Source organism: Stegostoma tigrinum, chromosome 11, assembly GCF_030684315.1.
Source record: "Stegostoma tigrinum isolate sSteTig4 chromosome 11, sSteTig4.hap1, whole genome shotgun sequence".
In the NCBI taxonomy this organism is placed as follows: Eukaryota; Metazoa; Chordata; class Chondrichthyes; order Orectolobiformes; family Stegostomatidae; genus Stegostoma; species Stegostoma tigrinum.
Window position 1 is genome coordinate 52,627,476 of NC_081364.1, and position 227,431 is coordinate 52,854,906.

General features: G+C 41.3%; 2 protein-coding genes across 6 annotated transcripts; one reads left to right on the forward strand and one right to left on the reverse strand.

Annotated features, from left to right (window-relative positions):
• Positions 1-17,991: 17,991 nt before the first annotated feature.
• flnbl (filamin B, like) lies at positions 17,992-153,870 on the reverse strand. 3 transcript variants are annotated; one of them, XM_048547920.2, is made up of 48 exons: positions 153,712-153,870; positions 116,181-116,306; positions 115,447-115,874; positions 84,945-85,193; positions 83,399-83,496; positions 82,084-82,231; positions 81,556-81,674; positions 80,343-80,420; positions 79,700-79,862; positions 78,974-79,171; positions 76,527-76,664; positions 75,629-75,761; positions 74,479-74,615; positions 73,874-74,067; positions 70,945-71,058; positions 70,485-70,628; positions 69,926-70,049; positions 69,037-69,197; positions 68,858-68,948; positions 66,609-66,778; positions 66,361-66,478; positions 65,598-65,860; positions 62,719-63,316; positions 60,111-60,284; positions 58,659-58,821; positions 57,888-58,048; positions 57,236-57,403; positions 55,583-55,706; positions 54,385-54,538; positions 52,760-52,949; positions 51,916-52,163; positions 49,450-49,533; positions 47,100-47,202; positions 45,979-46,119; positions 44,960-45,088; positions 44,365-44,538; positions 42,053-42,211; positions 41,385-41,588; positions 40,612-40,764; positions 39,786-39,908; positions 36,935-37,201; positions 33,967-34,104; positions 32,627-32,742; positions 28,231-28,363; positions 27,642-27,818; positions 24,414-24,632; positions 22,872-23,075; positions 17,992-19,425 (listed from the first exon to the last, which is right to left on the reverse strand). In XM_048547920.2, the coding sequence occupies exons 3-48, from the start codon at positions 115,793-115,795 to the stop codon at positions 19,238-19,240; spliced, it is 7,881 nt and encodes a 2,626-aa protein (XP_048403877.2). In that variant the 5' UTR covers positions 115,796-115,874; positions 116,181-116,306; positions 153,712-153,870; the 3' UTR covers positions 17,992-19,237. The 3 variants fall into 3 exon arrangements, with proteins under 3 accessions (XP_048403877.2, XP_048403876.2, XP_048403878.2); XM_048547919.2 differs by having other exon boundaries at positions 115,447-115,877; XM_048547921.2 differs by lacking the exon at positions 49,450-49,533 and having other exon boundaries at positions 115,447-115,877.
• Positions 153,871-172,809: 18,939 nt separating this feature from the next.
• On the forward strand, positions 172,810-213,480 carry LOC125460381 (uncharacterized). 3 transcript variants are annotated; one of them, XM_048547819.2, is made up of 10 exons: positions 172,810-173,012; positions 176,497-176,643; positions 177,703-178,175; positions 183,219-183,325; positions 189,605-189,685; positions 192,761-192,880; positions 193,879-193,944; positions 194,642-194,745; positions 198,460-198,606; positions 211,168-213,480. In XM_048547819.2, exons 3-10 carry the CDS (start codon positions 177,890-177,892, stop codon positions 211,541-211,543), a joined length of 1,287 nt encoding a protein of 428 aa, XP_048403776.1. In that variant the 5' UTR covers positions 172,810-173,012; positions 176,497-176,643; positions 177,703-177,889; the 3' UTR covers positions 211,544-213,480. The 3 variants fall into 3 exon arrangements, with proteins under 3 accessions (XP_048403776.1, XP_048403775.1, XP_048403777.1); XM_048547818.2 differs by lacking the exon at positions 176,497-176,643; XM_048547820.1 differs by lacking the exons at positions 172,810-173,012; positions 176,497-176,643 and adding an exon at positions 174,166-174,256.
• Positions 213,481-227,431: the final 13,951 nt, after the last annotated feature.

The window sequence follows — 227,431 nt, forward strand, 5'->3', positions numbered from 1 at the left end:
GCCAGGAAAGTGGGAATTGTGGAACAAACATAAAGTGTTAGAATTAAAAAAGAAGAAAGTAAGGAGAAATATTTTAAATGGTGCAAGAACAGTCTGAAATGACGGATCTTGCTTGTTATTTTTGAAAGTGTGGAAGCATGATATGGAGAGCTGGGGTCTTTGAGATGCTAAAACTGGGGGTGAAGATCTCTAAAGAAGGTGAGGTCAGTGACAGCCCTGGAAACGACAGCTTGATGTTTGGTGGAGCGTTCACAGTCCAAGGGAGCTAAAAAGAAAAACTGAATGAAGGGTCACACAATGTTTTCACAGGTGCTGCCAGCCCTGCTGGGCTTCTCCAGCAATTTCTACCTTTGTTGGAGATAAAAAAAATTGCTCTGTGACATGGGTGGCACGGTTGCTCAGTGGTTAGCACTGCTGCTTCATGACACCAGGGACCCGGGTTTGATTCCACCCTCAGGTGACTGTGTAGAGTTTGCACATTCTCCCTGTGTCTGTGTGCGTTTTCTCTGGGCGCTCTGCTTTCCTCCCATAGTCCAAAGATGTGCAGGCCAAGTGGATTGGCCATGCTAAATTACCCAAAGTGTTCAGGAATGTGTAGGTTATAGGAGGATGGGATGCTCCAAGGGTTGGTGTGGACTTGTTGGGCCAAAGGGTGTGTTTCCACACTGTAGGGATTCTATAAGAAAAACTGTTTGTGAGTTGGCGTTTAGCCTCTGCCAGGCACACGAGAAGTGGTGCGTTGTTTTCTATTTTAACTTGGTTGGCCTTCAGGAGAGGAATATTGAAAAGTTACTCGAGACCGGACAGAGACTAAATGGATGTTCAGATTTGAGAAGGCCCCTCATCCCTAAATCGTATTCAGATCCAATTAAAAGGATGGCATCACAGGCAAAGAGATACATGATTTATTGCCCTAATCTTTAAAACCCCAGGAAATTTAATGGTAAAGTTTTTGCATGGTAAGAAATCTAATGGTGAGTAGTAGGGTTTATTAATTATAAATTAATAATGACCCAATGACATTGCCAGGACAAGTGGTATGTTGTAACTATAAGTCATAGATGCTGGATACTAGCATGATCCAGGTCAATCATGCCTTTGGCTCAAAGTTTATGAGTTGGAGGCCATATTGCAGACATTCCAATGTGTCATGGAGTGGGTAATTTAGATTAGATTCCCTACAGTGTGGAACAGGCCCTTCAGCCCAACAAGTCCACACCGCCCCTTGGAGCATCCCACCCAGACCCCCTATAACCCACACACCCCTGAACACTAAGGGAAATTTAGCATGGCCGATCCACCTAGGCTGCACATCTTTGGACTGTGGGAGGAAACCGGAGCACCCGGAGGAAACCCACGCAGACACAGGGAGAATGTGCAAACTCCACACAGGCAGTTACCCGAGGCTGGAATCGAACCTGGGTCCCTGGCGCTGTGAGGCTGCAGTGCTAACCACTGAGCCACCGTGCCGGTAATGTTACTTTATTCCAGAAAGTGGTCACACCCCTTAGGATGGGGCCCTGTGATCAGGTTAGTGGTCAGGGACAGATGGTTTGACTGAGGGTAAGCCAAGTATGAGCCCCAAGACATGATGGATGCATGTCAGCTTTTGCAATTGTCTAAGAGGTTTGATGCTCTTTCAGTTTGTCTGGACGAGAGTGTGGGCTGAAATGTGGGTGACCTAACTAACCATGGCAGTGGGCTGCAGAGAGCCATCAAAGTTGGGGAGCTGGTGAGTGGAACCAAGAAGCAATATAATGGTAACAGGAGACTGTACAGTGACTCAGATTGACATTGCCCCTGCAGCAAAGAGCAAGAGTTCAGAAGGCTGTGCTAAGATTCCAGATATTTGATGAGGCCAGAGAGGAATTTGAAGTGGGAGGAAAAGGCCGTAGTCACTATGGTCTATATAGGTACCAACGAGATAGGGTACAAGAAGATATTCTATACGATTAGTATAAGGAGCTAGCCACCAAATTAAAAAGCAGCAAAGGTAATAATCTCTAAATTATTACATATTATCAGTGAGCAGATCAGATTAGAGAAATTAATGCATGACTCAAAGGCTGGTGAGGGAGAAGTGGGATCCAGTTTGTGGGGAATTGACATTAGCACTGGGGAAAGTGGGATCTGTACCATTGGAGTGGTCTATGCCTTACTGTGCTAGCACTAAGGTTCTGAAGAAGTGCATAATTAGGGAAGTGGAGAAGCCTTTTAAATTAAACATTGGAGGTAAAGGATCAAATCTGGGAAGATGTGGTAAATCGAAGAGTAGAGACAAATCAAGAAAGAAAAGCATTGGCCCAGATATTCCAATTCCCAGATAGTAGTTGGAACAGCACAGAATGGAAATGTCTGTCAGGACCCTACAGACTCCCCAGTGCAGCAGACTCTTTGGGAATTCCCCAGGAAATTGAAGATTCTGGTGGGTAGTTCATCTGATTCTGGAGTCCTCTGAAGAAATCTTGCCTCAGAGAATTCTGTTTCCTTTAATAGTTAGCATGTCCTGAGTAACTGTTAAGCATACGACACACATAAAAACCACAAACCCCCAACACAACTCAACACAATCGCTTCCCCGACACCAGCATCCCTGCTACAAGCCTTGAGAATCGGGGGGAAACTTGTAAGTGATGGTGTTTCCTTGCATCTGCAACATTTGACTTTCTGCAGTGAAGAAGTTGCAGGTTTGGAAGGTATTTTCGCATGGGACTTGCTGAGTTGCTGCATTGCATCTTTTAAATGGTACACACTACTGCTGTGCAATTGACAGACTGCAAATCAAGTGACCTACTTTGTTCCAGATAGTGTTGATATTGAGTGTTGTTCGAACTGCATCCATCCATGAAATTGGGCAGGTATGAGATGTAGGAGGTGGAGAAGTCTCAGCCAATGCTACAGAATTTCCAGTCTCTTACCTCCTCCTGCATGCACAGAATACATGACTAATTTAATACAGTTTCTGTTCATGGTAACGCCCCCTTCACCCCTTCAGCTATTGATAATGGGGATACGGCAAATGGTAATGTCATTGGATGTCAAGGGAACACCGCTTGAATTATAGGTGGCACTGAATATTGTATAATTATTAGCAAACATTCCCAATTGTGATGTTATACTGGAGGGTAGAACATTGTTGAAGCAACTTAAAACAGTTCAGTCAAAGACATTACCTTGAGGAACTCCTGCAGAGAAGTCCTGGGACTGAGATGTTTGACTTCCAACTAAAACCATCTTTCTTTTTGCCAGGCATAACTCCAACTGATTCCCATTGTTTTTCATGGGCACCATGATGCCATATTGCCAGCTGCTGCCTTGATGGCAAGGGGAGTTACTCTGACCTTATGAGTTCAGTTCTGTTGTTCTTTCTGCACCAGGGCTGTGATGAGATCACGAGCTGATTGGCCTAAGTGGACCCGAAGCTAAGGATCACTGGGCAGGTTACTGCTGAGTGCTATTTGGGCACTAATCGACTGAGTTGGATTTGTCCTGCTTTACGTGTACAGGACATTCCTAGGCAATTTTCAAAAATGTTCAGTAGACGCTGCAATTGAACACGAACAGCTTAACTAGGGGTGCGGCTAGTTCTAATGCACAAGTCTTCAGTCCCTTTGTTACACACAAAGACAGACAGTTGAACCAAATCAGTCTTTCTACTAGTGTATTTGCGTACAGTAAAGTGAAAAGAATTTCAAAATTGACGCCAATGGTTCCTAACCAAATTATTGATCAACCAATCCCAGACTTTGCAAATAATTCATTCTAGACATCAGTTTGTATCTTAAACAAAAGACTTATCAATTTATTAACAATATAGTAACTTCAGCAGAGTAAAATTATACAGCAAAGTAATCTAATTGTTTTATACTATAAACTCCAAAAACCTTTGTTTTCAAGCCCACTCGCATAAATGACACAGGTAAACCAGCACAGTTAAGGATTAAATATTCTGGCCAGTTCGTTATTTTCTCTTATTTAAGTGGTTTTCAAAATATTTTCATTGATTAATTTATTTATTGTCACATATACCGAAATACAGTAAAAAGTTTTGTTATGAGCAGTACAGGCAGATCATAGTAAGCAAAGGGTGAACAGATTAAAAAGACTTAGCCAGAGGCATGCAGGTTACATTGCAAGGGCGTGTGCTAGGCAAGATCACTGTTAGCAAGATCAGCTTTATTCGAGGCTAAAGAGTCCATTGATCAGTCTGATAACACTCTAATCAAGTTGCTCGAAGTGACAATAATTAACAACCTGTCCTGGACTTTCTGCATAGATGCAATAGTCAAGAAGGCACAATAAGGCCTCTTCTTCCTCAGGCAGCTTAGGAAATTTGGCATGTCCATTACATCCCTCACCAACTACTACAGATGCACCTTTGAAAGCATATTGTCCGCGTGCATCACAGCCTGGTATGGTAACTGTTCTGCCCAGGACCGTAATAAACTACAGAAGGTGGTGTGCATAGCCCAGATGAGATGTGGTACGCGACAGGAAATGATGATAGTTTCTTGGTTGATTTTCTGAATGTTTCAATCAGGGTCACCTTTATAGTGCATTCAGATAAAGGCAGTAATACCCATAACTTATACCATACCCATGAACACAAACAGCTTAACTAGGGGTGTTATGAGAGGTAAAGACAGAATAGATCGTGAGAATCTGCTCCCCATGCCAGGCGTGAATACAACCAGGTGGAGTTATTTCAAGGTTAAGGGGTTAAGGGAAGATCTGAGTAAAGCATTTTTCACTCAGCGGGTGGTAGAAATGTGGAATGTTCTGTCTGAGAGGGTCATTGAGGCAGGTGCTCTTACAACATTTGTGAAGCTTATGGATGAGCACTTAATATGCAAGGGTACAGTAGGCTATGGACTAAGTGCGGGTAAATGGGATTGGTGTAGCTTGGTGTTTGTTAGTCAGCATAGACATGGTGGGTGGAGGGCCTGTTTTTGTGCTGTGTGACTCTGTGACTCTATGGTCTTTTCCAGATTTGTTGGAACCAATTCTCAGGTACTGATCTTGTTAATAGCCAGTCTTTACTATCTGTTTAAACATGATGCTCATCCCCAGCGACAAAGTATCTGCAGAACCTTTTGAACAGGAACAAACTTGCAATTATCTTCCAGGCCTAGTTCTCACAAATGAACAAAAGATTGTTTGGTCTGTTTTCCTTTTAACACAAGCGGTTACCCGCAGTCCAAAAGTCATCTTACTCTCACAATTCCCAATTCACAGCCCCATCCAAAGTTGATAAAAGAATAAAATAACAATCGTGAGAATTCAGTGAGGACGCGAACACTATTGCCAAAATGTTGTCAGGGCCCATAGCTTTTGGGGTATCCAGTGCCTTCAGCCATTTCTTGGTATAACTACTGTACTTGATTAAAAAGGATTTCAGTTGAGCACTCTTACAACACCATACACATCCACAGTTATCTGTGATTACGGAAACTGGGGATCTGAGAGGAGGCAAAGATGGATCATCTACTTGGTAGTCCTGGGTGAAGATAATTGCAAATGTCTAAGCCTTGCATCATGCAACACCACGCGGCACTCCACTGCCTCTGAAGAGGGGATATTTGCGGAGACTTCTCCTCCAGTCAGCTGTTCAGTTGTCGACCATGGTACATGACTGGATGTATCATAGAGTCATATAGCATAGAACAACCATTCATGTCAATGCCAACGCACAGACACCAAATTACACTATCCCATTTACCCACACTTGGCCCACAGCCTACCGTGACTTGCCATTTTAAGTGCTCATCCAGAAAGTTCATAAATATTGCAAGAGCACCTGATCCTACCGCCCTCTCAGGCAGCACATTCCATATTTCTACCCTCTGAGTGAAAACAATTTTTCTCAGATCGCCTCTAACCCACTTACTCCTCACCTTAAACTTATGCCCTCTGGTCTTAGACACACCTGCCATGGGGAAACTGTCCTTGCATCATGTAATTTGGCATATCTCAATTAGACCCACTCACAGCATCCTCTGCTCCAAAGAAAACAAACCCAACCTGTACAGGATTTCCTCATAACTGAAACTTTTCATCCCTGGCAACATCGTGGGGAATGTCCTCTGCACGCTGCCCAGTGCAATCATGTCTTTCCGATAGTGTGGTGAATAGGACTGCACACAGTATTCCATCTGTGGCCTAACCAATATACTGTAAAGTTGTAACAAGATTTCCTTGCTCCTATATTCAATGTCTCAGCCAATGAAGGCAAACATTCATATGATTTCTTCACTGCCCTGTCTACATATGCTGATACCTTTTCAGGGATCTACAGACTTGTACACCAAGGTCCCTTTGTTCCTTGGTACTTCCTTGGGACATAGAATGAATTGTGTACATCTTTACCTTATTAGACCTCCCAAAGTACATCACCTTACATTTATTGGGATTAAATACCATCTATAATTGCTCGGCCCAATTTACCAGTAGATTAATCGCAGACTGTAGTCTGAGATCAGCCTCCTCACTGTCAACTTCAATATCAATTTTTGTGTCATTACTGGAGGTGGTGGCACTGCCCAGTCCCTGTTGGCTGTGGGATTGCTTAGCTCCATGTATCACATGTTGTTCTCGCTATTTCTGTCATCTTTGTGTGAGCCTGGTGTTGCTGCTGCACCCCTTCCTGCACTCTTTGTTGACCCTTCATGTTGCACTAAATAGTTTTTAAACAATGCAATAGCTGATTTAGGATAATAAATAGCTGTTGCTCCTAAATAATTTAATGATTAAAGTAAATTAAGCAAGTGCAATCAATTTAGAATAGGAATAGGAATTTCTGATGTGAAATACCAGCAATGTTGATATATTTAGTAGTACACCTAAAGATTTTAGTTGGCCAGCAGATGGAACTCTCGGTACATGACACACATCCATCATAACAGCAGCTCTTACACTCAATTGTTAACTCCAGTTTGTTCAACAACAAGACCATATTTTCTCTTTATTTCTCTCTTTATTAAGCGTTGCTTTCGGTGGTGATGTTGATTGTGTCACAGAACAAATATAACACGTGGGAAATAATAATAATAATGTGGCAGTTTTAACAGTGGATCAGTATCACCCTATTGTAGATAATAACGTGTGAAGCTGGATGAACACAGCAGGCCAAGCAGCATCTCAGGAGCACAAAAGCTGACGTTTAGGCCTTTCTGATGAAGGGTCTAAGCCCGAAACGTCAGCTTTTGTGCTCCTGAGATGCTGCTTGGCCTGCTGTGTTCATCCAGCTTCACACGTTATTATCGTGGATTCTCCAGCATCTGCAGTCCCCATTATCACCCTATTGTAGGGGGTGTTTGATATTCAATGCATCTTTCTTGCTCATATAAGCAAAAGCTGATAGTTGACAATCAGACCAAAGTAAAGTGCAGATACAAATTTCCCCCCATTGTGAGCTTGTTTCAAAGCACATCTGCCCTGTGACATTTGAAAGGCATATCAAATAACAAACTGGGCGGGGGGAAGGCATAAAAAAGGTTGTTAGTACAAATATTGTCACTTGAACCAACCATGATGTTTCACGCAGCATTTTTTTCCCTCACCTGAACCAGTCTGATCTGGTACTAACTCTAATAATTTAATGAGCTTTATGCAATTGCCACTTGTGCTATTTCATTTACCTTTAGGTGTACCACAAAGGTAAAATAATTATGAGCAAACTTAGCAGAAGCATCTCATTGATCGAGTCAAGAATTTGAGGTGCATGTTAAGCGCTGTTGCTGTCACACAGCTTACTTCAAACCTTGAGGGATGTGGGCAGTGCTGGCTGGGTCAGCATTCATTACCCTTACCCAATTGTCCTGCAGAACAGGGTGTTGAGTTGATTTTGTTTTGAAATACTACAGATTTTGAAAGGAGTAGAATCACTCTGTGCTTTCAGACAGGAGTTCCAGGACTTTAACCCAGTAACTATTTAGAGGACACTGTTGAGAGACCCTTGCCAAGTTACTGCAATACACCTTGCAGTTGTAGCACATTGCCGCCACTGTGCAGCACTAGCGAAGGGAGTGAATGTTCAAGGCAGATGTAATGCTAATCTAATGCGCTGCTTTGTTATGGATGGTGTTCAAGCTTGTTGTTGGAGCTACACCCAACTAGGCAAGTGGGGAGTATTCCATCAAATTCCTGACGTGCATCATGGGTGGCGGAGGCACTTTGGGAATAACAAAGAGAATTACTCATTACAAAATTCATAGCCTCTGACCTGGTGTTGTATCCACAGTATTTGTATGTTTGGACCAGTTAAATTGCCTACCAGTGCTAACTCCCAGGATAGCGGTAGTGGGGAATTCAGTGATGATAAGTCACTGACTGTCAAAGGGAGGGGGTTAGATACTGCCTTGTCGGAGGTAGTCATCATCTGTTGCTTGTATGGCACAAATATTACTTATCCTTTATCATCCCCAGTTTGGATATTGCCCACACCTTAATGACATGGACTGCTTCTGCGTTGGAAGAATCGTAAGTGGTGCTGAACGTTGTCTAAGTATCAAGTGCCCCTGCTTCTGACTTTATGATGGCAGACTTATTACTGAACAAAGTGTTAGTTTCCTTTTATTTACTAATGACATACCTATACAGGAATTTCCTGTAAGCACCTCCTTGACTCTCGATATCAAAAGGGGGACCACAGCTCCATTTTTCTTTCTGGAGTTGATTGTACAGAGGCTGGGGAAATCAAGGCTTCAGGATGCAACAAGTTTTTGGGGCTAAATCGAGAATTATGACTCATCCAAGGTCACCAACATGCTGATGGCGCATGAGCCTGGATGCAGACTTTTCACCAAACTGCCTTGGGGACTACGGCCAAAAAGTTAGAAGAAATTAAGTTGGCAAACACTCCTCGTATTCTCAACCCCCTCAGTCAGTCTCTGTATGCACTTTTCATACCCTTTGTACCAAGCTACATATCCTGTCCAACCCGATATGTCCCCAAAATAACCATAGCCTTTTTATAGCATTGAGGTAGCAGAGGGGCCAAAATCATTGCATTGTCCCCAGCAACTTTCTTTCTGCAAGTTAACTCATTATCTCAAAGTGTATGCTAACATTTGTAATGGAAACAATGTAAATATTACAGTTGTTGCTATCACACTTAGGTTGTGTTTACCAGCTTGACAGCCAGGATTGCTGTCCTTTGGGAGGCAGAGGTGATGGCTGCAAACAACTATAGGTTGTGCTGCTCTATAATGATAAAATCCATTAAGTGATAGAACAAGTGAAATGTCAGCTGCAAGCCTTCGCTGAATCTAGCTTAAAGCATTCTTAATATTTATCATTCATGACTACAGCCATCTGTTTTGTTCAGAATATACAATTTAGGTTTTCCTTTTGTCCCTATTTGAGAAATAGCCTATCATATTACAATAAATAAAAACAGAAGTGAAACAGCTGTTGATGAGAAGCAACTGGTGTGTTTGATCTCCCAGGTGCTGTAACACAATGGAGAACTGACATCAGAGGTGCCTAGTTACAGAAAATGCTGATGAGCCTGAAGGAATGTAGCTATCATGTGCATTTAGGAAAGCAAAAAGGACTTTAAATTTTAGTGCAATAGACAGTTTAATTGTACCATCCAATCTCTAAAGCATCCAAAATATTTGAAACACAATGCAATTGGTTTTTGAGTATTTAAATAACTTAAGGCAAGACAGTGACAAATTGATGCATATGAAGAATGAAACAAAAGCCAAGTGAAAGCTCCAGGCACTAACGTTGAACCTGATGGAATTTTGACCGATCTATTCTGCACCACTGGTGTGGTAATTTATTAAATCTTTCAGACATCCTATGGGTTTAGGTGGAGACAAATTGCATCACTGCAGTTCTGAGCCATGGGAAGATGCAAAGATAGCCAATGAGCTAGCAGATGATTGTGCAAAACAGCACATTGTCTCATTTAGAGAAATTGCTGATGTCAAGCAACTGGAATGCTGTTGATGAAAGGTGGTTCACTGATTAAATCTGTCTTTCCTACTGAGACACATGCGGGACATTACTACGCATTGAACCAGAAATGCACTGTGCCATTGATAGGAAAACTTGATGTCAATAGGGCAAAATAAACTAGCAGAAAGGAAGTAGCTGTTGAATATTTCTACCAAGATAAGAGAAGGTTGAGCAAGAATAAAGTTCTACATTAAAACATTAAGAAAATGAGCATGAGAAACATTACATTCTCCATTGGAAACAGAGCTGCCACCAGATTGCAGCATTGTTCTGCTCGGGTCAACTTAGTAGAGTTCACTCAGGCAGTCTGTTGAAGAATATTCATACAACATTGAAGAGCTTCTGCACACCAGCTCAGTATGAATAGTATACAGCCCTTTGGAAATGTAGAGTCAAGGATTCTCATCCCCACTGTGGAAAGCTACTTGAATGTGTCTTATCGGCTCAGCTTTTAATTAAAAAAAAACAAATTTTCTGAAGTAGGGTCTAGGCCAGAAACATCAGCCTTCCTGCTCCTCTGATGCTGTTGGGCCTGCTGTGTTCATCCAGCTGTACACCTTGTTATCTCAGATTCTCCAGCATCTGCAGTTCCAACTATCTCATTAATAAGGTGCTTTTGTTTTTAAATTGACCAAATAGCCAATTCTCTCAATTTTGAAATAATCACAGAATAAAAGAAAGGTTACATTGCCTAAGTTTTGCACCAATTTATTCATTCCAATTAGCAACTGGACAAAAAATATACTATTGTTAAAAATAGTGTGGGTTTGCAATTGGTTTTTTTTTGTTCAAGTACTACAATTTCCCCCAACCCTATTGTTTACTGAAACAGATGCAATTTCAAAAACCCTTCCACTCTTACTGTTGCAAGTGAGTAATTGACATTGCACAGCTCCATTGATTTTGTTTTTCAACTTCAGATTGTAGCAGTGTACTTTTCAGCATCTTGTGAAAGCTCAGTTACTCAGATTAGAGTGGGTCACGGAACCTAGACAGAATCTAGTTGAGGGAAACCTATATCCCTCCATTGTTTTGAAAAGTTCTTGTATGGAGGAGTTTCCCTTCAACATTTTTATTCTAAAAGCACAAAGTCTTACTAAAACATGTTAGAACAGGACCTCCAGTTGAGTTTAAATTAGTTTTCAACAAAAGGACATCTTTTCTACAACCTTCAGTTTAAGAGCTTGATAGCTGCTAATATTTAATCAGTTACCTAGTCTTTTAAATCTTGGAGCAAAAAGCTTGGGCATTAAAAACTTTAAAACATTAAAAAAGGGAAAAGCATTGAACACAAACACAAATGTTTTTAAATTGGAAATGTTTTTATTCCCAAATGTTTGACTAGCCACAGGAATGCCCGTTAATGGGTTAGAAACAAAATTCCTTTTATGTACTTTGACCATGAAAATTTTCTCCATGCCCCAATAATAAGGTAATGTTCAGCACAACCCTCACTCCAAATACAAAGCCAGAGTTATAATTGGAATCATTGTAATAGCACAACATGCTGTAGATTGTAGCCACATATTCCAATCACAAACCTATTGCCTTTGAGGCAAAGAGAGCTAGTCCTGGTCGTATTTTTTCCAAAATTGTCGATTTTGGCATCAGATCAAAACAAAATTTTAAACAGAACATACAAGCTATGCATCCAATTTAAGGACCTTTTAAAATATTGGGTGGCGTTAAAAAAGAGGTAAATTGCTTGATTTGGCATTTAAATTTGAGACTGGATTAAAGCTGGGAGAGTTGCTACGGCTGTGTCAAGTACAGCTTTCCCAGATCCTCAGTTCTGACCAGACATCTAACGTTGATTCAAAGATACGTAAAGGTCAAGAAGACCCTCAGATACACGACACATCCAGTTGTAACAGCAGGGAATAAGTTAGTTTTCTATCCAAAGGTTTGTCAGTTCATATTACAAATATGCATAAATATTTAACTTTCACAATAACAGCTGTATTAAAGTCACATTCATTCTCACCTTTACTTAAAAAAGTCACTTTAGGCTATCCAGGACCTCCTACAGCTCATCTCACTCACCAGTCCACTGTTCATCCTCTCCAATTCATTGGTTACCAATACAGTACCTGCTGCCAAACATTGGGACCAAAGTCTACAATCACTCCTACTTTCCAGGTATTTTCCCCCACTATCACTAAACCAGGGTCGCCCATACTTTCTTCCTCCCCTTTCCAACAGGGGCTCATTTTAAGATAAAGTGTGGGGCTGGATGAACACAGCAGGCCAATCAGCATCTTGGGAGCATAAAAGCTGACGTAGGCCTGAAATGTCAGCTTTTGTGCTCCTAAGACGTTGCTTGGCCTGCTGTGTTCATCCAACCTCACACTTGGTTATCTTGGATTCTCCAGCATCTGCAGTTCATATCATCTGAGGGGCTCATTTTGTCATGTTTCAAGAACTGTTACAAGCTAAGCTGGTAGGTGGTGCAATTAAAGTGTTTTAATTCACACTCAGTCCTACTATAATAGTTCTCCTATCATTCATTTCCCATCCTAAAAGGTCTTTCTTATAAACTCTTCCAGATTTGATTGATCACTATCACTACTACTGTGTTGGCTGACTACCTTCACTCCAAGCTCAAAGCACATGTAAACAAGTAACTTGCATAATTTGAATGGCTCATGATAAAATTCAGGTGATATTATACCTCAGCTACATAGTGCTGCATTATGTCCTTTGAGTTCAGCCAGACTAAATTTTAGTGAGTCCATTCTCAAATGGGATGGGGAGGGGAAAACTTTCCAAAGCCAGGAACTTTAACTTCCTAAGTGGTGTCTTTATATAAAGATATGCCTGATGGCAACCCAGCTTAAGCAATTTAGGCAGATTACTGCCCAAAATGCTTTCCCTGAATCTTTGGGCAGAGGGCTCAAAGCATGATTAAAGCATAAAAAGGAAGACGAGTGATGTTTCTGCCCATAGACTTCCAACAAAAGTTGCAAACAAAAAAAAAGTCTTGGAGGGCAACACCAAGAATGCACTGCCAAATCTCCAGCATTTTTAAAGTGTCAGATTTTCAGTTCATTAATTTTTAAAAATAAATGACATGCGGCTTTTGAATAATTGCACATAGGCAAGATTTTGCTTGTAGTAGTATTTTGAGGTCAGTTTGAAAACACAGACTAGCATGTGACAGAACTGTGCTTTTTCTTCAAAAATAAAAGCTGAATAGTTGTGGTTCTCTACATGTTAGTCCATGCAACAGTACCAGGAGTTGCAATCTTGTTCAGACAGAGGTCTTGAATTGGTTACAACACTAATATTTACGTAGCTCTAATGCAAGACTGTCTGGTTTCTGTGCTTGCTGTACATCACAGCTGACTGACTCCATTACGTGAGCCAAAGGTCATGCAACTGTCTTAGAAGGGCCTCTTCAAGAAAAAGCAGCATGAATTTGGTAGACAGTACAATGCATTTCACATTATGAAATTTCAAATTGGGCAGATAGTGAAACAAAAAATGTCCACGTGACAGTTTGAAGACAGGAAGAGGCTATAAGGGCCTTCAAACAGTCTGCTGTACCGTACAAGAACCTGACTGATGTCTGCCATGGTTTCCTCCCACAGTCCAGAGATTATATGGATCCTGTAAGTAAAGACAGTTTTAATGTGGAAGGTTAATGTGGAAGGACAGGATATGACAGTGCAGACTTGGAGGGCCAAAAGGCCTGTTCCTGTGCTGTGTTTTTCTTTATATACTGGTTAGGTCATTTGGCTATGCTGAATTGCCCATGTAGTGTCCAAGGATGTTAGCCCTGAATTTCCCAGGGCTATGTGGATAGGGGAGTGGGTGGGATGCTCTTCAGAGGGTTGGTGCAGACTTGATGGCCGAATTGCCTGCTTCTGTACTGAAGGGATTCTAACGATCAAACCCGTTCTCTTCATATACCCATCCAAATGCCTTTTAAATGCTATTACCATACAGACTCCACTCCTTTGGCAGCTCATTCCACATGCACACTATGGCCCCGGTTCTAAATTCTGCCAAAAAAAGTGGAAATAAATTTCTTTACCAACTGTTTAATGTCAAAGCATTTGCCAGTCTTTTCAGACATGACCAGATCCATGAACCTCAAAAACAAGTTTAGGCCAGAGTTTAAAGTCCCCTCTAATTCTAAGATCATTAAATTTCAAACAGCCTTTTCAAATCCACCATCATACTCAAGTCAGAAACAAGTCAGCTGGACAATTTAAATAAGTTCACCTACAAAAAGGTAAATTCAGTAAGTTTCATTTCTACCTGTAATGAAAATCACATTATCCTTAAAGGTTAAAATTTTGAAAAAAGTCAGCTGAAATGTTCATGTTAACACCACAATAGTTTTAATGAAAAGTTTGGATAATGTCCATGTTCTATACTGTCATGGTCATCCACCTGACCCAACTGGAAGGTCTGGGTAAATAAATTGCCAATTCTCTCCGGTAACAGTGTGTGAACATAAGAGGCATGGTTAAAGTGTGATAAAGGAGGTGGCATACAGGGCAGTGAGGATTCTTGGTAAGATAGGAGTGGCAGTTGGAGTTTAATTTAATGAGGTTGGTTTGTATTACCAAAATCAGGGCAAGACTTGCACACAGTTACTGGCAGGCCCAAATAAGGATAGTAGGGTGCCAATGATTGGTTTCTTGACAGGAGAGTCATGGGTAGACAGGGTGGTGAAGTTGGCCTTTGGCATGCTTACCTTCATTGGTAAGAACATTCCCCACAGGGATTGGGACATGTTGCAACCGTCCAGGACATTGAGATGCTGCTTTTGGAATACTTTATGCAATTCCAGTTACCCTTCTAGGAAGGATGTTGTGCAACCTTAAGGTGTAGAAAAGATTAAAGGATGTTGCTAGGACTAAATGGTTTGAACTAAGAGGACAAACCAGCTTGCTAATACAGAACAGCACTGCTCCATTATTGTTGGAAATGAGACATGGGAATTTTATTCTTAAAGTGGAATGTGACAGTTGATCACATTTTCCTGATCGAGGTACATATTACCACAGTAAACTGAACGAGCAAAGCTTTGACTTCAGCATCCCTTAAAAAACCAAAGACACAAATGTAATACATGGGCTGCACACTTTAGCATAAATACCCTGTTTAAGTTCAGGGTATATAATTTTGGCCAGTTTCTCAAGTGCCAACTTGTAAGGTGCTGCTTAAAAACAGGAGTTGCTGTACTTAAACTTACATGCATTTTGGACAGCTTGTTCCCATAACAATGAATGCATGAACAATGTATGGATGAGATCCAAATAAGTAGGTACATTCAAGGTGTATGCATGCAAGTAATCTTTACAAAAGATTCAACTGATCTTAATTTGATTAAAAGCTTAGTCAGGTGACTGAAGTAAAGAAAAACACACACTTTACAGCCACGGTCACCAAACTAAGGGAAGCGATAGGTGGATGGTCAAGAATTCTAATGAAGGAAATTCTCACTTTATTAGATTGCTGCACTTCAGTGGCAATTGGAAGCAGGAAACCTAGTTAAGTCTTCCCCATCCACAGAGCAGGCCAATGGATATTTCTAGCACTAGGTTCCTTGCCATATATTTGGCCTCATGTACAATTACAAAGTTTTATTTTCCTGTATTGTTCCCTTTTTGGTCTATAGCTTAAAAAGAATTGCACTTGTGCTTTTTAAACAGGGAGTAACTAGGCACTCATTACAAGTAATGTTACCTAGTTGCCTACTAACAGTAGTTTTAGTGTAGCTTAGACAAGCTGAAGCATGTACAGTTTCACCAGCAACTAGTAGCTGATTGGTCTGCTGGCTAGTAAGTTGGATATTGATGGCAAAGTACTTTTATCTGCCAACAGCTGACTGGCTCATTAGCTGAACAGGTTGGGGCTGTGAACAAGTTGGAGAAACTCAGATCTACCAACTAGAGCTCAGGGTTTTTTTCCTTAAAATAAAACTAAAAAAACACAAACACTTTGAAAACTCAAAGAAAACCCGGGTCATTTCTTACCCAACCCCACCTTCAGCAGTTGCTGAGAAGAGGTCAGCCTTAAAGAGGTCACTACCTCAAGTGAGAACCAGCCAGTGCCTCTTTTAAACCAATTGAAGCAACTGGCAGTAGGACCCTAAAAACCATCTGACATCTGTAACAGATAGTAGGAACTGCCGATGCTGGAGAATGAGAACACTGGAGCTGGATGAATGCAGCAGGCCAAGCCCAAGCAGCAGAGCAGGAAAGCTTCCTGCTCCTTCGCCTGCTGCATTCATCCAGCTCTACACGACGTTCTCAGATGTCCACAACACCCATCTTCCTACCTTCGGAAGAAGTGAGTTGAAGGGGATTAGAGTTTAAACTAGTTACGTACAAGAGAAGTACCACCACTTGGTTGTTTATTAGCCTGGTTATGAAAATTGGGTAAGTTGATGAAATCTGCATATTTTAACATCTTTCAGCTTTGATAGCAATACCAGGGCTTGATTTTCAGTACAAGTCAAGGTGAAGTGAGATGTTTATTGGGGCAGGATCGTGAAAACTCAGTGCCTCAAAGTGTACATACTTCTAAAGTATTGTTGAAACAGTATTGCTATACCATAACACTGTTCTCTCAACTAGTTATATTTGCTAAGAATTTTGTTGATGAAAGTGTAGCCAATAGTTAGTGGACTTTGTCCTGATGTACAAAACACTTGATTAATGAAGCATTCCAATGACTGTGGAATGAGAAATTTTTCGAAATGCAAAACTAAAACAATAGTTTGAGGTGGAATATTGTGATATGAATACAGTTTGTCCAGGAAATTACATGCTTGATATCTCTAGTTGTACCAGCCTGGAAATGAATGCCAACATGGCTTCGCAATTCAATATTCTAAAAATGGCCAGGTATGACAGTGCAGGATACCAGAATACTTTGCTGACTGCAAATGGCAGTTTATGCCCAAGCACATCAAACAGGGTCTAACCTTGTCCAATAAAGGTTGCCATGACAAAAACCTACTTTAATACTCAAGCATATGCTCCCAAAACAAGTGAATCTCCAAAACAGTAGACAAGTAGTTCAGGCTTGAAAACTAATAATTTGCAAAACAAATCCAGAATAAAAGTTAAAATTACAATTTAAATATTAGTTAAAAATAAAATTGCAACAGTAGGGCATGGGATGCCCTGCCTGCAACAGCAGTAGACTTGTCAACTTTAAGGGCATTTAGATGGTCATTTGATAAAACATGATAATGGAAGAGTGTAGGTTAGATTAGCTTCAGATCAGTTTCACAAGTCACAGGTCAACACAACAGCGAGGACTGAAAGGCCTGTACTGCGCTGTAATGTTCTATGTTCTAATTTTCACAGACCAACTGATTGTACTAGGAGGAAGCCCTAATGGACAAGTGCAGCTAGCTTGTCCATCATGCAAACAGGATATATACACTAGCTGAATGATGGGCATTGTTTTTTCCACGTTCAAGTTTCCTTCATGACTAGCTTGGTGACATGGTGGGAGGCTGGGGTGGGTGGCTGCAAAATAGGTTGTGTTTAAAAAAATTCTAATACAAATTTAGACTGCCACAACAATCCATATATGGCTTACCTGAGAAGCAAAGGACAAGTCAGACTTAGTGGTGCAAATAGCCAGCCAGGTTCACACATTTGGGAAGCCAAAAGGGCAAAAGTTTGACAAGTATGCTAGCAAAAATACAACATGCCAACACTATGCAATATAGTTGTATAAATAAGAGAGAGAGAAAGATCAGTTAAGATTTACTTTTTCATAACAAAAGTAATGTTTAAACTTAAGGGTTGAATCCTGTTTTGTTCAAATACTGAACCAAAAATACAGGACACCTTTTGGACTTAACCAAATAAAGTGTTTAAGATATTTACCACTTAGATCTACTTTCAGCACCTGTCTAGTAAACAGCAGCTTGGAAACCCATAAAAATAATGGCACACTTAATACAGGACATTCAAGAATACTTAGCAGTCCTTTATGAAACCTCTTGAGGAATGTTTCCTAGTAACAAATGCAATATTTCAAACAAGTGGACATTGTGCATTCATTGAAGTTTATTGAGTCAGTTGTTACATTAAGCTTTTCACAGTAAGGCACAAAGCATTATAAAAATGACAAACCATTCTTCCCCATGTTTTAAACTCCAATACAAAATCCAATTACAAAAATCAGCCCTGGAGGAAAGAGTTACTACGATTAATGTCAGAGTACAGACCTTAAAGTTCAGTTTAAAAGAGTTGTGCAATTTAGTAGTTTTTTTTAATTTAAGTCAAAAACAAATATCCAGTTATACAAACTGACCTATGTGTTTTACTCACATGCACTAGAATCAGGTGAGCAGCCCTTAAACTTTGCATGGGCAAGTTCATTTTGGGAGAGGTACCGAGATCAAATATCCAAGTACATCTAAAATGGCAGCACTACCCATCAGCAAGGAGGAGGAAAAATAGGAGGGGCCAAATATGTCCAAGGGAATTTTGCTTGGCTTGTCTGCTATTCCAGGTTTAGCCAGCTTGAGCACTTGATGCACCACTGGCTGCCAGGGAGGTAGGGCCACATGGCAGAAGTTGACTAAATCGGTGCTTGCAAAAAATGTTTCCTTGTCTGCCATCTTATTCAAACTCGACCTCTAATTAAGTGATACCAATATTAGAGCATTCAGTAGACAGTGAAATTGGTGATAAGGACAGCTACAGCAGCATGGTTTTCCCCCAGCCAAAAACAATTTAGATCAGTGTTTATGCAAAAGGACATCAGCAGAAGTTTGAAGCCAGAGTTCCTGAGTCTCCAATTAGGCAAGATCATAAAAATCTTTTGATCGGTTTGCACATTCCTTATGAAAAGCTTCAAAGGTTGTGCATGCATCCTAAATCAAAAAGTGGTACTGAGAGAAGCAATGCTGTCGGCCAGGTCATTTTTATAGTGAAGCATGGCAAACAAGAAATAACCATTTTAGAATGGGATATCCCTCACTACACTGCAGTAGAGTCCATCTGAAGCTCAAGCAGCTATTAATGGCTTTAGCCAAACAGGGCTAGCAAAAACCCAGAATAATCCAGTTTTACAATTGACCCAGTCTAGTTCATATTTTATATATAATCATAACAATCCACCCATAACCCAGTCCATTCTTTGGAGTGGCTGATTCAACAGCAAATATATTTGAAAAAGGTATCCATTTAGAAGCTCTGAAGCCATCATACAATTGCACTGTCCTTGGAAACTCAGATACCAACTTGGAATGCTGAATTCAAAAGTAGCCAGATTAGAGATGGCCTATTTAAGGAACTGTAATATAGAATGGACTACCAGGAATATGCTCATCACCCCATTTCACAACCAGTGTATAGTTTCCCCTCTCCTTCACAACATAGGCTACATTGTACTGCTCATTTCCAACGTGTTTCACAGAGACTTCTTCACATGGAATTGTGGGTCCATGAACACCAACCAGTAGTACGTTTGAACCTAGGAGAGAGAGGACAAAAAATGTTTAGAAATTAACCACTTGTATGAGAAATATGCTGCAACTAGGTTTAAATATAATCTCAACTTGTTAGTGTTATAAGTTGAGATCCAACTGCACAAGCAGTTCAAACATCAGATCCATCTTATAGCAGACAAAAATTTAAACCCATTACAAGTTTGAATACACCTCCCTCTTCATTGCCAGAGTTCTTGGGGGTTTATTCTGGAGAAAGTCTCTCCATTGGTGAACTAAATTTAGTGGATTTTCATGCACTTGTGGCTTAAAGAGGTGTCATTATGCATCAAGGCCCTTCTGCTAGTAGTGTTTTACAGGGGTCATCTCCATCACACAGAAGGGAGGTGAATGTCCATCTGGAAAACGAAGCATTAAATGCTTTATCCAAAGTCATTTTAACATCTAGGATGTCCTAACTTGAAATTCACAATATTTTATTTCATCCATCTTTTCAGGCAGTGCCCAAAATCTTGTTCAATTTCTAGTTTAAAAACCTCCAGGATGTTGGAACTGGGGGATTTCAGCAAAGTTTGCTGTTAAATGACAAAGGGGACTGTTTAGATTCTCATTTGAATTAATCACTGCTTGATATTTACAGGGAGCAAAGTTTCACTCCTATCACTTTTCAACCCAAGCCTGGAAGCTGTTCAGGTTTTGCTGCAAATAGATACTGACTGCTCCAGTAGCTAAAAAAAAAGGAGTTCAGAATTGGTTGGTTTGCTGAGCTGATTGGTTTTCATGCAAAAATGACTCATTTCCCCCTCTAGGGGACATCTTGCTTGCTGTCAGGCCTACACTGAAGTGCTGCTGTTCTATTAACCATCATGGTCAGTAGTTGTTCCTAGTTTTGCCCTGTAGTGCTATGTACATGGTCTATTTCAACATGTTTATGGCATGAATGGTTGAATAGTGTTAAACAGAACAGTGCTTCAGAGGCTAGACTGCACTGAAGGGGTTACCAAGAACAAGGAATGAAAGGTTTACACAAAAAACCCAGTTGCTTGGTTCGCTAGAGCTGCAGACCTGTGATAAGATTAAAGAGGAGCTCAGAAATTTTCCATGCATAGGTCCTTAAAGTGGTAGGAAGACTAATTTGAAGAAATCAGATAGTTGGGTCTAGCATACTACCAAAGGAACTCCTGTTGCAGATTCCTTCACCTCTGCCACATCTGCTCCCAGGAGGAGGCATTCCACTCCCACACATCCCAGATGTCCTTGTTCTTCAAAAAAAGGAAGAATGTTTCTCTCTCCTGCCTTGCCCCCACCAACCACCACCCCCGCAAGCAGTGGTTGAGAACACCCTCACCCCACCCCCACAATAACTACAAGAGAATCCCGTCCTCACACCACCCCAACCAACCTCTGGATACATTGCATCATCCTCTGACACTTCTGCCATCTACAATCCATCCCCACCTTTATCTGCCTTCTGGAGAGGCCACTCTCTGCGAGTCCCTTGTCCACTCCACTCCCCTCCAACCCCATCACACCTGGCACCTTTCCCTCCAACCACAGGAAGTGCAACACCTGCCCCCAGCCCCATCCCATGCCCCAAGATAACTTTCCACATCAAGATGTTCACCTGCATATCTGCCAAATGGGGTATACTGTATCTGCTGTACCTGGTGTGGCTTCCTCTACATTAGGGAAACCAAGCAAAAGCTTGGGGATCACTTTTGCAGAACACCTATGCTTGGTTCACAGTAAACAACTGCACCTCCCAGTCGTGAAACATTTTAACTCCCCCTCCCATTCCTTAGACATGTCGATCCGGGGCCTCCTGCAGTGCCACAATGATGCCACCCGAAGGTTGCAGGAACAGCAACTCATTCCACTTGGGAACCCTGCAGCCCAAATGGTATCAATGTGGATTTCAGCTTCAAAATCTTCCCTCCCCCACTGCATCCAAAACCAGCCCAGCTCATTCCCACCTCCCTAACCTGTTCTGCCTCTCACCTATCCCCTCCTCCCACCACACCTCTATTTCCTATCTACTCTCATCCCACCCCCTTGACTGGTCCATCCTCGGACAGACCTATCCCCTCCCTACCACCCTGCATGTGCCACCACCACCCCCACCCCCCAACTCTCATCTCTACCTATCTTCTCCTCTATCCATCTTCAGTCTGCTTCCCCCTCCCTATTTCAGAATCCTCTCCCCATCCCTCTGAAGGGTCTAGGCCCGAAACATCAGCTTGTGCGCTCCCGGAGATGCTGCTTGGCCTGCTGTGTTCATCCAGCCCCACACTGATTCTCCAGCACCTGCAGTTCCAATTATCTCCTGCTGCAGCAGTTTCCTGGGGCTCAGATGTTTGGCTTCAGGCAACCACAGCCATCTTTTGTCCCAAAATAAGAAATGGTGGAATGATTACTTTGAGGTGTGTATTTGAAAGTCAGATTCCAGGTTTGCTTGGGTCACTTGATGCAATCAGATGCTGCCTTATTGATAACAGCAACCACTCAGCTCATTTACATTGGATCAAAACTATGACATCTATAAGCAAATGCCAGACAGAACAACAGCATTGCTCAGTAGACTAGGAACTGCTTAATAGCACTAGCAATTATACCTTTCACTTCTGATAGCATTGTCAAACATATGCACAAAGTCAGCCAATTATTCCTAGAAGAATTAAAGAAACAAGGCAGTACTGCTCAAGACTTTAGTCTCAAAGTTGCCATTGCCTATCTAGTCATGTCCTGGAAATTTAGTCCCACAGAACAGTTGGGACTCTAACAATTGACAAAATATATAGATGGTCAGAGCCTGGGTAAGCCTATTGCAGAGCTGAAGGATTTGCAACATAGCAGCTCCCCTCTAATTACTGGCAAAATAGGGCCTTATTTCAAGCCATTACATTAAGCCCTGCACACATCATGAAGTTCTGCTGTAAAAAGTAAATAACAGCAAAACAGTAAGTCAAAGCTTATTTTTTGCATAAGTGGTGTTCAGGAGCCAACTGAAAGTTACCAAAGAGCTTACATACCCAAAATTACATTAATTTACACTGAACAGTTTAACTTCTAAAAACTCAAGAATAGGCAAAAAGAGATCACTAAGTGACTCCTGGCTTTTAACCACATTTGAAACTCAAATGGGTAACATTCAGCAGAGCTTTAGAATGCCTAAGCAGTCCCAAACAATGTCAATAGCAGCTCTAGGCCAATCACAAAAAGCCGAGATAACCACTGGTTATGTGCTTATTTAGTATCATTTGGTTGAAAGACCAAGCATAAAAATGCTGCAGGATGTTCAGACCATTTAGATCTGAAGCTAAGAACACTTTATATGCACAAGGTAATAGGATCAATTACCTAACTCAAACCCAATGTATAACAAGCTTTAGACCTTGAAACCAAGCTACATTACAGCTGGACATAAAAGCCAGAGCTACAATTGTACTAATGTATTCAATTTTGTTAGTTTTACCTGCTTTGCTACAATCCACTGAGAAGCAGTTCTTCTGACCTACATTTGCCATGGAGAGGCCTGCACCACTGGACACTACTTTACTGCTGTCAGATATAAATTTGGGGATGGCACTGTAGGAGTGAACAGTTGTGGATTTGGTCACAGATTCTACCACAATAGAGGAGCTTTCGTGGGTACTGCCACCACCAATCAACCGAGCACCTGGAAGGGGAAAGGGAAAGAGATAGCAAAGTTAATCTATTACCTCTGATTTCTAAAACAAAAGCACTGCAACCTTGATAAAAATGCATCATCTTTAAAGTGTTATAAAAGCCAAAAAAGTCATCCATTGACATGTAGACTTTACTGCTTTAGAGAGACTATTAAAACTGATTAGTGTATTTTAAGCTTTTTCCTAAAAGAGTAATGATTCTCTCCTTAGCCTGTTTAGAGTATCCCGAATGATAAGAATTAAACTCATTACTCTTCATGAAGCATAAACAACTTGAAGGGAGAAACTTCAAAAAAAAAACAACCAGACTGTATCAAACTATCAGCAGTTTGAATAGGCCCCAGAACACCACAGCCAAGCCAGGTTTACTGGGAAGATCACCAAGATCATTCTGGAGCAACCTGTCAGATTGACCACTGAAAAGTCATACCAAGTTTACTTGGAAGAATTCGTGTAGCTACAGACACTCAAGAGCTGTCTTACACTGGAGACATCTGTGAGAAAGAAACATCTGAAGTTCAAAAAGCAAATGACATTCCATTTGCCAGAGAAACTGACATGGGAAAACCAAGTCAACAATTTCTTGGTGGTCAAATACCATAGGGGTCTAGATTGAAAGTCATCCAGTGTGACAGATGGGCAGTAGCTTTCCAACAAAATTTTCCACTGAATCGGAGGTTTTATAGTTGAGGGACAGTGGATGTACATAATCAGTGCAACAGTGGCAGAGTATAAAGTATTTCCTTTTACAGCAACATTCTTGCAAGTGTTATGAATGCAAGATGAAAAGCTTCAAAAAAAATTGTGGCATTGAGTCGAGGGAATGTTCAAACTAAAACAAAGTAAACATTAGCAAATTCCAGCACTTTGTTTCCACGATATGTAGCACTCAAAAATGTGCTCCATTGATATTTCAATAATGCTTCTGGTTATGACTTCATCAGGAGGATCAATTAAAATTTGCAAGGAAAAGCTCCCATTAAATGACAGAAGACAAACTTCTTTTTGAAAGGAGATAGCCAGAACTCCGATGCTGGAGTCAGACAGTGTTGATCTGGAGGAACACAGCAGGCTAGGCAGAGGAGCAGGCAAGTTGTTTGTTGAGCCCAGAGAAACAAAAATCAACAAGACTTGGAATCCATGTTATATAGAGTATATTCAGAGCGAGCTTTGTCTCCTGAAGTGTCTTGAATGCTAAGCAATAGTGTTCATAAACTCAGCAGGGTATGATTGGTTTTAGATCAATATCAGGTGTTAGGATTTAATTGGTAGATGGAACATGCCAGACTAATAGGCCAACTATCTAGTTTAAATATCCAGGCCATTACCTGTTACTTTTGCCTTGAAAGGACTACCCTGAATATGATAAGGTCCTCCATATTTAATACCGATTTGGTAGTCTCCTGGTGCCATAGGAGTGTATGAAACCTTGTATCCTTCTGGGCAGTCGCGACAATCCATTTTCACCTTGGAAGGGCCATCAATAGCAACACTAAGTGAGCCTGGGCTAGCATTAGCTGTTTTAACAATAAATTCAGATTGGACACCTGCAACAAAAGCCAAAGATATTACATTTTCATACACAAGTATTTAGCATTCAGTTGTTGGCAATCTTGACCTCTGCCTCAATTCCAGCAAAGTCCCACTCTAGGGCTTGAGGTGCCGAAGTCAATAAGCAGCACTTATATTCTCCTTCCCACCCCTACCCCACTGAAGCCCCAACTACTTGACCTAGTGTATGGAAAGATGGTACTTTCAAAGAGATAGAATGATTCCAGTGACTGAGCCAATGTTGACTCCTGAAAACAAAACAACCCAGGGAAAAACAGATTCTTATTACTCAACATTAGGAGTAGAAGCTAGTCAGCTCTTAACACTCATTCTGTCAGTCAGTGAGATGGTTGATCTACCTCAAAATTTAAACTTTATCCACCACCCCTTCTGTTTCATTGAGTACATTCAAGGTAGATTTGACCTGACTCAGCTGCTTCAGCTCACTCAAATAGAAAACAGAGATTCACTACCTGCTGAACAAAGTCCACTTTTCACCTTTGGTCTTAAACAGCCTGCCATTCAGAGATTGTGCCCGAGATTGAGGTAGCCAGAGGGGCAGGGAACATCCTTTCAGTATCTACACTGTCAAGCCTAGCAGAGTTCTGCAGGTTAGAGTTTAACCATTGACAGTTGATTATTACTGCTTAGGTTAAGTTTGGGGTACAGTCAGCAGCCAGTTTTCTTGCATTAATAACCAGTGACTACACCTCAAAGTGTCTTATAGTCAGAGGGCTTTCAGATGTCCAGTGGCCTGAGATTAGTGTAAAATGATTAGTGCATATTTCAGAGATAGCTAGGATCATTTTTTAGCATTACAACAGAAAAATCATGGTCACCAAGTGAAGCATCCAAAATTACATTAGGTGCTTGCTGATTGGACCTATGATAGCTACATTTGAAGTGACTTAGTGAAATCACTGACAGGAATCCTTTACTTAGGACACTGCATCAAAAAAAGGGAATCATTTTAACCTTCAGTCTCCTGTAGGCCATAAGTGCCCATTTGGAAACTTAGTATGTAATATCAAGAGGCACTGACTGACAGAAATAAAGCCACCTGGAGGGGTTTCCCAGAGGGGAAACAATGCTGACTTCCTGCCCAAAAAAGGGAAGTCAAATCTTACCAGTAGGTAATTTTAAAAAAACAAACAAGTAATTCAGGTAGTTCCCAATACCAATTTAGAAAAGATAGTGGCCAAAAGAAACAAACCCAGAATTCTGGGCAGGAAAAGTCAAACTTCAATCTCAATCTACTTGTCCATTGATTATAAATTCCCAAGCAGGAAGCTACTTTGTATTGTTCTAAACAAGCATTCGGAATACAGATAACAGCACTGTTGTTTTCCCATGCTGATTTACATCATAAAATGTATATAGAGTGATTCAACAATTAAGACCAGATTCAAATAAGCAGCCATTCTAGCAGAGCTACGTCAGTGCTGTTGGAAAATTAGCCTTAAAAATTTAAGGAGTCAAAAGCTCTATTGTTCACTTTTATCCATATTTGATTTTTGTAAACAGCCCTACAATACCTGTTAATTGAGCTAAACCACCACAAGTCATTTGATAGGAAGCTTAACTCTCATAGGAAATGCTGTGTTTGAAAGAGTTAAGTCACAAAGGGAGACTAGAGACAAAGATGGGTAAAATGTGCAAAAAGTATTATTCACACCAGCTTTGGCATTTGAGAGAATCAAGTTCAACATACACATTAATCAGCTGATGGTAGCTAATAGATTTGTGCAGCCTTCAAAATCAACAGGCACTTCAAAGCTATGCTTGCAGTAGCTAGTAGTGTTTAAATCTGCACATGTTAAGCTGGGACAGCAGGTTGTTTACTGTATAACAGTGTGAAGCTGGATGAACACAGCAGGCCAAGTAGCATCTCAGGAGCACAAAAGCTGATGTTTTGGGCCTGGACCCTTCAGAGAGGGGGGTGGGGAGAGGGTTTACTGTATCCTGTAAACACTGAAGTGTTAATTCCTTAAGACTGAGAAGGTAGTGCTTTAAAATTGGAGACCAAAGGTTTAAGGTAGCACCAAATTTGCTGATTTTGAATTTGACTGGCATGTGTCAGCCACTTCACCCCTCAGAGCTACACCATTCAATATCATGCTTATCACTGACACTCAATATTCTAAATCCTGCTCTCCCACCCAAACCATGACACCCCCCCCCCCCCAGCCAAAACACATACCTTGATCTTTGTCACAAGATCTATATCTACTTCCCAGAAAACAATGACCAGTGGCTGTGAGCAAAACCAGAAAATCCAGACTCCCCACTAGGTGAAAAGAGTCTCATCTCACTCAAGGGGTTTATTTCTTACGTTTACAGGAAGGTATCCAATGGCAGCTGCCAATTTGACATAGATCCATGAGATAATGGGAACTGCAGATGCTGGAGATTCCAAGATAATAAAATGTGAGGCTGGATGAACACAGCAGGCCAAGCAGCATCTCAGGAGCACAAAAGCTGACGTTTCGGGCCTAGACCCTTCATCACACTGCTCTGATGAAGGGTCTAGGCCCGAAACGTCAGCTTTTGTGCTCCTGAGATGCTGCTTGGCCTGCTGTGTTCATCCAGCCTCACATTTTATTATCTTGACATAGATCCATAATGTGTTATGAGGGTTGAGGGTGGGGGAGGGAGCTCCTGGATTTTGAACCAGTGGCACTGGAGGGATGGTGTTGAAGGCTGAACAGGGGATTCAGTTTCCAGTTCAGATTAAAAGAAAAGTAGCAAGTACGGTATTAACTCCACCACCTTCTACTGAATAGTTGAGAAGTTTGAATAACTTAGAAATGGGGCTATGAACTGACAATACTTTCTTCCCCCCCCGCCACAATGTGCTACCATGCAACTTTATGCATTGAGGACACATTTCAGACAGTTGACACTGCACAAAAGAAATTAACTTCCTGCAGCACTTTCCCCTTGGTACAAAACCAACAGCAAAAACAACACTGTTTAGGCTCACGAGCAGCAAATCAGTAACTTACCGGTGGTTCCCTTCTCAAGGCCTAATCCATAAGCTGAAACAAGACTGGTGTCTCCTGTCTGCCAAGGCTCACCAACTCGAACTTTAAATGGACTGCCAGTGATGTGACTACCATTGAATTTGACATCAATAGAGTGAACACCATTCTCATGGGGAATGAAGCGAATTGCATACTTGTCTGTAATAAACATCACATCAAGTCAGTGTAGGTTAAGCAGTGAGCAATGTATCCACTCATTGGCAATGAGATGAGGCAAAACCTCACTCCAGGCTATATCTAATAACATATCCATTGCAACATTGAGTTCTGCTATTCCAAGCAGTCTAGATCAAAATCTAGTACTAGCCTTGGAATTAATGCAGACATTGTTCATACACCTAGTGTCAGATGAACTTAATCCAGTTTGAGTCTTCCTTCTCATTCTCCCACCCACAATTGATCAAGGAGTGTTCAAGGCAGGGACACCAAAAAAAAGGAGAAATGGAGTGTATAGAGGAGCTCAAAGAGGGGGGTAAAGCAGCTTTTAGCAGAAAAGTCAAAAAAGTTTAAAGGGGAAAAACCACCAAGGAACATGTTCTCAAATCCTTACCTGGTTCAATTTCAGATACATGGGTATCCTCCACTGCCCCTGATGGGCTATGAACTTTGGCATCAATCAAACCTTTAGCACCATTCAGTCTCACAGCAAAGGATACTGGTTGATTTGCCTTTAACCCTGACTCCTGGAGATTGAACAGCAAATACTTTATTGCACATTGAACAATCCTATTTCACTGAAGCATGAGAACAGAAAGACAAGTTAGCTCAAGAGACACTGGGGAATTGTGCATGTGAAACAGATACAAATTGACATTTTACTAGACTAGTCTTTCACTGCAAACCCCATTTCTAAATTTGATTGAGTGCCACACAGTTAAAATCAGCAACACCTGTATGAATTGGGCAGAAACTGCTCACTTAAGGAGTGAGTCAGTAGAATTGGGAATTAAAAAAGTTAATGTTTCATTAAAACTAGGCTGTCTGCAGACTTTAGAGCCCCAGGTTATGAATCTTAAGATGACAACTACCATTGTCTAGCTCTAATGGGCTCAATGCAGTTTTGGATTGTGTCAGAGTGCAAGTTCCATTGATGGAATACACAAGAATTATAACTACCTCATACATCTACACATTTATCTTTGATTGTAGGATTTGTTGCAAAACCATGTTGGAACACAGGGAAACAAGGCAGCTAACCTATTTTAAAAATCCTTAAACAAAACGTATCAATATTTAGACTTAAGAACATTTTGCAGCTACAGCAAAAAAGTTCTGTTCAAAGTTTGTCTATAAAAAGTGAAGTTTAGACCAAAAAATCTTACTTCAGACAGCTGAAGTAGACACATTAAAAGGAATCACTAGTAAGGAACACATGTTCCAACAAGTACACGACATGCTGTCAAGGTTTAAGGAACTTTAGCTCTTCAGTTAATATCCACTCTGCAGTCATCAGGTGACTTATGAAATTTGATTCTTAAACTACCATCACAAAAATGGTGCCAGTGTTAAATGTTGTTTCATACCCAACTGAAACCTTTTTTCCCTTGCAAAAGAAATCTTCAAGGTCTGAAAGAGCATCAGCTGAAAGTTTGGACAACCACCAACAATTCAATAATTTGGTCAACTTACTCCAGGCAAGTTTGTCACAGCATTCAGTTTTGTTATGCAATAACACTACATGGTTGCATGAACTAAATATGCGAGTTTCTATTATCAGAAAAAATAATGGCCTGAAATTTGCAACAGTAGTAATGGTCTTTAGGTGACCAGCAGGGCACTGCAAAGCTCAAAACAGATGGACATTGGTGTGCTTGTCAATAGATCCATGAAGGTGTCAGGATGGGTTAACAGTGGTTAAAGTAGCAGATGGAACATTTACCTTTAGTGGCATACAATTTGAGCAGGAAAGAAGTTGTGCTGAGCTCTACAAAAAAGTGCTTTGGTTAGGGACCAGCTGGAGTTCTGGTCACCACATTATATGATTTGAATCCCCTCTGGTGCAATCACAAGAGATTCACAGGATGTTGCCTGGATTAGAACATCTTAGTTATGAAGCGGCTTGGGTTGTTTCCTTTAGTGAAGGGATGGCTGATGTGGGAGGATGAGCAGAGTGTAGGAGATAGAGGGGCTTGACAGGGTGGATAGAAAACTGCTCCCTCAAAACTGAAAGGGTGGGTAGTTTAGATGGGATAAGAATAACCTTTCAGCCAGAAGTTAGAGAGAGTCTGAAATACACTGCCTGGGTTACTGAGGTTTCCTGCCTCTAACTTTGAGGAAATAAAACAGCATGATGAGTATCTTAAAATGCCACAACATTCAAAGCTGAGCCAAGTACTGGAAATAGCGTAGACTGGCCTGTCAAGTCTGTGCCAACTGAATTTCTGGCATCTACTAGTGCAGAGTTAAACTGAAATGAAGAAGTGATTTACCCACATTCCTTCACAAGCAAAGATTTTGCATTTAAGTGACCAGCATTACATTGCAGTAATGACCCAAAACAAGGGGCTGGTTTGTTACACAATTTTACAAACAGTCAAGCCTCAAATTACTGAGAGGAAACGTTCAAGTCAATTTGCAAGTGTTGCCTTATTGCCTCAAAAAGCAGTATTTTGAAGCGTTAAGTACATTTATGTACATCCCCATTTGTTGTCAGTTATATGGGAAAGGTCGAATGGCAGGAAGGGACAGAATACCCAAAGATAGTCAACACCAGAAGCCCCAGAGTCAAAAAGGTCCTATACCTTTAACATACACAAAATTCAAAAGAACTAACATTGCTTTGCCACCACACTTGCTAGCCAGTGATTACAGTTAAGTATTGGGTCCAAAGTTTCAGAGGCAATACAGTGGTAGAAATTAGTGTAGTGACAGAACAAATGTGCTGGCAAACAAGGGCCAGGAAAAATGCATAGGCTATAAAATTAGCCTTTTGTATATTAGTGAGGATATAAAAACCTAGGCCAGAGACAGTGTGAGCAAGATTTAATTGGCACCCATCAGAACCAGCAAGGGGATCACAAAGTGCATGAAGACATGCTAAAAAACTGGAGAAGTGTTGGAATTGGTGGCCAGAGACTGGGAGCTCTCCCTTGTGGATATAGTCTGTTGCTGCTAACACCCAAGAACTTGAGGCACCCCCGTCTCCGACACAATGGACAGGAATTAGTCAGTCATTCTCAAGTGGACCTGGCCATTGGCACCATGGGATGAATAGCCTTTACTCTGACAAGGGGGGTGGTCTGTGCTTAAATTCCACCCAAAGAGCCCATGAAAAGTCTGCACAGGCAGTTGTAAGCATTCGAACCAGCTGGTCACCATTCATAACAAAACTCTAAGCAGCTGTTAAAAATACCAGTGACCTGAAATTCACATTCTGCTTGAACACTTGAAAGCATAACATTTGTTTGCTGTTGGTAGTTTCACAACTTGTTACCATTAGTTATTACTGAAGACCCAAAAAAAGGAGTTCCACCTTGATTTCATGTGCCGCAACAAAAATCCAAGGACAATCAGTTTAAGCCATTTACCAAATACCATAAAGTGTTTGGTTTTTAAACCAAAGATTAAACATGTCAGGAAAGGTCAGACTCTTCAACTTCAACCTGTGAATAATGTGCATCCTGCAGGTATGCTGTCAAAAACCTTTAAATGAGACACAAGAAAAACATCCCAAAGTTTCAAAATGGCAGATGGTGAACCCCTTCATGCACTTCCAAAGGCCACACCTATATGTTCCATCCCTATTTTTGGTTGAGCACATAAGCTTCCGCAGTTTAGCAGACAGTTCATTCACATGCTGCTCCATTGACAGAAGACAAAGAATTCACTGATAAGTGTAAGTTGCAACTACGGGGTTGTCATAAACAATCTACTTCTTAATGTCCAAATATCCAGAGGATGGGGCATTTTCAAAATGCAAATTTTGAAAATGCAGTCAAGTTACTGATCTAAAATTAAATCTGATCAAATACAAAATTCCAAAATATGAAGGCACAGTAAAAGGTCAATATTTCCCTAAAGACCACCACACTAAATACTTTCAGCCTGTTTTAGATATGTTACAGTCTCGGACCTGGGACTTGCTGACCCAAAGGCGCAGGGACACTATACCACATGGCAATCTTGTTTTATTCAAATACCATGATTGGCTTAGAATCCATTTTCCTCCATTAACTTAATTTTAGAATGTTTCAGTTCAAGCTTTGGCAATGCAATATTTTTCCTTTAAAAATCAGTGTTTCAGGGTAGATTTACAAATTGAGAATTCTCTTGAAAGCTAGTTCTAAGACGAAACCAAGCCAGGCATGCAAAACTTCCCACCACATCCTAGAGATAAGTTCAGTTCAAATCTGACTACAAAACAAACAAGGCGCACACAGTTCCAGACAAATAGTTGTGTGGATCACCTTTTATCAACCCCCCCCCCCCCCCACCGCCGCCACTGCTGCAGAAACACCCATGAAAAATGTTTCTTGCAACATGCTGCAGTGGTGTTTTTAAAAAGCTCTTTATTCCCTTTAAAATCTATTCTACTAGAGAGCAAGGACGCTACTGAATTTGAAAAGAAATAAGCCTGGTCACCATCACCACTCAAGATCAGAGCAAATCTCAAACTTCACCTTGTACTATACACCTGCAATTATGTAGTTACCTGCAGATCAAGAACTGGGATTGAGTTTTCTGGAAGGAATGGTTTTAATCTGCTAGGGAATTAAGACTGTAGGATACATAACACACTGGAGCTGCTGTAATTAGTTTTAGATATAAAGTGAGCAGTTATCAACTCCTTTTGTTTGCCTCTACATTCTCCTTCTCACTTCGCAAACTTAATCCCAAAAACTCATGCCTACTTCTAGTCAAAACAACCATTTTAAAATGGAGACCATGTGTGACCTCTGAATGTGCAGGAGACCCAGCCAGTAAGCCGATATTTTCTTATGTCTCACCTGAAGACTAGTAACAGTAAGTCTGCTTGCATCCTCTGAAGAAGCCATGATGGGAACAATATAGGGACTGCCGGGGATGCACTCATCGTTAAACTTGATCGACACCTCGTATTCTCCTGCAATAAAACAAATGCATATCAGTGCTCTATTTAAAAACCTACATTTCAGATTTACTGCCCAAAAGCATTTCTAAAAAATTGGTGCTTACAGTACTATGCAGTGAAGGAATGCATCAAAAAAACTTCATGAATAGACTTTTCATATCAAATTACAAAAAACTGTATATCTAGCAAAGAAATAGGATAACATCTGCTTATTAGCCAAGTTGCTTTTAGCCAGGTTTGTTTCAAATCTAAACAGGTCACAAAAGAAAGCTGTTACTCACTGAAGCAACTCAAAAGTTTAAAACAAGGATTTATGCAAGTCAGTCTCAATTAAAGCACCCCCACCCTGAGAAAGCTTGCAGTTGGTCACATCCACAAACTACTTTTGCTGCTAACAGTAGCAACTTCAGTTCTAATAGGAGCCTAGATTTTCCAAAGAAGTTGCTAGTAGCTCTTACATGCTGTGACATGCCTTGAACAAAATCATACTGGATGAGAGGGTGCAAACATGTGTTTATTGGGAGGTTGTTTTCTAACCTTTATGGACAGACCAAGTTGATGTTTTTCACTGCCCATGAGTTTGAGTGGACTAACTTGTGCACACGTTGAGTTCAGACACTAGACCAGGTGGAGGTACACAGTGGAAAGGTGGGACTCACTGGCTAGTGTAATCCATTACCCTTGCGCTGGCATTTGTGCCAAACGTTTATAAATGTACGTACTTCTAGCTTAACGAAGTGGTAGAAAATTGAACTGGGTGGGTCAATATGGAATTTCAGTTTATATTGAAGTTTGGAATGAAATTGGGGATTTCTATTGAAAGACAACCCACTACCAAAAAAATTTGTTACAGTTGTTGATGGAAAGGGTCTGGTGATCAGTGAAATTTGGCTTTTGGAAAAGCAACTTTAGCAGTGTAGGGATTCTGCCAAATCCTGGCCAGACAGCAGATCAGAGCTCAAGACTAACTATTTAAAGAACTGGGGTTTCAGATTCAAGACCATTGAGGTCAAAATTAAGTTTTCAAATTTTCTCCAGAGGCAAGAGAAATTTGCAATTCAATGACAGTGGGGATAAAATTAGAGTATAGGACCTCCAGCCTGAAGTTGAATGTATGGAGTCAACTTGATGACAACACTGGGGTATGTATTCTGAATGATAGCAGTCAAGATCATGAAACTAAAAAAGAAACCATCTTCTATACTGCCATCATGGCCAAAGTTTTCACATACTCACCAGGCTCTTGTGCCACATAGGCTACACCACAGGATCCATCCTTTCGATCTTCAAATGCAATCTCTGCACGGCTAGGTCCTTCCACTGCAATGGAAAGGCCACCTGCACCAGCTTCCCGTGTCCAGATACTGAATTCAGCTATGAGCAAAACAAAAAAACTCATTCCAGTTCTTTGGCAAGTGATTAGTTTAACTTCAGGCTGTACACATGCTTGCCAAGTCAGCAGGTTTAGTTGCAAATTTTCTCATCACCCTGCTAGATAACATCAATGCATCTCTGGCAAAGCAGTGGTGTTCTGTCCCACTTATGTATATCGTTTGCTGGCACATTTGGCACTGATTCTGATTCTGTTTTGGAGTGGTTTGCACTCAGGGTCCAATTTAATGTGTTTGTTGATTGATTCCTGGTTAGAATACTAGGAACTCCCTAGCATGTCTGTTTGGCATGTGATTATGGGTATGTTGTCCCAGTTGACTTCATGCCCCTTGTCAGTGTGGAGCAAGACAAGAGAACTGTTAGTGTCTCGGTGGCGTTTGTGAATGTTATCAATTTACTTCCCAATTAGTGCTTCAGCCCTTGTGGTATTGTGTACATTACCTTCTTCAGCTATCATAGGGCGGCTCTTGGTTTGTGGGCTACTGATACCTATGGGGTAGGAATTGTCTGGCAGCCATCTGAAATATCCTTGATGTACAAATTGTGTGATGAGTTTGGTCATGTCTCGGCTTCCTGTTGTGGTCTGAGGTAACTTCAGATTGTGTTTCAGGTGTCAATTCCTTTTGAAGGCTCAGCATAGGTGCTCTGTTCAGCTTTGTGTAGTTGCAGCAGTGTTGTGGCTCATTTTAATCCTGATGCAGCACCATTTCTGGGGGCTGGGGTGGTTGCTGGTGTAATTGAGTATCTAGTATGTGTAGTCAGTTTTTGCATTCTAACATGTAGAGAAAGACTACATGTACAGACCAGATACCTTAAATTACACCAGCAACCAAGCAGCAGCTGCATCAGGGCACTAGTTAAGTGAGTCAAAACATTGCAGCAGCCTAGAACTGAAAGCAGAACAGGAGCACCTGTATGAAGTCTTCAGGGAAGAGAACCCACTTATACCTTCCAGCCAGACCACAACAGGAAAACATACAACCAGACTGTCACCTTAGCACACGTCAAGGGCATTTCAGGGGTGGTATCAGGGTAGCCCACACGATAAAAGGAAAAAGGCCACCTTACAACAACTGAGGAATGCAAGAGGATCCTAAACCCATCACCAGCAAAACTGATGTAATATACAAAATACCATGCAAGCACTTGGCAAAGAAAATTGACAATATAGACACAGGAACAACTAGCCAAGAGACAAGATCAGTTCTCACTTGTCTCACCACACACTGAAATGGAGGACAAATATGACTGGGACAACACATCCATAATCACCCGTGAAAGAGACATGAGGAAATTGCTGGAGGCCTGACCTTCTAAACAGATCTCTTAACGTTCAATTAAACTCAGTGTACAAGCCACCGAGAACCAGAACGAAACTGAAACACTGCAGAGGCAATTTAAAACAACAAGGACAGAACTCTGCTTTGGGGCACACTGATTAATGTTACCTAATGCAGTGACAAAAATGTTTGCAAATACTCTGGTTGTGAGCATGTCTACAAACTCATCCACAACCTGAGCTGCAAAGTGAAGATTTTTTTGGAAGATGTTGCATGAACTCCTGGTACTTCAATTTTGACTCCATTTTTTGCAAGTTAAGGCTGACTTCACCCAATAGTTATGCATTTCGCATAGTTTGTTAATTTCATTTCCAAAACACTTTAAAGAAAAACTTCAGGTTGCAAGTCATGTGTTTATGCCTCCTATGGGGGCTTGTGCTTGAAAACCCAGGACAGGGAGGAGAACATGCAACCTCCAAGGGTTAAAGGTTAGACTGAAACCTGGGTCCCCAGTGTTGCAAGACAGCAATGCCAACCAGAGCCACCATGCTGTCCCAAGTCAAATCCAAACAACTACACATTTACAATACAGTAAGACTAATGCCTGCCACTTGCCTGGAATTACAACATTACCAATTCACTCCAAAAATGGAACTGGACAGATTTCAAAAATCAGCTTTCTAGAGGGTTGGCATTTCTTGTGGAGCTTGGACTACTAGACTTTGTTAGCATGGCAGGGGGGGTGGTGGTGAGCGAGAGGAAGAGGTGAAGGAGCAAGAGAGAAAGAGGATATAGGGGCTCAGCTTTAGTTGCTTCATCTGGTAGCAGGAGATACTGCCTTCCCTGCTCCAAGCTAGTTTAGAAAGTGTAGTCAGGTCAACATAAAGTCAGGACTGTCTTTAGGCTTTTCCTTTTCATTAAAAAAGGATTTGTTTTGTTCTTAATGTACTATGTATACCTGTTGCATGGCAGCAAGTGTGGATGGTGAACAGTAGCTGTAACACGAGGCCAGTCCCATTGATTCTGCTTCTCCATTTTCAAAAGGGAATCCACAATTCCTTTTTGCTTTATTCTTTAGCCTGCAATTCCTTTAATTTTAAGAACCAACTCCTCCCATCTTGAATACATTTAAAAACCTAGTCATGACAGCTCTCCATGAGGAAGCAATAGAAGAAATTCCTCATTTGCTTTAGATCAGCCCTTATTCTGAGACGGGACAGTCTAGTCCAGGACATGAAGAAGCCACCTTCCTTCCCTTTGCACTGTCAAAAAGAATCTTCTGTTTCAATAAGATTATTCCACATTCTTTTAAACTTAGAGTACAGGCCCGACCTATTAGAAACTTCCCAGAAACTAGTCCTTCCGTATCCAGCATTACCCGAGGTGAACCTTTTTGCAACTGCCTCCAAGTCAGTATCTTTCAGATTAAAAAAGGAGACCAAGATTTGCATTAAAAGCTAAAATCAAAACTAGTGTCTTGCCCACAAAGAGGAAAACACACCAGTCTTAGAGATGCTAAGTTATTAGCTTACCTGGGACTCCAACTTCTCCTCGCTCAAGGCCAGGACCACCAGCTCGGACTTTAACAGCACCACCTTCACCAAGTGGTCCAACTGTGAATTGGAATGGACTGCCTGGTACATGTTTATTCTTATACTTTACACTGACTGTGTGCATACCCATTTCACAGGGCACAAATCTGACACAGTAGGTATGGTTGTCACTTTCAGTGATCTCAGCTTTATCCAACTGTCCAGAGGGGTTGGTCACTTCAGCAGACATGTCACTGATGGAGATTTCTATGGAGAAGAAACAGATCACACTAGGTTGACCCAACATATTCTGTACCAGATGAACCACAATAACTGAACCTAGATCAAAACTGCTGCTTAGGAGCCATGTGCTGGAGATCAAAAAACAAGTTGGCTCATGTACAGTTTCAGGTTTATTAATTCTTTGTTTTGATAACAGTAGAAACCTGAGAAGGTCAAGAGCTTCTCTACCATTCTTGATGGCAGTTCCAAAAGCAGAACTTGGGTTCCAAACTACAAGTGCTTTACCAAATTTCCAGATGACAAAATGGAGACCAGTTATTTTTGTAACTGAAGCTATTGGTCAGAGTGAAGAGAGCTTTGTGGCTGTTTGATATCACAATTTTGCATCAAGAACAGGTCATGGGGGAAAAATTAAGCCATCTATTTTTTTCTGCTTTAACAGCTTCAAATTTAAACTAGACACTGGCAATGCCAATCAACCACCAGAGGAAACAGAATTAGTAGACTCAGGTCTATCATCTGATTAGATAGAGACTCATTTATTGAAAGTTCGTGACTTGATGCCTTCTGGACTACAAATTGCCTTTCCATGGTGGAAAAGCAATATCATCCATGGAGGTGTAATAGTAGTTTCCTTCCAATTTAGACTTGTGCCACTGCTTCTGGCAGCCAATTAAGTTATTCCACATTTACTTTAAAATCTCACTCTTGCTACAGTGTACTGAACTTCTAAAGTGGTGCAATGGCTTTTAAATGAAAAGCTCTTCATCCCTTCTGCACTGAATCCATTCAAAAGAATTGTTCAGTGTCTGATTAAAAACAAACACACCAGTCAGTGATGCCCACAACTACCTCATGCGCTGGCTGGGACGAGAGGTAAACTTATCACAGGGCTTTTTGCAAATTTATCCAAAGGCCATCTCTAAAAAGCTAACTAGAAAATTTAACAGTAATAATGCAAACAGGAGGCCAAACTCAGCCATCTTAGTGTTGGGTAAAACAGACACCTCATTCAAAGTGTACAAACTGGACATTCATGCTGGAACTAGAATCAGCAAACGTGTAACAAGTGATCTAGTTGATAAATTTTGGTGCAAGCGTAGTCCTGAGCATTTTACAACATGTTAACTATGCAAGGGAAGGAAATTCTTACACATGCAATACCATTCACAAAAAAGCAGCAAGCTGGCTAATTTAGAAGAAGCACATTCTGCCGACCTCAGTCCACATGTCCAGTGCTGAAAACACACCATCTGGCCTTAATGGCCTTGCACTAAACAACTGGCATCCCTCCTAGCTGAATAGGCCAGTTAGGGATTGGGATTAGGTAGATTTTGAACAGTGATAAAGTCCTTGGACTTTTCAAACCGATTGATGAATTTCTATTCGTTCTGCCCAGAAGAAAAGAGCAACTTGTCTTAAAATCTTAAGACAGTTAAGAGGTGTTCCCGAGCCACCATTAGTTGGAACCGAGTCACTGAGTGAAATAGGAAAGAGAAAAGGAAAGACAGGAAAGTTGTATTTGAAAAGAAACATCTGCATTTCAGTTATACACATTACAATACATTTTGTTTTGTGTGTTCGCTAGAAAGCACCTCAAATCCTACACAAGAAACATTACACCCTCTAATCCACCATTTTAAATTTGATATTTAGTCTAGATGGTATAGTGCTGATGGAAGTTATTTACACTGCCTACATACAATGCTATGAATGAGGGGGTGAAGTGGTGCCTCCTACATGTCTCAAAACAAGGCAGTGCCACATGAGTGCCATTACTACATTGTCCCTGAGAAATGAAATTGCTAGCAGCTTACAAAAACAATGGCATCAGCAACTCTACTTGCAGATAATTGTTTTTGCTCCCACCAGCACTGCCATTCTGTTAAAAACAATGTTTTTTAAATGGCTACAGGCAAATTTATAAATAGTCTAAAACCATTAACTTGAAATTGACAGCACAGACAAGCTAATGATACTAAATTGTTACAGCAAACCATGCAGCCAACTTTTGATTTGACTAGTTTAGTGATAATTGACAGCTATTTATTGGAAGTAGAATGCAATTGCTGAAGTGGTTAAGTTACATAAACATTTGCAATAATGCCAAATGTTCAAAAAACTAAAGTGACAAATTGTTTTCCAAGCAAATGAGTGGAGAGGAAAATAGTCTGGACAGTATTCAGAAATCAGAAGAATGTTACCACTGCACATTCCTCAACTGTAAACATGAGCTAATTCTTCACATTATTTATGCCCTTTAGAGAGATTTCAATGAATTGCATTCAGAAATAAATGCAGTCTCTGTTTAACAGATTTACCCTATTAGCCACAGGCTGGACTGAGTTATTAGAACAGTGTAGGAGGATTAGAATACCACTGTGTTGTACTTTAAGTTTTCCTTTGTGAAAGGATTCAACTGCACAAGCAGGCATGATTTGCGATCTTGTAAATATTGACTGAATTAAAAGTGTAGTGAAACCATGACCAATTCCAAGATTCTTCACTTGACATTTTTCAAGTCCTGAGCTGACTGATGTAATTTCACTGTAGTCCAAATACTAGAACAGTTTCCACTAAACTGATTTTTTTTTATTTCCAACCTTACCAGGAATTTTCAGGTTCAGATCGCAGATGCTTCCTACTGTTGCCTCCGACGCAGCCTGCCTTCTGCGTGTGATGCTCTCTCTCATTCGGCCTTCGCCAGTTACCTTCACTGTAAATGGACTCCCTGCAAAGTTTAAAAGTTTGAGACAAAACCTCGTCACAATGTGAGTTTTGTAAATTGCAATGTGAAAAATTGCTTTCAGGTGGAGGAAAAAATCCATTAGTGCAAGTTAAGCAATAAATTTACCAGGGAGAAAAACCACAACAAATACAGGAATGTTTGTCTTCAGACAAGAGCATGCCAAGTACCATGGAGATTGTTGGTTGAACCAAAATACACAAGTAGTTTAATATGTTTATAGCATTTTTGATCTTCACCTTCGAAAGATCAGTGAAATCTGAAAGCAATTAGTCAATAATAAAAAGGAGAACACGTGATCCATTATGTAACAGCTACCTTTTGGTCAGGGAGTTCTGATTCAAATCCCACCTGCTCTAAAGTGTGTAGCCAAATGTCTGAGTTCCCCCACCACCTCAACCAGAAAGATCAAGGTACCTATGACTTCGTGTAAAGCAAAAATCAATTTGGCAGCCACTACTCATTGAGCACAGCTGATTGCAATTTGGAGTTACCAGAATTCACCAAGTGCCTAAGATTTCGAAACCTGAGATTGGGTCTACTGAAGTATATTCAACTATATACACATTGCATAAAGTCAACTGGCATGGATTATTTTTGTGAAAAAGTTAATGCATTATGTTATCAAAAGCAAAGCTATGCATCCATTGTGTGACTATGTGCAAGCTTCACTTTTCTCTTATCATACCTGGTACATGCTCATCTGCAAACTTGATGTAGACAAAGTAAGTGCCTGGTTCAGTTGGACAGTAGAAAACTTTGCAGGTGCCTTCCTCAGTTTCCTCTGTATTAATGTCTACTTTACTTGGGCCTTCAATAGATAGTGCAAGGCCACCATAACCTGAAAACAAGGGCAGCATTTAAAAAAGCAATAGTAATTTTAAAAAGTTATTTCAACATTCAAACCTATTTAACATGCTGCAGTCAATGGAACTATTTGTTATAATAAAATGTGAGGCTGGATGAACACAGCAGGCCCAGCAGCACAAAAGCTGACATTTCAGGCCTAGACCCATCAGAGCAAATCATTTGTTATACTGGTAGGGATAGTCCATCAACTGTATTACTTTCTGGATAGCATTTCATATAGAAACATTTGCTGTAAAGTATTACAGCATTTGATGCATCACTCCCTAGTTCAAGTGGCTGAGTTTTTCTACACAGCAGTAAAAGTTGAAGATTGCAACAAACATACAGACAGACCTGTCAATGCTGAAGAATCTGAGATAACGGTGTGAAGCTGGATAACAGCTGGCCAGGCAGCAGAGGAGCAGGAAAGCTGACATTTCAAGTGGAGACCCTTCTTGACCGAAGGGTCAGCTTTCCTGCTTGGCCTGCTGTGTTCATCCAGCTTCACACCGTGTCATCTCCTTTCAAATGGAATCTAGCGATAGAGAAACCCCATGTTTCTGCTGCACAACCCAAAAACCAATTTTTCAAAAGTATTGCCAGTTAGCTTACCTGCATCTCTTGTATCCACAATGAAGTCCGACATTTCAAATGTTTGTCCTGCCTTCAAACCTGGTCCAGAAACCTTAACTCTACTGGCATCACCAATTTCAGACTGACCAACCATAATGGTAATTGGACTATTTGCCACATGTCTACCATTTTTCTTTATGCTGACAAGATGTTCACCAACTTCCCGTGGGATGAAGGAGATACCTATTGGTCAAAAGGTCAATTCAATGTGAAACATCTTGTCCATCTTCCTTTAACCATGCCCCAAAATCTCAAACAAGTTATTACCAGACAGGCTGGTGGTACCAGCTACTCTGTAGTAGGAAATTTCATTTAAATGACAATGAAGATGTTGAGGCTTTTCAAAGTGCCTTCTGCTAACAGTTCCTCTTTGCCTCAGCATGTTTCTTCACTCGAGAGGGAAGGTTCCAATTACTAGAAGCTGCTTCACAATGGTGAATACATACAGCCATTTGACAGCACAGTTACAACTATGCCTAGTGGAGAATTGAGCAATTACTCAGCATGCTTTACAGGGCAAACTAAAGCTTGATAAGAATTGAAAGGTTTCAGTTGCCAAGATACACTACACAGTTATTTCAACTTACTGCTGAAGTTAAGTATTCTTAAAAATATATGTTTCATTGAGGGAGAACTTTAGCACTTACCAATGTGGTTGTTTGGTAGCCTCTTCAGCAGGCATGGCTCATCCTGGCCAGATGGAGATTTAATGCTAGCAGATAGCAAGCTAAGGTCACTTTCATTGATGTCTAGGGAGATGTCAGCAGCTGACCCAACCTTAACTTGTGACCTTCGCCGACTGTCATCTGAAAACAACCAGGTGGCTTGGGTCAGTTATTTCTTTGGGGCCATTTAACAGGCAAAAGCAAGCTCAAGTGTGTGTAAAGCTAAGAAAGCTCAAAAATGCAAGCTTTGATCCAAGTTAGAAAGTTGATGTTCACTAAAAAGCTTCCAGTCTAAAGGTTATGGAAATAAAACTGGTCCTAAAACCCAGTTATACCTCCAAGTGGAGGAAGCAAATCCTGATTATATATTAATTAGAACAAAAAGAAAATCACTAAATCCAGGTTTGACTCCAATGGCACTTGAATTTAACTGCCCCTAGTGTTCTTTAAGTTTAAGCTTCGTTCATTCCTACAATTTCATTGGAAAATAATAAAATCACAGCAATAATGCAACCATCACCATTACACTTAATTTGAAAATAAAGACAGACAGAGACAATCACCCCATTGTTGCAGAATCTTTGAGAAAAGCTGCTCTTTGCTCTTATTGAGTTTGGGCTTTAAAGAGCTGTGAGATCCTTTGTGATGCACAGGACATGTGGCAGAACAAAGGAGGGACTCCAAAACTTAAGGCACCAAGTCAATAAGATCATTCCTCAGATCAGTTTTGAAATTGGTAAATCTGGAAGTTAGACTGTGGATTTCTGACAGATTGAAAATCAGAACAATGCATCAGAAGATTAGAGACAGGATTAAGTAATAGGTGCTATCCACTCATCTCTCCAGCAGTGATTTTGTTTTGAATGACTGGATGAATGATTCCTTTCTTTCCCATCACCCCCAACATGGCCAAGCTACCAGTTGTGGCAGAAGCACCCAAAATTTCTGTAATGGAGTTTGCCATCCAGTGCTTTAACCAGCTGAAGGAGATCCAATGCACAGCAATTTCAGTGCAGAAAGAAAGGATGATTAAATCACATTCAGCTGAGACTGAGGTACAAAAAAAGCTGTCTGCAAGATAATGTGGAGCTAGAAGGGGTAAGACCCAATAGCATAGACTGGGTTTGGGAACTGGGGGTGGGTAGAAATAAGACAGAAATAACATGGCCAAAAAAATTACCATGTTACTGGAGCAACAAACCAGTGGAAGCAGCCATCTAGTCCTTTGACTGCTTCAGCATTCAATGACCTTGGCTCAAAAAGCTAACACAGGAATCCTGTTCCTACTTCCTCCATAAATCCACTTAGTCCCAAGAATGTTTCAGCCTCAATTCCAAAGGCTCACTCTGGGCAAAGAGATTTCTTGTCTGTCTTAAAATGCTCCTCCCCATCAGGAGGATCTTTAATTTATCCTGTCTAGTCCTGCTAGAGTTTTGGGTTACAGGAGCCCCCATTCTTCTAAACTTGTTTGAAGAGATCAAGCCTGCCATCCCTGGAATCAGACTGGTAAACTTACATGGCACTCCCATAGCTACAACATCCTTCCTCAGATGAAGTGAAAGTTGCACAGTACTTCAGATGTAGCCCCACCGATACCTTGGTGAAATTAAAGCAGTAGAAGTGTCCTGCTTCACTCAAATCCTCTTCCACAAAAGCCATTCACCATTTGCCTTCACCACCTGCTGCACTAGAAAGGCAGCAGGTGATGCATGATGAATGGACCAAGGATTTAAGAAATGTTAAAAGTCAAACAAAAGGGTGATTAAAAATTAGGAAGAGATGGTTGGGTGGGTAAAGGGGGAAAATGTAAAATTTAACTGTTGAAACTTGAAGGACATAAACAACTTCGTTTGGAGAAAAAACTGTGCATGATTAAGCTAGGTGGCTGCGTCAATGGGCTGAGTGGCCTCCGATTTTACATTAGCTTAGCACCTTCCTGCTGTCATGTGGAAGGATCATTTAGATTTGCAAAAAACTGCAATCTGATATTATCCCAACTAGTACATGAGTGCCATAACTACAATTTAAGAAGTTTGACTAAACCATAGAACAGTTAACTATAATCCATTCCAAAATGGATTCACCATGTTTTACAGTTCAGAATTCTCCCATAATCTAATGTATTCTAATTCTGCTGTACTGTGACTTTGTCCAAGCATTTAAGTTGCTAGGACACAAGTAGCTTTATTTAGGAATTACTAAACCACTTAAAAGTGGATAAACTCCATGCATTGTGAATTGTTTTTGGTTTCATTTGATAGTCACTACTTAATTCCATTGAATATTGACATTACCTGTAATTTTGGCAGTGAAAGGGCTCCCAGGAATGTGTTTCTCATTGTATTTGACAAGGATACTGTAATCACCAGGCAAAGTCGGGAGGTAAGAGACTGTACAGGTACCATCCTTATTATCTACACAACTGATTTCTGCTTTAGAAGGCCCCTCAATGGCCAAGTCCAGGCCTCCTGCATCAGAGAGAGAAAAAGGGAATACAACACTGAATGCACAGGCTGATCTTGCACCATTCAAGAAATCAAATCTACTTCAGCACCTAAAAATCCATAATGCTTGGGAAAATTGTGGTTATATGAACATCTACATCAATACATTTAAAGAGTACCAGGCAGACATGAAAATACATGAGCAAGTCTGGTGGTAGTTACTTAATGCCAACATCTGAAAGTGGTTCCAGTTTGCTGAGCAAGTTTACTTAAAATGTAAATATCTGAAGCACAAAATTGATGACCTTGCTGTTGTACTTTGTTCAAAAATTCTACATGCAATAAAAAAACCTTACACCACATTACTAAGACCAAAGACCCAGTGGTTTCTAGCCAACTTGATCAGTGCTCACATTCTGGTGTTGTTGCACATTTAAATATTTACCTTCTCCAGCATCTTCAGTTACAATTGTGAAAGTAGCTGGTTTGTTGACAACACCATAGACAAGGCCTGGGCCATAAGCAGACACATGCCCACTACCTCCATAATTCACAAAGAACTGTAGTGGACTCTCTGAAAGAGAAATCAAGTAGTGTCAATACATTGACTGAATCATGTTGTACTTTGCTTTTAACTGTTAAAAGCTGAAGCACTCCAGGGCCAGCTGAATGAAATGCCAATTACCTTATCCAGCTGGGAAAGTCATTTGTAAATTGACCATTCCTATATATATATCACTGATTTTTCAAAATGATTGTACCATTGTAGTTAGCTTGCTTGTTTTAAGACTACTTATCGAAGCATGGTAATGGAAGCAATAAAGTGAAGACCAAATCACATCATTTGAGAGTTATGTTGCTAAGTCCTCTATACATAACCTCAACCTTACTTTGGCAATGACTGGGCTATAGACCAAAACAAAAATCAAAAATTAGGTTAAGATTGCTGAGAGCACATCAAGGTGGAAAACACTATTTGGAAATATGGTGAAGGCCAATTCCAACTAAGGCATTCAAAATAGCATTTTAAAATCCTTTAGTGTGCAGGTCTACATGGAAGTGGATGTACTAATATTTATGTTTTATTTGGAGTGCCCAGTGCAGACAAGTGGCAGCTGTCTATATACTAGATAATGACATGAGGCTGGACCCATCAGAGGCCCGAAACGTCAGCTTTTGTGCTCCTGGGATGCTGCTGGGCCTGTTGTGTTCATCCAGCCTCATTTCATTATCTTGGATTCTCTAGCATCTGCAGTTCCCATTATTGCTGTCTATATACTGTTGTTTGCTCAGATTGAGAATAACCAAGTCAAAGTGGACATTACCTAAGTATTTAAAATGAGTTCAAAAAGTTATTACCCACTTGGATAGGTGAACATTAGCAACAGTATGTTGTATGCATTGAGAATTGAACTAAGTGCATGAAAGCAAATTTTCCAGCAAGTGTAGAAACAGTCATGATACCTGGAATATGACTGCCATTATATTTAATGTGCATCTCATGTAGTCCAGCTTCAGTTGGAGCATATTTTACAGTCACAGTACCATCCTTGTTATCAATTATATCTGGCTTAGCAGTTTTGTTTGAAGGCATGTGAACTTCACCTATAGAAGGCATACAAAACTAGTCAAATACAAAATAACTGCAAGATATAGGCTAACAATGACACATGGAAAGATGCCAAACAATACTTTCCACATGTAAGTTGTAAATAATTCAAAGTTCAGCACAGGCACTTCTGACAAATCTAAATAAAGGCGAAAACAATTTCCAGTTTTATCCTAATGCTGTGCAATGTGAAATTTTGCAATTATACCAACCAGAAGAACAATGTAATCTATAAAGCTGCCAAAATGCTGATTCCTCCATATTTCAATTTTTACTGACAGAAATGGAATTTAAAAATTTATCCTTCCAGTCTTGCCTTTTTAACATTACAGTAGGAAGTTGGGCTACATTTGTTTTTCATGCCAGCTGTGCAGTGGATCAGCTTTAAAAAAGTGTGAGGCCATTGGAAACAGAGGTGGGGGGCACCATTTACAATATTTCTCATTGGTTACCAGTTCTTGTATATTGGAGAAGTGGACTTGACTGTTTGGAGCAAGGATAGACAGGAGATGTGTGTGGTGTTAGATCTTGGAGTTCTGGCAAGGCCAGCATTTGCTACCCCATCCCTTGTAATTGTTGCATTGCCCACTAACTAGTTCATTCCTGCAAAAATAAGTGTCGATGGGGGGGGGGGGGGGGGGGGGGGGGGGGGGGGGAAAGAGAAGAAAAGAGAGAAAAAAGAGAGAGAAGAGGAAAGAGTTTATTTCCTGGAATTTAGATGCCACATACACTTTAATCTGACCACATTAGGGGAAATATGGGTAGGCAGAGCAACATTGTTAGCAAAAAGATTCATGAGGGGGTAGACTTAACATTACAGCTGTACCTTTCAGACATGAAACTAGGAAATATCTTTGGAGGTGTTACAAGTCAACTTTCTTACCAATAAATACCACATGCTTCTATAGTGTAGGGAAAGCTTCTAAATAATGCACATTTCTTCATAATTTCAAGACGAGACAGTGGCAAACTATACCTGTGATTTCCCCTGTCCTGAGTGCAAAAGGAATGACAATATCAAAAGGTTTCAAGCCAAGACCATCCATTCCATCAACTGGTGGGTATGCTCCATCAAGTACCTTAGGAACAGGGAGGAAAAACCCCTTCAAAAAGGTGTGCCATGACAATCAAAATAATGTTTGTGACCAAAAATGATTACTGCACTGGGAATATATAATTTCACTTTCAGAAACTAAGTTACATCTTGCAGGCTACTGAATTGATACAAGATTCCAGGCATCAGTGTCAGGGATTCACAGTGCCAGAACGATCAGCAGCTACTACAACTGCAAAAGCCAGAAAAGTGGCCTCCCAATGTTAATACACAAGCAGGGCTCCACTTACTGCTCTAAATCATTTCAGCTCCAACTGGAACTATGTTAGCTGTAACAAGAGGTTTGATTCAACTAAAAAAGTTAATTAAAATTGCAACTCTGGAGTGCAACACAAACAATAGAGGAAAACAGCATGAGCTGTAGACTTATTGGACTTGAGCCTGCAAAGAACAAGAGCACTAAAAGATTATAGAAAGCAAAAGATAGTGCAATTTCAACAACAAACTGGCATATTCTCATGAAACTACATTGTAATGCTTCAAACATTTGCAACTATTTTCTGTTTTAGATTCTCAGTATTGTAGCTAAAGCCTAAAATCAACTTCTTCCATCAAACCGCATTGATGACCTTAGCAAGTCTACACATGCACAAGAACTGGACTTAAATACATCAATTAGACAGTAGGGAAGAGAAGATTAACCAGAAAGCAGCAGTTAAAGAGAAACAGTTGAGAATTAAATTTGTGATGTCAGGCTCTGCATGCTCTGACTTGCAGAACGGTCAATTGAAGATCATTGTATTAAACAAAAAAGGTGGTTACTAAGTTTGTTCAAATACACCACACAGGATCAGTCCCTTCACCCACTAAGGCTACACTGATTCCTAATCTTAGGTCTATTTATTGCCCATATGCAGTTTCTATCCTGCAGTTTGTCTCCCTTTGTGGGAGACATCAAATCTATCAAGATTCGCCTTCATGTTTCTCATGTGCCTACTTTGTCCACCACTGGGAGGTGTTTCAGACAGATTTCCTAGGACTTCTCCCCTAAACTCTCTCACCTTGAACCTGCCTTTCAGTGGACCTTCCCAACCTGGGAAAGCCTGGCTACTCAATTTATCCATTTTAAAAACAAAGTTGCAGTAAAGACCTCCTAGGTCACCCCTCAGCCTTTCCAGTGAAGGAAAATGAACTAAGAATTCAGTGAAAGTTTGAGGCAGATTGGTTTAATTGGTTAATCCAAATTATCCTCTGATGCAAGATGTTCAATGAATTAACATTTTAAAATTGTTATCTAGGACTGCTTTCTTTAAAAAAACAGCAAAAAAGTTACTAACAAACCAACCACATGGTAAACACTAGTATATACACCAATTTAAGCTAATCCCTTTTGAATTAATGCCTACAAAAAAATCTCAAAATCAATGCTTCAAATGAAAATTAAAAAGTTTCCACCTAGTTTCAGTTTTAAGTGCCTGATCAGTTATTCATTCTACATTCTAGAGCACTGGAATGCCACTTCCTGCCCCAACTGTGGGCAAGTTCCCATAAGCAGATACTTGGATTTAAAAATCCTTTAGGCAGCCCAGTTGGCATCTACTTCTACTTCATCTGCAAAGTTATGAAGTAGTATAACATTATTTCACTTATTTCCCAACATCAGGTCATACTGTCTTTTTAGCACTAGGAGATAAACAGTGCTGTTGATTTATTCAATTCATGCAAGCAATAGGAATTTTCTGGCCCATTGCTTCTAGTTAAAAATCCATACTTCAGCTGACAAAATGCCTGACATGAACTGCAAGGGAGAAAAACTGAAATAGTCCGCACTAAAATACCCTTGCAATGCAGCCAAAGAACAATTTGTCATTTGAGAAATCTGCTTCTAGTTCTGTAAATTTTTGGCACAAATTGGAGTTTATTCAGGTTGCCTCAAATTTAAAATTTTTTTAAACTTGCAATCAGTGCACTGAGCTTTGAATCCCAATACACAAGACACTACATACACACCAGCCTACAAGCAGAAGGGGACTGCAATTTGAGATATTGCATCTTGTTAATGAGACTAAACCATAAACATGGCAGACAGATTCACCTGTTTGAAAAGAGTGATTTACACCAGCTAAAGTAAAATTTATAGACAGACACTGGACAGAAGTCATTTAAGAAAAGAAAAAACCAAACAGTCCAGATGGCAGGTCCCAGCAAGCTGTGAACTCTAGCTTTGGAAGAAAACAGAGGAAGAGAAAGTGCAATGTATTAAAATCTGTACCCAGGGTTGGAAGCCAGGGGGATATGCATTTAGAGACTGCTGTTGCACCAGCTGCTGTGGTACTACTGGAACTTCATCTGTGGCCTAGGTGAATGGTAAATAGCAAGTTAGTTTTTTCTAAAAACGTTTGAACAGTTTCACTGAATTTTCAGCTGTTTAGCCTGTCATTACATGGCTCCACATGGATGGATTTTACAGCACTTAATATGGTTACTGACCAGATTTAACCAAAGTTGATTAAAATACAATCAATACTCAGCATATGAAGAGGACCAGTTATCATTCATTAACCTATTGCACACTTTGTACATTCACCTCCATCTTTTAAAAACTTTTGTCAATCATCTTCCAACATTGCAACAAATTTATACATTGTGATGCAAGCACAAACTGGTACTTGAAAGCCTGTGGTAAAATGGACATCATAGTGACAACTGAGGTCAACCTGCATTGTGACATCCTTCTCTCCCCCCCCCCCCCCCCCCCCATAGAATGCAAGGTTTAACAACTCAAACTGAAGTACAGAGGCCATTTCACCCATTTGTACCCATGTTGGCCACAAACTAGGCTGCCTAACGCCACCTTTCCAGGTTGTGTTGTCATCTGTAGCACAAAACAGCATGTTAGGCCACTGCAAATGATTTCAGATTCAGACAGACAATCAACTAAAAACCACTATCACCCTGGAAGGAAGGGTCCTCAATTTCTTTTAATATTTCTCACAAGAACTGGCAGTGCAGGAATTCACCTGCAAGAGTGGTTTTAGGACACAGACAGCTCATTATTCAAAGTTTAATCAAAATACCACTATATGGACTAATCACTTCTCATTTGCGGAGGAACTTAACTCTGCTGGGTACTCTTAAATGACCACTGGAGGGGGTGGGGGATTAAGATCAATACAGTAACACATTAGATGACCTCTAGATTAAGGAAAGTGTAAACAAACTGAAGAGACAGAACTCCAAGCTGTTGTTAATAGGTTAACAAAATCCCCAAAAGCAAATTGAGATATGCCAAGCATTTAAAAAAAGTCAGAGATAAATATTCCAATATGCTGGGGGCTCAAATATTGTGTGGCTGGAACAAAGACAAAAATTGGTCATTTATTTTGGATTCTTTAAAGCATGCCACCAGTGATAACGATCAACTAGAAAGCTATTGGAAAAGCAACACTTGCTAAAAATTAGCATCAAAAGCACTACACAGAGGACCTTGGTGTATGTCAGTGGCAAGAACCTGGATTAATAGTTGAGGAATATTAAAAATAAAGGCTGAATTAGTCAAGTGGATTTGCAGGCAACATTACTGGAGACATTTTCCCATGGAAACTGTTTAATGGTTTAGGGAGCAAGATTTGGATTGCACTCCATGTCAAACAGACTGCAACAAAGAGTATGGAGACATTGACTAGAGTTCAAGTATTTGTAATTTGGTTTAAATCTGGTGCAGCCGACAGGAGTAGCAGAAAAATTGGAAGAGACAGCATTTGGCATGCATATCATTGTGGGTCAGTGCATTCAGTATAGGAACTGGGATATCAAACTGCAGCTAGCTATTGGGGACAGATCACTTAAGCTTATTCAATTCTGGTCTCCCTACCACACGGTATCAACTTGAAAAGGGTTCAAAGAGATTTTAAAAAGGATGCTGCTGGGAATTGAAGGGTTACAGCTACAGGGAGAGGTTGAATAATTTAAACTCAGAACAGAAAAATCCTTCAGTTAGAGTAGTTTTTGACTTAGATATTCATCAGGAGCAGGAATTGACCATTGATTAATATGGCCAAAACAACTGCAACAGACAAATCTACATTCCCACCTCTGCAACAACCTTTCACCCCAGCATAAAGTCTACTTCTACCTCAAGAAATATTGAAGGATTCTGAATTCACCACCCTCAGTCAGAACTTGGACCAGCAAGTCTATTTCATTTTAAATTAGTCAACTCCCAATTTAAAAACTGACTCTGGTATAAGATCTTCAGATAAGCCAGATATAAATTTGGGCTTAAATGTGGAACAAGTTCACTACACTTAAACTGGTATACATTTGACAATTTTTCTTCCTCTTGCAATCAAAGAACTGGTGCGGCACATTTTTGGGTCAAAAATGCCTAAATGTCCAGTCTTCATACTGAGGGGGATGCACTTTTTACAAGTGATTGTGCAATAGAGCTGCCCAGAACTATCCTGCTGCCTCAAATAGTACATGTGGTGAATCTGGTTTGACTTGTGCTACAGATTGTTTAGCTAGCAGGCCTGCCTGACCAGGAAACTGCAAGGTGGAGAATGAATAAATCTGCTAGAAGGTAAAGTAGGCATCCATCAGCAAGCGCTAATAATAACTAAGTTACTCCTTATCCCACCTACTTTGGACAAAAGTTGCCCATTGGATCAAATGCAGCACAAGACTTCTGTCCCCCATGAAAAATAAGGATGAGACACCAAATAAAAAGGCAGCTCACCACAACACTGAATGGACTGTTGGCAACATCCACTCCACCAAAGCGGACATAAACAATATATGTTCCTTTTTCAGGTGCTGTATAGAAGATGTTGTACGTTCCATCATCATTTGCGATGACATCGGCCTCCACTTCAGTGCCATCAGGGGTGCAGATTGTGCAGGTGACTTTACCCTTGCCGGCAGCTTTTGCATCCACCTTCATTCCAAGTTCATCACCCAACTGAACAGTGGGTCCAAGACCAGAACCTTGAGACAGTAGAAATTAAAGCACACCACAATCAACTTTGTATTTTAAATCCACTCAAGTTTAAGTTGACTCAATTGGACAACTCCTTTTCCAAGATTGTAGCCTGCAAACCATCAGTCTTAAGAGTTTGACTAGGAGCACCCCTAGAAAAGTCAGCATGTATTTATTTTCAATTCCTAAACTGCAGAGTTGTTGCCTAAAAAAGTTGTCCTGCTAGTGTAGGTACAGTGCTGTTGAGGAGTTCCAGGTTTGTGGATAAAACTGTCAAAAAGGAATTACAATCTAGTTCTGAGCCAGAATGGAGTGGTTTACAGGGAAATCTACAGGTAATGGTATTTAGTAGGTCTAATGACAGCCACTCAGACCTAAAAGACTCAGGTTTCTGATTCTACTGAAGATGTTGGGTTTTCACAGGTGGTGAATTGCCATGATTTACACAACCATATGGGATCAACCCAATTAACATTTAGTACACTTACTGCAAGAATCATTTTCTTGGGTAATAATTACACATTCCCTAAAAACAATAACTTAGGCCACTTCAAAAAATCATTGCAACAAATCTCACCACACTGAAGTAAAGCCTGCCACTTACCTGACATTGTGCACTTGCTGGCATCACCAGTCGGTGCTGCACGGATTCGGTAAGGAGATGCTGGGATCTCATCACCTCCATATTTGATTACAATGGTGTAACGTCCTGTCTTATCTGGGATGTAGGAAACTTTGTAGGTGCCATCATTATTATTGTGGATGTTGGCTTTCTTTGGCTTCCCTTCTTGGTCCTTTGGGCAAGACAAGATGTCTTTATCACAATACAGGATTAACCTTCACTGAAAATCAACATTAGCCATATCAGATTAGTTTGAATGTCAATTTTGCCTCTGGGTAAACTCCCAGGATTCCAAGATATCAGGTACTTTCACATTTACCATGTTGAATTTTGTGTAGGACAGTAAGTCTTTCATTCCAGAAAGACAAAGTGGCTTTTGTGTATCTGAGGATTTTCAATTCAGCACTCAATTCATGAAAATATTCTTCTGACCAACTCTCAGGGAGAACATTCTGGCAAGGTGGGTATTTGTGCACAAGTGGCCAAAAAAGATTCAGTAACTTGTACCATGATAATACCAAATGAAGCCTTCTGCTTGCCCTTGCAAATGAAGAGTTGATGTAACGCAAGCAACTATGAAGGAGGGCTAAATTAAAGACACATTGCAACCTTGCATTTTGTTCAGATCTGGCAAACTTTGCAAAAATCAGCAGCACTTAAAGCATGTACAGAAAAATGTTGAGAGCAGTTGTGCTTATGCAATTAAAAGGTAGTTATACACTGCTTCAGAAAGACCAGTAATTCAAAAGCATGTTGCCACACCAGCCACTCTCACTCAGGTCATTGCCAGGTGATCAGAAAGGCTGTTTTATGCAGAACTTGTCACTTACTGCAGAAAGCAACAGTAAAAGTTACCTTCAAAAGGCCTTAAAAAATGCTGGTCCAGCTATAGCTGCTAGCTTGAGTGAAGCAGTGCTGAAACAGGTTTTCAGCAATGTGGGAGAATGTCTTTGATCTTTGGAAGCTTAACTAGTTTAGTGTACCTTGATAAGGCACACTGTAGTGCATTACAGAAACACTGGCTCCTCCAATTCACAGCTTCATGCTTGTCTAAAACATTTCAGTGCAAAAAACTGGATCCCCATTTACAGATTATATTTCCTCAGCATCAGCAAAGATTATATAGAGGAGATGCTCCACTTTAGGAGAAGCCACAAGTATTATACAAATCTAGCAGCTCTTAAATAGTGGGGATTAGTTAAAGTAATAGTTACATTCTCCACTGCTTCCTCCCCCACTAAAGGGGCAGCTAGGAGAACACTTCATATGATAAATGGGGTTAAGAAAGTCTGTCCAAACAGCCTTTGGACCAAAATTTAAAGTGGTCTGATCGAAGTGGGCATGTGGTCAGTTGCTTTCAGCCTAAATTATATAGCTGATTTTGAAAATTTTACAGTCTTCAATTTTAGGCTGTACCTATTAAAATACAAGTTTTTTGTTACAGGGTCTTTAAATACCAGAATTGATACTAATTCATCAGCATTTGAAGTTAACCAGGATGGCCAGCTTACTCACCCCACCTCATTTACATGGTATAGGTTTGAAGTTGCCTGGGTTTTTCTATAGACCTACATCTGTTCAACAAGTGGAAAAGGAGTAAAACCTACAGTTACGTGTACTGAAAGGAGTCCTTCTCCAGCATCTTGGGCATCAATGGTAAATTCCACAGGTAAACTAGCTGGTACCCCAGAGGTGAGGCCTGGCCCACTGGCTTTCACTTTGCTGGCATCATGAGTTGGTAGAACCTTCACCCTGAAAGGACTAGACAACAAGTAGTGTTAATTGATCTGCCATATAGAAGAATAAAAACAAGAATCAACTTGCAGTTTATACTCCATAACAAAAATTGTTAATTTCATTAGGAATTACTAAAAAAATTTTCAAAGTCAGTCTTGAAGTGTATTTATTTTCAAAAGAAATTTCACTCCAGTCCACCCAGCAGTAGGATGCACATTTAATTAGTGCAACAGATCTGCAACTGAGCCAGGTTTGCTGTCATGGACAAGTATGACAGATTAGACCTCCTATTGCCATAGTAAAAAAGTTTGCTTATGCAAAACCACATTGTTTTTTGAATTAATTTAACATATTTGGGACAAAAAAGGCATTTGAATTGCTGAAAGTCAAATTTGCTGAATGCAGGGTCACCAGCTTCATGCAGCTTGTTCAAAGTTTGTGCAGTCAGCCTAGAGCTGACCTCCCTCAAAAGCGTGGGTGTTCAAAACCATAAGAAACTGGGCAAAATGTACTCCAGCTCACAGGTACAAGGCTGAATCAGTGTTCCTAGAGAACATTTATACATGCATCTGTGACAAATTGTTGAGCAATGTTTATGATCACAATAGAAATTCCATGCATTTACTTGATTTTAAAGGGGAGATGATGTGCCATCACTAGATTAATCTTGACACCCAGGTAATTGACAGTGTAATATTGTCTTCATTGACAAGTTAAATTAAGCAGACAAGTTAAAAGCTAACTTCAATTAGAATACCTCAGCAGACTATTCATTTTAAATCCTATTACTAGCATCAAAATATGGCCCAAGTTAGGCACAAGGGGTTTCACCTGGAGGGGTATTTGATAGCACGGCTTATCTTGACAGTAATCTGCCTTGCAAGTAGACAAAAACCATTTAGAATGAACCTAAACCAGGAAACCCTTGGCAATTAAATTGCTCAAGTCAGACAGTACATAAAAAGGGAATGTTTTATCTTTTTCCAAATCTTTTAGTTTGGCAACCAAGAGTTCTACAGAAGATGAACAGCAAAAACTCTGCTTCGTTCAGAGTTTGAGTTGCGTTACCTGCGAGGTATGTCTTCATCTCCATACTGCACAGAAACAGAATAGAGCCCTTCGAGTGAAGGGGTGTAGCTGACTGTGTGAGTGCCATCACCATTATCAATGGCTTCAGCAGGCACAATTAGGCCTGGAGGGGGGCAGAGAGACAGAAAAAGTCAAAGATAATCATGTGTTTTCATTAATTCAAATAGTCAGTGTGCAGACAAAACTAATTAGCTGTGATTTAAAGCAGCACACTGCCTTAAATTAGTACCTAGTGTTGCAGAATAGAGCAAAACCTGCAAAAGTCATTGCACATTTTACCAAGTTTTAGTGCATTTAACAATAAATCATTCAAAAGTCAGTGATAAGAACTTGCTGGAGCCTGGGTAGTCAGTTAATTGAAAAAATTGTTCACTAAATTAGTGATTAAAATTACAGGACTACTCATTGAAAGTTTTATGCATGTTTGAAGGCTTGCTTCAGACACAAGTAAACACTGAAAAGTTGTAGCTTTATTATATTGGTTGTGAAAAACCACTAGGAAATTTCAAGTGTTGGATCCTGAAAAGTGAATTTTTAAAATATTGATACATTGGGAATTGGAGTTAAAGATGGTACATGTATTACTCAGCAGTTAAATCCAAAAACCAAAGCAGATGGATCCCATTTAATTGGGATCTTTACTACATGCTTGAGGGTTAGCATGCCAAGATCATGGAAACGTAATTCTGAGAAAAGCAATTAAATATTGAAGATCTCCAACATTATGACTGGAAAATTTCAAATCAACCAGAAGCAAACCCAAACCAAAAAGGAGAAAGCTTTCAATGAGCAAAGAGGTTGGAGAATTTCCTACCATTGTCAGGAACGATGAGAATCATGACTAATGGAAGCTATGAATTAATGTCATTTGAGATTCTTTACAGAAGCATGTCCAAAATTTAATTTTAAGTTTTAAAAATTGCATCATATACAAAATGTCAAGACATGCACTGATTCAATGTTTTCATTTAGAAGAAAGGGAGTTTTAGAAAACTTGGGAGGGGGCTAAAATAGAAGGCAAGTTTTTTTTATAACCAGACAGACAAGAGATCACTAAACACAACAAAACTGCATTAGTGTAACAACATGGAGCCAAAATTCTACTTCAAGCATTAGGCCTAGCAAGTTTTACTTAGCACAACTGTTCCTGGCCACATGCCCACCACCTTTCTTGCCTTGCTGGGATTAAGCAGCTCAAATCCAAACCTGTCTCACTGTCATCGTTCTTGATCTCGCCTTTAAAGAAGTCTGTAATCGTTTTCAGAGGACTGCGCCATGATTGGGGCTGTGCCTCACCAACTAGAACAGAAAATTTTACTTGCAGCAAATTGGAATAGTCAGCCAGTCACTGATGTGTGACAACTGTTACCCTTACCCAAAAAAAGTACTGCATTACTGAGGCATCAAGTGGGTCAAACAAAAATTGGGACATACAATTAAGAAATCCCAACCCCAGTTTAAAAACAAAATCACAGGCATGTACTCAAATCCAAATCTTACCATGTGCTTTTTACATTCATGTGGCATCCTTAACTTCTGCTCTTCTTGAGGTTATATTTGTATACATCTGCAACTGTGACTTGGCTTTAAAAATCAACACATTAGGGAAAAAATTGCCTAATAAAACCTTACCTTTTGGTCCCAACACAGCTACTTGAAGAGGGGCTTTTCCAGCTTTGCTACAATCCACAGTGAAATGTTGTGGAACTTTAGCTCTGACTCCGGAACTCAACCCAGGTCCACTACATTTCACTTTGCTTGGATCCACAATATCTTTGACTGGTACCTTAAATGGGCTGCCTACAAAAAAGATACAATGCTTTCAACTTTGGGTCATCATACTCCAGGGTTTATCTCAAACAAGAGTTTAGTTTAACACTTTAGTTTAACATGTTTAGAATGTGGGCAATTTCAAGAAAGCACAAGATGCTGTTCCTATCAATCTGAATATTGCTGTAAAATGCTGGTCCAACCAGAACTCCCTAGCTAACAAGTTACATGACTAGGGTGGCAGTGAGCAAGTGTCAAGGTGACAAGTTCACCTAGGTAGTCAAGAAAACAAAATCTGTTTTCATTCTGAGGCACACAAATTAATGCAACCGTTTGAAAAACTAGAGTGACAAGATCCCAGAAATATTTATAAGATATATTTAACCAATTGTTCCAAAGATACAAGTCAGCCAAAAAAAAACCAAGTCCCCTCTATGATGGGATGTTGAAATAGGTAGTTTAAATAAGCATAAATTTGTTCTAGATTCAATAACCATATTATCCTTAGCTTTACCAGGTATGTGCTGTCCTCCATAGGTAATATTCAAATCATAGTTGCCAGGGACGTATGGAGTATATTCAACACTGCAGCTACCATCTTTGTTATCTTTGCAAGAGATCTTTGCTTCTGAAGGTCCTTCAACAGTAATCCCAAGGCCACCAGTACCTGCTCCCCTGTGTTAAAGAGGTCCATTACTAGCAATGTCTTGAGACTACTTGGATTAAACCAAACTACAATAAAAAAAATCAGAGCATAACTGGTATGCAGAATAAATTACAATTCGTGCAGACAGGCAAGTTGAAATGTCATTAAAACTGAAATTAACATCACTGCCGTAGAGCAGTTTAAGTAGTCTGCAAGTAAAATATTGATAAATTTACATGTAGACCCAAGCAGTGGGATTATACAATGAAGTGCCCACTGGAGGTGGTCAATAAAACAAATAGATTAAGCTATTTCATTGGATGGCAGCAGACTTGGATTGGGAATGTAGATTAGGGGAGGGGAGAGAAAGACGGCAAATGGTTAAAAGTGTTCAGTCTAGTACAAAAAGAGAAACTGGAGAATAGCCTCCCCTTCAGCTATGACAAGTTTCAGAAGTTGACCATCTCTCCACAGATGCTGCCAGACCTGTGGAGCGTATCTAGATTTGGATCTTACACATTGCTTTTATTCAATGTGTAGCCAACAAGATGTTCAGGAATGTGGGAAAATTCCTATTGTGATCTAGCAGTGTTCATGTACCAAAAGCATACCAATCTCCAAGACCTAATAAAAGATTACCTTGTTACTACTGAGAATTTATTCAGTTTATTGGTCAAGCCCTCCTGCAGTCCAGGTCCACTTGCTGAGACACGTGTAGGGTCACATCCTTCTGTGACCCCTACCTTGAAGGGGGCATTTAGAATTGGTGCATCATCATAGGTTACATCAACAGTATGTACACCTGCACAAAAATCAAAAGCTAATTTTCAGAATTTATGCGGTTAGAACCTTTTGTCTCAGTCCCGAAACTAAGATATCAATTTGCAGCTGCCAAAAGTATAAAACCTTTGAAATAAGGTATGGCTCACACCAAAATTTGAAACTAGGATCAAATTGTTTCCAGCAGTCAATTTCTGAAATCACAACTTAAACATCCCTGGTCAGTTCTCAGTAGCAGCTTTTACTACAATGATGGCATGCTATGTATCCTTTTGGTGTATCCTGGGTGGCAGGGTGAAATGTGGGGAGGTTATGAGAGTACAGGGTGACTGCGACAGGCTAGCGAGTGGACAGATGCAGTTTAAATGTGTAGTTATACAACTTGGTGGCAAGAACAGGAAGGCAGATGATTACTATCTAAATGGGGTCCAGTTAAGTAAGGGGAAGCACAAGGTCTGGGTGTTCTTGTACATCAAATGAAAGCAAGCATGCAGGCACAGCAGGCAGTGAAGAAAGCTAATAGCATGCTGGCCTTCATAAACAAGAGGAACTGAGTATAGGAGCAAAGAGGTCCTTCTGCAGCTGTATAGGGCCCTAGTGAGACTATACCTGGAGTATAGTGTGCAGTTTTGGTCTTCAAATTTGAGGAAGGACATTCTTGCTATTGAGGGAGTACAGCGTAGGTTCATGAGGTCAATTCCCAGAATGGCAGGACTATATGTTGAAAGATTTGAGTGACTGGGCTTGTATACATGAGTTGAGGATGAGGGGATCTGATAGTAGGCGTATAAGATGAGGGATTTGACACTAGAGGCAGGAAGCATGTTTCTGCTGATGGGTAAGTCCAGAACCAGAGGGGACACAGTTTAAAATAAGGGGTAGGCCATTTTAGGACAGAGTTGAGGAGAAACTTCTTCACCGAGTGGTGGATATATGGAATGCTCTAGCCCAGAAGGCAGTGGAGGCCAACTCTGGATACTTTCAAGAAAGAGATGGATAGAGCTCTTTAAAGTTAGTGGAATCAAGGGTTATGGGGATAAGGCAGGAACAGGATACTGATTGCAGATGATCAGCCAATATAACGAATGGTGGTGCTGGCTTGAAGGGCTGAGTGGACTACTCCTGCACCTAATGTCTATTGACCAACCTGTCCTAAGCACTGCACTTGTGTAATGAACTCAAATTTTGAGCCTAAATGCTTTAGACAAAAAAGCAGAAAAGTCAGATATTTATACATCTAGATGCTTTAAGAATAAAGTTTCCAATTTGGTCTTTTTTAATGATGCCTTCTCACGTGACCTTCCATCATACCCTTTTCATATGGTGTGTATTCCACTGCATATGTTCCATTCCCATTATCCTTGATCAGACAATCAGTGCTAGCTCCTGAAGGATTTGTGATGCTTGCTCTAATGTGGTTTCCTCCCACTTTGGTCAGTGAGCTTGCATCAACTGTAAAATCAGTTGTGGCATCACAGAAGACACCTAAAAAGAAAAGCATTATAAAAAGAAAAAAAAAAAACTTAAAGATAACAATTGAACATTACCATAATAGTGGGAACTGCTGATGAAGAATGAGGTAACAAGGTGTTGAGCTGGATGAACAGGAGCAGGAAGGCTGATGTTTTGGGCCTAGATCCTTCAGAAGTAGTCTAGGCCCACAGTCAGCCTTCCTGCTCCTGATGCTGCATGGCCTGTGTTCTTCCAGCTCCACACCTTGTTATTTCTGAACATTACAATGATTGATTATCAGCCATTGTTGGACAACATGGTATTATGGACTACAAGTTGCCATCTCACTGGAGATGGCAATCAGCTCATCTGTGTGCCTTTTTGCAATGAGCATTACGAGATAGTAAGAACTGCCAATGCTGCAGTCAGCAGTAGATGCCAGAGGAGCACAGCTGGCCAGGCAGTGTCAGGAGAAAGTTACATTTCCAGTCAAGACCCTTCAGAAATTTCTTTCTTGCTCCCGATTACTGCCTGGCAAGTGTTCCTCCAGCTCTACATTTATCAGTGAACATTAAGATTGCCTACAGTTTCTATGTCAAAGGTTGCAAGTATTCTCTTCCTCGAGTGCAGAAATTTTCCCCTCTAAAAAGCAAAGAATGAACACAGGATCCACAAGGGTCAGTTCTAAGTCATTAAATAAGCAATTATATTGGCAAAAGGTACAGGATGTCTGCCAGCCACAAGCCATGGTTTGCCTACCAAGGCTGGTAAGCTTAAAATAATGGTATTTAGAATCCTTGAATTCTAGTATTGAGATTTGTACAACACTCAAGCAAAAGAGCACAAAAAACACTTAAATTGGTTTCTAACTTAATCCCATTAGTGAAAGATTGGTCAAAAGCACAAGTTTAATTGCAAGAGCTGTTGAGTTTAAAAACCAGGTTTCTGAAAAACTGTATCCCAGCCCCCCTGTAAGAAGGGATTAAACTGAAACACTACCAGCAAGTTCTACTTATAAAATGTCCCTTTGTTATACCTCAAATTTTTTTGCAATCAAGTACTTTTGGATATGCTGAGATTTCACTGGGTAAACTGTTCATTCAACACCTATCCCACATTTAAACTATCTGCTTACTTGCTCTGGGCAAGAGTTTATGCCCCTTGGTCACAATTTGCAGCCAAATTAAAATCTGGTTTAGCTACACTCACACGTGCACCAGGTTTTGATCTGTCATTCAGATCCCTGAGCCCAGTTTTAATTAAGAGGGTCAGGTAATAAAGCTAGTATCATTCCTATTTTAGAACAAATCAGAATTAAAGCCGGTCTAACTGTAGGCCTTGGCAGGATGCCATCTGCCTGCTTTATGCCCAAACCTCTAACCACTAAAAACACTGCAGTCAGTCAATCAGGATTTTAAAACTGGTCTTTATTGTTCAAATGTTTCCAACATAGTGACAATTGTCAGTATGACTTAAGTCAATCCACTTCTACACCAAGTTTTGCAAAAAGTTAAGAAGCTTGACTTTTTTTAAAGACTTACTTAAAAGATAGAGGGGGGGAAGAAAGGAGTTAGACAGCATTCCTGTTATTTAAGGAGTGCTTTACCAATCTTGAGGAAACTATGGCAAAGTAGATTGGGCTGTTATCCTGATCACAGGGAATGTTGAAATTTGTAGTATATAAAAAATTAGTCGTCAAATGCAAGATGCATTCATGGAAGGAAACAGGAAATTCCTACCACACTAGTTACCATGGTTCAGAAGCATGTTTGCATGCTCAGTCCTCCAATGATTTTTCTTTCAAATAGCCAGCATTAAAAACAACCATTTTTACTGCAGTGCTTGCTAACTTGAACATCTTTGGGAGTATAGTTTACTTTCTAAAGAAATCTTAAAGCCAAACAGTAAATAAAGTGTGCAGCTAGGAAGTAAAGTCTATCGCCTTGACTAACCACTGAAGACAGATCAGATGGCTACGATATAGCTGCCTGTGGGACCTGCTGGCATAGCAAGTTGCTTTGTCAATATCCTAGTAATCTTATTGTTTCATAGAAAAGCAGGGACCCTACAGTGTAGAAACAGGCCTTTCAGCCCAACAAGTTATACACCCTCTGAACAGCATCCCACTCAGACCCATTTCCCTACCCCTGTATAACCAATCTAAACTAAACATCCACGAGCACAATGGGCAGTTTAGCACGGCCAATCCACCTAGTGCACATCTTTGGACAGTGGGAGGAAACCAATGCAGACATGGGAGGATGTGCAAACTCGAGTCAGAGGGTGGAATTGAAGCCAGGTCCCGAGCACTGGGAGGGAGTAGTGCTAACCACTGGAGCCACCACAGAGTCAGAAGCGCTGTCACCACATTAAGTTAGAGCAAGGCTTGCACTCCCTGACCAGGCAAACTCAGGCTGTGGTGCTCTCACCACCGAGTATGGGAGGTTAGAGAAAGTAAAGCACTTACCACGTCCTTCAATTCCAGGTCCATATACTTTAACATCACTGGTATCGATTGCTGGATCCACTTGTACTTGTGCTGGGAACTTGGGCACTATTTGCCCTCCATATTTCAGTGCAATTGTGTGGGGACCATGTTGAAGTGGAATGTAGCTGACGGTGTGAGTGCCATCACCATTATCCTGAATGTGGGCTTCAGCTTTAACACCTTTATCAGATACTGGTTCGATAGTCAGTTCACCAGGACCAGCTTTGGAACAGTCAACAGTAAAGAGTCCAGCCTCACCAACTTTGCCATGTTCCAAACCAGGGCCAGAGGCAACAACTTTAGAAGGATCAAATGGCAACTTTACATCTGCTCTGAATGGAGAGCCAGGAATATGAATGTCTTCAAACAAAATATTGATAAGATATTCACCAGCTTCATTTGGTAAATAAGAGACTGAACAGGTCCCGTCCCCATTATCGGAACACTCAATCTTAGCTTCACATGGACCCTCCACAGTAAGGCCAAGCCCACCAGTACCAGCTCCTTTAGTGTCAACAGTAAATTCAGCTGATTTGCCAACAAGGCCACCCGTCAGGCCTGGTCCATAAGCTTTTACCTGTCAAGAAGGAAAGAGTTGCAGAAGTTATTTTTAAATTGACTCAAACACCTTCATTGCCTATTAGGGCAGTTTGCAATGCATTTTAGGCTATTTTTCAATACTTAGGGCAGCACAAAGGGAGGCTGCTCAGCCTTTGAACCTGCCTGACACTAAACCCAAAGCACCACTTGTTAAGTATTTATTCAGTTTACTTAACATGATCTGAACTTGTATCTATGACAATGCAAGGAAACATTTTTAAATTCAATCTTTCAAACCAAAAAATCTGACATTCAAGTTAAACCTGCACCAGATTTATCCTTCAGGTTGAAGCCAGTTTCTATTTACTCCAACCTTTAAATTGGATATACCTCCACCAAATTTCAGGTTTCTTGACCTAAGAGAACCTCAGCTTCCTAATAATCCCTTAACCAAGCAGGGAGTCTATAGCAAATCTCAAACCCTCAGCCTTCATTTTTCCTGGTGCCTGGATTTGGAAACTCCAAAATCACAATAGAATTGATGTATTTACAGCCTGGTTCAGCCAACCACTTTCTTCTGTGCTCCATGCTCCTTTAAAAAAGCCAAAACAGGTTTGACATACACTTTACAAGTCACTGCATATGGTAGGTTGCATGTTATTTCAGACCACAACATCCAACAGACCTGACCTTCAGACACTGCAAGAGTAACTTCAAGAACCTTGAGCTTCTATTCAACTGAAAGTGAAACTTGTGTATGGCTCCTTAAGTGGCAAAAACACCTAGTATGGTGTTTGCTCATCCACTTGAAATAGCATGTTGTAGATAAGCCAGTTGCTGATTTTTACTGAGTGGTGAATACTCTTAATTTCAAACTAGAAGAGCCTTTGGCAGTGGCAACATCACTGACTAGTAATCCAGATGCCTAGGCTAGTGTCTGGGAACACGTTCACTAAGTGTGGGCTCAATTCAGTAAGCGTCTGTGAGCATTTGTTTTCTCCATTTAAAGGGTTACACAGATGGGGCCTCCTATTCATCTAGGAAGTGATTAGGGAGACCAGGGTAGGAGGGCATACAAAAGGAGATCATTAACTAAAACATCAAAGTCTAGTTTGCTTTTGGAGAGATGCACCTACTGAGTTCAGCAAGACATTAAAGGCAGAAGCCAGTTGCCCCTCAGGCTGGTGTCTCCTCCTGCAGAGGGGGAAATAACATAACATGCCAGAACTATTCAGGTCTGGACTCCAGACATAGGTGGCATGGAAACTATTCCATGGAAGCTACAAGGTTGAAGAAAAAAGGTAGGCAACCTTTCCATCCTGGTCTAAGGACTTGCTCAAGCTTTAGAATCCAATCTCAGATAGAGATGACTCTAGTAGTTCGTTCATCTTGCTTGTGACAACCAACATTTCATAGCTGATTAGAGTGGAAGTTAGAGCAAAGGAAAAAAAATCTGCAAATAAGTCAAATTCAATTTCTTCCTCATTACACTTTTGGATGTATATTTTCACTAGTCTTAACTGTGCAATGGTTTTCAATTTTGTCAACCAATTAGAGACTTGAGGAAAATCATTGTTCATTGTCACCTAGTCATGCTGTTCAAGTCGGAGGACAATTTATCTACTGCTGTGCATCACTGCTGCAGTTGCCCAAGGCAACTGCAACATTGCATCTTTTCACATATGATCCTATGGGGTCTGTGCAGACTGGAAGTGTAGCCAAGGCACAGGAGAAGAGGCTGCTCTGACAAGCCTGCCATTTGGATGTCAAGAAACAGCCCATCTGCATGTCCAAGGTGAGGAGCATGAGGACCAGAGTTGCTTCCAAACCTGGCCCCACTGTACGCACCAGTGTGAGATGAGCTTGGTTTGAGTTGATTTTTCCTTTTCTCCCAACATTATGTTCCCGACTAGAGGAACACACCTCCATGCAATGGCTACTTTCAGGAATAGACTGTGTAAAGCCAACTGCAGCCACAAAACTGAAGATATTTACCACTTTTCACAGGTTCAAACCCTGGTTGAAACTGCTTAGATTTTAGTAATCTCAATAGTTAAAAACCCCATCTCTACCAGGAGGGGGAATTTAATAGTTATATTCTAATACAAGAGCACTTGGTGCTTTATCTGCAGGTGAGGAAGTTAATAAGTTTGGCTGCTAATGACATTGAACTTCCATATGCTTTGACAGTTGGCAAAGACAAGAGACAAATGACTAACTTGAAGTATGCTCAGTTTGTCTAGCAAAGACACCGGAACAGAGCAGGTACAAAAAAGTACCAGAGCCAAAAAGGAGGTTCTGTGGATTTGACTACTTACCTTAGAAGGATCCGGAGGTAGTGCAGCATCCACAGTGAATGGGCTACCTACAACTGGATTCTGGTCATACATCACATCTACTTTGTAGAGGCCTTCTTCCTTGGGTATGTACTTCACAACACAAGCATCCTTACTGCTAACTGGCTCGACTACACAAGGCACAGGTTTCTGTGAAGGGCTAGATATCTTCACATCCACGTTGCCCTGCCCTCCTGCTCCCTTGGTGTTTATAGTGAATTGTTGATCTTTCCCAACTTCTATTCCTAATGGAAACAAGATTAATTTCAATATCAATCCAAACAAGTTAGTTATTTCTTAATACATGAACTTAGCAAACATCTAGTACACCATTTCTGAGAAGAACAAATCTCAGAAAGGTGCAAGGAGAAAATATTGACTGTTATAGAAATTAGCACTGCATCCATGTAAATTGATAGAGAAACAAGGCAAACTAAGTTAACATTTAAAGACAAGTGATAAGCAATAGAAAACTACCCATTACAAGTCTGACTTAAACAGCCTCTGCTATCTTAAAGGTGTACCACAGACATTGACTGGTGAGATCAAAAAGGCAGGACCCCCTCTTAGCAGCCGCAGGCTGTACCAGAATTGAACTTTTACAAATCAGCCCAGAGAATCAATCCATTTAATGTAACATTCACTCAGATTGAGGCGTTTAGTACTGAACCTGCAATGTTCACTACTACAGAAGTACACAAGTGTGAACACATCCTTGGGAGAACAAAGTAAAATATGTACATACTGTTTTCAAGACCATTAACCATGACCTTGCTCATGTCTAGTGGATATGCTACACAAATGTTGAAAGGACTCTTCGGAATTGGGTCACCACCATAGGTTACAACGATTCCCATGTTACCCTGCAAACACATCAGAATAGCATTTTATTCACTTTACCAAACAAGACATGGCAGTTGTCTTTGATAAAGCTCTTTTCATGTTTGAAAGTGGCAAAGTCCTGCCCAAATTCAAAGGTAAATAAGCACCCACCTGCTGTACTGGTGTATATTTCACTGTCTGAGAATAGTCATAATTGTCAATTATTTCGAAGTCCCGGACAGCATCTCCTTTCGCAGGCCCACTGAAGCATACATTAACCGGAGCCTTCCCAGCCCCCTTTGTATATACTGTGAAGTGTGTGGGTTTCCCAAGTTCCACTCCTGTCCATTGAAAGAACATACTCAGATACAGAACACTCCAGTATACTTGCTCTAATCATTAACTGCTTGGATAGTGAAAGGACACCACAACCAAGGTTAGTCAAGTGTGCTGTAACCATCCCCCTTCCTCCAGCCAACCACCTCAAATGCAATTGCAAAATACTTGGAAAGCCAACTTGTCACTATTAAGACTAAAAAAGTATGGGGCTGGATGAACACATCAGGCCAGGCAGCATTTAGGAGCACAAAAGCTGATGTTTCTGGCCTAGACCCATCAAAAGGGGAGGGGGAAAGAGGGTTCTGAAATAAATAGGGAGGTGCAGATTGAAGATGGATAGAGAGGAGACAACAAGTTAGAGGGGGGTAGGGATGGAACCAGTAGGGGGAGAGTGTAGGTGGGGAGGTAGGAGGGGATAGGTCAGTCTGGGGAGGAGAGGCAGGTCAAGGGAGCAGCTGAAGGTTAGTAGGTAGGAAGTGGCAGTGAAGCAGAGGTGCCTGCTGTGTTCATCCAACTCCACACTTGATTATCTTGGATTCTCCAGCATCTGCAGTTCCCATTATCTTTGTCACTATTGATCTGTTTTTCCTCAATAAAGGAACTACTCAAGTCTGCACTCCAGCCTGGACTTTGAACATGGAAATGAGTATTAAAACAAAACTAAAAAGTTAGCTTAAAAACCAGTTGCGTTTGATCATGAGGCCATTTACCCCACATCTGTACAGGTTCCAGAGCAGGGGTCTTAAAAGTGTCAACTTCCCCACAGCCCTGCACATCCTCCTCACCTTTTTGAATGCACCATCTTTCAGGTAGCATACTGCACACCTTAACCATTCAGCTCTTCATACAGGAAAAAGTTGTCAAATTTTAATTTGACACCCTCATTTCTTGATCAAGTTGGAATGGTTACCCCCACCTATTTTATTCTACAGATCCAGAAACAGATGTAAAAATCTCCTCTGCATTTTTCTGAAAAGGCAGGCTGCCACTTCTCCAAAGGCCTTTAACTCATTCACCCTGGAAAATCAAGCCTTCAATACTCATACTATCACTTTCTTCCTGTTGTCTAAAACTAGTGTTCAGTAATTTTATTAAGAGCCCAAGAAAGCCTGGCATACTGTACATTGTACAATATACCCACTCAGGTCCTCCTATTCATGCACTCACCTCAACTGTAACCAGGTTGTCTTTCCATGTTCTTCCTACCCAGGAAAATTTAACATTTCACCAGAGTGAGCTTTGCTTGCTTGTTCACACTTCTGCCAACTTAACCAAATTCTATTAGAATTCTACATTTCCTCAGTTCATAAGTGGCCATTTTAAAATCATGAAACATCGTGGGGAGGGAGGTGGCAATAGAGTAGAACACTGCTATTGGAGACAAGGGAACCACATGGTTTCCTGAGTTGAGATTGAAAAAGTTGTTACTCAAAAGTCACAGCTGTCCTTTGAATAAATCATGTGTTTAGAGTAGCCATACTGCATTTGTGTGTACATTCTACCAGTCTTTCAGCACATTACAGAACCACTCAGCTCAGCAAGAACAACACTGAACCATAGCTGTGAAAATACACAAGAAACTTGGCATCTCATTTGTCCCAGAAATATCTTAAGTAGCAGTTTACAGATGACAAAAGGTTAGAATGTTGGAGCTCAATATCAAAACAAATGGTGCTCATTTTTCTGAATGAGGGTCTCGGCCAAGAGTGACAGCCTTCCTGCTCTTCTGATGCTGCGTGGCGTGCTGTGTTCATCCAACTCTACACCTTATCTCAGCAGGAACTGCAGATGCTGGGAGAATCTGTGCTCAGACCAAAGTTGTTTGACCTCAAAAAGACCAAACCAGCTTCAAAAGCTTGTAAGAAACTGGTTTCATTGGATGAGCTGTCTTGATGTTGTACATGTTTTCTGAATATTGAGTGCTTGATGGAGCAGTATGTAATCCTAGAGAGGTATCTAGATCACTGCAGTAGCTGTGAATGCTAGAAACCATTATTCTGAGTTCACCACAACATCTGACCATCTGCAGTACAAGTGTACAGCAGAAAATACTACCTCAATCTTGTGGGTTTGACTCTTACCAGTTTTGTTTAAGCCTGGGCCATCAGCCTTAACTTTGCTGGCATCATGAGATGGATCCACTTTAACTCTGAAAGAACCAACTGGAATTTCCTGTTTGTAAAAAGATATTGATCACACAAGTGGCAATGGCCAAAACACTTTGAAATGCAGATCAGCTTTGGTTACACAGGGTACAAACCTGACCAGCAAACAGCACTTTAATGGTGTAACGTCCAGCAGCTGGTGGTGTATATTTCACAGTGAAAGTATCATTGGGATTGGTGATAATGTCAAATTCGATATCCTCCTCAGTGTCACTGATTACACGAGCATCACATTTTATGCCAACACTGACATCACCTGACAAAACAAAAACTGGTCTTCACTAGAAGAAATCTGTAAGCTGTTTAGACTGACCCAGCTTTCTTCCTAACTTTGAAAAATACAAATTGTACTAGCAACACTGTAGAATGCAGAGGACTAAACTTGTATGGAATAGCTCACTGTCACTACATCTCTACCTTGATTAGTACTGTGGCAGAACAGTGCTCAATTTATCCTTGGAGAGAGCCATTCTAAAAAAGGAGTGAATAGCAGTTTGGTTCAAAGCCCATTTTTCATTTCTCTTCAGTGTGGGCAAATCAAAACTGTTTCCTATTGCCATCCTGACAAAGGCCAACATGGACACAGAACTGGGCATCCAAAGGGCTCATGCCACATTGGTCATCACATCCCTACCCCTGGACCAGAAGAGGTGGGCTCAAGTTTCACTGACTCTGGAGTCGTCGTCAAGACTTGACCTGCAATCCAGCATTTTGGACAAAGCATCAAACATTGTTCCAGGTAATGCCAGAAGTTCAGGTAATTTGATCAGGTATCCTGTTCTCCAATTACCACCATTAGATTCAGTCAATAAGCGCTTCAGGAAAAAATGCCATACTTGGGAGATCAAAAAAGTCACTATGCTGGTCTGTTCAAAAGTGCAAGTCTACATTAGAAAGCCAGCCAGCCTTACAGTAGAGAAGTGGGGAAATGGTCAGTGAACACAAGCAATGAACAGCTTTTCATTTTCCATGCCTTAGCCTTACCTTCCCCAGCTTCTGTGCAATCCACAGTAAAGTGAGTGGGCTCATTAGCTTTCAAGCCAGTTCTTTCGACACCAGGACCTGAAACTTTCACCTTTTGTGGATGACTCCCCTGACCAATATTGATCTGAAAGGAGACAAGTCCATTCAGAAAAACTAAATACCACTAAAGCATTTTAAACTAGGCTTCGCATAACTCAGTAGATAAACATACATGGAGGTGTACTGAACCGTATAAGAATCACAACTGATCCCAGAGGGCCCATAATCCGTTTCCTACGGAAGCTAAGCATAAAGCATGTGCTCAAAACCTCATTAGGAAATTAAGTTTGGTTTGGGAACATTCCAAAAATAGCAGTGATTTAACTACAACACTGGCCTTTGTTAAAAATTAAGTCAGTGTTACTGACAATGAAGTAGGACATTATGCCTTAAGGCCATATTAAAAGTTAAGTTACAAACCTAGTTACCTGAACATTAAAGTTAGCATGTTGCTCTGCAAAAAGCAATTAGAACACAAGATTAGTGGGATAAAATATGGATTGAATGATAGGTTACTCACTCTAAATGGACTGTTAGAGACATTGACTCCTCCCCAAGCAATTGCAACGGTGTGTTTGATCGGCTTGGTTGGAGTGTAAGAGCACACAGTTATTCCATCACCTTTATTCTTTACTTTAACACTGATAGGAATACCTTCCGCATCCTGTGATCAGATTAAAAAGTCACTGTGGAATCTCTTTACAAGTGCTGAGTCACTTAACATTGCAAACTTAAAGCTGCCATCTAAATGTTTAGATGAGATTCAACTAGTATTTTCCAAATCTCCACTCAATTACAATGAAGTAATCAAATATTGCCACAGAACAGCCATCCAAGTAGGAGCACAATTACTGGTTCATTAACAATTGAAAGTTTAAAAATTGTGTTGAGAAATATATAGTGGGTAGCTTCTATAATAGCTGGGGTGGTAGAGTCAAACAGTGTCCAGGCAAAGGCTGCATTTTACTGGCTTTCCTTACTTGTGCATATATTTTCAGTGGAGCCTTCCCAGCATCTTTAGCATCCACTGTGAATTCAGCTGGTTTGTGAACAATGCAGCCGGTTTTCTCCAAGCCAGGACCGTAGGCTTTTACCTGGGAGGGGGTGAAGAGCAACAGATTGAGTGTAATTGTTCTGTTAATTGACCATTATGCAGACCATATGGGATTGCTCAGTTATAAAACTGAAGTTATGACAGTACATTCTTCATAACTGGTACCACAGCTGTTGAAACCACCTAAAAAAGTGTTCACCACATTCAGATGGCTCATTCAAGTTACTCTGGCTAGAGCTGGAGTCTGATCTTTGTTTATGCACAACTTTCACACTTGGTTATCTTTGATTCTCCAGTTCCCATTATCTCTGGTATCTGACAGACGGCCTTGGTTATATTGCATAGAGGACCTTGAACATTAGAATGTTCAATCACCAATAAAAAGATCAAAGACAACCCTGATAATTTCAAGTTAAGGATCCATAAGGGACAAAAACCTAAACACAGTCTGCAGCAAGACATGAAATAGGTTATACAAGAAAGAAGGCAGAACATTCCTACCAGCAAACCAAGTGATGCCATGGGACAAATCTAGCAACTTTGACCATTCCCCACCAGAATTCAGTTTTACTGAAGACTCATTGGCAAAAAAAACACTTTAAATGCCATAGCACATTTGTTTATTCATCATGGGTGTGGGCAGCACTTATTGCTGATCACCAGGTAACCTGAAGTAGTGGCAAGGGCCTTCATGCAATTCATTTGCTGTAAGTAGATTCAGTACTGTTCCAGGATTTCAACTGAGTGCCAAATGTATTTCCAAGTCAGGACAGCAAATGGCTTACAGGAGAACTTGCAGATGCTGGTGCTCCACATGTCAACTGCTCTTGTCCTTCTAGGCAAGAAGTGGTCATGGGTTTAGAAAGGTCAAAGGGTCTTTGGTGAATTTCTGCTGCTACTGTGAGCTAGAGACATGTATCAGATGTTAGTGTGGGGGTCTGAAGGCGTGCAGATATGGTACCTGCTCTGTTTTAAAAATGGTCAGGCTTTGAGTGAAGCTCATTTCAACCAGAGGGGGTCAGTGTACCCCACACTGACTTATGCCAGGGACAGTCATAAGTTACAGTCCAGCCATGAGGCAGGTCAGAGGCAAGACTATTTTATAAGGCTAGCCCAGTTCTGTTGCAGGTTGCACTTCTGCAGCATCAAGGAGCTATGGTTAGATTCTCTTATTGGAGATGGTCATTGCCTGACACTGGAGGGTTATAAAACCATTCCAACACTTCAGTTTAAAGTCTTATTGTCTAGGGTCTTGCTAGACTTAGACACTCATTACTCCTATCAAAGCAAAGTCCATAAAGGCAGTCTCCCCTTTGGGGAAATTGGTTCAATGACTTAACTAAGCAATAAACTAAGAACATGGGCATCCTCCCTGTCTAAAGAGGGATTGTGGTTAAAAAAGGGAGAAAAAAGCAAGGAAGCAGCCTAGACTAAGTTGTGATGAACCAAAACAGATTTCAAGAAACAACTTGCACTTGAAGCAATTCTGACATCTGAAAGTCTCTGCAAACTTTGTTGTTAATTGCACAATAGCAGTAAAGCACCAATTTCATGCCCTACCCCACTCAACAGCACAATTTCAGTTGACTGGAGAAAAAGACAGACTTACCCAAAGTTGTGGTACACCAAAGCAGGGCTTTAAACTAAAAATAGCTTGACTATTTCAGAAGAGCCCTGACCCAAAACATCAACTTTCCTGCTCCTGCCTGGCATGTTGTGTTACTCCAGCTCCATACTTAGGCTATTTAAAAATGGACTTTGACCAGACCAATTACAACCAGGATAACAAGTGCTTACCTAAGCAGTTGGCTAGGATGGTTAGTGAGGTTGGGTTTAAAAGGAAATACAAATGAGCATCCTTAAATATTACAAGCCATCTTGGAAGTGTCAGCACTCAAACAACTTGTAAAATTTACGACAGATGCAGTATTTGTTACCTACTTTAGGTAAGCAAAATCTCCAAAGTATTTTACAAATGGGGCTGACGGCTACCCAGTAAGCTACAGCCCAAGTTCAGGCTGAATTTCAAGTGGGTTTAAATATGCCTATCAACTAAAAAAGTCTGATCTGACATTAAGAGATTTATTCTTCATGTTTATCTTTCACAATAAAGCATTCAAGAAATGGAAGCTAGTCCATAGCTCCAAAAGCAAGTGTTAAATATTACATGAATGGCATGGACATGGTGTCAGGTCATTGGATGCAACTGGCAGACTAGTGAATTGAAATGTTAAAGTGGCAGATTAATTTTCAGGCTTCAGAGTTGACAATAACCTGGAGATCAGTTCAAGTGAACATGGTCACCTGCAGAGAGTTCAAAATAACCTGGAGTTTGATATTTTTCTCCTCTAAAAGTGGCTTTAGCACTTCACAGCAGGCACAAAAGTGCTGAGGTGCTGATATACCAGGGGAGCAGTATTTCCCTCCCTGCCCATAAGATTGTTTGGTTCAGTGGCAGACCAACAGCAGTATCCTCTCATAAGCCAACACTGGGCTAGTCTTTTATCCTTTTACTTACAGGTGCCCAATTAAGGCATTTGCTCTATTGCCTTTGTTGTAGGAGGGTCCCAATAGTGGAAATACTTTAGGGATGATATTCAAAGCGCTGGCAGCAAGAAAGCATTCTGATACAGCCCGTGGTTTGGAGAGCAGCCAAAAGTTGAAGGTTTATGTTAGGCAGCTTTGAAGGATCAGAAGCATACAGTGAAGGGTAGAGATTGCCCAAACTCATCTACTTGAGATGCTAGCAGCTGGTGCTAGGCAGGAGTTTACAAAGCACAAACTGGGCCTGACATTGCAACCAAAAACAGGAGGAGGAGCTGAAGGCTCAAGGGGCCGCCTTCACTGGCACTTACCCGATCAGGATAGAAGGAACTGGATGCAGGTTGAATGGTGGCCATGAAGGGACTATCCACAATGTCCTCATCATCACACAACACGTGCACTGCATATTCACCAGGCTCAGTTGGCCAGTACCGTACATCACAGGATCCATCACTTTTATCGTCACATTCAATCTTTGCTTGAGAGGGACCCTCTACTGCAAAACCTATGGATAACATTAGCATTAAAACATTCTATTTTTTTCAGGTTTAAACTTTGCAATTTCAAAAAAAAAACTTGTAGTTGAACTCTAAAGCTTGCTTTCTTGTCAAGAAGTTAAAAATTTGCTTCATCTACAAGTGGTCTATACTGTTTTAATCAACTTGGTATATTCTGGCTTTAAAAGCAAGGTCATTTTTGTACCATCTCAGCAACAATAACCACGTGCCTTTTTAAAAAGGCAAAGCGTGAAAGTGTATTTGACACTCATGAAACAGTTTGCAATTTAACATGACTTGTGCAAAATTTCTACGGCAAGTTCATCCAGCAACCGGAGGGCAGGAGGTACTGTCTAATCTAGCATTTAAAGTCAAAACCGTTTGCCCAAAGACAAAAACCAAACAGAAGCAAGCCTTACCTAACACCCCAACATCTGTTCCAATGGTTTCTACTACAAAGTCTGCTGACTTTCCAACAACTCCTCCATCAAGGCCAGGACCCCAGGCACGTATTTTTTGGGGACCTGCTTCAGGTCCAATCTGAATTTCAAAGGGACTAAAACAAAAAGCAAAAAAAAAGTCAGCATATTCAGGCTAAGACATGGATTGCAAAATTCTAGTCTGAACTGGCATTGAATGACAAGGAATATTTTCCTAGGTGGTTACTCTAACTAGTAGAATGCTGCTGGGGCCAGTTTATTTTTAGTGACAGGGTGGGGGTGCAGGTGGGAAGACTGCAGTCTGTACAAGGATATAGACAAGTGAGAGAAGGCTCAGTGGATGGAATAATGTGGGAAGATAACAAGGTTATGCATTTTTGGCAGCAACAGGAAAAACTGATTACAAGTGGAGAAAGATTGCAGAACACTACTGGAGGGATTTGGGAAATCCCTGTCTAATGAAATAAGAAGCCAGCAACCAAGTTCAGCTAGTAGGAAGGCAGGCAAGTGGAATGCTGGCCTTTGTTTTGGGAAACAAAGAATAGAGCAAGAAAACAGGAAAGTCTGCTTAAACTATGTAACACGCAAGCAGAACCACAGCTGGAAAGCTTGTGTTTTGGACACCATATTTCCAAGTACTAAGGTTAGCCGTATTGGAACTTGGCAGTCTGGAGAAGTCTGATACCAAACATCTAGAGGGACTGTTGTCTTGAGGTGTAGGAGGTTGGGACTGTACTCATTGGAACTCAGGATATGAGTACCATATTGAACACAAGGGTAGATGTGAATTTCTCTCCCCCTCAGGATCTAGCACCAAAGAAAGCAAACAGGAAATTGAGATGAACAATGTTTTGTATAATGTCCTGAAGAGTAGAAGTGTGCTTTTCTTTTCAAGCTGTTGAAAGGTTTGCTGTGGTCCCAAGGAGGTGTTGTGTGCCAACAGAAGTTAGCAGCCACAAAATGGCGGTTGAGTGGCATGAAGACACTGGCATTGTCCTAAAGAGAGAGATAGTTACAGCTGAAGACAACATTTAGAATGAAAGAGAAGCTTGCAGACTCAGTCTTAATAGGTCTGTAGGTCAGACTGAGACATCAAGGTCAAACAAAGCAGGAGAATTTCTGTACTTGCCTCCTTGGGATGTTATGTCCTCCCCATGTGATGGTGACAGTGTGTTTCCCAGGTGTAACAGGGTAGTACTCATAAGAGAAGGCATCCCCTCCATCCAGAAGGGGTCTCTGCTTCACAGGCTGCTCCAAACCTTCTGTTAGTTGGATAGATTAGCTAGAGTCAGACTTTGAAAGCTTAGTATGCACAAACCAACATTAAAAATTGTTTCAAAAACATGTCTAATAGAGAGAGGCTGTTTATTGCTCAAAATTCATTTGAGCATGGTGGGGGGGGAGGAGAACATGAAAACATTAAAAGCCTACCTATTAAAAACCAATGGATTACTAATAGTTACAGATAAAACCAGGAAACCATGTAGTGTCTGGCAGCACAAGTCAATGTCCAATAGGAACTAACTTGAATAGTGCATTTCAACAAAATTAGCCAGTTTAGATGGCAAAACAACATTCTGGCTCAAAAATTTGCTAAAATCAGTACAGTTAAATACTGTACTAGTACAAAGTACAGACTAGTTATATACACCATTAGATGCTGCAATTAAGACTTTAGGGCCTATTTCACAGGTAAAAACAGAACAGTGACATGTGGTCATAATCAAGGCCCAAGCATTTTTCAAAGCAACATGCAAGTCCAAGAGAGATTTTAGTACCAGTGTTTTAGTAGAGGGGACTTAGACATGAGATTTTTGCTGACTTGTGCAACAAGTCAGAATGTGACAAAAACTCTGTACAAGATTAAACATGAGTTTTTTCCCCCTATTAACATTTTAAAAAACTAAAAGACAAGCAGCAAAACCTAGATCAATGAAAATCTGTATCTTAGATCACGCTCACCCAGGTTTGAGCTGTACAAATAAGTATTAGATAGGTCATAAAGTCCTTGGGTCAAATCAACTTACTTGGTCCCTTCACTGTCACTTTCAGGTCACCACTTCCAGCCCCTTTGGTATGAACTTTAAAGTCTGCAACTTCACGAATTCTCAGTCCTTTAGGTTGTAGGCCTCGCCCAGTTGCACGACAGGCATTGGGGTTACAAGCTGGAATGAAAGTTTGTGATTTCTGCCTTGTACAGCAATAATAAAATTGCAAAAAAGAGATAGAAAGCAGATGGAATGAAAATCCCATGGAGGAAGTCAAACTTTGTGCTATTAAGTCAATGTTAAGAAGACAGGCAGTTCAAAATAAAACCTAAAGACAGCAAGAACGGCTGTAGTTGGAGTCAGACTGTGGGACTTGGAGGGACACTGCAGGTCAGGCAGAGCAGGAAGGTTGACATTTTGGGTTGGGACCCTTCACAAGTGGGGAAGGACACAGGAGCTGAGAAAGAGGGAATAGGGGCTGAGGAACAGTAGGTGGGAATGGGACAGGGAAGCTCAGGGAGGGAGGGGGATGTGGATAAGTTGGAGAGAAAAAAGTGTCGGGTCTAGGAGGCAGGGATGAAAAAAGGGAGGGTTAAACCTGGGATGAGGTTGGGGAAAGAATTCACAAGATTTAGATTTTATGTTTAGATCATCAGGCTGGCAGCTCCTGGAGGTGGAATATAAGATAAAATGTCATCTCCAGTTTGTGCACAGCATTGGAGGTGACCCAGGATAGTCGTGTCACCCAAGGAGTTAAAATGGCTTGCAACTGGAAGGGGGTGTCATTTGTCACGTACAGAGTGCAGATGCTCTACAAAATGGTCCAAGTCTACACTTGGTCTCAACAGCATGGAGGCAACCTTTTATCTAACAAAGGTTTGCTTTGGACCTTGAGACATGAACAGCCTTGTTTATGCACCACTACATGTACAAAAGAGTGGCCATTGAGCTCAAGGTCTGATTAAAGCTAGCATTACATAGCAGAGACACCATTCCATCATTGTTCTAGTCAAATGGCTTTCCCCTTGTTAGGAGGTGGGCAGCAGTAGCAAGGAGAGATATTCAGTGCAAAAAATCAATAACCAGAAGTCAAAAGCATGATTCAATGTCTGAAAGAAAGTTTGACCAATGCACCACTAATTAACCAACTCAATTAGAAAGTTTTACCTAGTAGTTATTTAAATGAATCTCATCCTTCTGATGAGGGCACCACCCTTTGAAAAAAAACCATGATTTCTTACCACCCTCCCAATATTAGTGGGGGAAACTCTACTGCTCTTAAGAACTTGGCCCTGAAAAAACTTTAGTTGAAAAACAAGGTGTTGAGTAGAGAAGGAGCAGATTAAAAAAAGTTGGTTTTTGCAGTTGTTTGGTGCCCTTAACTTCAGAAAGTTGACTTGGATGTTAAACATATTCAGAAGTTTGTGCTACATATTAAATAGAGATTTTAAATCAAAACCTCAACAGGAGTTACTTGCTAGATGTGGCATTACCAGTGTTTTATCTATTCTTTGGAGTAGCTAGGTAGAGGGGCAATAAAAAGCCTGTTAAGTGTGGGGGTACATTAAAGCCTTCTACATTCCAATAGTGTTAGCCACAATTTTATTAGCTTTACAATTGTAATTACAAACAACTTTGTGCCACTGCAACAGCGGTAATGTGATGTATTTACTTTTGAGATACAACATATTGGAGTAGCACTTCAGATGTTCATAACCATGAACTCTTCCTAACCTACTTTCAAACTAAAAGCCTAAAGCATAGCAACAAGGAGCTGGAGTACTATTTGGCACCTCAAGCCTGTTCCCTCACTCAAGGGCAGCTAGATTGTGGCCTCAACCACACCATTTTTAAAAACTTAAGACTCCCTTCAACTTGGAATTAGACTTGACTGAAGATATCCAGTGACTGATTCACCCCTCCATGTACACATCTAAACTAAAAATGGAAGCCTATTAATTATTATTTCTCCCCCAGAAGTCAGGATGTGCGTGCAAAATCCACCCCATGCCCACCTCACTGTCTCAAAGTGAAAACCTTGTTACAATCCACTGGGGACAGGTTCACCTTGTCCAACCTTCCCTTCAACCCAGTTAGTTATCAGCCAAGGTATCCTCTTGAGCATGCATCAAGAAAACCAAACACCCTGTTCAACTGTAGCAAATAAAAATACACCTATGCCATCTTTAGCTCTCCCTCCTGAAATTGCTTGGACCTGTATATTACAGGGACAACAAAACTTGCACACTGGGCCACCCAGATTCTTCTACAACTTGAAGACTCATACAGTCTCACCATTGACTAATCTTCCTGAGAGGGGAATAAGAGTCTGTTCACTTGCTTACATGAGATGTTAGCATACTTTACTACAACTAAAGAGGCTTTAAAGCCAGTGTTTAAAAAACAGCATCCAGCTCAGTTTGCCTGATTTAAAAAGTGCACTTGCTGCAAACGTAGAGGCAATTCAGTTGAGAAGTGTTACTTACCTTCACCTACAAAGACTGAATATGGGCTCTTGGGTATTGGCGATTCAGCAAATAAAATCTGAATAGAGTGTTGCCCTGTTTGCACAGGTCTGTAGGTGCACCGATAACTGTTGTTTCCCTTGTCTTCAATTGTTATGTCAGTGTTGGTATTACCTTGAGGGTCCACAATCACCACTGAAACGTTGCCAACTCCAGCACCTTTCACAGAAAGAGGAAAAGTTCATCCACAGAGCAAACTTTTAAATCTTCCAGCACTTAATTCCTTTAGTGAATTGCAAGAGGATCTCAAGACAGACACTTGGACCGTACTTTAGTTTTACAGCTGAACTTTAAAACTAAGTTCAGTACAAGGAAAGAAGTTACTACAGACCTGTCAAACTCAAAGTGGTGATGAAATGTCATTGTTAGACTACTGCTTTGCAGCAAAACATGTCCCTAAAATTTATCTATGAGCTACCTAAGGAAGGTGCACCCTGGGGAGTTGCAAACTAGTTAGTTCAGTGTGCTCAGAGTGACCTTTAAAGCTGATCATTTCAATAAGTGTCATCAGGAACATCCAAAACCTCTAGCAGAGAGCTATATGCCTTTGAATAGTTTACCTATATTTACTTGATTACCCTATCTATTCATGTGAAATTCCCACTTTACAATAAAGCAGTATTTTGACGATCCATTTTAGTTATGGGCACTTTCCTTCCTTCCCCAGCCAGATGGCTGGAAGTATACCTGCAGTATAGATATCAAAGTAGGTTGGCTTATTGGCAATGTTTCCTGTCGATTCCAAGCCAGGTCCTCGTGCAGTCACTTTGCTGGCATCACCTTGGGCCTTGTCAATGTTGACTTCAAAGGGACTCTTTGATATATGTTGTCCAGCAAATAAGACTGTAATCTGGGGAGGGAGAGAGATACACACCATTTCACATGAGCATTCATGTACTAAATCAGCTGTAACATTACAGGCCCCAAAACTAGTAAGGTATGGACTTCTCTTCCAGGGATTTTAATTTCTTGAAGCACAGGTTCAGCTCAACTCCCAGATTACAAGCTACCACCACTGGTTTGGACCAAGCCCTATTTTCTAGTCTTTAAAGACCAAGACTAAAAATATTCATAGTTGTACAAGATGGACTTGAGACTTCAGCTATTTGCCACTAACACTACAAATTTCAGTTCTTTAGGGAACTATCAGGAAGTCCCAGCTTTAGAGATGGTAGAACAGGTTCTGTAGGGGGATGGCACCCTGGGTGTTTCATATTTAGGATGTGTACAGTGTAGAATAGAATGGCCTAACACCATTGAACTGGGCATACTCAAAACATTCTAAAACAGCAAAGCAAGACTGCAGTAATAACTAGGCTTATGCACTCACTTTATGATGTCCTGCAACTTTTGGTACATAAACTACAGTGTAAGTCTTGTTCTTGTCATTATTATTGGTCACCTTTGCCTGAGAAAACAGAATGGCAACATTAGAACGTTTGTCCAAATACATCCCTGTGGAATAAAAGTCTGTTTACATTCAGAAAGTGAATTAAAGGGAGATAGGAAGAAACTTGCAGACTTTTAAAGTTGGTTAACTAAACATTCTGAAGGAAGCGATTCTTTACAAAGGACTGATAATTCCCTAAACTGCTTATTAATGCAAGATCTTACAAAGAGGTTGGCCACTTAGTGATTCCACCTCTCCACCCCAGAGCTCTGCCAGTTAGTTTGAGCACAATATTGTATCTAGTTTGGATGGGTGTAATGATATTTTCCCTCCACCCGAGGCATGAAGTTGCACTTGTCTTTTAAAGAGCCGCTTCAAGTGCAGCACTCAATCCTTACAGTACTGAGACCTGCCATTCAACACTAACGTTCTGAAGTGGTATCCCACTCAACCTTGTTTTCCCACGGAAAAAGTCAACCTGGCCTGCATATCTACAAAGACAAATTTAGCATACTCAATCCAACTAACCTGCACATCTTTGGACTGTGGGAAAAGGACTGGAGCACAAGAAATCTATGTAGACATAGAACAGACTCCATTCACCCACAGGGCAGCAAGTGCTGTCATTCAAATAGAGGGCTGGACAAAGTCAGTTTTTGCAATGGTCATATGCTTGTATATGATTCCGATTGTTATGGAGACTGTCCGTATAGTCTGCCGTGCTGGACAGCCATATTGTTGATGACGGCATGCGTCGGCCGGAGTGCAAGAGTGTGCGTGCGCACATATGTATACACAGTGTACAAAGGAGATTTAAAAACAACTGAATGGAAAGCCACTAAGAGGTTTCAGATGGTCTAACAGCTTCTTGAAGTTAATTCCCAACCACCTAAATTTGGATAAGTTTATGGTTAGATCTAATTCTGAACCAAAACATTTATAGAAGTTCCACTTAAGAACAAACTTAATATCTACACTCGTGAGACTGCTACAAAAATCTGAGCCACTTACTAAGACCATTAAGACCCAGGAGCCTAACAAACAGATTTCCGAATGGAGGTTCTAAATTCCACTTTCACCAATAAATCCCATTTTGGAACAGGTAAAAAAAAGAAGTCAACACTTGGAATATAAATCCATTTTAAAGACTTACCTCCTCCCGCTGATTTTCAGGATCCTCCACAAAGACCATCACCTCACCTTGCCCAGCACTGATTGTTTCAACAGTGAATGTAGCAGGGCGCATCACAACATTACCCACAGGCTCAATGCCTAGGAAAGAAAAATCATGCTTCAAAATAAAAAGCAAAGTAGTGTTAGAACTTAAATGTTGCAGGATGCAAGTTCCTTACTTGCACACCAACATTACAAATTGCTGTAAGAGCTCAGGTCTGTCAGCATCTGTGACAAAGTCAGAGTTAACATTTTCAGACTTCCTTCAGAAGTGGGGTTCTGAGGAGAGTCACTGGACCCAAAACATTAACAGACTTTGCCTCGTGTGACAGACCTGGTGAGCTTTTCACTTTTTGTTCTCAATTTTAGAGTATCTGCAGCTTTGTTTTTAAAAACTTATTTAAACAATCTAAGCGTAAAGTCGGGGGGGGGGGAAAGAGTGTGGAAGAGGGAATTGCACTTGGAGATATGGTTAGTCTAAAGATCAAATATAAACATGCACACCTACCTGGACCATACGCCCTTGCTTTCTTGGGATTCAATTTGGGCTTTAATGGAGCTCCAGGTTTAAGTTTGGCCTTAGGAAACTGGGACAAGTAAGTCATTACTGACCGTTCATCAACATTCTGATCTATGATTTCCTCTGGGGTAATCACCTGGATGATATAAAGTGAATAAAATTAAAGCCAGTTCTCACTCCAGGCAAAGAAAATTAATTAGTAAAGCCAATCTCTTCATTGTCTCACATATTAAGTGCTAAGTTAGCATGCAAAACTGAGTATAGCAATTTATTCTTGTGAATTTACAGCAAGATGTGAAGTTGAGAAAAAACCTTTGCAAATTTAAGCACGAACCAAAATATCACACCTTTGCCACATTAAAAGGTTAGCTAAAGCAATTGTAAATGGAAGACAAAGCTTAAAAAGTAGTCCTTTAAGAAATCTGTTTTGTCTGTACTTGGCTTTTTAAAAAAAGCTGCTGAGAGCAGCAGCTGAAGTTGCCAGTACAGAGCCTCAGTGAAATTGAAAACCTTGTGGGTGGCAGGCAAAAAACAGTCTGATCTTTTGAGTTTTAATTTGGCCAATTAAATTGAAATTGATTCAAAGCCCATGGAATTTAAAAACTGATGGTGTTTTACAGCCTACAACCAAAACACCATGATAAAAGGCATTTGGAGAAAGTGCTAACTGCCATCCAAAAGACAGCCAACTGGCCATTAGCATTCAGCACAAAGCCCCTCTAAAAAGGTAGATGGCATTTTAGCTCAAAGTCCTCAAAGAAGCTAAAGATAACTCTGCTGTCAGGGATGTTGTAACAGAAACAAAGGTGTTTTTCAACAGACTGGACATGACAATATTCTAGAAGGCAGTGTGGGAACTTGAAGTTTGTGTTATTGCTTAAGTGGGTCAACGAGAGCAGGAATGAGTATTCCAGTAGAATTCAGACTAGTTTAAGCAACTAGTCCAAGGGGGACTTGTTTCAGTAATTGGTAGAGGCTGAGGCCAAGGTTCTATGGGTCATTTCAGTTGAGGGGGAGGGGCTGTCAGAGGGGACCCTCTACTTGTCAGAGATTGGGACTTGTGCTCAAGTCCAGTTGGAGGGGTTTGCCCATTTCCCCCTCCATAAATGGTGATAAAATGGCCTATATAGCTGTCTGCACATGCAGAAGAGAGAAATATAGTCTTCACTTCAGCCTTCCCCAAGAGCAAAGTAGACCTTAAGTTAGGGTTAACTTCATATAAGTTCTCAATGCATATCAAAAATAGAACATTACGTTGTAGGGCATAGCTTCTCATATTTACCCAGCTTACAAGTATTTTTACCTGTGGAACTCCAAGCCAGTCATCTGCTTGCTGCATAGCCTCACGTGCATTATCCACTGGTTTGGCTGCATCCCAGATTTCCCAGTCAGGGCACAAACCTGAGAATACACATTAAAAGGCAGTGATATACTCCAATGTTGCCAAGTATTCTAATGTATGGTACAAATGCACTTTGGTAATTAATCACAATGTTTGTGGAAAAAAGGGACCAAGATGGTGTTCCAAAAAGATAGCAGTCCAGGATCTTGCTAACAGCCCAGGTTTGTGAAGAGATCTGTAGCTCAGGCATGGATGTTGTGGTTGGTTCACTAGTCAGACTTTTCATTACACTGCTGGGTAACATCACTGCAGCCTCTGATGAAGCACTTGTGTTTTCCTGCCTGGTATCTGTTGGACTCCATTACCTCACATTTGTTTTGGCTCTTCAGTGGTATGCATAGGGTCTAATTGATGGCCTCCTTAGTGAAGAACCAGGCTTCTACAAACTTCCATGCTTGTCTGTTTAGCTGTCCTAGGATCCTGATGTTATCCCAAATGAATGGATAAAGGAGAACCACCCATTCAATTGGGACATCAGGATCATGGGAATTTGTAGAGGCCTGGTTTACCACTAAGGAGGCCATCAACAGAATTAGACCCTATACAGACACCACTGAAGAAAAAACAAACATGAGGTAACCAAGTCCAGCAGAGTTTAAATGCCAGGCAGGAAAAAACAACAGCACTTCATTGGAGGCTGCAATGAAGTGTCCCAGAGGAGTGAAACATCTGCAACCTAACAAACCAGCTTGATGAGTGAACCAAATGACTGAGCATATCCCACAGACTAGAAGGAAACCTGAATGCTCCTCCCCTTCCTCAGATCTTGGGGAGAGAGTTTCCAGAGTGGAGATGTGTGCCAAAATTTGAACAGGTACAATCCAAGAACAGCCTTCACCATGGCTAGAGGATATATACACAGAATCCATTGTTTAAGGGGCCATTTGACCCAGTGAATCCACATTAACCCTTTAGAGAGCATCCCACCCTGAACTATCCAAACCTAATCTGCATTCATCCACGCTAATCTTAAATTGGATTAATGTTAGCTTACACACCTGATTACAAGCAATTTAGCACAATCATGCCAAACTTATGTCTTGTGTACTATGGGAGGAAACTGGAGACCCTGGAGGAAACCTCTGCAAAGTGAGAACATGCACACTCCACATACAGTTGCCCAGAGCTGGAGCTGACAGTCCTTGGCAGAGTTAGTGCTACTAACCACTGAGAAACATCCATCTGAAAAACAGGTTGATTAATCCCAACTTCGAAGCTGACACTGATGGGGTCTTGATGTTTACAGTCAGGTTTGATTTTTAACCACATTATGTAAGTGCCAGTCAACCTGAATCCAGAGACTTCCTACTTTAGGTGGAAGGATGGGAGAAGTTGCTACGCAACTTTTCAGGATCATAGAGTTGAGGCTCCAAAAGAGAGAGTCTGAGGCCCTTCATTCTAGGTTTCCAAACTGCATCTTAGTCAGTCAATGCCCAATGACACTGACCTGGAGCACAGCTATCAACCAGAGCACCTAATGCTCTTCCATCTTTCCAGTCATTGCTGAAGTTGGTGATTGGCAAATCAGGCAGTTTATTCTGAATCCATCCTAACAGCCGCTGTTTGGGTGTCTGATTCTTTGTGTCATCAGCTCCTTCATCATCCCAAACTGGCATGGAAATAGAGTAGTGAAGAATCAAAGTCCATATGAGCCCTAGGATGAGCTTCAGGTTCCCATCTAAAATGGCTTTGCTGTCTGAAAAAGCAAACAAAGTTAAAAATCAAGAGTCAAATAAAAACACAACTTGGGTTGATTTCATGAAGTACTGTCAGACTATAAAGAGTGCTTTGCCCACCCACTGGATTTAAACCCATTTCACATTCAAGTGAATACGTAACTGAAAAATTGAAGTTGGAGATAGACAAATGCCAGAATAAAGTGTGGCTTGCAGGGCACAATTCACTAGTCATGTTGGACCAGGGTTAGTCAGTTCATTAAAACTGTATTTAAAAACCACTTTGTTATGCTCAATTAAATTTCAGTTAAAAATTTAAATGCAGTGTTTAACACATGTGGGTGAAATGTGAACTGAAATCAGATTTAGTTACCAGTCTAGTAACTTAATCACTAAAAAATGTTAGAGACTTGTTCAAGCTCTTCCATGAGGAAGACACCAAAATCATTTCAATGAATTATTTCCTCCATGGCACTCAGCATAAACAGGTGGCCTAAGCTGCCTTTGACATTGCACAAGCTAATGGAGTACAGTACGTTTGTTAGAGAAACATTTCAATGTACAAACACCATGCAGTTACAGCAATTGACCCTGTTAATCTAATTGCTTTCACACAAGTTCCTTCTTCAGATGAATTATGACCAGTTGTGCTCAGTTAGGAAACAGCATTTGTCACCTGGAAGCAAAAGCATGCAATTGCCAAATACCTCATTTAGAACATAACTTGAACAGTAGAGAATGTTTGGCTGAAGTTACTTGATATAGAAATAATCACTTCAGTGTCACACTAAAAATCTCTAAATCCCACATCTTGTACAACTGATTGAAGTTCTTGGGGATCAGCACTACAGGTTAGCAGTGCTTTACAGGAAACTGCAAAGTGCCATGGCCATTTAGACCAGTAAAAACAATGCAAGTTTTGAATGCTGCTCATGTTTCAGGCCAAATTTGGAGTGGTGGCAATAGTTGCATTCAAAAAACAGGTCTTCAGAACTGAAAGAAAGCTAATAAAAAGGTGATGTTGCCTGTAAGGAGTGTATATTTTAAGCACTGAGCAGAAGTAAGTAAGGTGACCTTTGAATTCAAGTTTCTACATGCCTTAGTAATATTACTGAGATTCTCCAAAGTTTCATGCCATCTTAAGGCCACTAGAGTTTGACAACAGGAAACTTTGTCCTATTAATCCAAGTGTTTAGTTCAAGGAATACAGTATTTGCACACAATTGTAAGCAATGTTTGATTCCTTATTACCATATTATCTACTCCTAATTGGAGTTTTGGGAGAACAGTATTGCCACATTAGGACAAAAACACTGTTGGAAGGTAGTGTTTACCTCAAACTGTGGGGCTTGGTTTCTTAAAGTTCATTAACTTTTTTGAAAAAGGGATATGCAAAATTCCCCACTTTAGACTTAAACCCAGGTGACAACCAGAACATTTTGGTTAAAAGGCAAAAAATTAAGACAACTGCTGAGTGATCCTTGGTCATATGGTTAAACAGGTTAGTGTTAATGAGTAAAGACTAATGTTATTCTACATATACTTGTTTGGTTTGCAGGAGATATGGGGGAGAAATAAGGTGGATCTCCAGGCTGGAGATACTTAACCAGGTGAGTTTAAAAAGGCAAGAGAAACCACTTCTTACCTTCTAGAGTGGTTTGTCAAAGTCACTCAATTGTTTAGTTGCTGGGAGTCAGTTGACAGAAGGCCCTAGACTAGTGACTAAGCTGTTTGTAACCACCATGGGATACCATCTTGCCTGCAAAACTGATTCAACTGCTGCTTGTTCACACAGTAATACAGATTACACGCAAGTAGGTGTTACTGACTTAAGCAAAAAGTGCAATAATCCCATAGTTTTTATTTCAACCCACAAAATCAATTCTGATAAAAGGAAGTGAGCTCAAGGCAGTCAGTCAGTCAGTTTGCCAATTGTACAAATTGGAGTGTGTTGTAGGCAAACCAAAGTTGTTAGAATGCAAGCATGCTCAAGAAGATTTCATTCATTTTAAATGAAGGGCAGTGTGCTACTGATCACAGGGCCAGTAAGGCACAGCAGGCTGTTTGAGCATTAATGCTTTGCAGTTTCTCAAGCACATGCTGTGAAGTGGTTGAGGGAGGAGCTTCAGGTTACTGAAAAATCTGATGTAACATGACATTTCAGAACCATGGATAGAAAAATGTGGGGACTGGACAGCCAGTGATATCTTTAAGGAAGTCATTTAAACCCATGCAAGTTTTAAAAGAAAAAGTGGTTGGCATTTTGTAACCACTAAAGGTTATGGCCCACCTAAGCTGTTCAAGGCACCTCAGAGCAACTAGGGTCAGTTAACAAGTGCTGGCCAAGCCAGTGAAAACCACATCCACAGGTGACTTAATGTGGCTTTGTGATCAACCAGCTACTTGGTTGATTTCAATAGACCCAGCTCTTTCCCAGGTGAGGGAGGAAGACTGAAAGGCTTAGATTGAGCTGAGAATTAGGTTTTGATCAAGTTTATTCTTTAATTATTATGAAGTGGTAGCTGTTAATGTTGAAACTACTAACCAGTGTCAAAAGGATGTCACTCAAGGAGGAAGGTTCCCCCTTCTTTGCTCCAAGACAGATCAGAGGCTTGTTAAAAATCAGAACCAATGATTTGGATTTTAGGGATGAAGTATAGTCATAAAGAATGGAACATGCAAGAGATGCTGGCAACAAGCTGACAGCTAGGAATTGCAAATTGTTAGTTATAGAAAGCATGGAGATGCTGCACAAAAAAGGGAGAAAGTAAACAAACAAAAAGAGCAAAAAATCCAGGTGTCTGTGTTAACTGCACCATGTCAAGACTATTGAAAACAAGCTCCTCAGATGAGCATTTAGAAAGCACTGTTAAAAGTCTACTGGTGAAACCAAAAAATTGGGGAGGTATAGTGGACAGTTGACATGGAGGAGAGTCAAAAAAACATCCTGATCTACAGGACCAATGGGCTGAGTGGTAGCAGATGGAGCTTAAATTTAGCTAAATGCCAGGTGTTGCTTTTGGGCAAGAACAAGGGCAGGACAGTTCAGTGTTAATTGTTACAGCCCTAAGGTGTTGTCAGAGACCAGGGGGGGGGGGGGGGGGGTCAGTTCCTTCAAAGTGTCAGACAGGGTGAAGGTGACATTTGGCACACCTGCCTTCATTGCCTCTTAGCAGTTGTATGGTGGGAGGAAAGTAACAGGGCAAAAGCATTTCAGATTTAAAGATGTCTCCAATGTGTGACATGGTTCATCCACAGTCTCAAAGCCAGTGAAATCTTACTTGTTGCAATCCCTGAATATTCTAAGATATAATTTGTCAGTGGTTCAATCAGGAGTATAAAAACTAGATGCAATCAGATTGGAAACAAACTTCTTGGAAAAGCAAGTCTGAGAGCATTTTATGCAATAAATCAGAACTAACATCTAGTTCCAGTGCCCTCCAGAACTTCAGCTTGCTCCAGATGGTGGCTGGACTCCAGTTGAGTGATTGGTTCAATTTTGGCTTTTAGTTGTACTCCAGAAATAAACCCTTCAATCTAGTTTGTCCATACTGCCCAGATATGGTAAACTGATCTAGCCCTATGCCTCTAAACATTGTTTGTGTACACAACAAGATACTGTTTGAGGCAGCAAGTAATTGTACTCTTAATATCCTGCTGAAAATACTCAAGTTGCTTTCATCTAAAGAGGTGGCAAGGCTTCAAGTCACTGCATGAGATTAAAATTTGATTCAGTGGCTAGTTTGATGTTTTAATCAAAGGCATCTTGCAACCTCTTACTGACTCTTGTTGTGTCAAAAAGGTTGTGCATGTGCCAACCTTCACAACCCAAGTATTTCACAGCCAACTAAGCAATGCCAAAAACCCTTGGTCATCTGCACATTAGATGAGCATGTTTGCATTAACTAAGAAGCCACATTGGAGCAAACCAGCCTCAAGCCACCTATTCCAGCAGGTTGGACTAGTTTTTCCACTTTGTTCGCACCATGTATTTTTGGCCTCATGCTTTTGGAATCTCCCTAGATACCTCTACTCCATGCAAATCTGGAAGGTGGTTTATGGTGGCAGGGGGGGTAAAAGGAGGAGAATTTCTTGTTTGTGCCTTTGGCAGTTTAAGATTTTTTAACAGTAACTCAAAAGCAGACATCTGTTGAGATGACTGTTAGTAACTTTTAAAGACAGGACCATATGCTTGCTTCAAGTTAGTCTGATTAGAGTCTTGTTTCCTGCCAGGTGTATTGTTTAACTTTAGTTTACAGGTAGTTCTTGAAAACTGGAGTTCAATCTATAAGCAAATGGTTAAGCAAAGCCAAAATTGAGGAAACTTAAGTTTTGATTTTAGAATCACTAAATGGCTCCCAGCTGTATTTCTTTGCAGAATTTAAAATGTACAAGTGATTAATGAAATCAGTCTGTAAAGATTCAGAATGAACTAGTGAGGTGTTTAAATGTTGGCCAGTTGTGAAATTCTACTTATTTGTAGAGAACAGATTAACTTTACAGCAAATGGGAGTAACATCTTCACTGAGAGGTTAAGGGGAAAGGGAGTTGAAGGACCTTCCACCTATAGCACAAACATCTGAGCCATGGCTATTCATGTCAAAACCCACATGTGCCTCATCTTTTGATAGACACCAAATCTTCACCCTTTTTAAAAAGGGGCTCCATACACCCTGGCAAGTTGATCAGCTGCAGGTTGCTTGAAACCACTGCAACACTTGACACCAAGTCACTGCAGGATGTTAATGCTCTCAAGATTTGAGAATACAGAGATAGTCTTCATGCCCTGTGAAAGAAGATCACAGTTGGAGATGCTTCTGAAGCAAAAGTAGTGTTAACAAAAAACGTTCTGCCATTCAAGATGATCATGGCTCATCACTCAACTCAGGTCCCTTGGGTCTCACTACACCCAAAAGTACCAAACAGTTGAAGTCTCCAAATCCCAAATTAGACATGGCACTCAAGGTACAAATCTAGGGAGGATACTAGAGAACACTTCATTGGATTGTTGACAGCTGAAGTAGACACGCTTACCTGACTTATTAAAATTGTCAAGTGAAATTTCTTCAAGTTAACAGAAGCAGTACTGTAGAAAGACAGCCATGTTGCCATTGTAAGTTAATCCTGCTTGCATGTACCTGTATCCCACAATTCCCTGCTTTCCCAAATGCCTCTTAATGTTGCTATGGCGTCTGCTTCAACAAGCAGACATCCCAGTTCAGTTGTCTGGGTGGGCAGAGTGGGGGGGGTTGCAGCAGGTCAAGCCATGCAATCTGTAGCTGGTCTTGCTAAATACTGAGAACAACTGTTCAGATCAGCAGATAGAGCTCCAGTAAACAAGTCTGGAATGAAAACAAATGGTGAGCAACACAGCAACAATTTTGCACCTTTTCCCTCAAATTTCAGTATGTGATCAGTAATTGTGCCAAGTTCTTAAGTCATCAGGCATGAAACTTGTGGTTGATATTTAGAACTGCAGCATACCACAATGCCAAGATGAAAACAGTTTGTCAAAATGAACATGAGGTCAATAAATGATTTGCCATTTAGCCACTCAAAACCTAAAACAACACCTAGTACAGATGATGCATGAGGATGGGCAAAGTCAAAAGAATTTGATCACTCTTCATAACCAGATGGGTTGGACAATGTTAAAAACTAACTAGAATTGGATGAAGTGTGGACCAGTGCACCCATGTCTGGGGCTCTTCAAGTAACCAGTCAAGTCAGAATTCCTTTTTCTACAGCCACCTGCTTTTCTGATGTCAGCAAAGTTGGCTCCTGGTTACTGAGCCTAATACTCCTTACTCATCACCTTTTCAACTAAAGAAAAGGGTGTAAACCTTTGGAAAAGTAGCTGGTTGGCAAGGGGGCTATCAGCAAGCTAACACAAAAGTGGAATCCTCTTGTGCTTAGGAGGGTCTTGTTATAACAAACCCTAGATTTTTCAGGTGGGATACATGGCCCAATGGGAACACTTGCTCTAGATGTTAGCCACCATTTGATTACACAGTGGGGCAAAGAAGCTAGGAGAAAAACATAGTGACAGTAATTGCACCACCTAATGTGGTCTCAGCCTGGCTCAAAACAGCTGTCTTTAATCTTTGAAGAGCAGCTGCAAGAGCTCAACATGGAGCTTGCGGCCTCTACAGAAGAGCTATAAATGACTCGCCAGTTAAGCATCATACAAGTGATCTAGAAGTCAATGGACATTGTTGGTCTACCCTTAAATCCATCAACACCATGGGCTTCTTCACCTGGGCACAAGTGATTTGGTGAACACTTACATGATCCTGAATATTGAGTTATTAAATTATAACTCAACTAGAAAACACCAATACTGCAGCAAAAAAGAGAAAAGCAGAGGTCCAACAGAACCATGACCTGAAGAAATAATGAGCAGGAAGTGCATGAAATACTGCAGGTTGCTGGCAACCTGATATGCTCAAATTCTTAGAGACAGATGGTCTTTAGTCTCTTAAGCAGAAGACTACCCTAAGGGAGCCAAGAATGGAGCACTGAGTTAAACATCAAGTGCTTATTGAAAGGGAGCACAGAGGATCTCTTTCAACCCTTAGGGACCTTAGGCACAACAGAATTGTACTTGTCACCCTCTTGCCTAGAGTTTAGGCCACTTAAGAGCCAAAGACAGCCAGTGCAAGTGAAATTCTTGCTGATCACCACATTTTGATTAAGTACTCTTAGCATGCATACAAACATTGACCTCATGCAAGTTGAGCAGCCTGCCAAGGGGTCCCAACCATTATAGCCATCTTCAAGGAGGTAACTAGAGGGTAACACTCTTATCTGCCACAGGGTAGGCTGGTAAGAGCATGAGAGCTGCTACTGTAGTCAAGATGTTGTTTCTGCCCATCAAGAGGTAGTGTACATGATCTTCACTCCAAGGCAAAAAAGTTTTAAGTGCAGACAACATCTGCAACCTCAGCTCGAGGGGGGACCACTGTCTTAAAATATTCCCCCCCAGAGACCTTAACCTGGCATCAAGCCATAGGCTACAGGGTGCAGAGTTACAACCCCTCCTGTACAGCAGATAGGCAGCTCCCTGGTGCTATACTTCTGGAATATACTGAAAGTCAAACCCTACTATTCCTGGACTTGTCAGAAAACAGAATATACAGAATTCCAGTTTAGATCTAGATAGATATTGCACAAGCCAGATTGCTAAGTCAAGTTGCAGTCAAACAAGTCAGTTTAACTAAGTTAGAATTCTAGCCTCAGACATGGAACAAAAAAGGGGAGGGTGTTGTGAAGTGGGAAAATGGTTCAGTACACACCAACTCAGCAGGTGCTGAGGGCAGAACAGTGGCTGTCTGGACACTAGTACTAGTTTGCAGAAAATCTGTAATGGTTCACACTAGGAGGCCTCTTTTTTAAAAGAGTGCTATCTTCCAACTTAATAAAATGTGAGGCTGGATGAACACAGCAGGCCAAGCAGCATCTCAGGAGCACAAAAGCTGACGTTTCGGGCCTAGACCCATCAGAGAGGGGGATGGGGGAGGGAACTGGAATAAATAGGGAGAGAGGGGGAGGCGGACCGAAGATGGAGAGTAAAGAAGATAGGTGGAGAGAGAGTGTAGGTGGGGAGGTAGGGAGGGGATAGGTCAGTCCAGGGAAGACGGACAGGTCAAGGAGGTGGGATGAGGTTAGTAGGTGGCGGGGGGTGCGGCTTGGGGTGGGAGGAAGGGATGGGTGCGAGGAAGAACCGGTTAGGGAGGCAGAGACAGGTTGGACTGGTTTTGGGATGCAGTGGGTGGGTGGGGGGGGGGAGGAGAAGAGAAGAGCTGGGCTGGTTGTGTGGTGCAGTGGGGGGAGGGGACAAACTGGGCTGGTTGTGGGATGCAGTAGGGGAAGGGGAGATTTTGAAACTGGTGAAGTCCACATTGATACCATATGGCTGCAGGGTTCCCAGGCAGAATATGAGTTGCTGTTCCTGCAACCTTCGGGTGGCATCATTGTGGCAGTGCAGGAGGCCCATGATGGACATGTCATCAAGAGAATGGAGGGGGAGTGGAAATGGTTTGCGACTGGGAGGTGCAGTTGTTTTTTGCGAACTGAGCGGAGGTGTTCTGCAAAGCGGTCCCCAAGCCTCCGCTTGGTTTCCCCAATGTAGAGAAAGCCGCACTGGGTACAGTGGATGCAGTATACCACATTGGCAGATGTGCAGGTGAACCTCTGCTTGAGGTGGAATGTCATCTTGGGGCCTGGGATGGGGGTGAGGGAGGAGGTGTGGGGACAAGTGTAGCATTTCCTGCGGTTGCAGGGGAAGGTGCCAGGTGTGGTGGGGTTGGAGGGCAGTGTGGAGCGAACAAGGGAGTCACGGAGAGAGTGGTCTCTCCGGAAAGCAGACAGGGGAGGGGATGGAAAAAATGTCTGGGTGGTGGGGTCGGATTGTAAATGGCGGAAGTGTCGGAGGATAATGCGTTGTATCCGGAGGTTGGTAGGGTGGTGTGTGAGAACGAGGGGGATCCTCTTCCAGCTCTTCTCCCCCCCCACCCACTGCATCCCAAAACCAGTCCAACCTGTCTCTGCCTCCCTAACCGGTTCTTCCTCTCACCCATCCCTTCCTCCCACCCCAAGCCGCACCCCCCGCTACCTACTAACCTCATCCCACCTCCTTGACCTGTCCGTCTTCCCTGGACGGACCTATCCCCTCCCTACCTATCTTTACTCTCCATCTTCGGTCCGCCTCCCCCTCTCTCCCTATTTATTCCAGTTCCCTCCCCCCATCCCCCTCTGATGAAGGGTCTAGGCCCGAAACGTCAGCTTTTGTGCTCCTGAGATGCTGTTTGGCCTGCTGTGTTCATCCAGCCTCACATTTTATTATCTTGGAATCTCCAGTTCCCATTATCTCTGATACTATCTTCCAACTAACTGGTTTTCTTCTGGATTTGTGGATTTTGCTGCTTAGAACAGATTGGCTGACTTCTCTGCAGCTTGTTCACAGCTCCAAGCTGTTCAGTTTTCCAAGAAGCAAAACCTTTGAGTGGTCAGGAGTTCAGACCAGCCAGCTGCTTGCTGAATCACCACTTGTACACCCTTAGCTTCAGCTTTTCTGGAGCCCAAAAAACCAAGATTAGCACCCTAGCAGATGCTGCTTCTAAGAGATGAAGCTCTAATAGGCCAGAAGGGGAATGTGAAGGCAAACAAGCCAAATGCAGCAAAACATCACCCACTGCAGGCTTACAGTAGTGGGTCTATGGAGTCACTTTCCTAGTTATACTGCAAGGCAGGAAAAAAGTTAAGACCTGTGGATGAGCTCTGAAACAAAGGCTTGGAGACTTAGATAGCAAGGTGTAGAGCTAGATGAACATAGCTGGCCAAGCAGCAGGAAAGTGATGTTTCAGATCTAGGCCCTTCAATACCTCTGACAGCATCTGGGGGAGGGGAAAATACTGCAAGTGCTGCCAAACCTGATTTTTTAGCAATTTGCTGCCAGATACTTTGTCAGTCAGTGTCAAGTAGTATCAGAATGGCCAAGTTAAAAAAGCCACTTTAGCTCAAGGCTGGAGATTCACCACACTAAAGTTATTATTGCTTATGCACACAAATTAGAGTGCATGTGCTCAAACCACACCATCTACCACTTGAGTCAGTCATTGTCTGGTAGTAGAAATATAACCTTTAAGTAAACCAATTACCTTTCTTCAAGTAACTGATCCACAATCACCATGTTTTCAAAAAAGGTGTTTCCCAATATGGATTGGGCTGTTAAAGTTAAACTTCCATCTACTGCAGTGCCCTTTGGCTCATCACATGCACATCATTGAAAACACCTCAATTGTTCTAATTGTGATAAGCATTAGCTAACTGAACTATTTAGCTAGAAAGGAATGTCATTTTGACATGTTGATTGACTAGGTGAAGTGAAGCAATATGAAGTTAAAGTCTACAGGCTAGAAATTTTCCAACCTATTTCCAAAACTCTGCCTTTAAGCCATTTTGGCTGTCATGGATCAGGAGGCACCCATGACAAAAACAAACATTTACACCCAAGGTCAGCCTTTAAAGGGTTACTGTTCCCAGAAATTAGCAGTTAGTGATTTAATTCTCCATGACTATTCTTTTGTAATAGACTTCCCACCACAATTGACTGATACAGTTCCTTTAAGGTTCTTTCAAATGTTGAATATCCTTAATCCCTTAAAACATGCTCAAGGCATTGCTGAAAATTTGAATGGAACAATGTTCAACATTGAACTGAATTGTAGTTGAGCAATCTGGCAAATGACTGCTTGTCAGGCTAGAGTCAATACATTTGAGAAAAGGCAAAAATGAAAGCATTGAAGGAAAACCAAAAAGCCAATTTTTCTGAATATGGACTATATTGGTAGCCTACACATTCATCAAGGGTGAGCAAGCAAGATGCTGAATTCAATTTACAGTAGCAAATCAGCCCCCACAGAGGATTTAGAAATAGTAGTCCTGCACAAGAGGCACTGCTGGGCCATTGCATCCACTTTCATCCTTCAAGGTGGTTATTTGAGGGACACAGCCTGAGTCTGATAAGTGCAACAATTGTAAGTTTAGATCCAAGCAAGGGGGAAAAAGGCTGCAAAGATGTCCAGGGTAGCCCTTAATGTAGAGGTCACTTTCTGGATAAGAACACCCTAGCCAGGGTAAGAAATTAGCTACTAATAACTTCAGGCTTATTCCTGTTGTGCAGCTGGTAATGGCTGCCTACAAAAAAGGCTGATATTGTCAGCTAATATCAATTTAGACATGCAAGTAACATCCAGGTACCCATTCATTAATTGATGTTTCAATGTGGATTTAGGCCAATGACCATGAAAACATGGTCAAAGCTCCATCAAGGCCATTTAAAAGAAATAAAACTGCTATTCTAACCTGGTCTTGACTACATCTGAATCTAGATGTGGTGGGGGTTAGCCATCCTCAAACTGACCAGCAAGCCACTAACTGCTAGAAAAGATTGACACCAGGCATGTAAAAGTCATCTGCAACATTGCCCTGAGCCACTCACCATCTCAAGTTGGAAATTTGTATTCTTTGTGCCAATCTTAATGCCATCCCCACTGTCAATCCACATGCAGAGCTGTTTGAGGTAGTCTCACTACTTTTTAGGAGGTGCAATTAGTGATAGGCACTAAATGTTGGCTTAGACAAATGGTATTTGCATCCGTGAATGTATTGCCATAGAACAGTTCAGGGTACTATGAGCTGTTGTTCCACAGGGTCTCAATTCTGTATCACTGTTTAATCATGTTGCTTTTGCTCAAAGTTAGCAACAATCACATACTTGTGAGCACTATGAAAGTCAAAATACTTAATTAGCAGTCTTTAGGATTGATGTTGGATCAAAGAATAGACTGGGTGAAGGTAGATTTGGCATGCTTGTCGTCATTGGTCAGAACTGACTGTAGGAGTTGAGATGTTATGTTTACATTTCATTTGAGACCACTTTCAGAATGAATACAATTCTGGTTTGTTCCCCCTAAGAAAAGGGTGTTAAACTGGTGGGTGCAGGTATAGATGCAGAAGGTTGTTACACTTGAAGGGTTTGGGTTATAAGAGGCAGGTGAGGCTTTGCTTACTCAGTGTTAGTTTAGCTTTTAGCTGTTGGGGTTTTGAAGCTGCTGTACATCTCACCTTTGCCAAAGTGCTGAAATTGTCTGTCAAATTCCACATTTAGACTAGAGAGCATGGCATGTGAGGCAATATTTTACTGAAAGTTCCTTTGTCAGGGTTGTGCCTAAGGGGTGTTCCAATATTGGAACAGTTGCTGTTTAATAAACAATTATTCTAATAGTTATACTAATTTTGGTATTTTAAAGCATGTGTATTTTGCTGAAATCAGCAGTGCTTTTCAATTGTTTATATCCACAATAGTTGAAAGCAAATGCAAGATGCTAAGAGTGTTGCCTCAATCTTATCTCAGGGGGATTGAGGGGAGAAGTGGAGGGGTGCAGAGGAGGAGGAGTTGGTCTGGACTGTAATAGCTACCTGCAATCCATTGCATCACTACCCTCTTGAATTTGACTGAAAAACAACAAGGACCTTCCAGAAGCCATTTGAAAGTTAAGGTTCATCATGGTCTTTAGTGTACAAATTTAGCTTCATTTTAAGTGATACAAGATATGGATTTCAAAAAAGCATACCAGCTATCTCCCTGTTTCAAGGGTTCTTTTGAAGGTGGGGCAGTAGGCCATGATTCATTAATTTAAAAGTTATTCACCTTGCTACTGCTGACACTGCTATTCAATTTAGATTTGAATTTTGGAAGGGGGAAGCAATTTCTAAACTCAATGTCAAGTTGAGCAAGGTTAATATTGAAAGCTTGCAACTTTGTTGCAGGAACACAAGCTTGCAGTGGTCAAATAAGTGCTAAGTGAAGCATTGCTATAGTAGGGTTTCTATTCTTTCCTGCTGATAAAGTTGGCCAAGAATTCCAAGCATATTCTATTGATTGTTCTTAAAGAATTACATTAGATATGTCCAGTGCTCTTCCACTACAGCTTTTTCAAAACTCTTGTACAGTTTACATGGAATCAAACAACCCAGCTAGACTAAACCATGAGTGGGTCTTGGCCTGAAAATGTCAGCCTTCCTGCTGTGTTCCTTCAGCTCTACACCTTGTCAACCCAACTCCACTACTAGTTTGATTAATTGGTTGATCAATTAAAGTGCACTTAGTCTGTTTCTCACTAGAGACAAGAATGCAGAAGTCAGTGAGTGGCATAACCCTATTAATCTTTTCAGAGGCTCATTTCCATCTTTACATTTTTCTAGAAAAATTCAGACCCTTTGACCAAGTGTGTAAAGTTATCTTTTGCTCTTGATTTTTCTGATTCTCAATTTATTCTTGAAATTAATGTTTGCTAGATAGACCAGCTGCTGTTGCCCAAGTCCCTTTGTCTAGGGCAGGTTGGTAAGTGTTCTGACAGGTAAGTATTCCCACATTGACAAGCTCAGTCTCAGTTGCTTCCTTTTAAAGGGGGCAAGGTACTTAGAGTATGGAGAAGGTTAAAACATTTCACAGCCACCACCCCCACCCTGAGCTTGATTCTCAGCCTTTAACTCCCCTCCAATCTATTAACTTCTCACATTTAAACTTTTTAATCAAGGATGGTATCATACTTGTTCCAAAGTTACTTATCTGTAGGATTTTAAAGTGTGGAGCTGGGTGAACACAGCAGACCAAGCAGCATAACAGCTGATGTTTTGGGCCTAGACCCTTCTGAACAGTTCACTGTTAGAATTCTAACAAAGATTCCCTATTAGAATCAGTTATTGGGGTTGGAAAACTCCTGTATCCATTACAACTCCATTCCCTTGTCCCATGCATTTGGTTGTCCCTTTAAAATGGAGTTAGTTGAAATCCTGCAATTACCCAGTTAAACTCACTAACCACATCTCTGTAGAATTCCTCTAGTGACCTACTGCTATTAGTGGATCTGTAGCCTATACCTGTTAGTGGCCTTTGCATATCTAGCCATTTGGGTTCATTTTTTAGTTTGTTGATAGCAGTGTCCTGTTGCTGTCATTAATCATGAAGACAGGAAGCAAGTGTGATGTCATATCTCAATACTAGACAATTAAACAATTTAGATAAAGTGACACATCATTCCTCAGTACTTAGTGGATACTGACTAGACATTAAAACTTTGCCTTTTCTTCACATCTGCTTAAACTCTTGCTAGTGGGCCTCTGATCCATCCTATAGTTGGATTTGGGCTGCTTGCATTTCTTTGAGCATTGATTGTTCTAGTTAGGTGTTGGAAGCATTTAAAATACTCAAACCAGTGTTCAGATGTCAACCTTTGCGGCAGCTGTAATTTGAACCCAGGTTAAACACGTCATGATAGCTCCTTGCTGTTCTAGCATTTAGGAACAGAGTACCACAAAAACACCCTTGCACTGCCTTCAAGGCTCTTGTTTGAGATTGTGCTCACTGGCCTTAACCCTCAAGTTCCACACAAAAACATCAAGCTTCCCTGCTCCCCTAATGCTGCCTGGCCTGCTGTATTCTCCCAGCTCCACCCAAGTAGAATCTGCAGTTCCTACTGTGAAAGTCAGATCTTGAAATTCTGTATTTTCAAGCAAATTTAGAATTGAACATGAATATTAGGAATGTGTTTATCATGCACAATTGATTTACTTTGCCTTTCCTAGTTCATCTTCAGGTCATGATTCAGGTAGGCAGGAAACAAGCTTCTTTTGGGCCTCAACAAGTTTGGCGGGGGGGGGGGCAGTGTGAGCACTTGTAATTCCTTGCTTTTAGGAAAGCAGGACAAGGACAACAAAAGTCTGTCTTTACCCAACAGAAGATGGAAGCAAGTGATAGTTTATTCCATGATTTGCACTAGCACACTGCTTGGTTCAGAGGGAGGGGGAAAAATTGTTGATTAGAAGCAAAAGGCTTTTGGATTGAAGAGGAAACAAATGTTTGAGATTCTGTTGGGGCTGCATTCCCCAACTATCTAGGTTTGAAGACCCATTGTGAAAAGCCCACAGCAAAGTCTTCAGGGTTAAAAGACATGGTTATAGCAAAAGCATACTCTAAGGCTGAATGTGTAAGTAAACCAAGTGTTTACAAAGTTACCACATCTCATTTTCATTCCACCAAGTCCACTATGTTCAGTGATGTTTCCTTACCATGGGAGCTTTGATTATGGTGTGAAACAATGGCTGAACTTGCTAAATTGCTTGTAAAGTTGGTAAAAAGCTCAAAAGGCATTTGAGCAGATTTGGTCCACTCAGTGGATGAGGGGGCTGCACAGCATGGAAGAAACCCTTTGGTCTAGTTTTCCATGCCAACCAGATAGTCTGAAACTGATTTAGGCCCATATCTCTAAACCCTTCTTATTCATCTAGATATGCAGTTACAATATTTAAGCTATCAGCCTCCACTTCCTTTGGGGAGCTCATTCCATATATGGACCATCTTGAAAAGAGTTTCCTCCAATACCTTCAGTTTTTGCTGTAACATTAACCTTCTGCTACTTGGGGGGGGGGGGGGGGGGGGTAAGGATCTTGACTATTCACCATGTCCACACCTCATGATTTTAAAATCAAAAAGGCCACCCCATAGCCTCCAATTGCTCCAGGGAGCAAAAACAAAACAAGGCTGTCCCTATAGTTAGAACTCCACAACCCTGCAACATTTTTTCCTGATCACTTTCAAAGGGTCACAATACCATTCCTGCATCTGGGAGATTAGAACCGAATGCAGTATTCCAAGTGGCTTAACTGGTATCAGCTAGTGACCTCTGACTCCTTTAGTGGTCAATGCATTGGCCAAAGCAATCAAGCCTGCTTTCACTACCTACCTGTGACTCCACCTTCCAAAAAGGGAATATGAACCTGCACTCCAAAGTCTTCTTGGCAGCACTAACCAGGATCCACCATTAACTATACAATGCCCAACCTGACATGCCCAAATTAAACTCCAGCTATCACTCCTCAGCCTATCAGATCAAAGAGTACTGTACTCTGAACCATCTTGACTGTACTAAAATTTGTAGTGACATCTTCCAGAACAGATGGAGGAAATTTACATTAGAGACAGTCTGGAGTAGTGTCCCTCATTAGACTTTCACTCAGCTTGAATCAGCAGAAAAAATGATTCTTCCTACAAGAAAGGGAGTGCCCAGAAAATGCAAGAGTACATTCAACAGTTTGTCATGCATCAGGGCTCTAGGACAAAAAAACCAACTTAATGGGACAGTTTACATAACTGAACTAGCAAGGTGAAGAGCTGGACAGACAGCAGGGCTGATGTTTTGGGCCTAGCCCCTTCCTTTGATGGCACTTGGCCTGTTTGTCCAGCTCTCCACTTCGATTCTCCGGCTCCTACTATCTGAAACTGTTTAAAACAGGTTTTTCCCCCGATTAGGACTATTGAGATCAAATGGTGGTTAGCTGTGCCACAGCAAATTGAAATAGTAGGAACTGCTGATGCTGGGGAAATGAGATACGGTTTAGAGCTGGATGAACACAGCAGGTCAGGCAGCAGTGGAGCAGGAAAACTGATGTTCATGCATCCGCAAGTGAAAAATGTTAATCTTCAGCCTTGCTTTTGTAAGGTGCATCTAGTCATAAGTTGAAAGGTAGACAGCTTAGTGGCACCAAGAAAGTTAGCAAGTCAGCAGAGGATGGGAAATTTCACCCAAGTTGAATATTTTAGCATCACCATTGCCTTGCAAGAAATTATGGAAATAAGAAAGTCAGCATCTAAGCAAAGAGTTAATGTTTCCAACAAACTGAAGGCCATAGTCTGTTGAAAAACAGACTAAGCTCTTAAAGCTCAAATATAGCAAGAAATTACTTCATTTTCAGGATTAATGTGGGACTGGATTACAAGTCAATGAACACTCATGGGCCATCCCCAAACCAAAATAAAACTGGTTTATGATGCCAGTTAATGTCTGGTATTAAAATAAAACTGGAACCTGAAAAGTTTCAGGCGAAAAATAACATTTCCAGATTAAATTAATGGAAGAGAGATGTGCTGTTAAAAAATATGGTTACCAGCCAGTTTATAGAAGGCTGGTAGATATGCATTATCTTACCAGGCAGTTGATGATCAGCAAAGTTTGTTTTTGAATAAAACCTAGAAAGTTTCAGCACATAGGGAAGAGACAATTTGAATTCCATTTCTGAAAAAGAAACCCACCAATTGATAGTTATAACCTGAAATGTTGATCAAACAACATTTCATTGCCCCTACTGTTCTGGAACAAGTTACCCTGCAGATGGAAAAACCATTTCTGGTATCCACAGCCTAAATTACAACTACAGTAGTCCCTTTGATACTGCATTCTCTAGGGAAGACTAGTTCATTTCCCAAAATAAACTTACCCATTAAATCATTCATTTAAAGAGCAGCTTTGTTCTAAATGGGAGACAGACATAGTTGGTTTTACTGTCAAATTTATTTCTGTTCAAGGCCATGATTGGTTGACCAGAAAACTTTTACACCAGTTAACTGGTGTAACTTCACATCAGGAGATGGTGTGAATGAAGCATGGAAAAGCACGTTCCTCTTGACATGGGAAACAATGTGACAAACATTAGACAAACTAAATCCTCTGCCAACTTTGAATTAAGTAGCTTGGTAGTAATGCTATAAACATTGTGCAGGGGCACCAATGCACAGCTGGGTGCTGTAAGTTTGTTGCAGAGGTGAACAGCAACAATAAGACCAACTAGGGAGTATGCAGCATGTCCAGGCAAGGGCAGAAGTGTTCAAAATTAATTTTGAACAAAATTCACATGAAGTGCATAGAAATGGTTGCAACTGTAAAAAACCCCTCCTGAAATAAACATTGCTATGCAAGTTGTCAGGGCTTGCTCTTAGCATATAAAATGCCTGCCAACCATTCAACAAAAGCAGCTGTGAGTGAGGCTTTGTACCTAGCTAAATGCATTCCATGCTAGTGAAGTCACTTTTCCTGCAAGTGGGAAATAAGAACTCAGGTCAAGAGCAGACATGCAAGCTGCTTGCAATTTGCCCATCATGCATAGTGTTCATGTGGATTGACTGAGCCTTTGCATTTGATTGCAAGGAATCTATCCAACAGAAAGTTCTAGGCCCCCGTCTGAAGAAAATGGGATACAGTCCAATGGGGGGGGGGGGGGGGGGGGGGGGGGGGGGGGGCGGCAGGGTTTGGATCACTAACCAGGGACCCAACTGTTAGCATGACATTAAAATTTGGCCTTTGTAGCTCCAAAGAAGGTGCAGAGGGGGTGGTGGGCTAGGTTATTGGCCCTATACAGCTGAAGACATGTTCCCAACAGACAATGTTTGGTTGGAGGGAAAATACAAGGAGTGAGGATTCTAAGATTTAAAGTACAAGGAAGGCATCAATGCAAAAACTCAAGAACCTTACAATGATTCAGACAGTTAGAGTCATTAGGTCAGGGACAGGAGTGACTGATGACCATTGGAAGTGGACCCAGAAAGTCTGCCATACTGGAAGGGAGAAAGTACTGTGGTGGTCATAGCACTGGACTATGACAGTCCTACCACAGAAGATGTTGTATTTGAACTTCAACATTAAAAGATTAGTTACACAACTATCATTTAGAGTTAAAAATATTAATCCCGAAGGCTTAAGAGAAGCATCCTCACCCACTCTGGTTTGGTGACTGTACCCTGAGACTGAAGCTATTTCACTCAACTTGTTTATAGGGATGAATTTTTATGGCATAGCCATTGATGTCCAAATCCAGAAAAGTCAGAAGCAATTGGAGACCCCTGCAATAGTAGGAGTGAGGCTGATAAGACTTATCTACAGCAGAAACCCAGTTCAGAGTCCAGTGTACTGGCATACGTCAGGTCTTATTCCAGCAAACTCATTGTAGCTGCTTGATATCTTGCAAAAAAAGTGAACAAGCAGCATTTTTAGAACATCCAGAAGTTAGATGATACCACTTCAGTGGCATCTGGTCCCACAAATACAAAAAGCTTTAAAATGCCTGGGTACTAGTCAAGTTTGAGCCCCAACTTGAATTTTTCCTTATAAGCGTGTCCCTTTTTAAAAAAAGAGGGAGAGGAGACTAGTGGAATTCCCTATTATGCAGCTTGACCAGATCCTTTACAAGTTTCTTTGAATTCAAAAGTTGAATTCAAAACAAGTTAACCCTAGTTCTGCTAGCATTACAAGTTGCTTGGATGTCTCAATGCAGCTTTGGGGATTTTTGTCTGCATGAGACTGGTTTGCTCCCCTATTCAATTCTCCAAGTGGATAGTTGCAATGTGATGCATGTTGGTAGGAAACCTTAAGGGTATCAACTGGCAAGTGATTTTATAGTTGTCTAGCCTGCAAGGCTGAGGGCAAAACAACAGCTGTGCTCCATACCAAAATTGAGCTTTGAAAGGGACAATTACAACAGGGATGGAGGCAGGTGTCAGAGCAATGTGGAAGTAGCGGTCTGCAAGTGGAAAGGGAGAGAGAATGGAGTCAGTGGCTCAATGTGGGCAAATACTGCTGGCTGACATGGTGGTTGGGGGATTGCTACAGGTCAGTCAGCTCAGCTCCAGGGCATCTTGCAGGAGTTGAAGGGTAAATATTTTTTACAAACCTATTCAGAGCAGGTGGTAGTTTAGAAGCCAGGCTCCAAACTAGAGGTAAAGATATTACCACTGCCACAACAGCCTGGTTCTTCAGGCTAGTGTCCTGAGTATCTTCAGCTGCTTTTAATCCCACTGGTCAGCACCACTTACTCCCCAGATACTGAAACAGTCCATGTTCAAATGCAACAGGACCAGGACAATATTCAGGCTTGGACTGACAAATAGCAAGTTACTTGCACCATGCAAGTGCCAGGCAATGACCACCACCCCTTTAATATTAAAGTGGTGTGGGCCCACCCTGGGAGTGCTGCTAACCCAAACAGAACTAGATTTGCCTCAAAGCGTGGCTACAAGAGCTGGTCTGAGGATAAGAATGCCACAGTAGTTACTCACCTGGCTCACTGCCCAGCGACAGTGCTCTCCACTTATGTGGATGTATGCAGCTTGACAACATCAGGACAAAAGCTGCCCACTTGACTGGCAGTCACTCCACCATTGGAGTACACTGCTGCTATTAATACCAATTAAGCTGCACTTCAGAAATATAAGAGATCTCACAGCACCTTTCAAATCACTTCCATCTAGTATGTGACAGGAACATGAAGTGCCACGACTTGCAAGCTCCCTCTAAAGCACACCATCTTGGCTTAATATTGTTCCTTCACTCACTGGTTCAGAGCCCTGTAATTCTAAAGGCAACATGGTCCCACCTACAGCATATTAGGTGCATTCTTGAACTACGCTGGGAAAAGTGGGCAATAGATGCTGGCTAATCAGGGATGCCCATGTCCCACTAGTGACCAGAAAAAAGGTGCAAGTATAAAACTTATTCTTTGGCAAGTTATTCCTAGCAATTCACAATTAAAACTGAGCCAGATGGTACTTCAAGTGGGCAAGACTTATTGAAGTTAACAAGCAACTAGAAAAAATACCATTTACAGACCAAGGTATGCAAACTTAAATAGTGTCTGTCAAGATTAAAAAGTTCTCAACTCCAGAACATAAATCACAGCCAGTACAGATGGAAGGAGGCTGCAAATTGAAGACAATAGTTCTATTCATTTTGACCCAAAAACTTCAAAGTCCTTTTTTTAAAGCTGCAGTAAAATTGTTGGAGCATAAATTGAAAAAAGTTGGGACAGGCACCCTTTTGGGCCTGCTCTGCCATTCTGTGTGATCGTGTTTGATCCTCTAACTCCATATTCTGTTCCTGCTTTTACTAAAAAGCGTGCACCCCCACCCTCCACCCCTGCCAAAAAGAGACCCAATTTATTTTGGTCTTGACTTTAGGTAGACAAACATCTACAGGCTTGCAACTGCCTAGGTGAAGCAATTTGTCCTCAGTCCTAAAATACAGTTAACCCACTATCCTTAGTGACCCTCAGGTCTGGGCTTCACTATCTGTGATCTTTCCTGCATATGGTCTAAAGTGTTAGAGACTATTGGAATTTCTCTGGTCCCAGCAACTATAGTCCTAACTAATTCAATTTCTTGGAGGACCCCATCACCAGGGATCAGTCTGGTTATCCCAGAGAAACTTGATAAGATGGCACAACTAAAACACTAATCCAAGAATTACAAACCAGTGTTCAAATCCAAACCACAAAAGAAGGTGAAAGTATTCAGATGCTAGTTTGTAATGTTTGTATTAAATTTGAAATCTTGACATGTTTCCTGCAACAAATCTAGTAAATCAAACTTCAAATTCTGTTAAGTGCAGTGGAAGATGGCTGCATGTTTGTTAGTTCACATTTTTAAGGCTAGTCTTACAGAATGTGAAATAGGATTTCTTTAACATCAATCTAGCAAATGTGCACATTTCAAAAGTTTAGTATTATGCTAATGTTTTTAGTTAGCATAAAAGGAAGCCATGAGTCACTGACTCTGCTGTAGAAACCTTGCCTCCAGGATTGGGTTTAAAGTTCGTACATAGCAAATAACATTAATCATCTGGAAGTTAAATGTATATTTACTAACACTGGAGTATACTAGTAAAGAGTCTCATTGAAAGAGTCAGCCTTGAATACCTCATTTAAAAAAGGTTTAATCTTTTTAAACCAAGGGACAGAATAAGCTAGAAAACAAATTTGATTCAGGTGAAGGGTCTAGGCTTGAAGTGTCAGCTTTTGTGCTCCTGAGATGCTGCTGGGCCTGCTGTGTTCATCCAGCCTCATTTTATCATCTTGATTCAGGTGAACCACATTCTAGTTCTATTAGATATCAGAAACATTTGGGGACACTGGTGTCCTACCCCTGGAAATGGAAATCCTGGGTTCAAGGCCCATTTGCTCCAGGGGAGGTATGTAATAGCATCTGAACAGATTAAAGAGGCTTGGAACATTAGCAGTGAAATGTGCTTTTTGGTAGTCTCAAATTGAGACTAAGCTGACATAAATCAAATAGCTCATTACCACTCACTTCAGCTGAAGAATTAAAGGAACAACTACAGCTTGCCAAAAAAGGCAAAGCTGCCATTGCAGCTTCAAACATTTTGCGTGACAGTTGAATAGAGTGAGCATAATTGAAAGTTATGCAAAGAGGACTGAATGCTATTTCTTCCAAGCAGCATCTAGTGTTTTACTTGCAATTAAGACTAAAGCTTGGCAGGGAAGCAAGGAGGAAACAAGTTTGTCTAATTTAATTGGTCTTAACAGCTGCTTGAAGCCACTCAGGCAGCAGTTTAAAAACCATGTAGTTACTCTCCATATATTTCAGTTACTGAATGGTACATCCCCTGGGAATTGCAAGAAACATGGCAAATGACCATACATGGAGTTACAAACAGGTATAACAGGTCATCAACTGAAGAGTGACTTATTCTTGTTTTGAGTGTGCTTAAAGAGATATTCATAAGATGTCAATGAATATTTATAAATCAAGCTTAAGTTGTTTGACAGGATCTATTAGACAACACCCACTCCCTCAGACACCCAGTTGAGAAACTGACTAATTGGATGCTATATAGCTGCTACAGAATGGTATAAACAAGTCTGTACAAGAGAGGTGTTACTGAAGTAACCATTGGCACTCCCATGTGCAATTCACCTCAAAACAGTCTCCCATTCTTATGATTTATACATAGTTTGCACTTCACAGCAGTCCTGACAGCTTGAAACTTTGCAAGAGGTAGTATTGGCCCATACACTGCTTAGAGATGCAAGTTCATCAGTTCAAGAACTAGATCAGGTTCTACTTGGTATTGGGGTGGGGGTCAATTCAAACACACAAGCACCAAGTATGGAAATGGATTGCAGTGACAAATCTAACAGGCACAAGGTAACCATTTGGTCTTACTGGAATTTGGTCACTTGACTGACAAGTAACCACAAAAAAATGTGCATTAACTGATTAATTGATTGTCTGCACCACCATGCAAGAATTGAACTGCTGCATTTTACACTGACTACAGAAATGGGACACCACTCCAAGTCCACATCTTCACCCTGTATGGGTGCAATTTCTGCAGTTTACTTTAATGCAAAAATTCAACATCTTAAAAGATAGTCAAGTGGAGGGGGGGCCAATCATTTCCTAGTAATTAGGAAGTGAATGGTGGAGGGGAAAGTTCACTTGCAAGGTAGTTGAGACAGGAAACTCAAGCATGGCAATGGGTACCTGAAACATTAAGCTATTGATCTAGTGAAGATTATATCTTTAGTGGTACAGACTACGATCTGATGAGCCTCTTCTATACTATGATTCTGTGATCCAAGCCTATAGACCAGTCTTAAAAAGGTCAGCAGTGGCTGACCTCCAACTAGCACTCCTCTTTTCCACAGCTCAGAGGAAGCATAAGTTTATTCTGTCAAGTGTGGTTAGTGGCAGTAAGTTTGTAAAGCACTGTTACAGGTAGTCAGTATCTTACAAATTTTAGAAAGTGTTTGTTGTGGAGGATTAGTCAGACCAAAGGTTCTGCTTCTGTGCTGTAGTATTCTAACTGCTTAAAAATGTTCTTTTCCTAGGGCAATGTTCCCATTAGAAACTAACTTGACATGAATCCCATTTCCAAGACAGTGAAGTAGCCAATTACAAGAAAGTGGTCACACAAGCCCAGTCAATCCATGGGTGTTTTTACATTAACCTCTTGTGCTGTTATGTGTTTAAAAACAGCAAGTCCCAAGGTAGTTCTGAGGAAGCCATTTGACATGGCAAAAATAACAAATAAAATCTGTTATTGTAAGAGAAGCCACTCATTTATAGGGGAAGATCACCCACAAGTGAAGTGTAATAAAGAGGCATGCAGACCCTCAGGTGCCCATTGCTCCTTTGAGGCAGTTAGTTGGCCATTTCAGTCCAGGAGAATTCCAGCACTCAGTTGGATTCCATTTGAATAGGTGAGACCCACTGCCTCAACCCACCTGAGGATTTCAGTCATTTGAAAAAAAGTGACCCCACAACAAGCAGGCTTTCCAGGAATGAAAGTCCTGCTGGTCAGGAAGTGGGGATTTACCTTCAGAGAAGTGAACTGGTATATGCATTACTAACAAGCCAGGAAAGTTCAGTGGTTTGAAAGCAGGATCTGCATCCATGTAAAGGGTGACAATGACATCAACATCCTGGCCAAGCTTCCTTTCGACTGCTAACTGGTGTCCTAGCAACAAGGTCAATTTAGCTACAATCACTACTTTTGGGGCAGGGTACGTGTCTGACTCTTCTGGTACTGGACAGTGGCAAGTTCTCATCTGGCCATGCTGAGAAATAGACAATGGAGTCAAAATCTCAACACCAACTTTAATCTTGGGCAGCAGTGCCATGAGGTCAGTCTGGAAGTTCCAGTATCACCACAGGAAGAGTATTAACTTAAGGCAATAAAGTTTCTGCATTAAAGTGTCCTGTAGAAGAGGGATTCCTACAGGAGGAAGGAATTCAAGTAGGAGTGTATTAACAGTACACCACTGTCCTGATCCTAGTTTGGATATAAACCTGACTAAGTTAGATACTAAATCACTGAGGCACCTACAGAAACCCTTAAATTTACTGGCTGCCAGGGAGAGCAAAGGCCACACACAGGTGGAGAAATCTACAAGAGCAATGTCTTCACCTGGAAAGAGTCAGAAGGTGGTGCAAGTTATGACCACAACTGCAATTAAATATGAGGAAGTCTGCCGCACCTTTGGATATTAAGCTGTTCAGCCAGTGCAAGTGCCACAAATTTCACTTTAGCAGCGTATCACTCCAGGATCAGACTGACAAAAACAAACTTGTTTCAATCAGGCCCAATTAACTGAAGTTTGTGACAGAAGGATTGAAAAAGTGTGTTCAATAAATGTTCCATATTCAGTTGTTGCCCAAGTAATTTCCCCAATTACAGTTCTAACTGCTGAGTGGCTGTAAGAGTCCCAAGGTAGCAGTGCCACCCCCACCCCCCCCCCCCCCCCCTCCCAACATTGTCGGTGTTAACTAGAGTCCAGAAGGAACTATTTCTGGAGAATGTTTGATGGCAGCTAGACATACTGAAAGTCTCTTCCAAAAAAATGACTAGTTCAGAGGCATGCAACTGTTTCTCAAATGGCTGTTTTTGAGTGTAAGTTTGCAGACTGGGCTCCTTTCCACAATATTGTGAAAGGGGAAAATCAGCCAAAAGCACTTGATATTTATCACAAGCCACACCTCAAGACTTCATTCTGCCACTATAATCTTAGCATCTAGGTCACTCTGCATCATGAACTACTTTCCCTTCTGCTGCTTCTATTCACACTAAGTGATTTTCAAGAGTACAGACTCTTCACCTCAAAATGAGGATAGTTGACATTAAGTTCCATGTGTTAACTTTATATTTACTATGAAGAGTAAGGCCAGTGAATCCCTGACCAGCAGGGAGATGCAACTGCATTGGCAAACTTGAGTTACTACAGTAATACATAGAGTCATAAGGAGTAGTTAAACAGTTGTTCCTCCTTCATTAGGAAAATTACACAAGTTTGTGCTCCTACATGACCTCTTAGGATGTCCTTAAACTGACCTATTCAAAAATTACAACCAAATAGAATTACACCAAGTGTGAGGGACATTTTCATACACATGTCACTATCATGCAAGCCAAAGAACCAGAGACCAGGACAATACACTGCTGTGTAACATTTAAGACACTAGAATTCTCATTAGTTTTAGTTAAAATCCACCACTTCAACACCTGGCAGGAAGGAGAAGAACAAGCCTCTAGGCTGTGATCACTGGTACAGCTCAGGTGGAGGGTTCTAGTGCAGCCTGGAATCAGACTCAGTTCTGGTATTTACAGGTAGATCTTTGTCCCACCTTAAGTGCATACTCTCAAGGGTTGGAGAAGGAAAACCCAACATGCCTTTCTTCCTGCCCAAAAGGATAGAAACATTGAGATAATGTCTATAATCTTACTGCTAGAGCCACTGTTCATCCAGAAGGAAGTTCACTTTTGCTTTGACATGCTTGCACTGGTAGCATGCTTCCTGTGGAGGAAAGTGGAGGCTGAACTTGGTCATGCTACAGTTTGTGCTCACGTGAGCAGATCAGAATCACACCAAGCAGGTGGTTGAGGTAGCTAACTGGGCAGAGCCTTGGATGCTGTAATTTGACAAAACATTATAGCAAGACCCAAGTTCTAGAGGTAGATCCTGAGTTGTCCTTTACAGATTGAAGAAAATTTTTGTTAACTGGGATAGCAGTTATTCCTGGAAGTTTAGAGCAGGATTACTGGGAAGATAGTCTGTTTAGACTGCAGACTTTAGAGCAGCTATCACAATAAGTACAATGATAGACATAGCATTGCACATGGGATTTTTGCCTGAAAATTGAGTGGATCCTGGTTAGAGGACAGGTTGCCCTAAGGGTAGAGACATAGACCCAAGGCATGGTTGGACTCTAAACCAGACAAAAAGCCCACAAACTTAACCTAGTCATCATCTTCAATTGGGTCAGACTCAAATGAGGTATTTCTCAAATTTGGGTTGTGCCCACTGAGCTAGCATATGGAAAGGCTTCCAAAACATGGTCATCTTCTGGTGTTTAGGAGACATGAAAGTTGCCTAAAGCAGTTATGAGCCAAAAACTGCAAATTTCATTATCAAAAGCCAAACATGAGCCAAACTGAAGGCATAGAACAAAATCTTGGAATGTTCTAGTAAGCATTAAACAGGATGAATAGATAAATGCATCTTACTACACGAGTGTGGCTGGTCATTTCAGTACAAGAATGACTGTCCTGTGGACAAGATTCACCAACTGGAAAAGCCACAAGCTAGTCGAAACTACTTCTGCTACATCTTGTACACCATGTGTACAAGGTTTGTTTAGGTTAGGATGCAAACCCTCCCGTTTTCAGGTGAAACAAACAGGAAAACATGGCACCATGTGTAACCAACATTAACTTTATCAGTTATGGGTGCTTAGTGGTCAATACCAGAATCTGCAAGGATTCAAATACCTGAAACAATCACAAGGATCAGAGATAAGTACATCTTACATGCAAATATTCCCCCGCCCTAGATCTTTAGTGGTTGTACAAACCCTACTTTTGTACAATCAAAAGCCAATTAGCATACACAGGAGAAAGTAGACTCTTATTGGTCAGTCTGAAGTCAACTTTGGAAAGGAGGGTTCAGAACATGCCCCCATCCATATCAGATAAGGTTGGGGAGGTGAAGAACAAAGTTCTTCAGGAGTGATGATTACAAGATGACCTGTCCTGGACTTCCCACATAAGTGGACAAACAGGACAGCACAGCAATGCATCTTGTCCTCAGGCAGCTCAGGAAATTTGGTATGGCAATAAAGGTGTCAACTTTTCCTGATGCACCACAGAAAAAGTACATAATAGCCTGGCAAATGCTCTACCCAAGACTGCAAGAAACTATAGGAGGTGGTGTGCACAGCCCAGACCACAGAAGCCAACCTTCCATCCACAGACTATTTACATGGCCCACTGCTGCAGAAAGGTGGCCAAAGACCCAATAAACCATGGTAATTACCTCCTACAACTTCTGTCAGAGGATAGAGAAGCCAGATACACATTAGGTTCAGCTACAGCTTCTTTCTGGTTGTTAGACCATTGAATGGACTCTAGCCTCAGATATAGTGTAACCTGTATGCCCTCAGGTCTTTTTGATCTTTACATCCTTTGTTTACTGTGTTCTGCCTGTACTGCTTTAAGCAAAGCTTGTCAATGTAGAGTGACAAATCAATTAGTTACCATAACTGCCAGCAGCTAATGAATTTGGTAATTACTTCTGCCCATTCAGGTAATGCTTAAGTTAGCCAGTCAACATATTTTAGCCTGAAGAGTTAAAAAGCTCCATAAGTCTATATGGAAATGACTTTGGATACAGAAGTCCAAAAACATTTGCTTGTAACAGTCTAACCTCCAAGCACATTGCCCTTTTTCTAGAAATAGAGAAGAATTTTGCACTAAGGTGCATATTTAAGGGTTGGGGCGGGGGGGGAAGCAAAAGACATTTCAGTATGTGAAACAACTAACAATGCAAACAGAAATATGACTGTGAGGAAAGGAGTGGCAATTAATAGCTTAATCTTTACAGGAAAGACAGCTCCACTCAGCAATGACAAACTAAAGTTCATATTTCTTCCCATAAGTTGGGTGATGGAGTCAAATCCAATCAGTACCTGTTATGCTTGTATAGAATAAACTTGAAACTCTACAGTTAGAGTAACAGCACACTTTTCAATCCTCAAGGAGGAATTATGATCCCACCTGAAGAGTATTAGAACAGCTTGTTCAGACAAAGGGACACCTCTAGGGCAGGTGGGATTTGAACAGGCATTCTAGCCCATTGGCAAGAGCACTCAGTGCCCAGGTAACCCAATCCAGAATTGATGCAGTGGATGCAAATTCATGTGCAACAGCATCAGATGTTTACTCTGGAAAAGTTCCCCTCACCTTAGAGTGCAGCCAGCTCAACACTCAGACCATTTAAATTAAAAACATTACTGCAATGGTTTGTAGCATTCTAGCAGATTCAAGAGCATCCTTGAATGTTGACATGCTCTTCAAGAAGATTCAAGTCCTCCAGCTCAAGATATTGGATGATAATGCTGCTGCTATCTGCAGTTCAAGACTTACCAAGGACTAGTTCTATAATTGCTATAATTCTATATTTAGACAGCAGTGAATTGAGGGGAATGTAGGTTATTTTAGGATTATTCCATGGCACAACATCATGCTCTATGCTCACTTCAGAAGTGATTAAGCCAGAAATCCTGTGCTTCTAAAAATTAGAATATCAGCCAAGATCAGGCATCCACAAGGTCATTCAAAGATAGCAGTTGGATGGTACAGTGGAGTAGTGTAAAAACAGTTAACATTTGGCCCTTCTGAAGGGTCAACTGCTTTCTCTCCTTTGATGCTGGCAGGCCTGCCGAGTTTCTCCTTCCACCAAGTAACTGGTTTGTTTTTCTATAATTAGAAACATAGAAGTTGCTATGTTGGGAGGTCAGTATGAAAACATTGATAGTTGCAAGTCGAGGACTATAAATGTAGTCCCATCTGGTTAAAGTGTCATGATGCACTGGAGGATGACAATGTTGTCACATTAGACTAAGTTACTCATAACAATGTAGAATAACTCAGCACCATGTGTGTGTAAACTAAAACTTCAGTGCACATGAAATCTGTAGATTTTTAGAACTAGTAAACCATTCAAGTGAATACAACATTGGGGGGGGGGGGGGGGGAGAAGAATAAAAAGAGCATGGCTGGTAATTTGAGGCAATATCCAAGTTGGTTTTAAAACTAAAACTACTGTAATCTAATACACAAAGTAGACAGTTTTGCAGCACTCATGCTATGATTGAGCTTATTCACACCTTTTAAAAAAGACTGTACTGCATAAATCCCACCTGTTGGTATCCAAAGATTCAAGTGTAAAATGCTTTGTACAAGTCTTGTTTTATCTAACCTTCAACTTTTAAAAAAGCAACTTACTGAAAAAGTCTACTTGGACAATGGAAGTTTGCCAGAGAGTCACTCAATTTTGTAATATAAAAACCCAACACTAGACACCCAGTTGACCAAACAGCAGATTGAAGCATCAGGTCCATGAATAATTGGATAGATCAATCATTTACCATGAATTTAAACAAACAGGTCACTCAAGTTTTCAATGTCACTGTTTAGATGGCCACTTTCCAAATCGCACCCTCCAGCTAATATTTAACCAAATCTTGACTCTAAAAAGCCAGTCCTCTTATGAAAAAAGGAGTGAAGGGACTAAAGTTCAATGCGATTGAATAAAAGATTGTCACCCAAATGCTTCTTACGTGCTGGGGCTCGGCCTCAGTGACGGTGATGTCTGGGATTGCTTTTGGCAGTCTCAGTGGGGAGGCAAAACCTGAGAAAAACCATGCTGAAGTGGGGGCAAAGGGTTAAGTAGTAGTAAGGGAGGGGTTGCAAACGTTCGTTTTAAAAAAATTCAGAAAGCGAAGCAGATTCATTCAATAGAGAGGGACCGTAAGAGTGGGCTCAGACAGGTGAGCGTTTCGCGTTCCTCGTTCCCATAGGAAAATGTCTGCACCTGAAGGTACCACACCCTACTCTAATAGAGGGCTATAGAACCCAAAAGACTGAACTAGATTAGCCAGGATTGAAAAGAAACGGTGCTCTACCTTCCCGATAGCAATGAGATTTTGTTTTACACCCACGAATTCAATTCGGTAAAGCAAAAACGAGTGGCAACTGAGATTTACAAGGTCAACGGGATATACAGCACAATCGAATTTGTCAGCTGGTCATTCGAAGGCTTTTATAATTCGGATGTTGCTGCCTCCGAGATTGCATCCTGCAGCCCCAGAAATAAGCTATAACCGGACGTGTCGGCAAAGCGCAAATTAGTGGCAAGTGGTTTTACTGAGGTAACGCGGTGCGAAGCTGGCCGAACGCAACAGGCCAAGCAGCAGAGGAGGAGCAGGAAAGTTTGACGTTTCGGGTCGGGACCCTTCTTTACAAGTGACCCAGTTTTAAATTCCACGTTATAAAGGCGCTGGCGTGTAGAGAGGCTGCAATAGCTCGCAAGCATGCAACTTTTTGGGGGATCAGGAAGAGATGTTAGTCACCCAGGGATCGAAGCCGCTCGGGGTTTCCTTTTTATTTTAAGAGAAAATTGTATCTACCTGATGGATACAAGGGAGCTGGCGAGCCACAGTCGGCTTTAAGCACAAGAGTCAGCTAAGATGTAAATTTTAACGAAAAAGGTCATGAGAAAGAGGTTGCTAGAAACGTTTGGACTCACCAATAGACACCAACTTGATGTTCTCCCTCTCGAGGAACTCAAGCGCCACAGACACGTTCTCCAGCTGCATTTGCTTGAATGTGGGTCTCTGGTGATACTTGCGGTACATTTTCTTCTGGCTGAGAACCTCGAGCAGGGCGATGAGCCGCAGCCCGTCCGCCAAGTCGGTCTGCAGGTTGTGGATGCGCTTGTTGACACATTTTAGGTGCTCGTTGCACCAGCGGGTGAAGGTGTTCTGCTGGATCCGTTTCCAGGGCGCGTCCTCGGCCAGGTCCTTCTCGGTGGCCGGCATCTCGGCGTCTTTGTCCCCGGGCTGCTCAGGCTCTCTCCTCTGCACATGCGTGTTCATTGCCGCCGCCTCCTCCTATTTAACTCGTTCTCCGTTTCCGGGTTGGCAGCGACTGGCTGCAGCTTTCCCTGGAGCCTCCCTGCTGGAGAACGGAGAGTAACTCTTAACCAATTAGCTCAACACACAGACAGTGGAGCGGCGCACGCGAAATCCGAAGCCGCGCGTCTGCTGCACAAACTCAATGACTCGCTTCTGCTCACCTAAACCAGGATTTAGGGTTTGGGTTAGACCCGAACGATTGCCGGTCGGCGGTTTTCGCCGGGGTAACAGAGGGACTTGCATCTCTTGTGCGGATCGCAGAGAAATGTCATTGGTATTTAAAGGTGTGTGTGTGTGTGTGTGTGTGTACATCATCTATTCCCTTTCTGTCACATTAACAACTCACCGGCACACTCTGCAGATGACTACTCCAAAGGTCCTGGGCAGCAAATGCTGCTGAGCTTTATGGGGCCTCACACCCAATTCCCGCCTCGTGTTGCCCTCACGTCTCGTCCCAGAAACTGTCAGTGGGCTGTAAACAAAAGGAATGCTGTCAGCACCATTCCCCCCTGCTGGCATTGAACCCGCTACAATGTACTTCAGTAAGCAACTGAACACTGAAACAACAAGCTGGGACGTACGTGGATCCCCGCTACACACATCGGCATCTGATTTTCATCAAAAATTTCTACGTTCATTCACAAAACCTGTTCTTCAAATCAGATGGGAAAAGGACAGATGAAAGGAATTATATGAAATACTTTTAAAGAATGTTTGGCCACATAGCCTCTTTGAGTATTGGAGCATGCTTCAAATCTTGAATCTTTTAATGCTTCAGGAACTGACACCAGTGGAAGTTCAGTAATTACTTTGTGCTGCCAGCATAAGAAAATAGGAAATAGGAGCAGGAGTAGGACACTGGCCTGTTTCACCAGTCAATAAGATTATTGTTACACTGATCTTGGCCTCAACTCCACTTTCCTGCCTGTTCCCCATTACCCTTAAATCCCCTACAGTTCAAAATTCTCTTTATCTCAGCCTTGAATGTATTTAGTAACTCAGCCTTCACAGCTCTCCAGGGTAAAGAATTCCAAAGATTCATGACCCTCTGACAGAAGAAATACAACAGGGCTGTGTGAAATCAGCAGTGTGAAATCATGGCACAAGCTTAGTGAGAAAAGCGATTATTTATCTTTAACCCGAAATAATGGCTTGATAGTTCGCTCGAAAAAAAGGTTTCATTTACCTTACAACTGACAAATTAAGAGGTTTTGCCTTTCACTTCAATGGAAATTTTGGAATACTGTTTTAAAACCATCCTAGAAGACAATTGTCAAAAATATTACGTGAGAACAGTGAGGATAGTAAAGTCTGTCAAAAGGGTTTTGGCTTGAATCCTTGTAAAATATTAGTGTCAGATTTTTCTGTAAAATGATTAACGTTGAATAGCATTCTCTTCCCCTTTCCTCCACAATAAGCCCTTTCCCCCACTACCAGCTACTTCATCCAAGCTCATTTCTAAATATCTGATGTTTTTCAAGGCATTGAATAAAGGATTTACAAGACCTCTTCATCATCCTCATTCATCTCATCTTAAACGTATGTATTATTGAGAATACAATGGCTTAATTCTTTACAAAATAACATAGAATTGTTGAGTTACTAGGAAGCCATGCGATCCATTATCTACATGCCTTTCTCCAAATGAGCATCTCACCTAGTAGCATGCTTTCTCCTCATAACCCTGTATATTCTATTCTTTCTTTACAGATAACATTCCAAATACCTTTTGAATGCCTCATCTTGACATGCCTCTACCACAGTTGCAGGAGGCACATTCCAGATTTTAGCCACTCATTGTGTTGCAATTCCCTTCAATCTCTGTCCTCCCATTCTCGACTGTTGCATCAATAGGAACAGATTTGCCCTTATCTGTTCTGTGCAGACTGATCGTGATTTTGAAAGCCTGCATCAAAACTCCTCTCAGCCATTTTTTATGCAAAGAAAATACGTCCCACTTGTCCAATCTGTCTGAATAGATATGTCACTACATAACAAATATTGTCACTGAGCTAAGATGTTGGTAGATGAAAAACAAGGGCCCACAGTTTAACCCAACTGGCCCAGCAGAATATGGCAGATGAACTACTGAAATAATGCAAATAAACTGAGTGCTCTGTTTCTACTGGAAACCTGCTGATTACCATTTTAACTTCGGAAATGGAACTACTGGTAAACAAACTGAAGGAAACAGACTGGTGCCTCATTACTAACTGGAAATCAGAGTCTTTGGATGGTCAGCAAAAGGTCATCGGCATGTTGCCAGAGCTGCTCTGTATTTACAGCATCTTCTTTATTTATGTCAGATTTCTAGCTTTCGCTTTGTTTTGGTCTCATCTTAGGATATTATTAAGGGCCTGCTATAATTTTTATTTAGACAGGTCAGTAGTCCAGCAACAAACCCATCAACTTCCTGTGTAGAACCAAATGGCTGGCAGGATTTAAATTAGCGCTGACAGTTACGATACCATATGTTCCATTCGGGGGTAGTAAAGAAGTTTTTAGTCTTCTATCCATGCCAAACTGGCCCGGACTAAAATTGCAATCCTCATAACTATATGCTAAAATTCTCTTGGTAATCCTTTACACCTGACTGCTTCAAAATCCTTCCTCAAATGTCCGCATGAAACCTTTGTCTCTGAACAGTTTGTCCCACCCTTAATCATTCATGCGTTTCACCTGAAGTCCACAATTTCTTTTGCAAAAGGTACCTTGTGATAATTAATTATCTTGCAGGACCTATATAAAAGCTATTGGAACTCGACTGTACTACAGTGCATTTCTCAGAATATTTTAAAGCTTTTAACCCTTCAAGTCAGTTTCAGGTTTCAAATCACAAAACTACTTCTTTTCAATAACATCTGGCAAGCATTATGCTTGCACAGCTCATTACAGCTGTGTAAAAAAGGTATGAATTTGTGTTGTGCCTACAATTACTCAATCAGTAAATTCCCCAAAGGATGAAGCTTAGACAGTAGGCAGGCTGCTTTCCACAGAAAAGAAGAAAAATCAAAAGGGAACAGTCACCTCAGGCTGTTTTTATGTACTTTCTTAAACTACATTTTGCATACAGGTCACTTGCTAGATCTCCCTATTGGATCAAAGTTTAGTGAGACATACCAAAGGGAATAAGAAAGTTACACAACAATTACTGAAAAACTAACAATTAGACAAAAATTTGGAATAAGTGATTTCAGACATGTTTCTGATGGTCAGCATGAACACATTGTAGTATCAGATCACCAAATAGGATTTCTTTAAAATAAAAAAAACACCTTGTAATAAATCTATTAAATCTTACAGTGCAGAGGGAAGCTACTTGGCCAAGATTCCTGTCCCACGTCTTGGAAAAGACCCATTTAATTAGCCACACTTATCAACAGTCCTTCAAATATTTTCTTTTCAAAAGTAAATTCAATACACTGCAGAATTTAGTTCTCAAAAGTAAGCACTCAATCTGCTTCCACCACCTTGGCAATGGAATCCAGACCATAACTGCAAAAAGTAACTTATCATTTGCCCCTTGTATTTTTTCCCAATTATATTAGTGACCTTTGGTTACTGATATATCTTCCAGTGGAAACACTATGTATTTGTGTTCTCTAGAAATGCCTTTGTTGCTGGCAGACCTCCATCCACACAGCATGGTGAGGATAGCACTACAAGTGGCTGAAAATCTCTTTGCAGCGTGCTTTAATCAGACTGGAGCAGGAGACCTTTTCAACATCTTAAAACTTTGCCATCTACTGTTGTATAAGGGGACGCCATTGAATTCTGCCTACAAAGGTGGACAGCACGTGGCTCAGTGGTTAGCACTGCAGCTTCACAGCACCAGGGACCCAGGTTCGATTCCAGCCTTGGGCGACTGTCTGTTTGGAATTTACACATTCTCCCTGTGTCTGCGTGGGTTTCCTCTGGGTGTTCTGGTCTCCTCCCACAGACCAAAGATGTGCAAGATATGTGGATTGGCCATGCTAAATTGCCTGTATTGTTCAGGAGTGTGTGAGTTATAGGGGGATATGTTTGGGTGGGATGCTCCGAGGGTCAGTGTGGACTTGTTGGGCAGAAGGGCTTGTTTCCACCCTGTAGGGATTCTGTCGATCGATCTAAATACATTGTATTCTCTCTTTCCATTGATGAAACAAATGAAGTGGGCATGTGACTTGACCAGAACTGTAGCCTTCTCCACAGTGCAGGGTACCATTGACTGCATGCAAGTTGCTAAACTGGCATCACAGTTAAAGTCTCAGATGAACTGCAATGTACACCAGTGTACAGCTATATCAGTATTCATGCAGGTCAATGCCTGGTATCCTGGCAGCAGTCATGATACCTGTATTCTCTGCCAGTCAACTGTTCCATGGGCTTTTGAGCCACCTTGGAAAACCAGACGGTTTATATCTGCTGACCACCCGGCTCAGGACTCTGTTGCACAAAACACGTACACCTGGATAGCATGCAGATAAGAAATGCAACATTGTCATATGAAACATCATCGTCAAGTGAATTATTGAGTTGCTTAGCAATGTCTCCATTACATTTTATGCTCTGAGTCACGCCTACTGTACTCTCCAAAGCCATCTGTCATGGTTAGTCATTGTCTGCTGCATCATGCAGAACCTCGGCATTACAATAGCGTAGCCCTTGTTAACAGCTCTAAAACAAGCAGCTAAGGAGAATGAAAGAGTGAGCCATATCCCTTTCTGTTGGGTTGTCCATAAACAGCTCATTTGACTACCCCACAGTAAATGCAAGCCAAATTACCATTCACCAATAATCTCACACTTTCTTTTCACCCCGTTACAGGTAAAAATGTTCTCTTGGCCACAAACTCAAATAAAAGCCACCACAAAATCAACATTGGATGAATTGTTTAATCAAGTAAATTCACAATGTTCCCGCCTCCTGACTCTTCAAAGCCTTCACTACTTATAAAGGCATAAGTGAAAAAAATGTTGTAATAATGTCCACTTCCTGGATGAGAGCCACTCCAACAACACTGAAGAAAGACAACTTTCCAGGTTCAAACAATCCATTTTACTGACACCTCATCCACCGGCATAAACATTCATTCCCTCCACTACTGGCTACAGTGTGTTCAATCTATAAAACTCACCAAGGCATCTTGGCCTCTGTTAACAGCATCATCTAATTGCAAACCTCTATCTGCTTTAAGGGCAAGGGCAGCAAGTGATTGAGAAGACTACTGCCTGGGTGTTCCTCCAGTCACACACCATTCTGACTTGGAAATATATCAACGTTCCTTCACTGTCACTGAGTCAAAATCCTCATACTAACTCCATATCAGCATTGTGGAATATTTTTACCATGTGGCTTGCAGATGGTCAAAATATTGCTTCAGTACCACCTTCTTCGGGGCAATTAGGATCTGGCAATACATGGTGTCCAGTAATAAAAGAAAGGGAGTGAAGAGATGAGATGGGAAATTGAGACGTGCATGCGGTTAATGATTCATTTTTATGGCATTTGAAAATGTATTCACCAACCATGACTATTGAAACTGTCATTGGACTATTTGCGGCATTGCATCCAGGTTCTTGGGATGTTAATCACCACAATTTTCGACACCCACTGCTTTTTGCAGGATCTCTTTAAATGGCTTCCAGATCTCCTTTGGACAGAGGATTTCTCTCCTCTTATTGTCTCCCCTCTAGTTCATTTCCTGTACCAGGCCCCCCTGGAAAAATTACAGGTAACTTTGCAGCACATTCGCTTCCCTGTTGAGATGATTGTTCATACTTCTGCTCTCCCAGCCACATCCAGCACTTTCCCTTTAGGAAATGCAGCTGACTTTAAATTGTGCAGGGTAACATTTACTGGTGCTAGTATATTACAACAGTGAATGCACTGCTTAAGTGTTCAGCGATGCACAAGTATACTGAACCTGTAGCTGTACAAGTTAAACATTGTAATGAGCAGCAGAACAAAGTTTGTATTTTATCAAATTTCACCACCTTTGTTTTTAAAGTGTTGAGAACGTGCAAATTCTACAAACACAGCTACCTGGATAGTAATTTTATCTTTGTTGGGTTGTGCCCAAATACAATATATGAAAACAACTGGTGGGGCACTGACTCACTCTGATATAAACTGAAAAGGATATACATTACAAAGCCTTAACCACAAGGACACATTTAAACTTATTGATATTGGCAGGTTAATATTTAGGCTGCTTATCTTATCTACAAACATTCTGCTTCTAAGTATCTTTTTTCTTCTGTACTGATTGGCTTGAAAAGCAAGTAATTCAATATGTGCAAGCCATATTATAATATCAACACGGAAAGAAGCTCAGAAGCAAAGCTAGAAGAGTAACAGTGGCAGTTTTATCAGGTTCAAAATTCTGAAATATGAGCTCCATTTCTTTTCAGAGTGCAAGACCCGAAGGTAGATGACGTCAACTAAGCCCTTAAGGCTAATACAAAGCATGGAGATCATACTTTAGGAGTAAAGGCCACACCTTGTTCTGTTGAATGAAACCCGACTTGAATCTAAAAGCTTCCACAGCGACAAGAATATTGAACAATGTCTGGTTCAAAAACAGTCATGCATTTTACACAGCCTTTACAAAAAATCTCTTTATTACTCACCGTGTGGGCAGAGCGCCTTTGATGCTTGTTTTAAACTTTTAGTACAAGGAACTGCTTACAAACAGCAGGGAGAGTTTTACAAATGTGCACTCCTGCTGCAAAGCTTCACGTAGCAGTCGTCTGTATTGTCAGCAGGCCTTTGCAGGATTTTCCAGCCATTAAAATTAATAGATGTCAAATTCTGCAAACGTGCTGACATTTGACCTCTGTGCTAAAATTTCCAGTATTTCTTCTTGGCATAAGCACACACTCAGCAAAGCTGGGTCCATCCTTCTGAAAAACACAGTGTCAGTTTCCAAAAGGAATTGCTGTCATTGGAGAAAAAGTATTTAAAATGGTATACCACCACAGAAGTAAGGACTGACAGGGATTAGCACTGCTGCCTCACAGCCCAGGACCAGGGCTGGATTCCAGCCTTGGGTGACTCTCTGGAGTCTGCACATTCTCCCAGTGTCTGCACGGATTTCCACCGACTGCTCCGGTTTCCCCACAAAGTCCAAAGATTTGCAGGTTAGGTAGACTGGCCATACTAAATTGCCCATTGTGTCCAGGGAAAAGCAAGGTAGGTGGATTGACCACAATAAATACAGGGTTACAGGGGCAAGGTGGGAGGCTGGGTTTGCGGGGGTGGGGGGATGACTCTTTGGAGAAGCAGTGCAGACTCAATGGGCCCATTTTCTCTCCTCTTGTTCATCTTCTGCACTAGGGCCCCCAGTAAGAATTACAGGTAACTTTGCAGCACATTCTCTTCCCTCTTCCCTCTCTTCTATCTGCACTGTAACGATTCTATAAGTGAATTTCACTTCAGATGTGCTCCTTCTCACCAATCTCACCTCCCCTTTGTGGCAGCTACCGTCAGGGTCACCATCCCCTGTGCCCATGTAACCAACCTCAAACCAGACAGCACGTGGAGGGCAGTATGAGACCAGGAAAAAAAACCCCATCACTTCAATTATAGATCCTTGAAAAAGGAATACCCAAAATGCTCATAAGAGCAATAAAGGCTGTCAGATTTGGGCCTTCTGGAAGCTTTCTAAAAATAGTGGCTAGGAGATCTCCAGCCCAAATGTGTATTCTGTTGGCCATGTAAAATAAAACAATTGCTACTGTTTCAGAGCCTGAAGATGTTTGCTATCCACCTCTTCTCAGATTCTCCAATCTGTAGCTGCTGGGTATACTCATTTAGGGCTGCTGCTCCCATTCTGTTTCCTCCTCTGACAGATAGAGACTCAAAATGAAGAAAGGTTTGAGGCCCTATCATTCCGTCTGGATTTGCTTGTAATTAACTTGTAATACTTGTGAATGTTCTAGATGTTAAACCACTCCAGAGAAATCCCCTGTCCCATGCATGAAATATAACGGGAACATACAGCCAGCATAATAGGTCTCCATCCCTTTTCTCCATTTTGTTCCTAGTCCATTTATTAGCACCATATCCACAAACATTCACCAATGCTCAGTAGCAGCAGAACGTACCATCCACAAGATACACTGAAGAAATTCACCAAAGCCTCCTAGATGGCACCTTCCAAACAAACAACAACACCAAATATTGAAGGATAAGGCAACAGAAAAATGGAAATACCACCATCTGCAAGTTCTCCTCCAAGCTATTCATCACACAGCCTTGGAAATATAACCCCATTCCTTCAGTGTCACTGGGTGACATCATGGAACTCTGTCCCTCATAGCATTATGAGTGTACGAACATCAAATGGACTGCAGTGATTCAAGAAAACATCTCACTACCACCTTCAAGGGTAACTAGAGATGAGCCCAGCTAGGAATGCCTACATCCCCTGAATGAATAAAACAAAACTTCCAGTGAGGCAGAGGTAAATTGACATGAATGATACATGGACAAATGTTACATAGTCTGTGCTACCGCTGGGATCACTTCATAGATTCCCCATGATTCAGAAACTGCTATCTGATGAATTAAGCTAAATGACACAATAAAATATTCCAGCATTTAAAGACAGGCCAGCAAGACGGTAACTCTTATGAAAAACATGTCTTGTAGGAATTTTCCAAGTAAAGATGGTGCATAATATGAATGGGTTAAAGTAAAATGTTTGAAATGTCAAGTAAATAATCTGGGAATATGAGACAAGAAAAATTGACTGTATAATTGTACAGACTATAAGAAGAAATATGACAATATTTCCACAAATTATATTCATTGCAAAGTTAGCACATTCCGAAATCAAAGTTGACCATATGTCCAACTTAAAGCAAGACTCTTAGTCCTATATTCCTCCATTGTTAGATCACTACATACTTTAGTACTGAAGCTGTTGAAAATGTGAAAATTCCTCAGCAAATAATAGCCCATTCCTTTCAAAAACTCACAAAAAGCACTGTCCTCTCTTAACCAAATACATTGAGGACAGAGTGGGGAGGCCAGTCTAAAAAAAGAACTGTAACAACATTATCTGTAGAACATAGCTTGTCATTTGGCATCCTTTGATCTAAGTCCGACACATTACTTTCCTTCTATTTTCTACACCTTAATTACATGATAAACTGACTTATAATTATGCGGGAATTAAGCATTAAACCTGATGCTGTACTCCAAATTTTACTTCTAAAGGTAAATTTTGCCATTTAAGTTCACATAACTACAACTACAATGAAGTCTTAAAAATCCATGTATAAATAACATATGTAATAGCTGGACCAAGCCTTGGATGTCATTTATGTACATCAACTATACAATATTTACCCCAAAGTTTATAATACTATCCTAAACTTTCAGCCAGATTGTTTACAGGTCTTAAAGACCTGAGGAAGACTTTTATCTAGTTCATAGAATCCCAACAGTGTGGAAATAGGCCGTTTGGCCAACAAGTCCCAACCAACCTCCGAAGAGCATTCCAAGCCAGTTCCTTCTCCAAACCCTTTCCTTATAAACTTGCAGTTCCCATGACTAACACACCTAGCCTATACATCCCTGACCTCTTTGGGCCAATTTAGCATGACCAATCCAACTGACCACACATCTCTGCACAGTGGGAGGAAACTGGAGCACACGAAGGAAACTCACACGGACACAGGGAGCGTGTGCAGACTCCACACAGACAGTCACCCGAGGGTGGAATCGAGCCCGAGTTTCTGCCGCTGTGAGGCAACAGTGCTGGCCACTGACCCACCATGCCGCCCTCAAGTGCAACGACCTTTGACGTTTTCCTGTATTGAAGGTGCTATAAATATACAAGTTGTCTTTACAGGAAGATTGCTTCAAGTTTTACATGAACCAAAATAAAAATGTCCAATGTTGAGGTTGGTTGGCTTGTCGAGCTGGTTCCTTGTTTCGTTACCATGCTGGGTAACATCCTCAGTGCAGCATCCAATAAAGCAACATGAACACCAACTGGCTACAAAAAGACACAAGCAATACTCACTCATCTCAATCCACATGGATGAGGAGAACCACGACTTCGAAATCCCGGGACAAGCTAGGCAGAGACAGGCACAAGAATACCTAGAGGCCTGGCACTCCACGAAGCATGCTATTAATAAACACATTGAACTGGGCTCTATATACTTCCCACTGCAAAGGAAAACTGAAGGCTTCATCAGATGCTGCATTGAGGATGGTACCCAGCATGGTAATGAAATGTCTGCGAAACAAGAAACCAACTTGGCGATCCAACCAACCTTAACACCCACAACCCGAACTACAAATCTACGCCAAAACCTTAAATGTCCAATTTACCTGACCTTTGTCATAATTAGATATTTCTGATGAATATTACCACTGGGTGAAATATCTATAAGACTTCTACGATTATAAGTTAAAATATTAAGAATTGCATCACGAAAAACTACATGTAAAAAAGCATGTAAAAAGTAAGGAATTCTAAAAAATGAAAGTAAATTAGCATTCCACTTGGAGAGAGATAATAGGAACTGCAGATGCTGTGTTCATCCAGCTCCACACGTTGTTATCGAGCATTCCACTTGGCATTGGTTACCAGAAAATACAGTTTTAGGAAGGGAATTAGGTAGAATATTCATGCAAAAGGGTTGATGGAAGCAAACTCAATGGTAATTTTCAAAAGCAAATTTGATCTGTACTTGAAAAGGAAAATTTTGAAATGCTATGGAGAAAGACCAAGGGAGAGGGTTTAATTGGATGGCTCTTTCAAAATTCTGGCACAGTAACAATGGGCAGAATGACTTCCTTCTGCGCTGGGAGATTCTGAAGTGTTTCTATTCAATTAGCACTGCACTTCAAAGAATTTCTGTTCACCCCCAGTATCTTATTTAAAACCACAATTGCTCAGTTGCTAGCAAATACATCAGTGAGGTAAAGATGGCACACATTAGGACACAAGATGTCACAAGATTCTTTGTGTTTCTGTGTAGGTTGGTTTGGAAACTTAGAAACACTGTCAAGCTAGATGGTAATATAATTGTTAATATGATAAAATGACACAAGTCAGGGCATGCTCCTGTCACAAAATTGACTGCTTAGATTCATTCACTGATTGGGCAACTTGACTCCGAAGGCCAGTAGAAATGACACATAGGTTCTTGCATTAATGCAGCTAAGCTTGAGGAATACAACCAGAACAAAGTAGAATCAACTCTAACTGCACCTAAATTACAGTGCAAATAATCTGAGAATGCTGCTGGTGTTGGTGGGAAAGATGTGCTATTTTCCCCACAAAACATTATACACCTTAATAACCCCAATCTTCACAGACATCAAATATATTTACAGTAGCTAAAAATGCTAACACTGGAAAGAGATAGGCAATACACCACTACTTTTTAATGGTCTAACAAATTTGTGTGCAGAATCTAACTGGCCTCAGATGTACTACCCATATGTGTAGTGAATAAGCCTCTTGCTTTGTATGTAGAAAGAAGAGTAGGTCACTTCCCTACATGTAGAAGAGTGTGGCTGATCTGTATTTTAATTCTTTTCACGTGCTTTGCTTTTGTATCTTGGTAAACTTGTAACTAGCAAAAAGCTAACAAGTGTAAATAATTCATAAAAGCATCCACTGCTTTTTGCTAAAAAGTTCTTCAGATAGGGGAAGATAGAAATGTGGAACTGTTCTGCATCCTCTTTCCTGATTTGTGGATTTTGATTTTAAGGTTATATCTTATGTAAGGACTGCTCCTGGATGCCTACTGCTTAACTCAAGAGCAAAATTAACAGGAACTTGTGAACATTGTCTGAAGGATAATGTCAGATACAAGGTGAATTAATATATTCAAAAGATGAGAAAAGCACATTTTACAAATTTAAAACTGGGTGTCTGTTATCAGATACCCTGAAAACGTTTTCCTTGTATTTCAGAGACGTTATAATTCTTGTCACCATCTAGAAAGACATCAGAAACAGGTGCATGAGATAGAATGCTCCATGTGGACCAAATCTGCATGTGTAACCATTTCCAACTGACTGCAGGAATTAATGTTCATTTGAAGTAAGAACATGCCTGAAGCAATTCTGGTTCATTCAGGAGATGGCGTTGCCAGAGGCCTTATACAGTGGGATTATAATTCCAGGCCATTTCCCAGCATATTTCCATTTGATAAAACTAAGAGGTGACAAACAGGACTGATTAGGTAGTCAGTATAGCTTTGTGCACGGGAAATCGTGTCTCACAAATTTGATTGAGTTTTTTTGGGGACATAATGGAAAATATTGATGAGGACAGAGCAGTTGATGGTGTCTATATTAACTTTACTGAAGCATTTGATAAGGTAGATTAACTTGTAAAATAACATCATATTGAATTCAAGGAGAATCTGCCAATTGGATTCAAAACTGGCTTTATGGTAAGAGTCAGAGGGTGGTGGTGGAGGGTTGTTTCTTAGATTGGAGGCCTGCGATCAGCAGTGTTCCACAGGGTTTAGTTTTGGGACCACTTATTTGTCATTAATATAAAAAATTTGAATGAGAATTTAGGGGGCATTGTTAGTAGGTTTGCAGATGACACCAAAATTGTGGTATAGTCTATAGTGAAGATAATTATGTAAGATTACAAAGGGATCCTCAGTTAGGCTAATGAACTGAGGAGTGGTAGAGAGAGTTTAATTTGCATAAATGGGAGGTATTGCATTTTGGTAAAACAAACAAGGTCAGGTCTTATATAGTTAATGGAAGGGCCCTGAGTAGTCCTGTCAAACAGAGAGACCTGGGGGTCAGGTTCATTGTTCTTTGAAAGTTGCTTCACACAGGTAGTCAGGGTGGTTAAGAAGGTGTTTAACACACCTGCTTTCATTGCTCAGACCATTGACTATAGCAGTTGGGACATCATATTGAGCTTGTAAAGGACTTTGGTGTGGCCACTTTTGAGGCACTGTGTACAAATCTGGTTGCCCTGCTATAGAAAGAATATGATTAAATTGGAGAGGATTCAGAAAAGATGTTGCCAGGACCGCTGTGTTTCGGTTATAAGGATAAAATAGGCCTTTTTCACTGGAGAGTAGGAGATTGAGTGCTGACCTTATAGAAGTTTATAAAATTCTGAGAGACATAGATAAGGTGATTGGTAAAGGTATTTTCCCTAAGGTGTGGGAGTTCAAAACTAGGGTGCATATTTTTAAGGTGAGAGGAGAAAGATTTATATGGGACCTGAGGGGCAACTTTTTCACATAGAGCATGGTTCATATGTGGAATCATCTGCCAAAGAACATGGAATTCAGCAGATATAGTTACAACAGTTAAAAGATTTATGGATAGGTACACGAATAGCAAAGATTAAGAGGGATATGGGCTTAATGCAGTCAAATGGGACATTTGTAATCATTTGGAAAACTTGGTCAGCATGGGCGAATTGGACTGAAAGGTGTATTAGACCCATAGCTTTGAATGTTATGACATTCCAAGAGTTCATCCAAATAGCTTTAAATTGAGGGGTGATAGATATCAAACAGATGTCAGAGGTGGGTTCTTTATTCAGAGAGTAGTAAGGGCATAGAATGCCCTGCCTGCAACAGTAGTAGACTTGCCAAGTTTAAGGGCATTTAAATGGTCATTGGATAAACATATGGATGATAATGGAACAGTGTAGGTTAAATGGGCTTCAGTTTGGTTTCACAGGTCAGCGCAACATCAAAGGCCCAAGGGCCTGTACTGCTCTGTAATGTTCTATATGTTCTGTATATATTTACTCTGTGCTGTACGACACAATGACTGTCAGCCAGAGCAGGTGATTATATCATGTTCCTTTGAAAGGGAATGAAAGAAATATATCAATTTCTGGATTTGCCAAGCCAGTGACATTCACGATAGGTCAGGAATGTGTCGACTGCAAGCTCAAAGATCTGAAGTCTGATCAGTGGGGAGAGGACAGGAACTATCATTCCATCATTGTGCAGTGAGCGTGCGATCGTGCACAATATGCCCTGGCAGTTAATGCCTGACAACCTCACGAGAAATATAAAAACTGACAAAAAACCTTCTTTAAATATATAAATAAAGGAACAGAGAGGTCAAAGTGAACATAGGCTCCTTAGAAAATGAAACTGGCGAGATAGTTCTGAGGAACAGGAAGTGGCAGAGGAATTAAACAGATATTTTTCAATAAATAAAAATCAAAAGGACTGCAGATACTGTAAATCAGAAACAAAAACATAGGTTGCGGGAAAATCGTAGCAGATCTCACAGCGCCTGTGAAGAAAAAAGCAGAGTTGACATTTTGGGTCCATTCACCTTTCCTCGGATATTTTGCATTAGTCTTTACGTTGGAAGATACTTTGAATATCCAGTTAATACTAAAGAATAAGGGGGAGGAATCACTGTCACCAGGGAAGAAATATTAGACAAACTAATGGAGCTAAAGGCAGATAAGTCTCCTGACCCTGGTGGTTTGCATCCGAGGATAGCGAAAGAGATAGCAGATGCATTGGTTCTAAATTTTCCAAAAATCTTTGGATTCTGAAGAAGTTACCAGAAGATTGCCAATTTTCCAATCTGACACCCCTATTCGAAAAGGGAGGCAAAAAGTAGGTAGCGGGAAGCTGATGAGCCTAACAACTATTGTTGGAAGGTATTGCAATCAAAAAAGAAAGTAACAGTAGAATATTTGGAAAATTATAACCTCATCAAGCAAAGTCAGAATGGCTTCATAAAAGGGAAATTGTGTCTGACTAATTTATTAGCGTTTTTGGAGGAAGTCTCAACCAGAGTGAATAGAGGGGAACTGGTAGATGTGTGTATTTGGACTTCCAGTAGGCAGTTGACAAGATGCCTCACAAAAGGTTAAGCCATAGCATAAGAGGCCTCAGTTGTTGCAGGTGGTTTATTTGCATAGATAGAGACTTGGCTAATGGACACAAAACAGTGAGTCGGGATAATTTGTTCTTTTCTAGATTGGTGACCCGTGACTTGTAGGGTTCCACATAGATCAGTGCTGGGACTGCAGCTGTTTGCTACATATTAATGACTTAGAGAAAGAAAATGAAAGTATTGTAGTCACATTGGCAGACAACACAAAAATAGGTAGAAAGACAGATTGTGAGAGGAATACAAACAGTTCACAGAAAAATATTGATAAGTTAATAAATGGACAAAAACTTGGCAAATGGTGCATTATTTGTGAAAATGTGAAGTTGTTCATTTTGGAGTGGAGCACCAAGGAACTGAATATTATTTAAATGGAGATAAACATAGAAAGCTGCAACACAAAGGGACTTGAGGTTACTTCAGTGTGAAACACAGAAAGCTAGCACACAGGGTAAGAAAGTAATCAGGAAGACTAAGGGAATGTTAGCCCTTACTGCAACTGTACAAGGTGTTGTTATGACTACATCTGTAGTACCATGAATGGTTATGGTCCCTTATTTAAGAAAAGATTGAATAATACAATACCATTCAATTCAGCAGGAACAGGCCCTTCAGCCCACCAAGCCTGCACCAATTCCTAGTTCTTATTTACACTCACTACCTATTGCCCATACACGGTTTCTATCCCTCTGTTTGCCTTCCATTCATGTATCTATCAAGATATGATTTAAACATTGTTAAGACGCCTGCATCTATCACCCGCATTGGCAGGATGTTCCAGGCACCCAGAAACCCTCTGTGTGAAAATTTACCTTGCATTTCTGCCCTAAACTTACCCCCTCTCACCTTGAACCTGTGCCCTCTTGTAGTTGACCTTTCCACCCTGGGAAAAAGCATCTGACTATCCAACCCATCTATGCCTCTCATAATTTTGGAGACCTCTATCACGTCACCCTTCAGCCTCTGTCTTTTCAGTGAAACTGGAACAGTATACTGTTAGCAGGTACAACAGCATTTTTACCAAGATAACTGGTTTTGAATTTAGCCAATTAATTTAGACCATGGCCTAGATACCAAAAACCAATTGGATTTGGATCTGATGATTTTGAAACTTAGGACCAATCCTTAGGAACAGGCTCAAAGGGCAATATGGCCTACTCCTGCTCCTATTTCTTATGGTCTCATACACCCCCTGAATGAAGGCTATCCCTTTTGCTTTGACTGATGCCTGCTGACAAAGATGACACATTTCCTTCCTCTGTGTCTGCGATAAATGGCAAGCAAGGCAGAAGTAATATAAGCCTCATATCTCTTGCTGAGGGGTCAAAGCACAAAAAGGCAAAGCAAGGCAGGGGATATTATGAGTATCCAAGTAGCTTAGTGTGAGTGAGTGCTGGGACAGTGAAGAAAGAGCCAGAGGTATAGTCTAGTCCAGTCCATGAGCTGGACGTATATGCTTGAGAACAATGTCTTTTCTCTGGCATTGCAATATTAGTGCAAAACCAAGCTGTAAGTGGATTGGAGAAGTGTCTTGAGGGTTTTGAATAATTTGGCACACATCAGATGCCAATGTTTGTGAATGTGGGTTACATGTGGCCAGTACTGAACAATGTGCCCTGCAATATTGGTGCCCTTGGAGGTCCTTTGGAACAAGCAAGCTGAATTTGCCAAGTATCTGTTCTGTTTTCCACATCAAGTTTTCTTGACGTCTAAATTGTTTGGTGAATTTGGAAAGATTGGAAACTGATTAGTGATGATTTAGACTGTCAAACAGGACATTCAACAAGCAGTAATCTCCCTTAATTAGCAACTCACAGCTGCCCAGTGGGATATTTCCTTCACCACTTGAAAAAAGCATAAAAGTTAGAGTGAGGTGTTCCCAGTGTCAAGATCAGCGACACATTTTGCCATGTTGTACAGACCCTTATAAGATTCCATCCATGGTTTATCTCATCTTATTGAACTCCATGGATAAGGCTTCCAGTGATCCACAAACAATGGGTTCCTCCCTTGGTCACGGTGCTTCATTTCTATTCCCTTCAATGGAATGTAACTGTAACCTGTGGTTACATTTACTTCAGTGCGGCTGATAAGCAGCAAGTAAACTCCATGTCACACAAATACCAGGTAATAACCATCTCCAATAAGAGTGAAGCTAAACATCTCCCCTTGATATTTAATGGTATTACCAAAACCTAATCCCCCAATATCAACATTCTGGGGTTACCATTGACCAGAAATTGAACTGAGTTAGCCATATAAATGATAAATTCTCCCATTGCTTCAACAGACAAGAATTCAGAAAAGGTATAACTGATTAGAACATTGCATGTCTGATGTTGCACTAAGCATTAATTTTCATTAGCACTTCCAAAGACTGTAATCGGTATTAGTTGGTATTAGAAGGATGGATGAAGTCAATGGCATCGCACTGGGCTCACTTATCCTGATTTATCCTCACTTATTAAGTGTTTTAGCAAATTTTGAAATTGCCCTGACTTGTCTTCCACCATGTATTGGAATCTAGCTTGAAAGTTCTGAGGTTGACTCTCAGATTATTGTTATACCAAAGCCATGTCCTGTGGTGTGAATTCCCAGGCTCAGCTGGCAATGTTCATACTGAGACTATAATAGCAGGTCAGTGGCTGGGAATTCTGTGGCAAGCAAGTTGCCTCCTTTCTTCCTGAATTTTACATCATCGACAAGACAATTCAGGAGTGTGATAGAATTCTCTCCGATTGCATGGATCAGTAGAGCTCCAACAACATTCGAGGTTCAAAATCATCATGACAAAGCAGTCCAATGAAGTAGACCGCCAAGCATCACCTCCAACATTCACTCCCTCCTCCATCAACACATAGAGGCAGCAATGTGTACCATCCAGAAGATGAGCTACAGCTGCTCACCAAGGCTCCAGCACCTTGTGACCCACAACCTCTGCCTTCTAGAAGGACAATGGCAGCAGACAAATGGTCACTCCAACCCCTGCAAATTATGTTCCAAGCCATTCACCACCCTGATCAAAACTAAATTGTCACCCTTTCTCTGTTGCTTGGTCAAAAATTGGGAACTCCTTCCTTACGAGCACTGTGAAAGTATAGAAGCATTGCAGCCGGTCAAGGTGGTAGGATCGCCATCACTTTCTCATGAGCATTTTGAGACATACAATAAATGCTGATGTGCCCACATCCCATTCAATTTTAAAGGAAAGCTCTTTTTAAGAAGTGCATTAGGTCTATTAGAAGATTAATGTAAGATATTGCATTTTGATAAGGCAAATCGGGGCAGGTCTTACACATTTAATGACTGGAGAATGTTGCCAGACAAGGAGACCTTAGGGTGCGGGTTCACAGTTCCTTGAAGGTGGAGTCACCAGTAGTATGAATAGTGGAGAAGGTGTTTGATACACTTGTCTTTATTGGTCAATGCATTGCGTATAGGAGTTGGGAGGTCATGTTGCGGCTGTACAGGACATTGATTAGGCCACTTTTGGAATACTGGTTCAGTTCTGGTCTCCATGCTATAGGTTGCTAAACGTGAAAGGATGCAGAAAAGCTTTACAAGGATCTTGCCAAGATTGGAGCATTTGAGCTACAGGGAGAGGCTTAATAGGCTTGGGGCTATTTGTCCTGGAATGTTAGAGGCTAAGGCGTGACCTTATAGAAACTTATAAAATCACCAGAAGCATGATAGGTTGAATAGCCAAGGTCTTTTTCCCAGGGTATGGGGAGTCCAAAATTAGACAGTATAGGTTTAAGATGACAGGGGAAAGATATAAAAGGGACTTAAAGGGCTAACTTTATCATGTGGAGGGTGGTGTGTGTATGGAATGAGCTGCCAGAGGAAGTGGTGGAGGCTGGTACAACATTTGAAAAGCATCTGGATGGGTACATGAAATAGGAATATTTTAGGCAGATAGGGACCAAATGCTGGTAAATGGGACTAGATTAATTTAGGTCGACATGGATGAGTTGGACAGAGGGGTCTGTTTCCCTGCTGTACAGCGCAATGACTCTATAACTGGGCACTCCTGAACACGTTACTCTGATTCGCCTTTGAGCTCTGTGCTGAATGTACCGTCACTAAGTCAGTAGCACATCAAGCGGGACCACACCCTAAAATCATTTCAAGGCGGATGGAGAACAAAGTTCCCACAATGTTTCAGTGGGAATGGGCGCGGCTGAACCGCGAATTGTATCCCTCGTTCTGGGAATAACTGCAAAGAATTTTTAGCAGCTTCTTTTATTTTTAATAAAATAACAAATGCAACGTAGAAGGTGGAAACGCATAGAAAACGAATAGAGCATGGCCTGATTCGAAGTTATTTTCCGGTAACCATTTGGCACTTCATTTGTTTGCAGAGGCGTGATCAGACATCGATCAAATAGCTAGGAATTTATACAGGCGTGTTCACACAGTAATAAATAGATGAGGTATAAGGCGCAGCTTAATTAACACATTGACTGTTACTGCATCAACAGTATGTGCTTACTCTGCACAACATTGTTTCGTAGTGTTGATATATGAAATTACAAATTCGTAGTGTCAACAGTAACTAGCGTGGGGAGCAGTTTTTTTTAGTTTATCACACTGCTACCCTCTACCGGTATCTTAGTGTACTCGACCACAAAATCCAACTGGATAGCCGTTGGCACACCGTTAAGTTTAATAGTAATTTTACCATAATAACAGAAGTCTACAATTATTGGAGAAGTTATACGGGCACAGATTTCCACTCATTAGTAGACATTTTAACGCTTGCGTTAATAGTTAAGCAATTGCATAAGAAGTCACTGTAGTTTTACATTTGGACTGAAGATGTTTTAATGCAAATAATTTCGGTGTGGGGACATAATAAGTGTGGTCTGCCCTCCTGCAGCTATTCAGCATGTACAATGTTTGTTTTAAAATCACAGTAAAAGGCATCATTGGTTTCTAGAGCAACTGCCTGGTGGGGCGAGGTTTTACGTTCTGACATTAAAGTATCAGATTTCATGTCATAAAGAAAAATAATGCAAAACATCACCATCTGTAAAAATCTTCCATAACCTATGTTTTTCTTCTTAATTACCTCAATAAGCTGTTTGATGCTGAATGCAAAAATATTTTTGCTTCAGGATGTAGATTAATAATTTTAAAATAATTTTTAAAAGCGCAAGCATCTATTTAATTATAAAGCAAAGTTTTATTTTCATTTTTTGTACTTGCCTCCTTAACAAATGTAATTTTCAGTAGGACACTAAATCCACTTAATACTCATTTAGCCATACATTTTTCTTTAGCTCTAAACTACAGTTTGAAATGGCATTATAGTTTTGACAAGAATTTTGTCTTGGGTATCATGGACTGGCAAGCCATTGGTTGTCAATTTAACTATTATCATTGGCAAGTTGTATACTTTATTTCAATATTTGTATTGACTTTGAGCAGACAGCAGAAAATATTTATCATGAAAGAAACAATAGCTAAATCAGAAAAGATAACCAGGGGAAATTCACAAAGAAATCAAGAAAGAAGTTTGATGAAAGTAAGAATAAGTTTCACAAATAATGTATGTTGACATTGTTAAAACGTGTTGAGGGATAAGTCAAACAATTATGTCAGACCTTGATGGTGGCAAATTGCTAGAATTAATGTTGAGGAATAGGATAAACTATTATTTGGAAGGTGCGATGCAGACTGTACGCCTTATATATACTTCTAGTATAATTTATTGTAAGTTTGTTTTTTTTGAGTTAGTAACATATGGGTTTTCTGGGTGACTGGAGTTAATAAATGACTTGTATATCTTTCTGTAGCTTTACTGATTTCTTTTAAAACAGAATTGTTGAGCACTTATTGGGTTTTGCATACAATTGTAGAGTTTTAGAACCAGACAATGTAAACAAGCTCCAGTTTAGAAGGTCAGGAAGTTTAAGCTAAAGGAAAATATACATTGCTCAAAGAAAGTTTTTTTTTATGGTTTTGCAGCTGTCTTGGGGTCCTTCAATAAAAATGGCTGTATAATCCAATGCTCCAGAAATGGGAAGGATATAGGGAAACTAGATTACCTTAGAGAAAGGAGTTAGTGATAATCCCAAAGTATAAATGTTGGAATAAAATCCTGAAGAGGACTTGAAGTTGAGTTTGAACTTAATTACATTACAGTCAGGAATAAGCTATCCGAGATTCCAGAGTAGGAATTAATTACCTTCAGGTGTTAGGAAAAGAGTTTTTCCCTTTGGTTTAAGTACTGCAAAAGGGGTGCTTTTATGTACTGTGCAAGGTATATCCATTTTTAAATTTTTAAAATTTGAATTTTTAAAGGAACTTTTCAGGATTATTGGGATTATACTTGATTTAATTTGATTTATTAGTCATATGTACCAAGATACAAGAAAAGTATTGTTTTGCATGCTAACCAGATAAATCGTATCTTACATAAGTACACCAGGTTAACAGAACAGAATGGTGTTAAAGTTGCAAACAGGGTACAGAGACAGATCAATTTTAATACATGAGCAGTCTGTTCATATTTCCGATAGCAGCAGGGTTGAAGCTTTATTAAATTTGTTGGTGTGCGTATTTAAACATTTGCATCTTCTGCCCAAAAGAAGAGGTAGAAGAGAGTATAACCAAAGTGGGAGGGGTCTTTGATTATATTGGCTGCTTTTTTGAGGCAAGAGGAAGTATAGATAGAGTCAATAGAAGGAAGGCTGGTTTGTTTAATGGACTGGGCTGTGTTCACAACTCTGTAACACAACTTGACTGTGTGTTGGAAACATTTGAATTTGTGTTAGAAGCGAATAGTTTGGCTTGTTCTGTTTTTTCATCACGTATTTTAGTTAATAAGGACGAGGAGCAGGAATAGGCAATTCAGCCCCTCAGCCTGCTCTGACATTTGATATGATCATAGCTGCTCTCATCTTGGCCTCAAGTCTACTTTCCTGCCCACTCCCCATAACCTTTCAACTCATCACCAATTAAAAAATCTCTTCTTTAAATTTACTCAATATCACAGTGTCCACCATACTCTGGGGTAATGATTTTCAGATTCATTATTCCTGTAAGAAATAATTTTCCCTCAACTCTGTCTTAAGTCTTGTTACCCCTGATTTTAAAACTATGTCCACTCCTTTTAGACTGTGCCAATATGAACAAACATCCTTTCTACATCCACTTATTTCAATTTCCTTTAGCATCCGATATTACTCAATTAGACCGTTTCTTGCTCTTCTAAACTCCAGACAGTAAAGACCTAAACCCCTCAATCTCTCTTCCTAAAACAAGCCCCTCATCTCTGGAATCAATCTAGTGAACCTCTTCTGAACTGCCTATAAAACAACTACATCCCTCTTCAAGTAAGGGAACCAAAATTGTACACAGTACTCCAGGTTTTAATGTTAAAATCAGCATCATTGCATGCTTATTTTTCTATGAGAGAAAACTTTGTTAAAACAAGCGCAAAATGTAATCTACCAAAGCAGGTTTAAGTCTGGGATTAGATTAGATTAGATTCCCTACAGTGTGGAAACAGGCCCTTCGGCCCAACAAGTCCAAATCGCCCCTTGAAGCATCCCACCCAGACCCATCCCCCTATAACCCACACATCCCTGAACACTATGGGCAATTTTAGCATGGTCAATCCACCTAGCCTGCACATCTTTGGACTGTGGGAGGAAACCAGAGCACCCAGAGGAAACCCATGGAGACATGGGGAGAACGTGCAAACTCCACACAGTCGCCCGAGGCTGGAATTGAACCCAGATCCCTGGTGCTGTGAGGCTACAGTGCTAACCACTGAACCACCATGCCGCCCATCAATCTATGTCCGCCCATCAATGGCAGATCCAGTCTGGATCTGACATTTGCCAGTAATAACATCAATTGGGATCGTAACAAAGGGATAGATTAATCAGGGACAGTCAGCATTGTTTTGCTAATGTAAGGTAATGATTTACTAAGTTGATATTGTTTTTGAGGAAGCAACAGGATAGTGCGTTGGGATGTTGTCTTCATGAATTTTAGTGAGATATCTGGCAAGGTCCCATATGGCCGAATGGTCAGAGAATTAAAGCCCATGGGATACACAGGAAACTGGCAAGTTGGATCCAAAAGTAATTCAGTGACAGGAAACAAATGATGGATTTTTGTAAATGGAAAGCAGATTCCAGTAGTATTCCACAGGGCTCAGTATTTGATCCCTTACTGTTTTTGGTGTACATTAATGATTTAGACTTGAATATCAGGGGCATAACTGGGAATTTTTTTTAGATGACACAGTCATCAGCTGGGTAGTTGATAGTGGAGAGGATGATTGCAAACAACAGGAAGATATCAGTGATTTGTTGATTGTGTGCAAAAGTGCCAAATGGAATTCAGTATGGACAGGGAAGACCAGTTTCACCTAATGAGAAAGTCAGTTTCCAAGGTGATAGATTTAAGATGATTAGTAGAAGAATTAGATGGGTCATGAGAAAAACCTTTTTTTCTCTGGATAGTGGGTGTCTGGAATTCACAGCTCAATTTGGTCGTGGAGGCAAAAATCCTCACCTCATTTAAAAGAAAGCTGGAACTGCAGCTGAAATATGGTAATCTGCAAGAAAAGGGGCTGGTAAGTGGGATTGGTTTATTCAGCTGGTACAGACACGGTGGGCTGAATGGCTTTGTTTTGTGCTGTAACCTTTCCAAATTTTGAACTTTTAAAACAAAGTTTTAACGCACGGGAGTGAAACACGGTGAGGAAAACAGAATGGAGACATGTTTATTATTTTTTCTTAGCTTGTCTGCACTTGTGTCATTGTGAAATTATCTCAAGCATAATGTACAAAATCCAAAGAGGAATAATGTAGTTTGGACAAAAAAAACTGATTACAATACAAGAGGATCATACTTCAATTAATGGGAAAGATGATACTGAATTTTGAAATGATAGTCTTTCCCTTCCAATTTTATTTACAACAAATCATGAAATATATGATAATACAGAGGGACCACGATGGTATTTGCAGAGGAATGGCTGAAATGGAGATTACTCAGTTGTGTCTTGAACCATTGATAAGGATGAGTTCTTTAATTGGAAAAAGACTAGGTAAAAGTAAAGTGGGTCTAAAAGAAAAAGCTATCAGCAAGTGGCAGCTACCTCTGTTCAGAGAAAACATTTATTTCCTCAAACAAACTGGACATATTTCGTTGGACAGATGGCTGTAAACTACCTACTTAGCTTCTCATGATCAGCAATGAGGCTGACAAGGACCATTCTAAATTGTGTTAATGGATCTGATTTTTTTTTCCTCAAATCTTTGATTTTACTGTACAAAATCCAATTCAAAGGAATAACATTTTATACACAATTTTGGATTCATTCGATAATATTGGATATTTATTAATCTCATGATGTATAAATTCTTTTCGATTGTGTACTACAAGAAGAAAATAATAATCTAACAACGCAGTGGGGGATGATTTAACTCTTCCACATGTGCTAGCTCTCTGAAAATGCTGTCCAATTAGTTGCAAGCCCTGTTCTTCTCTGCCCACAACCATTACATGGTGGACATTCAGCTCTGGATATTCTAGACAGCAAAGAAGTGAAATGTTTGACAAGTTTACTCTGGACTGCTTTCTGGTGGTCAGGTGCAAAATGTTATTGGTTAACTTCTGAATATGATATATTATATATCTGTATATATGGATAGAGAAGAGAACTAGTGGAAGATATACTAAAGATTTTTAAAAGCTACAATGGGTAATGTATTCTAGTAAAGCACAATCAATTGTTTGAAAGTTGTCAATAACCTTTTAAAATGGCTAATCCATTCTGTGGGAAAAAAAGCTAGAAGATGGACTTTGAAACTGAACGCAGCACACAGAGAGAAAAAAAAGCTACCTCACCATAATCTGGACTTGCCGGACTCTTCCACCAGTGACATGATTAGAATAGAGCAAATTGTGCCATTACATCAACATAAGACAGTAATAGGGACCAATCCACTGACAGCAGAATGTTGGGGTCATGGTTTGGACTCAGTTCTTTGTGAATGTTGCAACTCTGATGGAATCTCAGTTAGACCCAAACTTTGGATGGATTTCACACAAAATCAGTCAGTTCAATCAGTTCTAAACCAAACCAAGAGATCAAAGAGTAGTGGGCTCAATTTTTGTGGCAATTACCCCAAAGAGCACATAGCTTCAATACAGTACAACAACAGCACTTCTAAAATAATTCCTGGGCTTGGAACAATAAAACAAGTTTTGTTTGAAGTTATATCACAGCGGAAAGTAATTTAGACGTGTTTCCTGTGCCACTATTAGTTTTCTGTCTTGTAAACCCATTCTCCCCAGGATTTTATATTCCTAATTTTTAAATACTGAAACTCCCTTTGAATGTTTTAATCTCAACCTCTAAGTTCACACGTAATAAAGTATCCAATGGTTCAAAAGCCTTCCTTTGCCCTTTTCTTTTCGATTTTCCAGCAAGAATCCTAAGTCTCTGAGCAAATTTTGCCCATTCAATCAACAGTGAAAACAGCATTTTATTATTTATTCATAAACCCAAGCTTCAGTTACCACTTTACTGACAGCTCTTCTCTTCTTGTTGTTCCTACTCACATAAGCTACTATTGGTCCTGGCTCTACAGAAAATGTTTTCTTTCCCAATACCCTCTCTCCATCTGGCCCGACTTCAAAAACCTCGAGACCAAATCCCATTCTCTCCTTGATAACAAAGTGTGGAGCTGGATGAACACAGCAGGCCAGGCAGCATCAGGGAAGCACAAAAGCTGACGTTTTGGGCCTAGACCCTTCATCAGAGAGGGGGATGGGGAGAGGGTTCTGGAATAAATAGGGAGAGAGGGGGAGGCGGACCGAAGATGGAGAGAAAAGAAGATAGGTGGAGAGGATAGGATAGGTGGGGAGGTAGGGCAGGGATAGGTCAGTCCAGGGAAGACGGACAGGTCAAGGAGTTGGGATGAGGTTAGTAGGTAGGAAATGGAGGTGCGGCTTGAGATGGGAGGAAGGGATGGGTGAGAGGAAGAACAGGTTAGGGAGGCAGAGACAGGCTGGGCTGGTTTTGGGATGCAGTGGGGGGAGGGGATGAACTGGGCTGGTTGTGTGATGCCGTGGGGGGAGGGGACGAACTGGGCTGGTTGTGGGGTGCGATGGGGGAAGGGGAGATTTTGAAGCTGGTGAAGTCCACATTGATACCATTGGGCTGCAGGGTTCCCAAGCGGAATATGAGTTCCTGTTCCTGCAACCTTCGGGTGGCATCATTGTGGCACTGCAGGAGACCCATGATGGACATGTCATCTGAAGAATGGGAGGGGGAGTGGAAATGGTTTGCGACCTGGAGGTGCAGTTGTTTATTGCGAACCGAGCGGAGGTGTTCTGCAAAGCGGTCCCCAAGTCCCCATTCTCTCCTTACCAGCCAAGGCCTAAAATCATCATCCCCTGAATAACTAAATCCCTTTTAGTAAAAGCCACAAACCTCTGACTCCCATTCAAGCTATTTCCCTCTCATCCCTGAGCTCCCATTTTTCAAAAATAATGAAGAAGGAAGAACAATACAGCTCATGAACAGTCCCTTCAACCCTCCAAGCCTGTGCTGCCATATTTTGCTCTTCGAAACTAAGACGATGTTCACTTACAGGATCTGAATCCCTCTATTCCCTTCCTGCGAATGTGTCAGCTTCCACCACTTTCTCTGGCAATGCATTCTAGGTACTCACCACCCTTTGTGTGAAAACCTTGTCTTGCACATCTCTTTTAAACTTGCCCCCCTCACACCTTGAACTTGTGTCCCATAGTAATTGATCCCTCCACCCTGGGAAAAAGCTTCATACTTTCCACTCTATCCATACCATTCACAATCTTATAAACTTCTATCAGGTTGTCTCTCAACCTCCTGTGTCTATTTAATCTTTCTTCATAACTAAAATCCTCCATACTAGGCAACATCCTGGTAAACCGTTTCTGTATCCTCTCCAAAGCATCCACATCCTTCTGATAGTGTGGTGACCAGAACTGCACACAGTATTCCAAGTATGGCCTGACTAAATTCTATAAGACTGCAGCATAACTAGTCTATCATTATACTCAGTGCCCCTTCCAATGAAGGCAAGCATGCTGTAGGCCTCTTTTACTACATATCTACCTGCGTTACCACCTGCAGTAATCTGTGGACCTGCACACCCAGATCCCTCTGCATATCAATATTCCTAAGGGTTATGCCATTCATTGTATAATTTCCACCTGTTGTTGACCTTCCAAACGGCATCACCTCAGATCACCTCACATTTGTTTGGATTAAACTCCATCTGCCATTTTTCTGCCCATGCCTCCGACTGATCTATATCATGCTGTATCCTCTGAAAATCCTCCTCACGATCCACAATTGCATCAATCTTTGTATCGTCCACAAACTTTCTAGTTAGATCAGTTTCGTTTTCCTCCAAATCATTTATGCAGATCACAAACACCAGAGGTCCCAGCACCAATCTCTGTGGAACACCACCACCTCTATTCCAAAAAGCATCCTCCCACTGCTACTGTCTCCTATAACTAAGCCAGTTCTGTATCCATCTTGTCAGCTTACCCCGATACTATGTGACTTCACGTTTTGTACCATTCTGCCATGAGGGACCCTGTCAAAGGCTTTACTGAAGTCCACATAGCCAACATCAATATCAATCATCTTCATCATCTCCTCAAAAAACGTGATCAAGTTAGTGAGGCATGATCTTCGCTGTACAAAATCGTGCTATCTACCGCTATTAAGTCCATTTGCTTCTAAATGGCTATTGGTCTTGTCCCTGAGAATCTTTTATAATAGTTTCCCTGTCATTGATATGAGACTCACGGCCTGTAATGTCCTGGATTATCTTTGTTAGCCTTCTTAAACAATGGCGCAACATTGGCTATTCTCCAGTCCTCTGAGACCTCACCTGCAGCCAAAGAGGATGCAAAGATGTCTGTCAATACTTCAGCAATTTGCCCTCTTTCCTCCCTCAATATTCTGGGATAGGTCCCATCAGGACCTGGGGACTTATCTATCTTAATGCTTTTTAAGAGGCGCATCACCTATTCTGTTTCAATAGCAGTTTGGCTTAGAAATTCGACTCTCCCTTCCCTGAGATTAGCCTCCATCAATTGCTTCTCTTTGGTGAATACCAACACAAAGTATTCATTTAGGACCTCACCTACCTCTTCTGGCACTACACATAGATTGCCTCCTTTGTCCTTGAGCGGGCCAACCCTTTCCCTGGCTACCCTCGTGCTTTTTATATATGTATAAAAATCCTTGGGATTCTACTTAATCCTATTTGCTAACAACTTTTCATGACTCCTTTTAGCTCTTCTACTTCCTTGTTTAAGTTCTTTCCTACTTTCCTTATATACTTCAAAGGGCTTTATCAGTTCCCATCCTCCTAGACCTTACATCTGCTTCCCTTTTCTTTTTGACCAAGGTTATAACATTCCTGGTCATCCAAGGCTCACATAACTTGCCATACCTATCCTCCATTCTCGCAGGAATATACCGCTCCTGAACTCTTATCAACTGCCGTTTGAAATACTCACACAGGTCCGATGTGGATATACCCTCCAATCAACACTCTCCAGTTCCTACCTAATATTGTCGTAGTTCACCTTCCCCCAGTTTAAAACCTTCACCCCAGGACTGTTGTTATCCCTATCCATGAGTATCGGAAAACTCACAGTATTATGGTTACTACTCCTGAAATGCTCCCCTGCTGAAACTTTACTCACTTGGCTGGGCTCATTTCCCAAAATCAGGTCCATTGGACTGTTTACATATTGTGTCAAAAAAACACTCCTGAATGGTCCTTACAAATTCTGCCCAATCCAAGCTCCTAACATGAAGTCAGTCCCAGACAATATAAGGGAAGTTAAAATCACCTAGCACAACAACCCTCAGGGATAGTAAGAACTGCAGATACTGGAGTCAGAGATAACACAGTGCGGAGCTGAGGAACACAGCAGGCCAGGCAGCATCAGAGGAGCAGGAAAGTTGACATTTCAGATTGGGACCCTTCTTCAGAAACGGGCAACAACCCTACTGTTTTTATATCTTTGCAAAATCTGTCAACATATTCTTTCCTCTATCTCTCGCTGGCTGTTATGAGGCTTGAAGTATGCTCCTAGCATTGTGATTTCACCTTTCCTGTTCCTGAGTTCTACCCGTATTGCCTTGCTGCACAAGTTCTTTGTTGTATCCTCCTTCAGCTGAGTAATACTTCTTTGCCAGTAATGCCACTCCCCCACCCCTTTTACCTCCTTTCTATCACACCTGAAACATCTAAATCTGGGACATGTAACTGCCTGTCCTATCCCTCTTTCAGACTGCTGCAACACCAAAGTCGCAATAATGTCACAGTGCCAAGTACGAACCAAAGCTCTGAGTTTGTCTTCCTTGCCTGTTATACTACATTTCTGTCTGTCGCCAAACTCCTCATTCCAGGTTCTATGCCCCTGGCTCCTGTGAGCATAATGCTCTGTTTTCTTCTGCTTTCTGGGTATACCTTCTGGTTTTCAACTCAAAAGTGCTTTGAAGTTTGAATTCTACCGTAACCCCTACAAACTCAGTTAATTTTTAGAGTTGGATTCAAAATCCAAAAGGACCTTATGTGACTCTAGAAGCACCCTCCCTTTCGCAGCAAAGTGTATAGTTTCGAAATCAATTTAAAACTCAGCTCGGAGCTCCAGAATATTTCTTAAAACTTATTTGGTGTTGCAGCAGACAATATGTGCATCAAAATTTTGTCCGTGATTCCCAGTACTTCAAGCAGCTAAATGGTCTATTTCAACCCAGAAATTTAATAAAAATCTACCTTCACACTATTATTGAAATGTTATCAACACTGGCAGTTCCTTCAGTGGAATATGAACACATGTAAAGCCTGCGTCTTGTCATTTTTCAATACTTTTGATTGTGATCTGAAATGGGAAAATGACTGTTTTAAAACAACAGACTGAAGACTGAATTGCTGCACTTTAAAAACAAGTTACTGGAACTCTGAGTCATGCTTGCGCCACTGCTTCAAGCAGCTGGGGAGGAGAGAAGAAGGGCGAAGCTCTGAAAGTGAAATTCAAGATCCGTTCAAGGTCGTTAGAAGAATGAACTACCAGCAATAGATTGCTGATTTGATCGTGCAATTGGGACCAGTCGTGGACGCTGGGGGTCATCAGCCTGACGACCATTCTATGGTTAGTGTACTAATCATCCAGTTTCACCTGTGAAAGAGTGAAACAATCTAAAAAGGGATTTGGACATCACTCATTCTGGGAAGGAAAAGGAGAATCTCATCAAATCCTGTGGACAGGATTGAACAGTGTCTCTCCAGTGCTTTTTCATCTACCCATAAAACCAATTTTTAATGTCTGTCTTTGTTGGAAGTTTAGAAATGGTTTCAACTAGTAGAGTTTTGTGGCGACCGTAAGAGTAGTGGGGCTTGAAAATCAGCACATTTACCTAAGTGGGTGGTAACACAAACAAGATCAGAACTTTGTCAGAGATAATGGGAACTGCAGATGCTGGAGAATTCCAAGATAATAAAATGTGAGGCTGGATGAACACAATCTCTGATGAAGGGTCTAGGCCCGAAACGTCAGCTTTTGTGCTCCTGAGATGCTGCTTGGCCTGCTTTGTTCATCCAGCCTCACATTTTATTATCTCAGAACTTTGTCAGGGTTGTTTTGCACTTTTGCTGCAAATGGGACTTCAGCTTCATCTCCGTTTAATGTTGTAGTTGGGACGGCACCCAACTCCGAGCAAATTCCTTGCTTCCATGTCTATTCTTTTTACCCAAAGAAATGTATATAGGTTCCCCCAAAATTCCTTCATTTGATTACCTTAATTTTTCAATAACAGGTTCCACATTCTAAACCCTCTGGTTAAAGAAGTTCTCCTGAATCCTCTTTTGGATTTTTTAGTTATGTAGTTTGTGAATGATGACTCCTATCTTTGATCTCCCCTGCAAGTGAAGCCTTCTTCAAGATATCTAGGATTTCAGCCTTTGATCTTCACCTTATAGATGGAAGAAACCTAATATATTCAATCTTTATCGATATTACTCCAAGTCTAAAGTAATTGACCATTCAAGTTTGACAATGATTCTCCTTTTCAATTCTATCCTTCTAGAAATAAATCTTAGTGTTTTATTTATTATGCCTTTTATCAAGCTGCAATACTTTTAGCTATTAGTGTATCTGTGCCCCAAGATCCCCTCCCACCTCTTATTTTTCAAATAGTACATACCTCTTAATTCTTCCTACTGAACTGTACCATCTCAAGCTGAGCTACTTTGGAGTGCATCTGCTATTAATATGTCCACTCCTCAAGTTTATTAGTGTCTACCTACATTCTGCTGTGTTCCTCTTGTGCAGGATCTACATGCCAGCTGTCATGCGTAACAGTTACTGCTACCAAAGTTGCAACATTCCTCGTGTTCAGTGTTATTTTGCATAAGTAATAAGGTTGTTGTCATGGGTGGCTTCGACTTCCCTGATGTCGACTGGAACCTCCTTTGTGCAAATAGTTTGGATGGATCAGATTTTGTCAGGTGTGTCCAGGAAGGATTTCTGACTGAATATGTAGATAGGCCAACTATGGGCGGGGGGGGGTGCCATATTGGATTTGATGCTTTGTCAGGTGTGTTCAGGAAGGATTTCTGACTCAATATGTAGATAGGCCAACTATGGGGGGAGGTGCTGTATTGGATTTGATGCTTTGTCAGGTGTGTCCAGGAAGAATTTCTGACTGAATATGTAGATAGGCCAACTATGGGGGGAGGTGCCGTATTGGATTTGATGCTTTGTCAGGTGTGTCCAGGAAGGATTTCTGACTGAATATGTAGATAGACCAACTATGGGGGGAGGTGCCATATTGGATTTGATGCTTTGTCAGGTGTGTCCAGGAAGGATTTCTGACTCAATGTGTAGATAGGCCAACTATGGGGGGGAGGTGCCGTATTGGATTTGATGCTTGGCAACAAACCAGGTCAGATGTCAGATCTCAGAGATAATGGGAACTGCAGATGCTGGAGAATCCAAGATAATAAAATGTGAGGCTTGTGCTCCTGAGATGCTGCTTGGCCTGCTGTGTTCATCCAGCCTCACATTTTATTATCTCAGATGTCAGATCTCAGTGAGAGAGAATTTGAATGATGGTGATCACAACTCCCTGACCTTTACCATAGTCATGGAGAGGGATAGGAGAAGACGGTATGGGAAAGTACTTAATTGGGGGAGGGGGAATTACAATGCTATTAGGCAAGAACTACAAAGCATATGTTGGGAACAGATGTTCTCAGGGAAATGCACAATAAAAACGTGGAGGGTGTTTAGGGAGCAGTTGCTACAGGAACTGGATAGGTTTATCCCACTGAGGCAAGGAAAGGATGGTAAGGTGAAGGAACCTTGGATGACAAAACATGTGGAACATCTAGCCAAGAGGGAGAAGGAACCTTACTTAAGGTTGAGGAGGCAAGGATCGGACAGGGCTCTAGAGGGTTCCGAGGTAGCCAGGAAGGAACTAAAGAATGGACACAGGATAGCTGGAAGGGGGCATGAAAAAGTCTTGGCAAGTAGGGTAAAGGAAAACCCCATGGTGTTCTATATTTATGTGACGAACAAGAAGATGGCCAGTGTGAGGGTAGGGTTGATCAGGGATAGTGGAGGGAACTTTGCCTGGAGTTAGAGGAGGTAGGGGAGGTCCTTCAGTATTCACCAGTGAGAGGAACCTTGTAGTTTGTGAAGACAGCGGGAAACAGAATGATATGCTTGAACAGGTTGATGTTAGGAAGGAGGATGTGCTAGAAAATTTTGAAAAACATGAGGATAGGTCCACTGGGCCAGACAGGGTATACCCAAGGTTGCTATGGGAAGCGAGGGAAGAGACTGCTGCCCCTTTGGCAATGATCTTTGCATTCTCACTGTCCACTGGAGTAGTACCAGATGACTGGAGCATGTAAGATGTTATTCCCTTGTTCGAAAAGGGGAATAGGGATAATCCTGGGACTTGCAGACCGGTTAGTCTTGCTTCTGTGGTGGGCAAATTATTGGAGAGGATTCTGAGATAGTATTTATGATTATTTGGAAAAGTATAGAAATAGTCAGCATGGCTTTGTGACAGGCAGATCATGCCTCACAAGCCTTATTGAATTCTTTGAGGATGTGACAAAATACATTGATGAAGGCAGAGCAGTGGATGTAGTGTATATGGATTATGGCAAGGCATTGATGAGGTTCTCCATGGTAGGCTCATACAGAAAGTAAGAAGGCATGGGATTCAGGGAAATTTGACTGTCAGGATACAGAATTGGATGTCCAATAGAAGACAGAGGGTGGTAGTGGATGGAAAGTATTCAGCCTGGAACAAAGAAGGATGAGAGGTGACTTGATACAAGGTGATGACAGACACAGATAGAGTAGATAGGCAGAATTTTTTTACCCAGGGCAGAAATGATTATTATGAGGGGGCATAATTTTAAGGTGTTTAGAGGAAAGTATAGGGCAGATGTCAGAGCTAGATTCTTTACACAGAGAATTGTGGGTGCATGGAACGCGCTGCCAGCAGCAGTAGTAGAGTAGGTACATGAGGGATATTTAAGCAACTCTTGGATAGGCACATGGATGATAATAAAATGAAGGATATGGAGATTAGTTTGATCTTTGAGTAGGAATAATGGGCTGGCACAAGATCGTGGGCCGAAGGGCCTGTACTGTACTATATTGTTCTATGTATAAATGTAACAAATTTGCGTACATAAACATAGCCTGTACCACGTCTCTTTGAATCAACAGATAAGATCCTTGTTTTCCAAGGTACTAGAAGGATTTTTTGCTTTGTAACCGGAACAGATCCAACCATTCCTTGCCCTCCAGGGGGGTTTCGTCAACCAATACCTCCTACTGTTCCTTAGACAGTTTCATGGGTTCGAGAGACCCCGCCCAGCCCTGCTCTGGGCCGGAATCGAATCCGCTCCCCTCCCACACCCCGTGCTGACCTATGAACAGGATCAATCCAACCGAGGCGACGGCAGTGAATTTGTTTACTAGTTAAAATAAACAATGATTTAACCACGGGAGCAGAACTGCAATACATTGAACTATGGAGAAAGGGACAGGCTTTATAAGCAGTAGACAAAAGAGATGGAACAGAAATAACATAACGAATGATTCGGTCCGACAGGCAAGTCCAGGGAGACACCAATCAGCGATGACTCAATCGCAGACGGGGAGCAGACAGTTAAAGCGAGAATGAGGGGATGGAGATCCAAGAGGGAGCGAGTAAGAAAATGATAGGCGGCCAGAACTTGCGACAGCAGTGAGGGAGAAAAATGCGCACTTCGAGAAACAGAATGAAAAATGGAAACAAAATGGTTACTACCGCATTATCGAATTGTATGACTTAAGCTGAACAGTGAATTATAATGTAAAGATCAAACACACCATCGTTTTGAGCTGGACATGTTACTTTTTAATCATTAATCAAATAAAGTCTAAGGATTCCTTCTGTTTTCACAACGTGCTCACAAACAATGCGTTTTATCAGTGACAGTTGTGCTGATAAATTAGTGATCCGTAATTCAGTTGCAATCTAATCGAACTTCGTGCAGCAGATGCAGCTGGGGCTCTCCCTGACACCTTAAATACCTTCTGTTCAGTGTTTGCTGGGATCGGCATATTTAACAACAACTTCTCGGAGAATAATTTTGTTAGAAGTATTAACACCGTAGTACATGATGCCCAGAAAGGCAGCGATTATCGTCATCAGAGATGACAGTAAGAACTGAAGACGCTGCGGTCAGAGACAACTCGAGTGTGGAACCGGAGGAACACAGCGGGCCAGGCAGCTTCAGAGGAGCCGGAAAGTTTACGATTCGGGTGGCGCCCTTCTTCAGAATTAGGGGAGGGAGAAGTGAGCTTAGAAATAGAGGAGGGGTGGTGGGGCTGGAGAAGGCAGGTGGGATGGTGATAGGTGAGTGCAGGTAGGCAGCGGTGGGGATGGCTCAGTAGGTTGGGAGGGAAGATGGACACATTGTGTCAGGTTAAGGAAGCGGGGATGAGAGGGAAGGTTGGACATGGGATGAGCTGGGGGAGGGGAGATTTTAAAACTGGTGAGTTCCCATGTTTAGGCCATTGGGCTGTAGGCTCCTGAGGTGGGATATGAGGGCTTGCTCCTCCAATTAACGTGTGACGTCATTGTCATACTGGAGGAGCTGAGGATGGACGTGGCACCCAGGGAGTGAGGGACCAGTTGAAATGGTTCTCGACTGGAAGGTTTTGTCATTCGTCGCAAACAGAGAGCAGACGCTCTAAAAAATGGTCTCGGAGTCTATGCCTGGTCTCACCGATGTAGAAGAGGCCACATTGGGAGCAGTAGATCAAGTTGACGGATGTGTAGGTGAATCCCTGTCTAATGTGGAAGGTCTGTTTTGTGCCTTAAGTGGTGGTGAAGGTCGGGGAGGAGTGTTAAGAGGCAGATGTTGCACTTCCTGCTGTTGCAGAGAAAGGTTTTGGGGGGGGGGCGGTGGCTTGGTTATTGGGGAATGTGGAGCAGACCAGAGAGTTGTGGAGAGTGCGATCCCTATTAAAGGCAAATTAGGGGTTGGCCGGGAAGTATCTCTGGTTGTGGAGTCGGATTACAGGTGGTGGAAGTAGTGGAGAATTATACATTGGATGCGGAGATTGGTGGGGTGATGAAGACAAGCGGGGTTCTGTCATTATTTTTGTTTAGGGGAGGGGATGTGAGGGCAGAGGTGCTGGAAATGCAAGAGATGCATTGAGGGCTTTTTTGATCACCCGAGTGGGTGAAGTTACGGTCTTCGTCATCATTCGTTTTCCAATAGGGGGCGCTTCAGAGCGGCTCGGATGTTCTTACATTTGGACTTCAACGTAGCGAGCGCCTTGACCAAGTAATCGCTGCGGTTAAAATAGGTACACAGCGACTTTTATGTTGAGATTTTTTTAAAAAAGATGTCAGATTTCTTTTAATTCTTCAGTTAATTTTGTGCCAACTGAGAATAAAGTTAATGTTGAGGAAGTAGGCAGACACTTTCAGGAGCAGCACGGCGAGGATAAGTGTAAAGACAAGCTCTCTGCTCTGTGCTGCTGCAGTCATGTCCTATGTTCCTGAATGTTTCAGCCGGACATGGGGCGTTGGTTTACACCCAGCGTGACTTAAAGAACCTCTACCACTGGGCAGGAGGACACTTCCCTCCATAATATCTCATACCCCACTTAGGGGCCAACTCGGCCCTCTTGGATCTTCACAAGAACATCACGGGGAAAGAGTGTGTGTGTGTGAGTGATAAGTATTGGTTAGGCTTATCTTTTCCCACATGTTTTAATTGGTCTTCATGAATGTTATCAGGCCGTCTGCGAATGTGAGTTAGGAATTGCACATATTTGGAGGAGATTTCCTCAGAAGGGTTTTCCGAGTGTGGTAGGTGGGTTATTAAGACCACCCTTTTGGGTCGGTGTTGGGCGTATTGGGAGAGGTTGTCCCAGCCACCAAGGGTGCTCCCAACCCCCGCGGTTAGACTGCGCGGTTACCCCTGCACATGGCGGCGCCGCGCAGCAACTCCCTGCCGTTCCTATTGACGAAGATGATTATCGGAAGCCTCCTGCCAACGAAACAGCATCAACAACTTCAACAAAAACACCGATTTTTTTACCTCCATCAGCACCCCCCCCCCCCCCACTTTCCCAGTTGCAAATTTAGAACCTGCTCATCTTCATACAATAACCTGATCGCCTGCATCCAATTAGTGACAGCAATCACTTGTCACTTATAGAATTCCTGCAGTGTGGAAACAGGCCCTTCGGCCCCACAAGGACACACCAACTTTGTTACAACTCATTCAAGCACTTTTTAAAAACTGTCTGATGGTATGGTGTCTACTTATCTTGTAGCTCCCCAAATTCTACTAACATGTAAAAGTCTTTAATTTGAAATTTTCTATTCACACTCTGTTCCTCTGCTGTTGTTGCTATCGTCCACGGTAGTTAAAACTCCTAGTCTGACAACCTTATCTAAACTCCCTCTCCACTCTTCTGGTTTCCCGTGCCATAGAAACTGGGATGAGATTTGCTATTTTGTTCCAGCTTCGAAGCAATGTACTGAAGAAGGAGATCTCTGACCCACGGACGGAGCCCCGCTGAACTTAAGGATCTCCGGCATATTTGTACCTAGGACTCTACATGACCTAGAGACCCAGTTCCACCTCCGCCTCTGATTAGTCAATGTGTAAGGTATAGAATCAGGCCGGGTTTTCTTCGGACTACTGCCTTAATATTTACATTCATGTTCATCAACCGGGTACTGCCCTGTGTCTCGCTTCACCTTACTGGTGTTGATCATTGTTTTCCGTTCATTCACTTTACGGAAGGTGATGCATTTCATTGTCCTGACGAAAGAAGTTTCCTCAACCAACTCCCACCACCACCCCTCAAATTTCATATTTCCCTTGTTGCATGGAACAACATTCAACTGACTAATTGTCTTGATTAACAAAACAAACATCTCGAACAGATTCGGGCCAAATACAACATGAAACATTGCAATGTCGACCACAGGGTGAACAGATCTTCCGGATTCAGATGTATACACGGAGCCACCTCAAAACACGTGCCAGGAGGCACAATGCTGTGTTCTCCGATTTTAGAAAGCTGTGTCTAGCCATTTTATAGTATTTCAATTCCTTATCTAGTGGAAGGAAACTTATTTGCTTTTGCAAAGACAATACACCTCCCTCTCCCCTTCACACGCTCGAAATGAGATCCCGCATCACTCACTCATTCCCTCAACACAGTTAGCGCGCTGCTCGGTTCAGCTTTCCCAGTAAATCGCTCTTCTCCATAAAATGAGAACCTTTCCTCTAACATGTTCTCATCTTGTTGTAAATCATGATGTCACCATCTGAAATGTACCAGAAATCCGCCGATTCGCTGGCGGTTCAAACCACGGATTGTTTTTTAAAAAAAGGACAGAAACATAACAGCCGAGATAAACTTACCCCAACGCTGAGAGCAACTGAATTTGACAAACTTGTTTGCTCGTGTTTGTGCTGCACAGGTCCACTGGTAAACCGGGGTCTTTCTGCTCTGAATTCCCTTGAAAGACAGCGCGTCGCTGTTTTAAACAGGATAGTGTAAAGCGACAAGGACCTGGAACTGATTTAAGCTCTGGTCCCCCACCGCTTGCTTGTCTTTTAAAACATTACGTAATGCTATCGCTATGTTCATTCATTTAGCAGGACCAAAAAAACATTAACCCTTTCCTTCCATTGCCCTATATCCCGTTGGAAACACAACTTCACGATGACGCAAAGAAATTGCAATTGTCCAAAACCCTAGGTACTAAGATGTTCTAAATACAATTGACTGGAGGTCAGGTATCTGGACAGCATAATTCTGAATTCGTTAACCGATCTTAACATATCATTTCTCAACAATGAAATACTGAACGTTACCAATTGAAATTCCCAGTTCGGATTATAGCTGAATATGTGGAAATGTATGAAATGAGAATTGCAAAATTAAATTAAAGTGGGTGAGTTATCGGGTCCTATATATCTAACACAACCAGAACCAGCACAACTCCACCCCTACGTTGACCAAAGCAACCCCCCACAATCGCTGCAGTTTGCTGTTGCTTGAGATACACTTCATTCCTCATCAACAAGTACAATCCAGAATTATTCAGAGTTGGTGACGCGGGATAGATTGAGGAAGTGAGGCTTCCCAGATACGTTCTGAACCTGGCTGTTTCGGGATAGAAATAGTGTCAGTTTGGGGATGGCCCAAAGCACGTCCCAGTTTGACCCCTGTGTCCCGGAACCGCGCTCACATTCCTTCCCCTCACTAACTTGGCGTAAAAGTGATGTTCTCGCCAGTAACAGTGAGCGTTCTGTTTGTTTTACTTGCAGAAGTTGACACGGCGTACAGCCTGACACCACTGTGGTGACTTAAATGTGCTGCTTCTCCTCAGATCTCAATCCCTTGTTTTGTTTAAAGGATACTGTGCACGGCGACAAGCTTTCGCTCATTACATTGTAGTTAGCGAAACATAAAGTTGGAGAAGCGAGTCGCTGTTGACATTTGGCGACTGAAACACAGGATAGAATGGAGGGGGTGGAGTGGAAGCAGCCCCTGCCTCTTTAGGTGATGGTAATGTAATTATTGCCTGTTCTGTGGAAGCCCTAGGGCCGAGGGCCCCATTCTCAGCGTGCGCTGTACGGGATTTGGCAGCTCGTGAAGAACCGCTTGAACGGCGGGATCGCGAGTGAGGGGCACTTCATGCAAAGCAGCGGGGGGGGGGGGGGGGGGGGGAGAGACGGCAGCATGCAGCCAGCTCAGTTAGTACAATCCAGGAATATAAAGCAGTGGTGCTTGGAAGTGGCTTGGCATGGTTGCAGTTACAAAGTTCAATTGAAGTCCAAAAGGCGATAATTAATGTTTAATATTTAATTGTAATAAACCACCAGCGATATTATAAAAACGATCTTACTAAAGTTAGCATTGAAATTGATCTCTACCGATTTGAATGTGGAAACACTTTCAATGCCTAGTTTTAAACACACCGAAAAAATTTATAACGCTTTAGACAGGCTTCTTATTTAAAGACCAATTCATAACGGCATGTAAATTACCTGAATTTTTTTTAAATTCTTGAAGATATGGAAAGTAGTGTTTTCAACATTGAAGTCTTAAACAATGCGTCCATGTATTCAGTATGGCATCGTTTTTTAAAAAAAGAATACCTTGAGTCAAAACCATGAGTTTGAGAAATCATTGTTGCGACACATTAGTTTTTAGATCATTTTATCTAATCTGAAGTTACGACTTTAAATGTTAGCAGAATACAATAATTGCGCAGTGCAACATTTGTAGTTGCAATCAGTAACTTGTTTGTCTGCGAGAAGCAATATTAAGCCCTCTAACTGTCTTAAGTATAGATCATGCATACAAGTATCATGTGTGATTGTCTTGGGAACATTATGTCATTGGCGTGTCTGGTTTTACTAAAGCGAGTTTCCTTTCTGACGCCGGTCAAGTTAGCTAGCCTGAAAAAGAGGATGTTACATTCTTCGAAATCGTTTCGTTTGAGCTTATTTTAAATGCTATGTATTTGCTGAACAACAAAGCTACCCTAAAGAATGTTTACTTTGTAAAATACTCACAAAAGAAAACCTTTAAATCATATTTCGGATTCAATTGGGTTTATCACATATAACATAAGCAAATGAGTTTAATTTTATACATGTGTGAACGATTTTTTTTTACATTCAGGTATGAAATATAATTTTACGGCGAAGGTTCTCCTGTCTATGCAGTCAAGCGATTTCACTATACCCTGGTAAAAGTTTGAGAACCTGGTTCGGTTGTCCTTGCTGTCTGCAAGTCCACATCACGCATTCGTCGTGCCATTAAAACAACCCTCCAAAGTCAATTGAAGTTAATACATTGAAAGTTATTATATCCGGTACGTTCCTTGGTACAGTCAGATTCGCACAAATGTCGATAGGGGTTGATACATGGAGAAAGTGTGGAAAATTCTGGGTTGTTCGGTTTTCCAAAATAAATCCACTGCAAGTTGATTATACCTTAGCGACAGAAATCAGCCTTGGAGAGTTTACAGTGGTTTCAACAGAACTTCCCAAATTCAAGCATAACATGGGTATCATAATTTTGCCAAAAATTGCATAATAGTGCTCATATTTATACTTGAAAAATAATTTATTTCACTGCAAAATCTATTTGCATTTCATATTGATTGTTTAATTACTTACCAGTTTTCTTCAAGCTTTTTTTACGATAAGGAGGAACAAAATATTCTTTGTAACCATGAGGGATTTAACATAGGATTAACGAAGAGTATTAAGCATTACTAACCAGAACAGATGTGAACATTTGTATGCTCAGATAAGCAATGTTATATTTCACAAGGATATGCTCATTGTGGGAGAGATTGAAAATTATTTTTGTCCATCAGAATCCCGTGTTATTGCTTAGACAAGAATTGGTTGAATCCAATGCAAATTTTGCGTTGAGAGAAAATGGAAATTGGTTTCAGTCATTGGAATTTTACAATTGGTTAGCAACTACCTTTAAATTGGGTATGAACCATCTGCAATGAATTAATTAAATATTCTGATGAAGTTCCTGATATAAGTGAATTGTTATAAAGTAAGTATTAAAAATGATTTTGCTTTCTTAGCCAATTAAGTTATAAGCAGCTTTTTAGTAGACAAATTTTTATAATTAATATATTGATAAATTAATACCATTGATTTCACACATACGTCTATAATAAATAAAGAATAAAGAGTACATAACATGACTGATTTTTATTCAATTCCTGTGTGAAAATTTCAGACTGAGAAACACTGTTATATTTGTGGGTTTATAACATTCCTGTGGAGGAATACTTAGAGAAATAACATCATATTTGCACTAATGCATCATCATAACCACAAAACATTACAAGCCAGTATAAACTGATCCGTGTGTGTGAGTTCCAAGACTACAAAAATATTCACTAAGATATTTTTACTTTGAAATCATACTAAAAATATGAATATATTGAATTGTGGGAACAAGATGATACAATGGGCAGGATTGCAATCTATTCAGGTCTGGATGATAGTATATTTTGAGCCTGGACCATTAGTATAAAATTGTCAATGAAGGTACTGGCACTAATTTGATTCAAATTCACAGCTTTTATTCAATATTAACAGGATGGCTTAAGTGAGAAATGATTAAATTCAGACTGGTGTAGTAGGGATTTGACACAGTTGCCAGGAAATTTGTCGGCAGGGCAAATGAAAATCTTTGCGTGTTAAGATCTTCCAATCATTGTGAGTTGGAGGACACGTTAATTTGTAAAATAGGAACCTTACACTAAATGTATGGCCTTGTTGCTAAAGTGGAATGATATGCAACTTATTACGTCTGTATTAGGTCAGCAGGGACAATTGCTCTGACCCATTTAGATAAATCCAATGTTTATTGCTTTTGTGCCATCCTTAGAATCATATAATGTCAGTCTGGCTGTTATAATTTTTTTAAAATTGGCTCATTATCGTAATTAAAATTTAGTTAACTTTATTTATCTCTGTTTTATCATAAAACTATATTTGTGTTGCATCTGAATTTTTAGGTTAAGTACAATAGAACACAGAACAGTAAAGCAAAAGAACAGGCTCTTCAACCCAACATGTCTGTGCCAACCACGCTGCAATTCTAAACGAATCCATGCTGCCTGCACATGATTCAATCCTTCCATTACCAGCCTGTTCACATGTCCATCTAGATGTCTCTTAAATGTGCTGTCATACCTACTCCTCCTAACTCCCCGGGCAGCACATTGCAGGCATTTACTATTCTGTGTAGAAGACTTGCCTCACAAATCTTTGAACGTTCCTCTGCTCACTTTAAGCCTTTAAGCTGCCTAGTTTTTGGCATTTCCACCCTGGGAAAAAAAGACCCCAACTATCCATCTTATCTATGCCTCTCATAACTTTATATACTTCTATAAGGTTGTCCCACAGCCTCTGACACTCTAGAGAAAACAATCCAAGTTTATCCAATTTCTCCTTCTAGCTAATACACTCCAATCCAGGCAACATCCTGGTAAATCTCTTTTGCACTCTCTCCAAAATCTCCACATCCTTCCTATAGTGCAGCAACCAGAACTGCGCGCAATACTCAAAGCTGTGACATGACTTGCCAACTTTTGTACTCAATGACCTGACCAATGAAGGCAAGCATGCCACAAGCCTTCTATACCACCTTATCTACTTGTGTCACCATTTTTGGGGAACTATGGAATTGCACCCCAAGATCCCCCTAAATATCAGTGTTCCTAAGGGTCCTGCCATTTACTACATACTGCATTGACCTTGCATTTGACCTCTCAAAACGCATGAACTCATACTTGTCCAGATTAAATTCCACCTGGCATCTCTCTGCCCGACTTTCTAACTGCTCTATGTCCTGCTGTCTCCATTGACAACCTTCCTCACTTTTTGCAACTCCACCAATTTTTATATCATCTGCAAACTTAGTAATCAAAACACTGTTTTTCATCCAAATTATTTATATGTATAACAAACAATGGAGGTCCTTGGACTGATTCTTGTGGAACACCACTGGTCATAGACCTTCAGTCAGAAAAAGCCTCCACAACTACCCTCTGTCTTCTATGACCAAAGCAATTTTGTGTCAAACTTAACAACTCATCAGGCATCCCATGAGATTTAGTCTTCTGAACCAGCCTACCATGAGAGGCCTGGTCAAATACTTTAGTAAAGACCATGGAGATAACATCTACTGCTCTACTCCCATCGATCAAATTTATGAGACAAGATCTGTCCCCCAGAAAACCATGATGACCATCCGTAATAAGTCAATTCTTTACCAAATATGAGTAAATCTTGTTCCTAAGAATCCTCTTCAATAATTTCCCTACCACTGATGTAAGGCTCACCTGTCTATAATTTCTGAGATCATCCCAGTTGCCCTTCTTAAACAAAGGAACAACATTGGCTATTCTCCAGACTTCTGGGACCTCACCTGTTTCTAAAGAGGAAACAAGGATCTCTGTCAAGGTCTGAGCAATTTCCTCCCTTGGCTCCCTCAGCATCCTGGAACAGGTTCCATCAGGCCCTGGGGACATATAGAGTCATAGAGCTGTGCAGCATAGAAACTTTGGTAACTTGCCCATGCTGTCTAGATATCCTAAATTAATCTAGTCCCATTTGCCAGCATTTGGCCCCTATCTAGCTAAACCTTTCCTTTTCATATACCCATCCTGATGCCTTTTAGATGTTGTAGCTGTACCAGCCTCCACCACTTCCTCTGGCAGCTTATTCCATACATGCACTACCCACTGTGTGAAAAAGATCCCCCTCTGGTTATTTTTAAGTCTTTCCTCTCTCTCACCTGAAACCCATGCTCTCTAATTTTGGACTACTCCACTCCAGGGAAAATACCTTGGCTAATCACACTATCCAGCCCTTCATGATATTATAGACTTCTGTAAGGTCACCCCTCAGTCTTTGATGCACCAGGAAAAATAGTCTGTTCACCCTCTCCCTGTAGATCAAACCATCCAATCCTGGCAACATCCTTGTGAATATTTTCTGCATACACTCAAGTTTAACAACCTCCTTCCTACAGAAGGGCAACCTGAACTGTATACAGTACTCCAAAAGTGGCCTCACCAATGTCCTGCACAGCCCTTACATGGTGTCCCAACTCTCATACTCAAATGTTCTGACCACTGAAGACAAGCATGCCAAACACTCCTTCACCGCCCTTTCTACCTGCAAGTCCACTTTTAAGGAACAATGCACCTGTGCCACTAATTCTCTTTGTTTGGCACCACTTCCCAGGACCTTAGCTTTAAGTGTGTAAGTCCTGCCTCTATTTGCCTTTCAAAAATGTAGCACCTAAATTAAACTCCATCTGCCACACCTTGGCCCATTGGCCCATCTGATCAAAGTCCTGTTGTATTCTGAGGTAACCATCTTTGCTGTCCTTTACACCTCCAATTTTGGTGTCATCTGCAAACTTCCTAATCATACCTCCTATGTTCACATCCAAATCATTTATATAAATGACAAAAGCAAGCGGACCCAACACCGATTCTTGTGGCACACTGGTGGTCACAGGCCTCCCGTCTGAATAGCAAACCTCCACCACTATCCTCTGTCTTCTACCTTCAAGCCAGTTCTGTATCCAAGTTTTTTTCTATTCATTTTGTGTGATGTGGGCATCGCTGACTGGCCAGCATTTCTTGCTCATCCCGAGTGGCTGGTTGTCCCTGTATTCCATATAATCCAACCTTGCCAACCAGTCTACCATGTAGAATCTTATTGAACACCTTACTGAAGTCCGTGTAGATCACATATCTAACGATGTTTTTTGAGACACCCAATACCTCCCACTTCTTAATATCGACATGCCCTGCAATATCAACATACCTCCCCTAGTCTTACCATCATCCATGTCCTTCTCCTTGGTGAATACCGATGCAAAGCACTCATTAAGGTCCTCACCCACTTCTTCTAGCTTCATGCATACAATCTGTCCTTTGTCCTTGAGTGGATCTGGCTAACCTCTCGCTCCTAATACATATATATAAAATGCCTTGGGATATTACTTAATCCCACTTTCCAAGGGCATTTCATGGTTCATTTTTGCCCTTCTAATACTGTGTTAAAATTCTTTCTTGATTCCTTTATATTTGAAACACTACATATGTTTCCTTTTTCTTTTGACTACCTTTCTAAATCTCTTGACATCCGGGATTTTTAAATCTTGCCATCCTTACTTTTCATCCTCACAGGAACATGCTGACCCTGAACTCAGATCATCTGGCCTTTAAAAGATTCCCATATGTCAGATGAGGATTTACCCTCAAACGGCAGCACTTAGTTTAATTTCTCCAGTTCCTGTCTAATACTTTTATAATTCACCTTCCCCCAATTTAGCATCTTCATCTAAGGAAAGTCTCATCCATAACTATGTTAAAATTTATGGAAATTATGATCACTGTTCAAAATGCACCCCCGCTGAAACTTTGATCACCTGACCAGCCTCACTCCCCAATACAAGATCTAGTATGGTCTCTTCCCTAGCTGCACTACCTATATATTGTTTCAAGCAGCATAACAATATATTACAAGTAATTACCGTTTTTGAATGATATATTATGAAACAATATGGTGTAACTAAGGCATTAAATTCATTCAAGCTGTATATTATGTGTTTAAATGTGCTCATCAACATGCTACAGAATGGAGTTCTTATCATTTCATACATCCAGAATTATGATCCAGGATGTCCATGTCTAGTATGACGCAGTCAGATATGTAATAAAGTTTTCCTCACATTGTCCAAGCAATGTGTTCAGCTCCAAATTCACATTAATACCCTAAATGCATGTGTGTGACATTTTATTTCTGTTTGATGTTAGCAATACTATGATCACTTCAGGTAAAATTGGTAGTTTTGTTTTGTAGCCACAAAGCTGAAAAGAGAAATAAATTGACCGTCTAAGTAAATGATATGCTCTTTAGACATCCCATTATTTCAGCACATTACATGGAAAGAAGTTTGATCCTTCATATTACACTATGTTTGGATTCCAAGCATGCAAATAGCATTCATATTAACTAATCAGAAATGTGACAAACAAATTGATTTTTCATTTTACTGTTTTATTGGGAATATTTCCATTTTGAATCGACATACCCTTTCCTGAACACAGCTGCAACATCTGCTCTCCAGGCGGTTTCAGTGGGTGGGAGCAGATCAGCAGCTGAAAGTGATTACTGTCCAGAGGGCAAATCGTCCTGAGAGGGTGACATCACGCAGCAATTGGCAACAAGGCTTTTATTCCCTGACATTCTTCACTTTTTTGTTTTTTGCTAAAGGTTAAGTCATGATGGCCGACACCTTAAAATTTTAAAATGTTGATTCACTATGACTAGATGCGCAATGACTACTTACTGATTCATTTCAATATTCAATTTCTTCTCGTTTAGGTAATGCCATTTCACATTTTGGATAAAACACATGCACATTTTTGTTTACAATTAATTTTATTATTTCAGTCTGCTTGTTATAAGACTTGATGTCAGGATTATTGGAATCCGCAACAATAGTCCCAAATAAAAACACACCCTGCATGATTAGCTTGTATGAGTAGTAAGGCAATGTCTCTAAATCCCCATTACTCTCAATAGGTTGCTAATCAGAGTAAGGCTGAAATCCATTTACTTTGCACTAAGTTGATATTCATTCTAATGTGAAAGATTACCTTTGTGATGTTGAGACATGCTGTGGTAGTGCTACTCTCTTGTAGATACTTTGAACTGCCTTGGCACAGTGTGAGTACCATAGTCCTTTTGTTGTGACTATTTAAAAAGTCATGGAGATATATGTTACTAGCTTTCAGATATCAACATCTTTAAAATTTAAGAGCATTGGAGCCTGGCTATTCCACAAGTCATCATAAGTGTGAAGTACGATCAAATTAATTTCCGCAATGGTTCATGTCTGAATGTGACCACCATCACAGATAAAATAAACACACTATGAGTTCATTCTCACCGATGAACAAGAAATAAACCCATCTCAAACCTGTCCCTTCACATGTGGCAAAGCAGATTATTCATTATCAATAAAAACTGAAGCTATATCCTATTTAACTTACATACATTCATTCATTCACACATAGGATGTCCAGCACAATTGAGACAACTATTTTTAGGAATATCATGGGTGAAAAGTATAAGCAAAAAAGAACAAAATCTTTCAATCAAAGTTCAACCAAAAAGATTTGCTGACAGATTTTGTTTGGATCTGGTGATGATACCACCTTTTACAGACTGTGGCAAGCCTCAATTTGGTTGCCAGTCATTTAGACCTACATAATGGCACATTTTAGATGTTTTCATTCATAAAGTTTTCATGTGTTGTTTCTCTTCCACTGTCAGAGAGAGTGAATTATTTCATTGCTATGTCTGCCTCTTTGTAGGATACAGGGAACAGTCCTTTTTCTGCTGTAACACCAGCATCATCCCTCACCTCTTCCAATGCTACACTGATGACTGTATCAGCTGCCTCATGCTCCCATGAAAAGCTTTAACAGTTCGTCAACTTTCCTAACACCTTATGCCCCAACCTCAAGTTCACCTGGACCATCTCTGATACCTCCCTTCACTTCCTGCACCTCTCTGTTTCATCTCCGGTAACCGCCTCAACATTGACATCTATTTCAAACCCATTGACTCCCATAGCTGCCTGGATTACACCTCCTCTCACCCACCCTCCTGCAAGAATGCAATCCCTTATTCTCAACTCCTCCACTTCTGTTGCGTCTGCTCCTAGGATGTAGCGTTCCACTCCTGGTCATCCCAGGTGTCCTCCTATTTCAAGGACTACAACTTCCCCGCTCTGGTGATCAAAAATTCCCTCAGCTGCCTACTTGCATTTCCAGTACTTCTGCCCTCAAACCCTCCCCCCCAAAAAAAATACAACTCACCCCAAGTCCTCACATAGCACCCCACCAACCTCTGCATCCAGCGTATTTCTCCACCACTTCCGCCAATACAATCTGACCCCACACCCAAAGAGATATTCCCCTCCCCACCCCTATCTGCCCTTCATAGGGACTGCTCTGTACGTGACTCCCTCATCTGCTTTACAGTCCCCACTAACTCCACCACACTTGGCAACTTTTCCTGCAACTGCAAGAAATACTACACCTGTTGCTACACCTCCCCACTTACCTCCATCCAAGGTCCAAAACAAACTTTCCATATCCATTGTGGTTCACCTATACATCCTCCAACGTGGTCTACTGTATCCGTTGCTCCTGATGTGGCCTCGTCTACATTGGTGAGGCTAAGTGCATTTTGAGGAGCATCTGCGCTTTGTACACAACAAACAACAACAGCTTTTGGTCACCTAGCATTTTAACACCCCCTACCACTTCTGGGTGACGTGTCCATCCTGGACCTTCTCCAGTGCCACAATAACACCACATGCAAACTGGAGGGGCAGCACCTCATATTCTGCCTCAGGAGCCTACAGCCCAATGGCCTGAACATAGAATTAAGAACTCACCAGTTTTACAATCTTCCCACCCCTGGTCTCATCCCACGTCCAATCCTCCCTCAAATGGACCTTCTGGACCTGACACAACCTGTCCATCTTCTTCCCCAACTATCCGCCCCACTCTTCCTACTGACTAATCCCCACTACCCCGTACCTGCATCCACCTATCACCACCCCACCTACCTTTCCCCAGCCCCACCCATCCTCCCTCTACTTATTTCCCAGCTCCCTTTCCTCTCCCCATTTCCGAAGAAGGGTCCCGATCCGAAATGTTGACTTTCCTGCTCCACTGATGCTGCCCGACCTGCTGTGTTCCTCCAGCTCCACACTGTGTTCACTCATTTGCTGCAATCTTTTGTGAGGTTTGTGTCACAACTGATCTCTCTCCTCTGAGTTCATTGATGAGCTGCCAGTTACAACCCATTAAAATCATTGTGAGGCTGTTACTTTTTATTCAAAGATATCTTGTGCCAGGGTGCCTTACAGAAATATTGAAATCCAGCTTCTTAGGAGCAGATCTTTGTGTAACCAAAATATTACCACACAGTTCCATTTTCCTTCAAGTAATTTATAAAAAATGGGTTCATTGTCTGTAATAAAGCAATCCAAACATCAATTTTTTTCCAGTTTATTTTTCCAAATAAAATATCTATAGTTCATAATACTGTGGAGAAAGGGAAAACCATTCACATACTCACACAGCAGCAGAACAACAATATTAGTGGTGAGTGAACGCCCATCCACTGGCCATGTGGATGGTCAATAGGACCTGGTGCTGGCCTGACCTTTCAATGCAACAGCAGGCCCACTTAAAATGCAATGCATGTGCGATGGCCTACACAGGCTCAAAGTACCTTTTTTTTTGCTGTGAACAGGGCTCCTGCAGTTTTGAACAATTATTAATTTGTAGTCCACACATTCGGGCTCCAAGGGAGAACCTTTCCTTCCCTACTCTCAGCAGGGCTGGGAGCAGTAGATTGATTCTCAATGGTCTACAAGAGCAGATAAGACCCCTGACAGCACAGATTTGGAACTGCCGCAGAAATCAGTTCAGTCGTCCTTAGCCACTTGATTATCAGTCACTTCAGCATTAATCAGGCCTGGCTTGGACCAGTGAATTTCATTGGCCAGCTGCCCAAAACCCATCCCCATTGGCTGATTCACTCTTATGTTTCCTAAAGCAGCCAAATAGTTGCAATATGAGCCATTAATTTAACAGTGGCAATTTGTCTTTATTCAACTGCAAGAATATTGTGTCACTGGCAAGGCTAGCATTTACTTCCCATCCCGTATTGCTTCAGAAACGTATGTGCCATCTTCTTAAATCAGTGCAGACCATCTTGTGCAGGTACAATCAGGTTTAGCGAGGCAGTTATCAAACTGGGACACAGCAATGGTGAAGGGACGGTGACGCTGTTCCAAGCTGAGAAGGTGTGTGACATGGAGCACAACGCGCAAGTGGTGTTATTTCTATTGCCATTGTCCTTCAAGAAGGGAAAGTTTATAGGTTTGGGAAGTGCCACTGAAGAAGATTTGGCAAGTTGGCCAGGAACAGGCTGATCAATACTTTTAATGTACAGTGGACTGGGAGAAAAGAGAATACGTTATCAGACCCAATTGATATAAGGACCTACTATTGAACTCAGCATGCAGGCCCATGCCATGTCTTAGGGTCATCTGTACTGCCATGAAATAGTAGGTCATTTGCTCACTGTTTTCAGTATTTCACTGTCCTGTGGATAGCAAGAAGGGGGTTTTCCTTTCCTCAATCACTGAGCTATGGCCACTGTATTTACTGCAGTGATACATCAGTAACTCAGGATTCCTCACACCTTCCTCCAAATCCTCTTGTTCTGACCCTTCCAAGAGACCCCACAGCCTGAGCTCTTTATTTCCTGGAACTCGGTGCAGTCCCAGCAGTAAACACTGCTCCTGGTGGCACAGCCGGCACCATAGATCTATTGGCCAATCAGCTACCTGCCATGTTTCAGAAATGGAGGAAGGGATGGGGGTCAGCTAGAAAATCTACCTCCGGCCAATGGAATGCTGTCAGGGAGTTGGGGTGACAGCAAGACAGAAGTGAGACTGGTGAACCCATGAGCCCTAGTGGGAAGTGGATACAGTAGCAGAGATAGAACGCTTATGAGATTTCACAGAGAAGATGGTGGCATTTACGCTGGCACAGTAGTGAAAGTCTTTCTGCAATGCTGGGTATTCCTTCATAGGCTGAGACGACACTGACCAGAGTAGATTGGCATGGTTTGGTGTTGTGGCCTTGACTGCTGCTCCTGGGGAGGGGAAAGGGATTTCCCATTATCTGCATCATTCCACCCACCAGGTCTCTGGCTCCAAAGTAGGGCACAAATTTTAATGTGGCTGCTACGTCCAGGGCAAATGTCAGGAACCATAAACCAGTGCCATACTGGTTCAATGTGGATTATCCTGCCAGTGGTGAGATCATCCAAATACAGCGATTGGTAGAATGGGGCTAGAATCAGAAGAGAAGAGCTCCGTAGGGGTGCGGTAGGTAGTTAACATGCAGGTTCACTAAGATATGGTTAGAGAAACCACGAGACTTCATGAAGAGAAGCTCAACAAAACTGACATAGCTAAAGATGCGTAAGATTCAGTTGACAGCGTAAGTTTTCACACGGAGATTAATGCCCAGCTCTATCTCACCACCATCTCTCTTGCTCCCTCCATTGTCTCTGTAACATCAGAGTGGCATTAGTGTTGTATTCTACATGGAAATTAATATTAATGACCTTAGAATCAACCTATCTGGTCTACACCTCAAACGTTACTCTCTGGTGTTGCAAAGTTGTGTATAGTACTTGTGAATTGCAAGGCATTAAGTCAGAATTTATTTGCAAAAAATGATAGGGGGAAGAGGGCATAGTCCCTTTAAGAGATATATGCTTTTCTAAGCTTGGAGATTTATACGAAAATGTGTCTGTAAGCAGCTGAATAGGTAGAGCCAGTTCTGAAATTGAAACATGTATCAATTGGCTGTGTGATTGGAAACCTTCGGCTTGTTTTGATGTTTTGGCAACAAGCTTAAAAATCAGCCAATTAATTTAAACCAAGCACTTAGAGACTGAAAACCTCCGCTCGGTTCGCAATAAACAACTGCACCTCCCAGTCGCAAACCATTTCCACTCCCCCTCCCATTCTTTAGATGACATGTCCATCATGGGCCTCCTGCAGTGCCACAATGATGCCATCCGAAGGTTGCAGGAACAGCAACTCATATTCCGCTTGGGAACCCTGCAGCCCAATGGTATCAATGTGGACTTCACCAGCTTCAAAATCTCCCCTTCCCCCACCACATCCCAAAACCAGCCCAGTTCGTCCCCTCCCCCCAGTGCACCACGCAACCAGCCCAGCTCTTCCCCTCCACCCACTGCATCCCAAAACCAGTCCAACCTGTCTCTGCCTCCCTAACCTGTTCTTCTTCTCACCCATCCCTTCCTCCCACCCCAAGCCACACCTCCATCTCCTACCTACTAACCTCATCCCACCTCCTTGACCTGTCCGTCTTCCCTGGACTGACCTATCCTCTCCCTTCCTCCCCACCTATACTCTCCTCTCCACCTATCTTCTTTTCTCTCCATCTTCGGTCCGCCTCCCCCTCTCTCCCTATTTATTCCAGAACCCTCACCCCATTCCCCTTTCTGATGAAGGGTCTAGGCCCGAAACGTCAGCTTTTGTGCTCCTGAGATGCTGCTGGGCCTGCTGTGTTCATCAAGCCTCACATTTTATTATCTTGAATTTCAATCTGATGGTTTTGACAACCTCGGACCAATCCATTACAAGAAAATTGACAAGTCATTGGGGGATTTATATCAAGAGGGTTTTGAAAATTGGTGTGAGAGTGAACTGCCATCTGAAGTGCAAATATCTGGCTCTCACAGAAATCACCACCTATTCATAAAGGTACCATAGCACTCCTAGCTAAGTACTGAAGACTTCACAGAGAAAGCATTCCTGACAGAAGGATCAATGGAGAAGGCAAAGAACATTTTGGAAGACTTAACCTGGCAGTACCCTTGAGAGTCTAATTTTTAATTTAGTTTTCTTATTACTTGGGTTTATAAATGTGAGACTTTTGTTTATTGGAACAGCATACTAGTAGAATGTTATAGAATCATAGAATTACCTAGTGTGGAAACAGGCCCTTCGGCCCAACAAGTCCACACCGACCCGCAAAGCCTCCCACCCTGACCCACACCCCTATAACCCACCTAATCTACACATCCCTGAATACTATGGGCAATTTAGCTTGGCCAATCTATTTTGTTCAGTTAGTGAATTGCTGGTAGTTAAGGGGGAATCGTTTGATTTGTTAGCAGTTTTGTTAATTTGTTTACTGTTAGGGTTAAATAAATAAGTTGTTACTTGTTGCTTATGGAGTGAATATCAGGATTTGCTTTCATTTAACCACTTCTTAACAGTTTATGTGAGGTAAACTTCTCTGGGTGCTTCAGGTTTAATTATTAGAAGGGGAACTCTACTTCTACCGTAACAGACTGGGGCCTTATGTTTCAAATTTAATTGGTAGAGTTTTGACCTCCCCTTCCTAACACTGGCTACTGACTTAAATTGTGTCTGGCAACTCTTTTGATGCTGAATTGGATTGTTCACCACCTTGTGAGACATTTCACCCTGGGATGACCTTTCAAATATGTCATCACTTAACACCAGCCTTTTCCACCTCAATAACATTGTCCAACTTCATCTCTACCTTAGTTCCCGTGCTGATAAAATCCTTTTATTTTCTGACATCTAGGTTGGATTATTCCAAAATATTCCTGACCAGGCTTTCACTTAAAATAAAACAAAACTGTGGATTCTGGTGATTTGGAGGAAACAAAAACAGATTGCTGGAGAAACTCAGTATATCTGGCAGCATCTGTGGATAGATAACAGTTAACATTTTGAGTCTGGTGGACATTTCTTCAGAACTCCAGCAATTTATGTTTTTGATTCTTCCACATTCTACATTGACTTGAGGTCATCCAAAGGTCTGCTGCCCAATCCTTACTTGCACTCAATCCCAATCACCCATCACCCTTGTCTTCTCCTAATATACAGAGCTTCCCATTTAAGCAACACCTCAAATTTAAAAATGTTAGCTATGTTATGAACTGCTTCTGTGGCCTTACTCTCTTCATTCTCTGCAGTTATATCCAGCCCGCAAGCCTTAGATGAGTTTCTTTAATGCCTGAGTTTTACAAATGCTTTTGTGGCGAAAGCATAAAAAAACTTTTGAAAGAAACATAAAGCTAAATAGTGTTAACATCTGAGTATGCAATGAGATGAGAGATGACAGTTATCCCTACAGTTCTCCCACATCGACTGTCTATTTTGCTGACTGACTGTAATGTTAACTGTAATTCATTATAGGGCCTTTTTGCTGTAGATGATTAAAATAGACTGTTTACAAACACAACTAAAGTCAAATTATGATATTTGATTGGAACGATGGTAGCTTTCAACATGTAATCATCTAGCTTAGAAATATATGACTGGACCTCATATAACTGTAGACATCACTCTGATCATTATTGCTAATGCTCTTAACTTGCTTGTTAAGTGGTAATTAAGATGGAATGAGAAATTACTTAATTCACTCCCAGGTTTTGTGTTAATTTCTTCCTTTTTAAAGGTGACATAAAAGTACAGGATTGGAGGGCTGTTGTGGTGTAGTAGTAACGTCCCGACATTTGAGCGTGGAGACTGCGCTATGGGGGTATGTAATAACATCTCTGATTTTCTTGGATTTGTAGGTGGATTGGCCGAGCTTTGATTTTATACTACCTTATTTGGACTTTCCATCAAAGTCTGCCTGAACTATGTACTTCCAAATGCAACATCAGAAGTTCATGGCTGGGATATTTTGAGTTATTTAAGGTCATATCTTTTAGAAAATACTACCTGATACAATGTAAAAACATAAGTCACCTTTTTGAAGCTTGGTAAGTAACAATACAAAAGTAAACAATTCTTAACAAGGAAATGATTGCAGACTACTGTCAGTACCTTGAGCCAGATCTTCAGCCACAGATGGCAGCTATATGATATTCTCATTCAAAGTAACAGTAATCAGTGCACTCAACATCAATGCTGCTGAGTGCCAGGTATTAATAAAAGACATAACACAGACCAATCAAAGAACATAGATAATAAAATGTGAGGCTGGATGAACACAGCAGGCCAAGCAGCATCTCAGGAGCACAAAAGCTGTGTTCATCCAGCCTCACATTTTATTATCTTGGAATTCTCCAGCATCTGCAGTTCCCATTATCTCCAATCAAAGAACATCTCACCAATTTATCAATCAGGTACCAGATAAAGGACTGACAACTCCAGTTGGACATATTCCCAGAGCACAATTTCTAACAACAACAGGTCATAGTGACCTGATTTAAAGAATGAAGACATTACGTAGCTGACAATAGCAGCATATCCTGCTGCAGTGCATAGCGGAGCTTAGAGATGCCTTAATTTCTTCTTGCTGAAATGCCCCCTAATTCACCCAGTAAACTCTCTCTCCAGTATTTATGTGTTCCAAAGGGGAGAGGTATCTGCTGAAACCCACGCTCCTTAAAGCTGGCTCATTTTCTTTTTCTCCTTGTGCAAAAAATACCCCACAAATTTTAGGAGATGAATTTTCTTATGGCAAATTTATATTAAAAAACTTCCAAGCACAGTTGTTGCCAAGAAACTGTGACTTGCCTTAATTCTATGTGGAAATTAAATGACAACAGTATGAAAATCCTTGGTAAATATTATTGCTTGAGATATAGAACATAGAACATAGAACAGTACAGCACAGAACAGTTTAGCAGAGAGAAGCATAAATTCTGAAAAGAGGTATTCACAGAAATAAAATTTTGTAAATTGAAATATGAAATGTTTTGATGGAAAAGCAGACCATAGATTGTTTTGTTCTGTGCATGCAGTCAAATACAAGGATGTTTGCTGTTGTATCATGAGATCTGCACATACTGACAGCTCAAAAATCATGAAGCAGGGTGTCTTCACTTCACTGGCATAAGGTCACTACAACTATAAAGGGAAAGTAAGGTTAAACAAGGAAGTCATGGTATTTACACAGAGTTAAGCAATTGGTTTACGTCTGGTTGAGGAAATCCGTTGCCTGTCTGAGTCTTCTCCCTATGCGATCTCCTTTCTCTCAGGACAACTTTCCTCAATGGGCTCATTCTCCTGCATCAGCTGCCCTGCCTGTTCCCGTTCATCACCATTGCCACCCACAGCTAGATGTACCATTCAAATTTTCCCTGTTTGAAACTTGCCACTCTGGCAACTACACATAGCACCAGGACTGTTTGCTAAGCAGTTGCATGATCAGCATGTTCAGTTCTACCATATTGGCTAGAATATTTGTGCTTGCATTAATGACAGTATTATCTTCTTCTCCTTCATCAATTTGGATAAGCGGTAGGTGTTGGAGTGATATCCAACATTAGCTCAAGAACACCTTCTTAGCCTCTCATCTGAGCTCATATCTTCCAAAGGATCCAGGCTCTGTCACAGATCACCCATGTTAGGGTTTAGATCAGTTAAGTCTCCGATCGTCTGAATAGTAGTGATTGTTGCTTCAGTTCTGGTTTCCCGGAACCCCATCTGTGAGCCACTTTGCAGAGCGGGAGTCGACCTCCTCAATCTGGATGCACCTCCTGGATTCGCAACACACAGATCACTCCTGGTTTCCCCACAGTCATCCAACTCCACTTCACTTGAGCCAGTGCACTGAAACATCAGGTTTCTGGGCATCTCTGAGAGAGCTGCTTGATTCCACATTATCCACTAGACTCGCAACTTCAAGCAGCCTCCCGCCCACCCCCAGCCCTGTGATCCATTTGCTGAGGCTGTGGTCCAGCTATTGACTCAACAACATGACCATCTGTGACCAGCCACTTGAAAACTCTGTGGAACTCAGAGTTCTACACATAGTGTCATACAGCCATACAGCAACGAAAGAGACCCTTCAGTGCAATGCATCCATGCCGACCAAGTTTCCCAAACTAAACTGGTCCCATGTGCCTGTGTTCGGCTCATATCCCTCTCAACCTTTCCTATTAACGTGCTTGTCCAAATGTCTTTTATAAGTTGTAAGTGAATCTGCACCTACCTCTTCCTCTGGCAGTCCATTTCACGTACCAACAGGTCTCTGTATGAAAAAGTTGCCTTCAAGTTCCTTTCAAACCTGCCACCCACCTCCTTCTCATCCAACACCTCCCAATATTCCAATTTCGGAGAAACTGATTGGAAGCTCATGGAGGTTCACAGTTTATTCCACGCACGGTGCCCCCGTGCTAAGTGAATATAGCAGGCCAATCTTCTGGAGAAACTGGCGTGCACGTACCGGAAAGAAGGGAGTTGCAATCATTATATTTACATTTAGTTACGGTCTCACGGACTGCCGAGTGGCCACAGCAGAAGACTCTCTCTGATTTGGAACTACCTCCAAGGTTTGCACGGTTACCGCTGTGAGCTGGTCAGCGCTCCTCCCAGGCCCTGGGGACGGACTGGCAGAAGCTCAGCCCCTGGGGTCTGGCTCCAGTCCTATCCCCGATCGACTGGGGAAAGGACCAGATGGTAAAGGAGCTCGGCTTCCTCCCCGCTTCTGCTCTCAGACTCTCATTTAAAACCAGCGGTAAGTATGGCTGTTTGCTTTTGATCGGATTTCAGCCTGTGTGTATTGTACCGAGTCTCTGGAACTGTCATTATACCGGGAGACAGTCGACCCTAAATAGGAGGAAGTCTTTCTAGTTGAACCTCCTATTGCAGGGACATGGCCTCCTGTCCACTTGGACATTTGAGGGTTTGGAATGTCTTAAGATTCAAACACCTTGTTCCAGTGCAAGAATGCAAGTGGACACATCGTTAGAGATGCAAAACAAAACCAGTTTTCTGTTTTAGCACGGCAAGCGGGCTGATGTGAAGTTTTCATCACTCTTTGCAAATGAATTTCGTGGGAAGATGTGGGATTTTAAAAACATCCAGTAGTAAGAAATGAAAATATTTTCTGTTATTAAAGAACACTGCCTACGCTATTTTACCAGCTGATCCTGTTGGTGACATTGCATCCGGAACGGTTGAACAAATTTACAGCTAATTACAAAATAAAATTCTCCCAGCTCAGTGCTATGCATTGTTCTTTCTGGTAATGAACATAGTGGATCAGAAACAAATATTAGCAGAATTGAGCTGGCAACTCCATGGTTTTGGTTTTAATGGAGTCTGGGGCATTCTCTGTCAGAAAATGTAGGTTTTTAACACTGTGTTGCATTTTGAGCGATCTTTTGTTTTGCTTATAAATATTTCCAGTACAATTGAGAGCAGAACCGATTCAAATTAACTGAAAACTGTTGCACTGCAAATCCGAGACTGTTGTTTTGTTTTTCTTTTTTCTTGTTATAACATTGTAACGTTTGATGTCTTGTTATTAGTGTGCATTATCAGTCTAGCTGCTTTTGTAGTCTTATATGGGCTGATCTGATGAATGGTAAACAGCTGAATAACAATCTAACTTTCTTCAGACTAAACAGCTGGATTGTAACAATTTCAAAGAGAGTTGTGACAATTATAATAATTATAGCTGACTAAAATTGGAGTCAGAAGCAGCATAGTTAAAATCATAAAACTGACTGATGTGGGAAATTGAGGAATCTCTGTGTTTATATTCTGCAATTAATCTAATTGCTTTGTTTATCCAAAACAGCAAAAGATTGGCATGGACAGGAAACATTGCTTACCTGAAATGCCCTGAGTCCAATTTAAGATTGTTTTGGCAGTTGGGAACTGCAGTGTGAACGATATATCAGAATTGGGGTTGTTTCAACTCAAAGGTATAATTTCAGGAAAATCACAAGCCAGAAAAGGAGATGTACACATCAGGTAAATTGCAGACTTTAAAGAAGCTGACTGAAAAGTAAACCAATCTAATTAGACATTCTTCACGAGAAAGCTGGGTGGGGGCGTGGGCGGTGGTAGGAACAACTAGGATTAGAGATACAGAAGACAATTTCCTCCATGTAGTGATAACGATGGCATGTAAAATATGGGAAATGTCAGCCAACTGACTATAAACTTTTGTAATGTAGTTTTTGCTCTCAAAAATATTTTTTAACTCTTTAGAAGAATTATATTCTTCAGTTTTTTTAAGTGCAAACCAACCCCATAAACCTTTACTGATATTGTGAAAACATGTGTAACGTGGCAGGACATTTGTTGCAAGAATGTCAGAATATATCACATATTTATATTGCTCAATGACATCCAGTGTCTAATTGAGGAATCTGGCATGAGAAATGGAGGGACCTGCCTTTTCCTCGCACCAGTCCCATTCTGTACCTCAGCCAGCAAAACCCTCACGAAATCCACTCGCCTCTGATCTGATTCCCTTGCTGATCATAGGCCTATGGTGGGTTCTTTACTGTCAGCTACCACAGCTTCTCCAACTGGTATTGATGGCAACGAGGAGCTGTCAACCTCCAACTGGCAATTTCTGCCCCTGGGGAGCTTGATTCTGGGAAATCCCTGCCAAACACCATGTAAATGTCTGCTGGCAGTTAATATAGCAGACCTTCCTCGAAGGAGGTAGCATGGGACTCTTACTGGCTTTGCTGCCTTTCGGTCAGCAGTGCAAAATTCCATCCATTTTGAGGGAAGTTTTTGAAGCGTCATAACAGTACATTTTTAATTAAAGTCATGTCAAATCTTGTATTTACTTGTACAAGTACTATACTGTTGCCTTTCATTTAGCATTCAGTGTGAAATATTTGTTTTCAATCTGCTTTTAAAAATAATGTCATTTTGCTGCAAGTTTGGTCCGAGGGACGCGCCAGGAGAGGCACCTCATATTTTCTGCTGCCAGATGATAATGCCAATATTAGGAAATGTAGCCCATTGAAGGATGGCTTTCCAACACCATAGTATTTTGTCCATATTGAAATGGGCTGCTACATGTTGTGAGACCTCTGGATGAAACCTGGCAGCCTGTCAACCTTTGCCCACCTGACTTTTTCAATCCATACGTAGGTTAAAATCTCTCATGATTATTATCGCTTCTTTCCAACAAGCTGTCATCAATTCTCCCTTTATAGTCTACTGTCCTGTGTGGTTACTGTAAGGGAGCCTGGACACCATTCCTTCATGGATCAGAGGTAATGGGAACTGCAGATGCTGGAGAATCCAAGATCCAGCTTCACACTTTATTATCTGCCATTCCTTCATGTGACTTGTTGCCTTTATCAATCCTCATCTTGACCCAAACTCTCTCTACATCTTGGTTTCCTGAACTTAGGACAACCCTCTCTACTCTGCTATTAACATCATAATTTAACAGAGCCAGTCCTCCACCTTTTTCTAGTTTCCCGTAATTCCTAAATGTCCTGTAGCCTTTAAATTTCAGGTCCCATTCGATGCAATCCTGAAGCTACATCTCTGTAACAGCCACCACTTACTCAGCAAAGAATTGAAATATCATGGATTTTACAACATAAGTGGGGTTTACACAGTCTACATCAGAGTTTTTTTTTCTCCGAGGTTTGGAAGCATGAAAAGATTGGAGAAAATATTAATTGGACTGTTGTAGTTTGAGGTTAAGTAGATTGTAAAACATTCTGCATTGATTTAACATTTTGGATGGAAAAAATATCCATGATCGTTCTACAATTCCACTTTACAGCTGGCATTAAATTAGTTCAGTTAGTTCATCTATTTTTGGCTGTATTGTTCTATTCATTATTACATTAAAAGAAAGTTCATTATACCACTTAAAAGAAAGCCTTTTCCACACCTCAGGTTAAACTATTTTAATATTCTTTTGTGTAACACAGATTTATATCAAAACACATTGGAGTTACTGGATGATTGAGAACAGGTATTGATGTTGGCACTTCTTAAGCTGCAGTAATGGGCCAGGTTTGCTGTAACAATGACGTTAAAAGTGTCTATCATTAGTTGGATTTGTTCATTTAGGTTGTAAATGTCTTGCATCCTAAAATTGCAATTTATTTGCAACTTACTCTCAAGATGTGGGAAGTGTGAAGGAATCCAGGAATCTGGGACTTGAATAAATAGGATGACCAACTATGATATAGTGGATTGATCTATATATTTCCTTAACTAATCAGACATAAGAATAGTGAAATTGGAACCAGGAATGTGAAGGAAGTATAAGTAAGCGTGATTGAAGTCATACCAATTCAGGTACACGATGGAAAATACAAAGCAAAAGAAAAATTGAATACGAACATGACAAGAAAAGGACAGAATGAAAAGTAAGAACAAAGTTGGCATTTAAAGTCGTGCATTTTTCAAATCTCCAATGTTTACATTTAAAAGAATGAGATGGCTTGATGGTATTTAATGGAGGTAATGGCAGTCTAACTTGCTACCCAGGGAGCCATCACCTCTCTGAGAGACTTATTAGATGTCACCAGATAGCGATGAGTCTTCCATGAAATCAAGAAAGCTGGGCATAGAGTCCCACCTGCCAAAAGCTGCTGGACAATCATGGTGTTGTTTTATCACAGCATCCCAGGTTACAGTCTATCAGGATGGGATTGTGGGCTGGGCTGCTGTGGGTGGGAGGGAATCAACAACGAAGGCAGAGCTGCGGCTCTCTTTAGGTTCTCCCTTGCTGAACCTGAATCCCTTGATTGGACAGTGGGTCCTTTAAATGACAAACACTCCCAGAGCTTGTGCAAACAACTCTCCCTAGTGGGAGCCCACATGTTGCTGGGATCAGATTTGGGTGGTGTGCTGACAGCCTGAAGTGTGCTTTATTGCCTGATTCAGGACTTCATTCGGCTGCTCGGTGAGGAGGTTGTCCTTGGGCCTCCGCACCATGGAGCTACTGGCTCATTAAGGACACAGGAAAGTGATGGGGTTTGCCCCAATCCCCAACCACCACCACTTTCCGACCTGATTCAATGTGGAAAGAGGGCATTACATTCTGCTGTACGTTTCTAATCGCTAATTTTCAATACCAGGTAGGTTGCTGGGTCATAATCAGCACTAATACATCGTCAAAAAGGTACGTAGGCTGAACTGGATGATACCCAACTGCTTGTAGCAGCTTTAGTGCATATTTACCAAGCCAAAACATCATTCTCATGCTGTTCAAAGCATTAAGTGAGTCAGTTAACAGTGGTATGACAAATCTCAAACAATGACTGTTGGGCTTCTGTAATTACCCTCACATCTGCCAAGATCTGATTTGCTGTATGTTTGCACAGATATAAAAGTGAATGTTAGTACCCTCAAGTGTGATTTTGACTGTAAATGAGAGGATTTTGTGTAAATTTTAAATGTTCCTTTTTGCATCTTTCTTACAGGTCTATTTCAGTTGCTTGAAGTAACTTGAAGGGTCATCTATTTTGATAGAGGAAATAATGTCGACAAGCTTCAAAGGACCATAAAAATAACCTTTAACAAAGGACAGTTTTTAAAGAATTCTTTTTAAATTTTCAGAGCTCAATTTAAAAACAGCATTATTTTTCATGGTTTACATTTCCTCCCACCATGTTTGTCACTAGCCTGCAGTTCCCCAGCGCAGTTTGCCCAGGCAACAGTAATGGAGAGGAGGCAAATACAGTACACCAGCCATCAACCATTTTTGGGCGATCTAGAACTGAGAAAGCAGTGAGGAGGGCACAGAGGAGAAGCAACATGTCAGCTGTAGATCTCAGACGAGAAGAGATGGCTGATAAGCTCAAGTACCCACTCGTCCTTCTGGCTCCTGTTATCTTGATTCTTATGTTACTTCTTATTCTATTTGGTATTTACATCCTGAAACCGTTTCACAAGGGTAAGACTGCCATTGTTCCTTTCAATTTTAAAGATTAAATTCTGATACAGTAGAAATTTTTAAAAAAAATATCTTCTGGATGATACAGTGGGTTGAATTTCCAACTGGTAATAGTACTGGGGTTGGATACATATTTCATTTTCTTCTGATAACAACTTGCACTTCTGTTAGAGATAGTTAAGAATTGCCGATGCTGGAGTCAGAGATAACACAGTGTGGAGCTGGATGAACACAGCAGGCCAGGCAGCATCAGAGGAGCAGGAAAGCTGACGTTTCAGTTCGGGACCCCTCTGTAACATATTTGGCATTAGAAAATATCTGAAGATGCTTCACAGACGTATAAGGAAAGATTCGTACAGAATCAATAATAAATATTAGGAGGAGAGTAAAGGCTTGATCAAATTGTGCCACGGTGGCTCCGTGGTTAGCGCTGCTGCCTCACAGCACCAGGGACTCAGCTTTGATCACACTCTCGGGTGACTGTCTGTACGGAGTTTGCACTTTCTCCCCATGTCTGCGTGGGTTTTCTCCGGTACGCCGGTTTCCTCCCATAGTCCAAAGATGTGTAGCTGGGTGGATTGGCCATGCTAAATTGAACGTAGTGTTCAGGGGTGTGTACATTAGGGGGATGGGTCTGGGTGGGATGCTGCAAGAGTCAGTGTGGACTTGTTGGGCTGAAAGGCCAGTTTCCACACTGTAGGGATTCTATGATCCAAAAAACTAAGAGGGAGATTTTGCTCAAATACCTTGGAGTCAGAAATACTATTACTTCTGTAGGTGGAAGCATCAGAAGCCAGTGCTCCAGGTTTTGGAAGTGGAGCTAATGAGGTGCATCTGCAAGACTGAGAACTACATAGCTAGCATACTTAGGGAGATGGACACACTGCAGGTTAAGTGAGTACAGCCAGAGAGGGAATGGATTCCTGTCAGGCATTCAAGAAAGCCTAGTGCACGAGTTCCCTGATTGCATCTCGCTCATTAACTGCTTTTCCATTTTGGATACCATAGCAGAGGAGTGCTGACACAGCCAAGTCTCTGGCACCATGACTGGCTTAGCTGCACAGGTGGGGAAGAAGAAGAGTCTGAGAGCAATAGTGGCAGGAGGTTCCATAGCTGCAGGAACAGAATGGTTTGTTGTCTCCTTGGTGCTTTAGGTAACAATGCCACTGACCAGCTTAGGACATTCTTATGTGAGAGGGTAAACAGCCTGAAGTCAGTTATCCACATTGACACCAATTAGTCTTGAACGCACTGATAGAGTCCGGAAAGAGTTTGCAAAGGAGTGAATCACAGGCAGTAATTTCAGGTTTACACTTCACATGTGAGTAAATAGAGAAACAGGATGATGGAACAAATGGATACATGGCAGGACGGATGGTGCAGGAAGGAGGGCATCAGATTTCTGAGGTATTGTGACTGGTTCTGTACAAGGAGGACTGGTTACAATACACCATCTCAGGACTAATATCATCAGAGGGGTAGTTGCTAGTGCTGCTGGGAAATTAGCTTGGCGGCATGCTGAGGGTGGGGAGGAAAGGTTGGAATCTGAGAGGGAATTCAAATAGGAGAAACTCAAAGCTGGTAATGATAGGAAAAGTGAGCAATGTTGGAAAGCAGTGGAAGCAAAGACCAGCATCAAATAACGTCAAAATGAGGAACATTTTTAAAATGATGTGGTGATCAAGTGAAATACTTCCAAGTTTGCTCATGTCCCAAAATCAAGTGGAAATGCAAGTTGTGAGAAGGTTGCAATGAGGCTTCAACAGAATTTAGATAGACTAAGTGAATGGGCAAGGACATGGAGTGCAACATGCAATTTTCATTTCCTTCCCAAATAATATATTTGGCATTGGGAATGTTTAACAGAAGTTCATTGCATTGATTTTTGGATGGTGGGATTATCTTTAGAGGAATGATTGAGGAACCCAGGTCTGTATTCTCTGGAATTTAGAAGAATGAGAGGTGATCTCATTGAAATGTACAACATTCTGACATGATTCAGCAGGTAGATGCAGAAAACATGTTTTTCCTGGTTTTACATGGTCCCAGATCAAAAGTTTGGCCACTTAAGACAATAATGACAAAGAATTTCTTCACTCAGAGCTTGTTAAATCTTTGAATGTCTTCACACCAGAATGCTGTGGATTCATTGAGTATGTTCAAACCTGAAACCAAGAGATTTCTGAATATGTACAAGAAAAAGTTTTGATTCAGTATGTGGATGTACCTAGTTGAGAAGGTGCAAAACTTGACCTACTCTTGAGAAATAAAGCAGGGCAAGTGGCTGAGGTGTCAGTGGGGAGCACTTTGAGGCCAGTGACCATAATTCTATTAGTTTTAAAATAGTGATGGAAAAGAATAGACTGGATGTAAAAGTTGAAGTTCTAAATTGGAGGAAGGCCAATTTTGATAGTATTAGGCAAGAACTTCCAAAAGTTGATTGGGGGTGGATGTTTCCAGGAAAAGGGATGGCTGGAAAATGGGAAGTTTTCAAGCTTGAGATGATAATAATCTAGAGGCAGAATGTTCCTATTAGGGTGAAGGGCAAGATGGATAGGTTTAGGGAATGCTGGATGCCTAGAGAAATTGAGGTTTCGGTCAAAAGTAAGACGGAAACATATGACGGGTATAGACAGCAGAGATTGAGTGAATCTCGAGAAGACAATAAGAGCAGTATGAGTATACTTAAGAGTGAAATCAGGAGGGCAAAAAGGGGAGCTGAGAGAGCTTTGGCAAATGTGGCTAAGGAGAATCCAGAGTGATTCTACAAATACATTAAGGACAAAAGGGTAACTAGGGAGAGAATAGGGCCCCTTGAAGATCAGTAGAATCACCTATGTGTGGAACCACAGGAGATGGGAGAGATACTAAATGAGTAGTTTGCATCAGTGTATACGATGGAGAAGAATATGGAAGATAGAGAAGATGGGGAAATAAATAACAACATCTTGAGAAATGTCTGTACTACAGAGGAGCAAGTGCTGGATGTCTTAAAGATGGATAAATCCCTGGGACCTGATCAGGTGTACCCTAGAACTCTGTGGGAAGCGAGGGTAATGATTGCTGGGCCCCTTGTTGAGATATTTGAATTGTCAATAGCCACAAGTGAGGGGCCAGAAGACTGGAGGTTGGCTAACATGGTGCCACTACTTAAGAAAGGTTTTAAGGAAAAGCCTGATCTATAGATCAGTAAGCCTCGGTGGTGGGTAAGTTGTTGGAGGGAATCTTGAGGGACAGAGCTTACATGTATTTGGAAAGGCAAGGACTGATTTGGGATATTCAACATGGCTTTGTGCATGGGAAATCTTGTCTCACTAACTTGATTGAGCTTTTTGAGGAAGTAATGGAGAGGATTGATGAGGTCAGAGTGGCGGGCGTGACCCATTTGAGCTTCAATAAGGTATATGACAAGGTTCCTCATGGTAGACTGGTTAGCAAGATTAGATCACATGGAATACAGGGAAAACTAGCTATCTGGATGCAGAACTAGCTCAAAAGTAGAAAGGTGGTGGTGGAGGGTTGCTTTTCAGACTGGGGACCTGTGACCAGCAGCGTGCCACAAGGATTGGTGCTGGGTCCACTGCTTTTTGTCATTTATATAAATGGTTTGGATGTGAATATAGGAGGTATGGATGGTAAGTTTGCACATGACACCAAAATTTGAGGTGTAGTGGGCAGCGAAGAAGGTTACCTCAGAGCACAGCGGGATCTTGATCAGAACAATGGGCCGAGGAGTGGCAGATGGAGTTTAATATAGATAAGTGTGAGGTACTTCATTTTGTAAAGATGAATCAGGGCAGGACTGACACATTTAATGATAAGGTCCTGGGAAGTGTTGCTGAACAAAGAGACCTTGGATTTCAGTTTCATAGTTCCTTGAAAGTGGATACCACATGTAGGTAGGATAGTGAAGAAGGCATTTGGTATGCTTGCCTTTATTGGTCAGTGCATTGAGTATAGGAGGTGGGAGGCCATATTGCGGCTGGACATGACATTGGTTAGGCCACTTTTGGAATACTGTATGCAGTTCTAGTCTTCCTGCTGTCGGAAGGATATTGTGAAACTTGAAAGGGTTAAGAAAAAATTTAAATAGATGTTGCCAGGGCTGGAGAGTTTGAACCAGTGGGAGAGGCTGAATAAGCTGGGGCTATTTTCCCTGGAGCATTGGAGGCCGAAGGGTGACCTTATTGAGGTTTGTAAACATCATGAAGGGCACGGATTGTGTGAACAGACTAAGACTTTTCCCCAGTGTGGGCAGGTCCTGAACTAGTGGGCATGGGTTTAAGATGAGAGGGGAAAGATTTAAATGGGATCTAAGAGGCAGCATTTTCACGCAGAGAGTGTTGTATAAATGGATTGAGCTGCCGGAGGAAGTGGTGGAGGCTGGTACAATTACGACATTTACAAGGCGTCTGGATGGCTATATGAATAGGAAGGGTTTAGAGGGATATAGGCCAAATACTGTCAAATGGGATTCAATTAATTTAGGATATCTGGTCAGCACAGATGAGTTGGACTGAAGGGTCTGTTTTCATCCTGTACTCTGACTCTATGATTCTTTGACACTTACTCAGAACGTTCCATTTTGAAGAAGTCATGTTGAACTTAAAATGTAACTCAGTTTCTCCTTTCACAGATGCTCCCAGACCTACTGAATTTCTCCAGTACTTCTTGTTTTTATTTCTGATTTCCAGAATCTGCAGTATTTTATATTTATTAGAGAGTGTCTGTGAAATGCTCAAATGTGACCAATAGAGGCAATCAAGAGAATTTTAAAGGAAAAGCAAGAGAAGTGTAAGAAATAAGCTTGTTCAAAAAATGTGAAGGTCGTGAAGTGATGCAGGAAGTTAAAAAAAGGTGACATTTAGTGAGTTGCAATCCTACCATGACAGACAGGGGCTTTAGTAAGAAGCAAGGTTTCATTTGTCAGTATTGGAATGTGAGACAAAGCTGCCCAAAGATAATCTTGTGATATAAAAATCTATCATCAAGTTTATAGTTCAAATTAAAATTGCTTTCTCATTTCACTTTTCCCGTCAACAGCGTTAAATTTCACTGGCAGCACCTGCACTGTGCTTGGGATCCAACAGGAACCTCAGGGCAGTTGTGGCTCTGGGAGAGACACATTTTCTCCTTGTGTTCAGATCAAGGTAAGATTGACAAGCTCTAATTTAATATGATTTGAACTTACTTCACCTTTATGAAGATCTGTTCTTTGAATGCGGGTATTAAAATAATGATCCTGCTCTTTAATAGTAATTGAAGTGCAAATTAATTGAGAAAATGTACATTACCACCCATTAAGAATATTTTCAATCACAGCTTTAACCAGGTATGGACTTTAGGTTATGACTAGGATTTTGCTCATCAGTGCCTTGTTAATTTTAACCTGCTTTCCCAATCTCTTTCCCTCTTCTTTATCCTTCTCTCGGTGGAATTTCTAGTCTCATGCTCTTTACTTACCTTTCTCATGTCTTTTCCTCTGCTTCATTCTTTCTATTTCTCTTTTTCCTCAAGATAAAGTCTTTTAAGTTATTGAGTCATAGAGTCGTATAGCATGGAAACAGACCCTTTGGTCTCATTCATCCATGACGACCAAGTCTCTCAAACTAAACTAGTCCCACAGGCCAGCATTTGGCCAATATCCTTCCGAACCTTTCCTATTCATGTACCTGTCCATATATCTTTTAAATATTGTAACTGTACCTGTGTCTACCACTTTGCCTGGCAGTTCATTCCGCATAAGAACCACCCTCTGCGTGAAAAGGTTGACCCTCAGGTCCCTTTTAAATCCTTCTCCTCTCACCTTAAAAATGTACCCTTTAGTTTTAAATCCCCTACCCTACGGAAAAGTCCTTTTGCCCTTCACTTTATCTATGCCCCTCATTATTTTGTAACCATCTATAAAGTCACCCCTCAGCCTCCTATCCCCCAATGAAAAAGTCCCTATCCAATCCAACCTCTCCTTGTAACTCAATCCCTCCAGTCCTGGCAACATCTTGGTAAATCTTTCAGCTCCCTCTTCATTTCACACTGTGTTAACTAATGAATTCATGGTAGCTCAAGTAACGTACCGCCCAATGCACCTTGTCTCCTGTTTGTCCATCAGTCCTAGGTGCTTTGCCAATACTTTAATTGCCTTTGCCTTCTAGGCTCTGACAGACAGTTCGACCTCTAATTTATTTGCCAATTCTTTCAGCTCGGCTCTTGTTAATCACTGTAAAACCGTCAGAGTTATCTCTTTCAACAACAAGATGGTTTTAACTGCTTCCAATGCCGTTTTATTTCAGTATGAGAAACCCGGTATCTTGTTCTTTTATCCTTTATCAATTATCCTTAGACGATGTCCAATCTTTCATTGACCCCATTTAAAGATCCCAGACTAGTCCCCAAGCTTTTGTTACAACATAAATGGAAAGAGTTGGCTGATAAGCAAATGCCACCATGCTATTAGCTATTAGAAAACCATAAATACCGAATTAACCACTGAGGTGTCATTTACACCAATTGTCACTATTAATAGGAAAACAACTGTATTTATTGCAAACAAACTTCTTCTTTAACAAATGTCAGAGAAAAAAAATTGATCATTCATCTACTATTTGACTTAACCTGTCCCCTTTAATTCCTCAAACTCACATTCATTCATAAATAAGACTCACAAAGGACAGATTGTTTGACACAAGTATTATCAGAAATATAGAACAGGGAGAAACATTTTCTATCAGTTAAAAGTCCAGATCACAAGATGAAGAGTTAGCTGTCTCAGTTCTTTGGATTTTGAAAATGATGATGCAATGTTGTCTGCAGAGCATTGATTGGTCTTCGTTATATTGCTAATCAGACGCACCTAGGCCTTCACTTATATTAGAATTCTTTCTTTTACGTCTCTGGGTGTTTTTGTCCTTTCTCTTACACAGGGAGAGAGACAGGTGAGAGATGTCTTCTGTTTATTGGCTCTAGGTGATTCTGTTTGCACTGCCCTCAGAGGTCTGTAACAATCTGCAGCTGTACCAATCCAGCCGCTGTTGTCAGGCAGATCCTCCTTAACTCAAAGACTCACGGTGCCACTCTGTCTCAGTAATGTTACAATCTAACTCGTCCAAAAGCAACATTGTTCAGACACTTCAAGATCAAAGTGTAATGTCACAGGACAGCTGGTATGTATTTGGTGGATATTTAGTTCATCTCTTACAGATTAATTTAAGCTAAGATCATGAGTATAGCTTAAAATATTTACAAGGATGTGGTCACCTGCAGCTTAAGAAAGTGCAGGCAGAGAAAGTGGCAGTACAAACTCGATGGGCCAAAGGACTCTTTGGTACTGTATAATCCTGTGAATGGGTGCCTGCCGGTCAGAAGAAGGAGATCAGGCAGGTATTGAGGGAATTCCTTAATTGCATTTTGCTCACAAAGTGTTTTTGGCCTTGGGAAAACGGTGAGAATGATGGTTCCTCTCCGAAGGTCAGACAAGACAATGACACTGTGAATGGTTCAGCTCATAGTGTGAGAAATGTGGAAAGGCGATTGAGGTAGGGAATTCATGAGTGAGGGGAGTGGACAGATACTGCTGCATCTGTAGACGTGATTCCAGAATGGAATGTTGCCTCCTGGGTATTTGGTTCAAGGATATCATAGAGGGAGATGGCCTAGTGGTATTATCACTGCACTGTTAATCCAGAGACCCAGGTAATGTCCTGAGGACCTGATAATGAATCCTGCTATGGCAGATGGTGGAATTTGAATTCCTTAAATATCTGGAATTAAGGATCTAATCATGACCGTGAATCCGTTGCCAGTTGTTGGAAAGACCCATCTGGTTCACTAATGTCTTTTAGGGAAGGAAACTGCCATCCTTACCTGGTCTGGCCTCCATGTGACTCCAGATCCACAACAATGTGGTTGACTCTTCACTGTCCTCAGGGCAATTAGGAATGGGCAATAAATGCTGCCTAGCCTTCATCCCATGAATGAATAAAATAAAATAAAGAACAGCTGCAGGATATTCTGAAGCGGTTAGGGTTAGGTTCAGGGATAACTCTAAGACATATGGGTCTGTGTTCGCTGAAGTGTAGAATACAAGAGCAGGAATGTTATGCTGGAACCATATAAATCATTGGTCAGGGCACAACTGGAGTACAGTGTGCACTTCAGGTCAATAAATTATGGGAAAGATGTGATTACAGTAGAGAGGGTGCAGAGGAGATTGATCAGGATGCTTCCTGGGCTGGAGGGTCTGAGATGAGAAAAGGTTGGCTAGTCAGGTTGTTTTCACTGAATCAGTGAAGGTTGAGAGAGGATCGGATAGAGGTGTATAAGATTATGTGAGGCTGAGATATGATGGGTAGGAACGAACTTTTTCCATTATTAGATGGCTCAACAACCAGAAAGCATCGAATTCGAATAAGAGATAGAAGGGTAAGAGGAGAGCTGAGGAGAATTTTGTTTCATTGAGATGATGGTGGGAGTCTGGAATTAACTACCCGATAGGGAGATTGAGTCAGAAACTCTCAAAACACTTACACAGTATTTAGCTATTTAGTTGTGTTGCCACAGCTTCCAGGGCTAAAGGCTGGAAAATGGGATAAATGTAGTCAGAGATTTGTTGAGTGGCACTGATATGTAGGCTGAGTGCAGTTAACATGTCTGTGCAGTAAACATGTCTGAGTTTATGAATCTGTTTTATTTTCAAGTTACAAAACTTTCCTCCTTCTTTTAGCAGGGTTTGACTTCCATTTTGGTTTATAGTCCAAAAAGGGAGAAAGGGTGTTCCCTTACAGAATCAAGAAATAGCTGCAGACACTGGACACTGCAAAGGCTATGGGGCCCTGACAGCATTCTCAGAACCAGTACTGAGGCCTTTGGCTGCGGAATTAACCAGAGCTCAAACAGGGTTGTCCAGCCCAGCGACAATGCTGGCATTTCTCTGACAACGTGGAAAATTGCCCAAATATGTCCTGTCCACAAAAAGCAGGACAAATCCAACCTGGCCAATCACCACCCTGCCAACCTACTCTTCGGTAAAGTGATGAAAAGTTTTATCAACTGTGCCCAGAGAGCAGGAGTGTGGGGCTAGAGAGCAGCTGTACTTTAACAAAAACCTCTTCAAAATGCAAAAGAGGGGCTGGAGTCCATAACAGTTAAATAAACACAGGTCGTAACAAATTACTGTGAGTTTGTGAACCAACCTAACCTATAGGTCGGCTGTGTGCAACACCCCATTATCCTAGATCCCCAGTGCTAAGGGGTGCCCTCCACTGGAGACCTGTGCCACCATCAGCCATCAGAATGGATCGGCAGGTTGTATGCAGATGAGGATCAAGATTCTGTGATAATAGGAGCTGCAGATGCTGGAGAATCCAAGATAATAAAGTGTGAAGCTGGATGAACACAGCAGGCCAAGCAGCTTCTCAGGAGCACAACAGCTGATGTTTCGGGCCTAGACCCTTCATCAGAGAGGGGGATGGGGTGAGGGTTCTGGAATAAATAGGGAGAGAGGGGGAGGCAGACCGAAAATGGAGAGAAAAGAAGATAGGTGGAGAGGAGAGTATAGGTGGGGAGGTAGGGAGGGGATAGGTCAGTCCAGGGAAGACGGACAGGTCAAGGAGGTGGGATGAGGTTAGTAGGTAGGAGATGGAGGTGCGGCTTGGGGTGGGAGGAAGGGATGGGTGAGAGGAAGAACAGGTTAGGGAGGCAGAGACAGGCTGGGCTGGTTTTGGGATGCAGTGGGGGGAGGGAAAGAGCTGGGCTGGTTGTGTGGTGCAGTGGGGGGAGGGGACAAACTGGGCTGGTTTTGGGATGCAGTGAGGGAAGGGGAGATTTTGAAGCTGGTGAAGTCCACATTGATACCATTGGGCTGCAGGGTTCCCAAGCGGAATATGAGTTGCTGTTCCTGCAACCTTCGGGTGGCATCATTGTGGCACTGCAGGAGGTCCATGATGGACATGTCGTCTAAAGAGTGGGAGGGGGAATTGAAATGGGTTTGCGACTGGGAGGTGCAGTTGTTTATTGCGAACCGAATGGAGGTGTTCTGCAAAACGGTCCTCAAGCCTCCGCTTGGTTTCCCCAATGTAGACGAAGCCACACTAGGTACAATGGATACAGTATACCACAGTGGCAGATGTGCAGGTGAACCTCTGCTTAATATGGAAAGTCATCTTGGGGCCTGGGATAGGGGTGAGGGAGGAGGTGTGGGGGCAAGTGAAGCATTTTCTGCGGATGCAGGGGAAGGTGCCAGGTGTGGTGGGGTTGGAGGGCAGTGTGGAGCAAACAAGGGAGTCACAGAGAGAGTGGTCTCTCCGGAAAGCAGACAAGGGTGGGGATGGAAAAATGTCTTGGGTGGTGGGGTCAGATTGTAGATGGCGGAAATGTCAGAGGATGATGCGTTATATCCGGAGGTTGGTGGGGTGGTGTGTGAGAACGAGGGGGGTCCTCTTTGGGTGGTTGTGGCGGGGTGTGTGGGATGTGTTGCGGGAAATGCAGGAGACACGGTCAAGGGCATTCTCGATCACTGTGGGGGGGAAAGTTGCGGTCCTTGAAGAACTTGGACATCTGGGATGTGCAGGAGTGGAATGCCTCATCGTGGGAGCAGATGTGGCGGAGGCGGAGGAATTGGGAATAGGGGATGGAATTTTTGCAGGAGGGTGGGTGGGAGGAGGTGTATTCTAGGTAGCTGTGGGAGTCGGTGGGCTTGAAATGGACATCCGTTACAAGCTGGTTGCCTGAGATGGAGACTGAGAGGTCCAGGAAGGTGAGGGATGTGCTGGAGATGGCCCAGGTGAACTGAAGGTTGGGGTGGAAGGTGTTGGTGAAGTGGATGAACTGTTTGAGCTCCTCTTGGGAGCAAGAGGTGGCGCCGATACAGCGATATCGGATCAAGGTTCTTGTGTGTTTTTCCTTTGTGAACAGGATATACCTGGACAGTCTGCCACATTGCTGGAGTACAAAGGATTCTCCAATGGATAACATAGTTTGAGCTAATTAAGTGAAAGCATATGCAGCTTAAAATCAAAAGGGCACACAGCCATTGAGTAGTTCTGCTAATGCCAACATATTGGTCTCTGTTTGCAGAGTTGCTGCTTCACTGAACCCTGGAGTTCCACACAGTGCAAAGAGGATGTGTTTGCTGACACTGGAACTGTGGGGCAACTGCACATTGGTGTTCACTTGGAAAATGCACATACAAGATTCCAGGCTCCAATAAAAACTGCAATGTGGAACCAATTATGACATGGTGTTTAGGATGCGTACTTTAGAGAGAAAGGCATGTTGGTGGTTAAATTAGTTAATTGTAACTTACCTTTCAAAGTAGGTCCAGATGCAGTCCCAACGAAAATATGGCAAATTCACTGAAGTACATAGGAACAGACAAGTTAACTCTGTAAGATTCCCTTTCCTAGTCTTAAACTGAAGCTTCTTCATGTCAACAGGTTATTTTTCATCTACCTAATGGTTCCAAGAGGAGTGCCATTATAATGGAGAATGAACAAGCTTTGGTAAACTGTCAGCAGGTGAGAAGCAATCTTCAGAACTCGGTCAAACAACTAATTGAGCAAAACAAATCAGAAAGTAGAAAGAAAACAGGAACTTTCTGTCAAAGAATGCTGTCATATGATTTGGTTTGGACGTTAACGTAAAAAGCAGGGTTTAAAATTGTTATACAGGAAGTGAGAAGGAAGATTGATGATTTATGATTGGTAGAGTTGACATTGCTCACAGTGCATGTGATCAGAGCATGCACAGTTTTACACTGGAAGCATTGCATGCCTGTACCATCCCAACTGTGAAGAGCACAAATGCAGTTTTATTTTTAAATAGTTTGGAATAGGAAATAAGTTTTCTAACATTATTAGGAACACAATACTGGGAAGAGAACTCAACAAGGGCAGAGTTTTACATTTCTTTTAAATGTTGGCAGCACAATTTGGAAAATGGGCCTATTGTTTTATTTTAAGAGGTTACATGCAAGAGCTGGGAAAATAAGGAGTGAGGTGGATGTTCAATGTCTCAAATGGAACAAAGGTATCTGGTCCCAGATAGTGAGGCCAAACAATAGGGAATGGATCTCTATGTAGTGGTAGGATTTGGGAACCTAAGGGAGAAATCAGTAAAAAAACCAATAAGACTTGGGAATGATTTTTTTATTCTCTTGTGTGATGTGGTGTCAAGCCTCTTGGGTGTTATTGGGGCTGCACTCCTCCCGGCAAGTGGGGAGTATTCTATCACACTCCTAACTTATACCTTGTAGATGGTGGATAGGCTTTGGGAATCTGTAGATGAGTTACTCGCCACAGAATTCCTAACCTTTCACCTGGCTCTTGTAGCCAATATATATAAACAATGAGTGAACTGAGTTACTTGTCAATAGTCACCCCCAGGATGTAGATAAGGGGGATTTCAGTGATAGAAACACTATGAAAGTCAAGGGGCAGTGGTTAGATTGTCTCTTATTGGTGATGGTTAGTGCTGGCATTCATGTGGCGTGAATGTTACTTGTCACTTGTCAGCCTAAACCTGGATATTGTTCAGATCTTGTTATGTTTGAACATGGACTCCTTCAGTACCTGAGGAGTCACGAATGGTGCTGAGCATTGTGCAATCATGGGTGAACATCCCCAATTCTGATCTTATGTTGGAAAGAGGTCATTGATAAAGCAGCTGAAGATGTTTGGGCCGTGGACAGTACACCGAGGAACCCCTGCAGAGATATTCTGGAGCTGAGATGACTAACCTCCAATAACCACACCCATTTTCCTATGTGCCAGGTATGCCTCCAACCAGCTCAGTGTTTGATAGCCATCAATTCCAGTTTTGTTAGGGCTCTTTCATGCCACACCTGGTCAAATGAGGCCTTGTTGTTAAGGGCAGTCGCTCTCACCTCACCTCTGGAATTCAGCTTTTTTGGCCATGTTTGAACCAAGGTTGTAATAAGGTCCAGAGCTGAATGGCCCTGCTGGAACCCAAACTGGGCGTCACTGAGGAGGGTATTTTTGAGCAGGTGCTGCTTGATAGCACTGTTGATGACACTTTCCATCACTTTCCTGATGATTAGGAGACTGATGGGGCGGTAATTAGCTGGGTTGGATTTGTCCTGCTTTTTGTATACAGGACGTACATTTCCATATTGTCAATAGATACCAGTGTTGTAACTGTACTGGAACACCCTGGCTAGGGGAGTAGCAAGTTCTGAAGCATAAGTCTTCAGTACTATTGCTGGAATGTTGTCAGGCCCCATAACCTTTGCAGTATGCGATGTCTCCAACGGTTTTTGGATATCCCGTGGATCAAAGTTGCTGAAGACTGACATCTGTGATGCTGGAAACCACTGAAGGAGGCTGATATGGATCATTCACTCAGCACTTCTGGCTGAAGATTGCTGCAAATGCGACAACCTTATCTTTTGCATTGATGTGTTAGACTCTTCCGCTGTTGAGGATAGTGATATTTGTGTAGCTTCCTCCTCCAGTGATTTGTTTAACTGTCCATCACCATCCAGGACTGGATGAGGCAGGATTGCAGAGCTCAGATGTGATCCATTGGATGTGGGATTGCATAGCTCTTCTACCACTTGTTGCTTAATGCAAAAAGTCCCATTTGGAGCTTAATCAGGTTGACACCTTATCTTCAGGCATGCTCGGCATGGTCTTCTGCACTCTCATGTGAAGAGTGTTCAGTTAATCCCCATGTACCAATGATCTTTCCTTCAGAAATAATTTTTGAATGGGACAATATCAAATACTTAAAATTTACAATGCTATGAATTATGTAGAAACTAAAAATGTTTTAGAAAAAGAGAGTTCCCAGTGACCAACTCAATGGATCACACAAGATTTCATATTAAATGACCTTAACTTTCACAAAAACTAAAATCAACATCAACTAACATAGTAAACTACAGAAAAGATATCCCTCTGTAATTTCCTAACGTGACTGAAAAACACATGCAGTGTTTATGCATTGTGCCACACTATCTGAAGAATTATACTCTTTACAGGAACCAGTCCAAAGTTACTCCTCAGTTCCAAGAGACTTTCTTATTTTGCTGAGTCATCATGTTGAGTGCCCAGCAAAAGTTCCTCCTTTGATCCTCTGAGAATCTCTAAATCAACTTCCCACAGCAAGGCTCACTCCTTCTCCTGGTTATGTCAGACAATTATCCAGTGCCTTCAAAATTCCACAGGTCTGGACTGATTGACCAAAGACTAAACTCCCACCAGCATTCTGTCTGGTGATGAACAGAGAACAGCTTTCTTTTTGCTATTCACATAAGCAATTGTTTCCTTGTCCTTCCCACTGGGATATTTTCTCTCTTTGGCCAAGCTGGCACTTTGGTTTCAATAGGACATGCCCCTGGGCTCCTGCTCACCATGACAGTTAGGTCACATAGCCTTCTCATTGGGCAGACTGAGTAGAAGATCAAATGTTATTGCTCCATTTTGCCTTGAGTTTAAAACATAGAGATCTTAAAACTTAACATTTGGAATTAAAGGTACAATCTTATATAAATCATTGGTGATATAGATAATGATGTTTACAGCGTTAGTTAAACCGTAACCAATTCTTATTAGATTATCCAATTTCTTTAGTGCTCTTTTACTTTTGGTCGTCATGGGGTTTTTGCTGATCGTTTGGTGAACTGTCAAGGCTGGCGAGAAGACTACAGTAGACCTGCTTGTGTAATGAATTATCTTCAAGATTTTGGGCAGGTAAACTCTGTTGAGCAAATTCTGGTTAAAAGTAAATTATTGTATGCTTGAATCCACTCATTTCTCCCTGATTGGAATTTGCATACCATTGACTTTTTAGCATCTCTACATTTTGCTCATTTGTACTACTGATTGTTCAGGGAGGTGATTAGCACATCTGGCTGGAGGGTTGGTTCTCAGTACAGAGTTGACACTGACAGCATGGGTTCAATTCCCACATAAGCTGAGGTTACCATGAACACTTCTCTTTCCCTACCTCACTGCTCTCTTGAAGCATGGTGAACCTCAGGTTAAACCACCACCAGTCTTCTCTGCCTGATGAGAGAGCAGGACAATGGACTTTATTAATTGTTCCCATTTTTCAAGTTGGAGTTTTGCAGTACTGCCCTGTGGGACCATAACTTGCAGATTCTCGAGCTTACGCCATCTTTATTATCCATTGGAAAATCGTCTTCATTTCACTAAACAATGGACAGTCTCAGTATAGTCGAATAGCCCTGTTTTACTGGCCTGTAAACCTGGATGATGATTTGTAAACTCAGTCTTTCTGTCAAGTCTTGCTGATTCTGCACTAGGGTGTTAAATGATGAATGACTGCTATTCTTAAGGAGAAAAGGCGTACCAGAGCTAGTTTCGCAGAGTCACAGAATAGCACTAACAAAGCCTCTGATACATTCATTTTCCCAACTGGAGAAGGACAGTTGTCAATGGGTTGTTAGCAATGCAAGTTTCATGAAATTACGAATTTAAATTGAAGGTGACTTTCGAAGCTGCTCCTATTTGTGAGCTTGTTGTTTTTTGCATTTTTGAAATTTACGCTTTTCCTATTTTCTTGTTAATATAACTACAAACATGCAATCTTTAGGATGGTTTATCTGCAGCATTTGTAATGTCCTAGAGTCTATTTTGAAACTGAAATTAAGGATTTAATCTTGCATTTGATGTACTATAATCTCATATATCTTTCAATTGGTGTTGTCTGTTTTGTTCTGTTTTAGATTAATACCACCTTCCCATGTTTCTACAATCCATTCAAATCTCATGAAGTGATCAGGGAAAAACAGGTAGGCTGGCCTGAAAACTCCAGGACACAGATATGCATAAACACAAAATCAGTGTTTTTATTCCCCAAAACCAAACTCAGAAAAATTCTCAACTTATTTTCAGTGGTATGGTGAATCATATGGCATTTGAGAGATTAATCTTTCGCCCTATCACAGATGTTAGGGAAATGCAACTATTCTTTAGTTTGAAAAGTCAAAGGGGCACATATTTTTATTGCTATGCAAGCAGAGACTTTGGCCAAGGAAACAGTAGAACAATAGAGGGAAAACAAGAGAGGAAATGATGTAAGAATGAAAGGAAATTAATGCTGGCAACCGCCTCAGCAAAGCAACGTACCGGCTTTCAAAAATAAACTGTAATGACCATCAAGTATTACAGATACTAGTTATATGAGTTTAACCAGAATTTGAAAAATGGGTTTGCTTTGGCAAAAGTTTAGATTTATTTCTAATTGTGCGATGACAAGATTAGTTTTCAGAAACAAGTGCCGCATATTCACATAAGTTTGTGTAGATTAACATAACGTAAATAACACCCAGCAACACATGAAGTATATAAAGTAGAGGTAGCATAGAAAATGTAGAAGTAATAATAATCATAAAAAAATGTCTTGAACATTAAGTTATTGCATATAGCTGTTTTCTTAATGTTCCTTTTCTTTGGTGTTATACGTTATTGACAATTTGGATTTTCCAGCTGACATGGGGAATGGCAGTGAATTCCCTTCTGTGGCCATTGCTGGGCTTTTTTGGGTATGGAGCTGCAGGTGCCTTTGTACTAGTTGACTGCAGAAAGCGAAGGTAAAACAAAAATTGACATTGTTCTTTATTTGTAATGCAATTTCTGCAATACTGGATTAGGCACAAAATCATTGGTTTATAATAGATCTCTTAAAAAATAGGGAACTGAGTTTCCTTTGTTACCCTGAAGATAAGGCAGCATGGGAAACCATCATTCACAGTTGTCCCTCATGGTGCTTCATATCTCGTACAACTATTTTTACATGGATTCTAAGAGCTTAGCTAAGACTAGAAGCTTTAATTCCTACTTAATGATATTTCACTCTGTACAATTTTTGTTTGTATTTTCAGTCATTTGTCTTGTTTCTGAATATAACTGGGTTAACCCTGAGCACCAGCTGTTTGTATTGGAAATGGTTCTCTATGTGCAAAGATGTTTTCACTGAGTTGGAAAATTATATTGGTAGGTGTTTTGGAATGGCTTTGTCAGATGCAGAATAGGTTAGATCCATTTAGTTACAATCGCAAAGAGAATCATGTGCTGTGCATTGCTTATAATGGACATGTTGTGCAAGTTTCTCAGTTCAGGCTTTTTGGCCCCAATCCCATGTCTGATTCAACACAGGTTTTAAAAGCATAGTTTGTAATGGCCAGGAACTGAGTTTGGCATCCAATGAATGGGCTTGCCACTGTGTTCAGATGATGGCACCTTTGTGCTAAAGCATGGCCACCCTCGTTTGACTATCCTTTTTGGATAAGAGTTTTTACCAATAACCACAATCAGTAATGACTTCCCATTGTGCTCCTCATGGTTTTGCATCAGTGTGCCCTAGAATGGGTCACACTTTCTGTTTGCATTGATGTTTTAGTTCTGTTTCCCTCCAGCTTGATAATAAATTCTTCTATGAGTTTAATAGTTAATTCAAAGCATGTGATTTAGCAAATCCTCTCATCCCTGCTCTCCTTTAAAAATTCAGCTGTGTCCTGGCCACATTGGAAGATTGGCATACTGTGTGATGTGCAATTTTCAGAGCACATTGCACTGATCTTCACTGGCCCACAATGTCTCTACATTTCTCTCCTTCCGCAGGACTGCCTGTGCGTCCTCAATTTCTTCTTTGATCAGCTTCCCAATCATCTTCCATTCACCATGCTCTCCAGTGCCAGATTGAGTGTGTTCTCATCTTGAACAATATTCCCTTTAACTCACCTACTCCAGTTACAAGTGCCACTGTGAAGTCCATTTGCTGCTGAACTGTGAATGTGAAGACATAGGAAATGCTCAATGCTGCTTATTCTAATGATACTTGTATTTCCTTCCTGATCTGTTTTCCTAATGTTTGAATGACTGTGTCAGTTCTGCTTCCTGCTTTCAAGCTGACTTAGGGAATCTCATTACATTTTCCATCCCTATCAATGATCCACTTCTGATCTTTCTCTTCCCTTCTTGCACTTCTCTCTCTTCATCCCTACAGACAGATTTTCCATTGACATCTTCTTCTTTCAGGGCAAGCTTCTGCAACTTAGGTGATCATGACTCCCAAATATCCAGCTTTCAATAATGCCTAACATTTTAGTTGTTCTCAAATTTTGTACTTATTCTGTTGCTTACTCTTGATGTACTTCCTGCTTTGCCTTCCTTTTGCTACTCTCAATTTCTCCACTTAGTACCAATGTTCCGGTTTTTGCTTGCTAACTGTATGTACATCTTTACAAATCCACTAACAACTGCAACTCTGAATTTCCTTCCCCTGTCCCTTTGCACTGTTTCTTCCTGTAAGAGCTCCATTCCTTTGTCTGCGTTTGCCTTTGCTTGCTCTGCTGATGCCACCTGTAATACCAGAGCTTCTGAAATATTTTTCATCACTTCCTCGTGAAATGCTCTTCGGTTTTTTTGGATGTATTTCTCACTTAGCTGTGTTCTGTGCCCTTTGTTTTCACCCTTTCCTTACAATGATAATGATATATTTTTTATCCATACTCTCAAATCAAACAGCTCCCACGTGTGCCATATTTTTTGCCATCTGCCATTTTTACTATCTCCAACATGAATCCAATCTCAAAATGGGTTCCCCTTATTCTTAATCTTATAATTGCTGTACTCCAGTCTCTTTGCAATGAAAGACAAAGTGCCATTTCCTTTCCTAGTTGTTCACTCTAGTTGCAAGCAGCCTTTCTGTGTTCTTTGAGTAGGCTCAAGTCCCTGTGAACATAAACGCATTGCTTTTCAAAAAAAAGTTCTTTTCTATTCTAATGACCAAAGTAAATAACCTCACACTTCCCTACATTATAGTCTTTGTGCCACTTTGTTTTCCACAGTGCTATATCTCTTTGTAGCCTCTTTGTGTCCTCATCATAGCTTCTACTCCCAGCGAGCTTTGTATCATCGCAAACTTCATCTCACACCAGTGTCCAAAGTCACAAACTTATGTTTGGGTGAAATACCAACTTACATGTATTTAGGTTGATCATCTAGTGTAGTACAATGAGAGTATTGAATGCAGTTCTGGAATCCACATGATAGGAACAATATGAGTGCAGGGGAGATTTACCAGGATGTTGCCTGGTGTAGAGAGCTTCAGTAATGAAGAGAGATTGGACAGACTGGGGTTGTTTTCCTTGGATCAAGAGGGGTCCTGATTAGGTTTCATGAAATTATGATGGCAAACATAGGTTAGACAGACAAGAACCCTTCGCTTTGATGGAGGAATCAATGACTGGGGGCATAGATTTAGCACAAGGGCAGGCGGTTTAGATGGGAAGTGAGGAAAAGTTCTTTTCACCCAGTGGATGGTGGGAATCTGGAACTCATTGCCTGTAAGGGTGGTAGAGACAAAAACCTTCATAACATTTGAAAAATGTTTAGATGTGCATTTAAGATGCCAAGATATACAAGGCTATGGATCAATTGCTGGGAAATGAGGTTAGATTATTGACATAGTTTTTTTAACTAGCACAGGCTTGATGGGTTGAAGGGTCATTTCTATGCTGTAGACCTCTATGGTTCTACCAATGCTACACTGTTGGTGCTACCTTTCAGATGCAATGTTAATCCAAAGCCCAGGCTGCTCTCCTGAGCAATCGAATTATCCATAGTATAGTATTATCCATAGTATAGTATTATGCATAGTGTAGATAGTCCAAAGTTTATTCCGTAACCAGCAATTTAAACATTGTCACTTTGCTGTTTGTGGAAGTTTGCTGCACGCTCATGAGCTTCCTATATTAAAAATAGTGGCATTCTTCATAAGTACTTTTTTGGCTTTATTTACTTTTTTAAGTTATGAAATACACAATATTAATTCATATTTTCCTTTTCTGTCATTTCCAAACTGATGTATTGCCTCCTCTGTGTTGCAGTGACTAAATGCAGGTTAGCTGACTGCTTTGTTTTACGCCTATTCCAAGAGCTAGTTCAAGGTGTACATTTCCCCTGCCTTCTCTTCATTGTCCTGGATTAACTACTGATCTTGGAAATGATTTACACATTAAATGTTAATCTGCCTGTAGATGCTGACTGACTGGAATGTTTATAGCATTTCTTCTATCGGTTTCAAGGATGTTAGTGCAGTTTTAGATGTTTAATTTCTACTAACTACATTTCCAAATATGTTTTCTTACAAATCTGAGATTATTTTATGGTCATATTCATAGAAAATATAGATAATCAGTTTATATTTATGACTCACTGAAATGTTACCAGTTTAGAATTGGTACTTCTCTAATGCAAACAATGGAAATAGTCATTAATAGTCACTTTGTTGTCTTTCTTAGAAAATTGAACACGCTGTTGGAGAATCAGGATGCTAAAACTGAAAAAGAAAAGGAGCCAATGAAGAGGCGTAGGAGAGGGAGCAAAATAGCCTGTCGTCATGGCAATAATTTTTCCAGCTACCCAACTGTGATCAGTGGTTCCCTCAGGTTAGTCTTCCAACAAATTTGAGAGTGTGGAGTATCCACTTTCCCCACTTTTTACTGCTGCAGGCTTTACACACTACCTAAACAGGTATATGATCCAGCACTTGAAAGACACTGCTTTTACTCAGTTGTAAATGTTGTGTGCAAAATATGTTTAATTCAATGATAAATATTCAAATCTTACTAATGGTAACATTGTCTTGTGGACCTTTATCAAAGAGCTGCTTTCAAGGTTAAATGTTAGAGCTTGCCTATTTAAGACCATAAGACCATAAGACATAGGAGTGAAAGTAAGGCCATTCAGCCCATCGAGTCCACTCCGCCATTTAATCATGGCTGATGGGCATTTCAACTCCACTTACCCGCACTCTCCCTGTAGCCCTTAATTCCTTGCGAGATCAAGAATTTATCAGTCTCTGCCTTGAAGACATTTAACGTCCTGGCCTCCACTGCACTCCATGGCAATGAATTCCACAAGCCCACCACCCTCTGGCTGAAGAAACGTCTCCTCATTTCCATTCTAAATTGACCCCCTCTAATTCTAAGTAAGAAATAATTTTTCCCCCTCACTGAAGGACCTGACTCTTTGAAACTCTCTTCCTCAGAGATTGGTGGAATATTTTAGGGCAGCAGCGGATAGATTCTTGATCAAAGGGGCTGAATGGCCTACTTCTGGTCCTATTTCGTATGTACACAACTGCTCAGGGATCCTTAATCCTTCCAAATTTTCCAAGACTGTACCCTGTCCTCATAATGGTATTGTCTATGTTAACGTCCATGGACCTATGTCTTTTGAAACAACTGCATAAATCCATCCAATTATATGTCCCTCTACCGCTACTCCACCATCTGAGGATATAGTGTAGCAGAATTCTGCAATGTGTTATTTAACACTGGTACCAAAAGTTGCAATTTTCGAGTTTTATCATGGTGCTCAACTTCTGCAATTTAAGTGCTTTATGTAGAATCTAGCTCTCAGAAAATTACACATAGGTGATGGTAGAATCAAGCCTGTTGGTCTTTCCTTATCAAGTGGTACCCAGAGTTTTATTTCAACCTAAGATAACAAAGTGTGAAGCTGGATGAACACAGCAGGCCAAGCAGCATCTCAGGAGCACAAAAGCTGACGTTTCGGGCCTTCACCGGGAAAGGGGGTTTGGGGAGTGGATTCCGAAATAAATAGGGAGAGAGAGAGGGGGGAGGCGGACCGAAGATGGAGAGAAAAGAAGATAGGTGGAGAGGAGAGTATGGGTGGGGAGGTAGGGAGGGGATAGGTCAGTCCGAGGAGGATGGACAGGTCAAGGGGGCGGGATGAGGTTAGTAGGTAGGAAATGGAGATGCGGCCTGGAGGTGGGAGGAGGGGCTAGGTGAGAGGAAGAACAGGTTAGGGAGGCGGGGACGAGCTGGGCTGGTTTTGGGATGTGGTGGGGGGAGGGGAGATTTTGAAGCTGGTGAAATCCACATTGATACCATTGGGCTGCAGGGCTGCCAAGCGGAATATGAGTTGCTGTTCATGCAACCTACGGCGTGGCATCATATGGCACTGCGGGAGGCCCAGGATGGACATGTCGTCGTCTAAGGAATGGGAGGGGGAGTTGAAATGGGTTCGCGACTGGGATGTGCAGTTGTTTATTGCGAGCCGAGTGTAGGCGTTCTGCAAAGTGGTCCCAAGTCTCGGCTTGGTTTCCCCAATGTAGAGGTAGTCACACCGTGTACAGTGGATGCAGTATACCACATTGGTGGATGTGCAGGTGAACCTCTGCTTGATGTGGAAAGTCATCTTGGGGCCTGGGATGGGGGTGAGGGAGGAGGTTTGAGGGCAAGTCTAGCACTTCCTGCGGTTGCAGGGGAAGGTGCTGAGTGTGGTGGGGTTGGAGAGGAGTGTGGAGTGAACAAGGGAGTCATGGAGAGAGTGGTCTCTCTGGAAGGCAGACAAGGGTGGGGATGGAAAAATGTCTTGGGTGGTGGGGTCGGATTGTAGATGGCGGAAGTGTCGGAGGATGATGCGTTGTATCTGGAGGTTGGTGGGATGGTATGTGAGGACGAGGGGGATTCTCTTTTGGCGGTTATTGCTGGGACGGGGTGTGAGGGATGAGGTGTGAGAAATGCGGGAGACACGGTCGAGGGCATTCTCGACCACTGCGGGGGGGATGTTGTGGTCCTTGAAGAACGAGGACATCTGGGATGTAGGGGAATGGAATGCCTCTTCCAGGGAGCAGATGCGGCTTAGGCGGAGGAATTGGGAATATGGGATGGAATTTTTGCAGGAAGGTGGGTGGGAGGAGGTGTATTCTAGGTAGCTGTGGGAGTCGGTGGGCTTGAAATGGGCATCGGTTTGTACGTGGTTGCCTGAGCTGGAGACAGAAAGGTTCAGGAAGGTGAGGGATGTATTGGAGATGGTCCAGGTGAACTTAAGGTTCGGGTGGAATGTGTTGGTGATGAGGATGAACTGTTTGAGCTCCTCTTGGGAGCATGAGGTGGGGCCGATACAGTCATCAATGTAACGGAGGAAGAGGTGGGGTTTGGGGCCTGTGTAGGTGCGGAAGAGGGACTGTTCCACGTAACCTACAAAGAGGCAGGCATAGCTTGGGCCCATGCTGGTACCCATGGCCACCCTCTTTGTCTGTAGGAAGTGGGAGGAATCGAAAGAGAAGTTGTTGAGGGTGAGGACGAGTTCGGCGAGGCGGATGAGGGTGTCGGTGGAGGGGGACTGGTTGGGTCTGCAGGTTCAATCAAATTTGTATAATTTCATCCAACCAACTGTATGCTCACATAATAATGCACCCATAGTGACAGCAGCATTTGAAACATAATATTGCAGAGATGACTTAAAGATATAAATGTTTCTTAACTTTATTTTTAAAGCAGTAAATATCATACCCCAGTGTGAATTGCTGTTGCTGCAGTATCCATTATCTTGTTGGATCAAAATTTCCACTAATCTTGAGCCTTGTTAATTTTGTGCTCTTGTCCTTCAGTTGCTCATTCACAGTTCAATTACCCACTTATGGCTGCACTGTGTTTCCTATTTTAGACATCTGGATTCAATTTCCTCTAAATAATCTTTTCCTCTGTGAAAACAAGTTCAGCTTTAAGTCTGTCTTTTGTAACCCAGCTCCAGATACTGGGAAGATCCATGATAGTTGTTCAAGTTTTCTCTTCTTAGTCTGTTTCATTCTAGCAATTGATAAATCAGATTTTCAATCACCTTTCCTTTCATAGCAACACTAACAGCAGTGATTGTAGAGCAATATAAATTAAACTATGTTTCTGGTTTGGGGATTCAGAGACGACCTGAAGAGATGGATATTTGTAGTTTCTCTGGAAGCAAAATTATCCATTGTGGCAATTTAAATGATTTCTCTGGTCATTGGCAGCTTGTCTATATAAGCCATTTTTTTGGTTACTAATCTACATATTTGTTCTCTAGCTATTAGAGTAGCCAGAAGCAAAATTGAGAAATGCAACTTAGAAAACCATGCCAACTGAATATTTTCAGTGTGCAGTTGTTTCTGTGTTTTCCTATTATGATGAATTCCATCCCACGATATAAACAAGCAGGTTCCCATATAGTGGAAGCCTTGAACTAATAGTGAAAATTTCTTCCTGAAATATCCAGTGGAGTTGAGGATTTCTTATGTATTAAAATTACATAAAGGCTCTAATAGACCTCAATCACTAATGTTGGTAAGGCTGTCATGGCAATGCAAAGTAGAGAATAAAGAATGGATGCAAATTTGAAACAACTTAGCATGAATATTCCAAAGGGCGGAATCTAGCCATCTGAAGGCTGTACAATAAAGATAGAGGACAGAGAATGCAATGGATATCAGCATCAGAGGATCTGGGCTGTTGTGTAAAGTGGTAGATGTTGGGAGGAGTGAGGCTTTAAAAGAAAACCGAAAGAATTGCGGATGCTGTAAATCAGGAATAAAAACAAAGCTGCTGGAAAAGCTTAGCAGATCTGGCAGCATCTGTGAAGGAAGAAACAGTTAATGTTTTGGGTCCGGTGGCCCTTCCTCAGGAGTTCTATGACAGATGCTGCTAGACGTGCTGAGCTTTTCCAGCAGAGATAGTGGGAACTGCAGATGCTGGAGAATCCGAGATAACAAGGTGTGCAGCTGGATGAACACAGCAGGCTAAGCAGTATCAGAGGAGAAGGAAGGCTGTCGTTTCGAGCCTAGACCCTTATTCAGAAATTTCAGCCTTCCTGCTCCTCTGATGCTGCTTGGCCTGATGTGTTCATCCAGCTGCACACCTTGTTATTTCTGAGCATTTCCAGCAACTTTGTTGTTGAGACTTTAAGTGAAATGTGCTGAGTGGTTTAGAATGCCACGATACTGGAGAAGGACTTGTTACTTGATGAGGCATAACTGCCAGAAGTTTAGTTTAACTTGCATGCGAGAGAACGCTAGAGAAGCTCAGCCTGGAGCTGGGGGGTTAGGGGTGCCAATGAGCAGCTTTTAATTCATTCATGAGACGTGGATGGTGCTGGCTAGATGAACATTTACTCCCCACTTATCAGTCTTGACTTGTGCTTTTGTGTGGTAGGCAGGTAGTGGAAAGTAACTTGCAGAACTCCTGTCCCATGAGCTGCACTTGTCGTCACAGTATTGACACAACTAGTTTAGTTCAGTGTTTATTGAGTAGAAACCCTCAGGATGTTGATAATGGGGCATTCACTACGGTAATACCATTTAATGAAAAGGAGAAATGGTCAGATTCACTCATGTTACAGTTGCCATTGTCTGGCACTTGTGTGGCATGAATGTTACTTACCACTTACCAGGCCATTCCTGAATGTTGTCCTGGTTTTGCAGCATATGGAGACAGGCTGCTTCAGTATCTGGGGAAGTGCAAATAAATGTGAACACTGCACGGTCTGAATTCTGCTCTTATGATGGAAGGAAGATCATTGATGAAACAGCTGAAGATGATTGAGCCTAGAACACTACATTGAGGATCTGAGATGACTAACCTCCAAAAATCACAGTCGTCCTCTCCTCTGACTCTGGCTAGTGGCGAGTTTTGCCTCTGATTCCCATTGCAACTTATTTCACTCGGGCTCGTTGATACCCACTCAGTCACATACTGTCTTAATATCAAGGGCTGTCACTCTCAGCTCACCTGTAGACTTCAGCTCCATAGTCTATGTTTGAACCAAAGTTGAAACGAGTTTGGAGTCTGTGTGGCCCTGGCAGAACTCAACTGGGTGCCAGTGAGCTGGTTATTGCAGAGCAAGTGCTGCTTGTTAGCATGATTTCGCTGACTATTGAGTGTAGACTGATGATGTAATAATTGGATCGTGACAAGGCAATTTTCCACGTTGTCACATAGATGCCAGTGTTGTAGCTATATTGGAATGGCTGTACTCAGGTTGTGGCTAATTATTGGGCATAAATATACAGTAATACTGTCCAAATGCTATTAGGGCCCTAGCCTTTGTAACATCTAGGGTCTTCAACAGTTTTAGATTTTCTAAGGCACAACTTGTTTATTTTTTTCTCGGAAGCCTAAAACAGAACAGAAGTTGGACGCTGTTGTGTGGCTAAAATATCAGGAGAGCTTTGCAATCTGAAATTCGAGTGGTATGCATCGTTCACCTTAAGAGACTAAAGTTGCTTTTGAAGCCATGAAACCATTGTGTTATTGAGATGGAGCGGTACTGAGAGTCTTTGAACTAAAGATAAACTCCCTAACGATAGCTGCTGGATTGGTCCAGCTGCAGGTTGTTGCAGATCTAGCACCAACAAATAGAAGACGTCTCTCTCTTCTCTCGTTCTGTGTAAAGGAAAGGACAAAAACACCCAGAGACTTAAAACACAATTCAAATATAAGGTAGGACCTAGGTCCATCCAGTTAGCTGTCTAATCAAAGACTGACCATTGCTCTGCAGACAGTGCTGTAACATCATTGCCAAAATCAAAAGAACTGTAACAAATAACTCTTCACCTTGTTCTCTGGACCTTCAATTGGCAAAAATCAATTCTCTCTGTCGATATTTTTCCACCCCCCCCCCGCCATTGTATTTTTGTCAAATCTTTGTTCGGTCTAATTCATGAATGAATGTGTGTGTCATAGTCATAGAGGCCTAGAGTCACACAGCATGGAAACAGACCCTTTGGTCCAACCAGTCCACGCCAACCATGTTCCCAAACTAAACTAGTCCTACCTGCCTACGTTTGGCCCATATCCCTCCAAAACTTTTTTAGAACATAGAACATAGAACATAGAACAGTACAGCACAGAACAGGCCCTTCAGCCCACAATGTTGTGCTGACCATTGATCCTCATGTATGCACCCTCAAATTTCTGTGACCATATACATGTCCAGCAGTCTCTTAAATGACCCCAATGACCTTGCTTCCACAACTGCTGCTGGCAACGCATTCCATGCTCTCACAACTCTCTGCGTAAAGAACCTGCCTCTGACATCCCCTCTATACTTTCCACCAACCAGCTTAAAACTATGACCCCTCGTGCTAGCCATTTCTGCCCTGGGAAATAGTCTCTGGCTATCAACTCTATCTATGCCTTATTCATGAACTTATCCAAATGTCTTTTAAATGTTATAACTGTACCTGCATTCACCACTTTCCCTACAGTTCATACCACACATGCACCACTCTGTGTAAAAAAAAGTTGCCCCTTATGTCTATTTTAAATCTTTCTCTTCTCACCTTAAAAATATGCCTCCTGGTTTTGAATTCCCCCACCCTAGGGAATACACCATTGTCATTCACCTTATCTATATCCAGCCTATCCAGTCTATTTTTACATCTCAAACCCTCCATTCTTGGCAATATCCTGGTAAATATTTCCCAAACCCTCTCCATTTTAATAATATCCTTGCGATAACAGAGTGACCAAGACTGCACTCAGTACTCCAGAGAGGCCTCACCCGTGTGCTGTACAACCTTAACATGCCACCCCAGCTCCTATACTCACAGAAGCAGAGTGGTGAGCACTGCTGCATCACAGCGCTAGGGATCTGGGTTTGATTCCACCCTCAGGCTGTGTGAAGTTTGGACATTCTCCCAGTGTTTGCATGCATTTTCCCAAATGCTTCAGTTTCTTCTCACAGTCCAATTGTGTGGAGGTTAGTTGGATTTGCCAGGCTAAATTGTCCATAGTGTGCAGGCTGGGTGGATTAGCCATGAGAAATGCAGGATAACTGGGATAGGGTAAAGGGTGGTCTGGGTAATATGCTTTTAGTGGGTCAGTGCAGACTCAATGGGCCAAATGGTCTCTATTTGCACTTTAGGATTTTATGATTTTCAAGTGGTATAGTTCAAGAACCATCTCTTTTGAGTTGTCGAAGAATGTTTATTTACAACAAATGGTTATCTTCCTGTTAATGATGAAACCTAATGTGAAATGCTTTTGTCCTAAGTAGCAGTGAATCAGGCACATTGATCATATTGGGTGACTAGATGGGTATGTATATAGTTGTGATGGCTTATGGAATAGTGAGGTTCGATTATCAGTGTGCACTTCACAATTCAATTGTAACAATCTCATGGAGAGTGGACATGACATAACCAAGTGTGGAGCTGGATGAACACAGCAGGCCAAGCAGCATCTGAGGAACACAAAAGCTGACGTTTCGGACCTGGACCCTTCTAAGATGCTGCGTGGCCTGCTATGTTCATCCAGCTCCACACTTTGTTATCTCGGATTCTCCAGCATCTACAGTTCCCGTTATCTCATGGAGAGTGGAATTGATTGAAGGCTGGCACCTTTGATGTGACAGACTTCAGAAGAATGGGTCACTCACCCAGTACATTTTGCTGAAGATGCAGATATGGCAGCCTTTCCTTTTATGCTGATGTGCTGCCCCCATCCTTGAAATGGGGGTATTTATGAAGCCTCCTGCTCCTGTTCATTGTTTAATTGTCCGCCACCATTCACACTGATGTGGCAGGACTGTAAAGCTTTGATCTGTTCAGTTGGTTCTAGGATTACTTAGCTCTGTCTATTGCACACTGCTTCCGATGTTGTACATGCTTCAGGTTGGCATCTCATTTTTAGGTAGACCTGCTGCTATCCTGACTGCTCCTCCTGCACTCTTCACTTAAAAGCATTTGATCCCCTGACTTGATGGTAATGACAGAGTTGGGGATTTCTAGGCCATAAGGTTTCAGATTGGGTTTAAATACAATTCGGTTGCTTTTCAAGACCCATAGCATCACAGATGCCCAGTCTGAGATGCTTAATCCATTCTAATTTTATTCCATTTAGCCCAGCAACTGTCTCATACAACATGATACGTGGCATGCTGAATGTGAATGTGGGACTTTGTGTCCAAAGGGCTGTGCAGTTGTCACTTTGACTAATACGATCCTGAGCAGATGCATCTGTGACAGGTAGAATGGTGAGGACGAGGTCAAGTCGGTGCTTCTGTCTTTTGGTTCATTCATCACCTGCTATAGACCCAGTTTAGCATCTTAGTGCTTTAGGACAATTTGCTGTGTTAATAGTGGCACTTCTGTTATTGATTGACAGGGTAGTCCCACTCTCAGTTTCATTGTACTTACTTGACCTGGTGCCATGAGAATTCATGGGATTCAGAATCAGTGTTGAAGATTCAAAGGGCAACTCCTTCCTGACTATACACCAATGTGCTGCTGCCTCTACCATAGCAGAATTCATGGGTTCTTGTGGCTGTGCCCAGAGACTCACTATCAGCATAAATCTGGCCTCCAACAGTCCTGTGATTGTCAGGCCCCTTGGCTGTCACACCCTCCAACAGCTGCTCTGCTATGTCTGTAATGTACTGACTGGAATATGATCCAGATTCCAAATGTGACTACATAGCCGCTGTGGTGACTGTGTGGTGAAGGTTTGTAATATATTAGTATTATTTGGAAACTTGGGATGGTGATGTGAGATGTGTGTTCTATATATATTATGACATATAAAACTTGTTTGAGACTATGGATTTTTAAATAGAGGCATATGAGCTTTGGTCTATGTGTATGAAAGGCTAATAATTAACCTGTCAGTCCTTCCAGAGTCATGATTTGTAACCCAGAATGTATCTAAGCAGATGACTGGGGTGTGGCCTATCAGAGTGATTATGTGAGTCTGTTTGCATAATGAGGGATTAAACATTGAAAGGTATTAGCTTGGGGAGACAATGGGAACTGCAGATGCTAGAGAATCCAAGACAATAAAGTGTGAAGCTGGATGAACACAGCAGGCCAAGCAGCATCTCAGGAGCACAAAAGCTGACGTTTCGGGCCTAGACCCTTCATCAGAGAGGGGGATGGGGTGAGGGTTCTGGAATAAATAGGGAGAGAGGGGGAGGCAGACCGAAGTTGGAGAGAGAAAAGAAGATAGGTGGAGAGGAGAGTATAGATGGGGAGGTAGGGAGGGGATAGGTCAGTCCAGGGAAGACGGACAGGTCAAGGAGGTGGGATGAGGTTAGTAGGTAGGAAATGGAGGTGCGGCTTAGGGTGGGAGGAAGGGATGGGTGAGAGGAAGAACAGGTTAGGGAGGCAGAGACAGGCTGGGCTGGTTTTGGGATGCAGTGGGAGGAGGGGAAGAGCTGGGCTGGTTGTGTGATGCAGTGGGGGTAGGGGACGAACTGGGCTGGCTTTGGGATGCGTTTCGGGAAGGGGAGATTTTGAAGCTGGTGAAGTCCACATTGATACCATTGGGCTGCAGGGTTCCCAAGCGAACCATTTCAACTCCCCCTCCCATTCTTTAGATGACAAGTTCATCATGGGCCTCCTGCAGTGCCACAATGATGCCACCCGAAGGTTGCAAGAACAGCAACTCCTATTCCGCTTGGGAACCCTGCAGCCCAATGGTATCAATGTGGACTTCACCAGCTTCAAAATCTCCCCTTCCCCCACCGCATCCCAAAGCCAGCCCAGTTCGTCCCCTACCCCCACTGCATCACACAACCAGCCCAGCTCTTTCCCTCCTCCCACTGCATCCCAAAACCAGCCCAGCCTGTCTCTGCCTCCCTAACCTGTTCTTCCTCTCACCCATCCCTTCCTCCCACCCCAAGCCGCACCTCCATTTCCTACCTACTAACCTCATCCCACCTCCTTGACCTGTCCGTCTTCCCTGGACTGACCTATCCCCTCCCTACCTCCCCACCTACACTCTCTCCACCTATCTTCTTTTCTCTCCATCTTCGGTCCGCCTCCCCTTCTCTCCCTATTTATTCCAGAACCCTCTCCCCATCCCCCTCTCTAATGAAGGGTCTAGGCCCAAAATGTCAGCTTTTGTGCTCCTGAGATGCTGCTTGGCCTGCTGTGTTCATCCAGCTTCACACTTTGTTGTCAAGGTATTAGCTTGCTTTTGGTTACAGAGAATCAAGAATTCATTTTTGTTTAGGAATATTCCATGGATTGGAAAGCTTTCATTGCAGTTCGAAGATCTATCTGGAGTCAGATGTAAGAAATAGTTTCTTCTGGAGGAAGGAGTTAGTTAAAAACAGTCAGGGAGTAGGTTACCACAACGTAAATATTTTAGTTAGATAGTTCCAGAACAGAAGTGTTTTATTGGAACCCTATTGGGTTTATTTGAAATCCAGGAAGAGGCTCTCAAGCTCTCAGGACTGAGAGTCCAAAGAAACAGTGAGGACAGTTCTATAGATGTGATGGAGAAGGGAATTCTAACGTGTATTTGAGTACTGTGGGATGATGGTGTCGGAAAATAGTTATAGAATCATAGAGCATGGAACAATGCACCTGCACCTCTAAGTCAATGGAAGGATGGCTGGTTTATGTGATGGAATGGGCTGTGTTCACAACTCTCTGAAATTACTTGCAGTTTTGGGCAGAGCAGTTGCCATACCAAGCCGAGGTGCATCCAGATAGGATGTTTACTATGGTACCTATATACAAACTGGTGAATTATCGTGGACATGAATTTCCTAATTTCCTTAGCCTTCTGAGACAGTAGAGATTGGCGAGCTTTCTTGACTGTACGGTCAACGTGGAAGAACCAGGACAGCTCATTGGTGATACTTACTCCTAGGAAATTGAAGTTCAATGGTTCCTGTGAGCTGTGGTCCCACACTGATACTGTTGACTTGGAGGCATTGGATGCATGGCTTGGTGCTGCTTAAAATTAGTGACCGGATCTCTGATACTGTCAGCTGATGGTGCTTGGTAACTGCTTATCCGCCCTAACCTTGCCATTGATCAGGCCTGTGCCCACCAATGTTTTATTGGTCCACTGCCTTGTAATTTCAGTGAGGTAACTGTTCCTACTGCATGTGGTAGTTCACCCACGTCCAGATCTGTCGGCCGGATTTGTGCCTGACGATTAACTTCATTTATTTTGCTGTAATGAAGCAAATAAACAAGAGTGGACTAGAAGCTGAAGAGTTTGTGTTAAATTGTGCATCTGCCCTTACTTCAAATTGCTGTGTGATTTAGGGTCATAGAGATTTACAGCACAAAACAGGCCCTTCGGCCCATCGAGTTGGTGCCGATTAAAGTTAATCATCTGACTATACCAATCCCATTTCCCAGCGACTGGCCTGCAGCTTTGTACACCTTACCATTACAAGCACTTCATAAATGTGAGGGTTTCTGCCCCTACCACCCTTACAGACAGTCAGTTCCAAATTCCCACCTTCCTCCAGGTTGAAACACTTTCCTCACATCCTCTCCAAACTTTCTGTCATTTGCCTTGAATCCATGACCCAGGGTCATTGATCTCTCCATCAAGGGAAAACATTTCTTCCTGTCTACTCCACGTACGCCCCTCCAATTTTTTACATTTTAGTCATGTTTCCACTCAAATTCCTCTGCTGCAAGGAAAACTGTGCCAGTCTGTCTGATCTGTCTTCATAACTGAAAGTCTCCAGCCCGGGCTCCAACTTGGCAAATCTCCTGTTCACCTTCTCCAGTACTATCACATCCCTCCTATAGTATGGATTCCAGAACCACACATACTACTTTAGCTGTGGCCTAACCAAAGGTTTATACATTTCCAGCATAAACTTCCTGCTCTAGAAATCTATGCCTCAGCTAATAAACCATATGCCTTCTTAACCACTTTATCTACCTTTCCATATACCTCGAGTGACTGGGATGCATGCATACCAAGTTCTCCCTGATTATCAGTGCTTCCCAATGAATTCTACTTTTCATAATGTATTCCCTTGCCTTGTTTGGCCTGCCCAAGAGCATCACAGCTGATCTGACCAGCTCATCTATATCTTCCTCTAGGGCTATCCTCACTATTCACCATCCCATCAATTTTTATATTATCAGCAAACTGATCAACGCCCTACATTCAATACTAAATCTCAACTCTCCTACATTCAAATCTAAATTTATGCACAGATAACAGTGAGTACCCAGCATTATTGTTATTTAATCAGAAAAATCTGAGCCATGACATTATATGGATCACAATCTGCATTTATTCTTCATTGTTTTCTTTAAAATTATGTCTCCAAAAATAACAACCAATGGAAATTACATGATGTCTTTGTTTTGTAACTTTGCAGTTAGATTAAAAGCAGGCCATTTCATTGAAAACAGTAGCACAATTTTTGATCCTTGTAGTTCTTTACATTTTTTTTTTCAAAAGTTGTACTTGTTTGGATCATGCTATGGAGGACCGTCAAACTACCTCAACACCCAGAGTTGAAGCATCTTGGACCCGCCCATCAGCTGTTCTCTGGACAGAACAAGACCTTTTGGATCTTGAGCACTTGGATTTAGCTGTAGCAGAATATACCCAGAGCAGGCCACCATCTATCTATTCCAATGTTTATGTATCACAGGACGGTGAGGCACTTGCAGATAGTGAAATAGAATGGAGCACACTTCGTGGGAATATGGATTTTGGAATCTCAGAACAAGATGTTGATTATTATTTTGCTAGCATTTCCAGAAGGCATAGCTTTCGCCAAAATATTCTCCCATTTCATCCATTTATGGTCATGGGTGAAACCAGAGTGTGAATTGGGATGAAAGTGTGAAAATGGTGAGCCAAGGATTTTTAATTATGCTTTTACAATTGTGGATACTGTATGTAATTATTGAATAAATGTGTATGATGTGCAGCTAGTCATTAGGAGATGATCACTGTTAAAAGTTCTGTGCTCAGAGTACACATCTATCTTTGTTTTTATGCAAATTAATTTTGAAGACTTAAAAGCCAGGAATTCAGTTCTGAGCTTATGTAAGGAGTGGTAGCCTTAACTATCCTAGAATCAGAATATAGAAGGAAATGTGATTCCTTTTTGTTCTTCCAAAAATATGAACAGTTCTTAGCAGCCAGAGACAAAAAACAGAATAAGTAAGGAGAATAGAGCTTTCAGGGTCTCATGTCCAGATCTCCTGAAACAAGCCTCCATTTTACCATTCCTGAGCAAACAAGCTAGAATCTTGTACCCAATTATCAAGATAGCTGGTTAGCTGGAGTTAACAAATGGCACCCAGCGTTAAATAATAAAGGATGGGGTGGAGGGAGAGCTTTCTGAAGCTTTAGCAGGAGAGCCTGAAGGCTGCTATCACCAGCCCGAGGTTTCTGTTCTGTACTAACTGTCTGTTCATCAGTCCTCCAGAACTAATAAACTGCTCTCACCAGTTATATGCCATGTGCTTTTCCTATCTAATTAGCTTCTGCATAATTTTAACTTATAGATAATTAAATTAATTTTAATCTAAATTGTGTAGGGCACTGCCTACCATTGAAATTGATAAGGGATTATAATTAGTAGGATTCCATTGAAGAACACTTGATTAATAGCCTGGGAGGCCTATTTAACAGCTAAGCAGTATAACTTCATTTCACCACTGAGATTATTCATAAACAAATTATATAAAGAGTTCTAAACCGTGACCTCCACCAATGAGAAGGAGCACCGTCTTCAGTTTCCCATCCACTCTAAACCCGAGCCTGATTTGGAACAATAATGCCACTCCTTCACTGTTGCTAGGTCAAAATCCTGGGACTCTGTTCTCATCAATATTTTGCATGTATCTATACACCAAAGACTGTGGTGATTCAAGAAAGCAGATCACCACCAGCTTCTCGGGGGTAACTGGGATGGGACAATAAATGCTGGTCTAGCCAACTATGTCCAAATCCCATACACACATTAAAAGAAAACTTGTACTAATCAAGATTCTGTTAATACCTATTCTTCCTCTGCTTGCAAACTCAAAAAGGGTTTATTTCAAGTTTCCATCCAGCATTTATATGCTGTGATGAAAGGTGTGTGATTTACACATACTTTTCCATTATTTTTTAGGAGTTTGAATTTTAAGGTACTGGCATCTGCGTGGTATTCTGTTTGTGTGAAGGAGTTTCATACATAGCTAGGTCAGTCTTTTTTGAACCATGGTTTTAAACCATAATGTATCAGAGGGAGATGACTATCAGCATCTTGGCAAGTTAGTGGAAGTTTGTTTATATTGTGAAGTTTTACAACAGGAGAGAGAAGGCATTGAAATACATAAGATCATTTTTGGGTTTAGATTAATCAAGGATTAATTTTAACTGAAAATATTTTATTTGGTTTGAGCAAAACCTCTCTAGTCAGATACAAGCATAGTTTCTCCCAGCAAATCAGATCATTCAGAGCAGTTAAGGTGATAGGTTGACTCAGTGTAAGGGTTGTAGTTTGCAAAAAAACATCCAGACCAGGTGTGTTTGGCTAGAAGTCTGCATTGCTTATTCAAAGCTGCGCAATTCTAAGATTTCACATGTGTGAATCAAAGAAAAGGACTCCACTGTCTATGAGACCAGAATTGAAAAGAAATACTTTAGTCAAGCTACAAATTTGATAGAAATGTTTCTGTGTATTTTGGTTAAATGTAAAGTGAAGGTGTTGCGGGTAGTTGGAATTTTGTTTTTCCAGATGTTTGAAATCTTTTAAACTGCATAATACGTAGGGAGCTAATATGTTTTGTTTTATTTTTCTTTCTTTTGCATAATAAACAATGTTTTATTGTGAAAATCAAATCTGTAGCCTGTTGTGCTTGTGTTTTAGTGAAAGACTGCTAGGTTAATTTTAAAAATAACATGATCAATCAAACCAGATTTCATTCTCTGATCAGACTAGGCCAGTTGTAACACCAGCTGGGATCATCACATTGCACTCCCAATACCTATCTTGCTTATGTTTCAATGGCAAAAATTAAATTCAAGCTCCTGAGCCTCATTTTTGAATTTCTGTGGTCACACATGTGGTACACACATTATGGATTCTGCTCATATCTATTGCATGCTATACACATTCATCATGATTCTGAAAGTGCATTTTTCCATTTCCACTTTTGGTGATTGCTGTCAATTATTATCCATACTCAAAATGCCTCCACCGTTTACATATCATACTTTCAAATAGCTCATGTATTGCAAAATATCAGTTTAGGTCATCTATTGCTTTCTGGTCCCTCAAAATTCTGTTAAAGTCCCAGGACTTGAAAACATGATCAATGCGATTCTCCAGTACTTTGGAACTGCCAACTCCAGATTTGATCCTCAAGTGAGCAGGGCCTGGAGGAGGTCTCCACATGACTCCTCCATGTGGAGAGGTTGGGGTGTGCTGTGGTGTCCTGTGAGTAATGCTAGCAGAGTTCCTTGTTCATGGGAGGCAGAGGGGAGATGCCTGAGAAAGTGCAGTAGAAAAAGTCCTCAATGGCCTATAAGCAAGCTAAGACTGTGTCTTACTGGCTGTGAGTGTGCAAGAAGGCTGCAGCAACAAGGTGGTCACGGTTATCATGTTCCGACACATCACCAGAATCTGACTACCAACCCATCAGGCAATGGGCAATGACTGTCCCAAGGTCCCCATGTTAAATAAAATCGCAGCCAGGCTTCTACCAAGCCATTGGCACAACCTGAGGTGATGGAAACTTTCCATCAGGGATAGGGCTTGTGAACCTAGGACTCCTTAATCAAAAATCTGCACACAGATGACAGATGCATGAAGATCATTGGATAATTTGTTGGAACAGTGGCGTCTTTGGGTAGCAGCATCAATGACTGAGTAGTCATCTTCTTGATATCATTTGTTCACTCCAAACAGGGAGACAGACTCACTAGGGACAGGGCTGGCAGAATCTTAAAGGATAACTCTGCCAATTGGATGCGTGACTGGTGGTGAGGGAAGCAACATGAGAGAAAGGTCTATTTGACTTCATCCTCGCCAATCTAACTTTCATAGATGTGACCATCCATAACGATTTTGGTCAGAGTGACCACTACACAGTCATTGTGGGGCCAAGGTACTGTCTTCACATTGAAGGTACCCTCCATCATGTTGTGTGGCATCCTAAACGGGATGCTTTGAGTGGACTTCACAACTGAAAACTGGGTATTCATGAGGCAGTGTAGGTCATCAGCATGAGCAAACTTATAGTCAATCACAGTCTGTAACCTCATGGCCCAGCATATCCTCTACTCTACCATTACCATCAACCAATCCTGGCTCAAAGAAGACAGCATGGGGACATGGCAGGAACATCAACAGGCATTCGAAAACAGAATGAGGTGTTCACCCAGTCATGCAGGGCAACTTGTTTGCCAAAAAATGAGCAGTATGCAATATGCACTACCAAGTCATCCCACAGTCAATGGATCAGATCAAAGCTCTGCTGTCCTGCCACATCTAGTCTTGTTTGATGATGAACAATTATATGACTTGCAAGGAGCACAGCCTATGCAATATCCCCATTCTTAATGCTGGTTGGGCCAGCACACAAGTACAAAAGACAAAGACCGAAGCATCTACATCTATTTTCAGACAAGAGTGCCAACTTGATAACCAGTATATGCCTCCTCCTAAGGTTCCCAGCATCACAGATGCTCATCTTCAACCAATTCAATTCAATCCACAAGTCAAATGTACTGGCTGAGTACACTGGATTCAGCAAAATAATGGGGCCCGAAAAGCATTCTGGTAATATTACTGAAGACCAGTCTGCCAGAAATAGCCGTGCCCCTCACACAAAGCAGTTCAAGTATGTTGAGTAGATGTCCGTGCTGTAACCAATGTGGTAAGTTTGTCCAGGTGCACAAAAAGTAAGACAAATCCAACTTGACCAATTACTGCCCCATCTGTCTACTCCTGCATCAGCAAAGTAATGTAACGGTTTGTCAACAGTGCTATCAAGAAGCACTCGCACCCTTGGTCTGGATACTGCCAAAGCAAATAGGCTTCTGATCTTGATCCAAACATGCTCCGGGGCTTGTTCACGATATAAGGAGTATTCATGACTTAGCCAAACTGGTTGATAATAAACCTGTTGCTGTTTAAAACGTCATAACAAAGTGTGGAGCTGGATGAATACAGCAGGCCAAGCAGCATCTTAGGAGCTGACGTTTCGGGCCTTGACCCTTCATCAGAAAAGGGGAATGGGGAGAGGATTCTGAAATAATTAGGAAGATAGGTGGAGAGGAGAGTATAAGTTAAACTTGAGAGATAAGGAATAAGTGATTGCCCTTGAAATCAAGGCAGCATTCATCCAATTATGTCTTCAAGGAGCCTTAGCAAAACTGGGATCAATGGGTATCTGCAGAAAGCTCCCCACTGGCTGCAGTGATACCAAACATGTCTGTGCAAGATGTACTTGGAGTGGTATCCTGTGCCATATCATCTTCAGGTGCTTCATCAATGACATCCCTTGCATCATAAAGAAAGTGGAGATGTTCATTGATGATTGGACAATGTTCACCATTCAGTGCATTTTTTTTCTATATTCATTCACGGGATGAGGGCATCGCTGGCTAGACCAGCATTTATTGCTCATCCCTAGTTGCCCAGAGGGCAGTTAAGAGTCAACCACATTACGATGGGTCAGGAGTCACATATAGGCCAGACCAGGTAAGGATGGCAGTTTCCTTCCCTAAAGGACATCAATGAACGAGATGAGTTTTTCCGACAATCGACAATGGATTTACGGTCATCATTAGATTCTTAATTCCAGGTATTTATTGAATTCAAATTCCAATCTGCTGTGGCGGGATTCAAACCTGGGTCCCCAGAAAATTATCTGGGTCTCTGGATTAACAGTCCAGCGATAATACCACTAGGCTATTGCCTCCCCATCCTGGGGTTAGCACTCATTAGATTCTGAATTGGACTAGCCAGATAATACTTTGGCTATATGAACAGGTCAGAGGCTAGAAACTGTGCAGCGAATAACTCACAACTTGTCTCTCCATCTACAAGGCACGAGACAGAGGTCTGATGAAATACTTTCCACTTGACTGAATGATACAGCTCCAACAAAACATTCAAGTGGCTTGACACCATCCAGGACAAAGTATCCCACTTGATTGGCACCACACCCACCATGTTCAATATTCACGTCCTTCATTGATGCACAGTCACAGCAGCCTATATCATCTACATGATGCACTAATAAATCGTCAAAGCTCCTTTGACAGCATCTTTCCAGCCTGTAGCCTGCATCACTTAGAAAGGTAAGGGCAAGAGTTGCATGGGAACACAACTGAGCATCTCCCCCTCCAATACCACCCTGACTTGGAACCATATTGTCATTCGTTCATTATCACTAAGTCAAAATCCTGGAACTCCTTTCCTATCAGCAGTGTAGATGTATCTAGAACCCAAGAACTCGAACCTCTCCAGATTGACTTCCATTTGCCACTTTACATTACCTCAGGCAACCACATCGTTAATATAATCCTGCAGCCGATAGTCATCTCTTAGCTGTCAACTACATGGCTAAATTTTAAGTCAACTGCATAATTTCCCAATCATGCCTCCCATGTTTAAAGCTAGATCATTAACATATACCATAAACAGCAAGGGAACAATTACAAAATCCTGCACAACATCACTTTCCATTCACAAAAACATCCCTTTGTTTTCTGTTATTAAGCCAATTTTGGGTCTAACTCATTAAATCTGCCTGTATTCCATGTGTTTTAACTTTTCTGATCAGTCCGCTGAGTGGAACCTTATCAAATGCTTTATTAAAATCCATGTAGCCAACATCCATTGCAAATTCCTCATCAACACTCTTGTTATTTCCTCAAAATTTAATGTAGTAAGACGTGACCTTCCCAAACAAAACCTTTCTTTCCCGGACTAGTCTGTGATGTTCGAAGTTACAAATAACCAAATATCTCAGTATTGATCCTTGTAATTTGCCCTCAACTGAGGTCAGACTGACTAACCAGATGTCTAGGATATAATTCATCCAGCCTTTGTGATTTAGTCACCTTCAAGAAATTCAGTCCCTCCACTACTTTCCTCCTCATCATGCTTATTTTGTGTAGTATTTCACACTTCTCTTTTGCTTTTGCTCACATCAATATTCCATGTGTTATGGGAGAAGAATAACTTGTCTCTTCCCACCACCAAACAGGCATGTGACAGTTTTAACCAGCCTTAAGAGAAAGGTAATACATCATGCTATGGAAGCTTCCCCTTCTTCATGCAGGGGAATCCTGACATGCTTTCTCCTGAATTGCCTATTTCCTGCGGGTGTGGAAGTCTTCCCAGAGACACATGGAACAGAGAAAGAACATAGAACAGTACAGCACAGTACAGGCTCTATGGCCCACGATGACGTGTCAACCCATTATCCTACTCTGAGATCAGACTACCCTGCATACCCTACATTTTACTACCATCCATGTGCATGTCCCTAATGTATCTGACTCCACTACCACCACTGGCAGTGTACTCCCTGCACCCACCACTCTCTATGTAAAGAACCTACCTCTGACATCTCCCGTATACCTTCTTCCAATCACCTTAAAATTATGCCCCTTCGTAATAGTCACTTCCGCCCTGGGAAAAAGTCTCTGGCTATCCACTCTATCTATGCCTCTCATCATCTTGTATACCTCTAACAAGTCACCTGTCATTCTTCTTCGCTCCAATGAGAAAGGCCCTAGCTCCCTCAACCTTTCCTAATAAGACCTGCCTCCAGTCCAGGCAGCATCCTGGTAAATCTCCTCTGCACCCTTTCTAAAGCTTCTTCGTCCTTCCTATATATAATGAGGTGACCAGAGCTGAACACAATATTCCAAGTGTGGTTTAACCAGAGTTTTATAGAGGGGCTCTTAAACTCAATTCCCCTGCCAATGAAAGCCAACACACCAAATGCTTTCTTAACAACCCTATCAACCTGGGTAGCAACTTTGAGGGATCTATGGATGTGGACTCCAAGATCCCTCTTGGTTCAAATTGACTTTGGACCTTCTACCGGAACCTGTCGCATAGTCTTTTTGTCAGACAAATCTAGGAAAACTGTGAAGGACAATATTGAGCTCACCAATGCATTTGATTCAGTTAATTGTCAGACTTTGTAGATTTTGGCCTAAAGATTTGGGAAGAAAGTTTGGAACAATTCTGCAAACTGGCCTCATGACAATATGGTTGTAACTATCTTGAGTGGGAGATCTGTGATGATGCTGTCACTTTAAAATATTGATTTTGTCCTTTTCTTTTGAAGAGAGATTGTAAAGGCAGAGGTACAGAAGAGTCTAGGGAGTAAATAGTTTAATAATGGAAGGAGAGTGGCCAGTTCTGCCAGTTCTCCCAGTTCAGGAATTTGTAGTCTTGCAGTTTCTTTAGCTATTGCAATCACAAAATGTTTTGAGTACCAGAAGCGTTGCAAGCTTGAGGAAAGGATTCCTCTGACTTTCTCTGAAATCTCTCCCTGGATGTTGTTCCCTCCTGCCTGTAAGAATCTATGTTTGAATTTACCTTTTTGCCAAGGGATGTGTTTATGGGATGTTAATTTATTGGAACAGTTAATTAGTAAAGTTGCTGCATCGGGTCAGTTAGGTTTTCCAATTGTTGTTACCCTAAATTCCGCTTTCTTTTGTTTGAGTTTCAAACTTATTTTTGCTTAAAGCTGAGTGGTTTGACCAGTTGCATGACACCTGGAACACCAACTTCACATCTGCCTTTAAGATAAGAAAAAATTAGGGTCTAGGCTACCTTTTAAAATATTTTGAGGGGGTCTGGCCTAGTCCATAGCACATTGGAGGCTCTTGTCGGGACAATTCTATAATTCAAAGTTCAGTTTAGGTTGTTGGGCTCAAGTGAGTGGTAGGTGTTAGTGTCTTTTGTTTTGGGTGTTGAATCTGGTTGGTTCAAACAGTGCTTTGTGTATAATGGCACCTTCAGTCACGAAGAGTTTTCTGGGATTGGAAGAAGTGACTTTGAGGGCTTTATAAAACGTGAACAAGTTAAAGCTGTTGGAATCGGCAGACAAGGTGGAGTTGGGGTTGCCTTTGTCTGTTAGAAAAGGAGAGGTAATTAGAGCAATAGATCGACATTTAAATTTGCTGCAAGTGCCATCAGAATATTTGGAAATGGCTAGAATTCAGTTGCAGATGAAGCAGATTGAACATGAAAAGGAGCTGAAACAGTTTGAATTGCAGTTAAAAGCAGAGGAAAGAGAAAAGGAAAGAATCGCCCTGGCAGAACAAAAAGAAAAGGAATGAAAGGCCCGAGCAGAAGAGAAAGGGAAAGAGAGCGCGACGAAAAACAGAGAGAGAGTTTGAACTCCAGAAGTTGGCGATTAGACAGGAAAGTCAACTTAAAACGATGTGGTGAAGGTAGAAGATATACTTAGTGAGGAGGACAGTGAAGATGAGCAAAACCACCATAGCCAAAGGTCTGGTGGGGATCTGTTTAAATAAATCCGAGCATTTCCTAAGTTTGACGAGAAGGATGTAGAAGCCTTTCTCATCTCACTTGAGGAAGTAGCTAAACATATGAAGTGGCCGGTGATCATGTTGGCTTTGTTGGTCCAAACAACGTTGGTAGGTAGAGCTTGTGAGGTATTTGCATGACTATGAGAGGTGGTATCTGGGGAGTATGAGGAGGTGAAGAAAGCCATCTTAAATGCATATGAACTTGTTCCAGAAGCTTACAGACAAGGCTTAGGAATCTAAGGAGGGATTCTGGTCAAATGTACATTGAGTGTGAAAGGATCAAAGAAAGTAATTTTGATAGGCGGATTGTAAATAGATCAAACATATGATGTTCTTAGAGACGATTATTTTGCAGACATTCAAAAATTCACTTCCTGAGATAGTGGGAACTCATGTGGAAGAGCAGAAAGTTAAAACAACAAGATCAGCAGCTGAAATGGCTGATAATTATGAGTTGGTTCATAAATCAAAGTTCAGCTTCTGACATCAATTTCAATCTGTGAGAGAAAGAACTTGGGGAAAAGAGAAATCCTCAGGAGATATGGGAAAAGTAGACCTCATTGAGGATAGTAAAAAATAGTGTACCTCAAGGTCAAAAGGAAAACCAGGAAGGGGAAAGAGAAGTTAAAAAAACTCAGATGTTTTCATTGCAATAAAGCAGGCCACAGGAAGTCACAGTGTTCTTGGTTTAGGAAAGAAGATTGGGAAAATGGATGTAAGAAAATAGGATAAGCCAGTGAATTTTGTTAAGGTCATAAAGGAAAGCACAGTGGAGGCTAAAAAGCCGTACCAGAATGTACAACATGGTTGGAAGTTGGCTGAGGAGGAAGTGCCAAGTCTTCTCAAACTATTTGTTTGCAAAGGTATGTTTATTTACATTGTCCAGGAGCAGTAGGTAAAGAAGTTCCAGTACTAAGAGATACGGGATCATGTCAATCTCTGATCTTGAGAGATGAGGAGGTATGTAATTCCAGAAAGACTATTGCCAGAAAAAAACTGCTAGTATGTGGTATTCATGGTGAGATGAGAAGTGCTCTGTTTTGTTAAGTGAGGTTGGAGTGTCCAGTGAAAATTGGAGAAGTTGTGGTTGGAGTACTGGAGAAACTCTTGGCTCCAGGAATATAATTTGTCCTTAGTAACAATAAAGTTGGATTACAGGTATGAGTGCTGCCTATTGTGGCAGAAAAGCCAGTGGAAAATCAGGCTACTGAGGTATTACAAGTATATCCTGGGATTTTTCTGACTGTGGGATAACCAGGTCACAAAGCCACCGGTTGAAACAGGAGGAAAAGTCAAAGAATTCAGATAAGGAAGTTGAAGTGGAATTAGCAAAGACCATGTTTGATCAAATGGTTGAGACAAAACAAGAACAGGTATAGGACAAAGTGGGATATTTTTCGTTCAGGGAAATTAACTGAACTACAACAGAAAGAGGAAAAACTGAAGCAATTGTATCAAAAATCATACATAGAAGAAGAGTCTGAGTGCATTCCTGAATGCCATGATCATAAAAATGATGTCTTGGTGAGGAAATGCAGGCTGTTACATATTCAGGTGGATGAGAAATGGGCAGAAGTTCATCAATTGTATTACCAGTGGGTTATAAAAAGGAGATATTATGGGTAGCACTTGAATTACCAGTAGGAGGTCATTTTGGGGTAAGAAAAACCCAAGCCAAAGTACAGAAACATTTTTACTGGCGTAGACTGCATAAGGGCATAGTTCAATTTTGCCAGACATGTCATATGTGTCAGGTAATTGGAAAACCTCAGGCAGTAATAAAACCAACCACTTTAATGCGCATACCAGCATCTGAGGAACGTTTTACAAGGTCTTAATTGATTGTGTAGGACCCCTAACTAAAACAAAAAGTGGGAATCAGTATTTGTTGACAATAACGTATGCGTCCACTAGATTTCCAGAGCATTATCACAGCTAAAAGGATTGTAGAAGAGTTACTCAAATTTTTCACTTGATATGGACTTCCCTCAGAGATACAATCAGATTAAGAGTCAAATTTTCTGTCAAAATTATCCAGGGAAGCTATAGATATCTTAGGGATAAATCAATTCAAATCGACTGTATACTATCCAGAAATGCAGGGAGTGCTAATGGCATCAAACTTTAAAGACCATGTAAAAGACTTATAGTCATAACTACTGGTTGATTAGGATAAAGGAATTCTGTTTGCACATTTTGCAGCTAGGGATGCACCAAATCAATCAACTAAGTTCAGTCCACATGAATTAGTTCTTGGGCAAGAGGTGAGAGGACCACTGAAATTAGTTAAGGCGAATTTGGTGATTCAAAATTCACAGATCACATTTTAGATTATGTATCAAATTTTACAGTACTATTACATAGAGCAGGGGAATTGGCTAGACAGCATATATTAGAACAGGAAGCAGACAAGAAATGAAAAACTCGCAATTTTGCTAACAGAGATGAAATGTTAGTGTTAGTTCCAGTGATAGGTGAACCTTTAAAAGCAAAGTTTAGTGGACCTTATCAAATGAAAAGGAGACTGAGTGAGGTGAACTATTTGCTAAAGACTCCAGATTGAAAAAAGTCTCACAGTGTGTCATGTGGACGTGCTCAGACAGTATTTTGATAGGGAAGGAAAGCAGAAGGAGATGTGCTACTGGTTACAACACAGAGTGAAGAACCAAGTCAGAGGATTCTGAATTGAACATCCTCAAATTAAAGTGGACATCGAGGGACTTCTCAAAACCTGGGAATAAATTACTGAGTTACCTTCCAGAGGAAAATTGAAATGACCTGAAAGAGTTATTACTGTCGCATGGCGAGATATGTGGGGATAAGGTGGGAAGAACTACTGTAATTATGCATGATGTAGGTACAAGAAGTGCTGTTCCAATTAAGCAGCATCCTTGTAGAATTAACCCTCTAAAGTTGGCACAGGTGCAAAAACAGATTGAACGCATGCTCCAAGCAACATATTCGAAGTGAGTTGCAGCGACTGGTGCTCACCCATAGTAATGTTGCCAAAACCTGATGGTACCCAACAATTATGTGTAGACTATCGCAAAGTCACTGCAGTTAAAAAGTCTGATTTATATCCAATTCCACGTTTGGAAGACTGTATTGAGAGGGCAGGACAAGCAATGTACATTTCTGACTTGGACTTACTCAGAGGAGACTGGCAGGCATCTTTATCCGAAAGAGCGAAGACAATTTCCGATTTCACTAAATTACTCTAAATTCCATGTTCTTTTGTTCATGCTTCAACAGTAGTGATTAAATACATTTATTTTTGCTTAAAGCTGAGTGGTTTGAGCAGTTGTATCACACCTGGAACACCAACTCCACATCTGCCTTTAAAATAAGAAAAAGTTAGGGTCTAGGCACACCCTCTTAAAATGTTTTGAGGGTGTCAGACCTGATCCACAACAGATCTGTAACAGGCATATTCAAAAGTCTGACCAGAGTCAAGTAAGATGAGAGAGATAGCCCTCATATTATTTTCAATGTACCTGACAATGGTTATTCACCCCAAAGATCTACTGCCTTCTGGCATCAGTATTAAATACTGTCAAAGTGGAAAACTCCCTAACCCAAGTTACCTCAGTGCCAAAACTGACTATCATAGATATACGTGATCTACAGTCTACAGTGATATTGCCCACTCTATGCCACATTTACAAACCACTTTCGATCTCTTCAAGTCTGCATTCAAGAAACTTCGCCTGTTCTTGTTGCAGGAAAAGAACTCTGGAATATGTCATGCACTTGCATACCTTAGCAATGATCTCCCTCAAAAGGCCACGACTGATGAGGAGATCCAATACTGGATCAGTTGCGCGAGCTCAGACTTCTACAAGTGATGGTTGCAAATGACAGCAAAGACCACCCCCCAACAAATGTGAAATGTGTTACAGTTCAAAGCAATTATAATCACCACACTTCTGAACTGCAGTGAAACCTAGACTGTACTTCAATAACACAGGAGTAATGCCACCCCTCATCCTCTGGATTCAATTTGGATTACCATCAAACAAATTCCAATGTCCTCCTTGAACTCAGTTCCACAAGCATTCACGCAAAGTTCCTGCAAGATCAGCTTTGATGACTGAACAGTGTCCAGCTGGTTGATAAGTGTGTCCCCTGAAAGATTTTGTTTTCTGTACTCTGAAATGGCAGAGATTCAGGGCTCAGAGTGACTGTTACCCTTGAACTCAGGCATAGCTGTCAATTCCATAGCACCCTCCAAGAAAAGCAATCTCATGATTAAAATTCCCCTTCAGCAGATTACTGATCATTAATTTCGTTGTTAGATTGATCATATTTAAAATACGTCACTGCATTTTTTTGCTGATGGTCCTGGAAATATTTTAGAGCACTGTAAGAAAGTAAATGACTTCAAAAATCTTCTGTTTTACCAAACATCTTGCTGCTTTGCATCACTGTTTACCATCCACACTGTTATTGGTGACTCTCACTTAACAGTCTGTCTGTGGTATTCCTCCTGTCATCAACTGGACACTGTTCAGTCATCAAAGCCGATCACTACTACGTTTTATTTCAGTCCATTTACTCCTGCCACCGAATGTCTTCATCCTAGTTGGCAATTACATTTTCTCGTTCTGCCACATCTTTAATTTTCAAATTGAATGGCTGCTGTAATAAGCTCCATGTAAACACTCTGGATTTTTTGTCCTTAACTTTCTCCAATGACCATGATTAGTTATGATTAGCGTATACAATTGTCGCAACACATTACTGGCAATATAAATGTTGAGATGTTGTAATACCGTCACCAAGCTCAAGATCTCCTTGCCAATCGTCGAATATTTCTGTTGAATATTCAATTTCATGAACAAACATCCGATAGGTCTTTCTATCTTCTCATTGTCTTTTTATAAGAGTACAGCACTGACACCCACATCACTCACATCAACAGCTACCTTGGATAAGTTTGCATTATTAGGTGTGGCTAATACTGGGGCGGTGGATAACACAGGTTTCAGTCTGTCAAATATCTTCTGACAGTCTGCGGTCCACTGAAATTTTCTGCAATTCTTCAATAAGTCAGTTGGTGTAGCAACCACACTGCTAAAATTCAGTAGAATTTCCAATAAAACACACCCAGTCCCAGGAATTGTGGTATTGCTTTGTTTGTCGATGTTATGGGATATTCCCCAATAATCTTTGTTTTCACACTCTGTGGGGCCATCTGTCCACGTCCAATAACATGGTCCAGGATCATGACTTAGGCTTTTGCAAATTCACTCTTGTTGCCACCAAGCTTGCCTCCAAAGTCAATCAAATAATTCTGATAAATGCTGCAAATGCTCCATCCATATGTGACTTAAAAATCATCACGGGAATCCAGAAACAACTTTTTGTTGGTAAGTCTTTGAAATGTGGCTGGCACATTTTTCATAGCAAATGGCATAACTATAAATCGGTATAGTGCATTCAGTGTTACAAAAGCTGAAAGTGTCTTCGCTCTTTCGGATGAAGATGCCTGCCAGTCTCCTCTGAGTAAGCTCCAAGTCAGAAATGTACATTGCTTGTCCTGCCCTCTCAATACAGTCTTCCAAATGTGGAATTGGATATAAATCAGACTTTTTAACTGCAGTGACTTTGCGATAGTCTACACATAATTGTGGGGTACCATCAGGTTTTGGCAACATTACTATGGGTGAGCACCAGTCGCTGCAACTCACTTTGAATATGTTGCTTGGAGCATACGTTCACTCTCTTTTTGCATCTGTGCCAACTTTAGAGGGTTAATTCTATAAGGATGCTGCTTAATTGGAAGACCACTTCTTGTAACTACATAATGCATAATTAAAGTAGTACTTCCCACCCTATCCCCACATATCTTGCCATGCGACAGTAATAACTCTTGCAGGTCATCTCAATTCTCCTCTGGAAGGTAACTCAGTGATTTATCCCAAGTTTTGAGAACTTCCTTGATGTCCAACTTAATTTGAGGGATGTCCAATTCAGAATCCTCTGACTTGGTTCTTCAATCTGTGTTGTAACCAGTAGCACACCTCCTTCTGCTTTCCTTCCCTATCAAAATACTGAGCACGTTCACATGACACACTGAGACTTCTTTCTATCTGGACTTTATCAATAGTTCAGACATACTGTTAAGTGAGAGTATTGCACTAAGGAAAATGGAAACATTTTGATCTGTATAATCTAAACTTCCTGTTATTTTTCATAAGAGATGTAATTAGCACCTCAGAGATTATGCAAACTTCTTTTAGATTGGTTCTCTACTTTTAGTCAGTAGGCTCTCTAGTAACTCACCCAATTTCTGTCATTTGTATGTGAACCTAGACAAGCATGTGTTGACAGACTTGACCAAACTGAATCATGTTCCCATTCATTATTCACTTAAGCGGCAATACTGTGGATGTGGGAAATCCAGACATACTCAGCAGATCTTGCAGCATCTATGGAAAGTGTTCTAAGAGACAAAATGTAAGCTTGAATCAAGAGGTTTACTTTAAAAATCATCCTTCGTAATGTAGGTATACCAAAATTTGTGATAGAATCACACAATTAGCTAACTTGGGAACTAGTTTGCATGATTCTGTAACACACCGCAAGTGAATTTATCTAGTAGACTATTGTCAAACGTGATTACACATTTATTTTTAAAATTCCAGCTTTCTTTCAGAAACCCTGGATTTAAAACAATGTTGAGGAAGCAATAATTATTAAAACAGGATTCATAATCATATTGGATGTAACTACAGAATGGTACATTGGGACAGAATTTCCACTTGAGGATGTGGTTAGCAACATTTTATGAATTGCACTCATTTTCTGACTTTTTTCAGCTCATGTTTTCAATCAAACTTATACTACTTAGTCAAATACATAGTCAATCATATAGTTTCTTGAAAGTGGAGTTGCAGGTCGACATAGTGCTAAAGTAGACATTTGGTAGAATGGTCAGAAGCTTGTGCATAGGAGTTAGGATACCATGTTGCGGCTTTTCAGGACAATTGTCAGGCCATTTAGAATACAGCATACAATTCTGGTTGCCCTTCTATAGGAAAGTTTAACAACACTTGAGAGGGTGTAGAAAAGATTTAAAAGGCTATTGTCAAGACTGGGTGGTTTGAGTTATAGGGAGATGCTGAATAGGCTGGGACTTATTTTCCTGGAGCATCAGAGGCTGAGGGGCACCATGTAGAGGTTTTAAAAA

What these genes read in the sequence shown, in the direction of transcription:
- flnbl (XM_048547920.2), bottom strand. Translation starts at nt 115,795, where the DNA reads ATGAACACGCATGTGCAGAGGAGAGAGCCTGAGCAGCCCGGGGACAAA. An exon ending in GGACATAACATCCCAAGGAG is followed by an intron (nt 74,616 to 75,628) that starts GCAAGTACAGAA and finishes TTTTTGTTTTAG; the next exon opens with TCCCTTTGAAATTCAGATTG. An exon ending in GGTTAATGGTCTTGAAAACA is followed by an intron (nt 65,861 to 66,360) that starts GTATGTACATAT and finishes TGTTTCCATTAG; the next exon opens with GAATAGAAGTTGGGAAAGAT.
- LOC125460381 (XM_048547819.2), top strand. Translation starts at nt 177,890, where the DNA reads ATGTTTGTCACTAGCCTGCAGTTCCCCAGCGCAGTTTGCCCAGGCAAC. An exon ending in GTTGACTGCAGAAAGCGAAG is followed by an intron (nt 194,746 to 198,459) that starts GTAAAACAAAAA and finishes TGTCTTTCTTAG; the next exon opens with AAAATTGAACACGCTGTTGG. An exon ending in GTGATCAGTGGTTCCCTCAG is followed by an intron (nt 198,607 to 211,167) that starts GTTAGTCTTCCA and finishes TTTTTTCAAAAG; the next exon opens with TTGTACTTGTTTGGATCATG.